General features: G+C 48.7%; 2 protein-coding genes and 1 long non-coding RNA gene across 4 annotated transcripts in view; 1 reads left to right on the top strand and 2 right to left on the bottom strand.

The window, feature by feature from the left end:
* EGR3 (early growth response 3) overlaps nucleotides 1-4,228 on the bottom strand; it is a 5,767-nt gene extending 1,539 nt beyond the window's left edge. The window contains exons 1-2 of one of the 2 annotated variants that reach the window (XM_010365386.2): nucleotides 3,542-4,228; nucleotides 1-2,246 (exon numbers count right to left, since the gene is read on the bottom strand). The exon at nucleotides 1-2,246 is cut by the window's left edge and continues 1,539 nt beyond it. In XM_010365386.2, the coding sequence (XP_010363688.1) occupies nucleotides 1,237-2,246; nucleotides 3,542-3,695 (1,164 nt within the window). In that variant the 5' untranslated portion in view covers nucleotides 3,696-4,228 and the 3' untranslated portion in view covers nucleotides 1-1,236. Of the gene's footprint in view, nucleotides 2,247-2,506; nucleotides 2,568-3,541 lie in introns of those variants that run through there. The other variant, XM_030938247.1, reaches the window with a different exon arrangement.
* A 19,418-nt stretch (nucleotides 4,229-23,646) lies between these two features.
* PEBP4 (phosphatidylethanolamine binding protein 4) lies at nucleotides 23,647-237,134 on the bottom strand. The gene is made up of 7 exons (XM_010365389.2): nucleotides 237,044-237,134; nucleotides 236,805-236,941; nucleotides 229,328-229,454; nucleotides 127,732-127,830; nucleotides 37,213-37,258; nucleotides 34,908-35,021; nucleotides 23,647-23,926 (listed from the first exon to the last, which is right to left on the bottom strand). The coding sequence occupies exons 2-7, from the start codon at nucleotides 236,933-236,935 to the stop codon at nucleotides 23,772-23,774; spliced, it is 672 nt and encodes a 223-aa protein (XP_010363691.1). The 5' UTR covers nucleotides 236,936-236,941; nucleotides 237,044-237,134; the 3' UTR covers nucleotides 23,647-23,771.
* Nucleotides 187,486-197,489, top strand: LOC104663977. Its single transcript, XR_748198.2, has 4 exons — nucleotides 187,486-187,662; nucleotides 189,974-190,051; nucleotides 193,442-196,710; nucleotides 197,142-197,489. It is a non-coding gene; the product is annotated as an uncharacterized LOC104663977 (long non-coding RNA).
* Nucleotides 237,135-287,566: the final 50,432 nt, after the last annotated feature.

Genomic DNA, 287,566 nt, shown 5'->3' on the forward strand with positions numbered 1-287,566 from the left:
AATACATATTGTGTGTATGTTATGTGTATGTATGCATGTGCATTTTTATACACATGCATGCATATACATACACATACATAAACACACACACCATATACATATATTTAAATTCTATCTGTTGTGTTGGTGATGACAAAGGGCAAAAGCAGAGCCAGCTTCCCCATGATGGTGGGAAGGAGAAATTGCTATGTAATTGAGAGAAGACACAAAGCTGGAGTGGCTGGTTGAAGCCTGCCTTTCTGGGAAAAGATTTTGAAAGAGATAGGAGAAGGTTTAGAGGGGAGAAGGGGAAGAAGGGGGAGGGCAGAGGGCAAACTCAGGAACGTGGATTTCTTAGAGTGGGGCTAGGAAAATACACATATATTTTAAAAGGCAGATTCAGCGATGGCTGCTCTTTCTCCCCACAGATCAAACTGCCCTGAGGCCTAAGAGGGAAGCGCTCAGAAAAGGAGGGGTTCTGAGGGGCCAAACCCGAAGCGGCGGCAGCAGCACCGCGTCGGCGGCATCCGAGGCATTTCTCTAAGAAACATGATTTCAGAGCGGATGGAAGACCACCTCTTCCAGCCACGTGCGGACCCCCAGCCTGGGATATCTTCCAGCGGCTTGGGGACCCGAGGTGGGGAAGAGTTTGGGGTAAACACAGCCCAGTTCAGCTCAAGAGTCTTACACACACACGCTTGCGCGCGCACACACACACTCACACACGCACATACACACACACGCGAGCACGCACACACTCGCGCGCAACCCCGCACGCAGGCGCGCGTGCGTGCGGCGGGCAGCAAGCTCTGCGCTTTGGTGCGCTCCTTACCCCCTCCCCCTCTCGAGTCTTCGAGGGGGTACAGAGGGAGACGTGGGGGAAACAATGAGGTGTTTGGGTCGGGCGAGGGTTGAATGGGCTCCGCCTTCAGTCCCTTGCAGGTCCTTGGCGCGGCCCGGCGGCCCCTGGATCAAGGCGATCCGAACTGAACAAAGCGGGCTAGACGCCACCTTTCCGCCCCCACGCCTTGGCTCAGTGGGGGACCGCGAGGGGAAGGCGCGTCCAGCCCTGGCCCCTGACCGCTAGCCGGCGTGAAAGGTTGGGAACCCGGGGCATCGAAGGGGAGCAAGGGGCCGCACGTCCATGGAGAGGCCAGGGCGCGGCCCCTGCGCCTCCGTGGCTGGCTTTCCCGCTGCTTTCAGGCTAGCAGCCGGGAGGCACTGGAGGGGAAAAGTGGGGATCTGGGGGCCCGATCCTCAGGCGCAGGTGGTGACCACTGGGGCCAGCGACACCGGGGGCGCTGAGGATGCAGAGGGTGCACCTCCCTTCTCCGCCTTCTTCTCCTTTTGCTTGAGGTGGATCTTGGCGTGGCGCTTGCGCTCGTCGCTGCGCGCAAACTTGCGACCGCAGAACTCGCAGGCAAAGGGCTTCTCGCCCGTATGAGTGCGGATGTGAGTGGTGAGGTGGTCGCTGCGGCTGAAGCTCCGCATGCAGATTCGGCACTGGAAAGGCTTGTGGCCAGTGTGGATGCGCAGGTGCCGGGTCAGCTCGTCCGAACGGCTGAAACGGCGGTCGCAGCCCTCCGCCGGGCACGCGTGGGGCCGTTCGTGGAGCGGGGTCTTGCTAGGCCGGTTGGGGTACTTGCGGGGCCGGATGGGCTTGAGGGTGAGCGGCGGCTGGGGCAGGCTGCCAAAGCCCGGGTGGATCTGCTTGTCTTTGAATGCCTTGATGGTCTCCAGAGGGGTAATAGGGGGCGGGTTGACCCGGATGGGGTCCATACCCTGAAAGGGCTTGTGCTCCGGAATAGAGCCCATGTCGTTGGGGTGGTGGTACAGGTTGTAGTCAGGAATCATGGGGAAGAGATTGCTGTCCAACGCCGGCTTGGCCGATTGGTAATCCTGGGGGGAATAGGCGAGCCCGGGGTTGCCCTGCGGATCGTGGAAAGACACGGGCTCTGAGTAGAGGTCGCCGCAGTTGGAGTAGGGGGGTAGCGCCGGATACATGGCCTCCACGTCACCCTGCGGTGGCTGCACCATGCTGGCAGTGGACGTCTGCGTGCTGAGCGCCCCTGAAGCCGGGGGCACCCCCAAGATGCCGGCGCTCATGAGGCTAATGATGTTGTCCTGGCACCAGTTGGAAGGGGAGTCGAAGGCGAACTTTCCCAAGTAGGTCACGGTCTTGTTGCCGGGGGCTGGCTGGAAGGAGCCGGAGTAAGAGAGTTCCGGGTTGGGCTTCTCGTTGGTCAGACCGATGTCCATTACATTCTCTGCGGAGAGCGGGGGAGAGAGGGGAGGGGTGAGTGAAGCCGAGCCGGCTCCGGGCCACGGGGCCCAGGTCCTTGCCCAGGTGCGGAGGGTGCGGCCGGGTGGAGTGCGTAGCGCATGGGGTAAGAGGAACGCTGAGCCCGGCGCAAAGCGGGCGGTGCCGCGCTCCCCGGCGCAACCTGGATATAGCAAAATACTACGGATCCGGGTGTGGAGTGGCTGCTGCACACACACCGCACAAGCCGCGCACACACTCACGTACCACACACACACGCGCGCGCGCGCGAGAAGCATTGTTGTTCTTCCCGAGGTGGGGCGGGCAGGTAGCTGCAGCTACAGGTAGTTTCAGACCCGGAGCGCGCTGGGCTCTCGCTCTCCACCGCACACAACTCGGCCTCTTCCCTTGGCCCTGTCCGCTCCAGGACGCCGCGCCTTTCCCTCCCCGGCGATGCCCCCCACGCGCGCTGCTCCCGGGTCGCCGACCCAGAGCGCTCCGACGCTTTGTCCTCGGAGCGTAGAAGGGTGCCGCCCTCAAAGGGAGCTCTCCCTTCACCTACCCCAGCCCCAGCCTCCTCGGCATGAAGGAGCTTTAGGCTCTTGCTGAAGGGGAAAAGCCTAGCCCCAGCTAGGGAGGGTGGAGAGCGGCGGAAAACCGGCCGGTGTCTCCATGGCGGGAGCGGCCGCCCTTCCCCAGCTCCCCGGCCCCGAGATCATTCCCCGTGGCAGGCCCTCACCCCGCGGGTGAGCCCCCTCCTTCTCCCCGCCGTCCCCACACCCCCACGGCTTTGCTGAACGCCCCGGAAAGGCAGCGTCGCAGTACCTCTCCCACCGCGGGGACTCCACGCCGCACATGGCTCCATCCCGGGTGGGAGGCTGAGGGAGTAAGGGGGGAGAGCGCGGGTGAAAAAGACGCCGAGCTCCTCCCGGGAAGGGGGCGACAGCACCACGCCTTGCGCGTAGCCCGGCGATCGGGCCCCCTGCGTGGTGAGGGAGAACCCCAGAGCCGCTCGCACCTACCTCCCTCCGGTCGGCGGCTGCCCCCACCCGGGAGAACCGAAGCCTCTACCGTGGCGTCGCCAACCTAGCCTTCTCGATCGAGGAGGGCGGGAGGAGTGGGTGGGAAAAGCAACTCGCCCCCCGCAAAATTCTCAGCGCGCCCCCATCTCTCCATCCATTTATCCATCCATCCATCCATCCATCCATCCATCCATCCATCCATCCATCACCAGGTCGTCCCCTCCTCCTCTTCCTTTCCCCTTCCTTCCTCGCTGCCTCGCCGCCTCCCCGCCGCCCTTACCTGTAGCCATCTGATTGTAATGGACTACCGAGTCGCTGCTGCCGGAGAAGAGGTTGAGCGCGCTGGGGATCTCCTCGGGGTACAGATTGTCAGGCAGTTGGTTTAGCAAACTGCTCATGGTCACCGGCAGCTTCTCGGCGAGTTTGCCGGTCATAGCACTCCCGAGCTGCCGCCGCCGCCGCCACCGCCGCCACCGCCGCCGCTCGCTCCTAACGCAGCTTCCAGGCAAGCGGCATCCGAGAGGCGATCCGTGGTGCAGGGGAAAAGCATGCGAGAGGGAAAGTTCGGGGGGAGGGGGGAGGGAAGAAGGGAAGGGATGGGCCAGGAGAGGGGATCTTCTCTTTTTTGGGGGGCGGGAGGGGGCCCCAGGGGGTAATCCTCTTGGGTGCCTCAGCTGGTGCGGTAAGAGGCTGGGTCGTGGGGGGGGGGGGGTGGGGCGTGTGCGAGGGGTGGGGTGGGGGCTGGGCTGAGGGGATCTCGGCTCAAGGGGGTCGGACGCGGCCTCAGTATTGATCTCGCAAACAGACACGCGCCCGCCGCCCCCCCGCCCCCCGATCTGCCACCGCCACCGCCACCGCCACCGCCACCGCCGCCGCCGCCGCCGCCTCTGCCGCCGCTGCCGCCGCCGCTACCACCACCACCAGCCCCGCCGCTTCCTAGCAAGCTCACTGCTGCCCAAAAGCTCCCGGCCAGGGAACTCCACCAGCCTATTTATCTGAGCCCCGGGAAAGCTCCGTGACGTAGCTGCCCATATATGGACAGACAAAGCCCAGCCGAAGGGGCGCGACGTCACAATGGAAGCTCCTCACAATGGAACATTAGAAAGCAGGAAGCGGGCCGCAGCCAACGTGCGGCGCCCGCACCGCTCGCGGCTCTTGAAAAAAAGATAGAAAGGGAGAAGAAAGAAGAAGAATGCGAGAGAGAGGAAAGAAGGTTACAGCTGCATGCAAAGCGCAAAGCTAGTAGCGTGGAGTCGAAACGCCAGTAACTCATTGTCTGTGTTTATTTGAGGTTTGCATTAGGAGAGCGCATTGGGGGGTGGTGGGCGATGGGGTGGGGTTGTTTGCAAGTGGTCTCCAACACCCTAGCAGTTAGAAAGAGAGTTGAAAACACCTGGCAAAGTCCCTTTGCAGCCCGGGAACTGCTGGGGAACCCGGAAGGCGTGCGTTGCGCCCCTGCTACCGCAGCGGCTCCAGCGTTCGGGATCCTATCCGAGATTAAGAGAAAGGGAGTGCTTCCCTTTGTGGGGGGAAGGAGGGCTGCGCGCAGGGTTGGGGGGGGGGGTGTTCCAACGTGTCAGAATTCCTTGGTCCAATATCCCAAGAACTTTTGTGCCAACTTCACTCTGATTCGCCGCCTCTGCCCCTCCCTGGGCCCCTGACCCGGCGCTGACTCCAGGCTGAGCGCAGTGGCGAGGAGATTCGGAGCACCCCAGCAGTTGCGTCAAAGAGCCCCATCCATCTGGGGTCGAGGATGTGCGGTTTTGGTGGTGAAGAGGAAATAATGAAGTTTAAGGGATAAACACGTGCACTGAATCCCCAGTAAATTCCCTAACGGTTCCAAGCAGCCTCTGTGGCCACAGGATGGCAGGAGGGCCCAGCAGGCCCGGGCGCAGTCGCTGTCTACTGCTGCCTGCGAAGGGCCCGCCACTGAGTGCCAGCAGGAGGACGCCGAACCCACAGTCTCTGAGCCACTGGCGGTCTCCCCTAGTCTCTGCCCTCCTCCTCGCCTTCCACAGGGCTGTCCCCATTGCTGCCTGCCGGCGCTCCGCAGTCAGGGGCGGCCTGCGTGCCGACCCGGAGCGCTGTCACCTCCCGGAGCGGCAGCAGATCCCGGAGGCGGCTGCTGTGCTCCCTGGGGCCTGCTCCCAAGGCGCGCGCAGCCGGCCCGCGGGCGAGGGGGAGGAGAGGGCGGGAGCATGGGGGTGCGACCCCAAATCACATCGGCTTGGCGGGGGAGGATTCCCTCCTCGGTGGCCGCGTGGGCGCGGTGAATCCCTCGTCCCCTGCTGGGGAGTCGGGGTTGGGGGAACGTGCATTGCTCGGGGGGAGTGGGAGTGTTGACTAAGGAGGAAGAGAGGATCCCCGGGCCGCACGCCGTGGGAGGGCCACGCGGGCAGGGGACGAGTGGGAGGAACTCCCAAGCTGCACGTTGTGGTGGAGGTGGATGACAACCTCACTCCCCTCCCCTCCCCTCCCCTCTACTCGGTGTAGGGCTGGGGACAGGAGGGCCCGGCCTCCCCCCATCTTCTCTAGTTCTTAGGAAAGGAGGGATTCCCGCCTCCCGCGAGCCCCCTCTCTCCACCCCCGCCGCCTCTCCCGCCAGGCTCCCCACTCCTATACTAGGGAGCCACAGCGCCCCCGGGCTCTCCTCCGCCCGCGCGGCTCGGGGTGGGAGCGCGCTGCAGCGGTCCCGCGCTCCGGTCAGAATCAGGGCAGGCTGCGCCTCCCGCCCCCGGTTCCCTCCCGGGGGGGGGGGCGCGAGGCCGGTCGGGGGGCGTGGGCGGCGGTGTGAGCCGGGCTAGGTGCGGGAGGGGCCCGGGCGGCTGCAGGGAGGGTCGCGGGGCGGCGGGCCAAGCCGGGAAGAGCCATACAAGGAGCGGATCCGGTGACGCGCCGGCCGCGCCCCTTCTCCTTCTCGATTTGGCTGCAGATTCCGGTCCCAAGATTTGCATATTTTGGCATCCAGTGGAAAAGGAAAGAAGAACGGAACCCGCAGCCTTTAAAGGAACCGCACAGGCTGTAGCGTCACCCAGCGAGGCGGTGGGGGTGGGGGTGGGGGCGTGAAAAATTAGCCAGCGGCTCTGGCCTCTGGCCGTAGAGCGAGGCAGTAGGAGAGGGCCGGGGAGGGGCGGCGACCAGCGAGCTTCGGGCGCGCCAGTCCCAGACCTGGCCCCTCTAGGATGATTCCTGCTGCGCGTGCACCCGGAGGTTGCGGAGGGTCTCCACGGGTTCCTGCCTGGGGCCGCGAGACACTGTGGGGTCCGCGGTCCTGTGCGAGCTGCAGGCCCGAAGCCTGCAGTGCCCATGTCTCCCCGCGCGAGGCAGAGCTCAGCCTGCGGGGGTGGTGGGAAGGAAGTGAGAGGCCTCCGGGCCGCCCAGCTCAACTCCGGAGGACCCCACCGTGATGCACCCACTTTCCACCTGTCAGGATCTCTCCCCAGGAGGGGCTGCAGAGTGAGGAGCTAGAAGCCCTCATCCTGTTCGATTGAGGCCTGCGTTGGGAAAGGCAGAGGAAGTGGAAGCATTTGGGATCCTAAGCTTCCAGGGCCCCAGAGGCGGTGGAGTGCAGCCACTCCCAACTGGAGGAGACGGCTGCTCTCCCGACACTTTTCGGCTCGCTGGACTTGTTGCTCCCAAGTAGAAGAACATGGGGCAAGATTTGCCGACCTGCACCAGGACTTGCTTACCCGTCAGCAAGATTGGATAGGAGTCTGGGGACACGATTCCTTCCTTCTCCTTTCTACTAGTTCTTTGCATAAAACGGGAGCCTTTAATTAAAATCTTCATTAAAGCTTCACTGTGACCTTGGGCAAATGTCTGTATTTTTTTTTCTCAGCCTCAGTTTCCTTGTCTGTAAATTGGGATAATACCAGTATCTACCCCTTAGGAAGAATTAAATTAGATAATCCTCATAGAGTACTTGCCAATCCCTTAAGCAAGCACCCAATCAACTGCAATTGCTGTTAAACTATTCTTCCCCACCCTGCCATGTGACAGATATGCCCTTCCCTCTCGTGTGTGGCAGGAGTAAATTTAGATGATATAGGTGGTAAAAAAGGCTAGGTATGGAACTCCATCACAGACCAGCATGATCATATGCAAGAAGTATTAATAATGTTGATTATTTAGGGGGAAAAGGAAATTCCTATCTGTGTGCCTAGTATCTCCTGGGTACTGCCCCAGTCTAGGGATGGTTAAGGAATGGCCCCCGGTCTGAACGAGCCCAGACACCAACTGAGCTGAGCCCTCAACATCTGATGGTGACACAAGGCAGGGTTCAAAGAAGTCACTCAGTTGCTCTCTAACACTCTGGAGCAGCCTTTCAGACATTTTTCGGGGGGTGGTGTGGCTCCTGGGGTGGGAGAGAGCCTTCTCTCCTCTGCTGTAAGGAACCATGCTGGTGACGTCCTGCCCTACAAGGTTAGGCCCTCAGTGCCCAGTGCCTGCTCAGGTTGCAGCCTGCACAGATGTCCCCTGTCATCCTCGATGATGGTGGCAGATGGAGTCCAGGGTTCTGTGGCAGGAGGGGACAACCCTGGGTGTGGGGCAGGAGTGGGGTGTTGGAGTGGCTGCTTTGTAAATGAATTCTCCCTTCTGGTTGCCAAGTCTTAGAATAGAAAAAAGTTTTCCTCCTTCCCTTCCTCCCTGTTGGTTTCCTCTCTCCCTCCTGAACAGGAGCTGAAGGTGTTTGTCTGTTTTATTGGCGGGCTCAGGTGAGACTGCCAAGGGCCTAATTACCTGAACTCTAAGCCCTGAACTTGCTGGGAAGCGAGTAGGCACTGGTTCAGGGCGTCCTCGTCCTGGAGATGGTGAAAGCAGGCCGGCTCCTCTGCAGCATAGCCAGGGCCGCCTGCCCCTGGCCGCTCTCTCCTACAGAGTCCAACTCATCAGCTGCACTTACGAGGACTGCTGCTACTTGTTGTGGGCATGGGCGTGTTTGTCTTGATTAAGGACAAAGGAGGGAGGAGATGTGATCCCTGAAATCCACTGAAGAAAAATGCAAAGTTACAGCTGTCTTGGTCCTTTTTCTATAGTCACCTCTGCCCTCTGAACTTTAGCTGCTCTGTTTGCTAAAGATACCTAGTCCTTCTCTGCTATCTTACAATAAAGAACTCCCCATACCCTGAATTAATTCAATCTGCGGTGTGAGCAATCTAATTACTGCATTGCCCTTCTCAGAGGGTGTTTGCATTTTAAAAGAAAACACTTAGGGGTGGTAATGTATAATCCAGAGGAATCAAGCCCAATACTCAGCATGGTGCCTGGAAAGTGGTAGGTGCTCATGAATCCTAGTGAAATGGCATCTGGTTGTGGCATATCAGAGTCAAGGAGTGGGAGACTTGGGGTGCAGAGAGCGTCTGGGTTCCTCCAGTCACACCAAGCACCTGTGTATGGAACCCACCCTGGTAGGACTGCTCCTGAATGGCAGTTATCTTGAGGGTCCTCAGGTGTTTTCCATTTTGGGGTGTGCCACAGGGCTTCATAGGTGACAGACAAGTCACAGTGGAATCCTCCTGGCCAGTCCTGCCTGGCGTTCTAGAGGTCATTGTCATTTCTTGGATAATGACAGCTAACTCAGAGACTAGGCTGGTTTTGCCTACAGGTTTTAGGAAGGGAATGTTGTTGGCAGCCCTACAGATTCCCACAGGCTTCATGAAGACCTTGAGGCTGCTGCTTCTGGTGGAGTCGGAGCTGAGCCCAGTCCCGGGAGCTGCAGGAGCTTCCGGGCTGTAGCCATGGAAGATGGGGCGACTGATATCTGATACCTGCCTTGGCCAGGCCTTGTGGACCCATTTCATTTTCTTCAGTTTTCTTTCTTTCTTTTTTAAATAGGGTCTTGTTCTGTTGTCCAGGCTGGAGCACAATGGCATGATCATGGCTCACTGCAGCCTTAATCTCGTTGACTCAAGCAATCCTCCTGCCTTAGCCTCCTGAGTAGCTGGGACTACAGGTGGGTATCACTATGCCCAGCTAGTTAAAAACACTTTTTTTTTTTTAGTAGAGATGGGGTCTTGATATGTTGCTCAGGCTGGTCTCCAACTCCTGGCCTCAAGTGATACTCCTGCTTCAGCCTTCCAAAGTGCTGGGATTATAGGCATGAGCCACCATTCCAGGCCATAATTTTCTTCATTCTTTACAACAATCCTGTGAGAGGAAGCCTTTCGGGTTGTCCTTTCAAGTCTTAAGAGTTCAAGTAGCTTACTGGAGGCTACGTGGCTGGTCTGACATTTTAATTCATCTGTGTGACTTTAAAATGAATGCTCTTAACTCCGTCCTTTGTCCCCATTGTGAATGTCAAGGGAAAGAAACAGGGTAGTAGACGTGGGTAAGAGGAGGAATCAGGATGAAGCCTGTAGAGAAATCAATGTGTGGGAGAAAGGCAAGCTTGAATGGTGTTACCCCAGCACCCCCTTGGACCCAGCATGGAGGCAGGGGAGGAGCCATAGCCCAGGGGAGAGTAAGGGTACTCACCATTCCCATGGGAATCAGGGAGGACCTGTTTCTGCCAGGGCCTCTCAGTAGGTGCAATGGCCACTGTGCCACTCTACACCTGGCTACCCCTTTCCTAGGCTGTCTCAGGGGCCACGGGATCCTCTCCAAGCCAATTACATACTTCTCTTCTAAACAACTGTTTGTGCCTAAATTCAAACTAATGCATAATAATGATGTTGAAACAAGAGTGTTTTTGATTACACTTTAAGCAATTTCAGGTAGAGTCCAGTGACCAAAGAGAAAATGTCTTGTTACACAGTAACATTTACTGAAGGGATGAGGTGGCTCATGCCTGTAATCCCAGCACCTTGGGAGGCCAAGGTGGGAGGATCACTTGAGGTCAGGAGTTTGAGACCAGCCTGGCCAACATGGTGAAACCCCATCTCTACTAAAAATACAAAAATTAGCTGGGCATGGTGGCTTACTACTGTAGTCACAGCTACTTGGGAGGCTGAGGCAGGAGAATCACTTAAATCTGGGAGGCAGAGGCTGCAGTGAGTCGAAATTGTGCCATTGTACTACAGCCTTGGCAACAGAGCAAGACCTTGTCTTAAAAAAAAAAAAAAAAAAGAAAGAAAAGAAAAAAAAAGAAAAAGTAATTTTTTTTTTAGATGACGTCTCACTCTTGTCCCCCAGACTGTAGTGTGATGGCGCGATCTCAGCTCACTGCAACCTTTTGCCTTCTGGGTTCAAGTGGTTCTCCTGCTTCAGCCTCCCAAGTAGCTGGGATTACAGGCGCCCGACACCATGCCCAGTTATTTTTTATTTTTATTTTTTCTGAAACACAGTCTCATTCTGTCACCCAGGCTGGAGTGCAGTGGCATTATCTTGGCTCACTGCAACCTCCGCCTCCCAGGTTCAAGCAATTCTCCTGCCTCAGCATCCTGAGTAGCTGGGACTACAGGTGCATGCCACCACGCCCAGCTAATTTTTGTATTTTTAGTAGAGACAGGGTGTCCACCATATTGGCCAGGCTGATCTCGAACTCCTGATCTCGTGATCTGCCCACCTTGGCCTCCCAAAGTGCTGGGATTACAGATGTGAGCCACCGCGCCTCGCCAATTTTTTAAATATTTTTAGTAGAGACAGTGTTTCACCATGTTGGCCAGGCTGGTCTTGAACTCATGACCTCAGGTGATCTGCCTCCCTTGGCCTCCCAAAGTGCTGGGATTACAGGTGTGAGCCACCGCGCCTCGCCAATTTTTTTGTATTTTTAGTAGAGATAGTGTTTCACCATGTTGGCCAGGCTGGTCTTGAACTCGTGACCTCAGGTGATCTGGCTCCCTTGGCCTCCCAAAGTGCTGGTATTACAGGCGTGAGCCACCGCGTCTGGCCAGAAAAAGTACCATTTACTGAGAGAGACAGGTGCCCAAAGTGGGTTGTCCTGGAGACCTCTTCCAAGATACAAGTCAGTCGCTGCCTGGGGTAGTCCAGAGGTCCAGAGATAAGAGTTTGAGGCTGGCTGGGCTAGGGTGGGAAAGGAAGGAAGATCTTAGAAGGTGAGACTTGTGCAAAGTGTGGTGTGTGGGTAAATGTCAGATGTTAGCCCTGGCCTGCAAATCAGGAGTTCTGGGTTCTGCTATGAATTAGCTACGATTTTAGGCCAAGGCCTTCTTATTCCTGGTCTTTAGGTAGGGGTTGGACTGTGATAAACTTCCTCTAAGTTCCTCCCAGCTTTGTTAATCCATGAGTTTCTGGTTCTATTGCAGAAGGGTTGAGAGGAGATGTCTGTTAGAGTTCCTAATCAAATTTAGGGGCTCTGTAGGGCTTGGGCTGGGGTCTTCAGGGAGAAGGAGGAGGGATGAGTGCTTGTAGTGGGAACTTCACTGTCTTAGCTCAGGGGTTCAGGGAGGGTAAGTGGGGTCATGTGCTCCGAAGGGCCTGATCATTCCCCCTGGGGGCCACTGGGACAGCCCCTTCTCAGCCAGCAGGGTCGGGTGTCTTTACAGAAAGGACTCTCTGGGGATGGGGCTTTTTGGAAAGAGGAACTTTGTGATTTGAAATGAACCAGAAAAGGCGTGAGTGTAGGGGCACGGTGCGGGAGGCAGTCAGGGGAAGCAAAGAGGGAGTGAGAGAGAAGAGGGAGGGTTAGAGAGGAAAGAGATGAGAGCACGTTCTCACCTCCATTGTTTGCCACATAGCTGGCTTCTTGCTGGATGAAGCTTTGCCCATGGGACAGGTGCTGAGTCCAAAGGCTGGCAGATTCCTCTTCTCCCTGCCCTGTGAGAAAAAGCTTCAGGAAACCAGAGAGAGTTGTAAACCCTAGATCATTGTCTCTTATCAGCTCTTAGCCTTAGGAGCCTCCTCAGCCTAAAACAATTAGGTGTTGGCTTCATCCACCCAGGTGAGGAATTGGATGGAGGCTGAATTTTGGTTTCTTCTTTGCTGTTCTGTGCAGTCAAAACTCTGGGATCCAGGGAACAGCAGTTAATGACTCTTTGGGACCCAGAATTGGAGCTCCTTTGTGGCATTTGCAACCTCTTTCACCAGGTGGCTTAGGCAGGGCTTCCCGACCTTTGTCATGCTGCAGTTCTCATAGAAAATGAAACTCTTTTTACAGCCACTGCAGTAAAAAACCAAGGCTGCCTCTGGCCCCTGAGGCCAATATTGGCCCAACTGGAACCCACTGGAGGGCTGCATGTTGGCTAGGAAGCTCTGATTGATGGCGTGGGCTTCCCTGCCAGGGCTCATGGTGCATAGGCGAAGGAAGAGGGGTATGATCTCTCTCAGACACTGAGAATTATTTGGGTTGCTCAGAATTACTTGGCCTATGGTCACCCAGAAAGTTACTGAAGACAAGAGACGGTATCCAAGCTCCCCGATGGCAGGGACTGAATCTCACTCATCTTTGTCTCCCCAGTGCCTGGCACCGTGCCCGGCCCCAATCAGTACTCAGTAAGAACTTGTGGACCCAATTCAAGTGTCCTAGTTGACAATTCTGAAGGATGGTTGAACCTGGTCCTTTTACTTCTATCCCCACATCCCCTGACTCTCCTAACCCTCACAGCACAGGATGGTGGGCCTCTTGACCACTAGAATTCCATTTTGGGGTGCGTACGGGGTTCCCGGGTCTGGGCCTTAGCGCTCTCATTTCAATGAGGGCAACATCTACAGAGAACGCCTGTGCATTCTTGGTGGAAGGAAGCAAACTTGAGACTTGGAATCTGCTGCCAGGGAGCAGGCAGTTTAATGAGAAGTGTGGAATGAGGCTCAGTGGAAATATCACATATGAGACATGATATGTGTCCAGAGGAGATACAAGCAGGAAATTCTAGTTGGTAAGGGCCACTGCAGGCTTGGAGGAGAGGGATGTTCAGGGCAAGGGGAAAGCCCTATAGAAGAAGGGGCTCGTGACCAAGACCTTGAGGAGGGGCTGAGGCCATTAGAAGGGGAGAGGAGAGGAAGGGTGGGGGTTGTTCATGTAAGGCACTGTGATCATTTCCCCTCCTCTTTATGTTAACTTTGTTGTTTTCATCTCTGAAACTAGAACCCATTAGCATTGTCCACCCAGGACTGTGGTGCTTGGCCTAGGCCTGCCCATCGTGTGTCTGAATGAGGAACCCTGGGGGGAGAGGTGGAAGGCAGAAGGAAGCCCTTGACATACACCAGATCCCACTTAGACATTTGGGCACCTACCAGAAGGTGAGCTCCAGGAAGGCAAGGGCTTGGGTCTGTGACCTTCACTGCCCTGCCCCAGCATCTAGCCTCTGGCTTTGCCAGGAGCTCAACAATACTTGTTGAAGACTGAATGTGGCAGACACTCTTCCAGCACTGGAGAGTACTGGCAGGAACAGGAAAGGGGCTAACTCTATGTATGAAATCCAGGAGAAAGAAGGAGCCTGCAGGAGTCCAAGGAAGGGGCATCAGGGGGCAACACGGATCCATGGCAGGGGGCAGGGGGCAGATTAATCAGACCTAAACTCCAGTGGTAACAGCTCCATTAATTGAGTGGTAATGATCCTTGGTATTTTTCATCTTCAAAGCCAGGAACAAACTGTGATGAATACTCTCGCCACCCAGGGGCAGGGTGCGGAGGGTGGTGTGGAGAATCTTATGCTACTGGTACTCAGTTGGGGAAACTGAGGCACTGGCAGAAAGATGGTCCTTAGGAGAGCGGATGTGAAGCCCAGCAGAGCTTGGAATATTCAGGGGTGTCTTGAACACACCAGAGAGAGGCCTCTCCCAAATCCAGGCGCCTGGGGAGCCCAGGCCGTGAGTAGGGAGGAAGGTAGTGCTGGAACGCCTTGCAGGCCTGGTTAAAAGTTGCAACGGAGAACTCGGTCTGCAGGAGGCTTGGCTGGTGTGCGCCGGGTTTCCCAGGGTGGGTCGGGGTGCCCGGGGCGTAGACCCCGCGGCCCTGCAGCACGCAGCCGCGTTCTTCGCGTTCCAGCGGCGGCGCGGGAGTGGCGCGCAGTTGGGAGGGCACCCGGGCGTCCTTTGCGCCCTGCGCAGGCCGGCGCGCAGCACACTCACTGTGACTCACCGGCGGCTCCGAGATGCCTCCCGGTTTCCTCATCACAGTCTGGCTGCCCTGAGCCCCGAGGGCGTTTTTCATTAGGGTGATTACCCTGCCGTCATTAAAAGCCGGTAAATAGCACCCAGGGACGAGGCCGCGCGGCCGCGTCTGAACTGCAGCCCGGGTTCACAGGCCCCCGGCCGCGGGCGGCGCCGCTCGGCCTCCCTGGCGACTAGTTCGAATCCCTTGTGTCCGGGTGCCAGGGGGAGGCACTCCCCGCCGCACCCGGCACCACGCGGTGCCAGGTAGGGGCTGGGGCCTTCACAGAGTCAAACCCCAAGCATCCATCAATCTCCGCACACGGAAAAGCCTTCCCGGTGTACCCTCTTCCAGGTGTTACCCCAAATATCTCTCCTAGGTTGCCCCAAATCCTCCCTAGTTACCTTTCGATATTTATTTGTGTATCCTTTGATAAATGTCTGTCTCACCCTCCTCCCCCAAAAGTTTGTTCCACAAGGGCCAGAGCGCCTGATTTTGTATTGAATTGCCCATCATACCCCCCCAACTCTCCCCTCTGGAGCCCCATTGCACCCTGATAATGGCACCAGAGGCTAGGGTAGAGCCGCCGAAGCAGTTTTGAATTTACAAGTCACATGAGACAAGAGAACTTTCTGATGACCTCTCTTTCTCCCATTTTTTCCTAACATTTGAGAATTGTTTATTGTGCATCTACTGTGTGGTCAGCCACTGGGGATATGGCACTGATGAAAGCCAAGTCCAAGTCCTTCCAGTGGGGAAAGTCCAGGTCTAATGTGTGTTCAGGGTGGACACAGACAAACATACCTATGTGAGGGCTGATAAGTGGTGTGAAGATAAATAAATCGGGATGAGGGCACAGAGGGTGATGGAGAGTACAAGCTGAGATCCTGTAATTCTTCTGCAATCCTTGCATTTTGGAGCTAGCATTGATAGTCATTAAATGACTGAGTCTGAATATGTGGGTCTGTGTTTTGGTCCAGCTATGGCCTCATTTACTGGGTGCTCTTTGAAAAATTCTATGAAAAGATTAAAAAAAAAAAAAAAAGCATCAAAGTTCACAAGGGAAAGTCTGGTCTCCGAAGGCAAAGTCACCTGCGACATGTCCCTTTCCCCCGGCATCAGCCCCTCTTCCCCTGGGTGGGCTTTGCCACCCTGCCACCAGGTGGCCAGAGATGAAATTCTGACAGTGCGTGAGGACAGGGTTGTTTTCAGAGGCCACCTGTTGGGGAGAGATGGCAGCGGAAGAAGGGTGACTGCCTCGCTGCGGGTTCCCCCAGCCCCAAATCTCAGAGCGGCACTCTCCTCTCACACAAACACTCTCTCCAAGCAGTAGGAAAGCTGCTTCTAGACCCCAAACGAAAGAAAAAGTACGCCGCAATGGAAACTCGAACTAATCTTCCCCTCTTGCCCCACTTCCCTCCCGCGGTCACACTTCCGGCGGCCACCACAGGGTATTTTGGGTTCGAAAACAAAGCGTCAGATCTATTTGAGCAACTTTTGTTCCATTGGAGTAGAAGCCCAGGGGCCTGTGGCCGCCCTGGGCTCGGCCACTTCCCCAGGGAACTGACGCGTTTCCCCTTCTCTGCCAAGGTCCAATTTAGCAACTCAGACTGGCCACTTTTAGCTTCTCCTTTCCCTGGCCTGGCAGCAGGCAAGGGGCCAGAGGTAGAGCTGCTGTGGAGAAGGGCATGTGTCTGGGTGCCTTCCTGGTGGACTTCAGGGAAGGCCTTGTTCCCTTCTTCTGACAGAACCTCCCCTTTACCTCCACCAAACTCCTCCCAGTGCCCCCCCTCCATGAAACCTCCCCTGCCGCTGTCAAAAATCCACTCGCTGCATCAGAAGATGTAAAGTGAGGGTTGTGGTTAGGCCTTGCCTAGTCCTCAGTCTAATCCACACAGAGGTGTGTCTCTGTATCAGTGGTGGGCTGGGGTGTGTACAGGTTGTGAATGAAGTGGGTGTGCATATACGGAGATCACATGTGCATGCAAATTCCATGTATTTGTGGATGATGAGCAATGCATGTGTACACAGCCTGCATGGATGTCTAGAGAGAGCTTGGCAGAGTTGATATCCTGGAGTGTCTAGCGGGTGCATACACCATGTGATTTTGTGTGGGCTGTTGTATTTACAGTAAGCATGTGCAAGTTTCATAGAGTAGAGGTGTGTGTCAATGTGTGCACGCACACTTGTCTATGTGTGGACAGGCAAGGCTTGCCTCTCAGGGGGTGATGAAGGAAGACAGGTAGGCTCTGGACAATGGTGACTGGGGCCCATGTGAGCAAATACTGGGCTGTAGGTGCCCTCAGCAGATCAGGGCTTGAGGGCAGGTTAGTGAACTGCAGCTATGAGCCTGGGGCCAGCAACTCTTTTGTCCTTTATTTTAGGCCTCTCTCTTCAAGCTCCCTTCCCCCTCAATAGGCTGCTACATCCCCTCCTGTCCCCTCCCATCTTGCAATGCTCCCTCCTCCCTTGTTAGCCAGCCTTCCTATCCGTCTCTTTTGGCACTTACCTCTTGCACAGGCGTCACCGTCAACACAACTCTTGGCTACCTCTGGGTCTGTCCATCTTCTCTCCTACCACACTGGAAGAGCAGAAAAGCTTCCAGAAGGCAGAAACCTAGTTTCTTTCTTTTCTTTTTCTTTTTTTTTTTTTTGAGACGGAGTCTCGCTGTATCGCCCAGGCTAGAGTGCAATGGTGTGATCTCTGCAAACTCCATCTCTCGGGTTCAAGAGATTCTCCTGCCTTAGCCTCTCAAGTAGCTGGGATTACAGGTGCCTGCCACCATGCCAGGCTGATTTTTATGTTTTTAGTAGAGGCGGGGTTTCACTATGTTGCCCAGGCCAGTCTCAAACTCTGAATCTCAAGTGATCCACCCATCTTGGCCTCCCAAAGTGCTGGGATTGCAGGTGTGAGTCACTGCACTTGGCCAAGAAGGCAGAGACCTAAGTTTTTTTTTTTTGTGGTGCATTCAATTCTTGGCTCATAGCTGAGCCTCCCTAAGTCCTGCAGAAGGGCTGACTGTGCACTGGCTTCACAGCCACAGCATGTGTGTGACGTATTGGTTTCTTTACAGTGATTTGAAGGTGCATGTTCAGCTGTTCTGGCATGCTGGTGGGTGTGGGGGGTCGTGGGGGTAGGGGAAGGGTGTTTGAACTTCCAGGGTGCTTCCCAGGCCTCTATGGCCAAGTCCCTAAGGGAAGCACACTTTGCTGCTCTCCTACTTCCATCATGGGACTGGAAAGCAAGGTTAGGACTCAGTGGCCTTGCTGCTCCTCCTTCATGACACAGTCAGCCTCTTCCCTTTTACCCACACCTCTCTGCCCAGCTGACTTACACCAATGGTGTGGAGCCCAGCTCATGAGGAATACAGGGTGTGCTCCTGCATCCTGCTCTCCATCTCTGCGTGCAGACCCATGCCTATGCACTCCTCCATCCTCCCTCCAAGAGGTGCTGAGAGTCTCTGAATGGGTTTTCTCTGGCCTGGGTTTGGGGGAGACTGGCCCGTCTGCTGCTTCTGGGAACTCCCAGGGTCTTCAGCTCCCACATCTGTAAACTTCTTTTAACCTGGGCCTCCCACTAGGGAGGGCTTTCTGGCTCCTATAGCCAAATGCACTTGGCTCTCTTTCATTCTGGATTCTGGAAAAGGTCATTCTATCTGTTCTAGTGGGTTCCACTCACTCTCTGCCCCAGCGAGTGGTCATAGCTTTCTCTTCCACTCCCCATATAGAATCGCAGAACATTCAGCTAGAGGAGGTGTCAGAGAATACCTGTCCCAAATTATTTTATCAGTGAGGAAACTGAGACCCAGAGAGGGTGGCTGACTAACCCGGGCTCACACAACAGTAAATGGTGAAGGTGGCACTGGAATCAGATCTTGACTCATGGTCAGTGGTTCTTTTCAGGCTAGACAGCCATGTTTTTCTTTTCTATTTCCTTCTGTTTCCCACTCTTGGTCGAACTTTCCTTTACTATTAAAACATTTCCTTTTTTTTCTTTAAAATGTTCTGTGTTAAGCAGGACAATTTGTGCCTGGAGGCTCTGAGGTGGCCCTTGGCACTGAGACCACTGTCCCAGTATGGGTTTCCTTGGTCCTTGTAAAAGCCCTTTGTTGTCTTTCATCCCCTAAGATACCTTGGGACCCTGTCCTTCCTTCTCCCTGAACCATCGTTTTCAACTCTCATTTCTCTTTTCAAATACCAGGGAGGCAGCAGACAGAACCCCTCAAAAAATGGGCTCCTTTCACTAACCATACTTTTCTGATCTTTCAAATGGAGAGTCTCAGAAGGAAAATATGGGCATTCATGTGTGTGTGTGCGTGTGTGCGTGTGTGTGCGTGTGTGTGTGTGCATGTGTGTGTATCTCACGTGTCTCCCAGGAGCTCCTGGGGGTAAGTGGAAAAATTAATTAGCACCAGGATGAAAGGTGTTCTGGGATAATTGCAGGTAATATCAGGACAGCCAGGAGGGTGAGGCAAGAGGCCTCTAGATGTCCTGGGGACTTGGATAGGCCCCCAGCCCCACTCCTGCAAAGCAGATCAGACACCTGGGGAGGCTAGGGGGAGGGAGCATCCTGAGTGAAGGGTCTTTGTCTTTACAGGGAAATTCTTGTTAGTTGCTAAGGAACTGGGTTGTCTTTCCTGATCCAAGCCTCCCAATGTTTTGCTTAGCTTGGGAGGGGGATGCTGGGCTGAGGCTTGAGGCTTCCTTGGCAGTTGGTCCTTTCCCTGGGGCTGCCGAACCTCTGATGGGTCTCTGGGAAAGGACTCTCTTCTGGGAGACATGCTTCTTTCTCAATATCCTAAGTCTCACTGCTTGCTCCAGCCAAGCTGAGAACAGGTGAGGTGGAGGCAGGGAAAGAGAGGAACATGCACATTTACTGAACAGCCTGCATGCCAGGCATTGTGCTCAGATGACTTCCCTGTTATCTCATTTAACCATTGCAACACATCTTTGGAGGAAGGCACTTGTTTCCATTTATTTTCATTATACTGCGTTTTTTTTTTTTTTTTTTTTTTTTTTTCAGTTGAAACACAGGTCTGGAGCAGTTGCCAAGGTCACGGAGCTATCAATGGTAAAACTTCTATGTGAATTTAGATCTGCTCAGTAAGAAAACTTGTGTTTTTAAATGGCATCACTGAATGCATGTACTAGGCTTTCTTCCTATCCCATGACTGCTGAGTGCTGACACCTGGACCCATTGCTGTTACCATTATCATCACCATCACCATGATCATCACCATCACCATCACCGTGATCATTATTACCATCACCTCATCATCACCATTACCATCACCATCACCATGATCATCATCAACATCACCATCACCTCATCATCACCATTACCATCACAATGATCATCATGATCACCATCACTTCATCGTCACCATTACCATCCCCCATCACTATGATCATCATCGCCACCATCACCATCACCTCATCACCACCATCACCGTGATCATCATCACCATCACCATGATTATCATCATCACCATTACCGTCACCTTATCATCACCATCATATCACCGTGATCATCAACACCATCACCATCACAATCACCATGATCATCATCATCACCACCACTATCACCATCACTATCACCATTGCCATCACCATCACCATCACTTCATTATCACCATCACCATAATTATCATCACCATCATCTCATCATCACCATCACCATCACCATCATCAGCATCATCATCCATTACCATCATCATCACCTTCATCAATATCTTCACCCTGGAGCCTTTCTAGGTGACTTTCCCTTCTTTTCTACCTTTCTTCCTTACCTAAGAGCAGTTATCACACAGGAATGATGGGGAGGGAGAGGGGTCATTCCATGGACTAAGGATGGTAAACTGTTGGGGTAGTGGCTGTGGGCAGGTGGGGAGGGATGGTAATGGCCTTGGGCTGGGCCAGGCTATTGCCTTGAGTATCCAGGAACCCTAGCCATCCCTACAAATCACACACGGTCCAGGATGGCTTAACCTGGAGTAAGGAAAGACACTTGGAGAAGAGTCCCCTTAATTTCTTCTGGAACTTCCAGCCCTCTCTCTTTGTCCCACTCCAGATCCTGATCTGGCCTTTATCTTATATAGCCAAGAGAGTAAAATTAGAGTACAGTTTTCCTCTAAATACTACACCTGAGGAGGCTTGAGTTAACACCAGATTCCACCATGACTAGTTAGGGAATAGGGAGTATGTTCCTTAACTTACGGGAATGTCAGTTTCCTCATCTCTAAAATAAGAATAACACCCACTTTATTAGCGTGTTGTGACAATCAAATGAGAGAACATGTATGAAGGCCCCCAGAAGGCCATGAAGTAGCGTGGGGATGCATTCAGTGAGATACAATACATTAGACATTTTGTGTAGTACCTGGTATGCAGAAAGTGCTCAATAAATGCATCTGATTACAATGATGATAATAATTATGTCAGTTCTCTTTATCCTGGTAAAGGGGTCACTAATGCTCCCTTATATTTTTCTTAGCTGCTTCGTTGGAGATCTCAAAGCAATTTAGATGTTCATCTTATTTCTTCCTGGAGGAGGTGGTGCAAAGAAAAGGGATGAGAGGCCCAAAGTGTTCTGCAGACAGAAAGCGCCATCAAGGCTGGGTTTTCCCCAAGGTCCCCGTGGCCTCCAGGTTTCCCCTCTCCACAACTGGGACCTCCTTCTCTGTGGTTTCCAGGGATCGCCTGGCCAGGGCTGGTTTCAGCCTAGAGCCTAGGCCAGCTTTGTTCTTTTTTCACGTTTTGGGGCCAGGAGGGTGGGGGTCTCTCCAGCAGCTAAACTCAAAGCCCAAAACGTCAAGTCAAAAGGAAGGAGGGGGTTGGGGGAAGGAAAGAAAGCAAGCCGATAATTTCCTCGAAGGATAAACATCCGATTTTTTTTCCTCACCCAAAATAAACATGCTAGCCACAATGAATTAAAAGCAGAAGAGGGGAGGATGTGTCTCGATTTGGGGCTGCTCTAGGAAGCTGACCTTCTATTTATCCTGGCCCTGGGCACCAACCGGAGCTGCCAATTACATTCTGAGTCTTGTGGGGTGGGGGCTGTGGGGAGAAGGTCCCAGGGAATAGGGGACCCAGAAAGTCCCTTGCGAGGCTGCCTTCCATGGCACTGCAAATGGACACTTCCTTTTGCTTCTTATTTTAGGTCAGCTTGCAGGCTTGCCTGGTGGGGTAGAAGGAAGTGGGGAGGCTCCACAATTTCTACTGCCCAGGTTTCCTTTTACCTTGGGCTGGCATAAAATGCCCTTCTGGAGCATCAGAATTTGGTGCCCTTTACCTGGGCAGGGAGCTGAATCTATCAATAAAGGGGGGATCATTCAATTCTCTCCCATTCATAAACTCAACCTTCAGCCCCACTGTATTCTTCAGATCCCCACCACTAAAATTGTTCCACTAGTTAAAAGCGTGCTCAGCTGGGCCAAGGGTTCATCTAGGGCCCTCTGCCTTCCAGCTAGCGAGGGGCAGGACTCTAAGATGGTAAGAACCCTGTACCCAGGTGCAGCTTGTTCTTTTCATCTGGGGATCTCAAAGCACTTTGCACACATGAGTCACCAATGTCGCTGCATGCTAGCCAAGGAGAGGTGGTTATTAACTCTTTGAGGGAAAACGAACTGAAGAGGGTGTTGGGGTGCTGAAAGGACTGGAGTGGTGGTGGGGAGGTGAGGGGCCTCCAAAACTTTAGGCTGGGAATGAGACTGTAGCAGGGAGGGGTCCCCAGGAGTCCTTGGATGGGGAAGTCAAGAGGCCTGCAGAGAAAGCCCAGGGAAGTTAGATGGCAAAAGTCCTTTCCTTGCAGATACCAAAGAATTTATTCACGGCTTTCTTTTCTTTTTTTCTTTTTCTTTTTCTTTCTTTCTTTCTTTTCTTTTTTTTTTTTTGAGATGGAGTCTCACTTTGTCACCCAGCCTGGAGTGCAGTGGTGTGATCTCGGCTCACTGCAACCTTTGCCTCCAGGGTTCAAGTGATTCTCCTGCTTTAGCCTCCCAAGTAGCTGGGATTACAGGCGCCCACCATTACGCTTGGCTAATTTTTGTATTTTTAGTAGAGACAGGGTTTCACCATGTTAGTTAGACTGGTCTCAAACTCCTGACCTCAGGTGATTTGCCCACCTCGGCCTCCCAAAGTGTTGAGATTATAGGCGTGAGCCACCGCACCTGGCCTTATTCACAGCTTTCTAAAAGCATACATCTGATTATGCCATCTGCCCCTCCAATCTATTTTTATTTTATTTTATTAATTTTTTAGAGATGAGGTCTTGCTCGGTTGCCCAGGCTGGAGGGCAGTGGTGCAATCATAGATTCACAGATAACTGCAGTCTCGAACTTCTGGGTGCAGGTGATTCTCCTATGCCAGTCTCCTGAGTAGCTGGGACTACAGGCATCCACCACCATACCTGGCTAATTTTTTATTCTTATTTTTGGTGGGTTGGGGGGGTCTCCCTATGCCGCCCAGGCTGGTCTTGAACTCCTGGCTTCAAGCAATCCTCTGGCCTTGGCCTCCCAAAGCACTGGGATTATAGACACAAGCCACCATGCCTGGCCCAATCTACTTATCATTTAATGATTTCCCATTGCTTTTTGGATACAATCCAGAGCTTTAACATGGCAACAAGGCCTGGCATGGTCTGGCCTTTGCCCACCCGTCATGCTGTTCTTGCCCTTTCATACTTAGCGGTAGCCACACCAGGGGCCTTTCATTTCCTGGAAGATGCCATGTGTGCCCCTGCCAGCCACAAGGGCTCGGAGGAGCTTTGGAATGTTCTCTATTCCTGTCTCCACTCACCTGGTAACCCCTAGCCCACTTTTCAGCCCTGAAGTTAAACATCAGGGCTCTGCCTGAGTCTTCAACCCTTCCTCTCCATCAGAAATCAGGCCCCCTTTGCACCCTCAACATACTTATCACAGTTTATCATTTGTTGGGGATATTTTCTTCTGCTGCTAGACTGGAAGCTCCATGAGGTGAGCACCACGCTGTGTCTGCCCTATCTACCCATGCATGGGGATGAGGCAGGCATGTATCCCCAGTGCCTGGAGGAAGGCCAGGTGCATCCCACATGCAACAATAGTTGCTGAATGAATGTTATCAAATGTCAGACCTGGAAAGGCCCATGGTAATAAACCAACCACTCTCTCCCGCTTCTTCCTACCTCCGTGTCACAGCCAAGGGAGCAGAACTTTGGGGAGGGTAAGAGGTTTCCCTGAGGTCCCACAGTGACTCAGTGACAGTTCGGGTATAGGGATCACTATATCCTGCCTGTCCGTCTATTTTCCCCACTCCCCACCCAACCCCTTGCATTTACAGGAAAGCCTCAGTCCCCAGTGCTGAATATTGACCGATTTCCTCTTGTTGCTTTTCAAATGAATACAAGTTAGGAAGCAAAGCACCAAGCCCTGGATGGTTTTTTTTTTAATTTGGAAAAGAAGGGGTTCTGTATCTAGAGGAACTTCCATACCCACATCGTCGGTGGCCACGTGCCTGGACGGCGAAGCCTGCCATCTAGTAGGCAGCTATCTCCACCTGGTTTTGTGTTTGGGCTTGCTGGCCCCTCCTCTGGGAGCCTGGAGGGTTGGTGAGTCCTGGTAGTTCTGGGTCATGAACTGGGTGCTTGCTTCAGGTTCGCCCAGGTGGAAGCGGTTCAGAAATATGTCCATTTTCCAAGAGCCTGGAAGGACAAACAGACCATAGGGAGGCAGTGAGAAAGAGCCATGGACTTGAAAGCTAGCAGGGGCCTGGGAGGGAGGCCGGCTCAGGGGAGCGGAGGCAGCAGGTGATGTGATGGCCATGGTGCGTAGTGGCTGTAGGAGTTTCTGGCTCCTGCCGCAGAGGCAGTCCCCAGATGTTAGCAGAGCTTCTGAACAGCAGCAGAGCTGCCTGCTCTCCAGAAGGCAATGGGGACTGAGAGCCCAGCCCAAGTCAAGGATGCCTGAGTCTCCTTCCCCAGCGCCTCTGTTTAGCAAAGCTACCTTCTCACTCTCGGGCAGAAAGGAAGCCCAATCATGTGGGCTGCCCACTTCCTCCACTCACGCCCTCTCCCTGCAGGCTCCCCTGACCCTAGGATGGGAGGTTTCACCACTGCTTTCCTTCACACCTGCTCACCCCTGCTGCAGGGGCTGAGATTGGGGCTGAGATTGGCGGAAGTATCAGTGCTCTTCTTTCAATCTTCTCCACTAAACCCCACCAACCTCCTCCTCTCTGTCCTAGGACAGGGCGTGCACCAGGGTGCCTTCCCTGTGGCAGAGGTGGAGGGGCAGCCCCTGGACCCTGGCAGGGGAGCTGGGCCTGCAGAAGCCCATACAGTGCCCAGGTCAGAGGGGTTCCTCCTCAGGGTGGGAAAACACAAGTGTGTACAGGGAGGCGCATCTTCTGGGGCAAGTGTGAACAGGCCTCGTGGCAGGGCGAGGAGGGCACAGCCCGGGGCATGGAGTGAGGCTGAGGGAAGTGGGCAGAGGCATATTCCCATGTTCTTGTTTCCCAAACCCTGGGTGTCAGGCACCCTGGGCAGATGCTTGCCAAGAAAAGGCAGGAAGTAGTTCAATTTGAATCTCAGATAAATAGCAAATCGTTTGTTGGTGTGAGTGTGTCCCACATTCTGCATGGAGCATACTTAACACGAATTTTTTTTTTCGTTGTTTATCTGGAATTCAAATTTTACTGGGCATCCTACTTTTTTTGTTGTCATTTTTTGCTAAATGCAGCAACCTCCCAGGGTGGAGACAGAGTGCCTGGGGAAGACCCTGTCTGGAGCAGAGCTAGGCAGTGGCCGATATACAATGGATTAATGGAGAGCAGTCACTTCTGATACCCAGACAGAAGAAGGCAAGGGGCTGGCAGCTCTCAGAGCCTCACCTGAGGCTCATGGGCCACCCACCCTCTCACCTACCTGTCTCCTTGGTCAGCACCCACCACCCTTTTCATAGCAATTAAGATAGCAAGCCCATTGAAGTGTTCTTGCCTCCCAGAGGCTGCTGACATTTCAAAGATGTTCTCAAGGAGAGGATAATTTTTAATCCAAAACCCAAAATAACAATAACAATAATGCAAATAATAATAGCAGTAACACCCCAATTTCTGTGCTTCCTATGTGTTGGTACTACTCTAAGAGCTTGACACATAATTCGCTTAATCCTCACACCAATCCTAAAAAGGGAGGACCGTTCCCATTCCCAGTTCACAGATGGGACGACTGAGGCACAAAGTGGGGTACTGGCAAGGAAGCTTCGCAGGGGAAGGGATGGGGGAAAGACCTTTGCAGATTCCCTCAAATCCTATCCGACTCAGTGACTGCATGCTCAGATGGGGCCCAGGGGGGCTGGAAAGCAAGGGGTTCCAGGAGTTCTTTTGCAGAAAGTGTGGCCAAGGTGCTGAGAAAGCCTCTCCCGCTGGAGGTGTACTGACTGCAGCCGGGTTCTCCTAGGAGTCTCAGTGTTACCTGAGTGTTCTTTCAGAGGGGCTGTGCCTGAGCCTCTGCACCCCAGGAGCCCAGCTGGCTGCAAGGAAAGGAATTATGGTATTACGACCCTGGGAATGAGTGTGTGCACACACATGTGTATGTGTGGGTGCATGTGTGTATATGTGTGTATGCTGGTGTGTGTGCATGCCAGGGTAATAAGGGCTTATGGGTGAATTGGTGTGTGACAGGAACAGGGACGAGGGGGCCTTCCCCACCGTAGGGCAGGAAGGAACCCGCATGGCAGGAAGGGAATTGAAACCCATCACGAGGCCAGGGCAAGCTGTGGGGAAGAAATCCCCTGCGTCCAGAGCGAGAGCTGGCTCCCTTCGATAATTCGGAAGCCTCTGAGCCTTCAGTGCCCTGGGGACCTCGTGGTTCCTTTCCAGTCCCAAGTCGACAGCCCTGTGGTTCTCGGGCTCCCTGGCCAGCTCCTGAAACCCAGTCCCCGTGCCGGCTAGCCTCTTGCTGCCTCCTTTCCTGGCTCGCCCGCAACTCCTTACACCCCCTGTTTCCTGCCACACAGGACAAGTTCTAGAAGGCAGAGGGGGTGAGTCAGGCCCTTGGGGTGTGTGGGGAGAGCTGGAGAGCTAGGAGACTGCGGCTTCTGTGGTCACCGCTCAGAGGAAAGCCCCTTCCTGTATGGCACTGCTGTCCCTGAGAGGCAGAGAGTCCGCGGCCAGGCAGGAAGAGGGCAGCGCTGCTGTCTGTGCTTGGGCCACTCCACTGTACCATGGACGCACCCGGGCCAGGCTCTTCCTGGGATGAGGGCAGGGGCAGTGCAGGCACTTCAGAGGCCTCTGTGATGGGAGGCCTTGGCTAAAGGGAGAAAGGAGGAGGAAGCTGTCTGATGCCTGTCTCATGAGCCACCTGCCCTGTGACTGGGACACAGAGGCCTGGGTGTTTCAGGACAGGGCTGCCGCATATGATGTACAGGTTGATCCCTGCACAACCATAGGGGGTACCGTTCTCATCCTGCATAGCCAGAGGCAGCAGCCCTGGAACTCTCACTTACTGGTCAGTGCTGATAGGAAAGATGTTAGTGATGAGAGATGTTAGATTTCAGCGTTGTTCCAGATGGGGGCCAAGGGGAGAGTGTGATAACCTTATCTAAAGCCACCAGGGGGTTTCTGGGCCACCACTCTGTGCCTGGTCTCCTATTAGGTTCTAGGGGGAAAGATGTCCCCTGTCTTCAGCAGCTGGGGAAGGGTCTCCTCCTTGGAGCTTTAGTCCTAGGGACTGTGATGATGGCAGGAATGTTTGGGAATGGCCCTGGGGCAGGTCTTGACAGTCACTCTCTCCACGCCAAGCTTCCCAAATCTGTGGGGCTGGCTTTCCACCATTTGGGAGTGGTTTGTTACATGCATCTGGACGGCTCCATTGGGCCAGTCAGGGCTAAGCAGGCATCCGAGAAACTGAGAGGTGCTCCACCAAGTCCAGCTGACCCTGGCCCCCTTGCAGGACTTGGAAGAATGAGGGGTCTGCTCCCCTGCCAGAAGTGCAAGCTCTTAGATGAGGTCAGAGCCCCTTTAACACTGGCAGCCATCACCCTCGTCCTCTGCCAGGCATGGGGTCAGCGGAGCTGCCTCGTTTCACCTCCTGCCCTCGGCGAGTTTCTAATATAATACAAGTAATATTAAACTAATCACGGTCTGGTCCTTCAAAGAGTGGCCTTGGCCAGCAGTAGAACTTTGTAGTCTGGGTCCCTAGCAGACAAGTTCCCCACCCCCAGTGACACCCCTGGCTTCCTGTCAGCAGGCCCATTCTCTAGGCTGGGGTGCAGTGGCACTATCACTGATCATTACAGCCTTGACCTCCCAGGCTCAGGTGATCCTCTTGCCTCAGCCTCCTGAGTAGCTGGAGCCACAGTTGTGTGCTACCACACCTGGCTAATTAAAAAAAAATTGTTTGTAGAGACAGGATCTCTTTATGTTGCCCAGGCTGATCTCAAACTCCTGGCCCAAGTGATCCTCCTGCCTGGGCCTCCCAAAGTGCTGGGATTACAGGTGTGAGCCACCGAGCCCAGCCAGGCCCACTCTTAAGACTTCCCAACAGCCGAGGACAGCACTTCCTGGGTGACCCTGCTGTAGCCAAGGGACGTTTCCCACCTGACTGGTCACTTGGTCCTCAGTATTTCCGTCCTGATGTATTTCCCTCTTAGCCTGGGAAGTGGGGTAGGGAAGCTCCTCACCCCAGTTCCATTCTCCCATGGGCCCCTGTTCGGGTGGACTGGAGAATAGGGAGTGGGTTGCTGAGCCCCTGAGGTTGGAGCTGCAGCAGCATCTTGTCCCAGGGCAGTCTCTGTAAGGACAGGGCCCACTGGCTCTGGCTCCGAACAGCCCTGTTCCTTCAGCTGGTGATCTGTATCTACCCAAGGTGGTCACCCTCTTTCCTGGCCTCGCTGCCTTTCCCGTTAGGTAAGGGTACCACTGCTTCTTGTTGGGGGATGGTGGCCCTGAAGAAAAAAACAAAAACTCAACTCTAGCCTAATAACTGCCCCACAGAGAGCCCGGCTCAGGTCTGTAATTTGTCTGGCTCATCACGAGACCAGCCACATTGATAGAAGCACTGATACCTTTCTGCCAAGATTAATGATGTCCTGGCGGTGGTAGGCGGGAGGCCTGAGCCTTTTATTTTTTGTGCCATTAAATGACATCCGGAGACTTCTACTCAGGACCTGAAAAGCCCTCGTTCCATCACATCCAATTACTCCTGGAGGAGATTTGCTGAGTGGCTGATCCTGCGGGCTCGAGAGGCTTTGGGGTAGTGGGGGGCACTGTGACTTTGGCAGGAGTGAGAGGGTGGGGATGCCAGGGGAGTTTTGGGGTGGTGAGGGGACCCACATCTCCTCTGGAGAGAGGACCCAGGAGGGCTGAAGAGTAGAAGCTGGTTCTAATTATCCAGCCAGTGCATCTCCTAGGCCTCCTCCGCCCTTCTGCAGCTGAGGGTGGGACACGAAAGGTATCAGGAGGATGGGAGACTCTAAGCTGCCAGTTTAGCTCCCAGTGATAAATTCCAATATTTGGTAGTGGTGACAGTTGGCTGACATTTTGGGTAGAATCTGGGGGCTTATCCGTGGTTTCTTCATGATGTGTTCAGTATTGCTCGGGACAGCTGATGTTTGGCTGGACTGGGACTTGCTTCTTGAGGAGGTCCACCTGGGGCTCATGGAGATTTCAGGTGGTTCCCAGCCTGGGCGCCTGTCTGAGTGTTGCCCGGGATGGCCCCAGCTGGGCGGCTGCCAGGCCCCCAGTTCTACCCGCTTGGCCAGGTGGGTGGGGCCCTTTGGAGGAAGAGCGCCTCCTGCCACAAGCCCACACAGTGATCAGGGGCTGGGCCCTGGGGGATGCTGGGGCTGGGCCAGGTGAACCACAATGGGAGGTCATGGGGGTGGGCTGAGTGTTTGTGTCTGTCTGTGTGTGCGCTGGTGGGGGGCAGTCTGAGGGCGGAGGCTGCTCTCCAGGCAGGGCCTCCTTTCCTCTCAGACCTCTTCCCTCCATGCTTCCTGACACCACGAGCTGCTGTGTTCTGCTACCAGGCTGGTGGATTTCCTCCCAGCCTCATCCCTCTGCGGCAACACCGCGTACCCTTGAAGCTGCGTGGGGCTCTGCTGCCCTTGGCCCCAAGATTCCCCTTCTTTCTCACGCACCGAGGCCTGCATGCCTTCAGATGCCACAAGCAAGACTTCAACCCCCTGTGTGGCAAGTCCCTGCCTGTCTCTCCTCTCTGACCCCTGTGGGTGGGTGGCTCCACCTCTGAGCTGCTGAATTTGGGTGCCTGTGGTGCTAGGGAGTGGTTTATGGCTGCCTGGTCCAGGACTTCCATTTTGCAGTGAACAAGTTTCCCCTCTGAAGGCCCTGAGGCTGCTCTGGAGGTGGTGACCAGAGCCTCTCTTGCCTGTTAGTTTCCAGCACGGTGACACCATCCTGGGCACTTGGCCTTGGAGTGGCTTCTGGAGCAAGCTGTGGCATGTCCTCTCGTGGGGCAGAGAGGGGATTTCCCCTGCTCGCTTGCAAGAGGAGTGTGAGACTGGCTTGTGACACCTCTGGCTGAGGTGACTGAGGTGTGGTGTGGCACAGACCATAGCTCCCCAGTAGTCTGAGGCTCAGCCACAGCCAGGGAGGGGGCATGTGCATGGACCATTCTGGGCAGCTGCTGCTGGCCAAGGAAGCCCGGGACAGCAGGATGCAAATGCACTCTGTCTGTATCCCCAATGGGGCTCAGAAGTCTGGTGGTCTGGGTCAGGAGAACGGGGATGTAGGCAAGACGGTGGCAGGTGCAAACAGCCTTTCCCTGGAAGTCAGAAGAAAGTCAAATGGCTCTTAACTGTGGATGCTCTTGGTAAGTCATGCCACTCACTGTTTCAGGCTTTGCTTTCCTCATTTGTCCCGGGGTAGGGGTGATGGCCACTGTCCTGCCCCCTTGGCATGGTTGGCAAGGGGAAGGCCAGGGAGGTCAGGGAGGCTGGTGGAGAGGCGGGACAGGGAGAACATGGATCAGTGCAGAGACTGTCACTTGTGGGCATGGTCCTCACAGAGGTAGCTGCCTTCTCAGGTGCTGAGGGAAGCTGATGTGTGTTTGTGAATGTGGGGGTGTGAGAACGTGCAGATCCATGTGTGTGAATGGCTTGTGGATGTGCATACTTGGGTGTGTCCCACACACAGACACACTCATTGACTGAAAGCCCACAGTGGGCTGGGCACAGGGACAGGTGGGAGAAGGGAAAGAAGGCAGAGGTGAGCACTTCTCTTAAGGAACTGATAGTCTCATGGTGGAAGGGGGGCCGCCACGAGCGGCAAGTGATTTAGGAATACAGAAGAGATCAAAGCAGATGTCTGGGGAGGCACGACAAATGCTGTGCGAGTAGAGAAGACGATAGAGACTAGAGATGCCAACAGCAGGCGGGAGGAAGCCTGGCTGAGCGGATCAGCTCTGTAGGGTTGTTCCAGAGGGCGTGATGAAGGGCCAGTAGGGGATACTGGTGCTTGGAAGGTGGGCAAGGCATTGCGGGTCTGGGTAGGGGAGAATGAGGTGCCCAGATGGGCAGTGGTGGGCCGGCAGATGTGAGCAAAGAAGTAGTTCAGGGATGTTCTGGCAGTGTGCTGCGCACAAGGGCAATGGTACAAGGTGCAAATGAAATCTGCCTGGAAGGGAAGATGTCCCCCTCAGAGGGGTGTTCACTTAGAATCAGAGGGAGAAAGCCTAGCATGTCACAGGCCTGAGATAATGGTGACTGCAAATCTGGAAAGGTAAAGTGTGGCCTTTGGGACATGCGTCGCACAGCTGTCCTATGATGCTGGCCAGCCAGCCCTTGTCAGAGGCACCAGTTAAGGCTGTTTAGAGTTCAGAGGTCTGTGCTCCTCCCGCACTGGGGACCAGTTATGCTTGCGCTGTTTGAATATCTTCCCTAACTGTCTCAGTGAGCACCGCCTATCCACAGAGCTACACCAGGGTGACTCCACACATGCATGAGAGCAGGGACACCATCACGTGGTGACTTCTTACAGCACCCAAAACAGCGCCAAGCACACACTAGGTGTCTGGCATCAGCTGAGCGAATGCAGAAGGCATTACTGAGTTATGCCAAGCGTGGTTCGAAAGTGGCCAGAGAGGAAGGAGCTGTGCAAAGGTAGGAGGAGTGGGATAGCAGGGCAGGGTTTCATCAGCTAGAAGCAGGGTAGCTCTAAGCCCCTCTGGGGCCCTTGCTGTGCTCCTGGCCTCCTGGGGTCTGATGGAAGACCTCTACTAGGAAATGTCAGGGTTGGCCGGGAGAGTCGAGCCTCATCAGCTGGTCCCTGCATTTATTTGGCAGAACAGAGAGGTGAGGACAGCCCAGGAAGCTGGGAGCAAATCAATTTCAGATCATTCAGTTGCAGATCAACTAGTCCAACCCCTTATCTTGATGAGGTCAAAATCAAGGCACAGGGAGGGGAGGTCACCCAGCCAACATCAAACAATCAGAGTTGGGATGTCAAGATCTCATTTGCTGACCACATGTACATTGTCCTGGAGTCACAGTAAAAAAAAAGGAATTCTGGGAAGGGTTTCACCTCCTTGGGTCTGAACAATGCCATCCCTACACCCCTTTACATAGTTATGACAGGCTCTACTAGAATCATCTCAAGCTCCCTTCTTCACCCTAAGCCTGTAATTCACCCATAAGATCCAGGGAGGGAAGAGGCCTGAATAGGATGGGGTTCAGGGGCCCATCTGCCATAGACACCCCTCTACCTGGTTCCTGTAGGCTGACCTTTCCCCTCGAGTCTCTAGAAGCTTTTCCTGCCTGTTCACCCGGGGGACACAAGCAGCTGGTTACACCACACTGCCCCCACCGCCGCCCCGCCCAACCCCTGGCATCCCACTTCCTCCACGGATTCTCTCCCATGGAGAGAAATCTAGATCAATGCAAGTCCTGGGGCCTGTGTTCATTGGCAGGGCCCCATGCTCTGGCCTCCCAAGCACTGGTCCAGCCCTGGGCTCCATAAGTCCCCAGGCACTGTCCAGGTGCTTCAGAGAGCACCAGACCCTGAGTGTTTCAACACTGTGCAAGGACCTGGGGTTTCTGCTTTTGCAATCACCCCTGGGTTCATCCACACCTCACTGTCTCATGTCTCGACCCCTCTGGTGGTGTCCTGTCCTCTCATTCTCGTCAGTTCTGCCTGTCCCTCCAGGTTCATCATCTCCAAAGAGTGACTTTTGAGTGTTGCTTCTCCGGTAAATAATCTTGAATGGCTTCCCAGAGTCGACCCACAAAAGCCACTCCTCTGCCAGACTTTTGAGAACCTTGTTTTCCCCCTTCCCCTCCATTTTCTCACTGAAACACACACACACACACACACACACACACACACACACACACACACACACACACACGATTTCTCCAACCCAGAGCTCCCTCTTCCTTCACTCAAGGATTCAGCTCTCCTCCTTCTCTAGGGCCCAGCCCTGCTCCAACCTCCTCCCCATGGCCTCAGGGCCAGAGAAATTTGTAGATCATCTGGAGCCAACCCCTCATTTTCTAGATGAGGAAACCGAGGCCCAGCAAGGTTCATTCATTGGCCTCAAAGTGAAATCACTAACTAGAGAGAGGGGAGTCCAGATTGCCTCACTCTACAATAAAACACCTTTATACCCTCTCTGGCTGGAGAGGGCACAGTGTTCTGGAGGGAAGGGCATAGTAGGAAGGGAAGAGATCTATTCCTGAGTCCACAGACTTCCAATTGTCCTTACAGTTAGAATCACACAATTAAGTGTTTAATTACAACCTGCTCTGCATTGTTATTTAATTATTTCCAAAGCAGACTGTAAGCCGCTTGAGGGCAGGGAAAATTCCTGGTGCCCTTGATTGTGTCTTCTCTGAAGTTCCCAGCACAGCGCTGGGCACATGGAAGGCATCATATGGCAAGACTGGGACCTTGGCTGGGGCTTTCATCTGGGAGGGCCATTTTAAACCCTGTCCAGATGCAAGTCCAGTTTCTAAGTTCCCCATGGACGAAAGGTGGGTCAAGGGGTGGGGTGGGGAAGTACACAAGACCAAACAATGGGTTTCAGGCCCAGTGTGTTTTGGCTTCCTTGCCTGGTCATCAACATCCTGGGAGGGGGGGGGCAGGCCTTTGCTGGTACCTCAGGCCACTGTGGTTTCTGGAAGACAGGCTGCCGTCGAGCCTCAGGAGCCCCAGCACACAGAGTAGGGAAGCGTCTTTGGTGTACGCAGCTCTCTTATTCCCTTGTCTGTCCCTCCTCATGGCATCTCCTGATGCTCTATCCTTGCCTCCATCCTGCCTTCAGAAGGCACTTACCCCACGAGAGGCTCCTGCCCTGGGCATAGGCATGGTAACCCCGGAGTCTCATGGTGGGGCTCAGAGGCAGTGCCTCATTTTATGAGAACCCCATGGGTGGGGGAATGTCATAGGCTGAGGTCCTGACATCTTTGGTGAGACTGGTAGCCAGGGTGCTGGAGACAGTTTTTCTTGGTCTGGGCAAGATACATAATTGTGTTTCCTTCTCTCGGCATCAAAACTTAAAAGTGTGTCTTTGGCAAAGCCATTTAAACAGATTCATGGATTGGCAAGGCACTGAGGGCACCTGGGGAAGGTTCACCGGTGGAAAGTTTGCACCAGCTCCACTCCCGGGGTGGCCTGGAGCCCTCTGTGATTGGTAGGCCCTGCTCAGCACATCTGAAAGGCCCAGTCGCTCAACCTGTGCCTTTCTGGGCTCCATGTTCCTCTCCTCTGGGGCCTCCGGCATTGCAGCTGTAGCAATACCTGTGTCGGCTTCCCAGTGGGTGGATGTTTGGTCAAGGTCACTGGGTGAGAGGCAATGGCTGATGACACCCACCCTCCCAGTTGCCTTCCTGCCAGCCTGGGGGACATGCTCCTTGCACTCTCAGATGGCATTTGTGCAGTCTCTATTGTCTTCCTTTCCCTAAAATTGGGGAGGTGATAGAGTGCAGGGGTGGCTTTATTTCCCATTTTCTGGAAGAGAAATCTAAGGTTCAGATGGTGGGAGGTGGAGTGGGGGGCATGGCTCACACTGGGTCAGGTGAGTCACTTGTGGCATGTTGCAGTGGCCAAGTGGCCACCGCTCCTGCTCCCTGGCCCTGGTGGCGGGAGGACCGAGGCCAAGCAGGCAGGGTTCACCATTAGGAGGCTATACGGAGTTGGTCTGCTCCAGAAGCCAAGGAGGGCTGCTCAGAGAAGCTAGTGGAGGGGGGATGGTGGGGGACATCTTCACCTCATCACTAAGATGGCACAGCCGACCCAGTAATTAGCAAACCGTGAGGATAGACCGGCAGGGTGGCATTCCAATGCCCTCTTGCCCAGATCAGACTCGATTACAGAACACAGTGACTTGCCAAAGTTCAGCGGCAGCTGTCTGCACATGCCATGCAAAGTTTCGGGGCACTCTTCTCCCTGGCTCCAGTCACCCACTTTGAGACCCTGCCTTACATAGCAACCCACTCAGCTAGAGCCTCCACATTAGTCTGTGGGGCTTACTTCTCAAGGGAGACCACATCTGATGCCAACATCTTTAAGGAACTCCTTCCAGTTTGCTCCCAAGAAACACCAGCCTTTGACACCAGTCTCCAAGGCTAATGAGTGGGGGTCAAGGCCCTAATTTCCCCATAAATGCATGAAGCGTTGGTTCCACCCCAGAATTCACCCTGGAGGTGGATGGAAGGATGGGAAGGTCTTACCTCGAGTTTTGTTTTCCTTGGGAAGGAGAGAGATGACTTTTCCTTCCTGAAGATAGACAAAGAACTGGTAGCGATGGAAGCCACTGTGTGGTGGTGGGGAGGGAGCCTGGTAGGCTACAGGTAGAAGAAGGAGAGAGGTGGGCATCAGCATCCCATATTACCCAGGGCAGATCTCTCTGTCTTCCCATGGTCCTGCTGACCACCCTGGGGCCCCGGATCGGGACTCACCCATGCAAACCATTAGGATTTGTATTTGGCGGGATCTCAGCTTCAGTATCTTCATTTAAGAAGTACATATTTTGGTGGGGGTGAGAGTGGGGGAGGAGGTGGTCCGAGAGGAAACACCCTGAGCTGGCTTGAAGGCCTTGAGTGCTGGCGTGGCTCCCAGGCCTTTATGGGCCAGTGGGTGTTAGCATTGTCCTGTTTTTGCTTTAGTCTATCCTGATGGATTTCCTGCCTCAAGAGAAGCCCATCTTCCTCTGCGAGTGTGTTTGGCAGAGGATTTTTATTTATTTTTTCGGCATTTGCTTATGAACTCAATCCCCAAAGAAGCCAATTTCTTGGCTGCGTCTGGAGGATCTGGAAGTGGTTACAAGGGTGGGTGGGACTGGGTTAAAAGGTTTGATCATGGGAGCTGTAGGAGCTGGGCGCTTGGGGCACCGGGAAGAAGGCCCCTCTCCCACTCCTTCCCTCTTCCTCCAGGAGGCTGGGGTTTTTCTTGATGGGGGGAAAGTGGGGTGGGGACATCCCTCATTCTTTCCCCAAGTACGTGCAGAAAGACAAGATCTTGCTGGCCTGGCCTGGGTCTTTCAAGGTGGGCCTCTTTCCCAGCATACTTCAGCCCTTCCCACTACCCTTCCCTCTCTCCATTTTCCTTTCCATGGAGGAGAGCCAGGCTGGAGCCAAGAATCTTCCTGGGTGGGTGGGAAAGAAGCAATTGCAATGAGGATGTTGGTGGGAGGGTGTATTGGTCCTTTATGGCCATCTCCCCTTCTTTTCTCTCCCGATCATTAAACAAAAGCACGACTTGCTGCTTGGAGCATTGGAAGAGTCCCTCACTGTGTACTTCCGGCCACTGGTGGCTTCCAGCATGCCAACAGCCGGGGAATTCCTGACGATTCATCTTTCCCTGCATTTTTGGATCGCAGATCAGATGTGTGTGTGTGTGTGTGTGTGTGTGTGTGCGCACGCGTGCGCACTCAGAGTGAGAGCAGAGCTGGATGTGCTTGGAGCCATGTGAGTGTGTGTGGTTGGAGGTCTCCACTTGGGGCGGGTGTGTGCACACGAAAAGCCAGTGTGCAAACACCCTGAGGCTGTTTTGGAGGCCCTGTTAGTGTGTGTGTAAATGCAGGTAAAGGAGCATTTTTCCTAAACACCACCAGTGCTGAGAAAGTCTTCTGAGCACAGGTGGGTGCCAGGGAGTCTCCTCGTGCGCAAATCAGTGTGGGCGAGGTGGGTGGGTATGTGGGCTGTGGAGTGCACTGCACCGTGGGCACACTTGACGCTGCCCAAAACTGGTGACCTCGGTTCTGTGCAGACAAGTCTGAAGTGAGAACTCACTGGATCTGTGCAATGGAGAATTTATCCGCAAGGGAGATAGAGACTAATGCCTCTCACTAGGGCTTTCCTCAAGAATCCCCCATGTGAAACCTCCAAAGGCAGAGAATTGAGGCATGAGGAGGAGGGGAAAGGGTTCACACATGCTAGACTACTTCTCCGAGCCAGGCCCTGGGCTGTAGGCCTTCACTTATGACATCTCCTCCATCTTCCCATTTCCTGGAGGCTTGAGAGGTGAAGCCAGGCCAACAGTGAGTGGTGGGGCTGGGATTTGAATCCAGACCTGATTGGTGCCGAAGCCCGCACTGCTTCATGGAACTGCAAGGCTAAGTTTGGTGCCCAGTCCTGTGCCAGAGGCCAGCCCACTACCTGAGCATCCCTTTCAAGGTAGGTTGGGGGCACCATCCTGGGGCAGGGATCTGAGAGAGGGGAGCTGGGGGGAGGATGGGGGTGGACAGGCGTTGCAAGCAGCCTCCAGTCAGATGGCCCCCTGCACTGTGACGCTGGCTGCATTCCTTACTAGCTGTTCACATGGCACAGGATGGTCTGTGCCTCAGTGTTATCCTCTTTAAAATGGGGACACTGATGGCAGTGACCATAAAAGGCAGTTGTGGAGATGAAATCAGGGCATCCAAGAAAACTCTCAGGCTGGCGCTAGCACACGACAAAGCAGCACCATGAGGTTTTGATTCCTGTGATCGTTACTGATGCCCTGGCTGGGGGAAGGGATCCCTAGGGTCTTACTCACCCGATAACTCCTGGCCCTGAATCTTCCCTTTCTTCAGGTCGGCGCCCTGAAAGAAAAGACAAGCAGGGCTGTAGGTTATGCCTTGGGCACACTTCAGGCCACGTGGGCTCTGCGGGATTGCTTCTTTCTCTGCAGGAGGCGGATGGGAGAGGAAGGAAGATGGGAGAGGAAGGAGGATGGGAGAGGAAGGAGGATGGGAGAGGAAGGAGGATGGGAGAGGATGGAGGATGGGAGAGGAAGGAGGATGGGAGAGGAAGGAGGATGGGAGAGGAAGGAGGATGGGAGAGGAAGGAAGATGGGAGAGGAAGGAGGATGGGAGAGGAAGGAGGATGGGAGAGGAAGGAGGATAGGAGAAGAGGAACATGGGAGAGGAGGAGGATGTATGGCTGCTTTTGGGAGACAGGGCAGTGAGTGGGGTTTTGGAATGGGTACCTCAGGGGATCCAGGGAGAGAGGACAGACACAGGTGTTGCTGAGGGTGGCAAATGGACACCTTTCCTCTAGAGAAGCCCTGTAGGACACTTCCCAAAGAGCTGTTCCATGATCCCCATCGGTGCCTGAGACTGGGTGCTCGACATCACCTGTGGGGTCTGGTCAGATATAAGGGAAGCGCTTAGATCTGCAGTTCTCTGGATCTTGCTAAGGAGCCCATCTTCTCTGGAGGGAGGATTCTGCTCCCTTTGGAACCTTTAGAATATTAAGCAGTGGGCTCTGAGCAACCAGTGGGGGAAGGGAAAGCAGGAGGAGGCTACACTGCCTGATTCTGTGGTAGCTTCTCCCCACCCTCATTTAACTTAGCCCACAACTCTGGGGCAGTTTCTTTGGCCACTGGGACAGCCTCAGTTTCCCTCCTCTCTTTCCCTCCCTCCTCCCCTCCACTCGGTGTCTGTGGGATAATGAGGTGACCCCGGGGGTGGGTGCTAATTACTGTTTGTGCAGGACCAGGAGATGCTCAGATGAAAGAGACTGGAGCCGGGCCCCTGGTTCTGTGCCATGGCTCAGGGGCCCCAGGCCATGCCAGGGAGCCCCGAGGCCCCTAGGTGTGGGGTTTTATAGCCTTAATGAAGGTGATTAGCGTGACTCTTAATTGAGTCTGCCGACACCTAACTGTGCCCTGGCTACCTTTTCACCAAGCCTAGAAGAGGGGCTCATGGGTTGCTGGGAGGATGGGGGAGAGGTGGGAGGCCCTGCTTGAGGTGGGGGCAGGGGTAGGTGAGATCCAATTCCCTAGCTTGTGGTTTACCTTTTATAGAACTAAAGTCCTACTTGCCCAGTCCAGAACCCACCAGATCTCCTCCCCTTTGAACTGCAGCTTCTATATTACTGTCCTCACTTTGGGCCTCTTGGTCAGATATCCCCCTTCCAAGGCTGGTTCCCATAGACCTAGGTCTCATTTGGTTGGAAGAAGGAGCAGGAGACTGTGGAAGGATAGAGCCTTCACCCATGAGCCCCTTGTACTTCGTCTTCTTCACCTGATGCAGGTGAGATCCCCTTCCTTCCTTTCTTCCTTCCTTCCTTCTTTCTTTTTCTTCTCTTCTCTTCTCCTCTCTTCTCTTTTTTCTTTTCTTTTCTTTGGAGTCTCTCTCTGTCATCCAGGCTGGAATGCAGTGGTGCGATCTTGGCTCACTGCAACTTCCGCCTCCCGGGTTCAAGTGATTCTCCTGCCTCAACTTCCTGAGTAGCTGGGATTATAGGTGCCCACCACCAGGCCTGGCTAATTTTTGTATTTTTAGTAGAGTCGGAGTTTCAGTATGTTGGTCAGGTTGGTTTCGAACTCCTGACCTCCAGTGATCCACCCGCCTCAGGCTCCCAAAGTGCTGGGATTACAGGCATGAGCCACCATGCTCAGCCAAGATCTTTCTCCTTTAACTTCCTTCCACTCTCCCTGATCCTGTTCTTTTCTGCTCAGGAGAATCTGGGCAGCCTTCAACGTCAGGTCCCACCCATACGGTCATGCACACTCCAGCTCTGTCTCGCTCCCCTTTCATCGCGGTCCCCCAACTCCCCATATTTTGGGCCTGGCATTATCCAGGGCTGGCATTATCCAGGCCCAGGTGTGGCCAAAGGGCTGCGGCCCACAAGGTTAAGGGATTGGAGAATGGAAACCTATCTCCCTGATGCCCATCTCTTCCAGGAGAGGAGGGAAGGCCTTGACAGATGCCCAGCAGCCACTCTCCCTGCAGAGCTCTTCTGCCACCCTAGCAAGATGGAGAGTTCTGGGGCTGAGCTCAGGGAAGACCCGCCCAGCCTGGTCTGCCCTGAGCTCCTCATCCTCCCCTTATTCCTTTCCAAGTCAGTCCAGCCAGCGGTTTGTTTAAACAAAACAACAGCAACCTAAGCTGGCTGTTTCTTTTCAATTCCCCCCAGGCTTGGGTCCCACTCAGAGTGAGTCCAGGGAGCGGGTAAGGGTGGGGGCTGGGGCCGGTCAGATCAGGGAGCTGGTTTGTGCAGAGCCGCAGCGGGTGGAAAGGCTGATCTGGCGCCTTGATGGGGTGGGAAGGCTCCCTTTCTTCATCCTTTCACTCTGGGGAGCTTTCCTTATCAACTGGGGCCAGCATAGGCAAAGGCTCTGCAAATCCTTACGGTGGGTTTGCTGAGGCAAGCCACTGGCCCTTCCTAGTCACTCAGCAGACCCTGTGCTTGACTGGGGCACTGATGGCAAATGGACTGTTCAGGTCCCCCCCCCGGAGCTGGTCCCACAGACAGGTGCTGGTCCTCACTGGCAGAAAGAATGGGGGAGGACCTGGTGGCAGAAGGGCCCCCACATGGTGTGGGGTCAGAAGCTGTGATTGACTTGGATTGTCTTAAGAATTGCCTAAGTTCCCTTTGGCCATAAACCTTCCCTCATTGGTCAGTCCTAGAGGGGCTACAATTTCTACCATGGAATCAACACCTGGTAGGGGCCTTAGGAAACTAAATTCTAAAAGGTGAGAGAGTTGGGCTCCAGAGAGGGAAAACCCCAGAATGTTCAAGGAGAATGAGACCTTGGACCTTAGGCCCTTCAACATCAGCTGACTCAAGGTCTCATGCCTTTTGACCTCAGTGCCATCCTGTGCTCTTTCTGTGACACCATGACAATCCCAGCATTTCTATGGGAGGCATCATTTTCCAAAGACCATGATTAAAATACGGAGATATTATCAGGAGGGCTGGGGCTGCGGTGAAAATGGGGACCCTGCCACCTGACTTTAGATCTTCTAAAATATCTTCATGATGGCCAAGTGCAATGGCTCACACCTGTAATCCCAGCACTTTGGGAGGCTGAGGTGGGCGGATTGCTTGAGCCAAGGATTTTGAGACCAGCTGAGGCAACATAGCAAAACCTCATCTCTACAAAAAAATGCAAAAATTATCTGGGCATGATGGTCTACACCTGTAGTCTCAGTTACTTAGGGGACAAAACTGGGAGGATCACCAGAGCCCAGGGAGCTGATCCTGAGCCAAGGTGGTGCCACTGTACTTCAGCCTGGATGACAGAGTGAGACCCTATCTCAAAACAAATATATGGATTAGAATGTCACTTCTAGCCTGTGATCACACTAGAAAGCTGAAACTCTTTACGGATGGATGAGATTCAAGGAAGTTTCAGGAGGTAAGAGGGAGAAACCTGTAGTTTTGAGCACTGCTCAGGGCTGCTGGGCTAGGAAAGTGCCCAGGGAGGAGGGAGTACCAGCCCAGCATTTGAGGAATACAGGCACCAGTCCTGTCATGTCTGAGAAGAGACAGGCTTTGGAAGGAGACCCTGAAGGAGGCTGAAAGTTGAGCTTTCTCACCTTTTAGAATTTAGTCTCCAAAGGCCCCTACTAGGTATTGATTCTGTGGTAGAAATTGTAGCCCCTCCAGGACTGACCAAGGAGGGAAGGTTTATGGCTGAACCTGCAGGGTCTGCTAAGAGCTCCCCCACACCTTGGGCCTCCTCACTTTGACCCTGCTGCCTCCCCCAGCCCAGACTCCAGATGTGCTCTTGCCTCTTGAAGATGGGCTGAGCACAGACCAAATCTCCTTTCCCTTCCTATAGCTAAGACAGGCTGACATTTTCAAAAGGAACTTGTTTAAATGCTAAGGTTAAAAAAAAGAAATATAGTTGACCCTTGAACAACATGGGTTTGATTTGTGTCAAATCAAAACCTATAAACAGAAGTTTTTTCAACAAAAGTTACAGTGAGTGTGCCTGCCTCTCCTGCCTCCCCTTCCACCTCCTCTACCTCTTCCACCTCTTCAGCCTTGGCCACCCCAAGACAGCAAGACCAACCCCTCCTCTTCTTCCTCCTCCTCAGCCCACTCAGTGTGAAGACGATGAGGACAGAGACCTTTATGATGATCCACTTCCACTTAACAAATAGGAAATATATTTTCTCTTCCTTAGAATTTTTAAAATACCATTTTCTTTTCTCTAGCTTACCTCATTTTAAGACTACAGTACAGAATACATATAACATATGAAACATGTTAATTGACTGTTTAGGTTATTGGCTTCCAGTCAACAGTAGGCAATTAGTAGTTAAATTTTGGGAGAATCCAGTTATACTTGGATTTTTGACTTTGTTGGGGGTGGCACCTATACCCCCTCATTGTTTAAGGGTGAACTGTAATTATAGAAATTATAGACAACATAGATGTAGTTCAGTTTCTCATCCTCAAGAATGCTGAAAAGCCCAGGATGGGTTTTTCAGGCGAGAAGGCCAGGAACACCGAGGTATTTGGGTAGTGTGCCTAGGAGGACATTCTGGGCCTTTCTGAGTCTGGGACTGGAGGGCCTGGGGAAGGCAATTCTTCCTCATCAGCATCCTCTGGAGATGGGGAGTCTAAAATACCCATGAGTCTCCTAGCAAGGGAAGGGAGGAGGAGGTGAATTCCTTAGAAGGACTCTTAAATGCTCAGGGTATAAGAAAAATAGTAGTCATCACATGTTCTCACTTATAAGTGGGAGCTGAACAATGAGAACACATGGACATAGGGAGGGGAACAACACACACTGGGGCCCGTGGTGGGGGCAGGGGGAGGGAGAATATCAGGATAAATAGCTAATGCATACGGGGCTTAATACCTAGGTGATGAGTTGATGGGGTAGCAAACCACCATGGCACATGTTTACCTATGTAATAAACCTGCACATCCTGCACATGTTCCCCGGAACTTAAATAAAATAAAATTTAAAGAAAAGAAAAGAAAAAGAATAGCAGTCACTCCTTTTTCCTAGAAGCTGGCCCCAGTTGTGTGTGTGTGTGTGTGTGTATCTGTGTGTGTATGCATGTGCACATGTATGTGAGTGTAGGGTACTGGGTTTGTGCATGACTGCTTGGCACAGAACTAGGTGCAAATTATTCTAACTGCAGAGAAGGGGGCTCAACACTGTGAACACTTTGGAGGTGCTTCTGGGTTCCTAGAACATGAGATTTCCTTTCTAGCTCTCTCCCACCTCAGAGCCCACTGCTTCTCTGGCAAGCTAGCCAGGAACTGGCAAGTAAGATACTCAGGGAAAGTTGTGGCTCGACTGAGAGTCATAGCAACCCCATTCTCAGTCCAGGGTGATGCAGACTGTCTTCCCAGACTTGTCCCATCTGGGTCAGGTAAAGAGCGCGGTGCTGGAAGCCAGGGGTCTATCCCCACTGCTATTACCTTGCATTTGTAACAGGCTTTCAGCCTTATTCTCCAGGCAACCATCCAACTGATTGGTCTCACAACATCCCATTCAGGGGAAGGGCAGAGATCTTTAACCCCACTGGACAGGAGAGAAACCACAGAAACTTCAGCTCCTCAAGGGTGGGGACTACACCCTGCCCATCTTTGTGACCCATAAGATGCTCTGCACATGGTGGGTATAGTCAAAGTCCGTGGGTGCCCCGGCCCAGCGTCCACCCCTTGCAACTTGAACCATCCCTACTTAACAACCTCTATCCTTTGGGTGTCCCTATAGGGACAGAGAGCTGCATTTTCTGAGGCCTTTCATAGACTTGCGGGTCCAGCGACACTCCTCCCTCACCTGGGGAACCCCTTACGTAAAGGCTCTGGCTAGATTTGGTGTGTGAGGTCTGCAGTGTGGGGAAGGGGTATGGCTCAGTGCTGGTCTCAGCAAGGATGCTGGCCCAGTTCCCTCATTCCCCTTCAATTACCTGTAGGCAGTGGCCCACCCACTGGGGCGTTTGTGAAGGCCCCAGATACGCAGGCTCGTGGTCCCTCAGAGCAAAGGGTCAGTCGCACATATCCTTGAGTGAGGGAGATGATTTAATCTCTTTTCCCACCTCTTCCCATTTGCACAGGAGGATTCAGTCTTCTTCTGCCTGGGTGCAAACCCCCGTCAGAGTGGGAAGTTTTGCTTTTTGATCTCTGGGTGAAAGGTGGGAGTGGGGATGGGGGGATTGGGGAGGGTGGGGATGGGGGGATTGGGGAGGGTGGGGATGGGGGAATTGGGGAGGGTGGGGATGGGGGGACAGGCATCAGAAGAGTCCCTAACTTGAAAGGTGAGGCACAGAAAGGTGTCATGGAGATAAAGGAGAGTAGACGGAGAAGTTAGCAAAACAGAGCATTTGAGGGTGGGGAGGAAGAAATGAGAAAAAAAGGGAAAATGAAAACAGAGTTCCAAGCTCTCTGACACTGGCATCAAACAAGAAAGCTCCTTGCTGTTTTGCACAGCTGCCTGCAGGCTGCCAAGTGGCAAGGGATCCAGGAAAAGGCAAAGAACTGGAAAGCGCTACCCAGCAATCTGTATATTCTGCAATTAACAAAGGGTAAGTGAGCAGAAGGCACTGACAGCTCCCAGGCTCTGAGGTCCCCAGGGACCACCTAACGCCAGCCTAGAGAAGACCCAGCTCTGGAGACTACTGCCTGCTGCCAGGGAGAGGCTTGCAGTCAATTAACCCCATGGCCTTCTCTTTTGCCCTGGGGTTGGGGAGAGGAGGGATGGCCACTGAGGTGGGTGGAATGAAGCCCGTGGGAAGTGGAAGAAGGAGGCGCAGATCTAAGCCCTCCTAGGAGCTGAGTACTTCTAGACTCCAGGGTGTAGGATGGCCAATTATTTTGTGGACCAGTTTCCTCCCAGAAATGTCCATATCAAAGACTTGGTAGGCCTTTTCCTGGCGCCTTCATGGGCAGTGGGGACAGCTTGGTGAATATCATCTTAGGAGATGCCAATGGGTGCATGGCAGATCCTAGTATCTTGGCACAGACTGGCGATGGGACTCCTGGGTTTTGATTCCTAGTTTGGCTTCAAATCTGGAATTGGTTACTTCTCTGGATCTCCAGATGCCAAAGTGGGGTTGGGCACTATTGAAAGGAGGCTAGATTTTGGGGCCTTGAAGGATGTGTAGGAGCTTTTCAGTTCTCCAGTGGACAAGATAAGGGAGGGGAAGGGCAGCTTAAGTTGAGAAAGCTGTCTAAGCCATGTATCAATGTGCGGTTGATGGAGAATGATCTGCTTCTTGGAGTAAGGAGCTTTTGAGGTTGAACCCAGGATGGGAGGAGCTTCACCCAGAGTGTCATCATCCTCCATGACACCAGGTTAAGAGACAAGATTTCCCAAGGCCCAGGATGTCTGAGTCTTGAAAAGTACAGGCTTTCCAGGCCCTTTGTTCTGGGTCGTATGGTTGCCAAAAATGTCACACCGTCTTGCAGCTGTGTGTGTGTGTGAGATAGTATCTAGCACAAAGCTGGCCCTGAGGAATGGTAGCTGGGGAGATGGGTAGATGAATGAATGAATGAGAGGCCTGTGTTAGAGGCAGAAATATAATTAAGACATAGGTCATGGTATCAAGGAGCCTCTGATCTGCTAGAACAGATAAATCACAAAGAAATAACAATGACAGGCCTAAATAATTGAGGCCTAGAGGCCATGCTTGGGGAGCAGAGAAGAAGGAAGAGATAACTGCTTGGGGGTAGCGATCAGAGAAAGTTATTGAAAGGAGGCTAGATATGGGGACTTGAAGGATGTATAGGAGTTTTCCAGTTCTCCAGTAGACAAGATAAAGGAGGGGAAGGGCAGCTTAGGTTGAGAAAGCTGCCTAAGCAATGTATAAATGTGTGCATGAGATATGAGAATATTTCAAATGACCTCGCTGTCCGTTGAAGCCAGAACCAGCATGTGTGTCTTCAAGAATCTCAAGAGAAGGCTGGAAATGCAGGATGGGGGTAAGACTGGAATGGCAGGCAATGCCTCTGATTTCTGAGACTCAAAGCTCTCAGCAACCTAAACTCTGGGTCCACAGATCCCAGGCAAGGCTTCTTCTCTTCTCCAAATGATCAGTAACTGTGTCCCAGGAGGACCACCACAGCTGGCTGGCTGAGCTGCCTTCCCTATCAAGAAAGGACATGGGTGGTCCCTGCCTTGGGGACACTGCCCACGTGGCAGGTCAGAGCAGGATGCGGCTGAATTTTGTCATCAATGGCCTCACTCAGAGCAGGTAACTCTTGGACCCCCAAACCCAAACACCTCCCTTTTACAAACAGTAATTTTTGTTTCCGGTTGTAAAAGGGCTACACGTTCCTTGTAGAAAAATTGTAAAACACACAAAGGCACTAGAAAGAAAAAGCATTCCCTGGATCCTACCACATAGAGACAATTGCCCTGAGAACATCCTTCTTTTCTTCGCATTTTGGTTCCAAAGCTTCTTGTCACACAGATGGCAGCTTCAAGCCCCTGGTCCCTCTGGGGCCTGTACTGGCTGGGACTCCCAACTGTCTGCCCTTGGGGAACTTCTGCTTGGGGAAACTTGCCCAAGTTACTTTCAGTCCCTGATACTCAGAGAGCAGGCTGAGCCATAGGAAATTGTGGAGCCACCTCCTTTTGACCCTTGCCTGTCATGGGTCACTCATTCTCTGGATGGGGTTCAGGGGTGGGGTTAAGAATAAGGAAAGAGATAAAGAACACAATATATGGTCTTATTAAGCCTGTTCCTCTTAGAAATAGACAAGAATCGGGGTGCAGTTTCTCATGCCTGTAATCCCAGCAGTTTGGGAGGCCAAGGCAGGAGGATTGCTTGGGGCCGGGAGTTCCAGACCAGCCTGGGCAGCATAGTGAGACCCCATTTCTACAAAACATTAACAAAATTAACCAGACGAGGTGGTGTGTTCCTGTAGTCCTGGCTACTTGGGAGGCGGAGGTGGGAGAATCACTTGAGCCTGGAATTCGAGGCTGTAGTGAGCTATATTGTCTCACCACTGCATTCCAGCCTGGGTGACAGAGTGGGAGTCTCAAAAAAAAAAAAAAAAAAAAAAAAAGTAGACAGAAATATTAAGTTGAAAGCAAATATCAGGAGTTTGTTGCTAAATATGATTACTATGCACTGATATCACTTTAAACTGAAGACTGCCCTTTCTAGACAACTCAGAACAAAAGTAGCTTTTGATATCAACCTCAGGTTGCCAGGATGCCTCAGTTATCTGAAGTCATATAGGGAATTGGGTATTCCTCATAAAAACATTTCCCTGATATCTCAAATCTTATATTTTTGCTCCCCAACTCCTTTTCTCTTACTTATTTTGGATAGCCATCTTATTAGAACACTAGTTCTTGTCTTCTTATGTGATTTTAAATACCATTGTGGTTGTCACCGTGGATGCCAGCTTTGCACCCAACTACGGCATGAGATCGCAAAGCTGAGAAGCAAATAAAGGCCGGGCATGGTGGCTCACACCTGTAATTGCAGCACTTTGGGAGGCTGAGGCGGGCGGATCACTTGAAGTCAGGAGTTCGAGACCAGCCTGGCCAACTTGGCGAAACCCAGTCTGTATTAAAAATACAAAAATTAGCCAGGCATGGTGGCAGGTGCCTGTAGTCCCAGCTACTTGGGAGGCTGAGGCAGGGGAACTGCTTGAACCCGGGAGGCAGAGTTGCAGTGAGGCCAGATCGTGCCACTCCACTCCAGCCTGGGCAACAGAGTGAGACTCTGTCTCAAAAAAAACAAAAAACAAACAAACAAACAAAAAAACATAACAAAAAAACAAATAGAAAGAATGGGCCATTCAGCTTTCCACCTGCCCCAGCCTCCTTAGGGGCCAATAATTGAATGTTTATGTAATGACCATCAGGCAAAGAAAGGGGAACCACCTCTCGTGGAGTGCCCATGGTGTGCGGGCATCTTGCCAGGGTCTTTACGTGAGCTCGCTCATTCAGATCCCCGCCCTCCAGGAAATTCCCCGCTAAGGTGCAGGATCCCCCCACTCTCCACGCCTTGGAGAGCAAAGGCTTGCTGCCCTGCTTTGCTGATTTCTGGCAGCCACAAGAACGATGGAAATGGAGCCATCCAGTCAAAGCAGCCTCAGTCAATGAGCAACTCAGCGTCTAATACAGCCATTCTCCTACAGGGCAGCCTGGGCTTCAGTCCAATGTCATTACCAATTAGCTACATGACTTTGAGCAAGACATTTAATTTCACAGCGTCTCAGTTTCCGTACCTATAAAGTGGCGATGATGACGATACCTGCCCTGGTTTCTTCACAGAGCTGTTGTGAAGGTGCAATTAGGAAATGGAATATTCTAAAGTCCCGCAGTGCTGTCCAAGTGTAAGGGTCATTGCTGGGCTGAGCTCCTGGCTGGACCCTGGAGGGAAAGGCTCAGTGGCTGCCGGGGAATAGATGGTGTGGGGGCTGAGGATGGGGATGCTGCCTCCGTCCACCCTTGGAGCCCTGGGAGTCCATCCTGTGAAGTCTCCTGGCAGGGCCAGCCTCCTGAGGCTCATGGCTGTGCCGTGGGCTTGGAGGTTACTCAGCTGTGAATATCGGGCCTGCCCCGCTGGGTCTGTACTCAGCCAGGGTGTGCAGAGCGAGTGGCACATCATGTTTATTAATAACCCTTGATGAGGGGCATTAATAGCTCCTAATGACACCATCTGAGCCCGGCCTCCTTCCTTCTCTCACTCCTCACTCCTTCCTCTTTCCCTCCATCCCTTGGAGATGCATGATCCCACATACAGACAGACACAGGCAGGCTCAGCTCAGGAGAGAGAGTCAGAGATGTTGTCCAGCAGGTGGGGCCTCTGGAGAGGGGTCTGGCCTTGGGGGTCAGACAGAGGATCCTGCGCTAGAGAGCAAGTAGGATACTGCTGGCTCTGGTGGAAACTTGGCCAGAACCTGCTCGGTGATGGGAGCAAGGGAAGCGCAGCAGTGGGAAGAATTCTCCAGAACTGGTGGGAATGGGAGTGGCAGGGTGTGAGATGGGAGAAGCTGGAGCTGGGACCAGAATGAGGCCAAGGGGGCTTAGGGGCAACCTCAGGCTGGGTCCGAGAGGGCCAGAGACAGGAGAGCACAAGTCACACACACGCACACACTTGCACACTCATGATATACTCACAAGGCACATGCTCACATCTACACACATATACACACATTCACACACTTACACTCCCAACACACTCATACTTGTAGCATGCTCACACACCCACACATGCATGCTCTTGCATGCTCACACTCACATGCTATCACACATGGACACACAGAGGCACAAGCTCACATACATGCTCGTATATCCACGTGTACACACAGACACACACATGCTCACACACACATGCACTCACACATTCCTCTCCTAGACTGCCTTTCACTGGGTATGCCTGGGGCTGGGCATGGTGGGGAGGACCAGAAGAAGGGGGCATTTGGGAAGGGGTTGGCGGCCAGGCTGAAGCTGGGACCATGCAATTAGGAAAAGTGGGTGTGGGAATCTCCAGGCCCCGGGCAGGGGGCCAGGACAAACAGACGACTGATTAGCACTGAGGTCTGTGAGTGAGACCTAAGCTGGTCTGTTACCCACCCAGGGACTGAGAGCCAGTGGAGCTGGGCTGCATCCGAGCAGAGGTGGGAGAGGAGGCAGTCAACCAGGAGGCGGGGCGGGGGGCACCCCCAGGTGCTGCCCTCCTCCTGTGCTGCATGTAGGAGGCTGCAGGTCACCTTGCCTGCCCTGTCGCAGCAGAACAATTAGGAAATGGGTGCAGTTAATCCCTAAGACAAACAGGGCTTGGGAAACTGCAACCCAACTGGAGAGGAGAGAGCTGTAGGGCTAACTCCTCAGCCCGACTCTTATCACTCCCCATCTCTCATCCAGCACCCAGTCTTTCCGGCTGGGTGGCTGCACCTCCAAGAGGGAGAGGAGGAGGAAGTGGGGGGACCAATACACTGGGAGGAAGTGACCTGACCAGACCTTTGCTCCCTAACTCTGGCTGGAGAGAGGCAGCCCAGCAGCCCCCTAGCATCCATCTGGCCTGGGGAGTGGTACCCCAGGGCTTATGAGTGAGCTGGAACCCCATGCCTTGGGATCCTGAGTGGCAGTGACTGCTGAGTGATGCCCCCACTCCCTGCCGCAGTTCTGGAGAGTGGTTCAGCATTCTCCCCCAGCTCCAGCCCTAGCAGTCCTCCTGTCTCCCCTCTATTTGGGTAAGAAGGGCCCCTCAGCCCCCAACCCTGACCCATCCTGTTCTCTACTGCCAACCAGAAGACGGGTACTGTCTTGGCTTACTCTGCCCTCCTCATGTGCCATCTATGAGATGAGGTGTTCTTGGGAACCCAGGCCACAAAGGCTGGGCTGGGGGGATGGAGGGGGAGGGAGTGCCCAACAGCCAAGAGCCTCAACTGTGGCTCTTTGGGGAAGGCTGGTAGCAGCAGGTGGGAGTCAGATTCCTCGTTCTGTTCTCTGCTTTGTCTCCCTCCGTTGCCCTATTTTAGGTTTCCATACTTGGCTCTGGTGGGAAGAGAAAGCATAATCTACCCTTTGGAGCCTCTTCTCTCCCTCCCCACCAATGGGCCCAGGCCTGGGGCTGCCTTGTGAACAGAAGGGAAGAAAGGAAGGAAGGATGGATGGAAGGAAAAAGAGACAGAGGGACTCCGGAAGAAAGGTCAGGAATTTCTAGCAAGAAAAGATGCTGGCGAGATTTGGAAGCTCTAAGAAATGCTATGCTCATTAGAAAGTGTGACAAGAAGCAGAAACATTCTACGTCTTATTCAAATCACGGCTTGCTCTTTTTCAAGGGACTGATGGTGAACTTGGCCCCAGTTCCCCAGCCCCTCAGAGCAGCAGCAATGTGTCCTGGGAGCTTGTCAGAAATGTAGAATCTTTCTCAGGCTCAACCCTAGACCTAGTGAACCAGAAGCTTCCTCTTAACAAGAACCTGAGGCGATTTCTATGCACACTAAAGTCTGTCAAACCCCGCAGCACCACCACAGCAACTTCCTGCTCTCCGAACCTTCCTGCCTGATTCCCCAGGGCAGGGAAGGGGACTCCTCATCAGACCTGTGGTGGCAGCTGTGGTGGGAACCATCTGAGCCCCAGTTCCTGATGGTGTCTCCTTTCCTGTTCCTTCTGGAGGCCCCGCCCCAGGGCTCCCCTTTCCTCTGTGGCCTCAGCTCTCAAGTCAGACCCTTCAGACCGGTTGGGCTCCTGGGTGTTCAGAGGGCCTGGGCCAGACCTGAGAAGGCAGGAGGCACAGCCCTTTCCCTTCGCCCCTGCTTAGAGCCAGGGAAAGTGGCCCCAGGTTAGCGACTCTGGGTGTGCTATTCTGAGCCTCGAAGTTCCTGGGGAGAAGGGCAAGGTCTGGGCACACAGAGATGTTTCTTAGCTCCTTTCCCCAGATCATGCTCCCCGCACCTACCCTACGTGAGGAGGGAGGGTTGCTTGTCCTCCAGGCATTCAGGGACCTCAGGGTCTGGGAAGAGACAGACGGGATGGAAGAGGCGAGAGAACAGCGGTTCTTCTGTGTTGCTTACAGACCAGAGGAGGGCACGGGGCAGCCCAGGTTTGCAGGTCAGGATCAACTCTAGGGCCCTGGCCCCAGCAGGAGGCCACCAGTCAGGCGACTTCCTTGGGTCTCCCTCCTCCGAGGTGCCCAAGCCAGCTGCCATCTCTGCTGAGCTGCCGTTCTCACGTGCCTTGGTCATGCCAAGGCCTGTGTGGTGGGCCTTCATGTCCCTGCCTGCCTGTGTTAACCCAGATTCATTTGTCTGAGCCAACGGAACAATGAATGTGGCCCACCAGGGCCTGCCGGCGTCCAGGGCCCTGCCGCTGTCTGCCAGGCCTGGGGACTGTTCTCTTTCTGTTGTGGCACTTTTACAGTGCCCAGCAGGCAAATGCCAATCTGGGGAGCTTGGCAATCACAGCAAAAATCTCTGAACCTGTGCTCAGTGAAATCTACCTGGAGCCCACAGTTGGTCCCATGTTCCGGGAATGCTTTGGGTACTGACTGAGCCCCAGGAGAGGAAGGGAGGACCACGGCTCTCTCAGGTAAGGCCAGTGGAACCTGGGCCACTGTGCCACTCCACCAGTGGGCGGCTGTCTGTTAAGGGCCGCTCAGCTGAGTCCCTTGGGGGCAGGAAGGTTTGTGTGCAGAGGAGGAACCCTGACCATCTCGGAAGCCAGTGCCACCGTCTCCCTGGCAGTCAGGAGAGCGGGGCTGGGGGCAGCCCATACTGCCTGGCTTCAAGTCCCCATGGGGAACATCGTCCGTCTCAGAGTGTGTTGAAATGAGTCTTTGCACAACCATGACAAGGGCCCAGCTGTTCATGGTGACAGTGCCCAGGGACACGAAGAGATGGGAGGAAAGGGGACAGGGTCACAGCAGAGGGAGGGACCCAAAGAAGATCAAGGGACAGCTGCTGACTCTCCAGGCTGCCCCATCTGGGGCTCCCCTGCCTCCTTCCAATCAAAGCCCACCGTGCTGTAGGTCGAGGGCAGGGCCTCATCCTCGAAGCGAGGCCTTCAGAGGCCTTCCCCTGAGGAGTCTGGGATTCTAGGACACCAGGCCTATCCCTAGGCTGTGCTGCAGGGAGCTGAGAGAAACTTCTCCCCAGAACTTTTTGCTGTGAGCAGTTAATTGCCCTGGCATCTGAGGCTGCTGTGCACACAAGCAAGGGGCCTTTAATGAATGCAAACGACAGTTGATTAATCTGCCAGCTCTTGCACCCCTGGTCCTCACTGTGGGGTCTGGCTACGCTCCATTCAGCCTCGATGGCCTGCACCAGCAGGGTGGGCTCCAACCTATTACCAGTGGTGCTGCCAGCCCTAACGGGAAAGAGGGTGAGCCCCCGCCCCTCCTCTGCCCCCATCGGCCTGCGGTCCTGTCAAGCAGGAGAGGCTCTTGGGACTGGCCCTGGAAGTGTGGGCTTGACCCTGCTGGGCTTTGTCACCGGGTGTTTCCTATAGTGATGTGGTCACCCTCTGGGGACAGAAAGGGGCTGATGACAAGGGGAGACCTGTCTAGCTGCTCAGTGGGATTCATGTGAAGGGATTAAATTTAGGAGGTAAGGGGGCGCTGCCTAGACAGTGGCAGAGGATTTATTTTTCAGTCACTCGCCGACTGTGGCCTTGAGAAAGCAGCCAGGCCATCTGATCATCACCTTGTGGAAAAACACACAGAGAGTGGAGTTGAGGCTAGGAGAGAGTCCCCTTTTTCCACCCCAGTTCATACATCCTACCCTGGATCCTGGCTGATGTCAACTCAGCCCACCTCTATGGAGTTCCTGCTACGTGCCAAGCGTGGTGTCCCTGTGTGGGGTGGCTTGCAGTCTGGCAGGACACAAGAGTCAAGAGATCATTACAGCTGTGATGAACACTAGGAAGAGGAGGTGCAGAGAGCCTTAGCGGAGCTGGGAGGGCTTCCTGGAGGAGGCTGCATAGGCTCTCTGCCAGCTACTGGTGCTCGGTTGGGGTAGGGGGTGAAGGGCTCTGTGCTGGGGAGCCAATGCTCTCTTACGCCAGACTCCAGTGCCCAGGCCTCTTATGCCTGCCTCCTGTCCCCAAGAAGCCCCAGGCCCTTATCAGCACTTCCTTGGGCTACCTGACCTCCCCTTGGGCTGCCCAGCTGCTGGGGCTGGGGAGTGAGCAAGGGCAGTGAGAGTCAGGCCTGCCTGAGAGTGGAGGCTACTGACCTTCTCCTGGGCGGGACTTCCTTCCCGGAAGCAGAACCGAGCTCCCTTTGGGGGAGAAACCCCCTCAGTTTCTACTGTAATAAAGAAGGGGCCTGAGCTCTTGCTGGAGCCTCTAATGACGGGGTTGAGGTGTAATGAATATCTGTGTACTCATAAAACAGGCTAATGACGGCTCTCGGCCCTCATTTCATGGACGCCTTTCATCCTTACTTGTTCCCAAACCAGAAGGGACCATCCTGGGGTGTGAGCCAGGAGCCTGCTGGCAGCCCCAGACCACAACTGTTTGGAGTGGGGGCTAATTGGTTCCTGAGCCCGAAGCCCCTTGGAGCTGCCTTTTCCTCCTCCATCCCTTATCTGGTTGAGACAACCTGAGGAATTTAGGTCAATGGCTGACAACAACCAGCCTTAGGAAATGGGCAGGGGACAGGGAGGGAGGAAGTACATCCACCCTGATTCTTAAGAAACAACACTTGTCACACATGGAGGCCAGAAAGAGCATTCAGCACCTGCTGGTGGCACCACGCCCCTTTCCTCTGCCCAGGTACTGATAGGAGCTCCCTGAATCATCCCAGTTGCAATTCCAACACCTGAGCAGAACTAGACTCCGTGGAGGGTGGGGCTGGCCTGCTGAATCACCAGCAACACCTGTGTTTTGCTTGGGAGGTCTCCCTGCTCACTCGGGGACCAGCCAAGCCTGACCCTGTTTGGCTTCTCGGAGCTTGGTGAGATCACAGCCTGGGGGTTGTGGCTGCAGGCCAGTGTGACCTGCTGTGCAGGGAGTATTTTTAAAGAGATACTTGCCCTGTGTTCCCAGGACCAGCTTCCTGAGAGACTCAAGTTGTTCTTTGAATTCTGCCTCCCTCTCCCAATTTGATTGTAGACATTGGTCAGGGGAACATAAAATCACTTGGGATAAAGTGTGTAGTGGAAATCAACATGCAATCTTCTAGCCATAAACAAGCCCCTGGTGGGTGCCCAGGGAGTCTTGGTGACTGGTAGCACCTGAGGGAGGTGGGATGGGCAGAATCACACTCCCTAATCCCCTTGAGGATGAAGAGATGGACCCACCTGCTTTCCCCAGAATTCTAGAACTGCTTAACTGTGGTCTTCCGGTCAGAGCCTGGACAGGATCCACAGGCCACCATGACAGGGTCTGCTGGTGGAAAGAGACTCATGTATGAGTCAGTCTTCAGCCTCGGTTCCCAGCCAGGCGCGGGCCCAGCCCTGCCTACAGGCCAGTTGCCGATAATTGGGGTCAGTGGAGGGCAGAGGAACCCAAGCATGCAGGTTCCTTGTGCCCCTAACCAAGCTCCCCGTTTCATGTCCTCTCTTCTTGCAGACATCGCCTTCTTACAATGCAAAACAGACAATGCACTGTCCCAGGTCACTCTTAGCCTCCTACGGGGGTACGACAGAAGGGGAGGAACATTTAGAGAGGTACAGCTCCTACATCCTTGGATGGGGAGACTGGAGAACAAACAGGCCAGGTGAGTCACCTGGGGGTTGTGCCATGGTTGTTAGATGGTAACAACAGTCCTGGACCCGTATCCAGCACTCTCCACTCCAGGGGTTTCAGGCCCTTGTGCACTGCTGTATCACTTAACCCTCCTTCACCGGGAGGCAGAGAGGGTAGCATTTGCAGATGGGGACACAAGCTCTGGAGAGGTTAATGACTTGCCCGAGATGGGAGTTCCAGTCGGCAGCAGATCAGCAAATGGAATGCAGGTGTCCTGGCCCATGATCTAAGTCTCCTGATTCATAGTCTAATGTTCTTTTGTCTGCACCTCAGAACAAAGAGGGGCTGTTTTCAGAAAATCGATTTTGAAGGGAAGGGAATATTTTTTTCCCTTTGCTGGAATTTCTCTGGAGACTTCGGACTTGCTCAAGTTGGATGGAAGAGCCCGTCTAGATCTTCCCAGCTCTCTCCTGGGTTATGCCCGGGCCTAGGGGCAGAAAGCTTTTGAGACAGGGACAGGCCACGTTCTCCAGCACCCTCTTGACTTAGGGGACCCTGTGCACTGTGGGGGGGAGGGCTGAGAGTGGTATGATGAGTCACCAAGTCCCCAGCCTTGGGTCCCACAGAGGCATCGGGGGAGTGAGCCCTGCAGGGATATGGGGTTGCCCTGGTGATTCAGGGCAGGGGCAGAGGCTGGGGCCCCATGGCTAAAGGTTTCATGGATCCCAGGCTGAGACCTCTCTCCAGAGCCCCTGTCTAGCTCAACTGAGAAGAGTTGATGAAGTTCCTTGTGAGCTTGGCTCATGGATGGTCTCAGTCTCAAGTGCACTACTCTGATTCTCTTTATCTTTCCAGTCCAGTTCACACTTCTTTCCTCTGTGAAGCCTTCCTTCTCCCACTGTTCCCTCCCCTCACCCTACTGTGCTGTGGCCGCCACTCGGCCTGGGACCACAGCCATTTGTCCTTCTGCCTCTCCTCTGCCTGAGAGCAATGTGAGAGGATTCCTTTCCTGTTCTCCATCTCTTGCCCATAACACAAGAGAAAGACACACAGGATGTATTTGGGGAACAAGGGGAGGAACTCACATCCCTAGAGCCCACCTTACCCATGAGCTCTCCTTCCGCCACAACAGCCCGCAAGGCAGGAAACTGAGGCTCAGGGAGGCAGCGCCTTGTCTAAATCATTAGGCGGCAGAACTGGAATTTAACCCAAGTATTTCTGACTTCATAGGTGATGCTCTTTGCCAAGACCAATGATGCTGCTCAAATGTTTGCTTAGAAGAATATGGGAGAAAGTGACAAATGGACTGTTCGTGTGTCTGTGGAACTGAATCAAAGTATTGTCCTGTGGTCTGAAAAATGCACCCATCTCGTGGCAGGAGAAGCCTTTTCATATTACTATATTCAACTTTCTTTTTTTCTCCTGCTAGAGACATTTTTGCTGAAGTGAATATGAAAAGGACCACAGGGTCCTCCCTGTTAGATCTGCCCCGCCCCCAGAGGAACAGAGCAAGGAGTGTCTCTCTGTGAATCCAGGTGCTTAGGTGTGGAGGCCACCCTGGGGGTAGAGAGAGCTCTGGGTACAAGGGCTGATCAGTTTCACTTTGGGTCTGGAAAGCCACCAGGTGCCGTCTCTTTGGCCCCTGACTGATTGCGGTATCTGTGATTCTGGGCCCTGGCCTTCTGGACTAGGATGGAGCGTGGGGTGGGGAGAGTGTTAGTCTCCCCCGGTTCAGTCTGATCTCAGCCAGAGCTGTGTCCTCTCTCCTTCCCTTCACCACCTTCCCCTTCTCTCCGATTCCAGCCTCTTCCTCCCTGTCCTCTCTCTTCTCTCCGGCCTCTCCCCGTCCCCTCCTTTGTTCTGCCCTTTCCTCCTCTTCTCCCTCCCCTCTCTCCTCCTCTCCTCCTCTCCTCCCTCCTCTCTTTCCTCTTTCCTTCACAGAGGACCTCAGCCTTCCATCAGAGAACAGATTTCTTCTGACCATCCGATCCCCAATCTGCCTCCCTCCAGATTGGCACTGTCCAATGCGACATTCTGTGATGGTGGAGATGTCCTCTCTTTGTGTTGTACTATAGAGTAGTTGCCAGCTGCCTGTGGTCATCAAAGTTGGGAGGAATGGAGTTGTAAAAAGAATTATTTAACTCTCGTTCTGTCGCCCAGGCTGGAGTGCAGTGGCATAATTACGGCTCACTGCAGCTTAAACCTCAGGGCTCAAGGGATCTTCCCATGTCAGCCTCCCAAGTAGCTGGGACTATGGGTCTGCATCACCACACCCAGCTAATATTTATAATTTTAAAATTTTTTTAGCGATAGAGGTCTCACCATGTTGCCCAGGCTGGTCTTGAACTCCCAGGTGATCCTTCTGCCTTGGCCTCCCAAAGTGCTGGGATTATAGGCATGAGCTACCACACCTGGAATTATTTATTAATTTATTATTTATCATGGGCTACCACATGTGAAATTATTTCATTTGAATTAATTTAAATTGAAATAGCCACAGGCAGTTAAGTGGCTACTGTAGTAGATGTCAAAGCTCTGGGTGATAATAAGTGCTGGACTCCTGGGAAGTCTCTGGGGGTGCCCCCACCTTGTTCAGGCTCTGTCCCTTCCTCAAGTGCCACTGTGTGGATGCAGGGTCTCTGCTGTTCCCAGCCTCCTGTACAGCGCCCGTGAGAGGCCACAGACTCCAGGGTTCTGGACTTGAACCTGGGTGACCTTGGGCAAGTCACCTGATCTGTGGGTCTCTGTGGCCTCTTCAGTAAAATAATGAAGATGATTTCTTGCAAGCCTCAAGGTTTGTGTTTCTTTGGGCAGGAGCCTACTGTGATCAGAGCTGGGTGAGCCAGTGTGAGCAGCAGGGCGAGTGGGGCGTGCATGGGTGTGCATGCACATGGGGGCGGGGCTTGAGGGGCGGCAGGGGGACCCCAGGGGATGTTGCTTTTCAACCTGGCCCTGCCTCACTGAGCAGCTTGAGACTAGGAAAAGGGTTAAAGGATTCGCAGTGGGAAGGCTGCAGCCTGACTCCACTCCTGGCCGGCGTTTGCCCGCTGCCTGGCCCTGGCTGTTCCAACGATGGACTTCCTTCCTCTTTGGCCATAAAAGTCTCCCGGAAAGCCTTCCCACAGAGGCCCCAGGGGCTTTCTCAGGGAATGTGTGAGTGTGTGCTCACACAAGCACTGTGGAGCAGGAGCCCGGGGCCGCGTGCAGACTCTCCCACAGAGCTGTGGGTCCTGGCGCTGGAGGAGAGGTTCGTCCCAGCCTGGGTGGAGAGCGGAGGAAAGGCTGGCCCTTGCCTGGACTCGGGCCCTGGCTTATGCAATGCTCAGACTCTTAGTCAACTTGAGCAACTGGGGCACATCCACATGCGTGTGCACACACATGCAGGCACACACCCAGGCAGGGAGGTGTGAAGAAGGCAGACCAATAAGCCTGTGCCAAGCTCTGCTTACAGATCTCCCCAGATCTGGAGAGAAAAGGGGAGCCCTTCTCCAAGAGGGGGCTGCACTTAGGCTGCTTGGGTGCGATGATGGCTCCAAGCCTATGGGTGAGGTTGGATGGACCATTGAGAGGAGCCCTCCAGGGTGAGGGGACAGAAGCCCATCAGTCTGTATTGATTAAATGTGGCTGCAATGTGGAGAGAAGAGGACACTTTCTCTTCCTGCCCCAGAAGGTGCCCAAGCCTCTGGGATGCTGGGTCACAGAACCCGCCTGGCAGAGAGTTGCATCAGAGCGAAACTGCATACTAGATGCCTGGCGGGGAGAGGGCACTGAGGGCTTGTGATTCTAATTTCCCAACCTTCAGCTGCTCAGGGTCAAGTCCTTGGGCTCCACTTGCTCTTCTCCCCGTCCCCAGCATTCTTCTGTACTGGATTGCACATGATGGGGGTGGTCTGGGGGGAGAACGAGGAGCGGGTGTGACTCAGAGTTCACCAGACTGTCAGTAGTCCTGAGTCAGAGGGAGGGTGGGGAGGTGGGTGGAACAGCTTCTGGTAGTCTTGGGGTTCCCTGTAAGCAAGAGCATCCCAGAAAAAGAGAGCCCCCCTGGAAGCTACGAGGCTCCCACATGCAGGGTAGGCCTTTTCTCGGCCACAACTACACACCCCAGGAGGACAGGAGAGGCCTCCATGAGTCCTGGATGATTTAGGCGCAGACTTGCCTGGGGGAAGGGTGTTGGCCCAGAGGACCCCTTGGGTACCTCTGAACTCTGGGATTCTGCAGAGAGGCCTCACCACATCAATGCTTTTTGCTCTGTGTGCTCCGATGGGTCTGCGGAGAATTTGGGTGGTGCCACTGCTGGGACTGGGGAGATGACAGTCCTGGTTCAGGGGACTGGGGTGGATGTGCGATGTGGGAACAGGAGGGGTGTCCCATAGCACTCATGGAGTTTCTGCATCTGCTCCAGGGCTCTTGTTTTCCTGGAAGTAGGAAGGAGAGTGGGGATGGCTGGAAAATTCTGAAAACTGCTTTTTGCTTATGTATGGTCTTGGCAAGGAAGCTGTGGGGTGTGTTCCTCCTTTATCATAGCTGGCAGCCCTGACTTCCCATAATACAATGATTGGGAGGCCAAGGCCTGGTTACTTGGTGTTTCCTCCACGTGTCTCTGTGGACCTCTCTGCGGCTCTTCTTGTTTTAGCTCCGTAGGCAAGACATCCCATCGATGTAATGTCAGCCTAGGAGTACAACTGTCTTCCCGGGCTCACGGCCTCCACCTACCCAGCTAGAGCTGGAGAGCCACGCCCACCCCAGGCCCTGCATCTCCTCCCTCCCTGGACAGGGGTGTCAGCACCAAGGGTACGCCCACCAAACACAGCATGTGGATCAACTCTCTGAGATGGCCTTCGTTTGCTCACTGTCTGAACAGAGCGTTTCCTTTTCTTCCCTTCCTGTGAGGAGATTCCCCATCCAGGTGGGTAGCTGCGGCCAGCTGTGCAGGCACCAATGAGCTGCAAGGGATGTCAGCCACCCTTTAGCCAGGTCCACCCCCTGCCTTTTATAGAGGAGCAAATTCAGGGCCATGGCATCCACAGGACCAGTCACGGGCAGTGGTGTGGATCTGGAACCTACGTCTCCTGATTCTCAGTTTGTGATTCTTGATGATAAATTAGTGCTTTCATTTTCCCAAGAGCTTGGATGTGCATGGGGCTGGAATTGGGAAACATTTATCTGGGCAGAAATTTTTCTTCTTCCAAAATCAAGGTGGATGGTTCTGGGCACATGGCTGGTGCTCTGTAGGTACTTGTTGACCTGCCCATTGGGGTGACTCCTGTTTCACCTTCTATGGGAAGGAAGGGAATACCCCGTGGGAGCTTGGTTTTTTCCTTCACTATTCTCATCCTTGTGATTGTGTTCTGGCTGGGCATTTAGAAAGGAGGGGGTCAGAAGGGCCACTCCCCCATCCCTAGGGTCAAGCTTCACTCTCTCAGTTACCCTTGGAACTAAGACCTGAGCAAAGGGGTCGGTCTGTGCAGTGCAGCCACCCTGACTGACTTAGAGAAATAAACAAGATGTTATTGTGCCGAGGGGAGAAGAGTTACATCAAAAGTATCTCAGAGAGGAAGAAAGCCAAATTTCTTTTTATATGAGATGCATGGATAGGGGGAGAGAGAGAGAAAAAAATGCCTGGGTAATTAACTTAATAGGTTTCTTAAAGAATGCCCTTGTGAGTGATGTTCAACACATTCAAGTGTTGACAAGAAGGCATTGAACTTGACGCCCACGCAGCGGGCAGAAGCATGCTCTCGGCTCCAACACACCTTCTTTGTCTGAAACTTGTGGTAAAACTCAGTGCTGGGTTGTGAAATCTGTCCCAGGGAATCCATGCTGCAGGAGCTCCAAGGTCAAGCCCTATGCTTCTGGGTAGGGTTGGGGCTGGCAAGGGTGACCACTCGGAACTAAGATCCCACAAGTAGGAGAGCAGAGGAAGAGACCCTCAAGTCAGACGCCTAGAGATGCTGCCATGCCTGGGAGAGACCTGTGAGCTCTAGGGCTCCCACGACAACCTGCCACTCTTGGGGCTGGTTGGAACAAACCCCTGCTTCTTCTGTGCAAATCCCAGTTGCCTTGGGAAACTTGGGTCTGACGTCCAGGAACATGTGTGAGATCTTAGGTCTTCCCTATCTTAATGAACTAGGGGAGGAATCCAGGTGAATGTGTGAATGTGGATTTTCCCTTTCTCCTAAATCTGCGGTAGATAGAGAGGCCCCAAATCATTGCTGGGCTGCTGAAACAGGAGGCTGTGACTTGGAGAAGGAGGAGTGTGTGTGTCTGTGTGTGAGTGTCTGTGTGTGTGTTGTGCATCTATATATTTGTATTGACAGAACATTTTGGGTTGCTCTTGATTGAAACCACAAGAAGCATAAATCACTGTTCCTAAAACAAAGCCGTCTCCTCTGCCAGGCAGCCTGCCTCAGAGGCCCCAGATGTGGATGGGGCCCTTGGCCTCTTTGCCTGTTGCTGGCAGATCAGCCTGCTTTCCTGCTGTCTGTCACCCACTCCTCTCATCACCAGCCATCCACTCAACCATCATCTCTTTCTTATTGTTTCTTTTTTGAGACAGGGTCTCATTTTGACACCGAGGCTGGAGTGCAGTGGTATGATCATAGCTCACTACAGCCTTGAACTGCTGGGCTCAAGTGATCTTCCCACCTCAGCCTCCCGAGTAGCTAGGACTACAGGCACACACCACCATGCCTGGCTAATTTTTTTTTTTTTTTTGAGACGGAGTCTCGCTCTGTCACCCAGGCTGGAGTGCAGTGGCCAGATCTCAGCTCACTGCAAGCTCCGCCTCCCGGGTTCACACCATTCTCCTGCCTCAGCCTCCCGAGTAGCTGGGACTACAGGTGCCGCCACCTCGCCCGGCTAGTTTTTTGTATTTTTTAGTAGAGACGGGGTTTCACCGTGTTAGCCAGGATGGTCTCGATCTCCTGACCTCGTGATCCGCCCGTCTCGGCCTCCCAAAGTGCTGGGATTACAGGCTTGAGCCACCGCGCCCGGCCAATTTTTAAAAAAAATTTTATATTTTACAGAGTTGGAGTCTTGCTGTTTCTCAGGTTGGTCTCAAACTCCTGGCCTCAAGCAATCCTCCTACCCTGGCCTCCCAAAGTGCTAGGATCACAGACGTGAGCCACCCTGTCTGGTCCTGTGCTCCCTGTCTGTTACATTAGGCTCAGGCTTATGAGGAGATGGGGGTTTTCAGGCTGGGACCTGAATCTCAGGGACTCTGTCACAACCATAGTGGCCAGATTTGTAAAATGGAAAAAAAGGTGACAAGAACGCCTTTGTGAAAGAACTTTTCTTTCTTAGATACTTTACCAAATAAAGCAACCTAAGTCTACGGTTGCCTGGACATAGACCCTGTGGAAGCTCACTTTAAGGGAGCAATCCAAAAGGCCTGAATCCATACCCTTGGTTAATGGGTTTCCAGCCTGGGAGAAGGACCTGCACTGCCTCTCACCCAAAGTCGTATATCAAGACTGTGTGTGTCTGTGTATGCAGTGGGGAGAGTGGGGTGAACTAGAATCATTTACAATCAGTGGTCATGGAAGGGAACCTCCTCTTGCAACCAGAAAGTCTGGGCTAGCTCTCTGCTCCTGTTATTGGCCCTAGCCCTTGCTCTGGGGGCTCATTTCTGCCTGCAGAAGCTGGTTCCCACCAAGGCAATGCCATTATTCTGGAGATACAGGATTGCAGAGTTTGCAAGTCCTCCTGGGGCATTTCTGTTTCTAGGAAAAGGGAAGAGGCTGTCATCTTTCTGCCTAACTCCCCATGCATTAGGACATGACATTCAAGAAAAGACTGTGGGTTTAGCTGGGGATGCCCATTAATTTTACAGTCCAATTTCTCCTTCCTTCACCACCCCATCCCTTCTCCAGGCTGGAGACGTATTCCTGCTTTGTCTCCTCTTTTCCCCATTGCCCAAGTTGAGTCTCCTAAGGGCAAATGGAGAGGGCTAATCAGATACCTCACTTGCCTGTTTGGCCCGGGTGTGTGGTCAGGGAAGTATCCTGGTACCTTAGTTCAGTGCACACTTATCAAGTGCCTACCATGTACAGAGCCAGGGCTGGGTGCTACAGGGGATACAAAAATTAATAGTGTCACTATTAATAGTTCCTGCCTTTAAGGAGTATTCATTCCATGGGAACCACACAGCTGCCTGCACCATCTCTATATTCCTAGAGAATAGATGCTCCCTGCTCAGGAGCCAGGAGGGAGCTGTGAACATCCCAGAGACAAGTAGATTTCCAGAAACTACCTCTCAGCAATGCAGAACCCACCTTCCAGCATCGAAACTGGGGGCCACATGGATTCTGACAAGGAGACAACAATCAAGGTGGGACAGCTTTGTGTCTCAAACTCTCTTGAAAATACAATTTTCTTCCCTTGGATACATCTGGCTCGAGTGAAACAGCCTTCTTTTAATTTTGACAAAATAATGAAATCAGATCAGTGATGTTGGCGTGTGTCATGTGGACACATGGCGCTGGGAGAACTTCAGAGCTAGGCAGCTCTCACGACTGCCAAGAGACTGAAGCTGAACTTCAAGGCAGAGTCCTCCAGAGTGGCCTAGGCAAACTCTCCACCTTGTTGAAGCCCTTCCCGGGCCACCACTCCTTGTGGGGGAGTGGGGAGGGCGGGAGCCAGCATCTGGGGCTTTGCCGGGCTAGTGGCAGCCTCAACATTGGCTTTAGGATGAATCTCAGGACCAGACTTCCCCACCCCTGCGTGGGAGGTGTGAGGGGCTGGAGCTGGGAGGCAGGAAGTGAGCGCAGATGGGCTGCCGCCGGACAGCTGTGCGGGGAACAGAGCACATCTGTCTGGGCATGAGTGGGGCCCCTCCCCACAACCTCTGCTGATTCTACATGTTTGATAGGGTGTGAGCTGAGGGTGTGGGCTGAGGGTCCCAAATGGGGAAGAAGATGGGAAAGTCTGATGATAGAGCAGGAACGAGGGGCCACTGACGGGGTATGTTCAGATGGAGGGAGGGGAGGGATAAAGATAAAGTAGAAAATGAAAGCAAATAGATCAAATTTTATCTTTCTCAGGATGGGCTCTGGGCTTTCAGAGGCTCTCCAAGCCTCAGGGTCTGATGTCTGTACCTCTGGGAAGCTGCCCTAGACCCCTGGCCGCCCCACCCACAGGGTTCTCCCTTTTGGTGCTTCCAGTATCTTACATCGTAGCTATGAGAGTCCCTGGGATAACTGCTGATTTTTCTACCTTACCTACTGGACTGCGGGTGTAGTAAGATCAGAGACCTTATCTCTGTGACTGAATCCTCACTCTGTTGACGTGTGTTGAGTGAATGAATGATTTGTATGGCCTTAACCAACACAAATTTTTCTATTTAATTCCTTAATTTTTCTCTAATTGGCTTTCAATATTGCTGGGAAAGCTTATGCCAAGTAGATGCCCAGGAGATCTTTGGGAGTTAGAAGCTGGAGTAGATTTCTCATCAGAAATTTGCCAGCAGGCCTAGGAGTGAGTGAGCCTTTTGCTCTTTTCAGGGAGCAAAGCAGAGAGGAAAGGCTCTTCTAGAAACTGCACACCCTGACTTGGCTCCATGGCCATTTGTGTGGCCTCCTTGGGGCGGTTGGTCTCCCTCCACGTGAAGCTGTCATCTGCCTGATAGTGAGCCAGCTAAGCAGGGAGTATGGATCCCACAGACCTCTGCAGGCTCAGGAGGCGGATAGTTTCCCCACATTCGTCCCCTCCCTCACTTCTCTCTGGTTTTCACAGTGTAATAAAAGGATGTGGAAGTTTGAGACCCATCTCTGCTGTGTGGCCCTGGGTGAGTCAGTTCTCCTCTTCGGGTTTCAGCGTTCTCATCTATAGAATGGGAGGGCTGGACTGAGACTCCTTCCGGCTCTTAACTACCATGAGTCTGGTAGGCTAATGAGGAGGCAATATGGCCCTTGGTGGTTATTACTGTCTCCTGAGAGCCTGGGCTGGGGCTTTCTCTTAGGCATGGGAAAGGGAGGAAGGGCCCAAGAGGCTGTCACCCCACTCCTGGATTTCGCACTCCTGAGTTCACCTGCTGCTATAATGGTGACTCTTCTTGGATGATTCAGTTGAGTCCTGCCTGGAGTCCGAAGATCTGCTTGAGTGATTCTTAAATGTTTCTCAAGCTTCTGCTCCTGGCTTTCTATTGTCTAGTGGAGTGTCAGAAATGCCAATAGGCAGGAAGGAAGAGCTGAAGTTCCCAGGGCTTTGGGCCAGAATCGTATACTCATTTCTCTCTCTCTCTCTCTTTTTTTGTTTTGAGACGGAGTCATGCTCTGTCACCCAGGCTGGCGTGCAGTGGCGCGATCTCAGCTCATTGCAACCTCTGCTTTCTGGGTTCAAGTGATTCTCCTGCCTCAGCCTCCTGAGTAGCTGGGATTACAGGCACCCACTGCCACACCCAGCTAATTTTTGTATTTTTAGTAGAGATGGGGTTCCGCCATGTTGGCCAGGCTGGTCTCGAGCTCCTGACCTCAAGTGATCCATTCGCCTTGGCCTCCCAAAGTGGTGGGATTACAGGCATGAGCCACTGTGCTGGGGCAAAATTGTATACTCTTTTCTAACATCATTTTTGTCATTATCATCACCATCCATTACTGATGTTAGACATTTATTGTTCTTTTTTTTCAGCCATGTGCAGTGGGTAAGTACATCAGCAAGGAATCTGGCCTCAAGAATCCCACCCTATCCTGGGCATCTGGGGTTGAGGCTGGCTGTGCCAACTTTTACATAGGGTTTCAATCTGACCTCAAGTGGAAAACGGAGCCACCTGCTTAGAGTTCCTCTCTCTGAACACGCTCTTGCCTCTGGAGGAAAAGCATTGCAATCCCAAGCTCTTGCTACTGCCGTACATCTGCATCTTATTCATCTTTGTAGCTCCTACAATGCCTCCAACGGGGCCACAACTAAAGGTGCTTGCTAAATACTTATTGATAATAATCATTATAATGATGTATCATAATAGATTCAGTGGGGAAGTGGGCTACTGAGCTGCCCTGAGCTAAGATCCATATTTAACTCCTTGTCTGAGCATCTTCTGTGCTCAGGCCAGAGAGACAGCCTTGTGAGGCTAGCGTGGGATGGTCTGGAGACAAGGTGGCAAGACTCAGGCAGGAGCTGAACAGCTGGCGCCTCCTTCTGGCCTCGCAGGGCTGGAGCAGGACTGGGGAGGGCAGGCTTGTGCGAGAACCTTTGCCCCTGGGCTCCCAGGATGTGACCCTCCCTGCTAGAGACCCTTAACCCTGGAGAGCCCCAGCTCAGGAGAGCTAACAGCAGAGCGAGGGAGGCTGTTATGTAACCGACTGAACTCGTCAACACTGGTGACTAATTCCGACAGTCTCGTCCAGTTGTGGCTGATTCTCACACCCTCTGCTGGATGCATCTCTCCGCTTCCTCCCTGGCCTTGGCCCCGGCCCCACCAACCTCCACCACTGTCCCATGCTCCTCCACACGTGGACTGGGGATGCTTGGGGAAGCAAGCCTTTTCTAGATGCGTCCAGCCCCCAATCTTTGCATCCCTTCCTGTCTTAAAAAGATGCCAGGAGCAGATTGTCCGTTTCTGTCTGTACAAAATCCCACTCGCCTGGGGGCTCACTGAGGCCCTTCTTTTGCTCCTGGGTAAGGGAGAAGAAAGTGGTTGCTGGCAGGCTGGGAGTTTCGGTTTGCCAAGGCTGGGACTGTTGAGTTCAGAAATCGTGGTGACCAAACTCCACCATTTACCAGGGGAAAGGGACCCAGGGAGTACCTGACCTCCCCCAGTCTCTGGACCTAGGACCCCTGGCCCTGTGGGTCACAGGTTCCCTGGGTGATGCTGGGGAAAAGGCCTGTGTTCATTGCCTCAGTTCTAATTTTTCTTTTTCAAAAGGAAGTGCTCAGAATGCCCAGCTATCCCCACTGCAGAAGGCGCTCCCTGGAAGGGCACAGGTGGAGGATGTTTGCATTTATCTGGAGATAGTTCATGGAGAAACACAAAGAGGTGTCCTGACAAGACACCAGGTCCACAGCAGTCGTCATAATGAGCCCTCGCCTATGCCAGGGATCATCTTTTCAAATCCTTAACCAAACAACCAAACTGTGGTTGGGATTATTCTCTTTTTATAGGTGAGAAAACTGAGGCCGAAAGCGACTGGGTTGTTTGCCAAAGTTGGGAAGTAGCTGAGCTGGGGTTTGTACTCACACTGTGGTGACTCGGAAGCCCAAGCCGGTTCTGACACACTGCCTTCCCGTGACATTCCCGCGACGGGTTCCCGAGGTCATTGGAATGCTTACACATTTCAGCAACTTCATGGCAACTGCCTAGCTCAACCCAGAAGATACTACTACCTTGTACTCCCCCTGCCGCTTCCTTCCACCAGGCAGCCCACAGACATGACCTCATTCCCTCTCCCAGAGTCCCATAGGGGTGAAGGACGGGGTGGGGATCGTTCACTCTGCTACTAGGGAGGGAAGGGAGGCTCAGAGAGGGATGCTGGCCCACCCTGGATCATCCAGCCAGCTAGTGGGAGAGCTGCAACTGGAAATCAGGCTTCCCTGCCCTGGGGGACAGTTATTTAGCCTGCTGGATGTGAGCTAGAATCACCCCTGAGATGCAGCAATTGGGGGACTCCTCTTGGGGTACTGGGACTCAGTGGCTGAAACAGCTCCAAGAGAGTTGGGCCTGTGCTGAACACAGAAATCTGAGATGCACATCAATTCAATCCGTATGAAAAGAGCAGGGTGGCCTGGGAGGCGCGGTCACCGCAGTGGCTCCGCCTTCTGCCCAGCCGCCCACAGCCCTGCCTGGGCTGCTCTTGGTCTCTCTGTGCCCAGCTTCTCTGGCCGGATGCCCTGGGGGCCAGAGCAGCCGCCGTGTGATGGAAAGAACACTGGCCTTGAGGTCATGGGACCTGGGGGGGATATTCACCAGGGACCCCTAAGTGAGTCATTTTAGCTCTCAGCTTTTCCATGTTTCATTCAAAAAATGGGGACTCTAACTCCGTGAAAGAGACATTGTGTGTGAAATATTTCATCATAAGCTGTGAAGCCTGCAAAGAGAGAAACTCCTGGTGTTCTCTGTAGCCTGATTTCATCACTACTAGACACTATTTTGAAAATGGTTTTGAAGCGGGTGGGTCACATAGAAGGATGGCCTGAGCGTCCTTCCATCTTCCCTCTGGTGACCGTTTCACTTCGTGTCTGTGATACCCAGTGCCTGGTACTGAATGTTCCTGGGTGGCCCTGTGGTATGGCAAACTTTCTGGAAAGGCCCAGGTAGTAAATATTTGAGGCCTGGTGGGCCACATATGGTTTTGGTCACATGTTCTTCGTTTGTTTCTTTTCTTATAACCCTTTGAAAATACAAAAACCATTCTCAGTTCACAGGCCCTACAAAAACAGGTTGATCTGGCCTGTGGGCTATAGTTTGCAGGGGGCCGGTTTACCTGGTGGAAAGTGGGTGGTGGGAGTTTGGAAATGGACAGAAAAGCCTGCAGCCCAGTTTTGCACTTGCCTGGCTGTATGCCGTTAGACCACTCACTTGGCCTGCCCCGGATTTAGTTTAATGCTCTGCCTATGATTCTAATGATGCCTACTTCAGGGGCTATCATGAGAATAACACATAACCCATAGCAGGCTCTCAGCAGATGGGAGCTGATGTCATTGCTTCTGTCCAACAAGCATGAGAATGCAGGGTCCAGGGCTTGCCCACCCTGTCTGCGGTGTGGTGGGGTGGACACTGCTTTCCCAGGGCTTGGGATATTTTGTTAGGGAGCCAATGTCTTGCCTTGGATGAGAGAGGTCCCCAGGCTGGGGTTTCATGATGGAAAGAGGAGTGAAGTCCGGGGCTTATGGCAGGAGCTGGTCAGTATACACTGGGGGAGCATGGACAAGTGGAAGCCAGGGGAGGGGAGGACCGTCTGTAGGGACGGTGTGAGGGTGGGAAGAGAGCTGTGGGAAACAGCTGTTTACCTGTTTTAGGCAGCTGTGATGGGCTCTGCTGGCCTTGGGGGAGCAATCCCACGTGGCTGGAGTGGCCACAGCAGTCTGGTGGGCTCAGGGAAAGGTGGGGGTGGATGTGAGGTGCTGGAGAACTGGGCCCCAACATGGACTTTGTTGTTGTCAGGGGTGGGAGCTGGGAGTCTCTGAGGCTAGAAGAGACCCTGCATAGACGGAGGCCCAGGGCTTTGCCAAGAGAGGATACCCAGGGAATACCCAGTCCTCTTGAGTCCTGGCTTCTTGTCAAGTGAAACATTAGACAATGACAGCCCCCCTTTTTTTTTCCTGAACAAAGGGTGGACTGGAATAACCTCTCCCCATAATAATGAAAGCAACCATGTCCAGAGTGCCTTCTGTGTATCGGGCACTGTGCTGGACCTTTGTGCACCTTGGTGCCCCTCCTCTCAACCAGCCTCTGCCACCATGAGGGGTGGAGGTGCCCGCTCCATCTCAGGGCTGTGGGGCTGCAGCTGGGGTGAGAACTGGCTGGAGTCAGTGGTCCTGCCTTCTCTGTGCCCCACCACCTCCCTGGGAGCCTAGCTCTGCCACGGGTTCAAGTTGCAGTAGGATACCCAGGCCGAGGGGGTTTGCAATCGTGATTCCTTTCTTTTTGAGAAATACAGAGAGAAGCAACTAGTTCCTCGAGAAGACCCCATCACCACCCAGCCATGGAGACTGCTCCCTTCCGCGTACCTGTGCTGTCTCATGGCTGGTTCTGAAGGGCTCAACTGGGAACAGCCTCCCAGGCTGCAGCACAGCAGTGTGAGATGGAACTCAAGGCAATGTCTCAGTGGTTTACTCATTTCTGCACCCCCTGGCATCTGTGTGTGCCCTTCCTCTATCTAGACAGCACTTCTGTCATTTCTCTCCTGGTAAACTTCTATTTGGTCCTTTAAAACAGAGCTCAGATGTTACCTCTTCTGGGAAGCCTTCCAAGACCAACTAGGCACAGTTAGTACTTCCCTCTTCTACCTTCAGGCATTTTGATTGTGCTCCTATCGTTGCATTATTTTCAGGGACACACATCAGTTGAGCACTTATTACACCCTAAGCTTTGTGCTAGGCACCTCACTGCATTATCTCATTGAATACTTACAAAACTATGAGGTGGATATTCTTACCCCCATTTTATAGACAAGGAACCTGAGGCTTAGAGCAGTTAAAACACCTGCCCAAGGTCACCTAGCTGTTGAGTGGTAAGACTGGGAAGTGAACACAGGCAGTTTGACTCCAGAAGAACTCCCTCCTAACCACTAAATTATATTGCCTCCCTTACATGACTTAAAATTGCCCCAAACTGTAATTATACGTTTATGGACCTGGTAAATGCCTCACAAGCAGAGACCATGACTTATTTATCTTAGCTGCCCTAGAACATAACACATAGTACAATGCATACAGTAGATGCTTGGTGGATGCTTATGGGATGAACAGTGAATGAAGAGGCTATGGGGGTTAAGGCTGCTGATGGAAGGTGGGGTGACTGAGGCCAGGGAAAGGAAGATGGCAGGGGGGCAGTTGAGTGGACAACTTGTGTGTGTGGTGGGTGCAGGGAGAAGGTTCCAGAGGCCTGGGAAGGTGGTTCCTACAGGGCCTGTGCCATGCCATTTTGGAATCACCAGTCTACTATTAGTAAGCATCTTCAATAGGCTAGGAAGTACTTCAGACATGGGCATTCTAAGTCCACAATAAAAGAAGGCTTGTTCAAACCCCAGACAACTAACTCACACAGGAAGAGCCTAGACCTCAGTCCTTGCAGGATGAACTCTGGCAAAGGTTCCCCTGAACGCGAAGTCTGGACCAGGTGACCTTGAACATGACTCTGAGCCTTGCTGGCATTCTTTGGGTCTAGGCTGTTCAAGCAGGTTTAGTGCACACCAATTCCCCTGTGCATTAGTCCTCTCTTGCACCATGTGACTCTGTCATAGCAGCCTGGCTTCCCAGAGGAAGCAAGCTCTAGGGCCAGCGGGGAGGCAGGCATCAGATCTCCATCTCCTCCTGGCCCCCTCTGCCCATGGCCCACAGGAGGTGGAACCCTGCCAGGCCCCAAAGCCCAGAGCCTCCCCAGCAAGCACAGGTGGGCTGTGAGGTCATGCTTCTCAGACCTGAAAGGAGACAGCTGTCACATCTTGCAGGTGTGTGTGTGTGTGTGTGTGTGTGTGTGTGTGAACACCTCTAGCCTTATTCACAGTCCCCTCTGGGGGCCAGGGGCGCCCCTTGATGCCAACCGGAAAGCACTTATCTTGCCCGGAAGAGGTCCGAAGCTTGTGTGGCTGCTGACATGGCGAGGGGAGGCTGGGAGGAGGCGGGGGAGGCGGAGAGAGAGAGAAGACCCCCCTGCAAGCCGTGTTCATACAAAATGCATTTCCCAACGTATCCCTCTGGCCTGTCGGAGCCCCTTCTGCTCACTGCTCTGTTTATACATGATAGACAACTAATTAACATCCAAACCTCTTGAAAGGTCTTTTCAGAGGTAATGTTCTGACAGATTATGTCAGCAAGGAGCACTGATTTGTCTAAGCATGGATCACATTGTTTCAGATTGAATGAGGTGAATATTAAACTGCTTTAAATGTACTCTTCATAAAGTACTAATTACACACTCCCAAGGGAGAACAGCCAAGGAATACTAAACAGTAGAGAAGTCAACAGAGGGTTCTTTTTATAGTATGTTGCTGGGCTCTGTGTTTTTCTGTCTCCTTCTTTCTCGCTCTCTCTCTTTCTCTTTTTTTTTTTACAGTAAAATCACAGCACGCTAAAGAATACACATTTATAGCACAATGCTTCTCATCTAATTATATGGCAATCATTAGTTTTAAGCTGGATGCATTATATTTTCCTTGATATATTATGCCTAAGGCATAACTCTGCATTTATTGTTGCTACTGGCAGATTTTAGTTCCCCGCCAAAGCCCCCTTTTCCAAACCCCAACTCCTCTCTACCCCCCACCTTTTAACAAATTATTTAACCCCTATGTTAGTTTGCTTATTGTCCCAGAAAAAAAAAAAAATCACAATTTAAATTGGCAAAAAAATGGGGAAACAATACACCCTTCATTAATTTAAAGAAAAGAAATTGCATGTGTTCTGGGGAGCTGTGCAATTTTTATTAACCAGGTGATGTCCTGAATACACAATTTCTACCTCCTACCCCAGTGAATTTTCTTTGCAACAAATTCTACCAGATCACACTGAATTCCCTCTTGGCTGAGACTCCTTGTCCCTCAGGGAAAGAGATATTTATATGTATATAAATATATATCTAGAAAAGCAACACAGGGTGGAAAACCATGTGCCAAAGAGCATTCCTTCAAAACGCCTATCCACAGATGTAGACAGAATTCTGCTCCATCAGTTTTTCTGGGTCTTTCTGACATTAGCTTTTGCCCATGGTTGAGAAAAAGCAAGGTCAATTTTGAGGTGCCCTAGACTCTCAGATTCTCAGTCCTGAAGAAAGGAAAAGGCCAAGTTCCCTGGGGATGGATGATATTGACCCATCTGGTTTCTTCTCGGTCAGGCTTCCAATTCCCATGCCATTGCAGATAAAAGAGACTGCAAGTCTCCGAGAGGTAGAATTACTTCTCCATAAGTGGCAAAGTGGGGCCACGTTTTCCTGCACTGTGACTTTCTCTTTCCTTCCCCACTCCAAATCAAAGAACTGTGGAGTCTTGGGGTTGAAGGCATCAGAGATTTCCTTTGCTCGTTGTGTTACATCCAGGGAATCCTGGCTGAAAGGGGTTTTGTGTGTCCCCTAATATCACAGAGCTGCCTGCGGTCAGGACTGGACTCCAGGTTCCTGACTCCTAGACCAGTGTCCACTTCAGACAGAGAAGTTCCAAGCAACTCTTCCTACACAAGAACAACCAAGGGTCAAGGAGTACAATGTCAGCAGCATCTTTTCTGTGGGCTGAAAGAAGTCTTTTTTTTTTTTTTTTGAAGTGGAGTCTTGCTCTGTCTCCCAGTCTAGAGTGCAGTGGCATGATCTTGGTTCACTGCAACCTCCGCCTCCCGTGTTCAAGCGATTCTCTAACCTCAGCCTCCTCAGTAGCTGGGATTACAGGCGTATGCCACCACACCCAGCTAAGTTTTGTATTTTTAGTAGAGATGGGGTTTTGCCATGTTGGCCAGGCTGGTCTCGAACTCCTGACCTCAGGTGATCTGCCCACCTTAGCCTCCCAAAGCGCTGGGATTACAGGTGTGAGCCACTGTTTCCCACCGGAAGAGGTCTTAAACCCCTTGGGTTGCTTCTTGAATCCCACTCCACAATGTCCCCAACCAAAGACTTGTTCCTGCTTGGCTCTGGGCACTGCCCCCAACCCCCCATAGTTGTCAGATCATCACTATGTAGCTCTCATGGTTTAAAGTAAGTGTTTAAGAGCAGTGATTGCTGGCCCTAGAGTGTGCAGCTTCGAAGCTTGCACTGCCACTCCCTGGACTTCTGACCTTGGCTAAGAGACTTAGCATTTCTTTGCCTCTGTTTCCCCTGTATCTATAAAATGGGAACAATACAAGTGTCTGCCTCACAGGGTGTTGTGAGGATGAGACTAGGTAATGTATATGTAAGAGGTACCCAGCCTACTAGGCTAATTAAGGTTAGCTATCATTATTGTTAGAAAGTTCACCTTCTCAGCCAAGCTCTTTCTCCCCAAAATGACTACCATGAAAGAACTATCTCACCTCCAAGAACTTACCATGGTTGTAAGTCTGCCTGGCGCCCCATGGAACAAGATGAAGTTTTCTCCTACCTGACTGCTTTCAACTATTTCATTCATTCATTGCACAGCTTTTGCTAGGTGACCCCTGCATGCCAAGTGCACAATGCCAGGTGTGGAGAGAGCCATGAGGAAGACCTGGTCCCTACTCTCAAGAGCCCATACTCCAGAAGGACGTGTAATTTGTCTTCGGAGCTTCTCTTCCCCAGGGGAAACGCTCATCAGTTTCTTCACATATTCCTCACTTAACATGACGTCAAGCCTTTCCTGGCCCATGTTCCTTATGTGAAATGATCCAAAGAAATTGACCAAGGATGAAGAAAAAATGGCAGTGAATCTGGGCTTCCATTACCCAAACATACTCTATAGCACCCATTACTCAGGAGATTGGGATTCTGTTGGGCTGGAGTGGTCCCAAGTATGTTGTTTTTTTAAAAAGCTCCGCACACTTGAATCTAATACACACACACAACCTCCATCCTGAATAAATGGAGAACGATACACTTTTCTCTCCCAATGCTGATCTCCACCTCCTCCAGGGTCTCTTTTCAAGTCCAGGTTACTCTCTGTGGAGGTGTTATGTGATATGTGAAGGTGTGAGTTGCTGATCTGCGAACGCTTCAGGGTGCACTAAGTTAGCTGGCAGTTCCACTGCCCACCCCGTATGCCAACCAAAATCCAGGGACCAGGGCTGGCTTTGTGGGCATGTGACCAGTGTAGTTGCCCAGTACCCTGTGCTTTGAAGGCCTTTATATTTTTGATTTAATGCCCCGTGTTTGCTGCCGAGTTCCTAGTAATTTCATCTTTGAATGTGTGTTTGGTAAGTGAAGTATGATGGGACTATGGAGCGTGTGGTGGGGATTTGGAGCCTCAGCTGGCTGACCCATGGCCCTACTCTGAGGCTGCTACCGCCTTCTGCTGTCTGTGGGAGCCTGGGTGCAGGTGCAGAGTGGGGATCAGGCATACACCCCATGGCATCTTAGAGTGGGACAAACATTGGCCACTCCTGTCCCCAAATGGCAACATTCAATGGATGATTTGGCAGAGGCCTCTCACCCACTCCCTATCCAGGTTCCAAGCACATCTGGGCATAGAGGTTGCAATCCTTGGGGATTCCCCTGGCCATGAGGACCAGTGCGGCACAGAGAGGAGGGGATGGACTTCCCCTGTCCCAGGCAGGGCACCACATTTCCAAATTGCCCTGGGTCCTGCAAATCACGGTTCTGCCAGAGAACGAGCCAAGCTCTCCCTCTCTCACACCTCTTCCCATCCCATCATCACTGGGTCCTCAGTTTCTTTTCCCTTTTTTTTTTTTTTTTTTTAATCTGAGACAGCGTCTTGATGCAATGTCCAGACAGGAGTGCAATGGTGCAATCTCGGCTCACTGCAACCTCTGCTTCCCATGTTCAAGTGATTCTCCTGCCTCAGCCTCCCAAGTAGCTGAGACTACAGGTATGCACCACCACACCCAGCTAATTTTTGTATTTTTAGTAGAAATGGAGTTTCACCACATTGGTCAGGCTGGTCTCGAACTCCTGACCTCAAGTGATCCGCCCACCTTAGCCTCCCAAAGTGCTGGGATTACAGGTGTGAGCTGCTGTGCCTAGCCCGGGTCCTCAGTTCCTTAGGAACACCTCCTCTTAGGGACGAACATTGTCCCTCATGAACCCATGCCTGGATGACTGGAATCACCTTGGAGGAACCCCCTGCTTCTGTTCTCTCATCCCTCCCATCACGGATGCTGCTAAAGCTAGCACAATAGAAAACAAATTCGACTTTTTCATTCTCCTGATAAAACCCTGTCCACAAGATTCCCCATCTACTCCAGGATAACATACTGTGTATGTCAGTGCATGTGAGCATGTGTATAGGTTCTAAGCACCTGAACAGATGTTTGCTCCATGCTGCGGGTGGGCTCTCTCCACACAGCCTGTGGATCACCGCCATTCGTGGGCTTTACATGTCTCCATTTCTACATTCTGACACCATGAATGTATTTTATTCATTTGTTAAATGCACAGCCTGACACAGTGCCTGACACAGTGTGGGTCTCTGATACCAAGTTTGGTGAATTGCCACGCAAGCATTGACACTCAGCATTTAAGACCAAGGGAGTAAACATGTCACAGTGGAATCTGGGCAGTGAGGATGCTATTTTCGAGGAAGAGCTCTTGCCTCACACCTGTAGACAGAGGTAGCCAGCTCCTTGGCCTAAATTGATGGACTCCCTAAACACCTCCTGTTCCTTACCAAGCCTGTGTCTCCTTCCTCACCCTCACGCCACAGTCCTGGCCAGTCTTGTCACGGTGAGGCCATCAGGTGATGAGGATGTGGTATGGAGGATGTGCGCTTCAGGATCGGGCGGACCCGGCCATTCACGCCTGTGGGACTGTGGGTGGTGAAAGCCCACCGACAGGTCACAAGTATCAGGGAAATGCCAAACAAAGTGGAAGAAGCTGGCCTTGGGTGATGACCAGTTCATAGATGGCCTCTGACCTCACGGAGCTTGCAGCCCCTTGGCGATAACATAACCCTCTGAGCACTGGCTTTCACATTTGCAAAAGGAGACCCTTTCCTCAGACTGAAATAATACACAGAAGCTGCATGGTATGAAATTTCTGAAGGGGTATTCTTCCACAGCCCAAGAGGTGTATCAGGAAGCTGGCCCTTCAGGGACAGGAACACCTGTGCACCATATCGCTGCGATGATGCAGCCTGGTGCCTGTGACACATCCCTGCACCTGGCTGTGGAGGTAACCAAAAACAGAGGGGTGGGAGCCAGTGGAGGGCATGCCAGTATCTCAGGGGCAGCAGCACCCAGGACGGCGGTGGGGAGAATGGAATCCAATATGAAGATGGGTCTTTTCTTTCTCTAACACTTTACTTCATGCCCTGTCACTTTTCTCAGCATGGCTTCTCCCTGCACTCCTTGCTTCCAAATGCTCAGTACTTCCTGTCCACCCAGGTGGGTCGCAGCACAAGCTTTGGAGGAAGCCAACTAAGCTGGGTTGGAATGATTGCCCTCTGCAAGCTAACAGCCGTGTGGCGTTAGGTGAGTTATGGGACCTCCCCATGCCTCAGTTTCCTCATGGACAAAGTGGGGGATGAGAGCATCATCCTCCTTACCTCACCGTGGGGGTCTACAGTGTGCTGCAAAAGTGCCTGGGTGAGACCTGCTTCCAGTTTCTCTTTAAGCCATACAAAGGGGCATTCTAGATTTCACAGATTCTCACGTCAGGTGTACTTGCATTTTCAAAGATGACCCTGGGGCTGCTTCATACAGCACAATAAATTGACTGGGGCGAAGCTCTGGGGGGAAGCAGTGGGGTAGAGGAAAGATATTTTGGGGGCAGGAAATGACCTTCCTTTACTTCCCAAATCATACCACTTAGACTAGCAGTTCTCATCCTCAAACCTGTGACACGCTGGTGTGGGACCAGCAGTTGTGAGATGTATCACAAGCAAATATGCTGCCAATAACAAAGTGCTGTGGTTTTCGAATAATCCCCCCCACCAAATTTTTATTTGTAAATCAGAGGGAATTCAAGGTTATCCCTATAATGTTGTCATGTCCACTGTCATTCCTATGTGATTTCTCGAGTGGGAAAGAAGAGTGAGCAGCAACCACTGCCTTCTGCAACAACACAGGCGATTTCTACGATAGAATACTATGATTCCGTTTACATGATGCTCAAGAACACGCCTGACTGACAGTGATAGGAGTCCAAATAATCTCACCTTGCTGGCGATATATGGATGGGGAGGAGGTGTGTGGGAGACTCTTGGGGTGTTGGAAATATTTGCTATCTTGATCTTGGTGGTGGTTACTAGGGTAAATAACCATTAAAATTTATGCTTAAGACCTATGTACTTGATGTATATACTTGTAACTGCATAGTTTTTCATTCTCCTGATTCTCCTGCCTCAGCCTCCTGAGTATCTGGGATTACAGGCGCTGCCACTATGCCCAGCTAATTTTTGTATTTTTAGTAGAGATGGGATTTCTCCAGGTCAGGCTGGTCTCGAACTCCTGACCTCAGGTGATCCGCCCACCCCGGCATCCCAAAGTGCTGGGATTACAGGCATGAGCCACTGTGCCCAGCCTCTAAATGTTTTTTGAAAAGTACCTTGGAATTCCAGGCAAACACCTACAAAGGGTTTTCCTATGGTGCCTGTTGGAAATTCCCTAAATGCTCTACGGTCTTGGGCAAAGACAGTGGGGTGACAGCATTAATGCAGGAGTCTGGTAGCACTGGGGTCCCTAGCAGGCTGTTTCCCCTGAAGTGACTGCCCACAAACACTTCTTGTGCCCCTTTGCCCCCTGGTAGATGCCTTTTTGGGGCTGAAATCTCAGCCTTATTAGTGCCAGTGCTTGCAGAGACAGGACCCTCTTTTGGATGTCTTATTTCTCCTGGCCACACAGTCCCTAGCACAGTAAGAGCATGCATACTACCATGACATGTTGTGAAGCATTTATTGCCTGGTATGGTTTGGGGTGCTCACGGGAGCCCCCCAGGACAGCCTCAGTGAATGAAGCCAAGCAGACCCTGCTATCCCCTGCCAATCCAAGGCCCCACGATGCTGAGGTGACAGTTCCCGGGCCTCCGGTGTGGAGCTCATTTTGTTTGCTTTGTGTATTACTTTTCACCCAGCCCTTCAGTTGCCAAGGAAACAGTGACGCAGCCTCGGGTGGGGCCTTGGCCCAGTCAATACGGAGCCTTTTGAGGCAATGGTTCAGGGAGGCCAGCCGGGTGCTGGGGAGGGTGGCAAGGAGGTAGGGGGTGGGTCAGGGCAGGTTGGGGAGGGGAGTGGGGGTGGGCTTGTTGTTGGCCCGCAGATGGTGCTATCAGGAGGCAGCGTTCCACTTGCAGCCTCCGGAGACCCACCCTTGGCTGTGTCACTGGCAGATGCAAGGCAGAAGGTTCTAGAGGCCAAAGGAAGCGCCCTTTCCTATCCTGGTGTTTGTGTGGCCTGGGACAGTTGCCTCCTGGGCTCCCCCAGATGTCAGGCCTCTGCAGAACTCAGTCACACCAGGAGCTGGGTAGAGTGGGTTTCTGGGGGCTGAGAGCATTTGTGGACATTTGGGGAGTGGGGGTCAGCTGGAAACTAAGATGCAGGTGGATCCTTTTGATGTGAGAAGCAGCTCCTGTGTCCCCCAAGGATGATCTCCCTCTCTCTCCACACTCACGTTGCCACCACCAGTGACATGGGACCCTTGGGAGCTCCCAGACAGCTTGGCCTCAGTGCCGCCTCAGCGCCCCTCAGCCTCACACTCCCTGGGCACGCTATTGAGGGTCACTCCTGGGTTCCTGCCTTCCTCAGGCCCATGCTCTTGGCGCCAACCAAGCAGCCCAAGTTTACAGGCCGGGAGGTTACCTGAGGGTCCGGCCCTCTGGGGCTTATCTCACAGCCTCTGTTTTAAAGACTCCTCCAGAGAGGCAGGGCCCTGTTATTATGCTTGGTCCTGTCTCAGCGGCTCTGGATGCAGCCTTTCGGTAAAGATAGTCTGAGTTCTGTTCTCAACCCTAAGCTGCCCTGCAGCCTGGTGAGTGAGCAAAGACCCTCCCTGCTGTGTGCCTCAGTTTCCTTTCTGAGACCCTTCCTTTCCTGCTGCGTGGATGCTCTCCCATGTCTTGCCTGCAGCCTAGAGAGGAATAGAACAGGGCATTTTCCCAGGCCCCGCCTCCCCGCCCGAATGCCTGTTCTCTGTCATCTCCCCATCACCCAGCCTCTTTCTCCTTTGTCACCCTTCCCCAGTCACTTATCAAATTCTGTCAGCTCTTCCTTCAAAATGTCACCAGCATATGTCCCTTCCTTTTTTAAAAAAATAAATTCCATTGTTTTTCTTCGTATGAAAGAGAAATATGCTCAGTGTAGAAAATTCAGAAAATACCAATAACCAAAGAGAAAAAAGAAAAGACAGCCACCCATCCTTCCTCCCGCCATCGCTACAGTCATTATTTTGAGACACACAAGTCAGTCCCGGCCTGTGCTCAGGAACCTGCACCTCCTCTTTGTTTTGTGACTCCCTGTTCCTGTCACTCTGCTGCCCTCAGGGTCCCCTGACTCTCTCCTCTTGTCCACTCCGCCACCTTTGCCACTCTAACCTTCTCAAACTCTACCTTCGAAATGCTTCAGTTTCCTACACGTCAAATCCTGGGCAGCCATCAGCTCCCAGGAAGCAGGCGCCCCTCTGGGTTGAAGCCCACAGGGTAGCAGGTCTACGGCGGGCACCTTTGTGTGGATGAGAAGGAAGGCTCCTCTTCCTTGGGGCGGAGGAAGCTCTGGGACTGGGTCAGTGGCTTGGTGGGCAGACAGCAGCTAGTTGGCAGCCCCTACCTGCTTCTGTAGCAGGAGCAGTCAACAGCTGTGGGAAGTAGCCCTGGTGAAACCTGCTGTCTGCCACACGGTTGTCAAAGCCTCCCTTATCAATCGTAGCCCCCCTTCCAAAGCACCTATCCTCCCTCACTGCCAGGCCAGCCTAGTCCCTGCTTCTCAAATGCTGTGTGTTTGATATCCCTCCGGCCTTGGCCGAAGCTGCACCCTGTCCCCTCTCTCCCCACCCTCCCACTGCGCATCCTTAGAGGCCCAGCCCAGGGGTCCAGGCAGGTCTCCTGAGTGAATCTGTGGGTGGGGTGGGGTCTGGGGTGAACGGGAGAGGGCCTCGGCTGGCCAGATCTTCCTCCAGGTTATTCATTGCGACTGTGTGATTTTTCAATGTCGTCTTCTCATTCAGCTCTTGAAGACATCCTGCCCAGGCTGAGGGAAGTTGTTCCATTTGTCCTCTGAAGATTTCTATGCCTCCATCCCATCTCTCCTTGATCAGCCCTGCTCCTCACATAGAGAAGCATGATCTTCACATTGGCAGTTCGGGCTGTGTGGTTTAATGGAAAGCACACGTATCCATGCATCCGCTCAACATGTATTTATTGAGTGCCTTCACAGGTTTTGCAGTAAAAAATATCTGGGCTTAGCTTCTGATTCCACCACTTTCTTGAGCAAATCACCTAAATTTTCCAAGCCTCATTTGCCCACCCATAAAATAGGATTAAAGTTACTTCTCAACTCACTCACTCGTGAGAAGGCATTGAAATCAGACATGTGAAAGCATTTTGTAAACTGTGAAGCTTGGGAGAATGCGATGAGCATCCCATCACCTTTGTTCAGGGTGTGCTAGTCACACTGAATAGTGTAAGCTAAACCCCACAGTACTGAACACATACCAGGCATTTGATAAATACTTGCAGATTAGTTAATAAAATGCATTGATTTTATTAGAAGGTACCATATCTACCTTCTTCAGTATAGAATTTGTTGGCTGGGTGCAGTGGCTCACACCACTGAGCACTTTGGGAAGCCGAGGCGGGTGGATCACTTGAAGTCAGGAGTTCGAGACCAGCCTGGCCAACATGGTGAAGCCCTGTTTCTACTAAAAATACAAAAATCAGTCCGGCATGGTGGCGCATGCCTGTAGTCCCAGCTACTCAGGAGGCAGAGGCAGGAGAATCACTCAAACCTGGGAGGTAGAGGTTGCAGTGAGCTGAGATCTGCCATTGCACAACAGCCTGGTTGACAGAGTGAGATTCCATCTCAAAAAAGAAAAAAAAAAAAAAAGAAAATTTGTATAGATAACAAAACCATATGTGATGAAATAATAATAATATTGACAACGCTAAGTAATCATTGGATGGAACTCTGACTCCATGCTTGGCACCATTCAGGCAGAAGGTGAGACTTGACTCCAGAGGCGGGGCTCAGACACTGGACCAAATTGAGGACTAGCTAAAACAGGGATGGGGTGGAAGCTGCTTTCCATGAGACACGCCCAGCAGCATGCCATGTCAGTTTACGATTGCCATAGCAACATCCAGGCATTACCACCCCTTTCCATGGCAATGGCCCAGCCACCCAAAAGCTACCACCCTTTCCCTAGAAATTTCTGCAGGAACTGCCCCTTAATCTGTGTGTAATTAGAATAGGTATGAATATGACTGCAAAACTGCCCTGAGCTGCTATGATCAGCACAGTGCCTATGGGGTAGCCCTGCTCTGCAGGAGCAATCACGGAGCTGTAATGCTGCCAGAGTTGTGACACTGCCACTTCAATAAAGCTGTTTTCTTCTGCCCTACCACTGGTTCGCCCTTGAAGTCTTTCCAGGGTGAAGCCAAGAACCCTCACAGGCTAAGCCCCACATTAGGGTTCACCTGCCCTGCATTACTGTGATAAGAGCCTTTGTAATCATTGTCTAATTTAACCCTTCACAATAAATCTACAAAGAAGGTACTGTTGTTACCCCTATGACATAGATGAGAAAACTGAGGCTTAGTGCAATTAAGTAACTTCTCCAGGGTTGTCTAGCTGGTGAGAGGTCTGGGCAGGAGAGGGAACAGGGAAATAATTGGACACAGTGCATCAAGGCTTTGGGCTGAGGTAATTCTGCATACACAAAGGCATCTAGAAGAGTCCCAGGCAAACTGTAAGCACTCAGTAACTCATACTAATTATTCCTGGGTTCCAAGCCCATTATATACCTTATTTTATTTAATCAAATCCTCACAACAACCTTGATGGGCAGGGCAGGTATTGTCTCTCTCTTTTTTTTTTTTAGACAGGGTCTTGCTCTGTCATCCAGGCTGGAGTGCAGTGGTGTGATTGTAGTTCATTGCAGCCTCCAACTCCTGGCCTCAATTGATCCTCCTGTCTTGGCCTCCCAAAGTAGGTATTCTTATGTCCATTTTCCAAATGAGGAAACCAGCTATTAGAGAGATTCAGTGCCTCTGCACAGGCCATAGAGCTATGAACTGAGAGGCTGGTCTGGGACCCAGGCCCTACTGTCACCTCTACCTGAAGTTAAGCTATCTGAGGCCCACAGACCTTTTCTTAGACAAATAGGAAAGATTCTGCTTCCCGTGACATTGCTGGCCTTACTTCTGTGAGCCTCTTAGCTGGAAGGTCCTTGTGAAGGCCTTCAAGGCAGCCTCCACCAGAACCCACCTGCCTCTGAAATACCTGCACAGTCTTGGCTGCTGTTGAGCTGGGCTCTCAGAGCTAACAGGGGCCCTCTCTTTAAACTTCAAAGGAACAAAGACTTAGAAACCCATCTTGGCCTTCCCCACCCCCTACCCCTCTTTCCCCCCACCCAAAGAAAAATGAAAGAATCTGATAATTACTTCTATCTACCACCCAACTGTACTAATTACCAACCTATTTCTTCACAGTATGACAGACACCAGCTCTGGAAAACACATAGAGATAAATTAGCACTAATTGGTTTTCCTCTGGCTGTTTGAATTAGTATTTAAAGCTCCAATTACAAAGCAGAATAATTGCTATTAATGTCCTATCGCAGCACAAAAGGCAGTTCGCTCAAGCACCAGCCCAGGTGTATTATTACTCTGATTACAGCATATTTAACCTGGCTCGTTAAGAGGGAGACACAGGGGACAGTTTCAATATGGCGGACAGGCCACTTCCTGCAGGGCACAAAGCTGGAGGAGACCTGTGACCCCAGGGAAGAAAGGCGGGGAGGGAGGCAGGGAGATGAGGGGATGAGGAAGCTGGGCCTGGAAGCCTGTGGGATTTCTCAGCAGGCTCCTGGGGTCTCTTCCTGCGGCTCTCACTGTCTCCTGGGGACCTTTTCCTGGGTTGGCCTACCCCTCTCCCTATAGAACAGCTGCCTGTTCATACCCCAAGCCAGCAAAGTCATCGACAGGCCTTCCTGGCCTCTGAGAGGGTGCTCAAGAGGGAGGCTGCTGCCAGAAGGACCTGTGGGATGTTCCCAATGTTGGCATCAGGCTTGTCACTAGGGAGTGGGTGGGGGCTTTGCCCTCCAGCCACACCTCTGTTCCCTCGGGGGCCTCAATGGGGGGCTTTAGGATGCAGGGTTGCTCGCTGTTTGCACTGTGGGGGTCCTCGCTTTACCTCCTCCACCCTTTTCCATCTTGTTCCTCTACCAGGGACCTTCCCTGTTCTGACCAGAGGACGGTAGGAGAGCTGGGGAGAAGGTGAACTCCGTGCAGTCCCCTAACGGGTGCTGTACACAGCGGGTAGGGTAGAGAGCCCTGGCTGTCCCACTCACAGGCTAGATGGCAAGTCCTCCAACCTCTGAGATACTCAGGTCTCTTCAACTATAAAATGGGCACCACAGCCTTCCTCTTGCTGGCTTCACGGAGCTGTGAGATTCAAGCCAGGATGGAGGAAAGTGCTCCGTCGATCACAGTGTGTGCTCCTGAAGGAAGGAGGCCATGGCTTGAACTGGATCTGCCTCTTGCCACTCCTTTCTTTGCTCTCATCTTCCTTTCAATCACTTTCCTTCCTCTTCTTTGTCTCTTTCTCTGCTTCCACTTCCTCCCTTCCTTTTGGGCTTCAGCATCTCACTGTCTCCCCATTCACGCTAGGATGTTAAAGACTCAATGAGTTACCCTTTCCTAGAGCAGCTGCGTTTAAGAAGGGAGGGCTATGTTTAACCCAAAGAAATGAGTCACTAATGGTGAACTTTCAGGCAAACTGAGATGATATTTTGTGGGGGAGAGGGAGGATGTCACAGTACTCTTCAGAGCCCCATAGGCAGCTGTCTACTCACTGACACACAGGTTTGGCGCCAGCCTGTGCCAGGCTCAATTTTAGCCAGAGAGGGAAGGAGGCCCCGCAGGGAGGAGGCAGCAAGATGAAAATCACTGATGGGGGGTGGGGGCTGAGGCCCGCCCACCCGGCAAACCCAGCTGAAGTTGTTGACCCTGGATGTCGAGGTCATGATATGAGGCTTCAGGGACTCTCGTTCTGGAGGTGCAGACAGGGAGCCACTCTGGCCCAGCTGTCCCCACCAGGATGGGCTGCTAAGTCCTGGCCATCCCCGAGGCTGTCCTGAGTTCAGCCTCCTCTTGTCTGTCAGCGCCTCTGCCTCTTGTCCGATTTCCTTCTGTTGCCATATGGAAAGAAAATAATCTGACCTTCCCCCATGGTCTTCTCGGTCTGTTTCATCCCTTTTAGGTCCCTTGTCCTCCCGTGCCCTCCAGTCTCTCCCTGGCTCTTCCCCAGGAGCCCGTCTTTCCTTGGTCCTGCCAGCTCCTGGGTGCCACCATCCTGGAGAGATGCCACAGGACAAGGGGCAAAGTGGCATCTATGGAGCCGAGACCCAGCTTCAGTGCAGCTCTGCAATAAGTTAGCCATGTGCTACATTTTCCTTCACCTCTCTGGCCTCAGTTTCCCCACCTGTACCATAAAGGACAGGCCCTAAGTTCTCTTCTAAGGTCATGTTCTAGGTTTTAGGGCTCACCTATCTTCCTTCTCCATATCAACCGGCCCCTTATCCCCGAGAAGCCTGCGTCTCTCAGCAGCATCCTGCAGGAACCCGGAAGCCCCGAGCGTCTGGCAAGGAGGTTCCTGAGGTGGGCAATGGGAAGGCCGTCAGGGCCCGTCTGCCAGGGAGAAGCCTCTGGGTGGTCTCTGCTGGGTGGGCCCAGCTGTCGAGGCCCAGGCAAGGAGCGGCCTTGCCAACCAATCCCTCCTTTACAACCATGCCGGGAGGGGTGTGCAGGGGCCCGTGGGTGGTGTTCACGTATGGAGGGGGGGGATTTCTTTTTAAGAGACAAGGTGGGTGGAATGGGGGAAGCCAGCTGGCTGTGGGCTCTATTTCTACTGACAAGGCTTTACCCTGTAGGTGTGAGGAATTCCAATTAAATATGCAGCCTATTTGTCTGTGTGTGGGAGAGGGTTTGCTGGGAAGGAGGGGGACGGAGGCAGCATCTCTGCGGCGTACCAGCAAACCAGAAATTAGCTCCGTTCATCACAGGCACACGGGGCTTCCCTCAGCCCTCCTGTGCACTCACAGGAGGCTCGAGGAGACAGACAGAGGAAGCGAGAGAGAGGTTGGGGAGGCGGGTTCTCCAGGCTGGAAGGGCTTCCGGAATCTCTGAGTGGGCAGGAAGGATTGCCCGACTCCTTGGCTCTTGGGGGGGTTTCCCGTTCTGGAGGCGCCGGCAGTGAGCTTCTCCGGGCCATCTGTCCCTACCAGGGATGGCCAGGGTGGTCTGGGCTCACCCCTGGAACAATGGGGGCTGCAGATGCACACAGAGGGGTGTTTCCAACCAGAGAGGCAGGTGTGTCTGTGGCCGGGGCTGCCCGGGGCAGGCACCATTACCTCTGCAGGGCCCTGGGGACCACTGGGACCCTCCCCTTCTTCATCTCTACGCCAAAGTAATACTTAGAAAGCCTTGTGAGGGGCAGCGGCTTCTTTGAAGAACAGAATCCTGAGATGCTGACGCTAGCGCTCACATCCTTCCTAGCAGAGAGATTATGCCAAGGTTTTGGCGCATGCATGGGTCCCCAGAAGTCGTTGCAAACCCTTCCCTTTCCCCTTTCTTCATTTGTCTTTTTACTGATAGATGAGATTTGGTAGAAAACACGAAAGTTCTCCGGGGCACAGAGGCCAATCTATGTTGACGCTGATAGATTTAGTCTTTCAACAGTAAAATTATGTGGTTTGTGGGAGCTTTCCGTGGTGCCCGGCATATGAGTCCCTTTGAACCTCAGTGTTGATGATTGCAGGGTCTGTGGGCCTCCTGGTTACCCCATTGGTCTTGCTCTCAGCCTTCAAACCACTGGTCTTTCATTCCGGCTACCACTATCTTCTTACATCCTCCTCCCACGGGTTTCTCCATCAGCTGAGTCCTCTCTGCATTTTTGCTTATCTTTTCTTGATGCTGTCTCTCTCCCTATCTGCAAACACTGATTCCTCCCTATCTCTAATTTCACCATCTATTCCCCAACTGACTAAAACATAATCACTCGTTGACTTAAGGAGCTAAGTGGCTTGATATGGATGTGAGAAGGAGAATGGTGGGTCAGCCATTTTTTTCTGATCGAGGCATCCCAGATATCGGTCAATGAATCCCATGCCAGCCGACTCCTCCTCCTCAGAGCAGCCCCGAAGTGAGGCCTGTGGAGCTGGGAGGTGGTTGGCACATGGCCTGATATCATTAGCCAGACTGGCCTGAAGGTTGGCATTGGGGTACAACCAGGGCAGCATGTGATGGGTCCTGGGGGGGCAGGCTTGGGTGGGGACATGGGAAGGGCACTGGTCAGAATGGTGGGTTGGGGCAGAAAAACACCAGCTGAGGTCCGGAGGGAGGGCGCTACAAAGGAGGTGAGTGTGCAGAAAAGCAGGTGGTGTGGGCCAGAGAAAACAAGTGAGAAACTGGGAAAGACATTCAGCACTGATCTGCTCATGGAGGAGGAAGGGTGCTGGCCCCTTCCTCATTTTCCCTGATTTCCCTCTTTCCTTATGCTTCCCCTCAGGTCCCCCCTGGTTCCCCCTCCTCTACTCTTCCACTCCCCTCACTTCCTCCATCTGTATCATCTCTCACATTTACAGTGTGGAAGAGGAGGGTGTGGTTACCCCAAGAGAACTTTCTGGGATGGAGAGGACAAGACCACAGTGGGCAGGCTGTTGGGTGGGGCCCTTCTAGGCTGTGAGAGTGACTTGGGCTGGAGCCCAGGGTGGGCTTGGCCTGGAGCATAAGAGTGGCAGTGGGGACGGGGAGATGCAGCCCTGGAACCCTGGGGAGAGGCAGGCCCTGAAGGGGATGGGCAGGCTTCAGCTGAGGCCACATTGACAGGACCTCTGGGTGACAGCCTGAGATGGCCAGGACACTCACCCCCTGGCTGCCAGACTGCCCTAGCTCCACTGGGTGCAGGGTTCTCTTCTCACTCGCCCTGCACAGCACTCCTGTTGCCCCAGAGCAGGGAGTGGTGGCTGGGGCACCGGGAAATGTTATGAATGGCAGCGTTGCTCCGAGCCCCCAGCCTTCCTCTTGAGGGGGAGGAGAGAATCCGACCATGAGGTATTTTCCTGGCGCTAAGGATAACCTTGTAGGAGGCAGAGGGAATCCAATTAGACATGCAAGGCTGGGGAGGCTGAGGGAGTGTGGGAGAAGGCTGCTTTTCACTTTCTGGCTTCCCCGCGCCCTCAATGAGAAATTATAGCTTGGCTCCTTCGTTACAGCCCCCTCCGCTCTCCTCTTTCCTTTCCCAGGACCGTCATCACACTCTGCTTTCCCCACCACCAGCCCCTGCACAGAGGGGGAAACAGAGTCCCACAGTGATGGGACCCGCGAGGCAGCAGCACTCCCGGGCAGTGCCACCACGATTCCCTTCCTCTCTCTAGTTGCCCCTGGAATTTGGGGGAGGTTGCCTCCTGTACCCCTGGAGTTGGCTGCCCATCTACACCTGTCTCTCCTGCTTGTCCTGAGCTTATCTGAGCTCTGCAGTGATTGTCCATCTCACCCCTCTCTGCCTGGGCTCGGCACATGTAAAGCAGCAAATGACCTCATTCCTCCCAGATCCAAAGTCCCCAGCTGCCCACCGTGGACAGATTCATGAGCTTCCATGCGAGACTGGATCCTGTTGCCTGGAAGACGCCCCACTTAGTCCTCTTTAGAGGCAGTTATGGGGAGACAGTGTGAACTTTTTTTTTTTTTTTGAGATGGAGTTTCGCTCGTGTTGCCCAGGCTGGAGTGCAGTCTCAGCTCACTGCAACCTCCGCCTCCCGGGTTCGAGTGATAACTTGGACAGGCTCCTGGGCCTTCTTGGGCCCTCACCAAGCACGCCCACTGATAGCAACTGCTCCACCCAAGATGCTTTTCCTGCCTTCCTGTTGTCCTTGTTTCCCTCGCCTGTGATCCGGGGATGGGAACAAGGCTTCTGCTGATGGAGCGGGCCTGGGGCCACCCTGTGGACTGGGACACAGAGGCCTGAGTGGAGAGCTCCCCAGCAAAGCCTCCTGGGAGAAGGTTCTGGGTGTGCTGTCTTGTGGATGCTGGGCTCCTGGATGGCTCCCAGACTTCCTTCTGGTCCTACCCTGGCCTTGTCTCCTTGCTCTGCTGAGGCCGTCTGAAGGGGGCTTTTTCAGGGAAAGCAAAGTCTTCTCAGCCAGTTTTAGTGCCCTAGTCAGTCAGGGGCTGCGGCCACCAGGGCGGGCTCCTCTGTCATGTTGTCGGAGGCTGTCCTTGGAGGTGTGAGGAACTCCAATTAAGCACTCAGCCCGTCTGCCTGCGTGGGGGGCACGGGCTGCATGGGAGGCGGTGACTAATCCTCACAGCACTGATCAGAGGTGGTGGGAAGGTGGGCGGGGGAGGTGGGGGAGGAGGGGGATGGGGTTTCCTCACCAAGTCAGCTGGCTCCCAGCTCCACGCGTGCGATGGTGCCCAGAGGAGGGTTTGGGATCCTGAGAAGGAAAAGCCATGGGGACCCTGGTTCCCCATAGAATGATCCAGTCCTCTTGGGGTTCAAGGTACCCCATATTTGGATTCACCTCGTATTTTCCAAAAACCTCTGATGAACCAGGCACGCATGCTCCCCACAACCCTGATGCGGCTGTTATTGGCCTCAATTTACAAATAAAGAATCTGAGCTGCAGAGAAATAAGTGACTTGTCAAAGGTCACCAGGCTAGGAGGTGGTCAGCCAGTGGGTTTTTTATGACGTCATGGAGGTCGCCAGACAAAGAGCTCTAAGGGTCTTTAGCAGAGCATCTGGGTCCCAGGTCACAAATGTCCCCACCCACACCCCCATTATATGGAGAGACAGAAAAGCACAAGGAGAGAGCTGGGCTGGTGCCGTGGTCCCCCAACCCTGTGTCCCACTAACAAGAAGAGTCCTTTGGAAGGCTGGGTGGTGTCTCCACTGGGAATGTTCATTCATTTGGCAAATATCTATGAACCACTGATATGGTGCCCTTAGCACTGTGTTTAGCATCGGGAAGGGTGAAGAAAGTCAGGTCTGGAAGAGGAGACACTCAGCAGGGCTTCTAGTATACGCATGTAGAAAGCGATTGGCTATTTTTATTTCCCAAGAACAAATGGGAGGAAACAGGGCAGAAACCATCACATGGGCGACTTAGATTGGACATGCAAACACTTTGGAGGGGACGACTGCTCAGTAGTTCGCCAGGGAAAGTTAAAAGCAGCATGGATTCCCAGGCATCTTATTGTTTTAGAATCTCTCTTTTTTTTTTTTTTGAGACAGGGTCTCACTTTGTCACCCAAGGTGGAGTGCAGTGGCACGATCATGGCTCAGTGCAACCTCTGCCTCCCTGGCTCAGGTGATCCTCCCACCTCAGCCCGCAAAGTAGCTGGGACCACAGGCATGCACTATCACAGCCAGCTAATTTTTGTATTTTTTGTAGAGATAGTGTTCACCATGTTGCTCAGGCAGGTCTCAAACTCCTAAGCTCAAGCAATCTGCCCACCTTGGCCTCCCAAAGTGCTGGGATTACAGGTGTGAACCACTGTGCCTGGCCCTTTTAAAAATCTTGAGGCAAGAGAGGAATTACACGTTCCTTCCTCATTCAGGCCTGGGTTGATTTCACTGGTGACGGAGGTTGTTGTTTCTCGATCTTTTCAATAGCTTTCTGAGGCTTGGAGTAGTTCGTACCTTGAAGTTCATTTTTCCAGGGCACCCTACCTGGTCCTCTCCCCTTCTTAAGCACAGACAGTAGGGAGAACCTCCCTGGGGAGCCATTTGCATTTCTGCCTTAACCACAGATGAAGGTTTTGTGGGCTATGACCTCGCACGGATCCTTTGAGGCTCCACCGTGCTCTGGGCTGCTCACTAGAGGATGCCTCCTGGGAAACTAGAAGAAAACCTGCAGTGGGAGTTGTAAGGCCTGAAGGCATTCACTCCTCTGCCACGCATCCACCAGGAAGTAAAGGGGTCTGGATCAGTGGACCTTCGGCAGCTGGCAGGATGTGGACAGAGGGCACTAAAGTGATGGCCAGACTCCTCCAATCCTGAAGGCATCTAATGCTCAGCCTCAGGTCTTCCCTTCTGTAAAAGGACGAGAGGGTCTCTAGGGTTGCTTTTCGCTAAGGGGAGGGGAAACAAACATGCCCTGAGTGCTTCCCACATGTCGCCCTGTGCCCTGAACTGCACACAGGTTGTCTTTCTTAGTGAATCACTCCAACAGCCTTGTGGAGTAGACATTATCTCCCATCTCCTGCTGAGGAAACTGGCTCAAAGAGACTCCGTAACTCGTGAAGACAGCAGAGTTAGCAAGCAGCAGCCTCGGGGTTCAGATCTGAAACTCTTTATCTCTGAAGAGGATGGTGCCAATTGTGGGATGGCAAATGACCCTTTGCCCCCTGCTGGACTGACCCCAGGTGTCCTGTTCAGAGCAGAGGTGACAGAACCTTTGGGGACAGGCCCCAGCATCTCCTTGTTGGTACCCTGTCCTGCCCACCATGTTTGGATGCCCTTGGCAGTGAAAGCCCTGCTTGGGCCCAGCCCCACTGCCTCGCAGTCCTGTGGAGGAGTAGGGAGTTCCGGGAGAGCCGGAGGGGGAAGGGGCTGGTGGAAACTCCCAAGGCAGCAGGCACCGGGGCTGGGAGTGGGGAGGAGGGACACGGGGGTGGGCTCCAGGCTTTTCCCCACACTTCCTCAGGGATCGCTTTACATAACCAGGGCTGCTTAGTCACCGCTTTTTACTTTTTTTTTGGAAACAATTTTCTCAGCATCACAGCTCCCGTCTCCATCCCTTACTAGTCACCAGTGCTAGGGAAGTCCCTTTTCTCCCGTTCCCTAGGCAACCCAGCACATTTGCCTTTCAAATGATCCAAGGCCTGGGCGGGGGTAGGAGTTCCCTCCCCCTGTACCCGGGCCTCCCACACAGCCACTCCTGCCTCAGTTGGCTATGTCATGTGGCCCAGCCACCCGAAGACATCTGGGAAAACCAGACTCCTTGCCTGGCCTCCGCTCCCACCCCAGACCCTCACATGTTTGGTCTTTGAGTTTGGCTCAGGCTCAGGGACCCCAGCTCATGGGTGGAGGGGCCCATGTTGGACTTCAGATATGGCAGGCTCTCCCCCTTCCTCCCTGGGGAAGAGGGGGAGCCGACCAGGCATCTTCTGCAGGTGACAGAGCTGGGCCTCTCTCAGCAAGACCCAGGAAACCCGGGGGGCTGAAGCCACCCACTCTGCCACCACTCCCCAGGAACAGACCTGCCGACCTCAGTTCCCCTCTTTAATCTCAGCAGCTACAGTGGACGAGAGGATCTGAGATTCCGCCTTGTTCTTTCAGTCGCTCTGTGGCTTTCTCACTATTGTTCATGTCAGCCTTGACTGGACAGAGGTGTTTCAGTGCTTGGGAAACTGAGACTTGAGATGGGAGTGAGGGTGGTTGGGGAAGAGGTGTCTCGGGCTGGGTGCCAGAAACACTGACTGGATGGGCCCTAATACACTCCCCTTTAAAAGGCCATAATGTTGATCTTAGTGATACAAGGCGCCTTACCAGTGGGCTTGATAACTATGAATTAAGAGCGATCATGTGAGCTATAAAAATAGAGTAGTGCAAACTCACAGAGCACGTGGCAACCTCTCCCTCATTCATTCAACACACACTGTCGAGCACCTACTCTGTGCTAAGCATGGTGCAAGTCCTTGAGAAACCATCAGATCCAGACCTCTGCCTTTGGGGGTGTGAAAATACCCGACCCATCCATCAGAGAGCTTCAGGGAACTGACATTTTTAGAAGGCCGATGGACCACATACAGAAAGAGAAAGTCTCATCTGGGCACCGGGGAGTGCTCATTAAGAAAAAAGTCTCTTAGAATGTCTTCTTCAAGCAAGAGTTCTTAACCTAGGACTCATGAATAGTCTTCGAGGGGTCTGCAGATGACCACAAATTGCAAAATTGTACACCTTTGTATATGCTTGCATGTATATTTCCCTAGGGAGAGCCCAACCACTTTCATCTGATTGGCATCTCTGATCCTCCAGGAGGTTAAGGACCCTTTCATTAGCAGCTGGCCCAGCTTTGGAGGCAGCATGTTTTAGGGTATCCTGAGAGTGACAGCCCACATACACATCACACCTGCAGGTTAATGTCCTCAGTGGTAATTGAGTAACCAACCTTCCAGGACTCCTGGCATTTGCTTCTGCCAGAGTCATAGGGACGACCACCAGGTCCCTCAGCCTTCCTGCCTAGACCCATAATGGGGAGCAGCAATCCCGGGAGGTTCCAGCTGTCAGCAACCACAGGTTCCACCTCAGCCAGAGGGTACTGGCCAGGCACCTGCTCCATGCAGAAGCAGCGCACCTGGCTGAGTAGGGCTCCTGAGGTTTGGGTAGGGGTACATGGGCCGGGTCTTACACTTCCCTGGGGGAGGGTTGGGGCAACCCAGGACTTCTCAGGGCTCTATCTCCCCCATTCCAACCTAACTTTTATTTTGTTTCTATATTTAGATCCTTTCTCAGTCCTTTCTTGAGAATAAGTGAGTGATGCTTAGCAATGTTCTTTGTGCTTTCATTCTGCGTTCCCTCTGGGGAAGGATGGGCATGGCTGTCTAATGTGGATGGCAGATGTCTATGGATGAACGCCTCCTGGGATTTCTGTGTGACCAGCTTTCTCTTGCCTTTGGCTTAAGGCTCGACTTCCTCACTGGATGCCGGTGCCCGGAACTGCCCTGTAGGGATGAGGCCCTCCAAAGGCAGTGGCCCAGCTGCTCCTGTGGGTACTCAGTGGCTTTCTTATAGGCGGTGGTCAGGTGCTCAGTGAGAGCCCTAAGATTCTGGGTGGAACCAGATTCCAGGATTCAGTTAGGATCCAACTAGGGTCGTTGTTTTCAGTGAGATCTCACAGCAGCGACCATCATGATGACAGTAATGAATAATGCCTCCCTAACACATGCTGTGGTGGTTTTTGTTTGTTTGTTTTTTGAGACAGGGTCTTACTCTGTTACCCAACCTCTCATGCTCAAGTCATCCTCCTGCCCCAGACAGGCAAGTAACTGGGACCACAGGCACATGCCAGCTAATTTTTTTTGTGTTTTTGGTAGAGATGGAGTTTTGCCATGTTACTCAGGCTGGTCCTGAGCTCAAGTGATCTGCCCACCTTGGCCTCCCAAAGTACTGGGGTTACAGGAGTGGGCCACCACGCTTGCCTGGGCGACACATGCTATTTTCAGGCACTTCCTGCCCACCAGGATGGGAGAGAGCACCGGCTTTGAAGTTACAGCAGGAGGTTGAACCCCTGAGTGACTCTCTTTGGTCCAGTGACCTTGGGAAGGTCACGCAACCTCTCTGGGCCTCAATGTCTACATATGTAGTAGGAGGCTGGGGACACCTGACTGCAGGCTGTTGTGGGGATTATGGGCACAGCCCCTGACCCACAGCAGGTGCCCCATCTTTGTTGGTGTTCTTCTGTCCCTGTTACCAGCACCCCTGCAACCTGCCACCAAACTGAGTAGATGATGATATGTAAGTGGAGAGGGTGCCAGGGTTGAAGGAAGCTCTGAAGGTTTTATGGAAGAGGTGGAGCTTGCATCGAACAGCAACAGCAATAAACACAGCACACTTGGAGTGGGGGATAGGGTCAGGAATCAAAGACAAGAACGAGAACCAGAGAAGGAAGGAAGGGAAGGGACAGAGTGTGGTTATCTTGGAGTTGCTTTTAAAATTTGTCATTGATGCCTTGATTTGAAGGAAACTGAGGCAGTGGAGTGGCTGAGACAGGCCTCCTAGCCTTTAATTCTGGCCCTGCTGCCAGCGACTGGATGTGACCCTGTAGCCAACCTCCCGACCTCCCGTCCCGGGAGATGTGCCAGGCTTGGGTGCTGCCAGCCGGGAGCCTGATTTAGCGTACGCCTTGTTAGGAGAAGCTAATTAACAAACCTGCATTTAAATAAGCAGCCGCCCGGGTGTTTGTAACCACCGCCTTATTGAATTGTGACAAGTTATTAGCCCTTGCATGTTAAATGAAACAGAAGCATCCAGGAAAAACCCCTAAATCCAATCTGCATAAAGCAGATTCCTGCTGAGAAAATGACGGCAGCAAAAACTGATTCACTCACCGCTTTGGGGAGAACTCCAGGCCTCCCTTCCTTCGAGGTTACATAACCCTCTGTCAACAGCGACATCAGGAGAAAGGCAGAGAGCTGGAGGGGGGACCGTCAGGGACGCTCTGGGCTCCATCTGGGCGTCACCTTTTGTGGGTGCTGGGGACACGGTTTGCGTGAAGGAACAGGAACAGGCCACGTGTGCACAGTTTGTGCATGTGAGCTGTGTCCGGGCCTGCTCCTCAGACCCCAGTGTGTCCAGAACACTTTGATGCCCACTCTGTCCCCACTTTTCCCAGGCCTAGATGCTGCTCCCATGGCAGTGGGATGACAGGGCAGCTCAGCACAGACCCATGGGGGCCCGGCAACTTCTCTCTGCATTTCCTCAAATGAGGGGAAGCTAGGAGCAAGGTCAGCATGTGGTGCCCTGACAATTCTTTTTTGGAGGAAAAAAGCTGTTGGCCCTCGACTGTCTTCAACCAAGGATACTGGAACTGGAATTGAGTGCTGCTGTGTCCTCAGTTAAATTCCTGTCCTCCTGGGGACACCTATGGGAATCTGGCCCAGGTGCCCCTCAGCATTTCCTGCCCAGTGCCGAGGACAGAACCACAGCCATATCGAGACCCCAGATGTCCTCCAACGTGTCCTCTCGGAGACGCCCTATCTCTGGAATGGGGTAAGGCTCTAAAAGGCACATTGAGGTCGGTGGTCTGGTTTGGAATAGATCCGCCATGTGCTCCCTGGCCACAGATCCTGCTCCTGCTCCCTGAGAGAGGAGGATTGAGACACAAGCCCAGAGAGGGAGGCAGGGGTGATCGGGGTGTGAAGGAGTCAGATGGGCTCTGCCACCTGCTAGCAGCATGGCCTGGGAAAGTTACTGATCCTCCCTAAGCCTGAGTCCTCATTCAAAACAGGAGCAACAGCGACCATGCCAGGTCCTCGGAGAGGCTACGTCAGTCTGACATTGAGGAAGCTGTCAACGACTGTGAATAGAGGAGGAAAAGAGCAGACCAACAGGCAAACGTGGAGCTGCATTTTCTGGGCTTTGCTGCTGTTCCTCCTGGAGACAACGGGGCTACTCTAAAGAACGTAGGTTTAAAATCTCAGCTCTGCTCCTTACTACCTTCTGTACCCCTGGATAGGTCGATTCATTTCTTTGAACCACAGCCTTCTTGTACGTCAAGTAGGGTCAGTGCTTATTTCGCAGTGTTATAGTGGGAATGAAATAAGATAATGCATGTTTAGAAAGTGCCCAGCGTGGAGTAGAAACTGAACACATCCTGGCTCTCTTTCCCTTCCTCCTACCCCCTTCATCCGGCTTTTTGTCTCCCAGCAATAGAAACACTAAACCGTTCGTTCTGGAGGGGCTCTGGATTAGTGGTACCAAGAAAAGAACATTCTAATACATTATAGTATTCTGGGGCATGTGTTCCTTCGAGTTAGGATGGGACCTCTAGTAAGAGGCTAGGTATATTTCTTTTTCTGTTTTTTGAGACAGGGTCTTGCTCTGCTGCCCAGGCTAGAGTGCAGTGGTGTGACAGCTCACTACAGCCTCGACCTCCTGGGTTCAAGCAATTCTCCGGCCTCAGCCTCCTGAATAGCTGGGACTACAGTTATACGCCACCATGTCTGGCAATTTTTTTAGTTTTTGTAGAGATGGTGGCCTTGTCATGTTGCCCAGGCTGGTCTCGAGCTCCTGGCCTCAAGCAATCCTCCCACTTCGGCCTCCCAAAGTTCTGGGATTACAGGCATGAGCCACCATGCTTGGCCCCTCTGGATTTTGAAACCCTGTCTATTAGTGGCTTTTTAAAAAGTTGCTAGGGCAGCAGCTTGGGGGAGCCAAAAGGAAGCCATCTCTTTCTCCTCAGTCCTTCTAACAGTCATCAAATCTTCATTTGAGTGATCAAAGCTTGTTCACCAGAGCACACTTCGTACAAAGCTCCATGCCAGGGACTGAGGGATTGTCAATACCGAGGGACTCCTATGCAGGAAAGAGGGCTGGCCCCCACTCCCACTTTTTTTTTTTTTTTTTCGAGACAGGGTCTTGCTCTTTCACCCAGGCTAAAGTGCAGTGGTGTCATCACGGCTCACTGCAGCCTCAACCTCCCAGGCCCAAGTGATCCTCCCACCTCAGCCTCCCTAGTAGCTGGGACCACAGGTGTGTATCACCATTCCTGGCTAATTAAAAAAATTTTTTTGTAGAGACAAGGTCTCTCTGTGTTGCCCAGGCTGGTCTTGAACTACTCCTGGGTGCAAGCAATCCTCCTGCCTTGGCTTCCCAAGGGTGCTGGGATTACAGGCGTAAGCCACTGTGCCCGGCTGAAGGCTGGTCCCTTCTAATAGGGATTCTGATGTTTGGGCAGGAGAGGAGTCTGCAGGGGTGGGTTCTTCTAGGAACACTATCTTGGAGGGTGGTAGGATTTGCACAGGTGAGGAGAGGGGTCATATTTTTCTAAAAGAATGAAATATAATGAGTGGAGTTGAAGAGTTGGGGTCTGCCTTTAGATACACCAGCCAGGTTAGCATAAAGAGTTTGTTCTGGAGAAGTGGTCAGAGGGCAAGAATTACCTTGAGTATTAAAATCTCAAACTGATCTAGCCTTGAGAATGTTCCTTCCATCAGGTCTGGAAATTGGCAGAGGCGGGGGAGGGGGAATACCAACATTTTGATGGGTGAGTTTTGTCCCATGGCACCCATACCCTCTCCTTGTAGTCAGAAATGACTCAGTACAGATTTCCAGTTGGCTGGTGATGGCAAAGAGAAAAGAGGAGTTACCTTCTAGGGATAATACTTGCTCCTCTCTGCCACTGCTTATTCAGTCAACAAACAGTTGTTGGGGGTAAGGCCAATTAAACATGGCCTCTACTCTCAAGTACTTGAGTCTGGTTGGGGAGTCAGAGAAATAAACCACCACTACTACTCCTACGGCTACGACTATGAGTAATTGCATGACGGTGCTAAGTTCCCTGATGGGGAATGTGGGAGTTTCCTAGACGAGAGGGGGCTCAGTGCTGCCCCAAAGAAGCTAGGTCACAGGAGGGCCTTGTGAAGGGTGAAAAGTTTCAGCTCAGCCTTAAAAGAAGATCTAGGTAGATGAGAGGGTCGAGGTGAGGGCTGGGGAAGGGAAGGGTTTATGTTTCGTTGCTAACGCATTGTGAATGGGCCTGTGGAGCGTGCAGCGGGAGGTGTGCAATGGGCCCGCAGGCTTGGAGCTCTGGCAGAGGAAAAGTGGGTGTGGCTGGAGACTTCAGGGATGCATGGGCTCATCCTGGGAACATATGAAGGGAAGGGGGATGCTGGGAGAACCGGGAGCATCAGGCAGGAAGCCAGGTAGAGGGAGGGAACCTGGGAAGGATGTTGAGAAGAACTGGCCGAAAGGGCAGGTGGCAGTGGGATCTAGGTAGCTGAAAAGGGGGGGCGTTCAAAATGGGAGAGTGCTTCTAACTATCACAGAGAAACCCCTGGGACAAGAACTGCACACTTCCATCAGAAGTGGCTGCCAGGGGGACAAAGAAGGAGCAGGGAAAGACAAATGGGAAGAGAAGAGGGAGAAATGGCAAGTGCAGCCTGCTCTTAGGAGGAAGCCATGTGGCTGTGAGGGCCCATGAGAGGTGACACAGGGAGGGAAGGCTTTAGAAGCCCTGAGTTATGGCAGTGGGGACCGAGGTTGGCAGGCCAGGGCACAAGCAGGGTCCTGGCAGTGTTCAGAGTCTCACCCATACTGTGAGGAGTGCCCAGGACAAATACCTACACACCTCCCAGCCTGGGCCTCAGTTTCCTCATCTGTAAACTGGAGGGGATGGACCACAGCCTTGCTAGGTCTCTTTTTAACTCTAAAATATGACTGTCCTGATGGTTATTCATATGCTATGAATTCTAAATTGATACAAGGATTCTACATTGATAGAAATTCTAAATTCTGGATGGCATTTTAGTAACATGTACCAAAAAGCCTTTGAATATGCAAAACCTTTGACCTCTGAGAATTTATTCTCAGAAAGTCACCACAGAGGTGAATGAAGAGTTATGTATTCACAACTTTGTTCATTGTAGCGTTGGTGATAATATAAAAAAAATAGATACAACCTAATGTCCAATAGTAGAGGATTGGCTGAGTAAATTATAGTACATCCATATGGTAAACTACTTCTGCACTAAAAATCATGGTTTAGAAGATTATGTGTTGACATGGGAAAATGTTAATGATATATTGCTAAGTAAGAAAGCAGGCTACATTGCAGAATGTACAGTATGATACATTCATTTTCAAAATTTTTGATTAGGACACAGACCAAATCTTTAATTAATGTCATTTTTTTTCTTTTCTTGGCAAGCAAGAAGAGTATTATCTAGAATAATGTAACTAAAAAATGAAACAGAAAGACAGTTATACACTAAGTGTGTTCACAGGAATTTTTAAGTCATTAGGATGGAGAGTAGGCTGTCAGTGAGTCAAGGAAGCGGAGAAATTCTGGAACTATAGAATTTTAGAAGCGGAAATCACCCCTAGAGATCGTCGGGCCCAACCTCACTTTTTTCAAGACGAAGAAATTCAAGCTCCTAGGGAAGTCTAGACAGTGACTAGTCAGAGATGGGGGTGGGTGCCAGCCTCGAACGGGAGTATTCCAACCTCCAGTTTATGCTGATGTGTTTGCCACCCCTCAGAGAGACCCCGTTGATACTTAAGAGGTGACTCTATTCCTAAGCCCCCGAGGTGGGGCTGTGGGCCCCTCTCTTCCTCCCAGCCCCTGAAGACCTATGCAGCTCAAAGCTGCTCCAGGCCATAGGAAGGTACCTGGGCCCACTGCAGAGCTCTGGAGCAATGTCTCCAGCAGCATGGGGGTCCTCTGCGAGCTGATCCAGTGCCCCAGAGGGAAATCAGTCTCTGGGTGGCCCAGAGCTAGGTTTCACTGCCTTCCCAAGAAATGGATGCTCACCTTGTCAAACACTTTGTGACAGACATGATTCTCCTTCCTCAAAAAAGATTCCTCTCTGCCTCCCACTCTGCTAACCCTCCAATGCAAAGACAGCACTTCATTTTCACTGAGCTCAACTTTCGGGGGACAGGTGCAACGGCAGATGCCCTGTAGTCCATGTTGATTTGGTAATTCTGTAGCATGCTTTCCCATGCAAGAGAGAGGGTGTTGGGCCTGGCCTTCCAGGATGGGGAGTCCGCTGCCTCTTCTCTGGTCCCATGGCCTGCTGACCCCCATGGCCGCTCCGTCATCCCTCTCCCAGGCCACTGCATAGCCTGCTAGCAGATCTCCCTGCTTCTCCCTGTCAACCCTCTCTAAGTCTCAGCCCCAGAGCTGTGCTCTTTATTTCATAGGCCTGTTAACTCCCTTTTGTCATCCTTCAACCATTGCATGGGCTGTTTGATGATTCCTTCCTTCCTTCCTTCCTTCCTTCCTTCCTTCCTTCCTTCCTTCCTTCCTTCCTTCCTTCCTTCCTCCCTCCCTCCCTCCCTTCCTTCCCTCATTCATTTATCCATCACACGTGCAGGCAAAGAGCTAGGTGCAGTTTTGCCCTTAAGGAGGTCACAGCCCAGAGTGGGGGCAGAGACCTATAGAACTTCTTATCCTCAGGCCATGTGGAAGCACCTCTTAAGGGGGTAGATACAGGAATTCAAGGGATGAGGAGAGCCTTGATGGCTGAGGTAGACCAGGAAGCCTGCGTACATCGGTGGGATTTGAACCGCGCCTTGACATATGGTTGGGGGAAGAGGGGCACGGAGGAGGAAGACATCCCTGGCAAGGCCCCCAAGCATGGCAACAGCTTAGCAGGGGCAGAAAACACCAGGGATATCTCGGGGTTGCTGGGGCTGGTTGGGATGATGGGATTACGTGGGGTCGAGGCAGAAATAAAAGCTGGGCTGGGGCCTGACCTTGAAGGGTCTTGTGGCTACCTTTGAAGGCTCAGTGTTCTAGTTCCGAATTTGTACATTTTACAGGCTTCTGGAGAAATGAAGAGTTGGCTCCTTTCTCAGCAAACAGACGGGGTTTAATTGCTGTTACTGTCAGTGTAGTTGCAAATATCATATAAAAAGGGCTTTTTGGCTAATTGTTTTTAGAAGAAAAATTCAAGAACTATGTATAGATATTATGCATCCAGGGTACTTTAAAGATCAAACTGTTTATATTACCCTTAAATACAGTCTTTAGCAGGCGGCACTGGGCTCTGTGAGTAACTGGGACACACGATGACCCCCCCAGGGCTTAAGATGCTGGAACAATATGACAGCAGTTACTTTACTTCTGAGGGGAGGTGGGGGTGGTCAGCCAGTACCCTTTGATTGGCCAGAGGACCACAGGAATAGAGATCTAAGCTGGGTAATGTTGCTGCACCATTGCCCTAAAGGGCTGCCTCTTCACGCAGGCAATCAACCTCCCCACCCCATACACACACAGAAAGAGCCGGATTCCACAGGCTTCTGGGGGTGCAAGGGGAAGGGGCTGCCATATCTAGTGGGCTCCTGGAGAAGCTCGGGCTGAGGAGCAGAGAAGGGAGCAGCCTCAGAGCTTCTCATCTTGTCTCCGGTCCTGCAGTCTTCTTTCCTCACCCGCAAATGGTACAGAGAGGAGTTTTGAGCCGTACAAATAAAGCAAATTCATATCTGCTCATTGCCATCCTGTCCTCATGCTCAACCCTCTCTCAAATTTTAATTTGGGAGCTTTTAGAAAGGCAAATTTATTTGTGACACCATCCAAATTCTATTTTATTGGAATCCTCTTCTCCAAGGGTGCGATTGACTACCGAGAAAGCTGTGGGCTTCTCCTTTTGATATTTTCCCAAGCTCTCTGTGCGTTTGCGCGTGCTTGTGTGTGTGCGCGCACACGAGTGCACATTCATTTTAGGGTCCTCTACATATTTTACGTACAAACACATAATGCATATTCACAAGGCAGCCACAGAAGTGTATATATATTCATCACATGTATGTGTAACTCAGTGCAGACTCCTGGAAGCCAATATTTAAGTTATCGTATTTAATTTATTCAACAAACATTTAATAAGCACTTACTCTTCATTAAACACTGTCCTAGGCCCTGGGTGTACAGCAATAAACAAGTCAGACAAAGCCCTTGCCTTAGGGGACTAACATTTGAAAGCACTGTTTTTTTTTTAAGACAGGGTCTCACTCTGTCTCCCAGGCTGGACTGCAGTGGTGTGATCATGGCTCACTGCAGCCTTGAATTCCTAGACTCAAGTGATCTTCTCGCCTCAGCCTCCGGAGTAGCTGGGACTACAGGTACACGCCACCACACCTAGTTGATTCAAAGAACTTTTTTTTTTTGGGTAGTGACAGGGTCTCACTATGTTGCCCACACTGGTCTGGAATTCCTGAGCTCAAGGGATCCACCTGCCTCAGCCTCCCAAAGTGCTGGGATCATAGGGATGAGCCACAGCACCCAGCTTGGATTTTTAGTACAAGGTTCCCAAACACATGTGAGGGAATCTGCGTGGACAGTCACAGAAGGAGCTGGCTAGGTCAACAGATCAGCACTCCCTTAATCCAGGAGACAGCCATTTGGGTGCAACAGTCCAAACAAAGGTGGCATTCGGGTTCCCTGCCACAGGTGATGCCTCAGGGCCGTGGGGCCTTACCCCTATAGAACACTTCCCAGTGCTTGTAAGGTGGAGATGAAAGAGCTGGGGACAAGGGTTGGTGGGCCCCCTGCTTTGTGGCCTGGCCTTAGATATTTACCCTACAGTGATATCAGGCCTTGTCCTTGGTCATATCCTTTCCATGATTCCAGGTGATTTTCAATGTCTTCCTCTTCCATAGAGCCTTCCCTGCTCATCTCAGTCATAACCAAAAATGCCTTCTTATGAGCTCATCCTACCTTCTGTCTGATTCACCTAGCACTTCACATGTGCTGCCTTATTTTGATAGGTAGCAAATTTTGTTCTAAGTATATGTTGCTCTTTCAAGGAACACTCATGGAACTTCTACCGACGTGGAGAGGAAGGACCCTGGCTTCTGCCCATAGGAGCTGTTGGCCTAGTAGGGAGACCAGCAAGCTAATCTGTAATCGCAAGCAGAGAGCCAGGTATATGTCAGAGGTGTGTATAGGGTGCTATAGGGGCATTGTGGCGGGTGGTGGGGGCAGGTGATGCTCAAATGCTCCCGAAAGAAACCACAGATTCCTCGGAGTGGGGCCCTTACTTAATTCTTTTTATATTCCCCACCATGATTGTAATAATCAAATTATCTTGCCCAGCAATTTAATTTTTAAGGACAATTTTAAAATTGGATTACAAAATGATATGTATTATAGAAAATTTGGAAAAACAGCTAAGCCCAAAGAATATAAAAATCACTCATAATCATACTACCCAGACCTAACTATTATCAACATTTCGGTTCATACACTTTCCAGTTTCTTTTCTCCTTACGACGAAAATGAATTGTGCTCTAATTACTTTTCATTCGCTTTTTCTTTTTGTGTAAAAAAATGGCACAAATATTTTTGTCATGTCCTTCTATATTCATCTTCAACCATTTTAATGGCTGCATAATATTCTGTTTTCTTTTGTTTTGAGACAGAGTCTCATTCCGTCACCCATGCTGGAGTGCAGTGGCATGATCTCAGCTCACTGCAACCTCTGCCTCCTGGGTTCAAGTGATTCTTCTGCCTCAGCCTCCTATGTAGCTGGGATTACAGGCGTGCACTACCACACCCAGCTAATTTTTTTGTGTGTGTGTATTTTTAGTAGAGGTGGGGTTTCACCACGTTGGTCAGGCTGGTCTCGAACTCCTGACCTCAAGTGATCTGCCTACCTCAGCCTCCCAAAGTGCTGAGATTTATAGACATGAGCCATTGCACCTGGTTGGTTGCATAATAGTCTATATAGTGCAATTTATTTGCCAACTGTGTCTTGTTGGACAAATTGGTCATTTCTAATATTTTGTTATTATAAGTAACACAGGGATGAGTAGCATTGTGGATGAATTTTTGCTCACATCCATCGTAATTTCCTTAATAATTATCTAATACATAACATGTCCTGCCTTATTTTGATAGGTATCATTCTTTATATAAATTTAGTGTAAATTTCTAGAAGGAGATTGTTGGGCTGAAAGCTATACACATTTTAAAGGTGTTTGAAGTTCAATACACACAGTCAAATAACGCTGCAAAAGGGTTTTTAACAATTTACACTCTCACCAGCACTCTATGAGAAGACATTGGATGGCATTTTATTAATTTATTTTGTAAAAAAACAAAACAAAACTCAAGCATTGCCAATTGAATGTCCACAGTTGGGAAGGGGTAGGGAGAGGTGGTGGTGATTTCTTGATTTGTTTGCATTTCCAACTGCCAGGGTAGATTTTCATTTTTCATATCTTTTTTTTTTTTTTTTTTTTTTGAGACGGAGTCTCGCTCTGTCGCTCAGGCTGGAGTGCAGTGGCCGGATCTCAGCTCACTGCAAGCTCCGCCTCCCGGGTTCACGCCATTCTCCTGCCTCAGCCTCCCCAGTAGCTGGGACTACAGGCGCCCGCCACCTCGCCCGGCTAGTTTTTTGTATTTTTTAGTACAGACGGGGTTTCACCATGTTAGTCAGGATGGTCTCGATCTCCTGACCTCGTGATCTGCCCGTCTCGGCCTCCCAAAGTGCTGGGATTACAGGCTTGAGCCACAGCGCCCGGCCCATTTTTCATATCTTTATATTGTATGTCTTTTGAAAAAATTTCCTGTTCATGTCATTTGCTCATTTTTTTTACTTACTATTTTTCTATTGGTCAAAAACAAATAACAGCAAGCATTTACTGAGTGCCTACTGTATGCTAGGTATTGTCCTATGCACTTTATAGACTGCCTTATTTCTTCTTTCAACAACCCTGTGAGAGGTACGTACAATTTTTCTTTCTTTCTTTTTTTTTTTTTGAGACAGGGTCTTGCTCTGCTGCCCAAGTTGGAATGCAGTAGCTCGATCTCGGCTCACTGCAACCTCTGCCTCCCGGGTTCAAGCAATGCCTCAGCTTCCCCAGTAGCTGGGACCTATGCCAGCTAATTTTTGTATTTTTAGTAGAGACAGGGTTTTGCCATGTTGACCACCCTGGTCTCGAATTCCTGGCCTCAAGTAATACACTCGCCTCAGCCTCCCAAAGTGCTGGGATGACAAGTGTGAGCCACCACACCCAGCTGACCATACAACTATTATCTTACTGATTTGTAAGAGCCTTACGTGTTGAAGACAATAATCCTCATTGTATATTTCACATTTTTTTCAATATGCTTGCTGCTTTTTAATTTTACCTTGAGAGGTTTTTATTTACAGAAGTTTTGAAGGTTTTATGAGCTCAGATTGGTCAATTATTTCACTTCTGCTTTTGCAGGTACATGTGAAGTGGTATTTTCCTATATTGAGATCAGAGAAATATTAATGTCTGTTCTCTTCTGATTCCATTATGGTTTAACTTTAAACATTTAAATAGCTAATCCATTTACTTACTTTGATTATGGTCTGAGAAAAAGTGTCAACATTTATTTATTTATTTCCCAAATGGATAGTCAATCATCCCTAAACCATTTGTGGAATAATCAGTCCTTTCTTTTCAGTTTTTCATGGCTTCTTTATTATACTCTCAATATATATTTTAATCTGTTTCAGATCTTTCTATTCAATGATATGTCTGTGTATTCTCTCACCAGCGCCTACTTTTAAATTATTTTATATATATGTGTATATATATACGTGTGTGTGTGTGTGTGTGTGTGTGTGTGTGTATTTTTTTTTGAGATGGAGTCTTGCTCTGTCATCCAGGCTGGAGTGCAGTGGCACGATCTTGGCTCACTGCAACCTCCACCTCTTGGGTTCAAGCAATTCTCCTGCCTCAGCCTCCCAAGTAGCTGGGATTACAGGCACGTGCCACCACACCTGGCTAATTTTTTGTATTTGTAGCAGAGACGGGGTTTCACCGTGTTAACCAGGATGGTATTGATCTCCTGACCTCGTTATCTGCCCACTTTGGCCTCCCAAAGTGCTGGGATTACAGGCTTAAGCCACCACACCTGGCCTAATTATTATATTTTTATAACAAGAAGTGCAAGTGTTCTATTCTACCCTTCTCTTATTAGTCTTCTTTTAGAACATTTTCTCAAATATTCTTTATGGGTTTTCCCCATCCGGTGTGAGCTTTAGAATCACCTTAAGTTCCAATAAAAATCATTTTGTCAAGTTACAATAAAAATTCCTTTTTTGTCAATAAGGAGCACATGTGAAAATTAATTTGGGGAATGTTGATTTGTGAACTTATGATGTATCTCTCCAAATATTCAAGTCTTTCACATTCTACATGAAAGATTTTTTATCCATTTAAATGCTTCACATTTATTGGGTAATATTTTAATGATATTTTATGCCACTTGTTAGTATAAAACATAATGAATTTACCTTATTTTCTGAACCAAAAAATCAACACACACGGATAAGATTTTTTGTGTGTGCTTCTAAGTGTCAAAGACATTTTAGGAGGTGTGTTTGTATGCTGAAATGTGAGAATTTCTGAGCATTTCCGTGGTTAAGAGGTTGATAAGGTGGGAATGTTTACAATTGGAATGCTATTGAACAAATCCCAAAGGTATGCTCTCCAAGCCCAAAGTGGCCAGCACAGAGTCCTCCAACATGGTGGACACTTAATACTTACAGGTGGCCTCACACTGCTGTGTTGGCAGACACTTAGAGTCTAATGTTGGCAAATCCAAAATAAGGGATTAAAAGCAGTGACTCACACTGGTACAAATACCAGACTCTTGAACCTATAGATTTGTCCAGTTTTCTCAGCAATTCTCAAATGTGTGTGTGTGTGTGTGTGTGTGTGTGTGTGTATGCGTGTACGTATAATTCATTTCCCCACTGGGTTTTGAGTTCCTTGAAGTCAGGAATTTAATCCTACCCTTCTAGAGCCCCATAAAGTGCCCAGCAGAGTGCTGAACTCAGAAGGTGTGCTCAGTAAATCAGTTAAGTTGAGTGGAATTGTCTCTGTTATTACTGTTGACAGTGCAGTCAGTAATCAGCAGCTGGGAAGACTTCCTCCGGGCAGCCCTCTGGGCTGGCTCTCAGGGAAAGATATGCCAGGCTCAAAAGCCCTATTCTCTGCCTGCATGCTGCCTAAGAAGAAGCACTTGTCGCACACCAAGGAAGCGCTCTATAGACAAAGTCAGCACCTAACATGGTTAGAGCCAAAAGGGGCCTAGATTATCCTAAGTGAAATGACTCAAACAGAAAGTGAAAAACCACATGTTCTCACTTATAAGTGAGAGCTAAACAATGGCTCCTCATGGACATACAAAGAATAATGGACACCGTAGACTCTAACAGTGGGAAGGAGGGAGGCAGGAGAGGGATGAAATACTGCCTATCGGATACGATGTACACTGTTTGGGTGATGGGTACACTAAAAGAACAGACTTCACCATTACACAATAGATCCAGGCAACATAACTGCACTTGTACCCCTAAATCTATAAAAATAAAAATTTAAAACACTTGTACCTGTAAACCTATAAAAATAAAATTTTTTTAAAAACCCAAATCGGCCGGGCACTGTGGTTCATGCCTGTAATCCCAGCACTTTGGGAGGCCAAGGCAGGTGGATCACCTGAGGTAGGGAGCTCGAGACCAGCCTGACCAACATACAGAAACCCGGTCTCTAATAAAAATACAAAATCAGCCAGGCGTGGTGGCACATGCCTGTAATCCCAACTACTTGGGAGGCTGAGGCAGGAGAATCGCTTGACCCGGGAGGCAGAGGTAGTGGTGAGCTGAATTGCGCCATTGCACTCCAGCCTGGGCAACAAGAGGGAAACTCCGTCTCAAAAACAAACAAACAAACAAACAAACAAAAAAAAAAAACTAAAGGAAAGAAAAACAAACCCAAATCAGAATATCCGAGTGCAAAAACAAACAAACAAACCCACCAACAACAAAAGGGACCCAGGTGATCACGCAGGCCAGCTCTTCTCTTTACCTGGGAGGACACCGAGGCCCAAAGGAGATGAACAACTTGACTCCAAGTCAGTGAACTCATTGGCAGAGGGGATCAGGGCGGTTCTGAAGGTGATGTGGTGGCCTTTAAGCAGGGTTGGGAAGTTGTGAATAACTTTGTTTTGGGAGAGAAGGGAAAGGATATTTGGGGAAGGGGATGGTAAGTGAAGAGGTTTGGAGGCAGGAGTAAGTTGCTGATAGTGAGCAGCAGTGGGAGGTCAGTTGGTGGAGGGTGTATATTTGTTGGAGGAGGCTACTGGCAGACCCCTGCAGGGTCCATGTGATCAGAAGGAACTGGGGGAGGAGAGTCTTGTTGCTGTCCATCATAGGGGCAGTGATGCATTGTATCATGACAGTCCACTGACTTTGAGTCAAATTGTTAATCTCCCTGGTTCTCAGTGTCCTGATAAGAGTATGAAAAGTCAGGTGGTCAGAGTGAGTGCCCTGACCAGGATGGTGGCCGGAAAGGGCTAGTGCCAACACCAACAGCAATGCTCTGGGTACAGGGCTGGTTGTGCACGGGCGCAGGAGGGAGGCGAGGAGAGTCTCCCCTGGAGGCTGGGAAACTAGGGCAAGTGCTCTGGGACAACTAGGAAGCAAGGCAGCGTGGAATCAGGTGCTAAATTGTGCGGCACAGACTAAGTGCTAAGAGGGAGGCCAGAGAAGGAGAGAGGGTTTGGAGTCATGGAGTCATCAGGAAGGTATCCTGAATGAAGAGTATTTTGAGTAGAACTTTCAAAACAGAGCGGCACTCAGGTAGGAGGGGGTCCTAGGTATATTCATCATGCTTTTTATTTTCTGGGTTTTATGATGCTTTCACATCCTGGCACCTTGCTAATACTGGAGAGAATGCTCTTTCCAGGGCTAGCAAATTCCTAGAGAAAGATAGTAAACAACTTGCCGGTGAACACACCTTCTGTACACAAACTAACCAATCCAGAGCCCATTCCACCAACTACCTCCTTTATCTACTCTCACACTCCAAACCAATATTCCCCCTGCCCTAAATCACCCCAGGGCCAGCTACCAGACAGCTAGGGATCACTCCTATGGCGCAGAGCCTGCTGACATTATGCAAACAAGCCAGTCCTAAGCTGTTCAAACTTGCTCACCTGCATGCCCATTCCTTCCTGCGGAACCCACAATAAAGGCTCCGGGCCATGCTTTCCTCTTCCTGATGACCCTGGTGTTTCCCCACAGAGCCCTTTGTGGCATGGCCCGGCGTGCCTCCTCTTGGGAACTGTGAGTAATAAACTTTCTTGAATGGCATTGATCTCCCTGTGTCATCACTCGGTCATGTCTATAATTTTTTTTTTTCTTTTTTCTTTTTTTTTGAGATGGAGTCTTACTCTGTCACCCAGGCTGGAGTGCAGTGGTGTGATCTCGGCTCACTGCAACCTCTGCCTTCCAGGTTTGAGTGATTCTCCTGCCTCAGCCTCCCAAGTAGCTGGGATTACAGTTGCTCGACACCATGCCAGGTTAATTTGTTTATTTTTAGTATAGACGGGGTTTCACCATGTTGGCCAGGCTGGTCTCGAACTCCTGACCTCAAGTGATCTGCCCATCTCAGCCTCCCAAAGCCCTGGGATTACAGGAGTTAGCCACTGTGCCCAGCCATATCTATGAATTAAGACCTGAATACAAGAAAAATAGTGGGAAAGGGAGCGGCCTCCTGTTTTGGAGCAGCTGGTGCAGAGGAATGTGCATGGACTTTGCAGGGAGACACAGTGAAAGGGAGATCCCCTCCTTTCCTTTGACCTCCCCCTCCTACCGTCCTCCCTTCCATGTCTCTCACTTTCTGCCATTGTATGGTGCCTTCCTGCTCTGTTTTCCTTTGAGTGGCCCAGCCAAAAGTCCGATGTTGTCTACTGTTGCTTGGAGTTTGGGGCTTAAGCCAGTCCATGAACTCTCCCCCTGTGACTAGCCCTTTCCAGCCTTATTCTCTATGGTATAAAGCTTTTCCTGCTATTAAGAAATTTTAGGCATCTCTAAAGCCAATGGGGAAGATAATTTGGGAGCTGGGAATGGGTGGATTGGGATAACTTTTCTGAAACTTCTAAAATTGCAGTCATTGGCAGGGGCCAAGTAAGGCTCACAAAATGCCAAATTTTGCTTTTATTATTTATTTATTTTATTATACTTTAAGTTCTAGGGTACATGTGCACAACGTGCAGGCTTGTTACATATGTATACATGTGCCATGTTGGTGTGCTGCACCCATTAACTCGTCCATTACATTAGGTATATCTCCTAATGCTATCCCTCCCCACTCCCCCCATCCCATGACAGGCCCCAGTGTGTGATGTTCCCCACCCTGTGTTCAAGTGTTCTCATTGTTCAATTCCCACCTATGAGTGAGAACATGCAGTGTAAGGATCTAGAACTAGAAATACCATTTGACCCAGCCATCCCATTACTGGGTATATACCCAAAGGATTATAAATCATGCTGCTATAAAGACACATGCACACGTATGTTTATTGCGGCACTATTCACAATAGCAAAGACTTGGAACCAACCCAAATGCCCATCAGTGATAGACTGGATTAAGAAAATGTGGCACGGCCGGGCGCGGTGGCTCAAGCCTGTAATCCCAGCACTTTGGGAAGCCGAGAGGGGCGGATCACGAGGTCAGGAGATCGAGACCATCCTGGCTAACACAGTGAAACCCCGTCTCTACTAAAAAAAAAAATACAAAAAAAAAAAAAAAAAAAAAAAAAACTAGCCGGGCGAGGTGGTGGGCGCCTGTAGTCCCAGCTACTCTGGAGGCTGAGGCAGGAGAATAGCGTGAACCCGGGAGGCGGAGCTTGCAGTGAGCTGAGATCCAGCCACTGCACTCCAGCCTGGGCGACAGAGCGAGACTCCATCTCAAAAAAAAAAAAAAAAAAAAAGAAAATGTGGCACATATACACCATGGAATACTATGCAGCCATAAAAAAGGATGAGTTCATGTCCTTTGTAGAGACATGGATGAAGCTGGAAACCATCATTCTGAGCAAACTATCTCAAGGACAAATTTGCTTTTAAAAGAGAGGGGTGAGAGCTGAGCAGCCCAGGGTAAACTTTTGCTTTCTTCTTTATTGTAGTCTGACCTAAACAATGCTTGTGGTGTCTCAGTACACCTGGAGTCTTGGTTAATCACCCAGGGACTGCCCTGGGCCTGCTAACCAGAGGCTGGATGGGGCAGGAGACAGAAGGAGGAATAGTATTAAGAGTTGGGACACCTCGATTTCGGTCCACACTGTGCACTGATAAGCTTCTATGACCCTGGGCTTCAGTTTCTTCATCCATAAAACAGAAGGGTAGAACTAGATGGATTCAAGGGCTTTTCTAGCTCTACAGTCTAGAAATCTATGATGCAGAGAAGTGTCCCTCATCTGTGCCATCAGCCCTGTCCCCACTTCAGGCATGTGTTCTGACTCTTTACTCCTCATGGCAAACGGAAATAAATGTCCCCTCATTGCTGTGCCCACCCTGGCATAGTCCCTGGGCAGGCTGGCTCCATCTTGTCTCCCTGGGCAAACTGTACCTCAGACTGCAGGGACTCCATTGCAGAGCCTCAGGACAGTTCCTCAGAACCCCTGGGATAAGAGTCTCGGTTTATTCCCTGGGATTACAGCAGGACTGGGGCAGGTGGCATGATACCTGGAGCTGAGTGTCCTGCCCAGGGAGGGGCTGCAGAGGGCAGCAGACGTGCTTCTTGGAGCCAGGGCATACAACTCCCAGATACTGTGGGAGAACGCCAGTTTTTTTTCTTACATAACCTTTCGTAACCTAGGAACCGTTCAGATTTTGGTTGCCTTTGCCTCAAGAGATGAATATATGCCCCCCTTTTCTTGGACACTTTCCTCCCTGCCTACCCCAATCCTACCCACCTTCGAGGCCCCACCCAACTCTGCCACTCCACACCCTCCCTGCCCATCCAACCTCCCCAAGGTCAGGCTCTTAATCCTAACCTTCTTCTATACCTCCCCCAGGACCTAGCAGAGCACAGAACTCATGGAGAGTAGAAATCTGTTGACCAATGAGATCATGCTGGGGAAAGATTAACCCTGTGGTTGATTAACAACCTTTTTGCAGTCACAGCTGTGCCTGAGAAGAGTGAGCCCCTAGTCACAGCGGGGAGGGTTGGGGAGAGACTTCAGCTCGACATGCATGATCTCACTGGAGCCTCACATCAGCCTTATGGGGTGCAGGGTGTCTTTTATAGACTGGGGCTCACAGAGGCAGGTGACAGCTTCGGAGTCACAGAGCAGTCGTATGGACCCAGGTCCACCTGGTGTCAATATCCCTGCACCTACCACTGCACCACACCACCTCCTGGAGCAAAGAGATCCCTGCTTCCTGGCTGCCAGGTCCTCAGGGAGGTACCTGTTCCTGATGTGAAGCAGACAGGAAGATGCATGCAGAAATGGAGGGGAAGGTAGTTGGGGAAAGGGTGAGGGGTAGCGTCAGGGATCCTGGCCTCTACTGCCTTAAGGCTGGTTCCCAAAGAGATCAAGGATATATTTGGGGGGTGGGGGGGAATGTGTATTTATTAGGGAAAAGGCAGAACCTGAGCTTATCCCTTGGGAAATGGTTTTGCAAAAGCACACGTAGATGGGCATCTACACATACGCAATGCACACATGCATGCGCACACATATGCCTCCACACCCAGAGCCACAGCAGCCCGACTCCCAGCCACCGTGGCCCTCCCCCACCAAACTCCGCTCTCCCTCCTACCCTATATGTGCAATCTTGTGAAAACTCCACCACTCTTAAGGTTAATAAGGCTCATTTGCTTAAGATAGCACCTGTTTCTATGGTGACTCCTGCCACCCAGAATCTGTTCATCAACTGAGACAAGAAAACAGTGACTTCCACCCTCTTTGAAAGGAAAAAGCCAATTCTTAGTCAAGGGCTTGATGGGCCAGCAGCCCAGGGAGGTCTGGGCATCTGTCCTTCTACCCTGTTGAAGTCCCTCCCTGCTGCCCCTCCTCCCACCTCCCAGCATCTCCAGATTCTTCCCAAGTGCTCTGGACTGTGGGTTCCTCCTCCTTGTCTCTCTGCGATGCAACAGAACCTACTGCAGGAAGAGGGTGTTGCTGTCTCCTGACTCTGGGCCACTGGCCAATTTGCCCCTCAGTCTCTGATCTCTCCACACCAGCTCCACTGTGGTCTTTCAGGGTGGAGGTTGGCAGGGGAGTCCCAAGAAGCCCCTGGGCCTTCCCACCCATCCCCACTACTCCCGTGCCAAGCCTGTCTCTCACCTGGCACGGCACACCTGGATTCCTGTAGCCACCCCCAACACGTGTCCTTCTCCAGTTTCTGCAGAAAGCTGCTAGCTGACTCCTTCTCCTAAAATGAGAGCTGTTCAGGCCTCGCCCCTGCTCACTGGCCCACTCTGGTCTTCTGTGGTCTGTAGCTGAGCTTTGCAACACTGACCTGACACTCATTCCAACCACAGGTCACAAATCACTAGAGAAGTAGATTTCCAGGGAGGTGTTGCTAATAGTAAAGCTCCAGTGAGTGATTTACCTTCAAAAATAAATGAGAGTGGCTTCCACGTTCTCCCTCTAATAACACCACCCTCATCAGTGTTCCAAGACACTTTGTTACTGGGAGAGCAAGCGCGTAGGGAATCGTGGGGAACTTGGAGCTTGTTTTATGTGTTCTGAGGCCCAGGGGAGTGTGTTGTGCGTGTGAACATTTTGGCAGAAAGAAAAGTCGAGGGCTGCTTAGTGGAGGATCAAGTATGGAATTATAAACTATCAGAGCCTGGCATTATCACCAAAATCTACCTCCCTGTTTCTGTTTGTAGGTGGGGTAATAGAGACCCACGGAACGGCAGAGACTGGAGCAGCATCACCAGCTAGCAAGCGGCTCAGCATACATGTCTTCCCCATTCTGGCTCCAGGCTTTTTTTTGGAATATCACTCAGTCTCCTGCTCAGTAGAGCAAATCCCTCATGGCCTCCGAGGCCCTGTATCGTGAGACCTCCCTGCCTCTCCTCACTCTCCTCCCAGGATGGTGCTCTGTTCTAGGTGGGCTGGGGTTAAGCTTGTTTATAACGTCGCAGCACCTGGGGGCCAATCTAATCCGACCTCTTGCCCAATCCCTGGCAGACTACTTCTCCTTGAATATCTCCAGACACAATACACGGCCCCTGAAGAGACAGCAGCCCTTTGGCTGCAAATACCACGTTCGTATCCCAAAGCCAGGCCACCTGTCTTGGTCTCTCCTGGGAGTTCCAGGCTCATTTCAATCTCTCACTTAAAATCTAAAAGGCACCTCTGGCCGGGCACCGTGACTCACACCTGTAAGCCCAGCACTTTGGGAGGCTGAGGTGGGTGGATCACAAGGTCAGGGGAGATCGAGACCATCCTGGCTAACATGGTGAAACCCCGTCTCTACTAAAAATACAAAAAATTGGCCAGGCATGGTGGCGGGTGCCTGTAGTCCCAGCTACTCAGGAGGCTGAGGCAGGAGAATGGCATGAACCGGGGAGGTGGAGCTTGCAGTGAGCCGAGATCGCGCCACTGCACTCCAGCCTGGGCGACAGAGCAAGACTCCATCTCAAATAAAAAAAAGTGCAAGACAGGGGCTGGGTGCAGTGGCTCATGTCTGCAATCCCAGCACTTTGGGAGGCCGACGTGGGAGGATTGCTTGAGGCCAATGCTTCAAGAGCGACCTGGGCAACATAATGAGGCCCTATATCTATAAAAAATAAAAGTAAATAGTCAGGCCGGGTGGTGTGCACCTGTAGTCCTAGCCACTTAGGAGGCTGAGGCAGGAGGATGAATTGGGCCTAGGAGTTGGAGGCTGCAGTGAGCTATGATTGCACCACTGCACTCCACCCTGGGCAACAGAATGAGACCCTGTCTCCTGAAAGCAACAACAAAAATGCAAGAGAGTTTTTACCCCCTGCTGAAAGTCTTCCCATAGGCTGTGTGCCAGACTCCTCGTCCAGGCCTGGATAAAGACCCGACATTGGTGGTTCTCAACCCCAGATGCATATTTTTTCTTTCTTTCTTTTCTTGTTTCTTTCTTTTCTTTCTTTCTTCCTTCCTTCCTTCCTTCCTTCCTTCCTTCCTTCCTTCCTTCCTTCCTTCCTTCCTTCCTTCCTTCCTTCCTTCCTTCCCTCCCTCCCTCCCTCCCTCCCTCCCTTTCTTCCTTCCTTCTTTCTTTCCTTCCTTCTTTCTTTCTTTCTTTCTTTCTTTCTTTCTTTCTTTCTTTCTTTCTTTCTTTCTTTCATTGTGATAAGGTCACTCAACATGAGATCCACCCTCTTTACAGTTTTTAAGTGTACAGTATGGTACTACTAACTATAGGCACCATGTTGTACAGCAGATCTCCATGACTTCATCATCTTGCATTACTGAAACTTTACACCCGTTGAACAGCAACGCCCCATTTCCTCCTCCCTTAGCCCAGATGTATGTTCACATCCCCTGAGGAGCCTTAAAAATAAGGATGCCTGTGCTCCATCCCCAGAGATTCTGATTTAACTGGTCTGGGGGCAGTTAAACCGGGTGGATGGGTTAGAACCACCATCCTTCCTGGTCTCCCCTGCTGCCTCATGACCTCATCTCCTCCATGCTGTCCCGTGACCACCCTGCTCCAGCCACACCAGTCCCCATCTGATTCTGGAACACGTCAGCTCCTTCCTGCTATTCCCTTCGTCCAGGTGCCCTGTCCTCACGGGGTTTCCTGGTGAATTTCCACAGTGCTCACAGGTTTCCTTCTCTGGGGAATTTTCCCCCTGCCCTCCTTCTCATCTCCATGGTTCTCAGGACTCAACTCCATCCTAACACTCCCCACTCTGTAATGGAGTCATTGATTTTTCTCCTCTGCTCCCCTCACCAGACAGGGAGCTCCTTCACCGAAAGGATGTCATTGCATACAGGTCAGCACAGAGGACTTTTAGGGCAGGTCAACTGCTCTGCATGGTACTATCATGGTGGGTACATGCCATTATGCATTTGTCCAAACCTATACAACATACAACATCAAGAGTGAACCCTAATGTAAACTATGGACTTTGGGTGATCATGATGTAGGTTCATGGATTGTTAGCGATCGCCAGTGTTTTGTTTTGTTTTGTTTTGAGACCGATTTTTGCTTTTGTTGCCCAGGCTGGAGTGCAATGGCACGATCTTGGCTCACCACACCCTCTGTCTCCCGGGTTCAAGTGATTCTCCTGCCTCAGCCTCCCAAGTAGGTGGGATTACAGGCATGTGCCACCATGCCCGTATAATTTTGTAGTTTTAATAGAGACAAAGTTTCTCCATGTTGGTCAGGCTGGTCTTAAACCCCCAACCTCAGGTGATCCTCCCATCTCGGCCTCCCAAAGTGCTGGGATTACAGGCATGAGCCACCATGCCCAGCCATGATTGTCAGTGTTAAGTTCGTCAGTTATAACAAACATACCACTCTGGTGCCAGATGTTGATAGTGGAGGAGACTTGGGGCAGGCAGCAAGTATACGGAAATGCTCTGTACTCTGCTGTCTTTTGCTATGAATGTAAAATGCTCCAAAAAATAAAACCTTTTTTTTTTTTAAGTTAAAAAAAAAAAAAAGGGATTTGATTGCATAAACTTTTTGATCTGCACTGCCTGAATGAAACCTATTGCCTAAAATGTGCTAAGCACATGCTGAATGAATGAATGAATGAATGATCTCATAGATGCACAGAAAGGAGAGGTATAACTCTTCAGTGGTCTAAAGCCTTTACTTTTATTGATGTGGCTTAAGATGATATTAACTGTCTTAACTCTCATACTGTGGCTTGACATTCTATTATTAGCTTAAAATTTAGATTAAAATTAGCTTCAAAACTAGCTAAAACTCCTCTTGATCTTTTCCCCTCATGAACCTCTGACATGCCAGATCTTCCCCCTTCTGTATGTGTGCAACTGATTTAGAACCTAAATATAGAACTTTAGATTAATCCCTATTAAATTTAAATTTCTCAATGCAGGCACATCCTTTTGATTTGCCAAAATTAACTGTTTTGTGTTACCCATCAAATTAGCTATTCCCTGAAACTTTGACCTAAAATTTGGTGAGCATGCTATCCATAAAGATATTGAACAAGCTAACCGGGTGTGGTGGCTTGCACCTGTAATCCCAACACTTTGGGAGGCCGAGGCAGGCAGATCACCTGAGGTCAGGAGTTCGAGATCAGCCTGGCCAATATGGTGAAACCCTGTCTCTACAAAAAATACAAAAATTAGCCAGGTGTGGTGGCATGCACCTGTAATCCCAGCTACTCAGGAGGCTGAGGCAGGAGAATCACTTGAAGCCAGGAGGCGGAGGTTGCAATGAGCCAAGATCATGCCACTGCACTCCAGCCTGGGTGATAGAGCAAGACTCTGTCTCAAAAAAAAAAAAAAAAAAAAAAAAAAAAAAGGTATAAACAAGGTGAGGCACTCAGGCCAGAATCTTGTGGCATGTCACCAGGGACCAACTTTAGATTGGTACTAATTCATTTGTCACCTCTTCAGGAATGATTTCTTAACAAGTCACAAACCCCCAACTAACACAACAGTCATTGAAGCAACATCTCTCCCCCTTGGCCAAAAGGTTACAATTGACTTGTTCTAAGGCCTGGCTCAACCAAGCTGTACTGTGCTTACTGACAGCATCTTCCTGGTCCAAGGGGTCAGTGCATTTCCCAACAAAGAAATCTGAGTGGTCAGGCATGATTTGTTTCCGGTGAATCTATGCTGACTCCTAATGTGCACTGTTTTCTTTTCTATATTGTCTCAGACCATCTGCTTATTAAACTGTTTTTGAATTTCGATGTTTTGATGAGGACTGATATTACACTTACCAGCCTAAATTTGGGAATCCACATTTTCCTTCCCTATTTCTGGAAATGATTTCGTGATGGCAAATCTAAGCTCTTTCTGGACCTTGGAGGTGTAATTTATCTAGCAAACTCCACTCATTTAAAGCAACGGCCTGTTTATGGATTGCAGAAGGGTTTTTGTAAGAAAGGGCAGAGCAAGTAATAGTCCATAGAGGCCTACAAGGTCTGAGCAGGTCTGAGACACTACAAGCAGATCAGCAGGAGACCATGAGGGCTGTGGGGCAGGCAGGGCCCAGAGCCTCAAAGGCCTTGAATAACACACTGGGGAGAGGGGTCTCTGTCCTGAGATACTGGGGAATCACTGCAGGGCTTCAAACAGGAAAACAATATGATCCTATTTAGATTTTAGAAAAATCATCCCATGAAGGAAAGATTCACATTTTTGTAGATGGTGAGATTATAAGAGGGGAACCTGTTAGTAGATGTTTGCAATAACAACCTAGAGACATCTATAACAATCAAGGGCCTCACTTAACTCACCTATCTTGGCTTTTAATTTATGTTTATGATTCTTTTTTTCTTTTTTCTTTTTTTTTTTTTTTTTTTTTTTTTGAGACGGAGTCTCGCTCTGTCGCCCAGGCTGGAGTGCAGTGGCCGGATCTCAGCTCACTGCAAGCTCCGCCTCCCGGGTCCACGCCATTCTCCTGCCTCAACCTCCCGAGTAGCTGGGACTACAGGCGCCCGCCATCTCGCCTGGCTAATTTTTTGTATTTTTTAAGTGGAGACGGGGTTTCACTGTGTTAGCCAGGATGGTCTCGACCTCCTGACCTTGTGATCCGCCTGCCTCGGCCTCCCAAAGTGCTGGGATTACAGGCTTGAGCCACCGCGCCCGGCCATGATTCTTTTTTTCTACACCACTAAAATGTTGAGCTTTTAATTACGCTCTTCCTTTCCTGAAATGCAATTGCTTGTATCCTCTGACTTTTCCAGGGCCGCTCATAATTTCAAGGCCCAGGTCAAGTCTTATCTATATTGTTAAGATAAGAGTTGATAAGAGTTGATAAGAGATGGGGTGGCATCACTCTGTCCACCTACCAAACCTCCACCTCCATCCATTCATCCATCCATCCATCCACCTACCCAATCTCTATCCATCCATCCATCATCCATCTACCCACCCACCCAACCTCTGTCCACCTATCCATTCATCTACCTACTCAACCTCTATCCATTCATTCATCCATCCATCTATCCATTCACCTAAACAATGTCTATCTATCCATCCATCCACCTACCTACCTAACCTTTATCCATCCATTCATCCATTCATGCATCCATCCACCTACCCAACCTCTATCCATTCATTCATCCATCTATCCACCCACCTACCCAACTTCCACCCATTCATCACTCCATCCATCTATCCATGCATCCATCCATCCACCTATCCAACTTCCATCCCTCTACCCACCCATCTACCCAATCTCTATCCATCCATCCATCCATCCATCCATCCATCCCTCCATCTATCTATTCATCCATCCATCCACCACCCACCCACCTATTCAACCTCCATCTATCCCTCTATCCATTCACCTACTCACCTCTATTCACCCATTCACCCATCTCTTCCTTCATTCTTTATTCATTCATGCATTTCTTCATGCCTTCATTAATTCTACATTTACTGAGGGCCCTTAATGTTCTGGGCTCAGTGCTGAGAATATAAGAAGACACATTTCTGCTCTCCAGGAACTCATGGTCTAAGAGGGAAAAAAGACTCATAAATAATAATGAGGGCACTAATTGAGGTTTGACTGAGTGTGGCAGCAGCATGGCAGGACTGACTAACTCAGTCTGGGGGAGGTAGAGCAAGCCTTTAGGCAGAGGTGACATCTGAGCTGGGCCTTGAAGTAGGTGGAGTTGCCTCACTGAGAAGAGGAGGGTGCTCCCAATTTCCACATCAATTTGAGTCTAAAAAGCCCACTTGGAGTTGACAAAACCATTGAGTACTGCTCTCTCATTATTTCCTATATGTTGGCCCTGTCTTTCCAACTGGGCAGCAGAAAAACCACATTTTAAATCCCTAACATGTACTCATCAGATTTGATTTGATTTGATTTTTATTTATTGTATTTCATTAGTAGCCACAGTGCTGAGAGCAGTGCGGGTCAAACAGTCAATCCTAACAGCTTCCTGTTAAGTCTGATGCCCACTGGTGGCTTTTCTCCTTCAAGGTCTTTGAAGCGATAACCACACAGGCAGCTCATTCTCCTGGCCAGGCCCTGTCCTACCTTTTGGGAGTGACATATGTTTTGTACCATCGAAGGCTCGAATTTCTAAGCTTCCTATGGAGGACTGAGGGTGCTAAAGGATGGAAGGAGGAGAGAGCCAGCATATACATAGCAACTACTAAGCGCCAGGTGCTACGTGCTGGGTGTTTCACAAATGTTATCTCGTTAAATCCTCAACATTCCTGTGAGGTCGACGTTAGTTTCCTCTCATACAGACAAGGAAACAGATTCAGGGAGGTAAACAATTTGCTCATAGTAAGTCAGAGAATCAATCTCCTGCGTCCACACTGCACTTGGAGCCCCAGTCCAGGGCTATGCATGGCTGAGGCAGGTGTGGCTAGAGGTAGAGGGGCCACCAGTCTCAAACCAAACTGCTTACACCAGCACCACCACCTCTTAGCCCCCACACATGGCCCCAATATCAGCTGTCACCTGGGCAGGCCCTAGGTAGTGGGTGTGGAACCCACTTAGACTCTGGAGTAGTAATATGGCCTCATGAGTAGGCATGTAGGTTTTGGGCTCCAATCTCAGGCAACCACTTGTTAGCTGTGACACCTTGGGCAAGTTGCTTACCCACTCTGGGCCTCAATTTCTTATCTCCATTACCTCCCTCTTTTATGAGGACTACATGAGGTGCTTATGTAAAGCACAGCACTTGGCATTACTTGCCAAGTGCATCAATGATGTTTTTTCTTATTTTCCTTCTTCTTCTTCCCTCTCTCCTTTTCCTCCTCCTTTTAATTCTCTCTTCATTAGTTATTGTTGTTGTTAATATGTTCTACGGATATGAGCTATAGGAAGAGTGTCTGTGGCCAGGAGAGACAATATGGCAGGTGGAGACACTGTTGGAGATGCCAAGGGGCACACCTTACAGGTCACCTGCACCAGCCTTCTACCCAGTGTGAAAATTCTCTGGGTCACCCATGGATAATTACTGTCATTCAAAAAAGCCTGCTCCTCAGTGGAATATATGCGCAGTTCTTGAGCAGTTCAAATTCTTAGAAAGTTCTATCTCATAAGGGACCAAAATGTGCTTCCCTGGAAACTTCCCCCACTGGTCCTGATTCGGCCTAGTGAAGTCCGGCAAGATCTCTTCTGTTTTCCAATGAGATTTCCTTAACTCTTTAAAGGCCATTCCTTCTCATGCGTCTGTAGTTGTTCCAATAGGCTAGCCTTTCCTACTTCTTTCCGCTGCTGCTGACCTGATGTGGTTTCTACCAAACCTGACCATTCAGGTTGCTTTCCTATGCTGGTCACTATCCCTCTTAAATTACTGCGGCCAGAACAGAAGACATTATTCCAGTGTGGCATAAACAATGCAAACAGATAGAACTTTCTAAGACCGAGGAAGGATCATCATGCTTCAAAGATGCTGCCTGCCCTCGCCCTCTCCTCTCCCCGCTCCCCAACCCCATTGCTTCCTAAGAGCGTCTGTTCAGGGGTGAGTGTCTGAGGCCCAGAGGACAGTGACAAGCCCAGGTTCCTCATGTCAGGGCAAGGGTGGATTTGGGTTTCTGGTCTTATACATTTTCTGGGTTTGCCCATGAAGGAGTGCCAGGAGCCACCAGCTACCCCCTCAGAGCTGAGTTCAGAGTTGGGTGAGCAAGACACCCTTTGGGGTGTCTCATGGAGGTCTGGTGTGTGTGTGTGTGTGTGTGTGTGTGTGTCAGAGAGAGAGAGAGAGACAGACACACAGAGAGAGAGAAAGAGAAAGAGAAAGAAAGAGTGAGTTTTCTGCCTGATCCAGGAATTCTCCTGGATGGCAGAATTGGTTTCCATAACGACTTTCTGATATAAACATATTTGATAAAAATAAGTTAACAGCGGAGCTGTGGTGGAGCACAGAATCTCAGAGTGCTGAGAGAGAGAGAGAGAGAGAGAGAGAGAGAGAGAGAGAGAGAGAGAGAGAGAGAGAGAAACCTCCTAGAAGAACAGCATTTTCTTTCTCTTTCACCCCACCTAGTCAGCCTCTCTATACACGCTTGCCATAAACCAACGAAAAAGCTTTGTTTACAATATTCCTGTATATACTGGCTCCCTTCCTGCATGTATACCTTATTCATATCCGCAGTCTCTCTTTCTCTCTCTCTCTCTTTCTCCTTAGTTACCTGAAGCACTACAGTATGTATGGGATAATATGATAAATTCATTTCCAATTCACTGCATTATCCCTTGAATATTTTAATGACTCATTGAATGAAGTGAAAAAAAGCTATTTCAAATGAACAATTATGCTGCATTAGTCTAAGGGCTGATTATATTTAAACACTGCTCACATGGATAACAGGACACAGCGACCTCAGCATACGAGAGCTAATTTGGCTCTTATCTCCAAATAATTTCACATCGCAAATTACCATGAAAACCTAAAGGGCTTTAAAAACATTCATCAAAAGATAATATTCCACTTTGTAGCAACATTTTATTTAAATTATTTTGAATGGGAGCAAAAGCATCTCTGGGGCGGGACAATGACAGCAGAGTGGGACTGTGAGTGATAAGGAGATGGCAGGGGCACTGGCTTCTGTTAAAAATAGAGGTGGGAAGTGTTAGAGAGGAAGGGGCTGCAGCCCCAAATGTGGGCAGTGCACCATAGGCCTGGCTGTCACTTGCAGCCCAGCATCACACCTGGGCTGTGGCCTGGGATGACTCCAGGGAGCCTGCTCTGGTCCAGGAGGTCACAGGAGATCCCTGGAGATGGAATGATGGGACTGACTGAACCCTTCCAGGCCCCAACATGCTTTGGTTTCCACAAAAGCCAGCTGGGGTCATGTTAGGTCCTCCAGGCTGGGCCTGGACTCATCTAGTTTCAAAGGGCAAAAGGATGAGCTGTGTTGGGCACTGTCTAGAATCTTTACTTTGCAAAACATGAGTCCAATTGTCTAAGGGAATTTGCTAAATCACAAGTAGCTGCTATGGTCAGATGTCAAAGTTGGGGGTTGTTGGGGAGATAATTACATTTACCAAGGTCCTACTATTCTGTGTTAGAAGCCTTAATCTCATTGAACACTGGGAAATAGATATATTAACATGCCCATTTTAATGATGAAGAAACTGAGCCTCAGAGGCTTCTCCTCTTTGCATATGTAATTTCCTTTTTCCTTGTCTCCACTCTGAAGAGTGAGGATTTCTGTCAGTTTCACAGAGGCGCAGTTGCACTCTCAGAGAGGTCAAACAACTAGCGCAGTGGTGGAACTGATCACTCAGGCACAAGTGTCCTGGCACGTGCTACCCACATAACTAGAAAGCAGGGAGCTGTAGTTCTTGCCCTGTTTATTGGATTTCCCATTATCTCATTTACCTAATGCACTTAGAGGTCCTTCCCACCTGGAAGAGGCAGAGCCTGGAACCTCCTCTCGTTCATCTGACCTAAAGTCCAAGCTCTTTCCCTTTCCCTTCAGGGTGGCCACATACAAGTGTGGTTAATAACCACCTGGTTTATGGCCACCTCTGTGCTGTCTCCATCAGCAAGCACTCTTTATGGCCCATAGATCTGAACCTATGTGTTAGGGAGCCTAAGCCATGCCTTTTAGCTGCTTATTACTTAAAATGGATCCTCACAGTACAGGTCAAAGCATGCATGGAAATTCCACAAATATCAGTGGCAAAACTGCAAATACAGCTCTAAAGAAAGAAGTCATTATTAATCCCATTTCCTTGGTTTGACCTCTTCATCTGAACTTGCAGGCCTGATAAAGATTGTTTATTCTGTTTATTATTATTAGCGGGCTTCTGGATATATAGAAAATGAGATTATATCATTATTTTTATATCGATATATTTAAATTTCTACAGACTCTGCCACTCCATTGATTAGGAACAAGGATACACGTGCCGCTTCCTATAGTGCCTCTCTCTAGGGAGGCTTCTCCTCTTTGCATATGTAATTTCCTTTTTCCTTGTCTCCACCCTGAAGAGTGATGATTTCTGTCAGTTTCACAGAGGCGAAGTTGCAGACTCCGAGAGGTCAAATAACTCTCTCAGCAGTGGAACCGATCACTCAAGCACAAGTGTCCTGCCACGTGCTACCCACATAACTAGAAAGCAGGGAGCTATAATTCTTGCCCTGTTTATTGGATTTCCCATTATCTTATTCACCTAATGCACTCCGAAGCCCTTAGGAAAAAAACCTCTAATTATGGAAAAATTTAACCTTACAGAAAAGTAGACAAAATAATGACCCTTTAGAGACCCTTTTAATTCAACCCAGAAATGGTTGCATTTACAGTTGCCAAAGGTTGAGGGCACTGAATGAAAGGGAACCATGAACTTGCCAGTTTCCTTTTCTTTCTTAAAACAAAAAAGATATTCAGGGAAAATTTTAGAATCATTGATGGTTTCTAGGAAGATTTTCTTTTTTGGAAGTAAAAAGGTACTCTTGTCTCCTTAATTGTTCTTAGTGTTCTTTGTCACCAGTCATGATATTCTTTGTGGAAAGCATTAATATACCATCTTCCTGTGTTCAATATTCCCATGAACAATAAAAAGTCTAATGAAAATATCTGCATGAAAAGCCCTGAACACTAATTTCAGAGACAAATAAAAGATGAACCAATAAGTGTTTCTTTGAAAATGAATCATGCAAATTAATTGATATCTTAATGAGCTTTCAGCATGAAGATTACTAGTTAGATGGAATCAGAACTGGAAATCATCTTTAAGGAAACGCTAAGGACACTGCAGTCGAGGAGAAAGATGTTATCTGTCAATGCTCAGTTAGAAATCTCTCTTGCTCAATGAGAACCTTTCAAAGAGGGAGCCAAGTGGGACAGCATGTCTTATGTATCCGTGTCTGCCTGTCCTAGCCTGGCCAGGTTTGGAGACTGGAGCCTAGTCCTGTTCCGGAGTTGATGGAAACCCACAGGTATAGGAAGTTCCACCCTAAGCCAGCCTCTGGGGGCCTCGTAATACCACCACTGAGTTGTGGATTCCTTCCTTGGTCTCTAGAATAGAAGCCCTGTGAGGGCAGAGCCTTCCTCAATTTTCTTTGCGTTTGTGATGCCAGTGCTAGCCTAGCTACCTGATTTAGAGCAATAATAAGAATATAACAGCAAGTAACAATGTAGAGCTTACTGTGTTCCGGGTATTGCTCTGAGCACTTTCCTTAAAATAACGCACTTAAGCTTCATAGCAACAGTGTGAGGTGGGCATACTACTATCTCCAGCTTATGAGTTGAGTATATTGAGACACAGAGAGGTTGAGCAACTTGCCCAAGATCACACAGCTAATAATGGTAGATTAGGAATTCAAACCACAGCAGTCTGGCTCCGGAGTCTTCGCTGTTAACCACTGTGCTATACTGAATAGTGTTCTATATCTATTTCTTGAATTAAATGAACAAAGGGGTACTATGAATGGATGCCTTGTCCCTATTGCCAGGCATCTAACTTCTAGTTTTTATTTAAGTTATCCAAAGTTCCAGAGCTTTATCCTACGCTATACTAAACCCTGCCAGCCCCTCTTTGGAATGGAGGTTGGGGGGTGCCACAGATCTTTCTTGTATTCCTAAAAACTAGCTGCTGTCCTGTTTCAACCCAGATAGGCTATCAAAAAATTGTCCCTACTGAAGGGCTCCTATGGCCATGGCCTGATGTACCATCCAGTTTGACCTGGCCCCCTAATATCAGGGTCAGCTGAAGTTCCACCAAGTCTGATTCTGTGGTCATTGTGAACCACAGGGCCATGGTCACTCTCTGTCTGCAGAGACTTTATGGCAGGCTTTCCTACTGAGGCTGCTTGGGTAATGATGGTGTTTAGGGTGTAGCATTGCAGGGTCCAAAACACTTACCTAGCGTGTTCTATTTAACAAGATAGTATTCCCTGGGGACAGTTCCCTGGAAGCATCTAGTCAGAAAAAGAACTCTGGGAGTGAGCCAGGGGGTGGTGGAGGGAACCACAGCGATGATGCCTTCCACGTTACAGAGAGGGGATAGTGGCTCCTTGTCCTAGTGGAGTTGATGGGAGAGATGTGGTTTGAACTCAGGCCACATGGTACGGCAGGAAAGGCGTGTGACTTGGGGTTAAGGGGTGTGGATTGAAGACTCACTTCTCTAACCCACTAGCTAAGAGACAGCATCATTCAACCTCTCTGGGCTCTGCTTTCCCCATCTATAAAATGAAGATTATGTCTATTTCACAAAGTGGTGTTGAGCTTCAAGAGTTTTAAAAGTGCTTTTCACTTGAAATTGCTCCACAAATGAGTGATGTTAGGAACGACCAAGCCATCCCAGCTCTATAGTCTTCCTTCAATCTGCTCAATCCCTCTGGATGCTTGTTAAGCCGGAATGCCATGTTCTCCCCAGACCGACTGAAGGGGCGGTTCTGCAGGTGGGGTAGTGCCTGGGCAGCTGCATTTTAACAAGCTCGTCTGCCAATTGGAACGCACTGAACTGTTTGAGACCCACTTAGCAGAGGCGAACACCAACACAAAGGAAGTACTCTGGGTTTGATCACAGCCTTCGCTTCCTCTGGTCGAGGTCTAGAACCTGAGACCTAAATGAATTTGGTTGACACCGTCTCTGTGGTTGGCGGAATTTGGGGGAAGGTGGGCGGGGCCAAGTGGATATTGCTGCCGCTTCCTGCTGAACACTCACGAGGGAAGCGGTGCAAATGTGACGGAAACCCAAGCCTCCTCCGGCCTAAGCGGGAAGGCCGAGGGCCGCACCCGGGCAGGTGGCACTGGTAAGCTCTGTGGCTTAGCAGCCTGGCCGGACAGCTGCCACCTGTCACCTGCCACCTGTTCTACTTCTAAGCTGGGCTGCCGAGGCTAAACTCATGTTTGGTGCACAGAGCTCCTGTGAGATGTCCCTTATGAGTATGGGGGTGAGGGGAGTGGAGGAGTGGGGGGTCTTCAGGCTTGGAAGAGAGGCAGCCTCATGGTCCCAAGTCGTCTCAATTCTGAAGTCATCCCATCCCTAGCTGCTTTCGCACTTCGGCCTCAGGACTGCCGAGCAGAGCTCCCTAACAGGAAGCCCTGTGTGCCTGGAGTGGCTGTGAATGTGACCTTCAGAGCAATACTTCTCTCTTGAGTGTTTCACCCCTGAGACTGCTGGGGAGGCCTAAGTTCAGAAAATGACAATGCTCTAGCTTTGGGGGGTGAAGGGGAGATGCCAGATCTTTCTCTTTCATGCTCACCGCTCTCCTCCCCCTTCCTGATAGCTCAAACTTCCCAGCTCTGTCCCTTTGTGTGCTTATGGTGTTTGGCCAGGGAAGTGTGTGGAGTAACAGAGGTGGCTCCAGCACTGCCCACGAAGCTGCTGCTCGGGTCTCCCTTGAGGAAGCCCCTTCCAGGGCCATAGGCAGGGCTGCCTCTAAGGATGGCTGTCCATCCGAGCTCCCTGGGAGGGGCCCTGGTCACTGGGCCACCAGCTGGTTGCAAGGGTAACTCCCCTGTCACCCCCCTACTCCCACCCAGTGGCTGTGAGAACCCTGCCTTGCTCAGGATGGTCAGAAGCTAGTTCAGATTTCAACCCCTTCTTCTACCCACAGTTCTAGAAGGAAAAACACAAACCCCTCATAGTTGCAGAATTGTCTGTTTTCCAAAGTGCTATCGTAAGTCATTGGCTCATCACGCCAATCACAGCAAGTCAGCAGCACGTTTCCCGTATTACAGAGCAAGATGAAATGTCCAGAGGAGCCGACAGAGGTCACTGAGTTGGTAGCCAGCCAAGGTCCAAACCACAGCCAAACTTTGTTTTTCTAGTTCTCAGTTCCCACTATCTTACAGGGTTGATGCCTTTGTACACTCTTTGCAAAGCCCATCTGCAGGTGTTCTAGGCACAGATTCATGACTGTTTGAGGCTAGTGTGGACTTCCCCAAAGAGTACTGCCAGGCAGTCATGAACAAAAAGATTCAATAATCAAATGCAATTGGGAAATCAGTGTATATGATATAGTGCATATTAGACTAGTAAAATCTCCAAAAGCCCTTCAGTTAGAAACAGAATGAGTTCAGTTCAACCCAGAGTATCCAAAACTTGTTTGGCAACACAGCCTTTCCCTCCCACATAATGGCACAAACAAGCCACCAGATTTGAGGACCCTCCCTGAAGAGGGTGAGCCAGGCTCCTTCACAATTATCATGATGACAAAGACACGAAGATGAGAGGCGGCCACTTGTTTCTGTACACAAAGAAAAGGAAGTTGCTGTGCCTCTCTCATGCCCCATGCCCCATCACGGGGAGGAGCTCCAGGACTTCCTGGCCGGTTCTGCCACCTGCACGTCTCAGAATCCCCTCAGTGCCCCCAAATCCAGTGGTGTGCTGAAGCCAATTGTTAACGTTTCAGAAACAGTGTGAGTCAGTTGTTAAATCATCAGGAGCTTGAAATTAAATCACCACTCCTGTGGTGGGAGTATTTATTTATACCATAAAAATCAGCAAACACTAGAAATCAGGGCTCCCCCCCTCCTCCACTTCCAGAAGGCTGGGTTACCAGCATACCACTGGCCCTGGGACACTTTTTGAAATTGTTGGAAAACTTGGGAGGGCTCTGACAGCTGAGTGCTGGGGGAGAGGGGACATGGAAGTCCTAGCTCCAACCCTCCTGGATGAGAGGTGGAAATGGCACTGAATAATAATCTTCCAGCTACAACCCCAAATGAGTCAGAGAGTGCCTCCTGGCCTGCTTACCTCAATATCTGTTACCAGCCAATGTCTCCAGAATTTCTGTGTGGGTTCTGCTCTGCTTGGGGCATCTGGATCCACCATCACCAGGATATAGGTTGCGCCCTGTAACACATGTACCAAAAAGTAATGTAGCGTCATAGCTGAAATAGGAAAATACCACGGGGCAGACCTCCTTTTCCCGCCATTCCAACTGAGAATGGCTGAGTAGCACCTGTGGCATCCTATCCAATTTATCCTTGTTCTCATGACATCCCTCTCACATCACGTTTATTCTCAGAGAAATGGCATCTGTGAAGCAGACAGCAGGACTCTTGGCTTCCCCTTTGTGAGGAAGAATAAATCTAACAAGATATATGTACCAAGCACCTGGGAGTTCCGAGCGCTGTGGTGGGTGCTGTGGAGGAATTAAGGAAACCTAAAACAGGTCTCTGATCCTCAAGAAGCATCCAGTGTAGTTGGAGTGACTTGCTTATCAATTCAACAAATATATGAGGACTTATTGTGTGCCAAGAACGGCACCCATCATGAAGAATACCAGGATTCATTCATCCCTTCAACAAGCCTTTGTTGAACACCTACTATGTACCAGGAGCTGCTGAGATGCCAGGAGGGCAACAGAGCACAAGACAGTAAGGTTCATACTTTCAGGAAACTTCTATTCTAGGTAAAAGACATAGATAATAAAAATAAATAAATAAGCAAGGGAACATGTGAGTACTGCTATGATGAAAATAAAACAGGGTGGGATGAGAGGTGGGAAGTGTTCTGGAAGGAAAAAAATAGCTGCTATGAAGGTCTTCAGGTGGGAAAAAAAAGTAGGCTTTGAGGAGCAAGGAAGAGCACCACTGTGGCCAGGGACAAGCCGGGGGAGGGTGGACATGGCAGGTGGGGGAGGGAGCAGAAGCCAGGCCACAAGGGGCTCTCTAGGCCTGGGTAGGGAGTGGGGTTTTGTTCAAGGTGCAACACAGAACTGCTTCAGGGTTTTAGGTAGGACAGTGATATGCTCTGATTTATGTTTTTAGAGGATTCTTTTGGCTGCTGAATAGAAAATGAATGATCTCCAAAGGCCAGAGAGGAGGTCAGGAGGCCAGTTAAGAGACTCGCAGTAGCATGTGAAGGATGATGGCATCTTGGACTAGGACGGCAGCAATGGAGACAGAAACAAATAAATGGGTTGGGTGAGTATTTTTAGGTAAAATCGGCAGGGTTTGCTGATGGATTCAATGGCAGGGCAGTAAGGAGGGGGATGGAGAAAGAGAAATTGAGGATGAATCCTGGGTTTCTGGCTTGAGCAACTGGGCCACTTAATGGCACAGATAAGACTTGGAGAGGAAGCTGTTTGAAGGTGAACATTCAGAGTTCTGGTTTAGACATCTTGAGTCTGAAATGCCTCTCAGAAGACAATCAGGTATGCATGTCCGAGTCTGTACTTCAGAGGAGAGATCAGGATTGGGTGAACAAATTTGGTAGTCATTGATACAGAGATGGTCTTTAAATCAGTAGAGCAGACACAGAGAAGAAAAGAGGTCTCATGGCTGAACTGTAAAACATGCTAACATTGAGAAGAGGGGAGAATCAGGGAAAGGGGACTTTGGAGCCAAAAAAGTAGGGGGAATACCTGGAGAGCAGGTATTACAAAAGCCAGGATAGAAAGCGCCTCAAGGAAGAGAAAGTGATCAGCTGTATCAAATGCTGCTAAAAGGTAGGGCCAGATGAGGACATAGATGTGACAATCCGATTTGACAACTTGGATATCACTGTTATCATGATAAGACCGGTTTCAGTGGAGTAGAAAGGACTGATGCTTGGTTGGAACAGGCTGAGCTGAGATGGGAGATGAGGAATTGGAGATAGCTATTAAAGATGATCATAAAAAGGAAGTTTTGGTAGGAAGGACAGCTGAGACATGGAGTGGCTGTAACTAAAGAGGAAAGAAGAGTCAAGATATTTTTTAGAGAGAGGGATGATGTTTGTAGACCAATGCAAATAGTCCAGTATAGAAAGGGAAATAGGGATGACTGAGAGGAGGAAGGGGATCGTCACAAGGGTAGACTTTGAGAAGTGGGGAGGGGACAGGATCCAGAGTGAAAGTGAAGGGCTAGGTCTTGGGTAGAAGCAGAGGATGTGGGTTCCGATGCAAGAGAGTTGGAAGGTGAGATAGTGAGGAATGAGGAAATTGTCTTCCAATTGCTTCTATTTTTCAATGAGTTAGAGGCAAGTTCATCAGGGGAAGAGGGACTGTAGGAAGTTTTTGGACACAGAAAAAGGTGTGAGATCATCATTTAAGAGAATGAGAAAATGAATATACCATAGATGTGTAGTAGGTTACTAGATAGTATTACATTTCATAGTTGTGTGCTTTTTAACTGTTCAAGTACACGTGCTGAATATGTGGTAGTTGGGTTTAACTTGGATAGGGACTTAGGCGTGAGTATGATGGAAGAGAGGGAATTGAGAGAGAAAGAAGTGAGTAAGATGAATGGAGTAAATGGAGAAGGGTCCTGGCCCTCCCCTTAACAGGGAGAGGCAGGCACACCCTGTTGTTCTAAATGCTTTCTGGTGTTCTAAATGCTTAAGTAGAGGAGCATTTATCAAGCATGGACGGGACAGGGAAAAGGGAGATTAAATCTCTCTACCCCAGTAGTCCAGGAAGGCTGCAGAGTTGTCTTTTGAGCTTAATCTCAAAGGCTGAGCAGGTAAAGTATCAGGAAAAGCACTTGCTAGGTACAGGTAAGGGTGTGTGCAAAGGCAGTGGGGGGTGTTTGGGGAATGGCTGGGCCATAAGGCATCTGGAAAGAAATAGTAGGTGACAAAGCTGAAATGGGTATTGGGACCAGGGAACAGAAAGCTCTGCATGTCATAAGTTGCTTAGAATTTATTATGCAACAGGACCCACTGAAATTGTTTGAACAGGCAACTCATATCATCAAATGTGTGCTTTGGGGCTGGGCATGGTGGCTCACATCTGTCATCCCAACACTTTGGGAGGCTGAGATGGACTGATTGCTTGAACCCAGGAGTTCAAGACCCACCTGGGCAACTGGCAAAACCTTGTCTCTACAAAAAATACAAAAGCTAGCCAGGCATGGTAGCCCATGCCTATGGTTCCAGCTACTAGGGAGGCTGAAGTGGAAGGATTTCTTGAGCCCAGGAGGCTGCAGTGAGCTATGACTGCACCACTGTACTCCAGCTTGGATGACAGAGTGAGACGCCATCTCAACAAACAAAAAATAACACATGGGCTTTGGGAAGGCACATGATGAGACATGGTGAGGATAGAATAAAGGATGAAAAGCAGAGCAAAAAATCCAAACAAACCCTGAAAACTGCAATACTCTGGAGAAAGACCACAGGGATTTCCATTCAAATAGTAGTAATAGAAAGGAGAGACATGTGTACTGCAAAACTCACAGCGTGAGGTGACCAGGTAAGGCAGATGTGGGAGAGGAAGAAGCCAGGATGACTCTGAGATTCCGTCTTGGGCAGCTTGGTGATAATGGAGCCATGGATATTAGGGGTAGCAAAGTCAGGGGACAGTGAGGCAGTGAGTTTGGTGTTGAAACCTACAGGGAGAGATGCCCTTTAAATGAGGTTGGAGCTCTCTCAAGACTTGGCAGATGGGCTGCGGACATGGAGAGGGACAAATCTATAGATTCATGGATTGTCCAGGGAGAATATGTAGAGTGAAAATGAAAGAAAGACTGTGGTGGAACTTCAGTACTCAAAGGGGGACAAAGAAGGGAGAAAGAAGCTGAGGAGAAGAGAGTTCGGCAGAGAGCCAGGGGAGTTAGTGTCATGGATGCCAAGAGAGAAATGAAGGAAGGGATAAAGGTTGTGTCAGTATCACAGTCATCAAGGCAGATGAGGGCCACAAAGTGATTGTTGGTTGTGACAATGAGGGGATCGTGGACACCTTAAGATGAGTAGTTAGAGGTAAAAATATTGACTGTTGGATTTTAAGACCCAGAAGAAGCCATAAACCACATACTAGAGGATACAGGAACCTAAATCAGAGAATGAGAAGATAAACCCAAGAAAATCTCCAAGGACTCAAAAGAAAAGAAAATAGTAAGTGAAAAAAAGGAATATATACTAAAGTGTGTGTGTGTCTGTAAAATCCCAATAGAATCCCATAAAGAGAAAACTGTACATAGTATCTGATACATCCAAGAAAGTAATAAGAAAATAAAAAGAAATAAAGTGTAAATATGGTAAAAGAAGAAATGAAGAAATAAATAAAGTCATATACCCTCTCTCTTTTCCTTTCTTCTTCTTGTTTTTGTTTTGTTTTGCAAATGACATGATTGTCTACATGAGAAATTAAAAAAAAATCAACTGGAAACAAAGTAATATTCTGTAAACTATTACAAATTGTACACAAAACTAGTACTTTCTACATATTAATAATAGTCCTAAAGTACACATTTAAGATCCCATTAACAATGGTAACAAAACATGTAAAATAAGTAAGAATGAACTTGATGGCAAATGCAAGATTATACAAAGAAAACAAAAACATTATTGATGCACATAAGAAGGAAACTTGAATAGATAGAAAAAGAAATACAATGCTTTTAAATTGAAATAATCATTTTGCAAAAATGTCAATAAACCTTCAATTAATTTTTTAATCTAGCACAATTCCAATCAAAGTCCTAAATATTCTGTGAACATCACAGAATAATTCTAAAGGTCATAATAAATGTAAAAAACAAGTAAATACAAGAAAAATAATTATCCAAGGCAATATTGTAAAAGATAAAATAGGGATGGTATTAATTTTGGAGATATTAATGTATCTTATTAAGCTACAATGATTAGGACAATATGGTGTTGATTAATAAAGTAAAGGAATCAAAATAGAAAATCCAGAGAGAAAGTCAGGTTTTCAATATATGTATATTTACTATATGATAGTTATCATTTAAAATGTTATTTAATATATGACATAGTTATTTCAGATCAGTGGGGAAAAATAGATTATTTTATAAATGTTATTGGGAAAACTGGCTCACTATGTGGAATAAATAAACTTAGGTCCCTATTTCTTTCAGACACCAGAAAACTTCCTTATTTAAATATGAAAATGAAAAACAAGCTTTAAAACTGGTTTAATAACGTAATATTAAATTTATGCAATAGAACACTCAGAGTTAGATCCTTATATACTCATATAAGAAATTATCTAAAATATACTAGTATGTGAAATAAGTAAGTTACAGAATAATGTGCATGATGTCTCAAATGTGCAGGAAAACTTTATATATCTAACTATATATATATATCTTTATAGATATATTTGCATATGCATAGAAAATGTCTGAAAAAATACACACCAAACTGTTAACAGTAAATGTCATGAAGGGAAGATTGATATATCTAACTAGATATAATTTCGACTCTTTTATATGGCAAAAAAAGTCCAAAATAAAATTCAAAGACAATAAACTGAGGGCAAATATTTGCAATATCTATGAAAAAATGTGAATATCTTTAATATACAAAGTACTTTTTAAATCCATAAGAAAAAGACTAATAACTCAATAGAAAAATGGATGAACAGCATGAGTAGGTAACACATAAAATAAAAAACACAAATGATCAAAAGCCATTTGAACAAGTTTACTAGTCATGAAAGGTAAGCAAAGAATAAAATAAGATCCAATCTTTGACCATAAAATTAACAAAAGTTTTAATGTTCATCTCCAGAGTTTTTAAGGTATGTAGAAACAATGGGTAGATTGCCAAATCCTGTGAATTCTCTGTCATCGTCTATTTTTTAAAAGAGGAGAGAAGACCAAAACCACATATTGTACACATGTATATGACTCTATGGGAAGAAAACTAGAAAAATAGAAAGTTAAATGCTGACTGATGATCTCTAAATGATGGGATAATGAGGAACTTTATTTTCTTCTTTGTGATTTTTTGCATTTCCTGAAGTTTCTCCAATAAAATGCATTGCTTTTATACTTAGACAAAAAGATTTGCACTCAAGGAAAAAAAAGTCACGGTGAGAAGTCCCAGAACCCTCATTCTTCTCCTATTTGAACAATAGCCAGGGGAAGTCTTCTCAGTGGCAGACGGCTCTCCCTTGCTGCTCTGATGTTCCCTGTGGCCCCTCCTTCCTGTCCCTAACCCTACACTGCTGCCTGATTCTTTAGGACAGCACTCCCCAACCTTTTTGGCACCAGGAACTGGTTTCGTGGGACAATTTTTCCACAGATGAGGGTGGGGGGGGGATAGTTTCAGGATGATTCAAGCACATTACATTTATTGTACACTTTATTTTTATTATTACATTATAATCGATAATGAAATAATCATAAACTCACTGTAATGTCGAATCAGTGGGAGCCCTGAGCTTGTTTTCCTGCAACTAGATGGTCCCCATCTGTGGGTGATGGGAGACAGTGACAGATCATCAGGCATTAGATTCTCATAAGGAGCATGCAACCTAGATTCCTTGCATGTGCAGTTCACAGTAGGGTTTGTGCTCATGTGAGACTCTAATGCCACAGCCAAACTGACAGGAGGTGGAGCCCAGGTGGTAACAGGAACAATGGGGAGTGGCTGTAAATAGAGATAGAGACTGTTTTATACTTCTGTAGGGGTATAGACCTAGTAAAATGCTATCCTTTAATAGGTGCCCATGAATTCTTATTATACCATGGATTGGTGGGTCTTAGCTAAGTCCTCTTTTCTGGCTTTCTCCTAAAAGATGAGGGTGCTGAGCCAGGTAATCTACTTGCCCTCGGCTTCTAACATCTATTTGGTGGATTCTGAGCTATCTAGACACACTGTAAAAATAAGACTGCTTATATGATCCAGCAATCACACTTTGGGGGATAGAAATCCGGGTGTTACTGCAGCACTATTCATAATAGCCAGGATGAGGAAACAACAGGATGTCTATCAACAGATGAATAGATAAAGAAAATGTAGTATATCCATACAAAGGAACACTATTCAGCTTTAAAAAGGAAATACTGCAGTTGGTGACAACATGGATAAACCTCGAGGTTATTATGGTAAGTGAAACGCGCCAGTCACTGAAGGACAAATATTGTGTGATTCCACTTACATGATGTATCTAAAATAGTCAAACACACAGGAGCAGAGAGGAATGGTGGTTGCCAGGGATAGAGTGGGATGGGGAGGGGCATGGGGAGTTGCTAATTGATGAGTATAGACTTTCAGTAATGAAAGAAATTCTAGAAAGCTTGGTGTACAATATTGTGTCCATAGTGAACAATATCATATTGTACACTCAAAAATCTTTTGAATAGATCTCAAGGTAAGTGCTCTTATTGCAATAAACCAAAATGAAAATAAACTAATCCCACTTGAAGAAGGCAGGATGAAATCTGAGTTCTTTCCAAAGACACTGCACATCTAGAAGCATGACCGCACACTCTGCTGGCAAGGCTGCGGGGAAACTGAGGCTGCATGCATTGCTATAGGAATGCACAATATGAGTGATGTGCCTTTTGACTCAGTGATCCCATTTCTGTGATTTTTCCAACTAAAGATATCTGCACACTTATGAAATGACTTGTATATAAGGTTATTCATTTCAGCCCTGTCTGTCACCGTAGAAACTAAGTGAAAATTGTTGGAAATAACTCAAGGGTCCATCAGCTGGGGATTGGTTGATAAATAATGATAAGTACTCACAGTGGAAAACTTCGTAACTGTAAAAAACAATGATGATCTCTAAAATCTGATATGAAAAGCTCTCCAGGATAACTTTAGTGTAAAAAGCAAGGTACAGAACAGCATATCTATTACTTTACTTTTATATAAGAAGGAGAAAATAAGATATTTATTCACATTTGCTTGTATTTGCATAAGCAAACTCTCGAAGGGTGCTTAAAAAACTAACAGGCTGTGGGTGGTGGTATTGATATGGGTAGATGAGATAGATACATCTATATGTGTGCTCTATCATACTGATTTTTAAAGCCATGTGAATACATATTACCTGATAAAAATAAACCAAACTTATAAAATAATGTGGAATGTGCAGCAGTCACATAATATTTTGGAGGTGTATCATCGTTATCCTGGAGATATCAGTCTCTAGTGCGCTTTCACTGATGCTGAGAGGTAAAGAGGGATGGCCTTGTCCCTTTGCAGCAAGGAGAGCTCGGGGAATCCTCATTCTACTTTTGAAGGTTATTTGGGGGAAGGGCAACTGCTGGAATAGGACCCTGGGCACTATGGAGCAGGGCATGAGCAAGGTGCAGGAAGCCACACTAACAAATCAAAGTACTTTGGGATGATGATGATGACACAGAAGCAGAATTAGATCTGGATTTGTCTAGATAAAGTTTTAAAAAACAGCTACACGGAGGCATAGTTTACATATAATAAACTGCACCCCTTTTAGGTATACATTTCAATGATTTTTTAAAAAATTTACAAAGTTGCGCCACTGTCACCATAATCTAAATTTAGAACATTTTTATCACCCCAGAAAGGAATCTTGTACCATGTGTGCAGTCATTCCCTATTCCCCCCGCCAGCTCCAGGCAACCATGAATCTACTTCCTGTCTCTGTAACCTCCTTTTTGCCCTTCCTGGACATTTAATATAAATGGAATCATAATGCTTGTGTTTTTTTGTGTGCTGGCATCTTTTACTCAGCATAATGTTTCTGAGGTTCATCCATGCTGTACATGTATCAGTACTTAATTCCTTTTTATTGTTGAATAATATTTCGTTGTATGGAGAGAGACCACATTTGTTTATCCAGTTGATGGACATTTGGTTTATTTCCACTTTGGCTATTGTGAATGATGCTGCTGTGAACATTTGCTGTAAGTCTCTGTGCAAATACTTGTTTTCAATTCTCTTGGTTAGATGTCTAGAGTGGAACTGCTGGGTCATACTGTAAATTTATGTTTAATATTTTAAGAAACTACCAAACTGTTTTTCAAAGCGGTTGCCCCATTTTACAATCCCACCAGCAGTGTATGAAGGTTCTAGTTTCTCCACATCTTTGTCAACACTTCTAATTGTCTGTCTTTTGATTGTGGCCATGCTAGCGGGTGTAAACTGGTATCTCATGTTTTTAATTTGCATTTCCCTAAGGACTAGTGATGTTGAGTTTCTTTTTGTGTCCTTATTGACTATTTGTATATCTTTGGTGAAATGTCTATGTCAGTTTCTTGCCCATTTACAAATTGGATTATGTATCTTCTAAAATTGGATTATTTATCCAGAAATAATTTTAATAGGTGTGTCCCAATTGGGAGTAAGGGAAAATGGAGGCAGCAGGGTGAGTGGAAAGCAAGATGGCAGCAAATATTTCCATAGATGGGAGAGGGGCTACCCAGTTGGAACTCTGCTCTTATCAGCTGTCAGGGCTGGACTTGCCTCATTCTTGAACTTCTGGTTTGCAGCCTCAATCCCCATCTGTACATGGGGTTGTACAAAGCCTTTTCCACTCCTGCCTTCCCAGCCATCAGTCCTCAACCACATCATTGTGCCTGAAATGTTCTTTTCTTCTTTGTCTCTGAGCCAGTCCTATTTTCCTCCTCTACCTCTAAGCCCTTCCGTTCTTTGCTCTGGAGCTGCCACTGACAACAAGCCATCTCCCCTCCATCCTCTCTCTCCAACAATTGCTCTCTACCTCTTTGTGTTCTCCTGGCTTTCCCCTGAAGATCCCTTTCCCCTCACTGCTCTCTTGTGGTATGAGTTCTCTCACATCCCATAAACTCCAGGGTCAGGAGGTTGGGTAGACACCATTGCACCCTGCTGCCTTCTCTGTGACACAGGCCATTAGTTGAATACATCCTCTTTCTGTCTTGGTTGCTGTCACCTATGACTTCTTGGTTGCTACATTCACCAAAGACAGTGGCACCTGCTCCCAGTCTCCTTCTTGTCCTTGAGTCTTGCTCTTACTCTGGTGAGTTTAGTAAACATGTGGAACACCCATCCAACACCATGGCCTCTCTGGTTCCTGGGTCTTTCAATCTCAGGCAATCTTTCCCTCTCTATCTCAACCATCAACTTCCACAGCCACACCCTGAAGCTGCTTGTCATCCACCAAACTGTTCCACCTCCAAAACTCACTAATTCCAGTCATAACCCCCTGTCTTTCCAGCTTTCTTCTTCAACTAAGTCTACTGGGAGTAGTCTTCAACCTCAATGAGGACCTCCAGGCCACTGATAACTCCTTTCTTAAAGCCCATCAGTGGGAGCCAATAATTTTGCATGGCAGTGATTTTCTTCACTTGTGTCCTAATCAACTTAAATGGCCAGAACCTGAATTCCCTTGTCCTCTGTCATTTGAACATTTTCCTGACAAAACCCCAAAGCTGGGTAAACCCAGCTTTCCTTTACTTCCGTGTATGACCTGAGCAGTGAGTGCTGTAGGAGAAAGTCACATCACAGAAGAGATCGGCCCCACCCTATAGTTTTGGCTACCAGCTTCATTACAGGCCCTGAGTGCCACTCCAAATTTCTCTGGTCAACTTGCCCTCCCACCCTTACTCATGACTTTCCAATATTTCAAACCTTCTCCAATATCCCTAAATCTCCAACCTGCAATCTCCCCTAACTCCCCTGACCCCTCTTTTATCAGGTAACATTCTCATTGATGACTTCTCAGAGGAAATTGAAGCCATCAAATAGTAAGTCCTTCAAGATCTTCTTCAAGGTTTGCAACCCCCCAGTGCATCTGCCCCCAACCTCTTCTTCTCCTCTCCCATTGTCTTAGAGAGCTGAGTGGCTCAAGCCCCAAGAAGGAAGAGATCGCTTCCTCTGTCATGCTTTGGATCCTCTCCCCATCATCAGCAATACCTTCTCTCTCTTGAATATTCCATTTTCCTTTTCCTCCTCATCATTAAAACATGACCAAGTCTCTTTCATCTTTAAAGACATCTTCCTTGGCCCCATATCCTCCCCCGCTTTTCCCCTATCCTTGTCTCCTCCCTGCTTCACAGACAAAATCCACGCAAGAACTGTCAACACCCTCAGCCTCTGTTTCCTTACTTCCCACTAACTCCTTAATCCAATCTGCCCCCATCGCTTCTGCTGCAGCCCTTGCTAAGATCACCACCAAATGTCACCAAATCCAATGGATGTTTTCCAATCCTCATCACACTTGGCATCTCAGCTGCAGTTGACATGACAGCCCGCCCCTTCTTTATAGGAATACCTTCTTCCCATGACTTCTGTGCTTCCCTCCCATTCTTCTTCAACAAGCCTTGTTTTCCCCACTGCTGGGTCCTGGGCTGTCTTTAAAAACAATTTTTTTTTAATTTTAAACAGAGTTTCACTCTTGCTGCCAGGCTGGAGTGCAGTGGTGCAATCTCAGCTCACTGCAATCTCCACCCCCCAGCTTTGAGTGATTTCCCTGCCTCAGCCTCCCAAGTAGCTAGGATTACAGGCACGCACCACCATGCCTGGCTATTTTTTTTTGTGTGTGTGTGTGTATTTTAGTAGAGATGGGGTTTCACCATGTTGGCCAGGATGGTCTCAATCTCCTGACCTCGTGATTCACCCGCCTCGGCTTCCCAAAGTGCTGGGATTACAGGCGTGAGCCACTGTACCTGGTCAGCTATCTTCTTTTATCACCCTAACCTCCGTCTCAGGAACATAAACCCACAGCCACATTTATTTCTCTAAACCCGAGCTCTCCTCTGAGATCCAGACCCTATGTCCAATGAACCACTTTCCATCTTCCTTTGGCTGTTTCAGAGCACCTCACGCTCATTATGTCCAACAACATTGCCTGGTATTTCAGAGTTTCCTATCTTGGCAAATAAAGGCACCCTCTATCTGGAAATGCAAACTAGAAACCGGGGCACCATCTTTGCCATGCTCCTCCCTCTTTTCCTCCTCTTCCAATCCACCACCAATTCTTGTCAATTCAGCCTTTCAAACAGCTCTCAAATCCACCCATTTCCCCCGCATCACCACTACCACCACATCAACCATCATCTTTTGTCTTAGCTACTGGAATAGCCTCCTAACTGGTCGCTTTGAAACCCTAAGCAATTTTCTACCCTGATCCAGAGTATTTTTTTTCAAAACACAAATAGATCATGTGATCCTGCTGCTTAAAATCCTTCTCTGGCTTCCCTTGGATCCTTAATGTGTTCTACAAGGTGTTGCACAATTTGACCCTGCAATCAGCCCACTGTCCTTGTCATCTTGTACACATTCTCCTGCACTCTGTATTCCAGTTTCATGGGCCTTCCTATTTCTAGGGTTCACTCTGCTCCCTCCCCACTCATCACCTTTGCATATGTTTTCTCTATGTCTAGAACACTGCATCCCTGGAACTAGTTAACTTTCTCATTCATACCTCAGAATTCAGTTCAAGGTCATTTCTCTGGAAAAGTGTTCCTGAGCCCCATTCTAGGTTATGCTCCTTTGTTAATCATCCTTGCATTTCTTTCACTCTGATGCTCATCTCAGTTTATAGTCAATAATACATTAATCAGTATCGTTTTTGATTAATGTCAGTGTCCCCCACAAGAGTATGACCCCCTTGAAAGCAGGGATGGCATCTATTTCTGCTTGCCATTATATTCCCAGTAGAGCACAGTGTCTGCACACAGTAGACACTCAATAAATATTTTTGAACAAATAAATTATGTATTGTGTGTGGCCCAGGTAGTTCCATTGTTCGTTCGTTCATTCATTCATTCATTCATTCACTCAATAAGCATTGACTGAGCCTTTTTCATATACTAAGCACCATGCTAGGTGTTTGGCATAAGAGATGAGAGAGGCACAGCCTCTGCCTTTGAAGACATAGTAGCCTACTGGGGGAGTTGGATATGTGTGCAGAGGGTCCAAGGACCCTCTGTGCTGTAACCAGGCATATATCTAGCACTGGAGAAGCAAACCTAAGGAAGTGATGAACCCTGCTCATGGTGACCAAATAAAGACCTGCAGAGGATGCTACCACTGAGCTGAGCTGGTCCTGTGGAGTGGAGTGTGCCCAGGAGGGAAGGCCATGCCCGGCAAAGGAAGCAGCACATTCACAGGCAGGGAGCAGCATGTTGTGTTGTGTGTCTGGAGGGTGGAATTCACAAGGCTGAGAGGTGAAGTGGAGTGGCAGTGGATGAGCCCAACAAGATTGATGAGGGCAGATGAGCATGTGCCAGGGGAGGTTTATAGATGCAGGGGGTGGGGGCAGGGGACGAGTAGGGGGTGACATGATCAGGGCTGGACTGTAGAGAGAGAATTCCTGCATATGATGCAGTGGGGGTGGATAAGAATGGGCAAATAAAGGCCAGTGGGGGCTAGCAGACCAATTCGTATGAGGGATGGGTCAGCATGGCACAAAAGTGGTCATTCCTGGAGGCAGACCAGCGTGCCACACCCTCTGTAGTGCAGCAATGCTGACAGGGGCTGCGTGTTTGCATCTCCAAAAATGCATATGTGGAAGCCCTACCTCCCAAGGTGATGGTAGTCGGACATGGGGTCTCTGGGAGGTAGTGATAAGGGTGGAACCCTTGTGATGGGATAGGTGCCTTCATAAGAAGAGATGCTAGATAACTCACTTCCTCCCTCTCTCTCTGCTCTCCACCAAGTGCACACACAGTGAGAAGGCTAACTACAAAGCAGCAAGCAGGCCCTTGTCAGACACTGAATCTGCTGGCACACTGGTTTTGGACTTCCCAGCCCCTAGAACTGTGAGAATAAGTGTGTGTTGTTTAAGCCACCCAGTCTATGGTATTTTTGTTATAGCAACCTGAGCTAAGATGCTTAGGGAGAGGGGCTTTCCTGACACAGAAAGAAAAATCTCTGGGGCCCTCTCCTGCCTTGCCATTGGGGAGTCTTTGTGTGTCTGCCTTCCCCAAGAGGAGAAATGGAAAGTATCCTTAGGATGGAATGTGATCAGATTTCAGCAGACATTGAGATAGTCCTGAGTCCTAAAAGCACTGGCAAGGTGGGGACTGTTTTTATTTTCTGTATTTTCTGATGCTGTGACACCCGGAGCCTTGCTGACCTAGAGAGACGGCTCTTCCCAGGGCTAATTCCTAGAGATAGCAAACACCTACCCCAGAGCACATTCTTCAAATGCCAGCCACCCACTCAGAGCCCCCACCCTCACCCATCTCCTTTATCAGGCTGGGTCACTGTCCCTAGTCCCAATCATCCCTTGACCAGACACCGGACAACAAGAGGCAGACCTTGTGCCCCAAAGCCCACCAGAATTATTCAGACCAGCCAATCCTAAACCTATCTACCCTGCTTACCCTGTCTCATCCACGCCTTCTGGCAAAAACCACAATAAAGGTTCTTGCACACACTTCCCCTTTATTCCCTCTGCCTCCTGACTGACCCTGGTGTTTCCCCACGTGGCCCTGTGTGGTGTGCTGTGCCTGCTGTTTCTAGACATCTGTGAGTATAAACTTCCTTCATCACCATCATGTCCCTCTGTGTGTCTTACCATATCCAACAAGAAGAAAGCCCCATTATGTTTTAAAACAGGGCCCTTGACTCCTTAAGACTCAGATATCCATCAAGCCTGTCTGGAGCCTACAGGAAGCTGAGGACTGTCTAGCATGTCATGATCCCTCTTCCTGTTTGTTTTGTTTTGTTTTGCTTTGTTTTGTTTTGTTTGAGATAGGGTCTTGTTCTATCACCCAGGCTGGAATGCAGTGGTGTGATCTCTGCGTACTGCAACCTCCACCTCACGGGTTCAAGCTATTCTTCTGCCTCGGCCTCCCAAGTAGCTGGGATTACAGGTGCACGCCACCACACCTGGATAACTTTTGTATTTTTGGTAGAGATGGGGTTTCACCATCTTGGCCAGGCTAGCCTCAGACTCCTGACCTCAAGTGATTCGCCTGCCTCGGCCTCTCAAAATGCTGGGACTACAGGCTGTGATGTGATTTTGAATGTGGGTTATTGTCTCCAGCACTCTCTTGTCCTTGAATAGGAGACTGAGCTGACCTGGCTAGGTTAAGGTTCACAGTCATGATTAGTGGAGAGCCATTTTCTCCAAGGCAATGGTCTCACCCCTGCCTGAATGTGAGAATCACCAGAGGAACTCTTCAAGCTACCAAGGCTGGGCCCCACTGGGTGGAGGTTTTGATTGATTGAAGGAGTCTGGAGTGGGGCTGAGGTGTTGCTGTTGCTTTATAAGTTTCCCAGGTGTTTTAATGTAGAGTTAAGGACCAGAATGACAACCCTAAAGTCTAATTCCCCCAAAGTCCATAGCCAAATCTATCACTGACTACAACCCGGATTTCTCCCCTCCTCATCAGTGAGCTCAGTTCAGTTCAGAAGAAGACTATGTGCCTTCTTCATAAAGAGGACAATCTTTCCCTGACCTTGGCTGGGGACCCTTGTGTCCTGGGTCCTGGAGATGAAGGGGCTTGAGCATCCAATTGAGAAACTGAAGTCACAAACACAAGTCGCCCTGCTCTCCCACTATTCGTGATGATGTTGGTTGCCATACAAATTTAGCCCATAGTGGGCTGGTTGTGTTTGAGCCTCCCCCACCAAGTTCTGTATGGGAAATCTAGTTAAGAGCCTTCTTCCTGGGGGAGGTTGAGTGTAACAGCTGCTCTTCGCCAGGGCTGATGGGCCCGCCAGGATGCAAGCCGGGTGCTGCCCCTAGAGCCGAAAGCCTTTCATCCCCAAGGACGGGTTCAAATTTCAGGCTGGTGTCCAGCAGCCAGTCTTCCTCTCCATAGCTGTGGACAGAGACACATCCTGGGCTATGAGGACAGAGGCACCTTCACCCAGGAGCTGGGGTTTGCAGCATGCTCTGACACACTGAGAATGAGGTATTGTGTACTTGCTGTGGATGAGGGATCCTCCTCCCTTGCTTGCCTCTATTCTAGAAGCTGGGAAGCTAAAACACTGGATTTCCCAGCCTCTACTGCATTGAGAGGCAGCCATATTCTGTCCCAGAACATGTAGGAGAAATCCCTAGGGAGGGATCTCTTCCTGAATAAAGGCAAAGTCTCACTTGGAGAAGAAAATCCTTGGTGTCTTTTGTCCCCTCACCCATTTCCTTCTTGCCTGGAATGTGAATGTGATGTTGGTGTATTGCAGCCGTCCTGTGACTGAGAGGGGACAAGTGTGTGGCTGAAGACCTATGTGCTAAAGATGATAAAGCAAAAAGATGGAAAGAGCCCAGTCCTTGAGGCTGAAACAGCCCAGGATTCAGCCCCTAGACTTCTTGTTGCATGACACAAACCAATCTCTTAGTCTCCTATGATAGGGATTTTTCTCCCTTGTACCCAAACACATTTTTATTAACACCTAGGTCACTTCTGACAAGTGGGTGCCAGAGGCTGGTCTTCAGAAAGGCAACCTAACATTGTGAAGAGGTTATTCAAGTAAATAAGTAAATGCTGGGGGCTGTGGATTCCAGCCCCAGTTCTACATAGAGGCTGTGGCTTGGGGAGTTATTTACTCTCACTAAGGTGTAGTTTACTGATCTCCAAAATGGCAGTAATACCTGTCTCACACAGCAGGGTTATTGTAAAAATAAAATGAGTTAAAAGCATGGAAGTATTTTTAAGACTGTGAAGCAATGTCTGTGGGTCAGGTTTTGTTATTGTGAACAAATGGCATCAGCAATTCTTCCCACTGGTCCCTGGAGCAGCAGTGACCTTGACAGCTGGAAGACTTCCGCCAAATGGTCTATCGCCAGCTGCCTGGAGCCAGAGAGACTGAGCTTCCCAGCATCTCTGGTGGGGCTAGAAAGAAGTGGCCCGGGAACACTGGTGCACACGGAGACACAGCATCTCACAGGCAGCCCTCTGGTCCTCTCCCTGTCCCCAGGGTGGACTAAGCTCACCTGGGAATGGGACTATTACAGAATCCTGGAACACTGGAAGGAATAGGGGTCATGTTGCCTTTATGGTAAACCTAGCAGGAACCATCCAGGATCTTCCACGGCCTCCCAGCAATGGGTCCCCCACTATCCTGGGAATGCAGCTCATTCTGGTACAGCTCAGATTGTTAGAAAGCGCTATGTCCCCTGGAGCCCCAGAATGCCTTCTTCAAACTCACACTGTCTCCAAGAATGACATTAGAACAGGCCCTGTCCTGCTCGCGCATGGCAGCCCCTCAGATATTTGAAAGCCGTTATCACAGCTTTCAATGATCTGCTCTTCAAGCAAAAGGTTCCAGGTTCTTCCCTAGTTCAGCTCCCTGGGGCTCCAACCTACATCCTGTCTCGAGTGGCTCACAGTTACCGAGGGAGACAGACGTGTAAACATCAGTAGTCTGATGCTAGGAAAAAGGGGCCACTGCAGGGAAAATCATCTAAACAGACACTATCATTCTGAGTCTATAAATGGAAAAATGGAGGCTTAGAGGGATCAGGGTATCTGTCCAAGGCAGTGAACTTCAGACATGAATCCTACTCAGCTGCTGTGCAGCCTTAGGCAAACTGCCTAAACTCTCTGGGCCTCAGGTTCATTATGTATAAGATGGAGATAATAATCATAGTGCTTTTCTCTTAGACTGCATGCATACTAAGTGAATTAATACACGGCTCAGAATAATGCCTGGCATATGTGAAGTGATCAACAAAAGTAAGACAAGTGAATGCCTTCACTGGGGTTCAAAATCATATCCCTTGTCTCCAAATTCCACTCTCTTCCCCCTGCTCAGAGGGTAGAGGGACAGATTTGGAGCTGACTTTTACCCACAACAATATGGTATTTATTTTTGTGTTGCAAATTCCTGCACACCTAGGTCTCTGGACACTTGTGCAATTTAAAACATCCATGCTACAAACATATACTTGTTGGCAACATGTTCCGGCGTCTCCGAATCAAGTGTCTTCTGCCACTGTGCTGCCCAGTCCTCTGGGGAAGACAGTCCCTCTAGAGCATCTGCCCACTCAAGATGGCTGGGGAAGGAACGCTCTCGCCTGGCTCACATGGCTCTGGCTGTGTGCCAAGGGGTGTGGGCCAGCCGGGTGGCGAGTTCAAATCCTCATTGTACTCTGTCCCCTCTTCAAAGCCTGTGCTGTGTTCTCCGGGTCACTGCAACTTTTTTGTCTTAGCAAAGCTGAGAAACGTATGTAAATTTCAAAGCTTCATCCGCAGCCAAGCAGGCAGCAAAAATCACTACATGTCAAATGATGAATTAAGATATTATCCATACTGCATGAAAGGGAGAGAGAAGAGGAAACTGATGGAAAAGAAAGAAAAAAAGAGCTCCTAAGCAACAAAGGGTGTGGATGGTTTCTTTAGTAAATTAGCAATCAGACAAATATCTCTATCTCCCAAGCTACATTCATATCCACCATCCTAACCAGTTCCTCCTCAGACTTAACCTGTTTCTATGAATGGCACTACCATTTTGTCAAATTCAAAGTATGAATCATCTTTCGACTCTTCCCTCTCAAAGTCACGCCCAGTTCTTACAGATTTCTGAGTTTACAGTCTCTGGATTCTATCCTCGCCTTTCCCCATCCTTTCTGATACCCTTGAGCACGGTCTGTGCTAGCTCTTGCCTCTATTTCGATAGCATCCTAACTGGCCTTCTAACCTCTAAACCTCTCTTCCTATTCACTGCATGCTTGCTTACCATCGGAGTAAGCTAGTGGTGTTTTGGTAAACTGACTCTCTGGGGAAAAAAAAGAAAAATCAGGCTCTGACTTGTAGCACTTGTTCATTTCCACAGGTGATATTCACACCATGGTCTGTCCAAGCTACCAATGTAAGGTGAGTGGATGCAGAGTTGGAAAGATGCAGAATTGGCGTTTGCAATCTCATTGCTGCCTGATAATCTTCCTAAAAAACAGCTCACTACAGACTTAGGCCCTAAATATAAACTTCATAACCTGGCATCTGTGGCCCTGCACCTCTAGCTGTCAGTCAGCCTGCCCGGGGGACCCATCATAGCCATACACTTGCCCACGCAGACGGAGGATGTTTCTGATCTCCAGCGTGATTCTTGCTTCCCCACCTCTGTGCCTTTATTTGTGTAGTCTCTCTGCCCATCAGAAAATCCTTCTCCTTCCTCAAGACTCATCTCATCCATGAATACTTCTTTGAAGTATTGGACCAGAGAAGCCGTCCTCATTCTTTGAACCCCAATAGCATTTTGCTTGCACCTTTGCTGGGGCACCTTCCATATTCTGCTATGTATTTGGTTCTGGGTGGGCTTTTTTTGGCCTCTCTTATTAGATTATTTCTCATATATATATATATAATTTTTTTTTTTGAGACAGGGTCTTGCTCTGTCGCCCAAGCTGGAGTGCAGTGGTGTGATCTCGGCTCACTGCAACCTCCCATCTCCTGGGCTCAAGCAATCTTCCAACCTCAGCCCCCTGAGTAGCTGGGGCTACAGGCATACACCACCACACCTGGCTAATTTTTTACTCTTTTTTGTAGAGACAGGGTCTCCCTGTGTTGTCCAGGCTGATCTCAAACTCCTGGGCTCCAGCGATCCTCTCACCTTGGCCTCCCAAAGTACTGGGGTAATACGTGTGAGCCACCTGCCTGGCCTTCAATTATTATATTCTTGACAAAAGGACTATTATTTCTTTGTTGCTCCTGAAGTGCCTAGCACATTTTCTTGCAAATAGTAGGTGCTTAAGACATGTTTGTTGAAATGAATTGTACCCATTTTCTCTGTTAGGAAACAGCTTTTTTTTTTTTTTTTTTTTTTTTTTTTTTTTTTTTTTTTTTTTTTTTTAATGTTCTAGAAAGGGAAAGAGATTTTTGGCCACAGAGCTGGATGAGCCCATTGGACTGCTGGCCCTGACACTGTGTTGCTTGCTAAGGAGCCTGCACCTTGGCTTGGGAGACCCAAAGCCTCTGGCCCTTCACTTACTCCCTCATGCATGACACTGCCTTCAGGGAGTCAAGACCAGCTCAGCAGACCTAACACTCCCTCCCAAGAGCAGCCATAGAAAGCACTGGTGGGGTTGGCTCCTGGCTAGGGCTGGCAAGTTCAGCGTTTGACTAAAAGCTAGACCTGGGCCTCAGCGGACCCAGGAAGCCTCAGCGGTGGAGCCAAAGCCGGGGTGATGCCGCCAGGCCTGGCGCTGAGCTGCGGCTCGGCCTCCTCTGCTCTCGGCCTAAGCCGCCGCAGTCGCCAGGGCCCCTAGTGTGAAGGAATTTGAGTTCTAACTTTAGGTGGCTACGTGGCTGATGGCTGTGTTTGTGAATATCTCATTCCTACTTTGGTTGCCCAGCTGGTGGGAACAGAACGGGTAGTCATGGGACTGTCATCGTGTGCTGTCCAGGTTAACATGTAGCATTTCTATTACTATTAACAGACTTTCTGCTCCTCACTCCATCTGTTCTCTGAAATAATTGCAGTTGTACAGACCATGCCTTCGCTACAGGCAAGCTCTGGGGAAGAGGATAGTGCTTTTATGAGAAAAAAAAAGTGTTAAAAAATAACAGCAAACATGAGAAGAGAGTGGGGATGGAGCTAGCAGCAGGTTTCCAATTTCTTTCAGATTCCGGCCTGCAAAGGTGGCGTTTTTCACACTTGTTGGGGATGACCAAGCCCAGATAGATGGGGGTGAGAGGCTGGGCTGGCGGCTCAGTCTTTAGGACGTGGTGTTGGTTGTCACGGGATTCGGCCCCAGTTGAAGTGGGTGGACCCTTGGTTGGGCTACCCAGCTGGGAGGGGCGGGGCTCTTAGGAAGAGGCGGGGGCTTTGGGGGTGGCATGGTGGTGCCCTGCTCAAAGGAGCTAGATGGGCTCAAGGCCTGGGGGAAAGGCTGGTGGATCAGGAAGGGCTGGTGGGGAGGCAGAGGTTGGAACTAAATGACTGGTCCTGTCTTGGCCTCTGATTCTCCACATGCAAAATGGGAGAGGTTCATCTCAATACCTTGCTTTCTCGAAGGGCTGTTAGGAGAATGAATGGGTTACTACAACATAGTGAGTGTTCTTCTGGCGAAAAGGACTACAAGGGATGATGAAGACTTTGTGTATGAAATACAATAGCTACTGGCGGCACAAAACAAACACTTGCAGGGTTGAAGCCTCTGGTTTCTAAGCCTAGTGTGTGTGGGTTTCTGTCTTCCCATAGGGTGCTAAACAAGGCATAACTGAGAACCACAACCTGACAGACCCTCGTGATTTGTTCTGGTTCCTTCCCTCCCACTGCCAGCTCTTCGCGTGAGGGGCCCATCTCATCCTGTGAGGCTGAAAATGGTGATTTTACCCCCTTGCCCAAACCCCAATTGGAATGGCTGAGGAGGGAGGCAATGTTGAGCTTTTTAGGAGTGAACTTGTTGGGGAAAGAAAGAAACGAATTAAGGGAAGACAGCCATGAGATTTCTAAGTCTTCTTCCAATTTCAAGGAAGTGTTTTCATTTAAAAGAAATCCACAGAATGTGACCGGTCTGCTGTAAATAAGACATTTGTTGGGGAAATTTTTTTCTGTGTGTGGGACACTATACTATTCTCCATACCCATCAGAAGATTTTATAAAATTCCAGAAAGGCTCAGAGAATCAGATGAATGATATCTAACCATGATCACAGTGTAAAACATTGTTCAGGTTTCGGGTAGATTTTGCCTGTCTTCTTTACATCATATTACCCTTTAAACTGATGAGCGTGGCCTAGATCTTCCTTGAAACTAGGTTCAGTGGAGACTGGTGGGCCTTTAACAAATAATTATTTTTTAACACACAGGTGTGGATGAAAATGTGACCCTGTTGGCTAGGGTGTCCCAAAAGAACATGGTTCTTTTCTTAAAATTTTTTTTTCTTCTTTTAATTAATTTTCTTTTAAAGATGGGGTCTTACCATCTTGCCTAAGCTGGTCTGTAACTCCTTGGACCCAAGCAATCCTCCCGCCTCGACCTCCCAAAGTGCTGGAATTAGACATAAGCTACTGCGCCCAGCCCTGGTTCTTTTGTTAGGGAATTGGAAGGGGGAGAATTTTGAGTAATTCCTGCCTATTGACAAATTTTCAGAGTTACCTTGGGAACATCCACACGTTCTCCTTGGGTCAAAGACTTCGTTGGAAGAATGTGGGAAAATGTGAATCAGTTGCTGGAGAGAATGTCTGTGTTAAGGGCGAGTTACATCGCACTGGCTTTTGGTGTGTTTGCTCCCATCACCACCTTGTGATCCCTGCCAGGGACTGGTGGCTGGCTCTTAGTGTCCTCTGCTGAGTACTGTGGCCCAGTGCCTGACACACATGAGACAAACAATAAATGTGCATGCTGAGTGCAAGAACAAAATACAGGAAATATATAACTAATGGTACCAATTGCTAAGGAGTTTACCACCAAGTAAGTGCTTTTTCCATAAAAAGCAAACCCTGGATGTATAAATTGATGTAATCAGCAATAAAAGATTCTCAAAGAAATAATAGCTACCATTAGTCAAGTCCTTTTCTACTACATGCCAAACCCCTCATATCCCTTGACGCATTTAATTCTGCAGCCAACACACCAGCTCAGCACTATCATCTCCATTTTAAAGAAGAGAAAACTGAGGCTTAGGGAGAAGATTGAGTAACTTGCCCAAAGGCACATCATGAGTAAGTGGCAAAGGCAAAAATCAAACCCAGCTCTGTCTAACTGCGAAGCAGTGGCTCTTAGCCACTCTCTTCTGCGGCCCTTTGAGGGGGTGGAAGCAGGATTTCTGTAAAGTACAATCATTCCTCCTTCATCTGTCAGAGTTCTTTAGGGGGTAAATAACTTAGTGGGAAAGGCAATTGTATTTAGTTTTTCAAAAGCTGTTGACAAGGTTACTTTCAAAATTAAGAACCTTTGGTGCCAAATACTTTGTCACTGATAGGGAATAGCTTAGAGACAGCAACTAACAAAACAGCAAACGGGTCCCTTCTCTGTTCACTTCTAGGTTGCATTCTTTTGGGTTCAACTCTAGGCCTATTTATTCTACACTTTCACGGAAGAGGAAGTGTGCAATGAGGTCCCCAGGTAATCGGAGGATCAGGGAGGCCCTCCGCATGTGCAAATGCCACCTGGTGCAGATAAATCCAGGCTGACGCCAAGAGGCTATGTGAGAACAGAGAAACTTGGTAGCCCTGTGCTAGAACGAACCCTGCATGTAGTTCTGGGAGGACAACTTGGCAAAGGATAAGAATGGCTACAGACTGTTCCCTAAAGACACTAGCCCAAAGGACCACTGAAACCTGAAAAGACAATGAAAGGTCAGGCTTCACTGAGAAGGAAACATGCAGATACTGGTGCACTGCCGTCACAGAGAACCACTGTAGGCCTGCCTAGAGGTGCTGTCTTTGGTTTCCAGTGCTGCTGCAGAAAGGGCCACTCAATGGCCAAATATAAGAAATGAGCAAGAGAGAGGGAGAGGCCACGTAAGGACAGAAGAAGGAGACGAGGTATGTTCAAAGTATTTCAAGTTACTAGGAGTATAAATGTTCAAACACAGTCTTGATTATCAAACCCTGGAAGGCAGAACTAGAGCAAACTCTTGACACTTGAAAAGGAAGCAGTTAGTACAGATAAAAGGAACTGCTAACTTACACAGTGGGTAGTCAACTCGTCTAATTCATTATCCCCAAGAGGTGAGACAGGTTGAAAATACAAATTGTTCTTTAAAACGTTTGGAGAAACTGGCGGGTGGTCGATTCACAATGGATTCTTGGGTAGATCGTGACTTTTAGGAGGGGATCCGTAAGGACTGAGAGCAGAGAGGAGAACTGTGGTCATTAAAAGTCTGGCTACTGTGGCCAGAGGCAGCATTCCCAGCCGCATGGAAAATGGTTCATTTGGACCCAGGGTGCCAATTCTGATGCTCCTGTGGGACTGAAGGAGGTAGGAAATATTATGTGCATATTCTGAGTAGAGTGAATATGGCTTACAAAAAGTAATTCCTGCTCCCTACAAAAACATGAGTCGTGTCATCAGGGAGAACCTGAAAAACCTGAGGTTAAAATCCACGGTGCTTTGGAACACTCTTGCGATGAAATGGAAGGAGCATGACTGTCATGAGACCAGGATCCCAACAGGCCTACACTGCTGTAGGAAGGGTGTCCAGGCCCATTTCTACTGCCATGAGACACAGGGCTGGCTTCACGTGTGTGCAGCCTCTGCAGCTGCACAGGCCCTACACTTAGAAGGGCAGCTACTTGGTTTAATGCTCTGCTGTTGCCATCTTGAAATTCTTGATACTTTTTGAACTACAGGCCCTGCATTTTTATTTTTATTTTTTGAGATAGAGTCTCGCTCTGTTGCCCAGGCTGGAGTGCAGTGACGCTATCTCTGCTCACTGCAATCTCCGCCTCCCAGGTTCAAGCGATTCTCATGCCACCTTCTGAGTAGCTGGGATTACAGGCACGCACCACCACACCTGGCTAATTTTTGTATTTTTAGTGGAGATAGGGTTTTACCATGTTGGCCAGGCTGGTCTTGAATTCCTGATCTCAGGTTATCCTTCTGCCTCGGCCTCCCAAAGTGCTGGGATTACAGGCGTGTGCCATCATGCCCAGCTACTTTTTTGTATTTTTAGTAGAGACACGGTTTCTCTGTGTTGGACAGGCTGGTCTTGAACTCCTGACTTCAGGTGATGCACCTGCCTCAGTCTCCCAAAGTGCTGGGATTACAGGTGTAAGCCACTGCACCTGGCCAGGCCCTGCAATTCTATGTTGTTCTGGGCCCCACAAATTATGTTGCTGGTTTGGTTAGGAACTACTCAGTTGATCTCATAGTGGAGGGGCCAGAGAAGGACCAAGGAAGAAGGCCAATCAAGGCAGCTGGATCCAAATGATACCAGGAAGTAGGACATGTATAGAACGAACAGTTTCCTAGGAAACGGGTTACTCCATCTAAGTGTCATACACAGGCTTTGCTGAAAACATTTCCTAATGTCAGGGAATCAACCAAGAGAAACCAGGCCCGGGAGAACCTGGGGTGTACTTGATGGTGCTCAACCACCTGCTGCATGGCCACTCCATGAATGGAATCATCTAGGAAATTCCTACATCATCTAGAAAAGAGAGAGAAAAAAAAATTAGCCTTATTGGGCCTGGTCTTGAATGGATATTTGGAAGTTGAATGGCAGCCTTGCCCCAGACACGTGTGCTTTTCAGATATATTCTTAAGCCTATGACAAGGGCCACTCCTGAGTTATCTGGCAAGCTCGAAGAGCCTGGATTCTGGATCAAGGGTGAAGACGATGAAAGAGGGAAAACAAAGACACTCAGGAGTGAGGCGATGTCCCTCCGCTCCTCTCACCTCTCCTCTGACGGCTCTGAAGCGATATTTCTAACAAGCACTTCGCTCTTGGGGACTTGGCTTTTCCATCTTCAGAGGAAGTCAACTCAAATCCTCCTTAGAAAGCACAAAAGTGCCGATTCGGCTGGAAAAGGGGGGAAAAAACACCACTACTGAAATAATTAACTGGAGTGCTCGTATTGTCACAAAATAATTACAGAAGAAACACTAAGGTGGGGCCCTGGAAATTCTCCAAAGACGCTCCTGCCTCTATAAACCAGCATTTTCCAGCTGACAGAGAACGAAGTTGCTATAAATTAGGATGAGACCGTACTAAAGGAAATCCTGGATTGCAAGTCTGTACCTGGTCAGGACATTTCTTTCTTTCTTCTTCTTTTTTTTTGAGACGGAGTGTCACTCTTGTTCCCTAGGCTGGAGTGCAAAGGCGGGATCTCAGCTCACCACAACCTCTGCCTCCTGGGTTCAAGCGATCCTCCTGCCTCAGCTTCCTGAGTAGCTGGGATTACAGGCATGCACCATCACACCTGGCTAATTTTGTATTTTTAGTAGAGACGGGGTTTCTCCATGTTGGTCAGGCTGGTCTTGAGCTCCCGACCTCAGGTGATCCTCCCACCTCAGCCTCCCAAAGTGCTGGGATTACAATAGGCCTGAACCACCGCACCCAGCCAAAAATTTCAAGTATCTCAATAAGGGGTCCCCTGCGATTTTCTTCCCTTTCACTTACTGTATTCTCTTTTCTCTTTCTCTTTTGTTTTGTTCTGTTGTGTTTCTGTGCAGAAAATTGGTTCTGTTGGGGATATATTCCTCCAGGAGTACAGGGAGAGACCACTCCTTCCTGGCCAAGGGCTTCAGAGGTGTGCCTTGGCCCACTGGTGGGGTTGCTGCTTTGCCCCCAGCCAGAAGCCAACGTATCTGGGATCTGACTCTGACTCCTCTCCCTGCTCAAAGCTATTGGTCCTTAGTTGATTGGACCATGGTGGGCACTTGACCTGGGGCAGCCAACCCATAGCCAGCCAGTATATGCCCTGGCACAAGGAAAGCCAGGCTACTGTCAGCCCTATGAACCAGGGCCCGTTAGCAGGCGGTGGGAGAAATCAGGGTCATGGCAAACTAAAGCCCCATGCAGGCAGGGCCCCCAGGAGCCAAATTACCCAGGATGCAAGGGGGAGAGCAGCGGTATGGAGGAGAATCAGTTTCCTGGACTGCCTGAGGCCTGCCAGCTCTCCATTCTCCGTCTGGTCCTCACGCATCCCCTATATCAGCTTTCTAGTCCTTGAAGGATGAAGGAAGACCTTTCAAGAATCAGCGCTGAGCAGCCGTGAAATGGGCTGCATGGGAATGAGGGTGGGGTTAGGGAGGAAAGTAAATCCATCATCAGACCAGATGCAGTGGCTCACGCCTGTAACCCCAACATTTTGGGAGGCCAAGGCAGGAGGATCACTTGAGGCCAGGAGTTTGAGATCAGCCCTGACAACACAGGGGGATGCATCTCTAAAAAACAACAACAACAACAAAACAAACAAACAAACAAACAAAAATTGCTGGGTGTGGTGGTATGTGTCTATAGTCCTAGCTACTCAGGAGGCTGAGGCGGAAGCATCACTTGAGCCTGGGAGGTTGAGGCTGCAGTGAGCCATGGGTGCACCAGGGCACTCTAGCCTGGGCAGCAGAGAGAGACCTGTCTCAAAAATAAGTGAATAAATCCAGCAGCACATGGTAGAGATGTTGTAGGGAAGCTTCAGGGCCTCCTCTGATCTTGACATTCCATGAGTCTGTGTATTTTGGGAGGCTGGTCAGCTCTACATCCATCTCTGTGGCCTGCTGCGGGAAAACGCCTTGCCATTCTTCAGGTTGAGAAATCTATTTTCAGTACCACAGGTATTCCACCCACAGTCATTCTGCCCTCATGCCCCATAAGGTGCCTCTCACCTCCTTAAGCCACTATCAGGCATTATTGGTTTAGAAATCTGTCCTCTGATCAGACCACAGGCTCATCTGGGCAAGCTGCTCAGCTCCTCTCAGGACCTGGCACGGGCCTGACCTGGCACAGAATGAATGCGTGAAATAACTGGCATGGTCAGCCAGGTCCTACTTGCTGGGGTTGGGCCCACCTAGGGTATAGCTTGGATGACAGAGACTGGGACAGCTTCTAAGTTGGGGTGCATCTAAAAGAGCTAGAGATGCCAGGAGAAATGTCCTTCTCCTATGTGAACCTCCACCTTTGGGCTGGTGCTGGTGGGTTCTTCCTCCTGTCAGTGTCCTCAGAATGCCACCCCGCATGCACCGTGTGCACAGATCAGGGCATCTGGCTCCCTCCCATGGTCAGTGGCCTCTCCCAGGCATAAGGGGAGGCTGCACACGGGGAGGCAGATTAGGAGAAGCAACAGCCTGGGGAGTCCTGGGCCCCAGAGTTCTGGTCCCGCATGACCAGGGCTGGCCCCTACCCCTCCCTGTGCCACCTTCTTCCGAGTGGAAAAAGGGAAATGCTCCTACTTAGTAGTAGGAGCTCCTGCTTGTAAAGGCACTAAACCCTGGATTGGGAGAGAATCTGGTGGCCTTCATCAAGTTATCATGGGATCCTCATGACTCCATTCTGAGAAATCGCATCAGGGTCCCCCACCCCACCCTAAACTCATCTTTTCACTTGGCTGCTGTGCCTGTGGTGACTGAAATGTCACCACTGCGATGCCCATAGTTCTTCTCTAGGAGAGGAGAAGGCCAGGGTGATGGGGAGTCTAGGTTTGCACCCCAAGCCAAGTAAGAGGTTGTGTCACTGATCCCCAAAGCATCTCAACTCCGCTCCCTTATGAAGGTGGACCCACTGGGCGTGGGGTCTCCAGTTCCCTGCCCACATCTACTACAGCCTCACAGTGGCCAACACTGGTGAGTTGCAGAAAGGGGACTCAATACAAACGTCACCAAAAACTTGTAGTGTTTGGGTTTGGGCCAAATAGAGATTGCCTGTGTTGGGACAGTGGAGGGTCATAAAGGTAACATAACCAAGGGGGTACTGGCAGGGCACGATGGCTCATACCTCTGATCCCAGCACTTTGATAGGCCAAGGTGGGAGGATCGCTTGAGCCCAGGAGTTCAAGACCAACCTGGGCAACCCAAGGAGACCGCGCCTCTACAAAAAAATTTTAAAAAATAAAAAAGGGGATCCTGGTAAATTGGTCCTCAAGAGAAAGATGACATCACTTCCATCACTGTGAATGATGTGCATGTCCAATCTACGCCCCCACAAAAAGTCATTTTTCTTTTTTTTTTTTTTTTTTTTTTTTTTTTTGAGGCAGAGTCTCGCTCTGTCGCCCGGACTGGAGTGCAGTGGCCAGATCTCAGCTCACTGCAAGCTCCGCCTCCCGAGTTTACGCCATTCTCCTGCCTCAGCCTCCTGAGTAGCTGGGACTACAGGCGCCCGCCACTTCGCCCGGCTAGTTTTTGTATTTTTAGTAGAGACGGGGTTTCACCGTGTTAGCCAGGATGGTCTCGATCTCCTGACCTCGTGATCCGCCCGTCTCGGCCTCCCAAAGTGCTGGGATTACAGGCTTGAGCCACCGCGCCCGGCCTAAAAAGTCATTTTTCTTTACGTTATTCCTTGACTCCGCAGAAGGTGGGTTGGCTGGGCCCAACCCTCCGAGGCGGAGAAAGGAAGTAGGGGAATGTCAGCAAATCCTGTTCAAAGGTCAGGGGTCCTGGGGCAGTCGGGTCAGAGCTGGAATTCAGATCCGTCATCCTCTCCCGTCCTACCCTGGCACACAGCCCTTCAAGGTGTTGCTTCTGCTTTACAGATCTCTACATTTAAAGCATGTCCTTGGAAAAGAGTCTTCTATTCTACCTCCATGTTTTCCTCTGCTCTCTTGAAATCTCCATTTTCTTGAAGATTTTATGAAGCCTGTCTAGTTGGACATTCAGAACACCATCATGTGGTGGGAGGAAGACCCCCAAGGGACAGGAGACCCTGGTTGCAGTTCTGGTTTTGTCCCTAACTAGCTGGGTGACTTCGGGTCTTCTCCTTGGTAAGATGACAGGCTAGGTCCCCCTCTGCTTCTCATAGGCTTTACTTTGAAGGCTAATGCGGCCTGGGTTTCATGAGGCAAGAGAGAGGCAACAGCCAGCCCCAGGCAGCAGGTCCATGGGGCAGGAGGGTAACCCCTAGCCCCTGTCCCCTTCCCTACAAAGATGGTTGTTACCCCTAGGAACAGCATCAGGGAAAACTGGGTGACTGGAGGAAGCTGAGGATGGTCTGAGTTCTACATGCCCCCTTGAGCAACACTGCTCAACCCCAGCCCCCAAAATGCTCCAGGAAAGATGCCTGGACCTCAGGTGGCTTCAAGAGAATGCTTGGAACCTGAGCCTGCCACTCTCAGTGGGGGTAATCGCTGAACTCTGTGAGCCAAACACCTAGGAAGAGCTGAAATGACTTTAAATGCCTAAACATTTTAAAACAAACCTTACAACACAAGGCTTTTATTTTTTTTTTCTTTTGCCCCAGTGCTAAAGCACTCTCTCTCTCTCTGTCGCTTTCTCTTTTGGGGGGAATTCAAAAGCCGTTTTATGCCTCATTACCTGCACACTGTGAGTGATGTCTGTCGGTCCATGTGCTGTAAATACCTTAAATCATGCTTCATTAAGAATATCTATGGTGCTATTAAAGAGCTATAATAGACAACGAGTTAACAGATGATTAAAGATGAATTCCATTTGTGTCAGTCACCAGCCAGAGAGAGACGAGAGGCTGTAAGTTCTTAACTCATTATCCAAGGGAGTGCAGCTCTTCCTGGATTTGTGAGGAGTAGGGAGGCAGGGGAGGGCTGTCTGCCTGCCGGGAGTGGAGTATGGGGCGGGCAGGGTGGTGGCGATGTGGGCTGTGCCAGGGGAGGATGAGTGTGTGGGACCAGCTGAGGGGGATAGGAGAGAGGAAATCCTGTGTAGGCTCAGAGAAGGGGAAGTGTGTGTGTGTGTGTGTGTGTGTGTGTGTGTGTGTGTGTGTGTGTGTGTGTGCGTGCGCGCTCACTCCTGTGCAGATGTGTCAGGAGCTGTGCTGTCTGACAGTGCTATCAGCCCTGCCTGGCTGTTTCTATGCACATGGTCAAATTCCACATGGAACCATAAGAAACAGATCAATTTTTGGTAGCCAGAGAAAAACAGGCAGGAGGGAGGAGAGAGAGTTGCAAAGGTGGAGACAGGACTCTTAGTAGTAGCTGTGGCAAGGAGGAAGGACGGAGAAATTTCCTTTCTTCTACTGCATTTTCAGGGAAGAGATGATGATGAGTGTCATCAAGAAGAAAGGCAGCTGGGGCAAAAGGCGGACTGCTGAAGGAGCAGAATTGTTTTCCCTTTGAAGAACCATCCAATAAAGACAAACATACACTGTCTAGTCTCTAAACTCATCTCAGAAGCACTAGCCACCATCATTCAAACAGATATCCTTACACCATTTTCTCCTACTAGAGTCCAGTGGCAGGAATCTGGAAAGCAGCAAGTACCAGCTCCAGGCAGCATGTCCATGGAGCAAGAGGGCAACCCCCAGCCTCTGTCCCCTTGAGATCTTAAAGTGCTTGGGACTGTCAGTTCTGTATTTGGGATCCTAAAGACTGTAGCAAGAATGGCTGGGTAAGGTCCCAATTGGAAATGAAGATGAACATAATGCAGTTCTAATAGATGACTTCAGCATTCTCCATGGCTATTAAACTTTTTCTTATTCATCCTTTAGAAGGTATTGTAATTATTCTCCCATTTTACAAATGGAGAAGCTTTAGAAGGTATTGTAATTTTTTTTTTCTTATTCATCCTTTAGAAGGTATTGTAATTATTCTCCCATTTTACAAATGGAGAAGCTGAGGCACTGAGTAAAAATAGATTATGGCTATCAATGAGTTAATAGATATTAGGTGCCTTCTACTGGGAGATGAGTTTCTGGCATCTAAGACCTGGTTCTTGCCTTCAAGGTGCTTTACAGCGTAGATAGGAAGTGGGACGTCCCACCGCACAGGCAGGGAAAGGAAAGCTACCAGCCTGAGGTCAGTTAGAGGGCAGAAAGAGGGGGTGGAAGACACGGCAACTTGGTATTAGCAGCCTTGGTTGAATCTGTCTGTTACTTTGCTAATGATAACACACTAGCTCTTCTTGGCATCTTCTGACCCAGACGGTGTTTCCGTGCCCACTGCCAAGTTATCCTGACTCTGCTGGCAATGCTGATGTGTGGCATTATGCAATTCACATCCCCAGTGCTGCTGTCACGTTCTCTGACATCCTAGGTGTTACCTGCCACGCTGTCTTGAATATGCTACTTGGCCTGGGATGTTACTACAACTCTTCACTCTTCACATCTACTTTTTATGCAAAAAAAGGTTAAAGATGTCAAAATCTGATGCTTCTGATTCCATTCACATAGAGTCAACCCAAGACGTTCACATGTCCATGGCTTTAATCTGTCATTTGTTGCTGTGGAATGCAACTGGTTTGTGAGTGGGGATGGGAGAGAGGACCTGAGTGTACTCCATGAAGGAGGCAGCACATGTGGGCATTTGGTAAGTGCTGGGTGGAAAGAAATAGTGATCAAATTAGGGTGGGGGCAGTGAGCACAGAAGAGCTTGTGTATGACTTGTGTTTTACAGTTCACCAAGTATGTCCACACATAAGGACTCCTGGATCCCCCAGGAGCCCTGTGATAGAGGAAGATGCCATCCTACCCTTTAAGAAAAAATAAAATAAAAAATCTGTGGCTTAGAAGAAATAAATAGTGGGCTTGAGGACTTGCCCAGTGAGTGATTGAGCTGGGATAATTATTGTTCTTCTTCTTACTGCAACGTCTCCCCTGGTTTAGGGTCTGAGTTTATGGGACCCTCCTGAAAACAATGGAGAAGGTGAACAGGCAAGAGTGAATGGGATGAATCCTTGCTGGCCAGCATCTTGAATCAGGACAACCTGACAAAAGGGACTGCCTGATGGTGGGAAGGGACTGAAGAGGGACTGGAAAAGGAAGAAAGCCAGGGGCTTCCTGGAGCAAGCTGATCTTCTGGGAGAACTGGGAAGTCAGAGAGCAAAGTCATGTCCAAACAGCCAGGTGAGGTGTGAGCTGTGATAGGGCTGGGCAGCGCCACTAAGAGGGGTTGTTCTTGGTCTGAAAACATCTCCATGGCAAGCGTGTGTGTGTGTGTGTGTGTGTGTGTGTGTGTGTGTTTGTGTGTGTGATGCTAGAAAGAGCAGGGGCTGTGAGCCTAGCTCTGGCTGTGTAACCTGCCATTTGTGACGTCTAGTCTTAGTTCTTCATTTATCCGATGGAGATACTCATCCTTCCTCCCAACATGGTTTGAAGATAAAATGAAATCCGGATGTATGGAGCTATGTCTAGGCTCATAAGCAGGAAGACTGCTGCATATAGTCAGTGTTACTAACAGCCACAGCCTCCCAGGACCTCTGGGAGGGGTAGGAGGAAGGGCCTCTCATTGCAATGTGATCCAAGTTTAGAAAGGAGTTGGAATAGACTTGGGTTCAGACACGGCTTCATGCCATGTCCCACTTCCAGGAAAAGAAACGGGCTTGTTGGAAAAAGAAAACAGACTCAGAAAGCATCTTGGGCATCCAACAGTTCTTAGGAAACAGCATTTGGGCAAACATCATTGAATCAGCAACACTTGGATCCAGTTTCCATTGACAGCCTCACAAACTGAAGATCGAGAGGCGGGGGACCTGGAAAGGCAGCCTCTTCGGGACAACGTCCAAATGGTTCTTGCCCCGGGTGACAGTCTCCACTCCCTTCCTCCCCTCCATATTTGGCTTGCATGGTGCCTCTAGTAAGTTCTAATATGCCGGACTCCGCTGAGAGTCCTGGGCTTCTGGAAGAAGGAGGTGAAAGACCCGGAGCCCAAAGCCGGAACATCTGGCTTGAGTTCCAGGCGCACCAGTTATTGGGGCACTGAGTGGCCTTTGTGACTTTGCATTCCAGTTCCTTCTGAGTCGATTCTTGAGAATGAATATACTCCCATCAAGGAAGTGCTTTGGGGCCCTCGGTGAAGCCTACTTAAGGTAGACACTTGGGATTTTGGAACTAGACGATGAGACCCAGAGATCATCTGGTATAACTTGATTACAGGACAGAGGAGGAAACTGAGCTCAGGAAAGCTAAGCAACTTGCCCAACCACAGCAAAAGCAGGGTCTTCTAACTCACACTGCGGTGCTCTCCCAGGGCGCCACCCATTGCACATTAGAGTTACTCAGGTCCTCACACCTAAAGCTGACAACGAGCAGAAAAATTCTCTCTCTTGCTTATTGGAATTCCATTACCCATAGTTGCTGGGAAAAGGGGGCATCAAATAGCTCCCCAGAAAGCACAAGTGAGGACTTGGGGGGAAGAGGGAGCATGCATCGGCCCTGATAATTGAATCTCGGTGCAAAGAGACAGCCGGATGCACTGCAATTAAGTGAAAAATGGCATTTTCGTATTGTTAGGAGCCTTCTCAGTCCAAGGCCCTGATCATTTACTCCGAGCACCTGGTGGTCTTGCACATCTGACCCCAGCGCCCAGCTGAGCCACGGGCCAGGTGGGATCAGCTGCGTGGGACAGGGAAAGAAATTAATTTTCAATCCTTGGGGACTGCAGTTGGTAGCTCAGCAGCCAAGGATTATATAGACCCGGAGAGAATAGGGCACCATCCCTCTGGGGGAGTTATTGAACTCCCAAGCGCTGGTGGGGAGGCGGCAGAGGAAAAAGGGAGAGGGGTTGAAACAGTCTTTACTGGGAATTCCATCACTGAGATTTAATGGACATTCTGTTGCTGGAGATTTGGTCTCTTGCCGATTTCTCTTCCGAATATTTAATTTCAAACTCCTGCCCTCCACCTCCAAAGTCTCAACCCCTAGAGTATAGAAGAAGTGAGTTTCTTGTTCTTCTTTTTTTCCCTACCTGTTGTAGTGAGGCAAGAAGTTGTTGCTTTGGCAGAACGAGCATGCTCTGATTACATGAACACATTTGCAGATTCCGGCACCCTCCCATCTTCAACGACCATCTCAGGAGCACAAACCTCCCGATTTCTTTCCTGAACCCATGTAAAAAGGAGCAAGCCCGGGTCTCCTTTCCCTCCGAGCCCACCTTTTCTAGTCGTTGGTAAATGAACAGCAGCAAGAAACATACCACAAGAGCGTCCAACCAGAAAGAGCCTAGAAAAAATCTGTTTCCCAACACAAACTTGGTTCCAACGGAGTCTTTTGTGAGTGTGAAGAAAATATGAATTATAGTTCCTGGCCGTGCAAAGTCCTCACTAAAAAGAAAAAAAAAATAAGAAAGAAAATGCTACATCTGTTTCCATTTCAGTTGCTCACATGTTTAAATACATCGATGAGGCATCCGTCTAAATTTACCAGGTCCTGAGCAATTAACAATTAAAAAAAAAGACTAAAAGATGATGGCAACGTTTGAAAAATGCAAAATGCTAAGATGCGTGTGTTCATGTGTTCATTTCTATCACACTGCATTCCTTTGCAATCCTGGCACTCCAGGAGAACTGGAGCAAGGCCTCTAAAAAGGAACAGGGCATCATTAGCACAGCCAGATCCCTATCTTAGCCTGCAGCAATTACCATCCTTCCAAGCGAGATACGAAGCGCTTTCATTACTGGGGGACTGAGGGGTCCCTCACCTGCAGCCCCCATCTTGGGCTAAAACAAGCATTTTCTGAACTAAGCATTCCAGTTTCATTTCAATCTGTAAATGCTTTGATTTCGGTATGCGTGGCACACGGCGGCTTCATGACTAAGAATTTTATTAGTCAATAAGTTTGCTACTTTGATGAATCATTAGCCCTCGTTTTACTGCTTTCCCATACTGGCCTGAACCGGTGTGACAGATTTCTTTTGTCCTCCTGTGGGGCACCAGCGAAAACACCCTGCAAGACCACCTGTTCCAGGGATAATTGGTTTCTCCAGGTCACAGAGGTGGGATAAAATCAGTGGATGTAAACCTGGGGCATTATTTCTGCTTTCATACTAAAGGAAGTCAATGCTGGACACTGGAGTTTATTGCAGAGTTCTTACATTTATTTAAAGTTTTAATATTTTCAAGCTCCTTAATATCTATTAGCTCAAAGCCCTGTGAAGTAGGTAGGAAGGTGCCCTTCTTTTCAGAGAGAGGGTCAAAAAGCTGCTGATCAGAGTTAGGTAGGAACAGAGGGAGCCAGGGCTTCCTACCTCAGTCCTGACGTTCTTTCAATTCTACAACTTGCCTCACAGCAAATTCCCTTCACGGGAGGAAATCCAGAAGGTGAGCCATTAGGGAAACAGCTCAAATCCTGGACTCTACTATTGCCTCCTGGAAGCCCAGCGCTCCTTCTTTGGGCCTAATAAATGACGGCCTGAGTCCGTGGAGGGTTCTGACCAGGAACTTGTCAGGACAAAGGCAAAGAAACGTTTCCTCCAGGCCTTAGGAGGACTTGGGATCCGCAGATGAACAGATCACAGGAGATGCATCTTGGTGGGGACAACAATTATGCCAACTGCTTATTGTTTTTGATAAACTGGCCACAGATCCTAATTAGCAAGAACGACAAACCTCACCAACACCAGAATCCAGAGACCATAAGACCAAAAAAAGAAATTCATATAAGAGAAAAAAAAGATCCATCCCCAATATAATCAGTGCCTGCAATGCTGCACACAGAGAGGTGCTCTCACAGCCTCACTGCTTAAGAATCTCAGTGCGCTGCACCCATCAACTCGTCAGCACCAACATGGCACAAATATACATATGTAACAAACCTGCACGTTATGCACATGTACCCTAGAACTTAAAGTATAATAAAAATAAAAAATAAAAAATAAAATAAATTAAGTTAAATTATGTAAATTTATGTAAATGATATAAACTATACAAATCATATAAATAAAATTATGTTAAAAAAAAAAAGAATCTCAGTGCATGACTCCAGGTGCTAGAGGACTGGACATGGCTCTACCCTTCAGGAATCGACCAAGTTACAAAGTCGCTTTGAGATTGGCAGTAGCCTCTAGGTAAGTGAGGAGCTTTGCTGGTATTTATTTTAACTCCAATTTCCATAGGAGATGAAACCTGACTGGAGACTTCCTTTGTATTTCCCTACGCCTCCCAGGACAAATCTTTTTGCAGAGGGCCCAACCAAAATATGTATATTCACTACATATCTGCTTCTGGGACACTATCAGGTTTGGCACCCACTCCTCCTACACAACATGCATACACAATAGTATTATAGGGGGAACGATAAAAATAAGTAGTCTTGCCGTAGGGACCAGTCTCAGGAACGTGCCTGATGGAAATGAATGTAATCGTGCCTTGATAACAGCTAGGAATACAAACCACCTCCACGACTGCCAGTAAAGGACAGAGAGATAAGCAGTGGCTGGGGCAATGAGGGAGCAAAGGAGTTAATGTCTTTTCTCCCCGTCTTCACTTAGGGAATTTGAATTCTTGATCAAGCGATTTGTCAGGATTGTTGTGTATTTACTGTAATTACAGAACATCAAATGTGCATTGACGTAATTACCATAAATATGTGTAAAGACATTATAACGTGTAATTATGTCATATAATTCTTTAATAAAGCATGCAGAAGAAAAATTACTCTGCACATGCTCAATGCATATCTGCTCCTGACTCTTTCTACTGAAGGTTTTATTTGCTCCCTCCCCCTCCCTCTTTTCAAATTACAGAGACAGTTTCTCCCATTTAGGATTAACTAGCAGAAGGGTGAGATTAGAACGTGTGTGTGTGTGCATGCAAGCTTGTCCAAATGAGCATGTATGTGTGTGTTCACACCATGTCTGTTCACACCATGTTCACACCATGGTCCAGGTGTGAACAGCACACCAGTCTTGCAGTCAGTGTTCCCATGACTGATACAGAAGAATTTTGTGACCCAGGATCAACTCATCCTCTCTCTCTGCAATTCTCCCACCTATAATTGCCTGGGTGACCTGTGCCCTGCATGGGGTCACACCGTGTAGTGACACTGAGAGCTCCTGGGAGAGGGATGCTTGGGAAGATGTTGACATTATCCTGAACCCAGGGAACTTTTGTAAAGATCTGAACAAAAAGTAAAATCCCCCAGATGAGATCGTTAGGGGTGTTCAAGTGGAGCCCAGATTGTCACCAAGACTAGAAGAGATTTCAAGTCCTTCCCCAGCCCTCAGAGAGTCTATTAGATGTGGGGTCTGTGTCATGATCTGCATTTTCACATTCCTTCCTCTGGCCCTGCAGACAATTTGGAGGCTGTGCACCCCTGAGGTTAAGGCTTCTGTAGAGAAAATTGATGGAAGTATTATGTTTCTAGAACTCAGCATTAAATCAAATGAGAAAGAATGCCCTTATGAGTGCAGAAGACCTTCCCAATGATGATACCAAAATCAAAATTATAAAGGAAAACGACTGATTAGACTATGCAAAAAGGTACAATTCCTCTACATACAAATACCATAAATATAGTAAAAAGCAGCCAGGCATGATAGCTCACGCCTGTAATCCCGGCACTTTAGGAGGCCAAAGGGGAAGGATTGTGTGGGCCTAGGAATTTGAAACCAGCCTAGACAACAAAGTGAGACCCCATTTCTACAAAAAAATTTTAAAATTAGCCAGGTATGGTGGCACACGCCTGTATTGCCAATTACTTAGGAGGCTGAGGCAGGAGGAGGATGGCTTGAGCCTAGGAGGTTGAGGCTGCAGTGAACCATATTTGCATCACTGCACTCCAGCCTGGGCGAGGGTGAGACGCTGTCTCAAAAAAAAAAAAGAAAAGGAAAGAAACCTAATATAATAAAAAGCAAACAAAAGACCAAGAAAATATTGGCAAATATATGATGAAGGGGATAATACACCTAATGTACTAAAAAGCTCTGACCAATCAGTAAGAAAAAAGTCTAAATAGAAAAAATGGGCAACAATGGATAGAAAAATCACAAAATAAATACACACCGCCAAAAAGCACATGAAAAAATAACCGGCCTAATTTATAATCAATTAGAGTACTATTTTTTCTTGTCAAATTGGTAATTATTTTAACAAATTAAAAAAATACAGTGTTGATGAAATGTTGACAGTATGATAATAGAAATTGGGTTTTCTTGGGACAAGTTTGGCAATGAATATCAAAAACCTTGAAAAGGGCTGAAAGAGGTGGCTCACACCTGTAATCCCAGCACTTTGGGAGGCCGAGGCGGGCGGATTCCTTGAGGCCAGGAGTTCGAGACCAGCCAGGCCAACATGGCGAAACCTCGTCTCTACTAAAAACACAAACATTAGCCAGGCATAGAGGTGCATGCCTATAATCTCAGCTGCTGGGGAGGTTGAGGCACGAGAATTGCTTAAGCCCAGAAGAAGAGGTTTCTGTGAACCGAGATTGCCTCATTACACTCTAGCCTGGGCAATAGAGGGAAACTGTCTCTCAAATAAATAAATAAATACAAATATAAAAATCCTTGAAAAGGTGCATACCCTTTGATCTATTAGTTTCTCTTCTAGAATCTTACCCTCAGAAATTAAAAATAAAGTCAAAGATTTAGTCTAAGTTTCCCTGACACCAAATTATTTATAATAGTGAAAGAAAAATGTCCCCAGAAACAACCCAATGTCCAACAAAGGGGAACTGGTTAAATGAAGTAAGAGTCTGAACTCCACAGAACATAATTCAGCCATTAAAAATGATAAGTGAGTGTCTGATGACATGAACTGATGACAACTGATTATTATGTTAAAAAAACACAAAATTATAAGCCAGTATGTGAAGTAAGATACAACTGATAGGTATAAAAACATAGAGGAATTTATATCATGATATTAATACTGGCTTATCTTTTAGTGTGGGAGTAGAGACATTTAATTTTTTCACTTTCTTTAAAAAAAAAAATCTGGGTAGTCCAAATTTTTATAGTGAACATTTGGGCTACCTTAACAAATGGAATCTACACACACACGCGCACACAAACACACAGTTACTCACTCACACATTTTGGTTTAATACCCCGAGGCAGTTTACAGACAAAGCATCTATACCATATGGGGCTCCATCGCCTACCAAAGGCTATATGCTTCTCTCAGCCTCTTGCTCCCCATCACACATTCCAGAAACATTTGTGGCCAGAGCCAAGTTCTTGAAGGACCGGCAGGAGTGGAAGAGTCAGTGCACAGTATATGCTAACTTTTAAGCGGTGAGTGAGATTCACAGCAAGCAAACAGCAGAACTGGAATTGGAAGCTAAGATGACTGCAGGCCAGGAGCTGGCCTGGGTTGGTAGAGTCCTTGAACCCAGAACTGATGTGATGAGTCTTTCATCTGAAGTCACAGGAGAACCTGAAGTTGGGGGAGCAAGGAGAGTTGATTCTAGTGGAATGCAGAGTCCAAGATCAAAGAGGGAGGTGGAAGTGGGTTACTAAACAGAAAAGCCAGAAGCCGGTATCAAATACCAAAGCATTCCTCATAAGCTTTTCTCTCTATCTATCTCACTTTGTACATGACATGGTTAAGGCAGCATACCGAGTTAGAGAGCAGTGAGCCTTGGAGATGAACAGGGGGCAAGGGATGGGGAGCAAGAGGACAGCTGTCCATGAGAACTACCTGCAATAGCAGGAATTGTCCGTCTCCTGACTTACATGCCCCTGGGGTGCATGGTGTGTTAGGAGATGCTTCATGGACCATCCACAGGGCAAACTCTTTGTTGCTATCCCAACCATCTCCTCCACCATTTTTCAGAGCGTGGAGACCATGGGGTAGAATTCTTCTAGGTGACAAGAGCTGAGGCATTTTGTTCTTGCTGCTGTTATAACTAAGGTGGGGTCCTCTCCATGTCCCAGTGAGAAGGGGTAGCTTCAGTAGCAGCCACAGACCCAGCTAGTCAAAGAGGGATAGTGTGGGTGTTGAAATGGTAAAAGGAATCATCCATCTTCCTGCATTTCTTCTTAAGTTCCTTTCTCAGATGTTGGGCAGCAAAATAGTGAGGGCATCTGAGGAATGTAGCTGTTTTTAGCAATGTGGCTTAAGAAAGGAGATAACATGGCCTCATTGTTAACCCTTATCATCAATCTCAGAATGAGAATTTCCTCTTTCATTTTGGTCAACGCAGAGATAAGGAGCATACAGAGTATATCCTTACTGTCAAATGCTTGACCGCAGCATCCTGGGAGAATGCAGAGTATTAAGTATCTCATCCTGTTATTCAGATTTCAAAGTATGGCATCCACTCTACCCCATTCATGTTCTCAATATCCTTAGAAAGCAAGAAAGGGATAATTAGACTCATCTTAGAGATTAAGAAACTGAGACTTTGAGATGACAACTGAAGCCTAAAAGTCTCATGTTAAATAAATAACAGAGGCTGGGTGTGGTAGTTCACGCCTGTAATCCCAACACTTTGGGAGGCCGAGGCAGGTGGATCACTTGAGGCCAGGAGTGCAAGATCAGCCTGGCCAACATGGTGAAACCCCATCTTCACTAAAAATACAAACATTAGCTGGGCATGGTGGCAGGTGCCTGTAGTCCCAGCTACTTGGGAGGCTGAGGCAGGAGAATCACTTGAACCTGAGAGGCAGAGGTTGCAGTGAGCCAAGATTACACCACTGCACTCCAGCCTGGGTGACAGAGCGAGACTCTGTCTCAAGCAACAACAACAACAACAACAACAACAACAACACAGAACTACATAGAAGGGACTACCTGTGGTCATCTGGTTTGGACTCCATTTAGAAGTCAGCATGGCATGGGTGTCCCCGTAACACCCAAACATTTCAAAAAACCCAACATGCTGAACTCATTTCTACTTTCAATAAGTAAACTTTTGTCTTAGGCTGAGAGAAACCCAGCCTATAAAGCAAACTACAGCAGCAGCACTTATCTACCAGGGAACACTATCACATGGCCATCAGACTCCCCTGTGGAGCCTGCACCCCAGAAGAAAGTCAAAGATGGAAAATCCAAGTAGCTTCTGAGGCAGAGCCAGCAATTCGCCAAGTGGTGAGCTCACAGCACTGAGGTTGCTTACAGCTAATCATTTGGAAAAAAGTCAGGCTCATCAGGCTGGAATCTCATTAGTTTTCCCTTAGTGAGCTGGAGCTTGAATACTCCAGGGGGGTCAGTCCAAAACAAAGCCAGCAGAGAAAGCAGCCAGAAGTGTCCAGGTGCAATGGGCCATCTCTGGCCCAGGTGAGATGAGCCTCGAGACCTATTTAGCAGAAGAGGTTGGGTTGGGATAGAACTGAGACAGCAGCTTGGCACACTGGTCCACAGAGTACCTATGACAGCTGTCTAGTAGCCAGGATTGAGAATATTAGAAGACCCGCTTCAGCAATGTATGGAATCAAAGCCTAAATTTTAAACTCCGCACTCCTTGACACGGCATTCGAGGCCCATCTGGTGTCCATCCTGCCTCATCTCCTATAATGTCCCTCCCTGTACTTTAAGTTTGAGCCCTATCAGTCCAGCATCCTTTCCTTGAATACAACCTACACTCTTATGCCTCTCTATCTTGCCTTACATCTTTGTTTTTGTAGATCCCTTCCCTATCTTTTTTTAAAAAAATATTGTCTTTGGGAGGTTGAGGAAGGAGAATTGCTTGAGCCCAGGAGTTGTCTGTCCCTGGGCAACATAGGGAGACCCCATCTCTACAAAAAATTTAAAAATTAACTGGGCATGATGGTGCACGTAGTAGTCTCAGCTATTCTGGAGGCTGAGGTGAGAGGACCGCTTGAGCCCAGCAGTCAAGGCTGCAATGAGCTATGATCATGTCACTTGCGCTCCAGCCTGGGTGACAGAGTGAGACTCTGTCTCAAAAAAGAGAAAAAGAAAGAAAGAAAGAAAAAAAAATATATATATATATATATATATGGTACCAGAATACACACATCATACAATTTGCCATCCTAGCCATTTTTCAGTGTCCAATTCGGTAGTCTTAGGGACATTCACATGGATATGCAACTGATCTCTAGAATGCTTTCCATTTTGCAAAACTGAAACTCTTTACCCACTAAACAACGCCCTCTTCCCTATCCCCCCAGCTCCTGGCAACAACCATTCTGCTTTCTGTCTATGAATTTGACTCTTCTAGGTATCTTGCCTAAGTGGAATGGTACAGTACCTGTCTTTCTGTGACTGGCTTATTTCACTTAGCATAATGTCCTCAAGTTCCATCCATGTGGTAGTATGGGCCACAATTCCCTTCCTCTTTAAGGCTGAATAATCTTCCACTGTGTGGATATACCACGTTGTGTTTATGCATTCCCATCTTTTTTGCCCTCTCAAAATCTGACTCTATCTTTGAAGCTTAAAACCCAGGATACGTACTCCATGGACATTTCCTCAAGACCCTCTATTACAAGCCAGTCACATACAAACATCTTTTGAACATCTGTTCCGTGCCAGGCAACAGGGACACAAGAATAAGTAGCCACAGTCTCCCTGCATGGTCCATCCAAGCCCAGCTTACTGAGCACACTGCAGGTGACTCAGTGACAGCCCTGACTCTCCATGTTCACGACACACTGTGCTGCCAGGAGGTCTACTTAATGGTTTCCGTATTAGTCATCTCATTTGGAAGCTCTTGAGGACCCGGGCCACATTTGATCTCAGTATCCCCAGTGCCCAGCACAGTGTACTGAACATAGAAAATGCTCAATAAATATTTGTTAAAATAGAATTAAATTTGTACTCCTTGGAATGTAGGGATTCTTGACTTCTAAGTGACTGGCCAGTTGACACAATAAGCTGGAAGTCAGTGCCCACGTATTGCCAGAGCTGCTACCTGGTTCTTGTCCAGGGCCTCAGGTTTTGATTCCAAGCCCTCACCAGTGGAGTGGAGAACTTTACAGAAGAATTTCACTTTAGCCTACTGAAGTCAGCAGAGGGAGAAGTGGAGGTTCAATGTGCCCTATTACAGCTAATAATAATAGCTCAGCGTTTCATGCTGTTTCCATGTACCAGACTTTCCAAGGGCTTTCCATAGACTAATTGAATCCTCACAACAAGCCTAAGAGATAGGTTTTTAGCTAGGATAGATAAATATCGACTACTATCCCCATTTCGCAAATGATACAACTGAGGCCCGGAGAGGCTACACACCTTACCTGCTGAATACAGAGGAAATTAAGTCATATGGCCAGAATGCAAATGCAGGCGGGCAAACTCTCAATCCTGAGCTTTTCTCCTGGACTTTCTGTGGCAAGATTTGACAGAGATTACATTTAGCAGCACTTTTTGGAGAATCTCTTTAAAACATTAAAAGGGGGCTTGACCAGGGCTCTGTGATGTCAGGGATCTATTTTCTGTTTTGGCTCTCATTCTGAGTCTTGCAGCCCTTCTGGATTCTGAATTTCCTTAGGTCCAAAGGATGTCAACTTGATTAAAGAGAAATATCAAGAACTAAGAACTTCTCTTGACAGAGAGGTTTGGGGTAGGGGTGGTGGACAGGAGAAAATGAAAAGAAACAGAGACAAAATGGGTTCAGTTGCCACTTTTAATAACCTAGACTCAATCTTGTACTTTAGTGATAATATCTTAGGAGCAATTTGTGAGGAGGGTTTGAGCAGCATACTGGTTGGATCGGGAGCGTGAAGTCATTCTCTCTCTCCCCACTAAGTCTGAACCCTGAATTAATTTCTCCTGCATGTTTAGCTAGCACCAAGTGAGTGATGCCAATACAAAAGTGGCCACTTAATCAGGAGTATTGATGGGGAGAAGAGAAAGAAAAGATCAAAAGCACTCCAGCTGAACTGAAGGTATGGGGTGACAGCAGATCCCAGGGAAAGCTGGTAGCATTGTTCAGGAGGCCACAGGAGTTGGAGGCCTGGGATCCATCCTCAATCTTCCCCTAACCACACAAGTAACTCAATCTCTGGATCTCAGAAAATTTCAAGCCGGAATTAGTACCCCCGTGATGTCTTCCAGCTATAACACTCTATGATTCCATAGCCTAGCCAATTATCTACAGGAGTATCCCATCTGCATAAAAAATGGAACGGTTCTCCTAAATGAAGTACGTTTTCCTGCCCCAGAAGAGTGATTCAGCGATTAATGACAGGGTCACTGATTCCCTCCCTAAGTATCTAAGACTTAAGGGAAGGGACTAAGGGAAGATTTCACAGGATCCGAAAACAGCAACTTGTGTAGATCAGCCCGGAGAGGAGCTGGAAGTACAGTCATAACAAGTATAGGATAGAAGGCTCTGGCAGTATTCAGAGCAATTACTATTTATTGAGCATTTACTAGGTACCTGACACCATTCTAAATGCTTAAACACAAACTCTTTTAAGCTTCGCAAGGACTTTCATATATATTCAATCTATAGGTGAGAAAACTGAGGTTTCAAAAGGCTGAATAAGTCACAACCTCTCTATGGCCAGACAGCTAGCAGGAGTGGAGGTACTGGGGTGCAAACCTAGACCAGGGCCCACCCTCATAACCTTTTTTTCTTTTTTTTTTTTTTTTGAGATGGAGTCTCATTCTGTCACCCAGGCTGGAGTGCAGTGGCGTGATCTCGGCTCACTGCAAGCTCTGCCTCCCAGGTTCACGCCATTCTCTTGCCTCAGCCTCCCAAGTAGCTGGGACTACAGGCGCCCGCCACCACGCCTGGCTATTTTTTTTGTATTTTTAGTAGAGACGGGTTTCACCATGTTAGCCAGGATGTTCTCCATCTCCTGACCTCGTGATCCGCCCACCTCAGCCTCCCAAAGTGCTGGGATTACAGTAACCTCTTCCTTTATTGTCATAACAGACTGGGATTTAATACTGGAAAGATGACCCTGGATGCTGTTGGCAGTGAAAGACGGCTGTGAAAATGTCCAGGCACAATAATAACAGCATGGAGAAGGAGATGCACAAAGACCCCACATTCCTACTGCCCCAGTAGACAAAGCTGCTGAATGCAGGAGAGTCCCTCATGCTCCCTTCCTCTCTGTGTGTCCTAAGGGCCATTATCCAAGCCCATCTTCTGCACAGCTGGCTCCAACTGGAACACAATTCAGGTGTTCAAAAAATGACACTGTAATTTTTTGGTTGGAAAGCAGGGCCTGAAACTGGTAAGGAGGCTTCCTACAGCTTCTGAAGCCTCAGTCATAGATAGTTGGCAGCATTTTCTGATTTATGGTGAAGGGCGTGGAGGGAGGGTTAGTTTCTGGCTGAAGTGCGCACAGGGCTTTTGATGAAGATGAACAGTGGTTACGGTCCTGCCTCCCTGCATCCTTCTAGCTCTATACACCTCAGATACCAGAAGAGTACTCCCCACCCCTTCTCATTGCTCTGATCTGTTCAACGCACATTCATTCATAAGCTCAGACAGGCACTGTGTGCATCGGTGGTAGTTGCCATGGCAGAGACAGAGGGTGGGTCTCTGCCCTCCAGGAGTACCAAGTGTCCAGCACAAAAGAAAAAAGAGTTCCATCTACGCGGTGATACCCTGGCTGAAGGACTAGGGAGATGTTAGGCCTGCCTAACAGCATGCTACAGGAGAAAAGAAGGATGTGTCACTCTGGATCTCCAGTTAAGGAACTGTCAAATGTTTCTCAAATGTACACTGTCCTCTCCAAGACACTTCTCCACGACGTCTGGTCTGGACTTTTATCATCTCTTGCCCCGACTACTGTAAGGGCTTCCTAACCCATCAAGCCTACCCTCCTCACAGCCACCAGAATGATCTACTTAAAACTCCAGTCTGACCAGATCCTCTCCAACCCCCCCTCCCTCCTGGGCACACAGAACATCTTCACCTCCAACTTCATACTGCTTTTTTCTGAACCTCGCGCTTTTGTTCATAAACTGCCCTCAGGCCCCCTGCTTTTTGCGTGATTAATTCCAATTTCAATTATAGTCTCAGCTCAGATGTCACCTAGGACGCCTTACTTGATTATAAACAGGACAAACACAGGACAAGCCCCTTCCCTCCCCTGCCCAGGGGAGAGTTCTGTGCCCTTATGACATTATGGGCAGAAACAGCTCTGTTGGGCCACCTATTTGTATTGTGATGGTATGCTTCTAGGCTCACCTCTTCAGCTCTTTGAGGACAGGGACTGTGTCGTCTCTGAACCTAACCCAGGACCCAGCACTGACTTAAGAGGAGTGAGAAGGCTCTGGTGAAGATAGAACCACCAATAGGCCACAGCAGACAAGGGGTTCTCTCCCAGCTGGATCCCATCCGCATACCCTAACCCCATGCCTCAATTTCCTCCAGGAGAAAGTGTGGGGGAGGGGTGAGGAGGAGCAGTAGGAATCGAAGTGACTCGGAGGAAGCGGCTTCCATTCATTAGCATTTGTAAAGGGCTCTGAGCGCTGCAGATGGAACTGCTCCGCCAGGCAGCTTGTTAGGACTAAAAATAGAGTTGTGTAGCACCTTCTCGGCAGAGAGCTCAGGAAAGGGTGGAAGGGGTGAGAAAATAGGTAGCCAGAGGTGGAAGTAGGTGACCAAGTCCTAGCGGGTAGTGCGTACCACAGTAAACCACCACGGGGGCCGCCGGGCACCGCCGAGCGCCAGGCTGGTGAACTGACCCCGAGCGCGCACCATCTGTGTGGGAAGGTCGAGGCAGGGGACCCAGGGCAGGACGGTGGTGCCGGACCCTGATGAGGCCCCTTCACAGCCACCAGGGGGCAGGGGTACGGGGCAGGTAGCGTGAGGGGGCAGGCGGCGGGGCCAAGGGGTAGGTCACCAGGCGGGGACCTGCGGGGACAGACGCGGAGCCCTGGTTGCGGGGTCGGGGTAGACAGAAGGGCTGGGGCGGCCCGGGGAAGAAAGAACCAGTGCTGGACGGGGCTGGGGGCCCACGTTCTCCTGTGACTCAGGTCTGACTCAATGCCATTTCTGAAACAGCCTGGGGGGCGGCGGGGAGGGAGAGGGAAGGTGTTTTTGCGAAAATGGCAAAACAACTCCTTGCTCAGGGCAGCCCAGGAAGAGCGGCGGGCGGATGGGAATCACCCCGGGTCCCCCTGCGGCGTCTCCCGCTGCCCACCCACGGGCGGTGACGGTGGCGGTGGCGGTAGTGGTGGCGGCGGCGGCGGCGGCGGCAGCAGGACCCAGGGCCTGGCTGCGCGCTTCACCTGCGCCTCCCGGGCGCCGGGCGGGGGCCGCACTTTCCCCGCCGCGAGGTGGAGCGCGCCGCCGCCCCCCGGCCGCGCCGCAAGAAGGAGCCTCGGGGAAGAGCTAAAAAAGGCAAGGCGCTGCTGCCGGTGCCGGTGCAGCCGCCGCCGGGGAAGGAATTCCCTCCGCCCGGGCGCACGCGGCCCCCCGCCCCCGCCCCATCCTGCTCAGAAAAGCTTCGGATGCTGCCCGGGAGGAGGAGGCAAAGGAAGACTCCGTTCCAGCCACCTCCCGCCGCCCGGATCCCACAGGAAAGGGGAGAGGAATCTCCCCACCGGATCTGGTGGGCGGAAGACGGGCCACGCGGGAAGGAGATCGGCGGCCACTTCCCGGGGCGCGAGCGGCGGCGCCTAGAGGGCCCCGCACCCCGGGCTCGAACTCCAGCCAAGAATGAGCGCAGGGCGCACCCCGGCTGTCCCAGCTCGGGCACCCCAAGCCCACAGCTCCCACTCAGGACACGCGCCCCGAGGTGTGGCCCGGTGCCGGGCGGTGCTGCCGGGAGAGCGCGCAGCCCCCAGCCGGCCGCGCCAGCGCTGCGCCCACTCTATTCTCTCCCAAACCCGGGGCATCATCGACTCCAGGCCTGTCCCCTTCAGAGCCAGAGACAAGCCCCAGGAAATCAGTAAATAACTTCACTTGCCAAATTTTAGTTTTCAGAGCAGGTCCACGACATCGTCTTGGTTGCCTCACAGTCACCCTGGCGTCTCCATTTGACAAATGAAGAAATGGAAGCCTAAGAAAACTTAATTATTGACCTGCGTTAGCTAATATATGTAAGACACAAGGCCACGTAGGCCAATCTTGGGTCCTGTGGTTCAGGAACTTTCATCTGGTCCTTTTCTCTGAGTATCATTCTCCGGGGTCTTTTCAAGCATTTAACATTTTGGGGATGCCTGTTATGTACCCAGCAAGACGCTGAGGACAGAGAGATGAACAACAGCCACTCTCTGACCTCAAGGAACTCTCAGTCCGGTGAGAAAGAGAGAAAACAAAATTACAGATTAAAATATGCTGTAAACCACACTGTTCTAAACACGGAAACAGATTCAGTAACTTGCCTAGGTCTCAGTATTGTAGTGGTGCCACCAGGATTTGAACCCAGACAGTCTGACTCCAGAGGCCACCCACACATAACCACTATACTAAACTGCCTCTTTTGTGCTTAACTATATAGCCTCAGGTGGGGGCGGGGGTGGGGGGAAAAACAAATCACAAAACAGTATGTACAGTATGCTCCCAATTAAAATACATATAAACATACAGAAAAAAAAAACATGTCAAAATGATGAGTGATTTTTGTTTTCTTCTTTTTTTTTTTTTTTTTATAAGCGCCTTATTTTTCTTCACGGAACATGAATTTTATAAGAAAAAAAGCAATGAATGTTATTAAAATACAGCTTGAATGCAAAGCTTTCAAAAGGTGGTGATGTGTGAGTTTGCCCTAGTGGAAGTGGAGGAGCTGGTCCGGCTGGGAGATGGGGAAGGGGACCCCAGGAAGGAGAACTTTGTACCCCAGCTGTGCAAATGAAAGGCAGGAGCATAGAGGCGGGTTGAAGAAATTGCAAGTAAATCTGTGTGATAGGAATGAAGAGGGGAAAGGGTGCAGGAGATGAGGCCTCAAATCCCATTTCTGGGGAAGCACCTCGAGTAGGTAATTCCAGACCCCTAATATTATCTTAAAATCTGCCCTTTCTCTTGAGGACCTAAGAGAGCCATCCCGGAGTGGGCTGAGATTCCTGAAAGTTATTATTGTGTTATAAATCTTTTTCTATCTTTGGAGGTGAAAAAGCTGGATGTAGGACATTAGACTCCGTCAACATATTTGGGTCAGAAGGTGCCAAAGTGCTGGGTGGAGATCATTGAGGATGGGCTGTTACCATGCACATTTTCATTAATCGGGCCCGCTTCATAACTCAAGTTTACTCTTTCTCAGATTCGAGCTTGCAAAGACGTCGTGTCAATAACCCCCCAGCCTTTGTGCCGTTCTGCCCGTCTCACGGAGGTCTCCTTAGCACACCAACTTATTAAAGCACTAGATTTTCAGGTTGCAGAAGGCAGATCTTGTCCTCCACACCTGGTCCAGCTTCTCAAATTGCCCTGGTTCCCCCTTTCCATGCTGGGGAACCCTGGACAAAGGCCAGTTCACTGCCCTTCCCCATCCTGGCTCCAGCCTTCTTGGAAGCAAGCCCGACCCCTCCTCCAACCCCACCCCAAGAGTTGCAGCATTCAGTGCACAGAATGCAGACTAGCAGCTTCTCCGCAGATTCTGAGTTCCAAGCTGGAAATAGAGGGGCCTTTGCTCACGTCATTGCATGAAATTCACCATCTGCCACTTCAACAAGAGAGACTCAGGGATGTTGAATGTGAAAACTCGGCTCTTGCTTGGGCAGTTGACTGGATTTCAGGGTGAGGACCACATCTGGCACGTTAACCCTGGGACCTGGGTTACCAATATTAGACATTTGGCCTGATACTGGTCCAATAGGTGATGATCCCATAGTTACAGATCACCTTTTAAACAGACACCTCAGTGCATGCAGAGACCATAGGTAACAGGACCTAGCCCAGACTGGCTGGCAGGAGTCCAGGGTAAATTTGGCTGCTTGATAAGTGACTGCGGACAGAGTTGAAGCCACTGCCCCAGACATTGGGGGTGGGTCCCCCTCTGTTTAGCTGCCTTGTCAGTGGAGAGGGAAGACAGACAGACCATGAGGAGCCATTGTGATCATCTTTGCAAGTAGGAAATGTCTATGCTCTTGCTGCTGGAGAAGGGAAGACACCTACCTCCCTGGTTTTCTCTTCTTACTGCTTTTTAGCAGTGAGCAATCAAGGTGTTTGGGGATTTGTCTTTGTGATTGTCTCTTTAGTGTGATTTTTGGTAGCCTGGATTTGTTCGCCTGCTTTCAAGCCTCCAGGGAGTCTCAGAAAAGCTGCTTTCCTCTGGGTGTGCCTGGTGTGTGTGCTGCCTGCCTGCATTCTCTCCAACTCCCCGCAAGTAAGTCCTGGGTAGAGGTAGGGGTGGGAGGAATTGGGTTTTATTTTTCCGTTTTATTCCCCACAGAACTCAGCCTAATTTCATATACACAAATAACCCTGAACTCTAAACCCATCTGCCCAACATCTGTGTGCCTGACTTCTCCAGCAGGATGTCAAACAGTGTAAACAAAACATGTCCCCCTGACCCCTAAACCTGCTCCTATCCATCTCAGCTAATGACAACTCCATCCTTCCAGTGGTTCAGGTCAAAAATTTTGGCATCATCTGGGATTCCTCTTTCTCTCACCCCCATATCGAATCTAGCAGGAAATCCCATTGGCTTGACATCTGACCATGTCTCACCGACTTCACCTCCTCTGTCATCTCCTACCTCGATAATTACACTGGCCTCCTTCCTTCCATTTGGGCATCCTGGGCAGCCTGTTTTCAACATGGTAGCCAGAGAAGTAGTGTTCAAACCTAAGTGAAGTCATCTCGCTCCTCTACTCAAATCCTTCCATGGCTCCTCATTTCTCTCTGAGCAAAAGCCACCAGACCCTACAGGATCTGCATATACCACCCCCAAATCATCCTACATCTTTCTCCTCCATGCTACTCATTCCAGCCACACTGGCCTCCTTGCAGTTCCTCAAACACACCAGGCACTCCCCTGCCTCGTGGCCTTTGTACTGGCTGGCCCCTCTGCCTTCTTTCTCTGCCTTCTTGGCTCCATCTTCATCCACTTTGCTTAAATATCCCTTTCTCAGTGAAGCCCACCTGCCATTCTATTCATGTTGTAAATGTCCCCTGTGCCAGGGCCTCTTGTCTCCCTTTTCTTGCTCTTACGCTGGACTGGGTTCCAGATTGCTGTACAGTATACTTGTGTATGTTTTTCCCTATATGTCTCTATGTTTGTTTATTTATTGTTGTGTATGTCTCCCCTACCAGAAAGTGATCTCCACAAGACTTGGGGCTTTGACTCTTTCCTTCACAGATGCATCCTCAGGACTTAGTGCCGGGCACAGTGCAACTGTTTAAAGAATAAACAAATGTGGGTTCAAAGTGAAAGGTGGTCACAGGCTCATGGACTTTCCCCAGGAAGCCACGCTCCCCCACAGCTGCTCTTGTTTTTGGCACCTCTTTCATAAGGAGCTGTGAATCTGCTAGACACACAGGAAGAGGGAACAAAATTGAATGGGGCCACAGACTGGGAGAAAATACCCATGGAGAAAGACAGACTTGATAAAGGACTGGAATCTGAAACATACAAAGAACTCTGCAAACACAACCATAGGAAAATGAATAACCCAATTAAAAAATGGGCAAAAGATCTGAATAGACACTTCACAAAGAAGATATACAGGTCCCAAAGAAGCATATGAAAAGGTACTCATGATATGTCACTAAGGAATTGCAAATTAAAACAACAATGACATACCACTACACACCTATTGGAATGGCCCAAATCCAGAACACTGACAACATTAAATGCTGGTGAGGATGTTGAGCCCCAGGAACTCTCATTCATTGCTGGTGGGAATGCAAGATGAGATATCTGCTTTTAAAGACAGTTTGGCAGTTTCTCACAAAACTAAGGATACTCTTACCATACAATTCAGCAGTCATGCTCCTTGATATTTACCTAAAGGACTTGAAAACTTAGGTTTCAAGACACAAAACCTGCACTAGCCAGCCTGGAACAAATCCAGGTTTCATACAAAAACCTGCACACAGATGTTTATTCACAATTGCTAAAACTTGGAAGCAACCAAGATGTCAATGAATGGTTAAATGCACTGTGGCACATCCTTGCAATGAAATATTATTCAGCACTGAAAAGCGATGAGCTATCAAGCCATGAAAAGACACAGAGAAATCTTAAATGCATACTACTAAGTGAAAGAAGCCAATTTAAAAAGGTTACATGTGGTAGGATCCTAATTATACAACATTCTCAAAAAGGCAAAACTGTGGAGATACTAAAAGATCAGCGGTCGCCAGGGGTCAAGAGTGAGGGAGGGGATGACTAGGTGGAGCACAGAGGATTTTTAGACAGTGAAATTGCTCTGTATGATATTACAATGGTGGAGACTCATCATTATACATTTATCTAAACCCATAGAATGTACAACACCAAGAGTGTAACCTAATGTAAACTATGGGCGTTGGGTGAAAATGACGTGTCAATGTAGGTTCATCAGTTGTAACAAATGCACCCCTCTGGTGGGGGATGTTGATAGTGAGTGGTGGGGAGCGGGGGAATGGGAGGAGTCAGGGGTGTATGTGGGAACTTTCTGCAGCTTCTGCTCAGTTCTGCTGGGTACCAAAAACTGCTCTAAAAAGTAAAGTCTGTTGAGAAAAAGTTGAATGAGACATAGGTCTTTTCAAACAGTAGATCTTCAGGCTCTGAATGGCTACTTCTCACCTATCCAGAGAAGCCCTTGGGGCCTCTGCCAGAGAAGGGGTTTTGTTCTGGAACAACCTTCATCTCAAGATTCTCAGGATCAAAGATGGCCCTAGATGAAGGTGGAAAGGGAACGTTCTGGAGGATCCTCTGCAGATGCACTTGGACTTCTTTCCTGCTCAACCCAGGAAAATAAAAGAAATACTTCCTGTTGCTACCCCTGACCCCCAATCCCAAAGTCAGGTAAAGCAGGATCCTTTAATCCATTGAAATGCTGCTAGGCCCTGGGGTGTGAGGGGTCGGGGCTGGGTGGAAAGAGAAGCAGGAAGAGCTGGGATAGGTGACCCCAGAAAGCAGGAGCAAAAGTCCAGCCTCTGTCTAGAAGCCAACGTCAAGCAACCTACTGGTTTCTCTCTGACAGCAGTTCTGTCCTAAAGACAGTTCCCCTCCAGGCTTGGGCCCACATTTTGTACCCCCATCACTGCTGTAGGAAATGTAGATTCATTTCTGCCCATGGGCACTAAAGGACCTCGGAAGACCTCTCTGGAATAGTAATAGTCACTACAGATTTAGCTCCTCGTCCTGTACTAAGCGATTTACATATATCATCATAATTAGTCCCCATAACATTCTTTTTTTTCATTTTTATTTTTATTTAAATAGGATTTGGGGTACAGGTGGTTTTTGGTTACACGGATAAGTTCTTTAGCAGTGATTTCTGGGATTTTTGTTTTTTTAATTTTTGAGATGAAGTCTCACTCTGTTGCTGGGCTGGAGTGCAGTGGTGCGATCTTGGCTCACTGCAACCTCCAACTCCCGGGTTCAAGCTATTCTCCTGCTTCAGCCTCCTGAGTAGCTAGGACTACAGGCACATGCCACCATGCCCAGCTAATTTTTGTATTTTTAGTAGAGATGGGTTTCACTATGTTGACCAGGATGGTGTTGATCTCCTGACCTGATCCACCTGCCTCGGCCTCCCAAAGGGCTGGAATTACAGGCGCGAGCCACCGCACCCGGCCTGATTTCTGGGATTTTAGTGCACCTGTCACCCGAGTGGTGTACGCTGTACCCAGTATGTAGTCTTTTATCCCTCACTCCCAACCTCCCCCGGCAAGTCCCCAAAATCCATTATATCACTCTTATGCCTTTGCATCCTCATAGTTTAGCTCCCACTTATAAATGAAAACATATGATATTTGGTTTTCCATTCCTGAGTTATTTCACTTAGAATAATGGCCTTTAGCTCCATCCAAGTTGCTGTGAAAGACATTACTTCATTCCTTTCCATGGCTGGGTAGTATCCCGTGGTATATATACACCATATTTTGTTTATCTGCTCACTGGCCTATAACATTCTTATAAGTATGACATATGTATGAAATCAAGTAGCTTAAGGCAACACAGCTAGAAAATGATGGAGTCAGGATTTGGACCTGGGTCTTTTTAACTCTACCATCTACTGTCAGTAGAGTTAAGTCATGCGTGTACTACACAGTGGACCTCGGGCAAGAGAGTGACTAAAATCCAGCCCCTGTCCCCCTTGCCAAGCCATGCCTCCTGGCCTAGGGATGAATCAGGTCAAGAGGCAGGACCCTTTTTTGCAGTTTGCACAAAGGTGCTGAGGATGCTGGCTGCAGCCCTGTGCAGTGGAGCCTGCTCTCTGGGACTTGTTGGGGCCACGTGTACCTTTCCTGTTAGGACAAGGGAAAGGGAAAGAAACTTAGAGTCTTTTGTTCAGTACCTGGAAAAATGAAGAGGCAGAAAAGTATTCTTTCCAATGCTGTAAATGACAAAAGCATTGCCTTCAACGATTTTAAGTTTTCCTGACTGTTTACTCTTAGCTACTTTGATTTTCTAACTAAAACTTAAAAATTTTTGTTTTTGAGACAGACTCTTGCTCTGTCACCCAGGCTGGAGTGCAGTGGCACGATCTGGGCTCACTGCAACTTCTGCCTCCTGGGTTCAAGTGATTCTCCTGCCTCAGCCTCCTGAGTAGCTGGGACTACAGGCATGCGCCACCACACCCAACTAATTTTTGTATTTTTAGTAGAGATGGGGTTTCCCCATATTGGCCAGGCTGGTCTCGAACTCCTGACATCAAGTTATCCGCCCGCCTGGGCCTCCCAAAGTGCTGGGATTACAGGTGTGAGCCACTATGCCCAGCCTACATTTTGATTCCTGACTTCCAGGGTATTTTTACTAGATCAGGGAAGATTAGACATAGAAAAGAGAGTATTCTTATAGGTGAAGTTAAATTACAGCCTAAACTGAGTAAGTTCTCACCAAAATCATTCTTCCCTGGGTGAGTATAAAGAGAAAGGGGCTGGAGAATCTCCCGAAGCTGGTACAGTTATTGGCAAGACTGCACCTGTATTGGTGTTTTTAAACCCATTGCAGTCTTAGTTACATTTTTCTTCTTTGTCTTCATTGTCAGCCATGGAGGAAAGGACGCGATGAAAAGATGTCTTAGGAGACAACTTTATATTTTTCCATTCAAGTTAAGTTCACCAAGATAGCATTTAAAGTAACCCTGCTGGCCAGGCACAGTGGCTCATACCTGTAACCCCAGTACTTTGGGAGCTCAAGGCAAGGAGGATTGCTTGAAGCCAAGAGACCAGCCTGGGCAACATGCTGAGATACTATCTGTACAAAAAATTAAAAAATAAAATAAAAAATTAGCTGGGCTTCATGGCACAGACTTGTAGTCCCAGCTACTCAGGGGGGCTGAGGTGGGAGGATCGCTCAAGCCCAGGTGTTCAAAGCTGCAGTGAGCCGTGATTGCGTCACTGCACTCCAGCCTGGGCGACAGAGTGAGACTGTCTCAAAAATAAACAAACAATAGAACAAAGTAACCCTGTGAATTGAGCTGTGGATTAAACATACTATACTCATTGTAACATCATCATTGCCTGCTTGAGAAATTCATGCTGTCCTTAAGATACTGATACTCATTTTAATTCCTGGAGAGATTACTTGCAGCTTGATGGGTACATGTGGAACATTGGTCAGGGTGTAGGGGGGAGTCCCAGATCTTGACCTTGGAGGTGTTGGGGAGATTTCAGAGTTCCCCTAGTGTGTAAACTTCAGGATTTGTAGGATTGGGGCCCCTCCCTGTTCCTCTGGCTTCCCTCAGCTGGCTGGTTAACCCATTTGTCCCTAGCTCTAGGGGCAGTCAGTTTGCTAAGCAAATGGAAGTGAAAAACCCAGCAAAAAACATTCCAGGTCTTGACATCTTGGTCTTCCTAACTAGCTCTGTGTGTGTGGAGCCCATCCCGCAGCAGCTGTGGCCTTGGGGAAAGTGTGTAGGCCCCCAGAACACAGATGCCAGAAGCCCTGACTTGTGCAGCTCAAAAGCCTTAGGAACTTCAGTTAAAAGAAAATAAGGTTAGAATAGTAGAAAGGGAAAGAAGTCGAAAGCTCCTATTTAAGTACCTGGGAAAATGAAGAGGAAAAAAAATTATTATTTCAATTACTATGAAAATGTATTTTATTAGAAGATGGGGATTCATCATTGACACTCAAAAGCCCGAAAAGCAATATCCCGCACTATAATACCCCTGTCTCCATGCAGGGAGAATGAGTTATTAAATTGGAAGATGAATGTTTTGCAGTTCAGTTAACTGCATCTGTTAAAAAAAAGAAATAGTTATAAACTTGCTGTGGGCCCCCAAACCCTCCCCACTAAAGCTGTCTTTTGCCAGCCCCCAACCCTCTGTATCTTCAAGGATTTTGACATGACGCCCCTTTCACATTTCTATGGCGTATGAAAATTCAGGAGTAAGAAAGAAAAAAAGTCAGCAAATTAAATGCAAACCAGAGGTTTTTATTATTATTATTTTAAAAAACCAGTTGCATATGGTTCAATTGTGGCAAAGTGCGACAATGTAAATGCAGTGCATTCTTATGTATAACAGCTTTTCCTCCGCTCCCATGGCAGCCTCAATAACGCAGCGCTTCTGTTCTGCATGAATAAATATGTATAAAATGTAATGCTGCAAAGAAATAAAATCCGATAACTGAAAGATACCATTGCTTAGATTCCGGGAGCAACATGAGGCATCAGCTTTTCTGATTCTTTGGTATTTATGTGAGGAGCCATTGAAATGATAATTTGGAATTTATTATTTTTTTTCAGGGGCAAGTAATTTCCAGCTGTCCATTGGGGCTTTAAGAAATGGAGGTTCTGGTGGTCTACCTGCCCATCCTGTTTTCTGGGTGGGGTCTGTGGCTTCTTCTCTGCTTCTCCAATCAGCCCATATACTCACAGCCTGACCATCCTCTTCCTTCGCCACCTCAGGAGTCAGCCTCATTAGTGAAATAATGAATTTAGCCTTCCGAGCCAGCTGTGCTTTTTCACCCCTGAGACTCATGTGCCTGATGAGTTGTAAGCTCAACACAATTCCCTGCTCACAAAAGGGGAACTCCACTCTTTCCTCTCTCTAGTCTGGAAATCATCTAGGATAGTATTTTAGTAATAAGGGATATGTGAGCCCCTTTTATTTTCTTTTTCCCGTTTCTTCTTTTTTTAACTTTTATTTTAGGTTCAGGGGCACAAGAGAAGGTTTGTTACATAGGTAAACTTGTGTCATGGGAGCTTGTTGTGCAGATGACTTCATCACCCAGCTATTAAACCCAGTACCCTATCTTTTCTGCTCCTCTCCCTCCTCCTACCTTCCCCCTCAAACAGACTCCAGTGTCTGTTGTTCTGAGCCCCCCCCCAACCTTTTTTTACTAAAAGAGGAAACTGCGTAGAAACTTTGGCACTCCTTGTCCCTAACATCAATACTTGGGACCCTGCTTCACAGTTAGTCTTGACTTAGTTCCCTGTCGTCTGTGAAGGTTGAAGCTGGGAATTATTAGGGTCCAGGTTGTCTAGTTCCAGTCCCCAAGGCTTTCACAAACTGGCCCCAGCCTACCCTTCCTGCCTGTCACCCAGCACGTCACCCACCCGCACTGTCCAGAAACCCTGCAAAGTCTCAAGCCACACCTCTACTTGCACCCTGGGCTTTCCAGATCATGGTATTGCATTGTGGCTTCCTTCTACCAGCAACGCTTTTTCTAGATTTAGAATTTTTAGCCTTCAAGATTCGGCTCAGATGTCACCTTTTTTTTTTGAGGCAGACTCTCACTCTGTCGCCCAGGCTGAAGTGCAGTAGTGCGATCTTGGCTCACTGCAACCTTAGCCTCCCGAGTTCAAGTGATTCTTGTGCTTCAGCCACTGGAGTAGCTGGGATTACAGGTATGTGCCACCATGCATGACTAATTTTGGTACTTTTAATAGAAATGGGGTTTCGCCATGTTGCCCAGGCTGGTCTAGAACTCTGGGCCTCAAGTGATCCACCTGCCTCGGCATCCCAAAGTGCTGGGATTACAGGTGTGAGCCACTGTGCCTGGCCGACAGATGTCACCTGTTTTGCAACCACTTCTTCCCTTATTACCGCAGCTGCTAACGCATCCCATGCATACAACAGTGGCGTGTCTACTGGCTCTCTCTGCCAGCCTCCTCTAAGGCGGAGATCAGATCTCAACACTTTTCGCGTCACCAGTGCATAGGGTCCATGGTGAAATTAACAACATCCAGTGTGTGTTGAAGGACTGAAAGGATGAACCACCCAGAACAGACAGTATCCAGCGTATTCTTCCAGTGCTAAGGACTTTCCTTTCGGCCTCATTCCAGGAGAGGGTTGGCAGGACAATACTTGGGAGCACTTGAAAAGCAAGCAACTCAGGAGAGAGGTTACCATCCAATGATGAAGGTACTACCAGTGATGACATGTCCTGTCTCTAACTCAACTTGCAGCCCAGGGGCACCTCACAAACGTGCTTCATCGATGACAGTGTGTGTTTATAGTGCTTGTGTTGTGAAAATAAACAGCCCTTGAAGTGTAAAATTAGAAGTAAATAAATGAGTTAGGAATTATTTTCTCCACTGTTTAAACAAAGCTACTTCTCAGGTGGGACATTAGCTGCCTTGGAGCAAAGCCAAAATCTGGCTTGGTTAGCCAGAAAATGTAAACACATTTCTGTTAATGTTCAGAGTAGAAAGGAAAACTCCAAGTTTTAAGGAGAAGCTCTCCTTTAACTGCTGCGTGAGGCTGGACTAGTTATTCAACCTCTCTGGGCCTTGGACCCTTATGTTTAAAATGAGGCTAATAGTGCCTGCTTCATTAAGTCTTTGCCAGGACTGAAATATACATTTCATAGCATGATGCTTGGATCAGAAAAGCACTCCATCCATATATATTAGTTATTTGAATTATGATTTGGGTTTCAGGGAGTTTATTCCACCCTTATAAACATATCAAGTGGACACCATGTTTTGGTCTTTTCTCTCCTCCTTAAACCAGGCTGTGCTACATGGGAATCCTCAAACTGAGCCCTCAGCCTCAGGGATAAGGTGGCCCAGCCATTTCCACCGTATGGGTGGCTCAGAGCCCTTTTTGTCCACTCTCTCCCTGTCCTCAGTTGTCTGGGTGAGGACAGCTGACTTTGGAATAGAAAGATGATGGGGCTACATGTCTTTATTGTGAATCAAAACCTGGGGTCCACGTTTTGATTCTGAGGTCAGAATCAAACCAACCTGCTGGGTTGGTTGGCAGGTCCTTAGGACTTTCATGCCTTCAAAATGTCAGGTTCTTTGCCCTGACTCCAGTAGCCCAGCACGACCCAAGTACTACACTCCTGGGCAGGGCCAGCCAGAGCCAGGAGGCACTGACTGTGTCTCTCCATAGCCAAAAAACTAGCCGGGAGGAGAGGAGGTAAGGCCAGCAGCTTGTGAACACTCGGCTCACTGGTGGCAGCGGGGAGGAGGCTCCTGGGCTGGGCTGAGACCAGCCGCCCTCACCCCAGGGGCCCACCACCCCACCTCCCCCTCTTGTTATGAAACCCATGGGGACAACCACACATGTGGGCAGCCGGGGGCTTTCCTCAAATTGACAACAGCTTCTCGCTGTCGCTCGGCAGAACATGAGCTGCTTATATAAACACTGCCTCAGAGACACCTGCAGTGTGGGACGCAGGGAGTCGGAGGAGGGTGGAGGGAGAGGCAGAAAGCTGCAGGGTGAGAGAACGGCTCCGCACCCCACCATGGAGGGGCCGTCTGTGCATCCATACACTGCACACACACGCGTGCGCGCACACACACACACACACACACGAGGTTGGTTACCTTCTCATCTGTAACCAGGAGGCAGGGAAGAAGGCAATGCAGTCCTCCTTTAGAGACTCAACCTGTGTCCCCAGCCCTCCCCATCTCCTCCCACACCCCCCTCCAAACTCAGCTTGGCTGGGAAAGGAAACTCCCCATTCTGCTGTGTTCCTGCAAGCTGAGTGTTTGCAGGTGAATCTACTCCAGGTACAGGAGCAGCTCCTGGGAGAAAGTGGGTGGAGGGTAAGCATGGAGAGGGAGGGAGGGAGGGAGGGGCGGAATCCCTGGAATTTAAGGTTAGAGAATATAGTAGGGGACTGGCATGGTAAGACGGTATTTGGGGGCCTCTATGGAAAACACATCCTGCAGGTCAGACCAGCATGGGCTCTGTGGGAGAGGGTGGAGGGTCAGTGCATGCTCAGGGAGAGGGCTCTGAGAGGGGGCAGGACCCGGCCGGCCGTGTGGCAGTGGCCTCGGGTTTCCAGGTGGCACTTTCTCACTTTTCTATCTGTCCGTTTACCTGACTTACCAAGTGAGGGAGATTGCTGCCTGTGAGTTACCCCGCTGCTCACATCTAATCACAAAGCGCAGACAGGTGGGGAGGGCTTCCCTCTCCAGGCCTGACACCCCTGGGTTCGGGTCCCCTGACCTCCTTCCTCTGGGCTGCTCATTCGGGCTCTTTGCTCCTGACCAGCCTGAGCAAGTCAGCAGAGCACAGGATCTCCAAACAGGGGTGCATTCCCTGGCTTCATCAGAGAGGAGGCTTGGAGCTCAGGGAACAGAGAGCAAACTGAATGTCTAGGCCAAGCTGGATGCCGAGGGGAAAACAGCCCTCCTTTTGAAAGTATTCTTGCATTTTAACTGTCATCACAGTTAAGCCACCATGGGCAGACCCTGGAGGCTGGAAGAGGGCATCCAGAATGATGTTGGGCTGGTTTCTTATCACAGAGCACCGGGTAGGGGGATGAGCTAAAAGTTATAGTTCTTGTTCCCAGCTTAGTGTGGCTATGGGGCCGGTGGTATCTCCTCTGTGTTCCTCCATGTCTTTTGAGGCAGAAAGAGAGGACAAGCCCTTCCCTACGGGAAATGCTTTACTATGTTCTAACGCAATCTTACTCTCAGAGCCCACTCACAGCGAATAGATCTCAGCTAGGAAGGGAAGCAGACATCCCCAGGTGACAATAAAGACCAGACGCAGAGGTTTAACTGATGTGTGTGAGGTCACAGAATGAGAGTGTGGCCTCCACGATCTCAATGTTGAGAGAATGGCATTCAACATATTGTATTGTGACATGTCTGCTTCTGGGCTGCCTATCCCACCAGGCCGTGAGTGCCCCAGAGGTAGGAACTATATCTTAGTCACCCTTGTACTTTCAAGCCTCACAATGGGGCCTTGAATGTCTCGTGAACACATGACTTGGTGAGTAGCAGAGATGAGATTTCAAGCCAGTGGGGAGAGATGAACACCCTCAAAAGGAATGTTGACTCCAAGAAACATCAAAAGAGGGACAGAACCTTGAGATTTTCCAATTCCAGCTCTTCAATCTACAGAAGCAACTGAGGTCCAGATAGGCTAGATCACAGGCTCATTCCCACATAGCGAATTCGAGGCAGAGCCAGGACTACCACCTGGCTATTCTCACCACGTTATGCCACAAGGGTCGGGGAGGACAGGGAGCCTGCCCAGGGGTGCTTCACACTGGGGGAGATGTGATTTCAGGCCTTGAGGCACACACACGCTTGAAAACAAAACTGCATGATTCAACAAACATCTGCAGAAGCAATGCAATTATCTCTGAGATCTAAGTGTTGATCGATGGGAGTTTTAATTACCAAAATTTCTTCATCCTCTTCCACAGAAGAAAAAAATTTTCTGGTGTGTTTATTTCATGGTACGATTCTACAGCACACAGAGGGGTACGTTGCATTTGGGAAAAGGGTGTTAAGCACCATTTTTGTTGTGGTGGTTGTCTCTGCAGCTGAAAATATTGTTCCTTTTGATCTCTCAGACTGAAAAGCAGATTGCCACATGCATCCAAGTTTGGCTTCAAGTGGGAATAGCTCTACCCAAAGTCAGGCCTGAGCAAGGGGATGGGGAGGAGTGAGCAGCCTGGGGCTCTGCCTGGGGCCAGGACCCTGAAGGCGGTGGATGATGGGGAGGTGTAACAAAGCACAGGCACTTGAGTCTGGGAAAGACTCAGCTAGAAGACGAGACATCAGCCCTGAGTGGGCCCCACCTCTTCAATGGGTGCCCATGTGACCTTAGCCACCTCAACTACCGTCCCTGCCATTTACTTCACAGGGCTTTTGTGAGGGTCAAATGACATTAGAACTTGCTTTGAGAAGCTCAAAGGGCTCTATAAATGTGACATTATTATTTCAGCAGGAACATGCAGGTGGGGGCTGTAGATGGCCGCCCTGGGGTTTTAAAGGAAAAACTTGTTCAAAACTGCTCCTGAGGCAGCAATCACCTGCTTTACATTCACACTGACTTCTCTTTCAGGGCAGCTGTTGGTGTATGTGTTTTGTTTCTGATGCTAAGGCCCTTCCTGAACTGGATCTCCATCCCTTCATTGAGCAGGTGCCTGCTGTGTGGCAGGTCCCTGTGGGCTCTGGGGACAGCTCCAGGTTGCCTGTGCCCTCCTCCCCGCCAGGTGCTCTCCCTACTTGCCCTTCCCTATACCTTCCTCCCCATTCTTCAGTCTTCTTTTGGCCATGCAGAGATGGACATGGAGTGGCCCAGGTGGACCAGTGAGGGTGGGGAGGGGCCACTGGTACTCTAGCAGGGGCAGCCTAGACCCAAACTCTGCTTAAAGCCACTGGTTCTCCTGCCCACCAGGAGTTTCTATAGACCTCAAGACCTTGATGCAGTCCCCAAAGAAGGGGAAGCATGGGGCCAGGGCTGGGGCCTGGGCCCGCTTGCCTTCGCCAGGTCCCATAGCCCTTCCTGCTCTGCTCTGCTCCGCCTGGGGGAGGGTGGGGACTGACCCCCATGGCTGCACTTCCCAGGCTTCCCGGGTCCTCTGGATTTAGTTTGAGTTGAGCCATCTAGAGGCATTGGTGGGAAATTAAAGGGCAGGAGGGAGGAAGAAGCTGGGATAGTCCTACCTCTCCCTCTTGGCGTCCAACAGTGACTGTGGCCTTGACTGTGTGCATGGGGCCCCACAGGGCTCCAGTGTCCCCAGGGATGCCCCAGCTTCTGGACTCTCCAAACCCCACATCTTCCCTTTCTCCATCCAGCCTAAGGGTGGTAGTTGCTCATTTTGGGGTGCCTCTCACCCTCTTTTTTGACTTCTGAGACCTTCCTATCACCTACAAGGGCTTGTGCCTTTGCAAGTGTCCAAGGTTGGCCAACTTGCAGACCTGGATGCAGACGGGGCAGAGCCCCTCAGACTCGGGCTTCCTGCAGCTACTATATTTATCTGTTCACTTTTCTCATGTCTGTCCTGCTCCACTAGGCTGAAAACTTCCTGAGTGCAGGACTGGGACCATCTCATTCACAGTTGTATGTCCCCAGTGCCTAGAGCCATGCCAACTATCTAATAGACACAAAATACTTGTTAAAAGAAGAAATTAGTGGAAACCACTTAAGTTCCAAATAGCGTTCTCCCCATGGGGCAATGCTTCTCCTTTGGGGGTCACCCTCCCTCTTTGGAAAAACTCCTCCTGGGATGAATCTCTGTTGCGGCCTGGATCACACTCAAGCCATCCAGTCCTATGTGGATGATCCTGCCTGCGACAGAGGGAGGCAGTAGCATACAGCAATTAGGGATGAAACTGTGGGGTGGGAGGCCAGGCTCCACTACTACTTGTGTGGCCGTGAGCAAGTGGGGACTATTGACTTAACCTCTCCACACCTCAGTTTCCCCAGCAGTAAAATGGTGCTGAGAGTGGCGACTCTGTCCTTGGGCTGTTGTAAGAATTACACAAGGTAACAAGCGTGGAAGCCTGGCTACTTCGTAGGCGCTGAATCACTGCCGTCCCTGAGAGTGTCTTGGCTCAATGGGGCGGATGAGGAAGGGGTTGTCAATGAGACCTGGGAGGCTTCTCCAACATGTGGTCGTCACTGGTTTTCTGTAGAGATTAGAGAACCCCCCGGCCCTCCATCTCATTCACCTTTTTCTTGCTTCTCCCTATCCTTTCCCCAATTTTTCAGAGAAAATAAGCATTTAGAACTGGGATCCATCCTATCACTTTTCAGGGAAGGAAATGGGGACACAGGAAATCACAGCAACCTTGCCAAGGCCCACAGCCTGTTATTGGCAGAACTGGGGACATGGGGCATCTTAGTCAAACTCTAGGAAAGCGTGCATCATCAGCACCAGTGACCCAGGCAGTGCTGGCCACACCCAGGCAGCCCTGGACTGAGCAGAGGTGGAAGGAGCCAGCAGGGGGTCCCAGTTGAAGGGAGGTGGGTGCTTTTCCCTCTTGACCTCACAGATCCAGGATTTGGGGTGGTGTGGAGAATGTACCATGACTTTCTGTCATGCACACATGGTGATGCTACCATGCCCTATTTTGATCATGAACAGAGGGAGGTCTCAAACTGGCAGAAAAGGGACCACAGCTCTAGGAAAGAAAGCAGCCGCAGATGTGAAACTATGAAGGGGTATTCATCGTGTCTTTTTATTCTGTAATGTTTGTGCTTTGACATTTTGGGGCCTCGCTGATCCTGGGGGCACTGCCCCTCCCAGGGCTAATTCCTAGAGATAGTAAACTCCTCTGAGCACCATTTGCTTACGAAAACCAACCAGTCCAGTGCCCATACTACCAACCACCTCTTCTATCAGATTTTTACACTCCAGGCCACTATCCACCTGCCCAAACCATCCCAGGGTGGGTACTAGACAACTGGGAACAGTCCTTATACCCAGAGCCTGTGGAAGTGATTCACACTAGCCAACCCTAAGCCTGCTCACCATACCCCACCTGTTCCTCCCACGATCAAGACTCCTACTCAGGTTTTCCCCTGGTTCCCTCTGCCTCCCAACTGAGCCTGGGGCATCCCCCATGTGGCCTTGCAAGCCATACCCACCCCCCCACCCCAGGGATCTGCAAGTATAAAACTTCCTCCTTCTTGAGAGCCATTTCTGTGTCTGCATGTCTTCCCACACCTGATTAAAACAAATCCCAGACACCATCAAAACAATAGTGGCATCTATACAAAGCAGATATTATGATGCTTGTTTAAAGGTTCAGAAATTCGGACCTGGAAGGACGCTTATCACAATTATCCTTCATTATATCCTTGATCCAAACACTTTCTGATGTGAGAACAGTCCCAAGGAGCCAGCAGAAAGTCCCATCAGTTTCTCACGCTGAGATCAACCTAAATAGTGTTTGCCTCATCACCACTGCTTTGCATCACCCATTAACACACTCAGATCACTCTCCCAATACTCAAACCCACTCAAAAACCCACACCAGGGACCTGACCTCCCTGTGCCCCAAGGGGCTCTGGCCAGATCTCAACCTCCCACCCCCACATCCCTCTCCAGAGAAGGTTGTATCCTCACACTTAAAAAAAAAAAAAAAAAAAGTTGAGCTGAAGATGGCACAAAATTAGTTCCTTCGACAGACAAATTTGCTCCTGAAACACTCTGCCAACCTGCTAATGAGTCGTCTTGAACCTTGCGTGGTGTTACCTCTAATTTTGCAGCCTGCTAGGATTTGAGTTCTGTGGACAGCCTCACATTTGGTTTGGAATTATAGGCTGAGTTGCTGCTCACTCCTATTATTGTGCTGTCAATCTTGTATTAGCGCATTATAATATGGTACACTGAATGCATCTGTTCTGTATATCACAGGGCCTCGTTGTCATTTGTTGAATCATTTTGTCTTATATGATTGTTAAGCAATTATTTCATCTCAGGTGGCTTAAATTTTGATTACTGTATACTACTTGTGGGGGATACAAAAAGTGTGGGGTACAACTTCACCATCAGCTGATTTCACCAATTCTCCACTCCAGGGTTCACACGTATTTATGTTGGAGTGCAAAGGCTTCTGATGCCCAGACATGTGTCCCCCAATCTGAGAAGGGAGCCAGGAAAGGGGCTGGAGTTGATGCATCTTGACTTAAGGGCTGAAGAGTTGGCGATTTTGGAGGCCAGTGAAGAGCCACGTAGAAAATGTCCCGCTGCCTGCCATCGCCAGCAGCTCCTCTTGCTCCTGTCCTGCAGAGAGGGCTCCCACACAGATCGCAGACACAGGGGCCTCTTTAAAATGAAGATGAAGTGCACCTGGTTCTACCACCTAGTTAGAAGCAGTTACGAAGGTTGAAGAGCTGTTATCTGAGATTTATAGCCCCAAATCTGTGAGATAGACTCTCCTAATTAATAAGACAAGGAAGACTAGAAAGTTGTGAAAACTACCTGGCAGGGCTTGGAGCCTGCTGTCACCACCACGATGATAGCACTGTCTTCGCTTCTGAGCCTATTAGAATGTCAGGATGTGCTTTCTCCTCTCCTAGTGGCATGGCAGGGTTCACTGGCTATTACGGAGAAGCAAGTGCAGATCACGACTTAATGCTCCGGGAGGAGAGTTAATCAGGGAGGAGCTGGTTGACAAGACTCACTCAGCACTTGACTTGAGAACACCAGGAGGCGGAAAGGGAGAAGAAAGAACCTCTTCCAAAGGCAGCATCCACACCCTTGACAAAGGGCCATTTCCCCCAACCTGGGTTGCTTTCTGACTTCCTTTGATCCCTCCTGAGCATTTGCTTCCTTGTCTCCAGCCTTCACCTGATAAGTTCAATTGACATCCTCTCTCTCTTCTCCCAATGTCCTCTCCTTAATTTCGCTGCATCCTCCAATGTGAATGTTTGCCTCCCAGTCTGGGATCTGTCTTATTCCCTTTATCTCACCTGAAAAAGCTTTCTCCTTTAATCTCTGCTCATTCAAGTCCCACCCATCCTTCAAAGTATGGCCAAGCTCACCTCTTCCAGAAAGCCTCACCCTGTGGTGTTATCTCCATCCTGAATCACAGCAGCACTTACTGTGAGATAACTATCCGCTTACATCTAACAGAGTTCACTGCACTCTCCCCAAATGAAGTGGACACCTGTAGGCAGTAAGAAGAGAATCTTTTTGACCCAGTGGTGCATTCAATGCAATGCAAGGAAAGACTATGATAATACTGAAAATGAGTATTACCCAGCCCCAGGAGATGGACACTGTCCTTGCTTGATGCCAGTTCACAAAGAGAGCTCTTGTTTATTGAAAGCTTATGAGTGCCGAGGAATTCACATAAATCATCTCATCTAAATTCTCCAACATTCATGAGATGGTTTCTCTTATTTCCTCCTTTTACGCATGAAGAAACTGAGGCTCAGGAGGTTAGATGACTTGCTCAGAGTCACACAGATAGTACAGGGCTGACCCAGAATTCAAGCCCAGGTCTGGCTGACTCTAGCACCCGCCCTTTCCCTCCATGACCAAGCACAAGAAGCAGGCTGGCACTGGCCTTTCCCTGCTGTGACTGCCAAGCTGGGTTACACCTGCTGCTGGTCCCCAGCACCAGGCACACGACGCAACTGTGAGTCCTCTGGAGTCTGTAAGGGAGCTGGCACTCGCCTTCTGCCTGAAGCAAAGGAGCTGGGCTCTTCAGTTTCAATGTGAAAAAGCCTCAGAAGATACCCAGCTTAGATGGACACAGGAGACAGTCTATGGACATCGTCTCCATTCCCTGGCTTCCTCAGCACCGTTGCTAGTGAAGCTACTCTGCCCAAGGTCTCCAGTGAACTTCTGAAAGAAGTCAGGACTTCTGCATACAGATGAATACGCCTCGTGGGTATTCACTGGGTCCTCTTGGGAAGCCAGCTCTGTGTCCCAGGCACACCGTCTGTGTGCAAGAGTAGGGGAACACCTGAGTTTGGGAATTGCTTTCATACCAGCTTACAGGCCACTCCAAGAACCGGCCTCCTGCTTCATAGTCACAGACTGCCTGCAGGGTTGACTTATGCATCCTTTTGCAGGAGACAGGCTCACTTCTCTCCTGTGACTAACATGGAATTACAGGTTAAGGAGGGAAGTCGTACTCACCTGTTGATTCATTTATTCACTCACTTGCTCACTCATCAATCATTTCTTCAACAATGAAACCCTTACTAGACAAATACTGACTCCCTGCTCCAGAATAACTATCTGTTCGGTGCTAGGACTGTCAAATGAGTAAGCGTTTCTTCCCACAGGCGTTCAGGGTCTATTTCTGCACTTTACAGACAGGCAAGACAGAAGTGATCAGAAGCGGCCACCAACCATGGAGTTCAGAAACACGGCACATTTCTGGAAGAGGCAAAAGGCAACTCTTCCATCCACATTGGTCAAGAGGAAATTCAACACAGCTCACAGCCGTTGAATCTGACCCGGCAGCGTGTGATACATCCCATCGTCTTGTCAGTTAGCAGCTGTGGGACCTTGAGAGCTTCTTAAATTCCCGAGTCTAGACTTTCTTATCTTTAAAATGCAGCTGAAAACAATGCCTGTCTCATGCAGGCGTGGGTTAAATGGAATCGTGTATAAAGCATTCAGCACATGTCAAGTCCAGGTCAAGGCCGGCATGCAGAGGCAGGGAGAGGTATAACCTCCTTCAATTTGGAGCCATGCAGTACCCTGCCATTTGCAGCCCTTCGGGGTAAGGCTATAGCCCCCAAACAGCCTGCTGCCCCAGAGCAGTGGCCCAGCAGGTACGCTGACAGCTCTGGTGCACCTGGCATGCCCCCACTCCTCACACGGCAGCAACAGGACAGTGACAGGGACCTGAGATGGGGTGGCCCACCTGGCTGGCAGCTGGCACTGGGCACATTGCCCAGAAGGTGGAGAGTTCTCAGGGGCAGAGGTGGGTGGTTGAGGGAGCAGTTAGCAGCACTGTCTACTGTGGCAGGGGTCTCCTGGGTAAGGTCAGGGGGATTTGAGGAGGCCCAGGGATCACCCCAGGGTGGGGCGGGACGCTGCTCAAGTCAGAAAGTGAAGTTGCAGGATGTAGGGGAGGGGGTGGGACTGTTAGTCTAATTGTGACTCATCTCTCCTTATTTTTCTCCTTATCATTTGTATTTAATTTTTTTTAATCCTCCTAAGTTACTGGGCCTTGAGGACACTCCTAGTGTGTGTGTGTGTGTGTCTGTGTGTGTGTGTGTGTATTTCTATACATATAATTTTTTTTTGAGACAGAGTTTCGCTCTTGTTGCTCAGGTGGAGTACAATGGAGCGATCTCAGCTCACTACAACCTGCACCTCCTGGGTTCAAGCGATTCTCCTGCCTCAGCCTCCTGAGTAGCTGGGATTACAGGTGCCCGCCACCATGCCCAGCTAATTTTTGTAATTTTAGTAGAGATGGGGTTTCACCATGTTGGCCAGGCTGGTCTCAAACTCCTGTCCTCAGGTGATCCACCCACCTCGGCCTCCCAAAGTGCTGGGATTACAGGCATAAGCCACCATGCCCAGCCACTCCTAGCATATTTTTATAATATTTAGCAAATAAGATGGGGTGGTGGTCCATGCCTGTAATCCCAGCACTTTAGAAGGCCAACGTGGGAAGATCGCTTGAGCCCAGGAGTTTGAGACCAGCCTGGGCAATATGGAAAAACTCCATCTCTATAAAACCTTTAAACATTAGCCGTGTGTGGTGGTATGTGCCTGTAGTCCCAGCTACTAGAGAGGCTGAGGCAGGAGGATCACTTGAGCCCAGGAGGTCGAGGCTGCAGTGAGCCATGATTGCATTTGCCAGCCTTGGTGACAGAGCAAGACCATCTCAAAGAACGTATTTACCAAATGAAGTTTTATGATGTTCTCTAGCACTTTTTAGTTTATTCTCTTTAAAAAGAAACCCTCTGAAGTGTCTCTGGAGAAGACAAATGCATGTGCGCGCGCACACACGCTGGGAACAGGAGCTGCTTCGGTAGATAACTGAGTGGGAGGAGGTTAGCTTTTCACTGTGACCCTTATCTGTACACCTGCTAACTCAAAATAATTTAATAACAACAACAATGACAATAAAAGGGGAGTGAGTGCTCTCATTTTAATTGCTTTCTATTTATTTCCAGTTAATTGTCTTCCCTGTGGTGGCCTGCAGGGGACTCCACACATCTTCTTTAGGACATAACTTCTTGGATGCAGGACCAACCTAGGATGTTTGGCCAACCCACCCTCCTCTTCCTCTTCTTCCTCCTCCTCCTCCTCCTCCTCTTCTCCTTCTCCCTCCTCCCCTTCTTCTTCTTCTTCTTCCTCCTCCTCCTCCTCCTCCTCCTCTCCTCCTCCTCTTCTTCTTCTTCTTCTTCTTCTTCTTCTTCTTCTTCTTCTTCTTCTTCTTCTTCTTCTTCTTCTTCTCTTTTTTTTTTTTTTTTTGAGACAGTCTCACTCTGTTGCCTAGGCTGGAGTGCAGTGGTGTGATCTCAGTTCACCGCAACCTCCACCTCCCAGGTTCAAGCAATTCTCCTACCTCAGCTTTCTGAGCAGCTAGAATTACAGGCACATGCCACTAAGCCCAGCTAATTTTTGTATTTTTAGTAGAGATGGGGTTTCAGCATGTTTGCCAGGCTGGTCTTGAACTCCTGACCTCAGGTGATCTGCCTGCCTCGGCCTCTCAAAGTGTTGGGATTACAGGCGTGAGCCACCGTGCCTGGCCCCAACCCATCCAGTTCTAAAAGGACCGGCCACAGGAGAACCCTCAGTCTTGGCCCCTGCTATGAGGGTGGGGCTTGTAAGTGAGGTGGCCATGGCTTCTGCCTGTCTCTGGCCAGACTCCTGGAGCCCTCCTGGGCTGGACCACACCGGTTTGCTCAGGGGCACTGGTACCACGTCCCCAGATTTCCAACCAGGATCTCATACATCACTATGATATCATCTTCCTAAACCATTAATTTCATGCTATTCCTGTGCCCAGAAAACCGCAGTGCCTCGCTCTGTCCCGATCAAATCTCAGTGTTCTGGGCCTCTGCCACCAGGCCGTTGTGTCCAGCTGGCTGGTTCCTCACTTCTGTCCAGCATGCCACCAGGCCTTCTCTTACTCCATGTCAGGAAGTGCTGGGCTCAGGATTCTTACACCTTATTCCCCATGTTGGGAGCTCCCGTCTCTCCCCTTTCCTGGCTAACCCAGGGCTAATCCCGGCCACAGGCTTACTCCTCCAGGAAGCCTTCCGGGCTTTGTAAAACTTCCATATGCTCAGTCACTATGTGATTTAACCACTGAGAAGTAGTTTATTCAAAAGTATGTTCGTTTTGTCTTTCTCAAGTGGATCATAAGCTCTCCACATTCCCATAGCACCAGGCTTACTGCCGGGCACAATCTTCAAACCTCGAAAACGACTTGATTTGATTTGGAGTCAGAAGACCTGGGTTTGACTTCTGAGAGCCTGAGTTTGCACAGTTATAAAATGGGGATAATTTTCCTACCACACAGGATTTGTTGAAATAAGAGCTCGGGAGCGGGAGACGAGCTCCATTTTGGAGCTGAGAAAAGGAGGAAAAGAAGACCATGGGGGTGAGAAACAGCAGGAGGCAGAGGCTGGGCCATCTGAGAGCCCTCAAAATCCAGAACAATGCAGGGGCTGAGAAGAGGATGGTGGAAGCTGAGCTTTGCGAAGAGACCCCAGTCTCCATCGGAAGATGCTACCCTGTTCTCCTTTCTGCTGTAAGGCTCTGGGGAGCTCAGAGTTTAGGGAGATGGTAAATGGGAGAGAAAAATTAAAGGCAAGAGAAGTCTAAGGAAGTCGTCAAAGCACAGCCAGGCAAACAGAACCCTTAAAGGAGGTAAAAGGTAATGCCATAAATTACAGCTGAAAAGCCTCGTTTTGGGCAAATTGCTTTTTAAGAAGCAGACAAACTCTATCAATAGCATCTACCGTATGTTTTTATAAAGTGCAGAAATATGTTTTTAAAAGGCCGGTAAATAAAGTTCCTATCGATTTGAACTCAAGTGTAATCTGTTTTTCTGTCTGCCACCAACACTGGTAATAAAGCAGAATCATGTAATACGGTATTTCAGCTAATGTGACTATACATCACTGCAGGGATGCCCTGTGATCATCTATCATTTTCTATTGGTATTGCTTAGCTACAGAATTTATAAACTTGCTCCAAATTGATGCAATGTTCAATTTTCTTTTCCAATTTATTTTTGGTTGAGCCAAGCGATATTGAGGTTTCTGAGCAAGCCGCTGAGCACCACCAGATGTTACCTGGAAGACCTCACACTCCTTCATAGGAGTGAGGAGAACATGAGCCAGTAGTTGCCACTCTCAACAGGCACAGAGACGGAGGGCCCTGGAAGGAGATAGGTGATGGAGAAGAGGTAGCTTCCTCCCCTGGGGACCCAGCAACGATTGTGCTCCAGGAAATCCAGGGGCTGAAGGTGAAAGGCAAGAGAACATCCAAGAGAGAAACTGCAGTAATGAACACTCAAGAGTCTGGGACTTTCACTAACATACAGACATCGGTTCAGTAGGTCTGGATGGGGCCTGCAGTGGCACATCTCTAACAAGTGGCCAGGGAATACCGATGCTGCTGGTCCATGGACCTCACTTTGGGCAGCAGTTCTCTCGAATTTTAGGAACTTTATGTCAATAAGCAACCTCAAGTCATAGACTTACAAATTTCAGAGCTGGAAAGATCCCAAGGTGAAATCTGGTGCATTCTCCATTGTTTACATGGGGAAGGTATTATTAGCCCTATCTTTCAAATTCCCAGCTTCCCCTGTCTATGCCCCAGTAGCACTGTGGGGCATACCTTTGTAGTGGCACTTGCCACATCATACTGTGTTGTCCACCAGACAGAGAGTGTCTAGAGGTCACTACGTTCGGAGGCCACCTGGCAGGTGGCAGGTAGCAGGGCAGTGTGGTGGACAGAGTTTGAAATAAGACAACATGGGTTTGAATCCTGACATTTACTGGCAAGCATGCTTGATCGTAGGCAAGTTACTTTACCTTCTTGAACCTCACTAGTAACTTGGGAATAAAGTTCTTTCCTCAATATCTTCCTTTTTTTTTTTTTGAGACAGGGTCTCACCCTGTCACCCAGGCTGGAATGCAATGGAGCAATCTCAGCTCACTGCAACCTCTGCCTCCCGGGGTTCAAGTGATTCTCCTGCCTCAGCCTCCTGAGTAGCTGAGATTACAGGCCTGCACCACCACATCCGGCTAAATTTTTGTATCTTTAGTAGACATGGGGTTTCACCATGTTGGCCAGGCTTGTCTTGAACCCCTGACCTCATGATCTGCCCGCCTCAGCCTCCCAAAGTGCTGGGATTACAGGTGTGAGCCACCACTCCTGGCCCTTCCCATCTTATTAAATAGGATAACATATGCAGCATAATGACCTTGACAAATTACCAGATGTCCAACAAAAGTCAGCTGTTTATATATTTCTTCAGTATGCACTTGCCAGATGAATGAATGAATGAATGAATGGTTACATGGCAGCTGAGGCAAAGAAAGTATAAGTGGCTCACACATAGGAAGAGGTCAGGGAAGAAGGTGGGGTGGAAGCCATGGAGCCAGGCTCCTCCTGCCCTCTGTCCTACCTCGCCTGCTGTCTCCCACATCCTCACTTCCCTCCAGTGAAACCCAAGTAACAAATCCAAAAAGTGCTAATTTTGGCCTCTTGGGCTGGTGTGATTCATCCCACCCAGAAGGTAAAGCTGTTTGGGGGAAGGAGGAGTCTGGGTGTGGGGATGACAATACGGTTAGGCATAGTACTGTCTCTAGCACACAACGGGAAGCTTCTGATGCAACATTCAGGGTCCTGTGGGCAAATGTTCCATTTATTTATGGAGAAGTCTCAGAGAGATAGCTTAAGCCCTTAGTGAAGCCCGCTTAGGTGGGCCCGCCTCAGACAGCAGAGGAGGAATGGAGCTGGGATTATAACCGGGTCTTCTGACACTTCCTCATCATCCTCCCACCATGGGCCACAGCCTCTTTCTCAGCTTAAGAAACCAGGGAAGGAGGAAGTAGAGGGACTAAGAGTCACACTTCATTGAGCCAAGTTGTGAGAAATAAAACTTCAGTAGCCTATTTAATGCTAAAATATCTGAATAGTTTTCTAAGTAATATCTTTTCTAAATTATTTTTAAATGGCATGTATGAATTGTTTTAAAAATCATGGCACAATATACATAGTTTAAAATCTACCATCTTAACCGTTTTTAAGTGTATAATTCAGTAGTGCGAAGTCCACTCACACTGTTGTGTGACGTCACCACCATCCATCTCCATAATGCTTTTCATCTTGCAAAACTAAAATGCCATACATATCTCTGGTAGGCGAGTTTGTTGACTTCATTCCTGGTGGAATAATTGCTGGAGGCCTAAGCTACAGCACCCTTCTCAGCCCATCTAACAATTTGCTATATTAACTAGTTTTCTGCTTTAAAAAAAGCTAGAGTATCGTTTCCATTTTCTCCAAGTAAACACGGACTGACATCATGTTTTGGAACTAGAAGAGGTTGTAGGCTACAGAGCCTCATGTTTGGGGTTGGTTGTCTGTCTGGTTGGGTTTGAAGACAGGTAAAGATCTTCTGGTTCCAGCCAAGATAGAACATCAGGAACCAGATTCACTCTACCACCCGAAACAACGAAAACACTGAACAAAATATGTGAAACAATGGTTTCCAGATTTTGAACTTCAGGCAGTGTGGGGCAGTAATCAGCAAAAGAGGGAAAACAAATGAGGAAGATCTTATAATCACCCCAACTTACTTCCTGATGGAGTTTCTAGGCAGCAGTACAGAGAGAGAGGGAACCCAGGGAACCTGGCAGTCACCCTGAGTTGAGGAGATAGATCTCAAGTCAAAGGAGGTTAAGGTGCTCACAATTCACAGAGTAGAGACAGCTGTGCAGGGACAGAACTGTGGAAATTGCAGAAGGTCCTCCTTGAGTCTTCAGTTGAGTACAGATCAGCATGTGCATGTGAGGAAACTGAGACCAAGGAAATAATTTCCCGAAAGAAACAGAGAGTAAAGTCTATAGGGCTCACACAAGGCTGAGAATAAACTTCTATTTTCACCAGGCACAGTAAAAAAGCTTCAGAATTCCTGGGGCAGCAGCGAGCGTCTTCAGCAGTGAGGCAAAATCACCCCTAGAGAAAGGCTGCTCGTGTCCTATTTACCAAAGTTTAAAAGCAAGCTTGAGAAGGATCAGACTGCTTTCAATGAACCTAACCACATGCCAGATCACAGCTCAAAAATATTTATGAGATTATAATGACATTTCACACCTAATGAAGTAAAAATTCACAATGTCTGGCACCTAAAAAAAATTACTAGACATGTAAAGAAGCAGGAAAATAGAAACCATAACAAGGACAAAAGGCAATCAATTGAAATAGACTGGGAAATGATACAGATAATAGAATTCATACACAAACATATTAAAACAGTTATTATAACTATATTGCGTATGTTCAAGAGGGTAGGGGAAGGCTTACATATTCCCAGAGACATAGAAAATATTTTTAAAGACCCAATTCAGATCTGAAGAGATAACAATTTCATTGTCTATGATGAAGAATACACTGGATGAGATTTAACAGAAGGTTAACTATACAGAATAAGATATTAGCAAACTTGAAGACACAGCAATAGAAACTATTCAAAGTAAAACACACAGAGAAAAGACTGAAAAAAATCCCACTAGAATAGCATATCAGTGAGCTGTGGGACATCTTCAAGTAGCCAAATACACATGCAATCGGAGTCCCTAAAATTCCCTTTTAGGGAATATTAGAAAAATTATTAGAAGAAATAATGGCTGAAAAATATCTAAATTTGATGAAAACTGTAAACCCACAGATCTCAGAAGCCCAACCAAAGAAATGCCAAGCACAAGAGACATGAGGAAACTACACCAAACACATCACAACCAAATTGCTTAAAACCAGTGAAGATGAGAGCACAAGTTACCATTAGCAAATGTGTCACTGGCACCCTGTGGCATATAGTAGCAAAATAATGTTGATTATCAAGTGTGATTACCTAGAACGAAGTCCCCATTGAAGAGAAGAGTTTGGTGGAGTTGCACGATAGATGATTATGTCAGAATGATGAATACAAAGATGTTGGAATAAGATGACTTCTTCTGCCAGAAGTGGGAAAAGTAAATAAAAATAGTTAGAAGCTTGAGGTTTAAATTCTTGGCACAGCCAGGCATAGTGGCTCACATCTATAATCCCAGCACTTTGGGAAGCCAAGGCAGATGGATGGCTTCAGCCCAGGAGTTCGAGACCAGCCTAGGCAACATGACAAGACCCCGTCTCTACAAAGAAAAAAAAAAAAAGCAAAGCACAGTGGCATGTGCTGTAGTCCCAGCTACTCAGGAGGCTGAGGTGGAAGGATTGCTTGATTCCAGGAGGTCAAGCCTGCAGTGAACCATAATAGTGCCACTGCACTCCAGCTTGGGCAACAGAGTGAGACCCTGTCTCCAAAATAAAATAAAATGAAATAATAAAATAAAATAAGTAAAAATTCTTGTCTCAAGCCTCAATCAGAAGAGCAGGGAACAGTTAGGACTATCCTGAAAGAATCTCCTATGGTTTGTAGTTTCAGGGCCAACAAAACTGAAATCAGAAGTGGAGTCTGACTCAGCAGGTTGTTGAATTACAACCTAAGTTAAGTTCACAGCCTCATCAGGTCTCTTACGGGAGAGGGTTTTGACTGGGAAAGATGGAACCCTGTGAACTGGGATGCTGAATTCAGATAACTGAGACTTAGACCCTGCTGAGCCTCCCTTTCCAGCAGAAGCTGCCCCTTCTCCCCAGGTCCTGTCTTGTAAGAGAATCCTGATTCTTCCTGATGTCCACATTTACCACGCCTGGCTGCTCCTGACCTATTCTAGAATCAGATTTCAGCACAGCCGAGGGAGACAAGCACGAAGTCTGATTCTGAAACAGTGGACTTTCACACCAAAGTAGGTGCCATTTGTTTTTAAATATTTATTGGCAGAAATCTGAGAAATATATAGTAAGGTGCTGATCACAGAGGAAAGAAGATCATTTTCAATTGGGCCTTATTGATCAATATGGATTCTGGATCCAAAGTACTGGCTGGATCATCTGGGTATGGTTCTGTTTGCTCAGTGGGTTATCTGAAATGAAACCTGAACTCAATGGCATCCTATACTAAATAAAGCTAAGGTGACAGAAATTCCTTGATATAAAGCAAGGAATCTTAATACCTGGAGAGGTATAATAATGTTGGGATGGGCTTACACATGTGTTCCCCACATGCCCTCCTTCACTCTGTCCCATGAGAACATAGTTCCTTCATGAGCATTTAGACACGTTTTTGGTGAGGGGGATGCCAGCATTCTTTTTTCCTTGGTTTTCTTCAGAGTTTATCTTTGGTTTTTAGCAGTTTGATCATGATATATCTGGTCAGATTTTTAAAAAAATTCTGATTAAGGTTCTCTGAGTATCTTGGATCTGTGGTATGTTGCCTTTAAGATGTTCTTGGCCATTATCTCTTCAAATAGTTCTTCTACTCTGCTCTCTTTTCTTAATGAGATCCCAACTATACATATGTTAGACCATTTTACATTGTCCCACAATTCTTGGGTGCTCTGTTTTGTCCCCCAGCCTTCTTTTCTCTCTTTATATTTCTTTAGATAATTTCTGTTGCTCTATCTTCAAGTTCACTGATTTTTCCAGTTTACATCTGTTATGTCTGATTTTCTGAGAAGCTTAAGTTCCTGTTTCAGTAACCTGTCTAGTTTTCCAAGTTTGTTAGAAGTTCTGCTTTTTGGGGCACATTACCTTCAAGGGGATGAGACCCATCCTTGAACCCAGCCTAGGTGGCATTGGCCCTGCTTCCCATGGGCAGGTTTCTTCATGCCAGTCTCTCTGTCTGTGCTCCCAGTTACTGCCTACCTAGTGCCCCCCCTGCCCTGGGGCAGATTTGCTGTGTGGCATCAGACAGTTGCCTGAAAGTTGCTGGTAATGTGGTTGGAGAGACGAAATATGTTCCCAAATCCCACATCCTGGCATCAAGGGAGACAAGTGCCACTGAAACTTAGAATGATGTGGGAACCCAGAAGAAGATGTGCTAATCTGGGAGGAGAGACAGGGAGTGGAGCTTGGACAATCACTGTCATAGCTGGAGTATGATCTGATGAAGATCTGAACTAGAGCAATACATAGGCCAGGGTAATACCAATTAATCAGGAATGACTGAGTTTTGCTCCTGCTGACCTATCACCTCTTACTCCAATGGCTCCTTTAACCGATGGTTGCAGTGTTCAGTGAGGGTATTATCCAGGCTCCAACCTGCTTGCTCAGAGCCATCCTCAGGCTAAGGGGAGTCTTCTCTGATCTCCCCTCCTCATCCCAATAATGGGGTTCCTCCCATCCCTCCTGCTAGGGGTTTCTTGGGGCTCACTCAGGCACACTCCTACTCTCACTTTCCTGACATCTTGTGTTTCTGGTTCAGTGTTTTCTGGTTCTGGGTACCTGGAGAACCACGTTATCTATGTCATTTCTCATTTCCCCCACCAGTCCTTGGCCTCTTTATTATTGTTCAAACTGAGGCTCAGGAGTGACACAGACTCTCCCAATGCCTCATTCAGTCCTTAGTAGAACCAGCATTACAAAGAGATTGCAAGGTGACAACTTATGATAAGGCAGAATTTTGAAGGTGTCAGGTGCCTCAACTATGTCACCACCTGTTATATGATGCCTTAAAATCCACAATTAGTGTCTCTTCCCTGTAACTCACTAGTTCTCAATGTGTATTGAGGTACATGATAGTTTCTCTCTTCATCTCTAATATATATAATATATATGGTATATTTGGATATTTTTATATATAACATATTTAGATATATATAGCTAAATCTAAAATGGATAATATACCTATACCTATCTATATATATTTGTGTGTTATATATATACACATACATGTGTATGTATGTGTATATATATAATCCAAATATACTACGGCTTCGTGTAGACATTGAGATGTGGGAAAGATTTTTTGAAGCATAGGAGAAACGTTCAAAATTCAGTAAAAACCTGCTTTTTCTGCTAATTGAGAAAATACAGCCCCTTTTCTTCTCCTCCTCTTCCATCTTCTTTAAATTTAAGACTGTTCAGACTCTTATCATGCCAAGTCCCTGGGGACAGATCACATTGTAAGCTGCTATCAGTCACTGCACTGCAACAGGATGTGATGTATTCAGAAGCACAGACATGGATGGAGGAGGGGAGGTAGAGGAGAATGAAGATACTGCCTGTCGAAGGGCAAGAGAGCTGTGGGAAAGGACACACTATTAGAGTATTGAGGCACCAAAAACAAACGCTTTCATAGCCTTACTCAGGCTTATCTCTGCCATTTGACTCTTAAGACCTAGCTCTCTGGTTTTAGTATGTGTAAAACCACCACTGAGTATTTTTGCTTTCCTTATTCAAGCCTTACAACAAACGTATGAGATGGGTATTACTAATTCCATTTTATAGTTGAGTAAACTGGCTTGGAGAGGTGAGTTTCAAAACCATTTCTATCTCCAGCCCAGATGTTTCCTTTAAACATCAAACTCATTAAAAAAATACTTAACATCTCTCCCTGGACTCACACACTCACCATGTCCAGATCAGAGGCCCTGAGCTCTTGTACTCGTCTCCTAAACTTGCTCTTCCCTCGGCCTTTCCCATGTGCTATGAAATGAACTGTGTCTCCCAGAATGCTCTGTTGAAGTCCTAACCCCCAGTGTGATGGTATTTGGAGGTGGGGCCTCTGGAGGTGATTGGGTCATGAGGGTGGGACCTTCATGATGGGATCACTAAACCTATAAGAAAAGACCCCAGAGAGCTCACGCTCAACCTCCACCATGTCAGGACACAGTGAGAAGGTAGCCATTTTCAAGCCATGGAGGGAGCCCTCATCAAAAACTGAATCTTCTGGCACCTTGATCTCATAATTCCAGCTTCCAGAAGAGTGAGAAAATAAACATCTGTTGTTAAAGCCACCCAGTCGGCCGGGCGTGGTGGCTCACGCCTGTAATCCCAGCACTTTGGGAAGCTGAGGCGGGTGGATCACCTGAGGCCAGGAGTTTAAGACTGGCTTGGCCAACATGGTGAAACCCTATTTCAACTAAAAATACAAAAATTAGTCAGGCATGGTGGTGGATGCCTGTAATCCCAGCTACTTGCAAGGCTGAGGTGGGAGAATCGCTTGGACCTGGAAGGCGGAGGTTGCAGTGAGCCTAGATCACGTCGCTGCACTCCAGCCTGGGCGACAGAGGGAGACTCCACCTCAAACAAACAAACAAAAAAAGCCATCCAGTCTACGGTATTTTGTTATGGAAGCCCAAGCTAAGACACCATGACAGAAAATGGTCACTCAATCCTCCCAGCCAGCCATCAGTGGCTCAATCTAATCTGCCATCAGTGGCAGGTTCTCAATCAAAGTGCTCCAAGCTCTGGTTTGCAGTAAGTTTAGAAAGATAACCACAGACATTCATGCCCGAGGGAATGTTCCCCTCATGCCCTGCACCCCTAGGTGAAAGCTAGAGGTGGCCCCTTGGCTGTTAGCTCCTCTTTGTCCCTTTCTTTATCCTCTGTGAGTCCTTCTCGATGGTCTGACATAGCGGAGATACTGCTTATAACAGAAAATATGTGGTTGAAATCCAGGCTGAGGGGCTGGGCAGGTTGTGGGATAATAAAGGGGTGAATTTGGAGGGGCTGGGCCCTGGGGAGGCCCCCTTACTGCCCGAGACGGAGAAGTTCAGGAAGGCAGAGAGGGACGGGCCCCATCCTGTAAACTAGGCCTGGCAAGGAAACTGAGTCTCAGTATCCCTTTGCTAGTCCCTGCTGTGGAGAGCTCCAAGGAGGTGTGGCTTAGCTAAATAAAGTCCATTGTCCCAGACAGGCGGTACAGCACAGTGGTTCATTCACAGCCTCTGAAGTTTGAGAGCTAGGACCCAGGGCAAGCTACACACACCTGCTTCCTCAACTGGAAAATGGGGGAAGTAGCGGTACCTACCTCAAAGCATTGTTGGAAAGATTAGATGATGATGATACATAAAGAATATAGCCCTGCTAGCCCAGCTCTCTGGAGGTAGAAAAGCTGCCCTATGCAGGCTGCACACAGACTCAGGGAGCCAAGGGCTGCCGGGGGCATTTGGCCATCATTGCCCCTTTCCCAACCCAAGGCTCTGTAGGCAAGTGCCAGCTCCTGTCTGTGGAGCCTTGGCCCATGGAAAGGCAGAGAGAATGGCTCTCGTGTCCCTGAGGGTCCCAAAGAGCTTCCATGAGGGAGATGAGCCTTCAAAATCATTAATTCTGAAAAGCCACACATGACAAGGAACCTGCTTTTGCAGGGGAAAAAGAAGTGTGTTTGTTAGCATTCTGTTCTGGGAGGTTCTTTAGGTGCACCCTGCTTCTCAAGCCTGATCCTGGACTTCTGGAACCTGCGACTCACCCCGTTACCATGGTGTCTGCTGAGCAGCACCTGGCAGTGGTGCCTCTCATCTCAGCAAAGTGGCTATGACTACTGGCTACTTTTCCCCTAGCCAGGGTGAGGAGACGAGAGAAGAGGGTGCAAGGCATCTCATCTGCTCAGTGCTAGAAAGGGAATTAAAATATTGCAGAGAAATCGCAAAATTCGTGAGTGCACTGCTTTTCATTTTTCAAAGAGCTTTTGTGGGCATTATGTCACCTGAGCCATCTAAGAACCCTGGGACAGCAGGGATGACCAGGAATGTTTAATTTGCCCATGTTACGCATGAGGAGATCAAGAACGTGGAGACGTTAACCTTCTCACTCGCGGTCAAGGTTAGTGACAACGGGAGGAGCACAGCACAGAGAAATCTCAAAAACAAGAAGGAGACCTGGCTTGTGGTTTGGGCTCTATCACCACCTGCCTGCATGACCTCGGGCAAGAGCCTTATCTATGCTTCAACTTTCTTGTCTGCAAACTGAGGAGCAGGAGACCTACTGCACCAAGCCCACAGAACTATCATGAGACAAAGCTAAGGGGTCGGAAATGTAACAGGCTCTCTAAATGTAAGGCATGGTAAGAATGACTTACCAGGAGGTCATGCATCCCACAGCACAGCTGAGAATGGGGAGGGGTCAGGGAGGGGTGTGAGATGACTTTAGTGAGCGCCTACTACAGAAAGAGCTCCATGTATGCTAATTGGTTCCTTCAAGTACTTTTTCTCCTTTGATCCTCTTGGTACCCCATTACAAAGATATTATCTCGACCGAGCGTAGTGGCTCACACCTGTAATCCCAGCACTTTGGGAGGCTGAGGTGGGTGGATCACTTGAGGCCAGGGGTTTGAGAACAGCCCGGCCAACATGGTGAAACCCTGTCTCTACTAAAAATACAAAAATTAGGCAGGCATGGTGGTGGGCACCTGTAATCCCAGCTACTTGGGAGGCTGAGGCATCAGAATCACTTGAGCCCAGGAGATGGAGGTTGCAATGAGCCAAAATCACGCCACGGTACTCCAGCCTGGGTAATGGAGGGAGACTCTGTCTCTGTCTCAAAAAAAAAAAAAAAAAAAAAAAAAAAAAAAAAAAAAAGATATTATCTTATTTACTTTTACAGATGAAAGAACTAAGCCTAAGAGGTTGAGAAACTTAAGCTAGATGGATACAGAACTCAGATCTGAACTCAGATCTGTCTATCCTATGCTGATTTCCTGGCCCCACCTCTGAAAAATACACCAGAAGCCATTTTATATGTGTCACAGGGCTCACAGGCTACAGCTCAGGCACTTGCCTCACATCCTCATTCTAAGCCTATTTACTCTTAGTTTAGACATAATTCTGACATAGTCAGCTCTCAGGTTGCCCACACCACCACACATCACAAGGACCATAAGGACACTAGTCATCCTTGACAGCAGCAAGAAGTGACAGATGACAGGAGGATGATAAAGTGCTTAAAAATAATTTTAGCAGTTTGGTGTGGTTTTGTGTAAAAGCAAATAGCCCTACACATTTCCTTGATCCTCACAGATATCACTGCGCATGATCTAAGAAAAGTTCTGCCTTCCTTATGAACATAAAACAAAACCTATATTCCACGGGCAGGCCTGGCTCCAGAAGAAGAATCTTCACATTGGGTGGGGCGGCTGGTGAAATGACAGAGGCAACACGTATTCACTGAAGACTTGCAGGCAGCAAGATGGAAGCAAGAGAAGACAGTGACATGAAATAGATGATCTGGTGTAAAATCGCCATTGACTTATTATAGACATGACCAATGAAGATGGATCGGGACTCTGTCTTGTGTCAGCACAGTCCTAGGCCTCGGGGATTCAGTTGTGAGGTTGACTCTCTCTGCTGTCTTGGAACTACCTAGGGTCGGTCCTGCAGGGAGTGTGTCATGTTGATCTTCAGCTTCTAACCTCTGGGGAGGGACGTAGCCCCTCCTGGTCCACCTAAAGTCATCTTTAATACTGCCCACCCACTCTCCACACTGTGCAGTTTGACTAAGGCAACCTCCAGAGTTCTAATTCCCTGTCATAGATGATTGAGAACTAGGGCAACCTCCTCTCCAGGGCAAGGCCAAACCTGCTCAAAGGATCCCGGGCTGGGGGCGTTGCAGGCTGTGTAGGAGCACAACAACAGAACCCCAGTGAGGATACAAGTCAACAACTCTGGCCACTGTTGAAAAGAATTACTTGTACTTAGCGAGGGCACTGTTCTGTGACAGATGTTTACAATGATGACACTGCATCATTTAACAAAGGTTAAATCACGTTCACTAGACTCTGTTTAAGAAGCCATGGCCATGCGTCCTGTTTTAGAAAGACTGCCGTTACAAATGATTCAAATAAGAAGATTGAGTACATGAATGAGCCAGGGTCAGCTATCCAGAAGATGAGCTTAGAAAGAACAGCTCATTCTCAAGTGTGGCATTACTGCATTGCCATTTTTAATTTTAAAAACCTATGTAAATTTTAGCTGGGCGCGGTGGCTCACGCCTGTAATCCCAGCACTTTGGGAGGCTGAGGCAGGTGGATCACCTGAAGTCAGGAGCTTGAGACCAGCCTGACCAACATGGAGAAACCCCGTCTCTACTAAAAAATACAAAAATTAGCCAGGCATGGTGGCACATGTCTGAAATCCCAGCTACTTGGGAGGCTGAGGCAGGAGAACTGCTTGGACCTGGGAGCCGAGAACTCACCATCACACTCCAGCCTGGGCGACAAGAGCGAAACTCCATCTCAAAAAACAAAACAAAACAAAACAAAAAAAACAACCTATGTAAATTTAAAAAACCTACATCCTAACTCCAACCCCCATGTCATTTCCATCATAGACCACACCAAGTTCCCCGGATGCCCTGGTAGCCTTACGGCATGAGGCAGATGGAGTGCTCTCATGTGTCCATGAGACCTTGGTGAGGATATGACAAGCCCCATGTTGCTTCATGTAGGATCTGATGCCTGGTTAGCCTCTCCCCAGGAGACCTCTTCCTCCTGCACAGTCTGGGTGGCCTGAACACCTGGACTCTAGCCTCAGCTCTGTCATCAGCCCCAGGCCCGGTGAATGCTGAGATCTCAGCTCTGGTCTCTGTCCAGCTCCTGTCTCTGCAAACTTCCCCAGGGTCAGAAACAGCTTCTGCCCAGGACGAGTTACGTTTCCAACATGTCACAGAGGATCAGAGAACCCTGAGGGTTCTGCTACATAAATAATCAAGGGAGTTTGTCAAAAGGCAGGTCCCAGGAGCCCTACTAGAGGGCAAATGCATTGGATACACCAGGAACTTTTCCAGAACAGAAGCTCCAAACTCGGGGATCCCAGATCCTGCAGTATAGCTTTGCGTTCCCACATGCTGTAGGGGTGGGGGAGTGGGGTGGAGGTGGGCATTGAACCTTGGACCTTTCTCATTACACCACTGGGACCTTATAAATAGGAGGGCCTTGTAATAACCTGATGGCCCTGAAAAGATGGCAGTGGTATTTCAGGTGCAACCTGAAACTTGGATTCCATCTCGCTCTGATAGCCTTCTACTCCCATAGCTTAAGCAGGAAGAATCACCCTGGAAACCCCGAAATGTTGAGAGCAGGACTCATTTACCTGTTATCTGAGAGCCAACCATGATGTTGTGATTAAATCTGGGAAACAGACAGCCAGCTGGTGTTCAAATCCTGGCTTCAACACTCACGAACCGTGTGACCTTGAGCAAGTTGCTTAACCTACGTGTGCCTCAGTTTTCTCATCTATAAAACGGGGATAATGATGGCTGTGAAGAGTAAATGAGCTAATATTTCTAAAGCACTTAGAACAGTGTCTGGCACACGTCAGTGTGTGCTAAATAAAACGAAATAATTGGGCAAAGGCAGGGGATCGAAAGATGCGGCATTTCTAAGAAACGCAGCTGAGGTTCAAATGCGTGGAGTCTGTCTCCTCACCCCCAGAGGCAGCAGTTCCTGAATGCGGCTGCAGGGGAGGGAGTGCGTGAAGGGTTAAACCCCCAAGTGTGCAGAAAAACAAGTTCCATCTGGTCCCTGGGACAAAGCAACAGCCTGCAAAGCCCCCAGCCCGGGCTCCTGCTCAAAGGACACATTGCTTTTTAAAATTCCAACTTGTAGCTGCCTCGATCTATAAATCAACCCGTTCTCTACACCCTAGAGCTCCGAGCAGCATTCGCAAATGGCAGCAAGATATCCATGCTCCCAGAATAGGCATAGGAAAGTGCCCTTGCAACTCGGCCAGGGTTACCTGGTACCCAGCCTCTCTGCTTCCAGGGCTTCCTCCTTGACCTCCTTCAAGGCAGGTGTTGCTCTCCCATGGCAAAGAGCAGGCAGGCAAGACAGAGCCAATGGTCAAGGTTCCAGCTGGGAGTGGGACTTTTGCTTAGATGCCCAACTTCAGTGAGCTGCCCCTGGACTCAGTTGAGTTCCTGTCTTTGTTCATCGTCACAAAAAGAAAACTAAAGCTTCTTGCCCTGCCTCCCGGCACTGTGACTGAGACCCTATTTTTAGATTCCAGGCTGAGAGTGGGGCAAGGTTGATTAATGAGAAACATCAAATACTCCACGGAGGCTGGGGGAACCTTACTTAGAGAAGCAGCAGGCTGCTTCCCGGCTCCCTGGCTGATCTGCACACGGGGCAGCTTGTGCTCATACCTGCTGTGGGACCCCGGCGCTCTCCTTACCCAGAAGAGGAGAAGGAGCCAGGATAAGGCTGAGGGGGCTTCCTCGTGGACCTTGGCTAGAGGCAGAGTCCTTCAGTTTTTATCACCCCTAGACCTGTGCCCACGCCTGGATGATGCTGAATCCAGCACCAGCATTAACCCTGCAGGGCAGGAAAGTAATTCACAAAAAGTTGGGCAATTCAAAGTTACAGTTTCCACAGCAACCAGCACTCAGACCATTTGGGTAGCTGAAGCCTTTTCCTCTTAGCATTCGCCCCCCCCCCCCCCCGTCCCCCATAGCATTTTTTCCTTCTTATTAAAGTAATACACATTCATTGGAGAACATATGGAAATTACAGACAAGTGTAAAGGAGAAAATAAAAATCACCCTTAGTCTCAACACTCAAGGAGATCCAATGTTAACATTTTGATATATTCTCCATTCGCCTAGTTTTTTATTTTTGCATGCATAAAAGATACAATTTTTGAAAATTGGAACTATTGTTAAATGACTATTTTATCATTTGGCTTCCTTCACTTAAAAATATATTGTGAGATTTTCCAATAGCCTTAAATATTCTTCGAGAACATGCTTTTTAATGGCTATATGGTACTTTTTCATATGGATAGAGCACATTTTATTTAACCAATCTATTGTTGAACATTTAAGACGATTTTCTTTTCTTTCCTGCTATTTTAAATAACACTACAATGAACATCCTTTTACATAAATTTTTGTGTGTTTCTCTGATTAAGTAATCAGATTAGAATAAATTCCTAGAACTAAAATTACTGCTCAAACACAATGGACATGCTAATGACTTTGATAGGCATTATTGAATCATCAGATTCATCTAGAAAAGTTGAAGCAATTTGTACTTTTGCCTGCAGTGTATACTCTTTTAAGAAAAGAACACAAACTGTCATTTAGTTGATTTTGGAATGGAACTTCCCCCATATTTTTAATGAACGTTTTTCTTTCTATAATCACCCATTAACATCCTTTTAATTTTTTTAAAAAAATAGGGTATTCATCTTTTTCTTGCTAATTTATAAGAGCCCTTTATGCATAAAGATAATAATGCTTTGCTTATTTGTGGCACATATGTTCTCTCAGTTTGTCATGGGGTTTTCATTTTATTTATGGCAATTAAAGTGCAGAAGTTTCCAGTGTTGTTGTAATTCACATCCCTCTTTCTTTTTATCACTTTGTCCTTTGATTTTATACCTAGGAAGACCTTTTCTCTCCTGAGATCAGCTATGTATCTACTTGAATGTTGTTGTTCTAGTTATTTTGTGGCTGTGTGAGTTTGGTTTTCTGTCCACTGCTCTAAGCCACATAGGCTTCAGGTAGAGGCAAGGACTGGCCTTCACTTCTCTAGGGGTCCGGAGGTAGGAGCCCACCTGGACAGGTCAGAGGCAGTGGCCAAAGAGACACAGGACCCGACCTGCCTGCTGCTCCCACCTCACAGGTCTCAGCCTGGCAGGCACCTCTCCATGAGGCCCTGGGATGTTGCTGGTGAATGGAAAAGATGAACGAGGAGGAGGAAATAGCTGTTCCACGATTACATACTGAAAAAGGTACACCTCACGTGGCCCTATTTCCCATCTGAGGTGGGGGCGGTGGAGGATGGGAGCGCCAGATGTATGGAAAGCTGGCAAGTTGCTTCACTCTTAGCACGTTAGAAATCAAGGAATCCAATTCCAAACCTGAAATTAACCATCACGCTATTTGCAAGATGAAGAGTATGAGGCAGTTGCTGACATTGCATATCCCCAAATACCAGGTTTTCATCTAGGAGAAATGCTATGGAGGTGGAGGAACCTCGGGCTCTCCAGAGATGCAGGTCTTCACTTCAGCCTCCCCCCAACCCTCACTCTCCAGGGACCCTAGACACAGCAAGTACCAGGTGGGAGGGGGTGATGCTGAACAGAAGATGTTACCTCAGGACACCATCCAGGCAGAGGACACTGTAGGCTGCCTCCTCTGTCCAGCCTCGGGAGAGTGTGCCTTCCCGCATCCCTATTTCAATCCAGCCTTCAAACTTTTCACCAAGGCTGCCTGTCAAGTCTGCCAAGTCAGTTCAGCAAGGGATTTGTGCATTCACCCCACAGGTTTACTGAGCATCTACTATCCGCATAGCCCTGTGTCCAGCCTTGTAATTTATTCCTCTTCAACCAGGGATAAAGTATTTCCTGCAAATCTCCCTCTCCCCTTTGTCTCTTCTTAAATCCTTAAATAAATAAATAAACCCTCTGTCTTGAGTTCTGCATCCACTGGCCACTGCCTTGCCTCGACTGTCATGTTGCAAGGCTGCAGTAGTCACCCGGGTGGCCGAGACGACTGTCCATCACCATCACCACCATCATCCTCGTCTACCAAATGCTTCCGGAGTTTAGCATTGACAGGTTAATATACATGATCTCTTGTCATCTTCATCTAATAACATTTTTTCAACAAATATTTACTAAGTGCCTACCATGTGACTGAGACCGTTCCAATGCTTGGTGTGCACCAGCGAATAAACCAGACAAAGATTCCTGCCCTCATGGAGCTTACATTCTAGCTGTGGGGTGGGGGTGAGAATAGATAAAATGAACAAGCAAAAAATATAAAAAAAAAATAAAAAAATGATATAGAGGTTAGAAGGTGGTAAAGGAAAGTGGTGAAGGTTAGAAGGTGAACACGAAGGAAAGAAGTTAAGAGGGATAAGAGGTCTCTGGGCCGTCAACGCTGGGGGATCTGGAAGGCCTCCTTGGAAGGTAACCTTCAAGCAAAGACTTGAAGGAGAGGAAGACATGAGTTATGAAGCTATGAGCGGGACCAGGGGAGGCAGGCAGATACTATCCTAGTGCAAAGGCCCTATAGAGTGTGCCCTAAGCAGTCAAGAAACAGAAAGGAGGCTGGGCACAACAGCTCATGCCTGTAATCCCAGCACTTTGGGAGGCCAAGGCAGGCAGATCACTTGAGGCCAGGAGTTCAAGACCAGCCTGACCAACATGGCGAAATCCTGTCTTTATTAAAATACAAAAATTAGCCAGTGTGGTGGTGCACACCTGTAGTTCCTGCTACTTGGGAGGTTGAGACAGAAGAATCGCTTGAACCCGGGAGGCAGAAGTTGCAGTGAGTCGAGATCGTGCCACTGCACTCCAGCCTGGGTGAAAGAATGAGACTCCATCTCAAAAGAAAGAAAAAAGACAGAAAGAGAGAGAGAGAGAAAGGAAGGAACGAGGTAAGCAAGGGAGGTGATGAGCAGTTAGTAGGTGAGGTCGGAGAAGTGAAGAGGTGATGGGCTGGCTCACATCAGGTCTGGGAAGCCACTGTCAGCACTTTGGCTCTTACTCTTGTGAAATGGGGAGGAATTGAAGGATTTTGAGCAGAGCTGATCTGACCTGCAGATGTAAAGGCTCACTCTGACTGCCTGGCTGAGAGTATGCTGGGCGTTGAGGCAGGCAGAGGTGGTGGCAGAGAGATGGGTTAGGAGGCTGTTGCAATGACCCGGGTCGGGAGGATGGTGACCCTGGCCAGGGTGCTGACAGTGAATGAGAGAGGTGGTCAGCTCTGGATCTAGTTTCCTGGTGCATTGGCTGCATGGTGAGAGAGAAAGTTCCAGTGAGCCAAGATTGTGCCACTGCACTCCTGCATGGGTGACAGAGTGGGACCCTGTCTCAAAAAAAAAAAAAAAAAGAGAGATACTGATGACTCCAACATGCCCAGCCTGCACAGCTAGAAGATTGGAGTTGCTCTTGACCAAGATGGGGCAAGACTGAAGATGGAGCAGGTTGGGGCAGGTTGGGGTTGGGAGTGATGACTGGGTGCTTGGGGCTGGACATGTTTCATTTGAGGGGCTTATCAGACACCCCAGATGCATGTGAGCAGGAAATCGTTGTTATGTGGGTGAAATTTAAAGTCATGACATTGGATGAGACCACCCAGCAGAGAAAGTTGGGAACAAGAAAGGAGAAAAGGAGACACTGAAGTGAGAGCCAGAAAGAGTTAAAGTCAGTCCAGAGAGTGTGGGTCATGGAGGCCAAGGGAAAAAAAAAAAAAAACTGTCTAGGAGGAGGCAGTGACACACTCAGTGAAATCCTGCTAATGGGTCAAGAAAGATAAGGACTGAGGATTGACCACTGGCTCTCACCCCTGAAATGGATATTCCACCCATTTTAAGGTGAGGAAAAGGAATCTCAGAGTGAGGAAGTAACTTGCCCAAGGTCACAAGCTGCAAGCAACAGCGCTAGGATTTCAACTCAGGTCTGTGCAAAGCCAGGGGCCTTGGCACTTCTCAGACTCACCCCTTGGGCTCCAAGTATTCCATGGACCAAGGAAGGCAGCACTGAGAGGCAACAATTCGTGTTCTTGCTAGGTATTCGTACTCAGGAAGCCTGAGGGAGAGGAAACTGCAGGTGAGTAGGGGACTGACTGTTAGTGCAATTTTTAAAATCTTTTCAATCCAGGGAGAGGTGTGAGAGGCACGCTCAGTGCTGGGCCTTCTTTTCTTGCAAATGACCATCCCACCCAGCTAACTAGGGGCTTGACCCTGGAAGGCACTTCCAGTTAGCGGCTGAGGTTTAAAGCATTGCATCCCAGGGATATTTGCATTTTAACGGCAGAAGGGCATTTCCACAACCAAGTGACAAAGAGAGACGGGGCAGGGGTTGCAGAGACAGGTGAACCCACCTGACCCAAATCAGGCATCCTCTATTTTTTCACTCCTTGGTGACCTGCCCTCTGCAATGCCTTCCTGCATCGGTGGCCCCAGCCATTCAGCCAGCTCGCAGGTTCCTGGGGCGGATGACGGTCACCTATCTCCCCCTGGTGTCGGCTCTTTCCACTGCAGCCCCAGGAGATAGAGGGCGATCTCCGCCTACCCGCCAGCGAGGCCTGGGGAGCCACACCTAAGATGCTGGTCCAGGGTTCTCCTCCCTACCTCACCCTCTGCGGCTCTACACTGGGCCATGGCACAAACCCTCCACATTGCCAGCACCTGGGAGTTCAAATGTGTAATGGCTTCTTCTCACTCAGTCTCAGGTTAGCAGTGCAGACCTAACCCGCAGTAAAGAAATGAGGGTCCCTGATTTGCGCACACCACTATACCCCCACATCATTCCCTCGGCTCAATCACTTGATGTTGCTGGGCCACCATTAGCCCTTTTGTAAAGGGAGGTGACAGAACCAGAGAAGTCTCAGAACCCACTCCCCTTCTCTGTACCGACTTAGGTGGCTGGCTTCTTCCCTGGGCCTGGAGTAGTCCCTGGAAACACCTCAGGATGTTTGGGGTGTACTGCAGGTTGCTCTCTACCCACTGAGAAGCAGTACTGTGGAGTGGTTAGGGGCAGGAGCTTTGGAGGCTGCACAGACCTGGGTTCAAATCCTGACTTTATTGCTCATGAGCAGTGGGAATTTTTCTGTGCCTCAGTTTCCTCATCTGTGAAATGAGGGCATTCATGCCTTCTGTGCTGGGTGGCTGCAAGGCTTAAGTGTGATACTGTTCATAAAGTGCTTAGCACAGAGCCTGGCCACGTGGTGAATGGCCAGCAAATGTCGTCGTGTAGTAAACATTGGGGACCAGAGTGCTAGAGTAGCTGGGGAAAGGGCTAGAGCCAGGGGATCCAGGCTCTAGTCTCATCACTCCACACAATACATCTGTACTTTAAAGCAAACTAATGTCCGGCAGGTTGTAATGAGGCTCAAATGAGGTACTGAGGCAGCACGCCGATGGGTGCCAGGTTCGAAGCCAGCCCAGCTACGCTCTCCTGCTGATCTTGGGAGAGTGGCTTTATCTCTAAGGGCCTTGGGTTTCTCATCACAGACAAGGATTAACACCCGCCTGACCCACCTCTCAGGACTGATTGGAGATAAGGAGTGTGAAATGACAGCACGGACATGCTACAAATAAAACAGACTGTCATGATAGGGAAAGTGTTTTGAAAATTGTACAGCTTACATTGTTAGCAAGAGACCAAGCCCCCAGCCTCCTGCACTCGCTCCATATCACGGCACGCATCTCCCTGCATGGGATCTGCCTATTTTCTTGCCGGTCTCCCAAGCATACAGAGGTCTCTACCCTCAAGGAGTTTGTGTTCTCATTGGAGAGACAAACAAGAAAATGAATGGTGAGAACCCAGAACCAGGGGCAGAGGTAGGCAGTTCTCCATCCACCTGGAAGCCTTGCTAGAAACACCCAGTGAAGGAAGAACAATTCTCAGAAGGAAAGCTTAGCCCCAGGGCAACTGCCCAATGGCTTGGCAAAAATGGACAGGGTTACAGAACCCTTGTATAGCGAAGAAGGTGCTGGAATGGAAGTCAGGAGGCCTGGGTGGTAGTCTTGGCTCTCTATTAATTTGAAAAGACTCCATATTGTATGATTCCAACTTTATGACATTCTGGAGAAGGCAAAACTACAGAGACAGTGAAAAGACCAGTGGTTGCCAGAGATCGGAGGGAGGCATGAACAGGCGGAGCACGGAGGATTTTCAAGGCAATGAAACTACTCTGTATGATACTACAATGCCATCACGCATTTGTAGAAGCCCACAGGATGTGCAGCACCAAGGGTAAGCCCTAATGTGAGCTATGGATTTGGGTGATAGTGATGTGTCAGCGTAGGTTCGTGGAGTAGAACAAATGCACCGCTCTGGTGGAGGGTGCTGAGGGTGGGGGAGGCTGTGCCTGTGTGGGGGCAGGGGTACATGGGAACTCTCGGTACCATCTGTTCAATTTTGCTGTGAACCTAACACTGCTCTAAAACATAAAGTCTATTAAAAATAAATAAATAATTTTCCCTGATCTGTTGTTTCCTCACCTGTAAAACAGAAACACTAATACTTGCTCTGCCTGCCATGACACCCACATGGCCACGATTGGGGTCTAGTGGACTCTGTGAGCATGAGACCAACATGTCACGGGTGTGCTGGTCCCTGGAAGAATGAGAGGTGCCCTTAAAATCGGGATCCTATGACAACTGCCCCTGCCAGCGCAACTCCCAGTAGCTGCTGCAGCCCCCTCCTCGGGCAGTTGTCACCTCCCCGCCAGGCAGTGAGGGTTTTGGACTGCAGTGGGCACCTCCTCCCAGCAGCAGCTCCCCACTGCAGTGCTGGGAGCTCCACCCACCTCCTTCTCTCCACCCCTCACCCACAAGCCTGCAAGTTTTAACAGATAACACAGGATGTTGCTCTTCTAAAAATCTGCAAAACCTTTCTAAAAACTCCCTTTTAGGCCACCACCTTCTTTCCCCGGTGAGAGCAGGCAACAAGTCCCTGTAGCATTCAAAATCCTCTTCCTTGTAAATGGCTCCGACAAAGGCCGGCAGCTATTTTAAAATCCAAGAAGCCTTTGCTGACACTCCCAACATACCGCTGTGAACAGATCCCAAACATGTGAAGAGCCCTACACAGACGCTTGTTCAATGCCTTTAAAACAAAACAAACAAAAAAAACCCAAAAAACTCAGGATGCAAATCCATTGAGTGCTCTTTTCAGGTCCCATGCGCCCCCTTGGTAGATCAGCCCACACAGTTTTTTCAAAGAAACAGTATTTGATCTGAGAAACATCTGGAACCTGTTTCCCCAGCACTTGACTGGGAGCTTTCAGTGGACGTCAGCTGCCCAGTCGCTGAGCGTGCACCCTGCCCGCCTGAGCTGCCGGCAGGATCCTTCAGACTGGGGGCGGCGGGTTGGGTGAGGGAGGGTGCTGTTTGATTAAAAGCTGCTGGGGGCAGGCTCAGGTCTGACAGGAAGTTCTAGAATGACAGAGAAAGCCACGAGGATAACAAGCCCTGGGAGTGAAGATCAAGACTGGGAATCCTGCTAATGGAGCTGCCCTGAGTAAGACGGTCGCCGGAGCACGTGGCCATTCTGTTACAGTTTCCCTCAACCATTAAGTGTGTAACAGACAAGTAATAACAACAACAATGAACATTCTCACTATTGCAAGATGCCCATCACAGGCAGGGCAGGGATGCGTTCTGTGTGTATCTCTCACTCCCGGAACAGTATCTAGCAGAGGGGCAGAGAGTGGAGCTCCATCCGGATCTCCTCCAGCGAATACATGAATGAATGAATGACATCCCCTGTCCACTGTAAACATTACAGGCCTGTTTTCAGGAATCAGGGGATTCCGGAGGCAAAATTACATAGGTGAAAGGGTAGCTGACTGCAGACCAGGGAATCTGCCATCCAGGGCTGGTTCTCCCACTTCCCAGTTTCGTCAAGCGTGACCTTGGGCAGCACCCCCGTCTGTCATCAAGGGGATAATCCCCCCTCTGTCCATCTCCCCATGTTGCTAGGAGGATCGGTCCTGTGAAGTCCTGCAGAGCAAGTGTCTTTACGACCTGAACATCTAACTGCAAAGGTTAGAAATGCTGACAATCCTCACTCCCCTTTCACCCAGTCCAGTTGTACCCAGAGGAGCCCCGGATGACCTGGCTGGGGACCTGGGCTAGAGTGGGACAGAGCCGAGTGATTTTAGCACTTTGACTACTTGCACTGAAGGAGCCAGGGACAAAGGAAAAAATGACCTGATGCGTCCTCGACTGGGTGCTGGGCGCCCTCCTCACCTGCCTTCCCAGACCTGGCTCCACCTGTTACCACCTGAGCCCTTCATTTACAACCTCAGCGGCCTCCTGTCCCCTGTGCCTCTGGGTCTCAAACACACAGGTCTCCTAGAACCTCGGGAAGTCCAACTCTTCTTCTGTGTCTTCTGCCCTTCAGACTACAAACCCATCTCTTTTTATGGTAGTGACAACCGATCCCATCCGTGAAACTCCAGTTAGGTGCTCGGCACCAGATACGGTGGAATCTCATGAATTCTTCCCTAAACCCTCACTTGATGTACTGGTGATCTCCCCAGGGTGGCCCCTTACCCTGTCCTGACTTTACCTTCTGCTCCCAGCCCACAGTCCTGGAACAATCCAGATCCAGTGGCTCTTCCCCAGCCTGGCCCCATGGCAGCCTCTTCCAGCAGTAGAGCCTGGTGACTCCCGCTCCCCATTCCTGCCTCTTCCCTTCACCTCTTCTACAACGCCCATGACATCAGCATTCCCCACGCTCTGCCCCAAAGTCCTTTCATGCTGCAATTTCATGACATTGCCTCTTCCCCCTGCAGTAGGGGCTCGGCTGGCTGAGCTCCAGCTCCCAGGGCAAGCATAGGGCAGCCCCCTCCAGCCCCTGCGGCCATGCCTGCACCCCTCCTGCCCACTATCCCCTTCCTCCTCCTCTTCCCTCAGAAGCATCTCCTGCACCTCCCACCCCTGACTTCCAGTCAGTGGCCAGGTCCCATAGGTTCCAAAGGAGGTGGACAACCTTTGAAATCTCCTCCTCTCTAACCCCCACCATCCATGCTGTTTATCACCTAGGAATGAGCATTGCCAGTCGACACCTCAACCCCTCCTTCTGCTACATTTTAACATTGCCCTTTTATTGGCTCCTTCCTGCCAGAGTTTACTTATTTATTTAGAGTTGGGGTCTTGCTCTGTTGCCCAGGCTGGAGTGCAGTGGCACAATCATAACTCCTTAGCTTACTGCAGCCTTGAACCCCTGGGTTCAAGTGATTTTCCCACCTTAGCCTCCCCAGTACCTAAGACTACAGGCCTGGCTACCTTTTTTTTTTTTTTTTTTTTTTTTTGAGACAGAGTCTTGCTCTGTCACCCAGGCTGGAGTACAGTGGCGCGATCTAGGCTCACTGCAACTTCTGCCTCCTGGGTTCAAGTGATTCTCCTGTCTCAGCCTCCCGAGTACCTGGGATTACAGGCATGCGCCACCACACCCAGCTAAGTTTTGTATTTTTAGCAGAAATGGGGTTTCACCATGTTGGCCGGGCTGGTCTTAAACCCCTGACTTCAAGTGATCTGCCCACCTCAGCCTCCTAAAGTGCTGGGATCACAGGCATCAGCCACCACGAGGCCTGGCTAACTTTTTCATTTTTTGTAGAGATGGGTTCTCTAACTCCTGACCTCAAGCAATCCTCCTGCCTTGGGCTCCCAAAGTGCTGAGATTAGAGACGTGAGTCACTGTACCCAGCCCCTACCAGCATTTAAATATTCCCAGGCATCTCTTCTCCCCTGGCAAAGCGGTGGGGTGAGTAGCCCATTCCACGGGATCCACTCCTCATTCACTCCTCGGTCCCCTCACGCGGGTAACCAGTGGCTTGCGGGGGTAAGGCAGTGTGTGCGTTTCCTGTGGGCTAACCCGACCTCTCTAGCTAGCTGCTGTTGAGCATGGCAGAGCCTCCCCTCAGGTAAGCCTGTCCTCCTCTCAGAGTCCACCCCTGCTGGAATGCTGAGGATGTAGACCCAGGCGCCCAGCCCTGCCTTCTCTTCTCGAGTCAGATTGTAGACCCGCCTATCAGGCGGCTACCTCTGGATGCTACAGCCTCCTCAGACTCCATGGGTCTCTGTGCAGAAGTCATGCCAATGGCGGCCATCCCTGTAAACCCAGTGTTTCTCTGCGTCCCCTTCTTGGTGAAGGCACCATTATTAGAGTTAACATATACCCCAGCTTGCCAGTGCCGTGCCCAATGACAGCCATTGTCCTGGCATAACTATTAACAGCACCCCCCTTCACTCTCAAAAGGGTCCTGTCTTAGATGAGAAATTATATACTCAATCTCACTGTTACCCACTTGCCTGCCCATCACAGAAACCTGAGGGTCATCTGGACTCTCCCCCTCCCCAATATCCCCACAGTCCCCAAGCTCTATGGGTTCCACGTCCTTAATATCTTTTAAACCCACCCCATGGTCCATGCCATCACCTAGGTTGCAGGGTGGGCATCTTGCCTTCAATCTTACCTTTCTTCCACCCACCTGCTGCCGAAGTGACCTTCCCAAATTGCAAATCTGATCACATTTACCAGCCTAAAAATCAAATGGCAACCCACCTCCCTGAGCCACCAGCCAAGCTTCAAGATAAACAATAAAGTCCACACCAAGGCCAGGAAGTTCTTGGCACCTCACTACGGATGTGCCCCTGCCCTGCCCGCCCCGACCCCCAACCCCACCACAAGCCTCATCCCTCACTCCACCATCCTGGCTCCCATCTGTCCCTTGCTGGGTCCTGGCTCACTGACACCCTGTGTCCCCATGCTTGCCTGCTGCTACCTTTCTGTCTCCCCATCTATACTGCAAGCTCCGTGATAGTGTCTGTCGTCTCTGAATCAATAGCACTAACATGGTGCCTGATGCACAGTGTGTGTTCAATATTTACGAAGTGAATCAGTTCACATCCTTAACACCAAATAGTCCACGGTGGCTGCAATCCCCTGAGCCAGTGGGCCTGCACTTGACCGTCTCCACGTGTAGGCACACGTGTGTCTACTGGAAATGCCTGCCTGTTGGCCTCTCTTTACTCAGACAAACGTCTCTGCTCCATCCATTAGGGTCTGTTCTTCTAGAATTGCTGTGGGTGTTGGGAGTCCTGTGTCCTTTCTCTGCTAATCATTTTGTGACTGCAGCAGCCTGCATTTTTCTGCTCTGTGTATACAGAGAAGGGTTGGTGGGGGCAGTGGACCTGTGAGTTCCGAGGTCTGTTGCAGAGAGGAGAGTTCCAGGCCTCTAGAAAATTTGTGTTGAAACTTGTGTCTCCACTATGGGCCAATGAAGGCGAGAAGGTGCTCCCTGGGAGACTGCGACTAGAGGCCCGGGCTGGCACGAAATGTGCTGGCCCAGGTGGGTAGGGCACTCAGGGCCACCTGCTTTGTGAGGAGAAGAAATAGGGCCTGCGCCAAGCCTGATTGGAAACTCAAGGGACAGCGGGACAGAACGAGGCAGCCTTTTGTTCCCTCCCTGTAATGCAATGCACATTCCCCACTTAAAGGCAATTTCTGCACTTCAAAAGGATTCCAGCTGGCGAAATTTAAGGTGGAGAATAAGCCCCCAGTCAAGAAGCTTCTCAGGGGCCTTTCAGTTTTCCTTGGCTTGAGAACGGGATGCATTTTTAAATGTTTGCCTCTTCATGTTTGTCAGAGCGCCAGGGGAGAAACGCTTCCTCTTACTTCCACACCTCTCTCGCTCAGTCATAGCTGGCACGGGAGCCAGCCACGTTTTCCTGTGCTACTTTGCCTTCTCATGAACCTGCCTGACTTCCTCTCTTTCTCTGCCTGCTTCCTCACCCACCCCCCAGCTCACACCTCACCCCTTGGGGGAGGAGAGAGTCCTGCCGCCCCGGGTCCACTAGGCTTAGCAGCTTTCCTCCAACAGATGCTGAAAGGGCCAACAGTTAGGCTGACACACCTCATAGCTGACACTCCAGGACATGCTCTCCCAAGCTGCCATTCATTCATTCATTCATTCATTCATGCATGCATGCATTCACCTGTTCACTCTCTCACCTAGTCATCCAGTCAGCCAGCATAGGATCTGAGGTGCTGGGGGGCCCGCGGGTGACTCAAAATCAACACACAGTCTTTCTCTCCTAGCTTACAAAGTGCTTGAAGCTTTGAGAGATAGGAATGAGCAACTACAGCACAAGACAGAGGAAAGTCAAAACCCAGTTTAGAGGGTAGGGACATTTTAAAAGCACAGAGAAAGAAGAGATCAGCCAGGGATGCAGGTGGAGCCCAGACGGAGGCAGTCAGGGAAGGCTTCCTAGAGGAGGAAGCCCTGTGACGGGAGCAGGGTCTAAAGATGCCAAGGATGGGGAAGTGGCCAGTGCTAGAATATGGAGGTGGGAAGCTCTCTGGTGGGCACAGAGGCACAGCTACACCCCTCTTTCCAGGGCTTTGGAGTTTGCTGGGAGGTGGGGGGGGGGGGTCCTGGGCATGTCCACTGGCAGTCACCACTTTGGTGGCATTGCTTCAGTCACCTTGGAAGCAGCGCACCATCCCCACATAGCAGTCACCAACTCGTGCCCTTCTCCATCGGGCCCAGAGGAAATACCTCCATGCTCTTCTCTGTCCTAAACACTCAGGCTCCCTGCACCCTTTTCTTGAGGGATCCAGATAGCACTTGCTCCTCCAGCCTTACCAGTCATGCCCTATCCCTTAAGCGAAGCTCCAACTACCACCTTCCCTAACAAGGACTATCCTTCCTGCCCACCCCCTTCCATTCTAACCCGGGGAAGCTTCCCTTTGGCCAGCCCACCCCTGCCTGTGCCAGCACCCCCTGGTGTCTCCCCTAGAACCCCTGCCAGTGGTCCACTGGCCACTGTGGAGTTGGGCAGACCTGGCTTTGACCCTGGCTCTGGAACCTTTCAGCTCTGTACTTGGCCAGATGACTCACTTCCATAGGACCTGCCCTGGCATTTCCTACCTAACATCCTTTCACCCTTATCTGATCAATCACACTTTGACTCGCATTCAGGGCAACCATCCTCCTCTGCTCTCAGTCCTCGTAGATTAAGGGGAGCTGTAGAGGGTCACTGCTAGGTTCAGGGATAGGCACGAGACCAAAGCGAGACCAATCCTGTGACTTTTGGTGGATGGAAATTCCTATTTTCACTGGGATTGACAAACTGGTCAAACACAAACCTAAGGCTGTTCGGGCCATCTTTGTCACCACAAGGAAAGAGTCTATTTACAAATAAAAATAGCACAGAAAAAAACAGTCAAGAGACAGATTCCTGGTGACACAAGCACCTGGATCCAGCCTTGCCTGAAGTTATCCCTGGAGTTTTCAGTTTTGTGAGCCAATAAGTTTCCCCCGCTCTTTTGGCTCACACCGATTTGAGATGACTTTTTGTCACATGCCACTAACAGTCTTGATGAAAGAAATACTTAACTTGGAGACTTAATAACAGAATTAAATGAAAGGCCAGAGTAGTGCCCAGGAATAAGGTGGCACTCAATGACCACTTTTGGCAACTCTCTCTGAATCTGTCTTCTCATAGGTCTGTTACATTTCCATAAACTATCGTTCCATAGTAGTAGAATACTATGTTTTTCTTCTTCCCACGGCTTCGATCAAATCTTCCTTTGTAAAATCTTTGCCCTCCCTGACTTTCTTGACCACAGCTCTGTGTCCCTCATAAATCTCTATGTTTCACATCCGTTTTCCCCCCACCCCACCCCTGGGCTGAGACAGGATAGGTTTAACAGTGCAAGACTTCAGGATGTGGCAGGGGTGATGTCGTCTTTGTGTTATGTGCTGATAACCCAGGGCGACAAAACCAAATCAAACCAAAGACTTTCCCAACAGGCTTCAAATTCCTGCTCTGAAGGACACCAGGTGCTCAGAAAAGTCTACACTGCCATCTAGTGGATGTCTGCAGCATCATCAGCACACAGAAGGGAGCCCTTTGGGAGAATCCCCTTGGGGTTGTCTCTGGCCTGTGAAAGCAGCTGACTGACCCTCACTATATAAGGGACAAACCCCAAGAGAAGTGAATGGATGGTGAAGCCGGGAGTCCTGTCCTGCGGAGTGGCATATACTCCTCTAAGAGACTGGGTTACTGCCCAGCCTCTGTGGCCCTGTACCTCCCATCCCAGGAGTTAGAATCAGCAGCCTTCCTTTCTCTGTTCCTCTTGGCTGTCCACAGGTATGCCCAGTCCAGGGGTTTCCAGGGAGGAGGGCTGATGTTGTATGCACATGTGTGTGCATGCAAATGTGTGTGTACATGTGTACACATGTACACGTGTGTGCTTTATTGCTCGTCTTCCCAAAGGAAAGGGTGTTTGTCATGTTGGCAAACAAGACAACCTATCAAAGCTTCATGCTAGCAGCCTCTTAACTTGTGAGCTATATCACAATCTATTTGCTCTCTGATAGTGAAAAATGCTTCAAGGAAGAGAAGAGTCTATCCCCTGCATTGGAGTAACCTGTGTGCTGCCGCCCTCCGGAGCGTATTGTTCTACTGGGCTTAGCTGACTGTGTGAGGCCTAACCAAGGCAGCACTGAGGGGAAGGTAAAACCCCTTATGGCCCCTCTCTGCCACCCTGCTCAGAAGGGACCAGAAGGTCAGCCTTGATGTGTGTACTTGGTCACATCCCAGCCATGACCCTTCCATCTCCACACATTTGTGACCCGAGTCCTGCCTAGATTGGCACCAGCACCTCCTCCTAAAACACAGCAGAAAAGAGGCCAGTCTCCACCATTGACACTCTGGGGGCTCAGTCTGGCCCAGGAGTCAAGAAATAAAGAAGCGGAGACCAGAAGGCCAGATCAGCTCCCCAAAACACACTCCACAGACCCATTTCTGTGACTCTTCTGTGACTCTTCCCCAGGCTTCCCAGACCCCACAAGGAAAGCTTCCAGAATAGTACTAATCACTGCCCACTAAAATAGTTATTTCCAATTCCTAAAATGCTTTGTTCTTCTTTTACACAACTTTAGGCAAAAGAAGAGCATGTCTCATGTTGCAACAACAAAGTGTCAGGATGCACTGACCTCTGCCTGTCCTGGTAAATACCAGCTTCTTTCCAGCCCAGAAGTCATCTGAAGACCCAGACACCCCGCATCTTGGGCGAGGACTCCTCCCATCCCATACCACCCCTTCTTCCACTTATCCTGCCAACTCCAAAGCACACACCAGCTGGTCTCCACCAGGCTTGGGGGCCCAGATCTCAGGGGCAGCCAAGGAGCTCCCAGAGCAGGGGAGCAGGAGGAGGCCTGGGCAAGTGGCCTCAATCATCACAAGTTTCCAATCTGCAGCCCTCCCACCGGCCCCCAGCCTTCTCCTCAAGTCCACTCTAAGGAAGGCACAACTTTATGTCAACAGCCACCTGCTGCCACCAGACCCAGCCCAGATGGCTCTGCACGCAGCTTCAAGTCACCCAGATGAGCAAGCCTGGAGGAACATTAAGACCCCCAACTCTCCCCTGCCCTGCTTTAACATAGCCCTGCTCACTCACTTCCACGGCCCCCGGGAACTTGACTATCGGCTCCCTCCAGGAGGTGATCTTCTGTCTGTAGTTGTTACAATCAGGAACAACCTTGCAGCCAATGTTCCCCAACTCTGGGTAGAAAACTTCAAGGCCCCTATGAAGAGAAGAAGGAGGTTGCCCTGTGTCAGGGTTTTAGGGGAGCCTGGGGTTCCCAAGGCTTCAGTCTAGCACTATTGGGAATGTAAAGTGAAATGGGATTAAATCCTAAACCTGCCACTAACTAGTTGTGTGGCCCAAGAGTTACTTGACCTCCTTGTGCCTCAGTTTCCTCATCTGTAAAACTGAGGACACTAATAATTCCTCCCTCATGGAGTCAGTGTGAGGAGTAAAGTGGCGGTCAATGGTCAGAAGAGAACCTGGTATGTTGTAAGTCATCAGAAAGTGTAATATTAATTATCATCAGTGTTTACTTCCCTAGAAGAATAGATATCCTCAGGCAAACTTAGTGTCTTTAAAGCAGGATTGAGTTTATAAAAACAGTACCTATAGATTGCTTTTTCAGGAACATTCATATTACAGAAAGGCTTAGCAAGTCCGCATACCTTCCTTCAAGGGCATAGACGTTCTCTCTCCCCTAAACAATCAAGAGCTCCCCATGCCTGAAATCCTGCCATTAGGTGAAGAATTGGCTTCTTCGGGTTAAGCATTGACCATAGCCTAGGTTCTCTTTCAAAATGCAAACATCTCTCAGGGGGTAAAACATTGGCTCACTAAGACTGTAAGTATGAATGAACTGGTTCATCTATTTGCTCCCTGAGAAGAAGGGCCCGAACAGCACCAGCGTTCTGAGAATGTGGCTTCCTGGAAGGGAAGAAAATATGATACAGAGCAAGGTGACAGTCTGCAGGGCAGGGCACACCGGGCCGGGCCACGACTGCACCAGGCTGGCCTTAAGTGCATCTTATATTTGAAACTCAGAAACGTAGGTAAGATTTTTCAAAGACATTTTTAAAAACTGCTTTTTCTTGCTCTTCTATTACATTTTATCTCCACGACCCAAGGCCTCTGTAGGGTTAATGTGGGTTAAGACATCACTGAGAAGGGGTGTGGGTATGGAGTGGGTGTTGCAGGTCCCCAGCCTTTCCTAACAGCCTTGCATGGCTAAGCTGCTCTACAGCCTGCCAGTAGCCACCCACAGCTGTCCACAGTGCCTTGCTGCAGGTGATGCCTCAGGGGACCCTGTGAGGATTTAATGTGGAGAACAGTTCTGGAGGGAGAGCTCCCTGAAGCTGGGGCCTGGGAGTGGGCCAAGAGCAGCTTCCTGGTGGGGAGCCCTGCATTCCCCCTCCCGCCTTCCACCTCCTACTCTTCCAGTGGCTCCTGAATTCCAGCCTTAGGCAAAAGGCCGCTGAGCCCCCAGCACCTGGCAGCTGCGGACCAGGACACTTCGGTGGGCCAGCACCCCCAATGCCAGAAGTCAGGTGCTCTGGTCTCAGAGGGTAGAAGCAGGACGAGTCAAGGTCTTGCTGAGCAAATTTGTGTCTTCTAACTCTTTGGACATTTACAGCAATTCTTCATGGATGGCAAGATTTTCACAGCTTTTGGGGAAGTTTTAGGGGACCAGTTTTATTTTCCTAGCATCATCTTAACGACCCTTTGGTTTGTTTCTGCTGCAACTCCTTGCTGCTGCAGCTAGCGAGATGCGAGGCAGAGAGGGGACCCTCCAAGGGCAGAGAGACAGACAGCAAGCAGCACAGCACGGGAAAACGAGAGGCACGGAGGAGGGAAACTGAGGGTGGAGGGACGCCCTCATGCCCACAACCCCTCACCCCTTTTTATCAGAGTGGAATTGTTGTAAATATCAAAAGAATCAAAGAAGCAAAATCAGCAAATCGTTATTTGGTGAGGGGAGTGCAGAGCCACAGAGAGTGCCCTGAAGGACAGGGCACGTGCCAGCGAACCAGGGATTGGGTCGTGTCCCTGCCCCTCTCTTCACACCCATAGGGCACTGCCAGGCCAGCGTTTGAAGATAGCATATTGCCCCACCTAGGATGACGGGAAAGGGGGCGTGTGCAGGCCTCTGCCCGGCTCAGCTGCTTTAGCAAAGGCTTGGAGAAGGACACAGAGAGAAATTTATTTGATCTGCAGATGGCACAGAGCTGGTGACCAACAATTCTGATTATCAAATCGAGTTACAAGATGATCTGGACAAACCTGAGGTGAGCTGAATCAAAAATTAAAGTTAGTGAGAAAATATACTTTAAAATTTGCATTCAAGGCCAGGCACGGTGGCTCATGCCTATAATCTCAGCTCTTTGAGAGGCTGGGGTGCGAGCATGGCTTGAGCCCAGGAATTTGAGATCAGCCAAGGTAGCATAGTGAGACCCTGTTTCCACCAAAAATTAAAAAAAAAAACCATGCAGGGTGGTGCATGCCTATAGTCCCTGTTACTTGGGAGGCCGAAGTGGAAGGATCACTTGAGTCCAGGAAGTAGAGGCTGCAGTGAGCCATGACTGCATCACTGCACTCCAGCCTGGGGACAAGGCAAGACTCTATCTCAAAAACAAACAACTTGCATTCAAGCCAGAAAACCTCACAGGTGCCACCTTCCTGTGTGCCCTTGCTGCTTGTGGTTTACCTGACATGGAATTCATTCTAATTTCCATCCAGAGTTTGGGGATCTCCTGATCTCCATGACAAGACTTGGAGGCACCCTGGGGAGTGGAGTGAAAAGATCAGGGGCCCTGGCCCGAGCTTTGCCATGAACTAATGCTACATAAGGGAAAGGGGACGAAGGGCATGACTTTTACTGGGCCACCCCAATAGATCAGGGACATCACATATGTAGGATTTAATTTCATACAACCATATCTTGAGGCACCTCTTAACACTATTCCCATCTCCAGATGAGTAACTGAGAAACTGCAGGACGATACCTATTTGCAGCTGCTACGTGTTGGAGTGATCTGTTGTGTACAACAGAGAACGAGTCCAGTAGGCTTGGCTGCACTTTCTTCCCTGCACCACACATTTTCCCTAGTGAGCTGTTTCATTCCTCCAGGCTTCAGTTTGAGCTAGGTGGTCATGTGAGTCTCTGTCATGGCAAGAATTAGATCACAAGGGCTGGTCGTGGTGGCTCAAGCCTGTAATCCCAGCACTTTGGGAAGCTGAGGTGAGATGATCACTTAAGCCCAGGAGTTAGAGACCAGTGTGGGCAATGTAGTGAGATCCTGTCTCTATAAAACATAGAAAAAATTAGCCAAGTGTGGTGGTACGCATCTGCAGTCCCAGCTATATGGGAGGCTGAGGTGGGAGGATTGCTTGAGTCTGGGAGGTCAAGATTGCAGTGAGCCATGATCCTGCTAAGGATCAGCCATGATCCTGATTCCAGCCTGGGTGACAGAGGGTGACAGAGTGAGACCCTGTCTCTAAAAACATGGCTTCTCAGCTGTGCCTGTATGAAGGGCTTAGAATTTCAGCTGCCCCTCAGTGAGTGCTATTGCCTGAGTGTTGGTGTCTCCTCAAAATTTATATGCTGGAATTTAATCCTCAATGTGATGATATTAACAAGCAGGACCCTTATAAAATGTACTCTCATAAAAGAGGCTGAAGGGAGCTACCCTTCCCTTCCACCAGGTGAAGTCGCAGCAAGAAGGCACCGTCTTTGAAGCAGAGAGCAAGCTCGCACCACGCACTGAATCCAGTAGCACCTTGATTTTGGCGCTTCTCAGCCTCCAGAGTTGTGAGTAATATATTCCCGCTGTTTAGAAATGACCTAGTCTAAGGTATTTTGTTACAGTAGCTGAACAGACGAAGACAGTGAGGATGACAAAAAGACACATGGGATATGAGGCTGCCTTGAAGAGGGGGCTCACTATGAAAGTGTGGGTCACCCCACTTGAAAAACAGCAAGCTAGTTTTTAAACTGTTTTGTAGAGATGGAGTCTCTCTTTGTTGCCCAGGCTGGTCTCAAACTCCTAGGCTCAAGTGATCCTCCACCTTGGCCTCCCAAAGTGCTGGGATTACACACGTGAGCCACTGTATCCAGCAGTGCATGCCTGTAATCCCAGCATTTTGGGAGGCTGAGGTGGCAGGATTGCTTGAGCCCAGGAGTTTGAGACCAGCCTGGATAACATAGGGAGACTCTCAACTCTATGAAAAATAAGAAACTTAGCCAGGCGTGGTGGCATGCACCTGTAGTCCCAGCTACTCAGGACATTGAGGCAGGAGGATTGGTCGAGCCCAGGTGTTCAAGGCTGCAGTGAGCTATGATCAGGCCACTGCACTCCAGCCTAAGTGACAGAGCAAGACTCTGTCTCTGAAAGAAATGTATTTAAAGAGAAGAGTAACCAAGGGCCCTGAGAGAGACTGAAGGACTGGGGATGACTGCCCAGGTTGGGGGGAGCTGGGGATGAAGGGGCAGGGCATGGCATCTGTCACCATGCACATGAATGACCACAAAGAAGATGAGAAACTAGACTAGTTTGTGCACCTCCTGGATCTGCACTGGAAAAGGTGGGTTGATGTTCAAGAAGAGCAACAGGGCCTTGGGATAAGAATACATTTTCTGAAGAACGGAGCTTTTCAACACCAAAAAGCAGGACGCTTTGAGCAGCAGCTCCCATCCTCAGGGGAGCTCGCAGGGCTGACTGGATGGCAGCAGCAGGAGGGGTGTGTTGAGTGGATTCACCTCCCAGCTGCAGGGCTGGAGGATCACAATTCTTTCAATTCTGCAACTGAGCCCAGGGTGGTTTTGCTGGTCTAGTCTAGGGTATCTCAGAAGCAGGGAAGGTCTGATTCCCGAGAAGCTTTTCTCTTAACAACGTCTCACTGCTTGTCACAGTACATAAAATTCCTCCCTTACAGATGAATACTTTTAGGCATTGAGTCCAATCTTTAAGAGTTCCCTGGTAGACTCTAAATGCCCAAGAGAGGAGTGCCTTCTCTGGGGGATCTCTTGCCAAGGTCAGAGCCTGAGCTGAGTGGGGATCTTGAGGAGGGCGTCAGTGCAGGAGGTCCTGCTGTCTCCTCAGGGGTCCTATCTGTCCTTGACATATTTTCATTTCATCATCATTCATGATGATCTCTTCCAAACAAAAATCTTCTGTGGCAATAAAGACAACTCTCCTCTTTTGCGATGATGGCTTGAAATCAAAAGACATCTTCCTGGCATGCAACCTTAGGGTCATAAATCTGTTTCTCAAACTGGGGACGTGCTGGCATATTCCGGGAGTCCTGAGAATGGCTCCCCTTGACTCAAGTCTGGGAGCCCTGGACCCGGGGTGAAGGGCGTCAGTAGAAGCAGATAGGGAAAGAGCATGAGTGTGGAGTCAGACAAGGGCACTAGATCTTGGCTCTGCTACTTTTAAGCTATGTAAACACCGTGGGCAGATTTCTTAATCTCTGGGGACTCTTCATCTGCAAAATGGGGGTGCTAACATAGACTCTGTAGGTTCATCACTGACAGTGAGAGAAGTCAAGGAGTCCAAACACCAGCAGAGCACCTGGGACACAGCAGGTGCCCTGGGACTTCCCACGTGTGCCCCCATGCATGGGTCACCAGGGCACCAAGACGTGATCTTGGCAGGGCAGAGCCTAGGGCAACCAGAGCCTCAGGCTGGTCACCTCCAGCAACCCTACAGACATCCTAATTTCCCACAGTGTGGGAAACACCAGGAACCGCTGAGGTCCTCCTTAAGGGGCCGTTATCACAGCCCAGGCCTGCTGTACCCTGGCTCAGCTGACCTCTCCTGCTTATGAGGGCGTTGACCTTGCACTGCTCAGAGTGAGAAGCCTGCCAGCCCCTCGACTCACTCAGCAGAGCACCTAGAAAACTGGATCCCACTTGTGAGAGGCAACCATGTTTCTCTTCCTCCTTCCACATGAAAACTTCACCGAGAACTGTTTGTTTTTTGAGACAGAGTCTTGATCTGTTGCCCAGGCTACAGTGCAGTGGCACAATCTTGACTCACTGCTACCTCCGCCTCCCAGGTTCAAGGGATTCTTCTACCTCAGCCTCCTGGGTAGCTGGGATTACAGGCATGCACCACTATGCCCGGCTAATTTTTTTATTTTTAGTACAGACTGGGTTTCACTGTGTCGGTCATGCTGGTCTCAAACTCCTGACCTCGTGATCTGCCTGCCTCAGCCTCTCAAAGTGCTGGGATTACAGGCGTGAGCCACCGTGCCCAGTCTACACCCAGAACTGTTTAACAAGATTTTTCAAAATGTACTGACATGAGCAAAGTTTGTTACTTTTTTTTTTTTTTTTTTTTTTTTTTTTGAGACAGAGTCTGGCTCTGTTGCCCAGGCTGGAATGCAGTGGTGCAATCATGGCTCAGAACAGCCTTGACCTCCTGGGTTTAAGCGATCCTCCCACCTCAACCTCTTGAGTAGCTGGGACTACAGGTGTGCATCACCATGCTTGGCTAGTTTTTAAACTGTTTTGTAGAGACAGAGTCTCTCTATGTTGCCTAGGCTAGTCTCAAACTCCTAGGCTCAAGTGATCCTCCACCTTGGCTTCCCAAAGTGCTGGGATTACACACGTGAGCCACTGAATCCAACCAAAATGTTACTTTTTAAGAAGGCTTCAACTACATAACTTTAAGAGAAGACATGTATGTATGGTTCTAAAAGTAATGTTTGTCAAAAATGTTTTAAATAAAAAAAAAGAAAAACAAACATATTTTCATGAACAGTAATGTTTGTGCAAATTCAAAGGTACAGAAGAGTGTAGGTCATCAAAGTTCTTTTTCCTCCTGCACCATTTCTCATACATGGGCTCAGCGGGGTGTCTCCCTCCTCAGTCACTAAACTGGCAGGGAGGTTTGGCATCAATTTGGCCTGGGGAGTCCTCAGGATGACCCACAAGTCCAGATAAATGAAGGCTTGCTTTCCAACCAGCAGAGTCGATGAGGAGAGAGCCGAACGCCAGGCTTTCCAGCTTACCCAAAGTAGAAGCAGCTTGTGCCCTTGGAAGGGAAGAAGCCAGCCTCATCACCCAACTCCACCCAGTGCCATGATCCCTAAAGGGCCCCTACACAAACACTCCTGGGTCCCATCATTGAAAAACACCTCTCACACAGGAAGGGTCTAATCACACACCTTTTTTCATTAAAACGCCTCTTGGTCGGGGTTCTGGGGAGAGGGGCATTCAGGCTATAGGGAGGGACGGTCTCTCTCTGGGTCTCTCTCTGAGGGTCTCAGCCTCCTGCCCCTGCCAAGACCCCCCAGGTTTGGAGGGCCCAAGCAGAGCCGACCATACACACAGCCCTCCTGGTCCCGGGAGAGGTGCATTCTGGAAGGCAGGAAGGAGCCTGTTTCTAAGTCCCTTTCTCAGCGCCATCCTCCATCAAGGTGGTCTCCAGACCTGACATGTGTTCTATCTTCCCCCATAAAATCAGGCTCAGGAGATGGTGCTCCTTGGTTCTGGAAATACCCCTCCCTGCAATCTACCTGCCTGGCAGCCTCTGTGCCTCCCGCCTCCAAGCCTGCCCTGACTTACTGGCACACAAGGGCGTCCTCGTCCAAGAGGGCTTCTTGGGCACACGGGTTGTTCTCGTCCTCGTCTCCAGTGATCACCATCACGAGACCCAGTAACAGGGCTGCTGTGACCAGCCTCATTGTCCAACCCATGGGCACCTGGAACAGAAGGAGCTTTAGAGCAGCTGGATCCCCTGCAGGGGATTTCCTGCCAACTACCTGTGCCCCCCACCCCAGGGGCCCACTTGGCAGGACAGAGACCTCTGGTTAAGCACAGGGAGAAAGGCAGGCAGCTTCCAGGGCTCCGCAGCTGATCCAGTCCACCACCCGGACACAAGTACTTTGGGAGGACCTGGGCCTCCTCCAAGTTGGACTCAATGTACATTCCTGGCAGAGGCCCCTCCCCCTGGCAGGACACAGCTTTGTTGTCACTCTTGTCCTGGCTGCCAGGGCAGACAGCAGGCTGCGAAGTAGAAGTGCTTATATAAGCTTCTCAGTGCAGCTCCTCATCCAGTCCCTGCTCTTGGCCTGGGGATGGTCAGCTGGCCAAAGGCCAGCCTGCCCCTTGGCTGTAAGGCAAGCCCGGGGAATCGGTTAACCCAAGGTTCAGGGCTAGGAGTTGGGCTGTGCCCCTCAGACCGGCTCTGCCTCTCCTAGCCCCCATTCCTCCACCTGTCCCCACAGCCTGTGAGCTTCCCCAAGGTGGAGGTGGTTGGACACAGTAACCCTGTGTAGGAGGGACTGCTGCAGTGGGTGGGGGCAGGCGCACCCCAGCCCGAGGCCAGCTCCGAAGGGCCAGCTGAGGACAGAAGGGTGCGTCTGGCTGCACCTTGCAGCTGTGCTGAACTCAGCACTCTCCCAAAATAATCGTCTCTGGAGAAGGAGGTCTGGGGAGCTGCTTGGGGCTCAGAAAGGGGTGGCCTGCCCCAGCGCTGCACCGGGAAGAAGGGGAGCTGGGGACTGTCGCCTGCATTCCCTTAAGGAACAGTCCTGCCACCAGGTGCACGTGGGACTCTGGTTAGAGCCTGAGTGGGCAAGGAGAAGAACAAAGGTGGCTTGCCACAGCCCTTCCAATAGCTCTGCTCTCTGCTGTTTCTCAGAGGCGGGGGTGGGAGAGACATGCCAGCAACTCAGGACTCCTGGCTTCTGCTCTGAGCTCTCTCTGGATGCTGGGGAGGCCACTGCATCTCCCTAGAACGCACCACTTTTCCTTTTCACAAACAAGTAAAATAATTCCTGTCACCGTGGTGTCTTGCTAAGGAATATGAGATCATCGCTGTAAAGTACACGCAGCTAGATCTTTAGAGAAACTACTTTCAGCATAGTCTGCTTTCTGGCTTAATTCCTGCCTCCAGGATCCCAACCTGTAGCAAAAAGCCCCCCTTTGGGGCTACATATTAAACACATTTCTCTATCATTAGGCTCCCTGAAATACAACCAGGACTCCCCTTGCCCCCAACCAGAAAACGTATTCCCAAGATCTCCCCTACTGGACAGAGTCTAATAGTAGCCTCCTTACAAGATCATTGTGAGAATGAAATCAACGAGGTTAAGCCCTCAGTAAGGTGCCTGGAACATAGTAAATGCTCAATAATTTATGAATAGTCTAAGTATTCTCTCACAGATCCATCCATTCATTCATTCCTTTGCAACCCACTTCACTTATAGGCATTAAGCACCTCCCATGTGCCTGCCCCATGTTGGGCCCTGGGGTGTAGGTTGAGCATGGCCTTGTCTTCATGCAGCTCACAGGACAGCCACAGTCAAGGAGACGCTGCCAGAAGGGCTGCCCAAGACCAAGAAACTCATCTTACAAATGGCATCCACTAGAGAAGCCTCAACTTTCCTGGGTGTCAACTCTTTTAGCACAGTGATGGTGGCCTGGAGGCAGGGAGAGCCCACAGTGCAGGTTGCTGCTGTTGAGCCCACTTCCAGTGGCAGTTCTTCCTTATTCCATGTGCCAGGCACTTTTGTCTCCAAATCCTCATGCCAATCCTTGGAAACAGGCACTATTATCACCCCATCTTATGGAGGAGGAGATGGCACAGCGACATTAGCTAAAACCTGATCTTGGTCACCAGGAAGTGGCAGACCTGGAATTTAAACCCCAGGCTCTGGTTGAACCTGTTGAAACTAGGTTGAGTCCATTGAGTCCATGCTTTTTTTTTGAGACAGGGTCTCACTCTCATCTCCCAGGCTGGAATGCAATGGGGTGATGCCAGCTCCTGCAACTTCCGCCTTCTGGGCTTCAAGGGATTCTCCTGCCACAGCTTCTCAAGTGGCTGGGACTACAGGCATACCACGGCTCTGGCTAATTTTTGTATTTTTTGTAGAGACAGGGTCTTGCATTGTTGCCCAGGCTGGTCTCGAACTCCCAGGCTCAAGTGATCCACCTGTGTGCTCCCAAAGTGCTGGGATTACAAGCATGAGCCACCACACCCAGCCCAGAGTCCACGCTCTTAACCACCTGGCTCCACTGCACTCTGTAGCTGCTCCATTGCCTCTTACTCACTCCCTCTGCATTCCTTTTGTTCTTGGGAGAAGGACCCCAGAGTCCTCCACGTAGACCACAATGCCCTGCGAGATCAGACTTTTCCTGTCTCTCTAGCTGACTTCCTCCTCCTCTCACATGTTACCTCTGGCAGGTTCCTCAAGCTCCTTTCTATCCCAGGGCTGTGATAGGCACCGACCCCACTTCCTACCTTCATTAGGGGGGTAGCTGAAATGTTGTTCCCTGAGAGAAAGTTGCTCTGATCCCTAGCATCCATCAGATTCCTTCTATAAACAATCAGAGCACCTTACTGCTTTCTTCATTATTCTTATATAGTTGTAATAAATTATTTTGTAGTTATTTGCTTAGTGATCGTTTCTCCCTCAATCCCCCAGCCTATAAGCTTCTGGGAGGCAGCACGGAGACTGTCCAGCATTCTGAGCACCTTACGTGGAGTATCTAGGGGTTTAATAAAATTCTTGTTTAAGTGCATAACACATGCCACTTCCGTTTCTGATCATCCTTATTTTCACTTAACAGCTCATAACTGTGTAAACATCAGTAGGAAACTAATCACTCAGGTTGGCCCTTAGCCCTGGATGCCTTTTGCTTATTTATCTAACCTTCTGTGGCTTGTTTTTGTGCAGAGAGATCTGGTAGCATGCAGTGGTTCTCAGGATTTTCAAACCCGATCTTTCTCTTGGGGATTTTCAGGACTTTAATTCATATGTGAAATCTAAGATCTGAAAGCCGTGTTCAAGCTTGCGGAGTGACCATTCTCCCTCCCAATCACCAGCTGGTTTTGCTTAATTCTCTCACCCTGGAAAGTCCCATTGCTAGATTTCTTGGTGCCCACCCTTGAAGTCCCCCTCTCTTCCTTCAGTTACCTGGGCTGGGACCACCTCCAGACACCACCATTCAAGCCAAACCTGTGGCTTCCGGAGACACATTGGTCCCTCCAGCTACTGAGATCTGTTGAACCACTGCTGCTGAAACTCTCCTTCTTACCCCTCCAGGCCTCCTGTGCCTGACACCCTCCAATCATTGCCCAGGCCTCACCTCCTTTTTCTACCCAGACACAGACTCTTGTCCTTTCTCTCCCTCCTAAACCTTTCCACATAGGCCCTCTGGAATCTCTGAACTATAGTGAACAAATCCCTCTGAATTTTTTCATTGATTCCTAATAAAAAATTAATTGAGATATAATTCACACATAAAATTCACCCTTTTAATATGTACAATTCAGTGGGTTTTCGTATGTTCACAAGCTTGTGCAACCATCACCACCAAAGTACAGAGCATTTTCATCAACCTAAAAGAAGTCCTGTACTTATTAGCAGTAACGCCCCATTCCTCCCTCACCCCGGCCCCTGACAGCCCTAATCTATTTTCTATCTCTATGAATTTGCCTATTTTGGACACCTCTACCAACGTTTTCCCCTCCCTCCTTTCCAACCTCCCTTCCCATGGCCACTTTCTTGGATACTGTCATCACTACAAATATTAAATCCCTAAAATATTAAATTCAAGCAGTTTTTTTTTCTTTTTTTGAGACGGAGTCTCTGTCGCCCAGGCTAGAATGCAGTGGCATGATCTCAGCTCACTGCAGCCTCTGCCTCCTAGGTTCCAGTGATTCTCCCGCCTCAGCCTTCCAAGTAGCTGGGATTACAGGCACGCACCACTATGCCCAGCTGATTTCAAGTAGCTCTTCTGATCACCATCTCTTCTCCTTCCTCTACCCTCTTGTTACTTATCTGCACTTAGTCTTTCATTTGATTCTCAACTCTGGTCCCTTGACCATTCTCCTTTTTCCTTACCTATTCTGACTACCTTCCCTTTGGTACCTGGGTCTTGCAAACCTTTGTACTATTCACTTGCTAACATCTTCAATTTCTTCCCCCTTATCTTTGCATTGCAGCTGTTGGGTGCAACTTCAAATTTGGACCAGTCCAGTGATCTGGCTACTCTGTCATGCAATCCTGCTCCCACTCTACTCCTAGTATCCTGTGCCTTCTACAGAGCCCAGGGTGGGGGCCCAGGCGGCATGGGGGAAAACATTGTGCTAAGTGAAAACAGCCAGTCGCAAAAGAGGACATATTGTACGATTCCATTTATATGAAATGTCCAGAATAGGCAAATATATAGGGACAGAAAGTAGACTAGTGGTTGCTAAGGCTGGATGTGGAGGTGGGGTAAGATGGGAATGAGAGGTATGGGATGATAGCTAAAGGGTATGAGGTTTCTTTTTTATTTTATTTATTTTTTTTTTTTTTGAGACGGAGTCTCGCTCTGTCGCCCAGGCTGGAGTGCAGTGGCCGGATCTCAGCTCACTGCAAGCTCCGCCTCCCGGGTTTACGCCATTCTCCTGCCTCAGCCTCCCGAGTAGCTGGGACTACAAGCGCCCGCCACTTCGCCCGGCTAGTTTTTTATATTTTTTAGTAGAGACGGGGTTTCACCGGGTTAGCTAGGATGGTCTCGATCTCCTGACCTTGTGATCCGCCCGTCTCGGCCTCCCAAAGTGCTGGGATTACAGGCTTGAGCCACCGCGCCCGGCCTATGAGGTTTCTTTTAAAGGTGATGAAAATGTTCTGAAATTGACTATGTGATGGTTGCACTTATCTATACATATACTAAAAACCACTGAATTATACACTTCAAAATTCATGAATTGTGAGATATATGAAGCATATAGCAATAAAGCTGTTTTAAAAAATCATCCTGGGGATGTCAGCAAAATGGATGACTAGGAAGCTCCAAGCTCTTGTTCCCTCATGGAAAACAGACACACACACACACACACACACACACACAGAGAGAGAGAGAGAGAGAGAGAGGGGGGGGGGGGGGGGTGGGGGAGAGAGAGAGAGAGAGAGAGAGAGAGAGAGAGAGAGAGAGAGAGAGAGAGAGAGAGAGAGAGAAAAACTGGCTGAACTAACTTTAGGAGCTCTGGAAAACAGCCAAAGGTTAGAGCAGCCAAGTAATGCCCAATCAAGGAAAGCCTCCTTAACTGCACCCTGGGTGAGAAATGGAGACCCTGTCTCAAAATTTTTTCAAAAGCCTCCTTCAAAATAATAGGAATTTTTCCAGACACAGTGGCTCATGCCTGTAATCCCAGCACTTTGGGAGGCTGAGGTGGGCAGATCACCTGAGGTCAGGAGTTCAAGACCAGCCTGTCCAGTATGGTGAAACCCCATCTCTTCTAAAAATACAAAAATTAGCCAGGCATGGTGGCAGGCACCTGTAATCCCAGCTATTTGGGAGGCTAAGGCAGAAGAATCACTTGAACCCAGGAGGTGGAGATTGCAGTGAGCCAAGATCGCACTTGTCAGGCCTCTGAGCCCAAGCCAAGCCACCGCATCCCCTGTGACTTACACTTATATGTCCAGATGGCCTGAAGTAACTAAAGAATCACAAAAGAAGTGAAAATGCCCTGCCCCTGCCTTAACTGATGACATTCCACCACAAAAGAAGCGAAAATGTCTGGTCCTTGCCTTAAGTGATGACATTACCTTGTGAAATTCCTTTTCCTGGCTCATTCTGGCTCAAAAAGCTCCCCGACTGAGCACCTTGTGACCCCCCTACTCCCGCCTGCCAGAGAACAACCCCCTTTGACTGTAATTTTTCTTTACCTACCCAAATCCTATAAAACTGCCCCACCCTTATCTCCCTTCGCTGACTCTCTTTTCGGACTCAGCCTGCCTGCACCCAGGTAATTAAAAAGCTTTACTGCTCACACAAAGCCTGTTTGGTGGTCTCTTCACACGGAGTGCATGACAGCACTACTGTACTCCAGCCTGGGCAAGAGAGCAAGACTCCGTCTCCAAAAAAAGGTTGGAAATTTCATTTTCTTTCTACCTTGTTCCACCTCCACTGCCAGCAGTATTGGTCTGGAGATGGTAGCTCAAGCCCTAGTTCTCTCCCTTAAACTTAAAGAAGCAGAGCTAGACTCATCATGTGCAATGCTCTAATCTGTCTGGGGTCTGCCTACAGGACTAGTCTTGCTTTGCCTAAGGGAAAAGGGGCAGCATTGCTCATTAAAACAGCAGAGCAACTACAGACCTTCAGACACTGAAGACAAAGATTACAGATTGAGACATACAATAGACCATCTAAGGCCCCAAGAAGCTCAAGGAATTTCGAGTAAAATAAACTCAAAGAGACCTACACTGAGACACATTAGAATCAAACTGTTGGAAGTCAAAGACAAAGAGAGAATTTTGAAAGCAATAAGAGAGAAGACTCATCATGTACAGGGATCCTCAATAAAATTATCAGTCAATTTATCAGCAGAAACTTTGAAGCCCAGGGGGCATTGGGACAATATAAAGTACTGAAAGAAGAAAAGTTGTCAATTAAGAATTCTATGTCCAGCAAAAATATCTTCCAAAATATTAATAAGAGAGAAATTAAGAAAGTCCCAGATAAACAAAAGCTTAGAGAGTTGATTACCATTAGCGCTGCCCTGCAAGAAATACTGAAACTAGACCTTGAGGTTGAAATGAAAAGCTGTGGTAAGTTGAAACTAGGTGAAGACATATATCAAGACCTTTGTTTGAGGTAAACACACAGACAAATAAAAAAGCCAGTATTATTGTAATTTTGGTTTGTAATTCCACTTTTAAATACAGGATGTCTTAGTCCATTTAGTGTTGTTATAAATGAACACCTGGGGCTGGACAATTGATAAAGAGGTTTATTTGGCTCACAGTTCTGCTGGCTGGAAGACTGGGCAGAAGAAAAAAGCCTTGGCCTTTTCTCATTTTAGAAGGGAAAGGGAAGCTGGAGTGTGCAGAAATCACACAGTGAAATAGAAAGCAGGAATGAGAAATGGGAGGTGCCAGGCTCTTTTTAACAGCCAGTTCTCATGAAACTAATAACGTTGGAATGCACTCCCCTGGAAATGCATTCTACTCAAGAAAGATCTGCCCCCATGACCCAAACACCACCCATTGGGTCCCACCTCCAACACTGGGGATCAAATTTCAACATGAGATTTGCAGGGCACAAATATCTAAACTATAGCACAGAATTTAAAGACAACGAATAAAATAATTATAAATCTATTAGTGGGTATATAATATATAACAATGTAAACTGTAACATCAGTAACACAAAATGGGGGGGCATGGAGCTGTATAAGTAAAATGTTTGTATGCAATTGAAGTTAAGTTAGTATCAATTCAAATTAGATCATTATAACTTTAGGATGTTATATGTAATTCCCATGGTAACCACAAAATGTATTTATAGAATATACACAAAAGGAAATGAGAAGTGAATAAAACATGTCACTACAAAAAAATCAACTAGATGTAAAGAAAGGTAGAAGTGGAGGAAATGAGGGACACAAAAAGCTGAAAAGCAGCCAGATACAGTGGCACATGTCTGTAGTTCCAGCTGCTTGGGAGGCTGAGGTGAGAGGATCATTTGAGCCTAGGAGTTTGAGGCCAGCCTGGGCCACATAGTGAGACCCCATCTCTTAAGAAAGCAAGCAAGCAAGCAAGCAAGCAAGAAAAGCTAAAACATACAGAAAACAAATAACAAAATGGCAAAATAAGTCACTGAGTCATTGTCTATCAGTAAATGCATTCAAATTTAAATTTAATTGGGTTCAATGCCTCAGTCAAAAGTTATAAATTGGCAGATTAGATTTTTAAAAAATGATCCAATTATATACTGTCCACAATAGACTTGCTCTAGCTCTAAGGACACAAACAGATTGAAAGAGAAAGGATTTTAAAAGATATCCTATGTACACAGTAACAAAAAGAGAACAGGGATGGCTATATTAATATCAGACAAAACAGATTTTAAAGTCTAGTTCTACAACAAGAGACAAAGAAGGGCATTGTATATTGATAAGAATCAATTCACCAAAAAGATGTAACAGTTGTAAACCTATATGCACCAAACATCAGGGATCCAAAATATATAAGCAAACAAGGATAGAATTGAAGGGAAAAATAGGTAGCTTAACAACAGTAATTGGAGATTTCAGTACTCCACTTTTAATAATGAATAGAACAACTAGGCAGAAGACCAATTAAAGAAATGGGAGACTGGCTGGGCGTGGTGGCTCACACCTGTAATCCCAGCACTTTGGGAGGCCGAGGTGGGCGGATCACTTGAGGTCAGGAGTTCAAGACCAGCCTGGCCATGGAGAAACCCTGTCTCTACTAAAAATACAAAAATTAGCTGGGCATGGTGGCGGGCACCTGTAGTCCCATCCCAGCTACTTGGGAGGCTGAGGCAGGAGAATTGCTTGAACCCAGGAGGTGGAGGTTACAGTGAGCTGAGATCACTCCACTGCAGTCCAGCCTGGGTGGCAGAGTGAAATTGTCTCCAAAACAAAAATCACAATACATCCCAAGCCAAAAATTTGAATTCTAAAATGCTTCAAAATTCAAACTTTGAAGGCCTATGGAATACCACAAATGAAAAATCCTACACCTGACCTCATGTGATGGGTCACAGTCAAAACTTTGTTTTATGTACAACATTATTAACAATATTGTATAAAATTACCTTTAGGCTGTGTATAGGGTGTATATAAGCATAAATAAATTTCATGTTTAGACTTAGGTCCCATCTCTAAAATATCTCATATATGCAAATATTCTAAAATCTGAAAAATTTGAAATTTGAAATACTTCTTGTCCCAAGTGTTTTCGATAAGGGAAACTCAACCTGTATACCAAGATGTATGGGATGCAGTGAAATCTGTATATGCTGTAAAATAGCTATAAAAGCTTACATTGAGAAGTTGTAAATGTTTACATTAAAAAAGAAGAAGGATCTCAAATCAACAACCTAAATTTACACCTTAAGGAGGTAGGAAAAAAAAAAAAAAAAAAGAACAAGATAACCCAAAGCTAGCAGAAAGAAACACTAAAGTTTGCAACAGACATAAAATAGAGGACAGAAAAACAGAAAATCAACAAAACCAAAAGTTGGTTCTTTGAAAAAATCAGTAAAACTAACACTTCCAGCCAGATTAATTAAAAAACAGAGAAGACTCAAATTACTAAAATAAGAAATGAAGGTGAGGAGATTACTCTAAAATTTATAAAAACAAAAATATAAATAAATAGTATTTTACAGAAATAAAAAGGGTGACAAAAGATTAATATAAACAATGGGTAAGGTTGTTGGTTATGTAATAAATTTGATAACCCAGAAGAAATGGACAAATTCCTGGAAACATAAAACCTACCAAGACTGAAGCAGTAATCAAAAATACTCCAGTGAAGAAAAGTCCTGAACCTGATAGTTTTACTGGTGATTTCTACCAAACATTTAAAGAAGAATGAACACTAATCCTTCTCAAACTCTTCCGAAACATTGGAGAGAATACTCCCTGATTCACTCTGTGAAGCCAGCATTACTATGATACCAAAGCCTACCTTCTAACCAAAGTTAAAGAAAACCACAAAGCAACATCCCTTAGAAACTCTGATGCAAAAGTCCCCAACAAAAGATTAGCATAGATCATTTCAACACTGAAAGGATTATACAACATAACCAAGTGAGATTTATTTCTGGAATGCAAGCATGATTCAACACATAAAAACCAATCAACATAATAACACCATATTAATAGAATGAAGGAAAAATACTACATGGTCATCTCAATTGATGCAAAAAAAGCATTTGACAAAACTCAACACACTTCCAAGATAAAAACAAACTAGGAAGGGAAAGAAGCTTCCTCAATATGATAAAGGCCGTATACAAAAAGCCCACAGATAACAACATACTTAATGGTGACAGACTTCAAGTTTTCCTCTAAGATCAGGAACAAAACAAGGATGCATGCATTTGCCACCCTTATTCATCATATATCGAAAGTTCTAGCCAGAACAATTACGCAAGAAAAAGAAGTAAAAGCCATCCAAATTAGAAAGGAAGAAGTACAATTATCTGTTTGCAGATGACAATCTTACATACAGAAAACTCTAATTTCTTAAAAAAGAAAAACGGTTAGAGCTAATAAGCAAATTCAGTAAAGTTGTAATTTACAAAATCAACCAACAAAATTCAAATGTATTTCTTTACTCTAAAAATGAAGAATTCAAATAGGAAATTAGGAAAACAACTCTATTTATGATTACATAAAGCAGAATAAATTAGGAATAAACTTAACCAAGGAGGTGGAAGACTTGTACACTGAAACTACAAAATTTTGCTAAAATAAATTAAAGAAGAGATAAACAAATGTAAAGACATTCAATGCTCATGGAGTGGAAGACTTAATTTTGCTAAGATGACAAAGTTACTCAAAGTGATCTGCAGATTCATTGCAATCCCTATCAAAATGCCGAAATTTTTTTTACAGAATAGAAAAATCCATCCTAAAATTTATATATAATCTCATGGGACCCCAAATAGTCAAAACAATCTTGAAAAGAACATCGTTGAAGGACTCATACTTTCTGATTTCAAAACTAACTACAAAGCTACAGTAATCCAAATAGTTTGGTACTGGCATAAAGACAGATAAACAGGCCAACAGAATAGACTAGAGAGCCTAGAAATAAACCTTCATATGTGCGTGTGTGTGTGTGTGTGTGTGTGTGTGTGTGTATGTGCGTGTGCTCAAATGATTTTCAGCAAGGGTGCTGAAAATGATTCTGGGACAAGTGGATAGCCACATGCAAAAGAATGAAGTTGGAACCTTGCTTTAATTCAAAATGGATCAAAGATCTAAATGTAAGAGCTGAAACCACAAAACTCTTAGAAGAAAACACAGGGGAAAAGCTTCATGACATTGTATTTGGCATTGATGTACATGAGACACCAAAAGCAGAGGCAGCAAAAGTAGACCGACAAATTGAACTCCATGAAAACGGAAAACTTTTGGGCATCAAAGGACACTATCAAAGCAGTGAAAAGACAACCTGTAGAATGAGAGAGAAAAAAATCCCAGAAACTAGTGTTCTCTAGAGCCCCCTTTGGCAACACTGGCCACTCCATCCTTCTCACTGTGTAGACCTCTTGTTCAGCCTGTGTGGACTACTGTCCATTTTCCCAATCAGCCATGCTCTCTCCCACCTCTAGGCCTTTTTGCACAAGCCGTTCTGTCTATAAGGGGTGCCTTTGTCTCCTGCCCCATGACCCACCTGGCTTACTTTTGCTCACCTTCATGTGCTATTTAAACATCACTTCCTTTAGGGTACCTTCCTGGGTATCTTGTCATATCTGCAGACAGCCTCTGCAGTACTTCCACCAGGATAGAAAAATATCTGGCCATTTTTGTTTATTTACTTGTATTTCTCTGTCACTAGGCTGTTACCTTCGTGGAGGAGAGACCCCAGGTAGCCTAGGAATTGCTGTGTCTGCCACCAGCACAGTGCCTGGGACCAGGCGGTGCTCCATTACCCCTCGGGGGTTGGGGAAGGGAGAAAATCAGAGAGGGAGGGGTGGATATTGAATTCCTAAAGGTCATGCTTCCCCCCCATTATAGATCTGGGTCTCACTGAAGCTCCAGGAGCAGAGCTGCTCCTCCCACCTCCCATTCATTGATTTCTGCCTTCTGCTCTACTTTTCTGTGCGCATATTTCATCCTGTGAGGGACCCATTTGTCTCTGCATTCCCCACAGCACTATGAACATAGCAGATGCTTAATAAATCGTTACATAAATAAGCACGCACATGTAAAAATCGTATGTCGTAAAGGAACTATTCTGACCTTTGATTGTCCTATTTAAAGACAGGGAAAGAATTCCAAAGTCACCCAATGTGCACTTGGGCCATCTTTTGTTATCAACTCTTGGTTGCTTTTCATGCGCCTTTCATTTCAGATGACCAATCTGAAAATTGTCTTGAAATGCAGAAGTATAAAAATATAATTACCTTTTTTTTTCCTTGGGGAGGGGGGCTTATTCTAAATGAACAATGATAAGAATTACATCAAACTTCCCATCAGAAAGCAAGTGAGAAGAGAGAGAAATAGTTTTAAAAAGTTAAAACTTCCATCAACCTAGAATCTGTTTCCAGCGGAATTTTTCTTCAAAAGTGGAGAGGATATGAAGACAAAGAAAAACTGAGAGAAGATTTTGCCAGTACACCTGCCTTGCATGAAATGTGAAAAGAAACCAACCCTTCAGTGAAAAGGAAAGTGAAACCTTGGCTCTACATGAAGAAGGGAAGAATATCGATGATGGACTAAATGGAGGTAAAGAAAAATATTTTATTTTTATTATTCTTAATTGGCCTTACAGATAACTGTTTCTTTACAATAGTTAAGAACAAGAATGCCTCAAGTGATTATGGCTGATCGTTAAGTGCATGAATGCTAGCAATGTCTAAGAAACGGAAGGAAGGAATGGGGAATGCTCGGTTACAGGATGTCCGCACTTGCTGTTTTAAGAGATGTTGCTTTCCTTCTATCAAACAGAAGACAGAGGAAGTCATAGTGGCAATAATGGGGCTGGCAAAGAGAGCTCCAGGGCTGGATTTTCCCAACAATTATATTCCCCAGGAGTCAGGAGAGTGTCTGTGAGATAAACCCAGCTCTGACCCTTTCCCTCACCCTTCCATTTATCCAAAGGTCCTGCTAGACCTCGGGCCAGAGGCTGGGGGCCCGGACCTTTCCACTCTAGGGATATAAGTTCCTCTTTTAGGTAGCCCCAGCTTGTTGGTCTCAGCAACAAACAGTTGACTTAATAAACCCATTTCATTAACAGGTGCACATTGCATCTATTAATGAATCACTTCACCCATGGAATGGCAGGCTCCAGAGGGGCTATGAAATGGTGGTGCCTCACGCATTCACCTGCCGTCATGTCACCCTTGAAAGGTTGAACGTTTTGTCCATCTGGTGGAGGTGAGAATTGAACTTGGAGCCTACTGAAGCTATGTATTTACCTCGTCCCTCTTTGCAGGGACAGTCAATCTCTGGTTCCCTCTAAATTTCTCAGGATAGGAGGAAATGGGGATCCTTCTTCCTTTATCATGGAAGGGGGAATGAGGACCTCACAAAGGAAAGAAACTCACTAAATCTGTCAGAAGTAAGGCCTGCCTGAAATCAGTGAGGCTCATCACAGCCCAAAACTCAGGCAGTGAGAAATTCACCAAAGTGGCCTTTCTGAGGAGAATTAGAGAAATGTTTGAGGCTCACAGACAGGCACCTAGAAACACCACAAAGAATGTCACAAATAATGCCTCAAATGATGTGCTCAAATCACACTAGAGTGAAAAAATCGGAAACACCACTTTTACCACGAATTTCTTTCTTTCTTGGCTCACGGCAAGCTCCACCTTCCGGGTTCACCCCATTCTCCTGCCTCAGCCTCCCGAGTAGCTGGGACTACAGACACCCACCACCACACCCAGCTAATTTTTTTGTATTTTCAGTAGAGACGGGGTTTTACCATGTTAGCCAAGATGGTCTCAATCTCCTGACCTCATGATCTGCCCGCCTCGGTCTCCCAAAGTGCTGGGATTACAGGCGTGAGCCACCGTATCCAGCCCACGAATTTCTAACAGCTGCCTAGGCCAAGGTGTTTTTTCTCTCTCCTCTCTCTCTTAGTAAATTCCTACCGCACACAAACAGGGGAGAAGAGCCCTTGTCACTTGCCCAGAACAGTGTGGGAGCTGTTGGGTGCTGGCTGCAGGAAAGTACATACCTTGACAGGTTTCTGGCCTGGAGAACGTGGGTAGAAAATTCCCTCCAGGGTGCCCCTCAGTTTGGGCCCTTAAGGTAATCAGAGCCTGCGGATGTTGAGAGTTCGAGAGGTTCAGGAAGTTTCCTGGAGCCACAGGAGAGGAGGCAGCTGTTGGCGGTTGGGGAGACAGTTGGAGAAAGTTCCAGGGGAGTTCCAGGGAGGAGCTGATATGTAGGGCAGGAGAGAATAGGAAAAGAAGAATGGGTGGGTTTGCCAGCATTCCTCCTTCCAAGGATTCTAAGGAAAAGAGTGGAAACTGTGGAGACAATTATCTCACCGTTTCTCCTGCCTTTCAAGATGCAGAGAGTCAGGCAGAAGGGACACTAGAGATGCAGAAAAAGAAGGCTGCAGAGACAGGTGCAGAAGGTTGGAGGGAGGAACCACTGAGACCAGCGTCCAGGGAAAGATGTCCAACGTTTGACCACAGAGAGCAACAGGCCCTCAGCCACAGACAGGAGAGAGACCGGGTTTGACAACTATCTTCAGAGCTCCCAGTTGGGGGGCATTGATTAAGGCGGAGTTTAACTCTTGTTGCCCAGGTTAGAGTGCAGTGGCGTGATCTGGGCTCACTGCAACCTCTGCCTCCCGGGTTCAAGCGATTCTTGTGCCTCAGCCTCCTGAATAGCTGGGATTACAGGCACCCACCACCACGCCCAGCTAATTTTTTTTTTTTTTTTTTTGTAGTTTTAGTAGAGATGGGGTTTCACCACGTTGGCCAGGTTGGTCTCAAACCCCTGACCTCAGGTGATCCACCCGCCTTGGCTTCTCAAAGTGCTGGGATTGTAGGCGTGAGTCACCCACCACACCTGGCCACTGGGGGGGATTTAGAATCGTCCCCTTCCCCAACAAGTGTGGCCTGGAGCCTGCAGAATAATGGAGACCACCACCACCTGGTTCAGACCCACGTCTTCCAGGCTGGCTCACACTTGGGTAAGGTTCTACCAATCAGGTAACTAAGTCCAGGGCAAGTACTTGGTTTTTAGGTCCTGGGTTTCCTGCTGTGTTTCAAATGACCACACCTGGAACCATCCTCTTACTTTCTTTCTAGAGAATTCCTCACAGGAAAATCAACAAATCAATGGGAAGTCAAACACTTACCCAGTGGTTCTGCACAGTAGACCACCTGAGGAACTCCTGAAAATCACCAATGCCTGGCCCCACCCCAGGTGAATTAGACCAGAATCTCGGAAGGTGAAGCCTAGACATGGAGGGTTTCAAATGCTTCCCAGATGATTCTCATATGCAGCCAGGCTGGAGAGTCCTTGTATTCAATCTAGACAAATAGCAGGCACATGGCAGGTGCTGAAGGTATAAAGATGAACAAGGTGAGGATCCCACTCTTGATAAGCTCACAGCTTAGGAAGGGAGATGAGCATCCAAAGAAACAAACAGCCAGGTGTGGTGGTTCACACTTGTAAGCCCAGCACAATGGGAGGCTGAGGCGGGAGGATTGCTTGAATTAAGGGGTTCAAGACCAGCCTGGGCAACATAGTGAGACCACTGTCTCTACAAAAAAAAAAAAAAAAGGAAGCGAGGAAGAAAGAAAGAAAAGTTAACCATGTGTGGTAGTGCACACCTTGAGGCTGAGGAGGGAGGAATGCTTGAGCCTGGGAGGTAGAGGCTACAGTGAGCCATGTTTGTGCCACTGCACTTCAGCCTAGAGTGAGACTCTGTCTAAACAAAACAAAACAAAACAAAAACACAGCAAACAAAATCACCAACTGTGAGCCGGATGCAGTGGCTCACACCTGTAATCCTAACACTTTGGGAGTCCATGGCGGGCGGATCAGTTGAGGTCAGGAGTTTGAAACCAGCCTAGCCAATGTGGTGAAAACCCATCTCTACTAAAACTTCAAAAAAATTAGCCAGGTGTGGTGGCACATGCCTATAATCCCAGCTGTTTGGGAGGCTGAGGCAGGGGAATCGCTTGAACCTGGGAGGCGGAGGTTGCAGTGAGCCGAGATCACACTGTTGCACTCCAGCCTTGGTGACAGAAGGAGACTCCATCTCAAAAAAAAAAAAAAAAAAAAAAAAAATCACCAACTGTGTGCTGAGTTCAGTCATAGAAGCACTCTCAGATTAAAGAGGAGGGTGTGTTAATCATGTTTTTTTAAAATTTTTTTTGGAGGATAGGGTCTTACTCTGTTGCCAAGGCTGGAGTGCAGTGGTGCAATCATAGCTCACTTCAGCCTTGAACTCCTGGACTCCAGGGATCTTTCCACATAGCTAGGACTACAGTCTGCACACCACCATGTCCAGCTGATTTTTTTAATTTTTGCAGAGATGGGAGTCTTGCTATGTTACCCAGGCTGGTCTCGAACTCCTGGACTGAAGCAATCCTCCTGCCTTGGCCTCCCAAAGCACTGGGATTAGAGGTATGCGCCCCTGTGCCCAGCCAATCATGTTTTGTTTTGTTTCACTCTTGTTGCCCAGACTGGAGTGCAATGGCACGATCTCGGCTCACCACAACCTCTGCCTCCCGGGTTCAAGCGATTCTCCTGCCTCAGCCTCCTGAGTAGCTGGGATTACAGGCATGTGCCACCACCCTGGTTAATTTTGTATTTTTAGTAGAGACGGGGTTTCTCCATGTTGGTTAGGCTGGTCTTGAACTCCTGACCTCAGGTGATCCGCCTGTCTTGGCCTCCCAAAGTGCTGGGATTACAGGCATGAGCCACCATGCCTGGCTATATTTTTAATTTTCTGTACTTTATGATGGTTTGACATCTTGGGGGCCCTGCTGGCCTGGAAGAGACTGTCCCTCCCAGGGCTAGCTAATTCCTAGAGATAGTACATAACTTCTGTGAACTTGCCTTTCATGTGCACGTCAGCCAATTCATTCCCCAACCCCCTACCACTTCCTTTATCTACTGTCACACCAAGCCAATACTCCCACTGCCCTAAATCACCCCAGACCACGAACATCATGCAAACCAGCCAATCTTAAACCAGCTCAGCCACTCAACCTGCCCTTTCCTCCCTTCCTTCCCATAGGAAACACAATCAGGGCCCTACTTTGTCCCGGCTCCTCCTGCCTCCTGACCTACCAGCTGCTTCCCCATGTAGTCCTGCAGGACGTGGTATGTCCCTTTCTCTTGGAAACTATACATAATAAATACTTTCAGTGGCATTGGCCTCTTCGTGTTGTCACTTGGTAACTTCTGTTGGTTAAAATCCCACCAATACAATCAAGACAGAGGGTATGATTCTCTTACGGAGTGAGGATCAGAAAAGGCTTTGCAAGAGGGACAGGAGGCGGTGCGAAGGCACTGGGGCAGAAGGGCAAGGAGGCTGGTGGACGAAGAGCAGGATGGGATTGTTAGAGAGCACAAAACACAAGGGACCAAGAGAGGTGGGGTGGGGACTGCGTGCAAGTCTTAGACTGGATGGGGGAACCCTGGGGCAGCATGGGATGCCCCCCTTTGGTATTGTCACTCAGCCTTACAACATCTCCAAAAGCTGGATAGAAGACAGGAGACTATTCCACAGATGGGAAACTGGGGCATGCTGCAGAGTTGATTGTTCCTTAAATAAGAGCTGACTTACGCACTTGTCTTCTCTCCAGCAAGTCCTCCAAACTAACCCATTTCTCAGTGTGGGTTTCTGTGAGGTTAACAAGGTCATAGTGGAGAGCCTTCAGGCTGGCACCAACATTCCTGGCCCGAAACTATGGGAAGAGAGCCTATACTGGCAAAACTCCTTTTTCAGAGAGAAGACATGTGCTTTGGGCATGGACCTACCACTGCAAGCCTGTGCCTTAGTTAAGCTTCCTATTCTTTCTATTCCTGTTTCCTCATCTTTAGAGTGGGTGTACTAACCCATGGGTCATGCAGACGAGGAAGGGAAAGGGTGAGCACAGTATTTGACACATAGTATGTTTGATTCCATCTTCTCCCTCTTATTTCTTTATTGATACAGGATCCTGCTGTGTTGCCCAGGCTGGAGTGCAGTGATGCGATCACAGCTCACTGCAGCCTTCAACCCTCCAGGCTCAGGCAATCCTCCCACCTCAGCCTCCTGGGTAGCTGGCACTATAGGCACATGCCACCACACCTGGGTAATTTTTTTTTTTTTTTGGAAAGAGGGGTTTTTGCCATGTGGCCCAGGCTGGTCTCGAACCTCTGGGCTCAAGCAATCCTCTCAGCTTGGCCTCCTAAAGTGCTGGGATTATAGGCATCACCCACAGTGCCCGGCCTTATCTTTTCCCTCTTAAACCAGGAAAAATTCTAACCCTGATGAGAACAAAAAAAAAAAGGGATCCATCAAAACTGCAAGACAGCAGCTCAGGAGGTGCCAAGGGATGATAGTTCAGTAAGGGCGTCTCTTCCAGGCAATCAGTGCCATAAGGTACTCCTTGGGGCTGACGATCTGCGGAGGAACCACAGGATCTGCTCAGCTAGCCAATATCAGCTTCCGTCATCTTGCTGTGCTAAATAAGGCCTGTCACTTGCCTGGAGAGCCTCCAGAGAAAACTGCAGGGCAAACAGATGTTGTAATAGGCCCAAGGAGCTCAGATACCCGCCTGTCCTGTTTCCTGAGCTTCTCTGTAGAAAGGCAAGGCTGGGGATAGTCTTTTCCATCCCCACTCTGCCTCCAGGTCCTTTGCTCCACGTGGATGCTTTGTGCCCCTAGAGCTGTTCTGATGACAACAACAGCTTTTATTGACTGAGCACTCACCGTGTGCAAAGGAGTATGTGAGCACGCGTAACCAGCACCCTTCCATTTCCTCCTCCCACAGCCCTGTGGTGTGGGGACTCTTACCCCGCTTTACAGCTGAAGCTTGATGGGACTGAAAACTTTATCCAAGATCACACAGCTAGTGAACGGAAGAGCTGGATCCCAACCCAGATCTGCCTGAATCCAAAGCCTGTATGCTTCCTCCCTGCACGAGGGTGTCCTGGGCCACTTGCTTTTTCCAGCCTCAGTCCAAAGGCTTGTGGTCAATGAACCTTTGTTGTGCAGGCTGCTTTGATTCAGTTCACCCAAACTGTGACACTTTGGATCTTCCCTCTTTGATACCTCTCCTGCATCTCGTCTTATTAATTCATGCATGCATCTAATCAACAGACTCCCACTGGGGTCCTCTACAGGCCATGTGCCGAGTACCTCTGAGGCTGCTTGGCCCCTTCCCACTATACCAGTGTGCAATTAGAGAAAAAAAAGAAGTGGTTTCAGCTGGGTCTAGAATGGAGTTTAGCTGATCCCTTCTGAGAAAGGTGAGTAGAGTACCTGCCCATGCAATTTAAATATCCATGGGCCAGCTGGGCACGGTGGCGCACATATATAATCCCAGCAGATTGCCTGAGCTCAGGAGTTCAAGACCAGCCTGGGCAACACGGCGAAACACCGGTCTCTACTGAAACACAAAAAATTAGCTGGGCGTGGCAGCATGCGCCTGTAGTCCCAGCTACTCAGGAGGCTGAGGCACTAGAATTGCTTGAACCCGGGAGGTAGAGGTTGCAGTGAGCCGAGATCATGCCTCTGCACTCCAGCCTGGGCAACAGAATGAGATTCCATCTCAATTAAAAAAAAAAAAAAATCCTTGCGTAGCCACGTACAATGCAATGTCCTAAGCTCTGGGGTTTAATACCACAATAAATGCAACACAATATTCACTTCCACAGTTTAATGGGAAAGACAAACATTTATGTAACCAACAGCAAAACAAAACAGCCTGTGATAAGGCTACAATAAAGGGGTAAACTAGTAGGGAAACTTGTGAGAACAGAATTGAGGAAGACTTCACCATAGAGAAGGTATTTTGCAATGCGTCTTGGAGGCTGTTTACTGTGAGCTCATCTTTTCCTCTGTGAGGGGGACTAGAACTTTTGCATCGAATGCTTCAAGGCCTGAGTCCCAAGCTCTGACATCTGATTCTGTATTGCTGCAGAGTCTCATTAGAGCGGCCCTGGCTCTGAAGCACCTCTTCAATGAGTCCTCGCATCAATTGCAGCCTTCAGTTTGAGAACTGATGGCTGTCACACTGCCCAGTGGAGGCGTGAAGGCAGCCAAGTCATTAAGCCCGAAGCCACTGACAGCAAGTGTGCACTGGGAGCTGTGAGAGGCTTGGCCTGTGTGTCAGAACATTTGCAGACACCAGCCAAGGAATAAAGACCAGGCCTGGGACAAGGCCAGGTTCTTGCTCTTCACTGGGAAAGTCATTTGAGAACTCAGAAAACACAAGAGCGGCCTTCCTGAGCCTTCTGACCTTCCTTCCTCTTTACCCTGGCCTTATCCATGATGCTTGCCTACCTGGGAGGGAGCTTTTTTAGGAAGGTAACTGCTAAGGTCAGAGTGGGCTGTTGTGGAGCTCACTTTGTCTTTTTTTTTTTTTTTTTAAAGACACAGTCTCACTCTGTCACCCAGGCTGGAGTATAGTTGTGTGATCTTGGCTCACTACAACCTCCACCTCTGCAACCTCCACCTCCGGGTTTCAAGCCATTCTTGTACCTCAGCCTCCCAATTAGTTAGGTTTACAGGGGCCTGCCACCACACCCAGCTAATTTTTGTATTTTCAGTAGAGACAGGGTTTTGCCATGTGATCAGGTTGGTCTCGAACTCCTGACCTCAAGTCATCCACCCGCCTTGGCCTCCCAAAGGACTGGGATTACAGGCATGAGCCACCATGCCTGGCCAACTGTTTTCCTTTTATATGTAGCAATCATCTCCCAAAGCAACGCCAGATGGGTGTGGGTGGAAGGGTTGAGGGAAGCCTAATCCTCTGTAGCTCCAGAGGGGAAATGGATGAGGCTACCCAGAGGCAGGTTTCTGCCCAGCATCAGGTCAGCCACCACTGATGAGATGACTGGTCCCTTGCAGGACCACCTGGGAAACCATAAGGGATCCATCAACAAAGTGTTTAGATACTGCCCAGGGTGGGGAGAAATGGCAGGAGCCAGCCTAGAGGAGTGTGAGGAACTTGGGTTTTCACTATCCCTGGCAGAGGAACCAGCTCAGCCCCAAGCTCTGTCACAGATGGCAGAAAGGAGCTGGCATCCTTCCAGCAGCTCCGTGCTCCCAACACGATCATCTGGGAGGGTTCTGGTGGGTGTGAATGTCTGGCTTTCCTACAGAGAGCCCTCCTTGAAGGGGCTCTCTGCGGGTGCTATGTCCTGCCAGGAGCATTGCTGAAGGGATCCCACTCTTGAGAATAGGATGGATTTGGAGCAGTGATTTTTCCACCTGTGCTCTAGGGCGGTGCTTCAAGAACCATTTTGGATGCAAAGTGTGGGGAGGGAAAGCTGACTGGTTAGAGCTTGGGCCTGTACAAGCTATTCTCCAGTAATGTTCTGTTTAGGGTATATTTTAAAGAATAAGGCCGGGTGCGGTGGCTCATGCCTGTAATCCTGGCACTTTGGGAGGCTGAGGTGGATGGATCGCTTGAGGCCAGGAGGTCGAGACCAACCTGACCCACATGGTAAAACCTTGTCTGTACTAAAAAAAAAATACAAAAATTAGCCAGGTGTGGTGGCACATGCAGGTAATCCCAACTATTCAGGAGGCTGAGGCAGGAGAATTTCTTGAACTCGAGAGGCAGAGGTTGCAGTGAGCCGAGATCACGACACTGAACTCCAGCCTGGGTGACAGACATTCCACCGGGGCAAACACCTACCCGGGAGTGCTCTCAGGACCCGCTTGCTCAAGCTGGCCAGAGTCCCCCGCAGGGATGCTCTACAGGGCAGGCATAAGCTGCCTAAGGGGCTGCCTCGACCCTCCATTAATCACCTCGTTTCCCGGTCAGGGAACCAAGAAATGTAGCAGGATGAGCCGCAGACAAAACTCCTTAGACACCGGATTAAAGAAGGAAGAGGTTTTTATTCAGCCAGGAGCCTCAGCAGACTTGTGTCTTAAGAGCCAAGCTCCCCGAAAAAGAAATTCCTAGCTCTTTTAAGGGCTTGCAACTCTTAAGGGGTCCACGTGAAAGGGTGGTGACAGATCAAGTAAGCGTGAGGAACGTGACCAGGGGCTACATACATCAGCTAACAGAATGAAAAGTTTTACAGTGCTTTCTCATACAATGTCTGGAATTTACAGATAACACAAGTAGTTTTGCTCAGGGGTTAATATTATTATTATTTTAACTACCAGGGCCAGGTGGTGGCTCCAAGGTCATCTAGCTATTTATCTTACTTCTGTTTCTTTCCAAGTTTTTGCTTTCTCCATTTTCTCCTGTCTTATAAACTAGGGAAAAGGGGAGGTAGGGGAGAAGCTGGGAAGGACAACAGGAGAAGTGGTGGTCTCATTCCGTAGCAACACTGGATGAATGCGCCTGAGTTGACTTGACGGCCGATCCCGCTTCCCAAGTCCTGTGTGTCTCGCTTCGGAAGTGCAATCCCGTGGGGCAGGAAAGCAATCTGATGGAGGGAAGAGGACTTCCCCAAAGGCCGGCCTGGGGCCCAGCCCGGGCATATGTGCAGCCTGGGTATTTCTCCATCGATGTGAACGGGAAAGGCTTCTGAAGTGAGTGGCCTTGGGGGGACTTCCTAGGCTGGTTGTCTAGGGAGTAATAACATTCCTGAACAATCAGGCTGTCCCCAGTGCCCTGTCTCTGGGCCTCCTCTAGCTCCCTACCCCTCTGTCTGGGGCCTGCCTTGGGAATGCTGTCTACCCCCGTTACCCGGCTACCAAATCCCACACCACCTAGAATGCCCAACTCTGGCCCGGTGCCTTCTTCAAGCTTTCCTAATATTCCCCTGGGCCAGCATCACTCAGGCTGAGACATCATTATAGACAATCCCCCGGTTACAATGGTTTATGATTTTTCAACTTTATAATGGTGCAAAGGCAACACGCATTCAGCAGAAACCATACTTCGCATTGTGAATTTCGATCTTTTCCTGGGCTAGCAGTATGTGGTGGCATACTGTCCTGTGATGCTGGGCAGTGCAGAGAGTGCAGCTCCCATTCAGCCAGACAATCACGCGGGTGAACAACCTGATGCCACACGCTGCTGTGTCCTGCATGCGTAAGTTACATGAGAGAGACAACACTTTGTTATAAAATGGGCTTTGTGCCAGATGATTCTGCCCAACTCTAGGCTGATGTAGGTGTTCTGAGCACGTTTAAGGTAGACTAGGCTAAGCTGTGATGCTCAGTTGGTTGGGGGTGTTAGTTGCATTTTCGACTTACAATATTTTCCATTCATGATGGACTTATCAGAATGTAACCCCTTCATAAGTCAAGGGGCATCTGCACCTGACTTTCTACCTGTGCAGATCTTGTCTTCTCGAGTAGGTCATATATTTCTTGATGGCAGCTTCTCTGTCTTGGTATTGGCAGGGGTCCTTGGGAAAACTTTTTTTTGAGGGACTTGGGCTTCCCAAGAAAATATCACTTGACAACGAGATCTTCTCCCTTTGGTCACCAGGTTGCCTACTAAATTAATAGAGTCCACAGGCCTTGAATTATAAACAGACGATGCCATGGCTTCCCTTGACGGGGTCCCTTGGAGGAAGGTTTTTCTGGAGGACCCACCAGAACCCTCCCAGATGATCATGTTGGAAGCATGGGACTGCTGGAAGAATGCCAGCCCCTCTCAGCCGGCTGTGACAATGTGCCCCTGCCTGTAATGTTGAGGACGGAAGCTCTTCACTCTCTTCAGGGTTGGGCTCCCCCCATTTCTCCCCACCCCTATCTAAGATGGGCAGCAACACTGCAACTTGCTGTTGGCCCACTCTATCTAGTGAATATATTCTCTCTCTTAAGTTGTGTCATTTCATGATACTGAAGCGGCAACATTGTCTGGCGTAAATACCCAAGGTTTGTCCTCTCATGCCAAGAAGGTTAAGGACACAGACACACACCAGGAGGGAACTCAGGAGTGGAGGTTTAATAGGCAAAAGCTTTCTCTCTTGCCACAGAGACAGGGGCCGCCACGGGAATTCCGGCCTGCGCTTGAGTGCATCGGATTTTATAGACTGGCTTGAGGAGGTGGTGCCTGATTTACATAGGGCCCACGGATTGGTTGAACCAGGTGTGACATTAACATAACACGCAGGGTAGGCTGGCTACCCTATTCTAATCTTATTATGCAAAGGGCTTTCCACTTGGTCGGTGCTATGTTGTCTGCTTCTTACTGTACACATGGCTGGCAAAGAGAAGGGAACACAGAGCCGCCATTTTGAACATGCCTAGCTCCAAGTAGCCTTTTCCTATTGGCACAACTGCTGGCATTCACCTGTGCAAGCTTCTACCTTACTTATCTATGTCTGCAGCTTGATTTTATAGGCTGCTCTTTATTAGAAAAGAAAATGATTTGGGGGCTGCTTTTCATTAAAAGGAAAACCTTACCAAGGACTTCCTTACCCTCACTATCTGCCTAAAATAATTTCTTAACTCTGATATCAATACTGTAACATAGCCTATCCTATCATGATGTAACTGAGTACCCCCAGTTTTCTAAGAAAGGTTTTAAATTTTTTTTCCCTCTCTTCTTTTTTCTTTCCTTCTTTTCACCATGTTCTATTTATTTGTTTTTTTGTTGTTGTTTTTTGAGACAGAGTCTCACTCTGTCACCCAGGCTGGAGTGCAGTGGTGCGATCTCAGCTCACTGCAAGCTCCGCCTTCTGGGTTCAAGCGATTCTCCAACCTCAGCCTCCCGAGTATCGCGCATGTCTGTGTGAAGAGACCACCAAGCAGGCTTTCTGTGAGCAACAAGGCTGTTTAATTCACCTGGTTGCAGGTGGGCTAAGTCCAAAAACAGAGTCAGCAAAGGGTGGTGGGATTATCATTAGTTCTTACAGGTTTTGGGGTAGGCAGTGGAGTTAGGAGCAATGTTTTGCAGGCAGGGAGTGGATCTCACCAAGTATATTCTCAAGGGTGGGGAGAATTACAAAGAACTTTCTTAAGGGTGGGGGAAATTACAAAGTACATTGGTCAGTTAGGGTGGGGCAGAAACAAGTCACAGTGGTGGAATGTCATCAGTTAAGGCTATTTTCACTTCTTTTGTGGATTTTCAGTTGCTTCAGACCATCTGGATGTCTACGTGCAGGTCACAGGGGATAGGATGGCTTAGCTTGGGCTCAGAGGCCTGACACTGAGTAGCTAGGATTACAGGCATGCGCCACCAAGCCTTGCTAATTTTTGTATTTTTAGTAGAGACAGAGTTTCACATGTTGGCCAAGTTGGTCTTAAACTCCTGACCTCAAGTGATCTGCCTGCCTCGACCTCTCAAAGTGCTGGGATTACAGGCATGAGCCACCATGTCTGGCCTCTACTTAGCCTTTTAGAAATGTAATCATAACCTTTACATTCCCTTCACCAGGCATTCCCTACAGGGCAAGCTTATCTAACTACGTGCTTACTTAGAAGCTCCAGAGCCAGAACGCTGACCCACTGGGAGAGACAACAGTCAATTTACCATCTGAAGTATATGCCCTTGACCCAACTCTGTCCCACCTGGAGAGCATCTTGAGACAATAGCCATTGTACTAAGGGAGGAGACCACCCCTCATATTGTCTTATGCCCAATTTCTGCCTCCAAAGAAAGAAGAAATAAAAACTAAAAGGCAGAAATGAAATCCACCAGCAGACAGCCCGGCACCACACCCTGGGCCTGGTAGTTAAAGATCGACCCCGGACCTAATTGGTTCTGTTGTCTATAGATTACAGACATTGTATAGTAATGCACTGCGAAAATCGCTATCTTGTTTTGTTCCGATCTAATTACCGGTGCAAACACCCCCAGTCACGTACCCCCTGCTTGCTCAATCAGTCACGACCCTCTCACACGCACCCCCTTAGAGTTGTGAGCCCTTAAAAGGGACAGGAATTGGTTACTCCTGGAGCTCGAGTAACCAGTCTTGAGACTGAAGTCTTGCCGATGCCCCTGGCCGAATAAACCCCTTCCTCCTTCTGTAACTCGGTGTCTGAGGAGTTTTCTCTGCCGCTCGTCCTGCTACAGTACAACCTAGTTCTGCTTGTGGTGGCACCAGCTGAACCACCTGGTAGGTAAGGCACCGAAGTGAGTCATGCAGACCCCCGCCTGCTCACTCCCTCCTCTGCATGCATCCATGCCAAGTCCCCCTTTAAAAGCCCCTGATTTCTGCCACAAAAGCAAAGCGGTACCCCTAAAGGCAGGAGTCTGTACTTCTTCCCCTAAGCTAAGTCTTGGAATAAAGGCACTTTCTTTATGGTGAATCCATAAGGGTCTGCAGCAACCTCACTTCTTGCCTCCTTAGAAGAAATTTACCTGAAGTACATAAGGCAGAGTGACAGACCAAGACAAGTTTTAGAGCAGGAGTGAAAGTGTATTCAAAAGCTTTTGAGGCCAGTTGCGGTGGCTCATGCCTGTAATCCCAGCACTTTGGGAGGCCGAGACAGGTGGATCACCTGAGGTCAGGAGTTCGAGACCAACCTGATCAATATGGTGAAATCCCATTTCTTTTAAATATGAAAAATTCGCCGGGCATAGTGGTGCATGCCTGCAATCCAGCTACATGGGAGGCTGAGGCAGGAGAATTGCTTGAACCCAGGAGGCAGAGATTGCAGTGAGCTGAAATTGCACCAATGTACTCCAGCCTGGGCAGCAAGAGCAAAACTCCATCTCAAAAAAAAAAAAAAGTTTCAAGCAGGAACAAAAGGAAGTAAAGTGCACTTGGAAGAGCACCAAGCCAGCTACTTGAGAGATCAAGTGCATGGTATGGCCTTTGACGTGGGGTCTTATACGTTGCCATGTTTCTGGGGAATTGCATCCCTTCTCCCCTGATTTTTCCCTTGGGGTGGGCTGTCCACATGCGCAGTGGCCTGCCAGCGCTTCGGAGGAACCACATGTGCAGTGTGTTTACTGGAGTAACACACACGCTCATTTGAGGCACTTTTCCCTTACCAATTGAGTGTTTCTAGAGGAACGTCATGAACCAGTTACACTCCGCCATTTTGCCCCATAGAGCGCATGCTTGAGCTCACTCTCCCAGCTCCTGGGACCTTATCAGGAAGTTGCCCATCACCTGCTTCAGGTGTTTCTATCTGTTGAGAGACTGCCTTTCCCTAGTGCAGGCTGCTACCAATTATTATTTTAGAGAGACAACTAACAACTGCCTGATCATCACTTGATGACCAGCTGACATTCTTGGGGTGGGGTTGGGGTGGGGGGACCCTCTCCTGCCCTGCTCATGTCGGCCTAACAATACTAGCCTTGTACTTGTTCATTGCATTCTGCAAGTGATGAGTGACTGAACCTGCATTTTGGTTGCAATGGTAACCCGTAACCTATCTTTCAGTGTAGGGTCCATGTCGTTAGTTCTTCCTTTTGAAATTAGGAAATTAATTTCAATCAGATCGAAAAGACTTATTTATTTCCCTACTGCATTTTAGCACTGAGTGCTGGACATCATAGGCACTCAGTAAACATTTGTTGAGTTGAGTGGGCGGAGTATGGAGGTCCGGGAAAGTTCACGACTTCTGCTCTGTTCAGTCAGGCTCCTTAATCCCAGATGTTCAGAGTCGATTATGCAATCCTCACGATGTTGAAAAGCTTCCTGTAATGTGATGATACATAGAAGAATACGAATGGTTTGTTTCCCTGGCCTGTCAGAGCACTGCCAGATGTACAAGGCTGCCTTTGTACTCAGGGCTTGGCTGCTGATAAAATGGTCTAAACATTTGTAAATTGGATCCTATTGTCATGTAGGAAGAGCTTATATAAGTGAATAATCGCTATCTAATTGATCCCTTTGTGTTTGCTTCAAGCTATATGCCATTGATATGTGACTGTTAAAGGGTGATTTCAAAAAGGGTGAAATCATCACTCTCATACAGACATAAAATGAACACATGGTAGATTTTTTTTTGTTTTTTTATTTTTTTTTGAGACAGAGTCTCGCTCTGTCACCCAGGCTGGAGTGCAGTGGCATGATCTTGGCTCATTGCAAGCTCCATCTCCTGGGTTCACGCCATTTTCCTGCCTCAGCCTCCTGAGTAGCTGGGACTGCAGGTGCCCGCCACCACGCCCGGCTAATTTTTTGTATTTTTAGTAGAGACAGGGTTTCACTGTGTTAGCCAGGATGGTCTCGATCTCCTGACCTCGTGATCCACCCGCCTCGGCCTCCCTAAGTGCTGGGATTACAGGCGTGAGCCACCGCGCCCGGCCGGTAGATTTTTTATTTAACTCATCATTAATGAGGGAACTGGTAAGCTCTTACAAGGGCAATCCAAGGAATGGACACATTGATAGATCTGAGATATTGACATGAACATGAAAATGGCAGCAAAACTAACTGGCTTCTTCCACAGCAGGAAAGGGAATCTCAATTGAAGCTCCACCAGAAAGGTTTTTTTTTTTTTTTTTTTTTTTTAAAGTATGTATAGACAAAAATCACTCTTTTGGCTACTAGTTATCTACAATGTATAAAGTTGTAAAATAGCTTAATCCAATGAATCACAGAACCTGGAAGAATGAGCTCTAAGCTATGTATCATTTTCTATTGCAGACACTTAATCTTTTTTGCTTATTACAAGCTTCCTTGGCAGAGGTGACATTTCAAGTCAATGGGGGAAAGGATACAGTATCCAACAAATAGTGTTGAGACAACTGAACTCACTACGAAAAAATAAAATCATGTTCTGATGCCATACTTTACACGGAATAAATTTCAGGTGGATTAAAAAATGAAATACTAAAATAGAAACTTTTAAATCTTTAGAATAATATGCAGGAGAATATCTTTAGTACCTTAAGGTAGGGAAGGAAATATGACAGAAAAAAAAAAAACAACAACACTGTACCAAGGAAACCATAGATTTGACTATATCTAGAACAAAAACCTTTTCTTTCATCACGATACACCAGATGGCTGGGTGCGGTCCAGCACTTTGGGAGGCCGAGGTGGGTAGATCACTTGAGGTCAGGAGTTTGAGACCAGCGTAGCCAACATGGTGAAACCCAGTCCTACTAAAAATACAAAAATTAGCTGGGCATGGTGGCCCACACCTGTAATCCCAGCTACTTGAGGGGCTGAGGCACAAGAATTGCTGGAACCAGGGAGGCAGAGGTTGCAGTAAGCCCAGATTGCACCACTGCACTCCAGCCTGGGTGACAGAGTGAGACTCTGTCTTAAAACAAACAAGCAAACAAAAGATACCCCAGATAAAAAATATTGCATTGCATATGGCCAATAAAGGATCCACTTTCCCAGAATGTATAAAGAGCTCCTGCAAATCAAATCAGAAAAAAACCTAACAACCCACAAAAGAGAGGAAGCTCTAGGAAGAGACTGTGAGTACAAATGACTCTGCATTCCAGCAGCCCCTGCGCCGCCTCTCGGAAGAGCACTTGCATCCCAAACCATTAAAAGGAACCTACTGGGACAACTGTGGCCCTAGAGGTTTACCCAATGCCAAGTTTATCCCCATTCTGGCTCCATGTCCTCCAGGACTCTAGACCGATGCACAGACTTTAACAATTGCAGTTGCTCTGAAGATTCTCATTGTGGAGGTCAATTCTGCTTCCATTGTGGAAACCAGAATCTCATCCATCCATCAAGCCATTCAATAAGTCTTTTTCTCTCTTTTTTTTTTGAGACAAGGTCTCTCTCTGTCATCCAGGCTGGAGTACAGTGGCATGATCATGGTTCATTGCAGCCTTGACTTCCCAGGCTCAAAGGATCCTCCCACCTCAGCTTACCGAATAGCTGGGACTACAGGTGTGCACCACCAGGACTCACTGATTTGTGAATTATTTGTAGAGATGGGGTCTCACTATGTTGGCCAGGCTGGTCTCAAACTCCTGGGTTCAATCAGTCCTCCCACCTTGGCCTCCCAAAGTGCTGGGATTACAGGCATGAGCCACTGTACCCAGCCACTCAACAAATCTTTAGTGCCCATTCTGTGCTGGGTACAGAGGATATGGAAGGATGCCACCTCCTGGAGCTTCCCCCCAAAGGGGGATGAAGAAGTTAAATCCCAAATGGAGATGGGCACTAAGGAAGGGCTCTGGGACCCTACCTATGGTCACCTTTGGTTTGCCCCTCAACCCACCCCTGTGAGTTAGTGGGGTGTATTTTCTCCAGTTGATTTCATACTTTCAGAGAAGTTACAGAAACAGTACAGAGAATTTCCTATATACCTTACAACCAACTTCACCCAGGGATAGCTAATGTCTGGCATAACTGTAGAACAGTTACCAAAGCTAGGACATTAGCCTTGGTTCTATACTATTCATGAAACCACAGAATTTATTCAGTGCTCACAAGTTTTTCCACTATTGTCTTTTTCTGTTTCAGGTTTTGATATGGTTTGGATTATGTCCCCACCCAAATTTCATGTTGAACTACAATCCCCAAAGTTGGAGGTGGGGCCTGGTGGGAGGTGATTGGATCATGGGACCAGTTTCTTAGGAAAGGTTTAGTACCATCACCTCAGTGCTGTTCTCGTGATAGTGAGTTCTCATGAGACCTGGTTGTTTAAAAGTGTGTAGCCCCTTCCCCTCTTCCTCCTGGTCCAGCCATGTGAAATGCTCACTTCCCCTTTGCCTTCTGCCACAATTGTAAGTCTCTTGAGGCCTCCCTAGAAGCCACGCAGATGCCAGCATCATGCTTCCTGTACAGCCTGTGGAATCATGAGCCAACTAAACTTCAGTTAAACCTTTCTCAATTACTCAGTCTCAGTTTTTTTTTTCTTTTTTTTTTTTTTTTGAGACGGAGTTTTGCCCTTGTTGCTCAAGCTGGAGTGCAATGGTGCAATCTCGACTCACGGCAAACTCCGCCTCCTGGATTCAAGCGACTCTCCTGCCTCAGCCTCCCGAGTAGCTGGATTATAGGCATGCACCACCATGCCCAGCTAATTTTATATTTTTAGTAGAGACGGGGTATCTCCATGTTGGTCAGGTTGGTCTTGAACTCCTGACCTCAGGTGATCCACCCGCCTCGGCCTCCCAAAGTGCTGGAATTACAAGCTTGAGCTACTGTGCCCAGCCTCAGGTATTTCTTTATAGCAATGTGAGAACGAATTAATACAGGTTCCAATCCTGGATCCACACTATAGTCAATGTTACACGTCCTTAGTCAGCGTTAGTCTCTTCAGTCTTTCCTTGACATTTTGAAGGGTACTGGCTAGATACTTTGCAGAACTCTTCCTTTAGGAAGAGTTTGAGGTTGAGGCGATATATTATTGCAGTGGACACCACAGAGGTGACGAGCCCTTCTCGGTGCTTCAGATCAAAAGGGTATGGGATGCCGACGTGTATTCCTGGTGAGGCGACCTTCACCGCTTGGTTAAGGTGGTGTCTGCCAGGATCTTGTACTGTAAGCTCACTATTTTTGTCTTTTGTGATCACTCAATATTTGAAAGGAAATACTCTGCGATCATGCAAATATCCTCTTTCTGCTTAAGTTTTGCTTTGGGCTGTTTTTTCAAACACATCTCTGGTTTGGGCTTCATAAGCCTAATTATCCCTGACAGCCAGCCCTTCTCGGCTACTCAGCTGAGAAAGGGCACTTGCCGCCCCTTCCTTTTGTCCCCTGCCCAGGGCCACAAAGGAGCCACACTGTTCCCGCCTGGGGCAGCATGTGCGTTCCTGCACCAAACTGAGGTTTGGGCTGCTTATTCTTGTGGCCCAATAACGAAATGCAGATGAACTGGGAAAAGACGGAGTTTATTTCTATAACTGGGCACAGGAAGAAGGCTTGGAAAATATCGTCAGACCAACTCAAAATTACAAAGTTTTCCAAAGTTTATATACCTCCTAAGCTATATGTCTATGTGTAAGAGTACATTCATCTAAAGACATAAGTGATTAACTTTTTTTTTAAATCTATAACTAAGATCTGAGCCCTGAAGACCTTCCTCTGGTGCCTCAGTAAATTTACATAATCGAAATGGGTCCAGGTGCTGGGCTGATTACCCTTATCTTGTCTCCTGCTAAGCCATGGAGGTTTGGGGAGTTTCTTCAGACCCCTAATAAATGTGTTTAATTCTAAACAGATCCTGTTAAGAATTTCTTCATTCTCTTGTCTTGCTTTAAGGCCCAGGAAAGGCCTAGGCAAAACTGAGTTTGTGGGCTTTTGTTACATCCCAGTCTTTGTAGACATGCAATGGTTCTTTCAGCCTCTAATATTTAACTTCACCACTCAGCCAGTGCTGAAACAGTTGTGATGGAGGCCTGTCTGTTCAGCCATTAGGGAGACCTGGCCTGGCACAGGTGGGTGCTCTCCCCTCTCCAAAGATGTGGGAATACTCCAAATGCCTAGAAACAAGACAGCCTGCATGACAAGGAGCTGGGAAGAAATTTCAAATGAAGATGAACTACATAAGTTAGTCTTCTGCAACCTGGATAAGTGAAGACTGGAGGGGGTATAACAGGGTAAACGCGAACTTTTGTTTGTGTCTTTAAGTGCTGGCAAACTGGGGCATAGTGTGGAGTAAGGAGAGCTTGAAGCTTGAAGGAACTTGTTTTAAATATCAAGGCAAAAACCTGGACTCTCTAGCATGGGAAAGACACATATGGAATTAGTTACTCAAGAAGCTAAACAGCCAGGTGCAGTGGCTCATGCCTGTAATCACAGCACTTTGGGAAGTTGAGGCGGGAGGATCACTTGAGCCCAGGTGTTCAAGACTAGCCTGAGCAACATAGCGAGACCCTGTCTTTACAAAAAAATTTAAAAAATTAGCTGGGCCTGGTGGTGCACACCTGTGGTTCTGGCTACACGGGAGGCTGAGGTGGGAGGATTGCTTGATGCCAGGAGGTGGAGGCTGCATGAGCTGTATTTGTACCACTGCACTCCAGCCTGGGTGACAAGAGTGAGACCCTCTCTGAAAAAAAAAAAAAAAAAAGAGGTTGAATATCTGAAGTATGCTCTGAGGCTATGGGTACACATCTGAATGACACCCAGAATGGGTTAAGCCAGCATCACACAAACACAGTAGCCATACTCTCTGGCCACAACTGGGGCCACTATGTATACTAAACATGTGTGTGGCCTGGAAAGTCTAATGCTCCAGGCTAGACCAGCAGTCCTCAAGCTTTTGTATGAAAATGATTGGGACTCTGCTAGTCTTCCAGGCTTGAAAATACATTGTTCACTCTCCTTAATCCCCTTAGGGGACGTATCAGAGGCACCAACACGTGCCTCCTTGGTCTTTGCACTGTATGTAGCCTGCCATAGCATTCTCCCACCACCCCACTACCCCAGCCACAGGCCCATCCAACCACATCCTCAGTACCCTTTTTAATCTTTCTTTTTTCTTTTATTTTTGAGACTGAGTCTTGCTGTATGGCCCAGGCTGGAGTGCAGTGGTGTGATCTTGGCTCACTGCAACCTCCGCTTCCCAGGTTCAAGCTATTCTCATGCCTCAGGCTCCCGAGTAGCTGGGATTACAGGTGCATGCCACCATGCCAGCTAATTTTTTTCTTTTTTTTAAGTAGAGACGGGATTTCGCTGTGCTGGTCAGGCTGGTCTCGAATTCCTGACCTCAACTGATCTGCCCACCTCAGCCTCGCAAAGTGCTGGGATTACAGCCATGAATCACCATGCCTGGACTCTTTCTAGGACTGAATTCAATTACGACTTTCCCAGGAAGAAATAATTCTATCTCAAGATCGGATTCAGTCTGGAATCTGCTTCCTGTTATCAGCTCCTAGTTATCCCCAAACTCTTTGGGTTTTAGGCACTTTGACCACCAAAATCTCATGGTCCGTCCCAGCTCTGCTCTGACCCCCTCTGGTTACCTTGTCAATCAAAATTAAGGCTGTGGAGGCAGAAATAGTTTGATAAAGGTTTATTGGACGCCAAATATGAGGATTGACCAGGGAAGACTCACCCACAGATTTGGACATATTCTAGAGTTTGTTACAAGTTGAAATGCTGACTGGGCGTGGTGGCTCACGCTGGTAATCCCAGCACATTGAGAGGCTGAGGCGAGCAGACCACTTGAGGTCAGGAGTTCCAGACCAGCCTGACCAACATGGTGAAGCCCCATCTCTACTAAAAAAAAAAAGCACAAAAAAACAGCCAGGCATGGTGGCGTGCATCTGTAATCCCAGCTAATTGGGAAGCTGAGGCAGGAGAATCACTTGAACTTGGGAAGTGGAGGTTGCAATGAGCTGAGATCATGGCACTGCACTCTAGCCTGGGTGACAGAGTGAGACTCCATCCAAAAAAAAAACAAGAACAAACAAACAACAATAACAAAAAAAAACAAGTTGAAATGCTTTTATAAGAAAGTTTAGAAGGAAGAGGAACCCTTTATATCTGAGTTGTCTTTTTTCTTGTCTTGTCTTTTGTTTTGAGATGGAGTCTTACTCTGTTGCTCAGGCTGGAGTGCAGTGGTGCAATCTCAGCTCACTACAACCTCTACCTCCTGGGTTCAAGCGATTCTCCTGCCTCAGCCTCCTGAGTAGCTGGGATTACAGACGTGCGCCGCCACGCCGGTTAATTTTTGTATTTTTAGTGGAGGTGGGGTTTCACCATGTTGGCCAGGCTGGTCACGAACTCCTGACCTCGAATGATCCACTCACCTTAGCCTCCCAGAGCACTGGGATTACAGGCATGCGCCACGCCCGGCCCCTGAATTGTCTTTTTTCATTGGAGGGTACAATCGTTGGCTACAGATCACAGTGCACAGCTAAAATGTTCTACGTGCAAGACAATCGGTAAAACTTTGTGATTCCAAAACAAATCAGTGTCATTTTTAGTGTCAGCAGGTTACACATGAATTAGTATATCTTATGGAACTCATGACAAAATTTCAGGGACTCACAGTCATTTTCTTTACTCAGGGACAGATTGTAAGCCATGAATTGTAAGACCTTCCCTGGGCGGTTCATTGGGAAGCCTGCCAAATGTGACCTGTAGGTTATCAGCTTCAAATCTGAGAAGTTATTTCTAGCCCTGATCCCCTACTTGTTAGCCTGCTTGTAACCATGGAGATCATAGATTCTGTTAAATTAATCTAAATTTGTCCTAAGAATGCTTCAGTACCTGAGTCCTTACTGAAGGAACTGCAACCTAACTTTTTAAAATTAATTTTTTGTAGAATGGGTGGGGGCTTCTCCCTCTATTGCCCAGGCTAGTCTTGAACTCCTGGCCTCAAGCAAGTCTCCTGCCTCAGCCTCCCAACGTAATAAGATTATAGGAGGGAGCCACTAAGTCAGGCCCTGCAACCTTAGTAGTAAACTACCTGAAACTCTAATACAGGAATATACTTTTATAACAAATAGCCCAGTCCCAACCAATCACAGCCTCTGAGCTCCAGTCAATCACAAGCAGCCAACTAATCAGACCATGTTCAAATGAGGCAAACCTGGAGCTGTAACTGATCAAGCTGTTTCTGTCCCTCTCTCCTATTTTCCTTTTATAAATGCTGCCTGCCTGCCTGCCTTGTGGAATGGAGTTATTTGAACCTCTGCTGGCTCTGAGGGCTGCCTGACTCTCGAGCCCTTCTTTGCTCAGTTAAACTCTGCTAAATTTAATTTGCCTAAAGTTTTTATTTTTAATAACTCATTGGTCTTTGTTTGTGTCCTACCTCATAGTGTACAAAGAGCTAAAAGGTGGGTGGGGAGGGGAGAAGTGAACACACAAGGACTCCCTGTGTGTCCACAGCGGCTCTGAGGTTGTCTTTGAGAGCTCAGCTTTGCGTCTCTCTCTTCAGACTTCCCAACAATTCTGTAAGTTATTTACTGCACTGACATGATTTCCTTTCTACTTACACCAGTTATGGGGACTCCTTTTCTGCAACCGAAGCTTGACAAATGCAATTGAAAGAGGGAAATGAGCAACAATGTAAGGAAAAGTATACAGTCATAGACAAAAAGGCATTTAAAAATGGTGAATAAAATGCATAACGCTATGCTGATACATTTGAAAAAAAAATGGATACATCGGATAGTTTCTCAGAATATATAAGTTTTCCAGATTTACAAAAAAGCCAAGCGTGGTTGCTGGTGCCTGTACTCCCAACTACTCAGGAGGCCAAGGTGAGAGGATCACTTGAGTCCAGGGGTTGGAGGCCACAGTGAGCTGTGATGGTGCCACTGCACTCCAGCCTGGGCCACAGAGTAAGGCTGTCTCTAAAAACAACAACAAATTTACCAAAAAAAAAGGGGGGGGGGGGGAGAAAGAAACCCACGAAGAGACAAATTAAAATGAAAAAAAGAAAGCTATCAAAGAATTATCTTCTGGATATCTACTAGGCCCAGGTGATTTTACGAGAAAATGATTTCAAAAATGGGATATTTTATTTTACATTAACTGATGTACTTTCCATTAAAATAACTCTTACTTTCTCTTAGTTGCCCGGCAGCTCATTGTTCTTAACTCAAAGGCATTCACCACTTTGAGGATGTGGCAGTTCCAAGAACAAGAAGATGTTGCTAAACTTTGGGTTTCAAAGCGGGTTTTACTTTATGGGAGAGAGAAAGCCTGAATGCCAAAAACACTTGATTTTCAAGAGTCAGATATCTGAGAAAGAAGTTATTTTTATTTTATTTTGCATTCTAAAAAACTTGACTTTACAATTAAAGGCTGAATTAAGCCTCTCAGATGAAGCCGCTGAGAACATAGAGTGCATGATCATATAATAAAAGGACAGTTTTGGTGACATAGAGAGACATCAGACAGAGAGACTCTGAGAGTGCTCAGCACCCTGACTTCCTCCTGGTGGATACTGAAGAGCAGGATGAGAAAAACCCAGATCGTTTTAGTGCATCCCAGAGCAGAGCCATAGGCTGGTTTCCGTAGCCCAGCAAGCCTCAGAGGACACAGAACAAGGGTGGTAAAAGCAAAATGGTCGAGTGGACCACCTGGGTGGATGGAAGCCTCGTTTGCTCCCATGCACCCCTGGGCAGGTGAGGGAAAACAGCCAAGCACTAGTGGCCACAGAAGTGGTGAGTAGAGAGGCAGACAAATTCAAAAGGTCCTGTCATCAGGACAAAGATATGCAGTGTTCCTGGGCCCATTGCCCACTAGAGACTATAGCAGGGCTGGGCACCTCTGCTTCAGCACCAGCATTTGGCAACAGGAGCCAAAGGACATGACGCCAGGACCAGATAACCCACCCCATGCTAGAAAGATGAGGAAGCCTACTGGAATTAAGATCACCATGGGAAAGAAGAGGGGAAAGGGAGACAACTGACTTAAAGTTTATACTCTGAATTGATACACATCAAAAGCAGCTAAGATTTATAAAAGTAAGTTTTCTCTCATCAGCAGAAGTGGGCTATCCTGAACTAAGTATCTGTTACAGAGAAATGAAGGCACATGTTTATATCTCTAAGCCTGTGTACAATTCACACCTGCTATACAAATGAAATAGGTAAAGATATTTCCCTTGCTACAAAATATAATTTCACATTAGAGAAAAGCACAGGAAGTTTCTCAATACAATTTACAAAGCTAGTGCAAGTGTAATACCAAAACTTAACAAAGTGGAAAAAAGAGAGGAATTACCAACTGTATTAGTCCGTTCTCATGCCGCTGATAAAGATACACCCGAGACTGAGCAATTTACAATAGAAAGAGGTTTCGTTGGGCTTACAGTTCACAAAGCTGGGGAAGCCTCACAATCATGGTGGAAGGCAAGGAGGAGCAAAGTCACGTCTTATGTGGATGGTGACAGGCAAAAAATGAGAGCGCTTGTGCAGGGAAACTCTTATTTAATTAATTTATTTATTTTTATTATTACTATTTTTTTAAGACGGAGTTTTGCTCTTGTTGCCCAGGCTGGAGTGCAATGGTGTGATCTCGGCTCACCACAACCTCCACCTCCCAGGTTCAAGTGATTCTCCTGCCTCAGCCTCCCAAGTAGCTGGGATTACAGGCATGCATCACCATGCCCAGCTAATTTTGTATTTTTAGTAGAGATGGGGTTTCTCCATGTTGGTAAGGTTGGTCTCAGACTCTCGACCTCAGGTGATCCGCCCACTTGGCCTCCCAAAGTGCTGCGATTACAGGCATGAGCCACCACGCCCAGCCTCCTGGTTTTTTTTGTTTTTTGTTTTTGTTTTTGTTTTTACTATCACATCTCATGAGACTCATTCATTATTGCAAGAACAGTGCAGGAAAGACCTGCTGCCATAATTCAATCACCTCCCACCGGGTTCCTCCCACAACACGTGGGAATTGTGGGAGTTACAATTCAAGATGAGATTTGGGTGGGAACACAGCCAAACCATATCACGTTTCTTATGAAAATAAAAGCATTCCAACATTCATTCCTAATATTAAAAACACATCTGAATGGAGTTCATAAGTAAGTAGACCATATTCTGTGGGGCAAAGGTGTTCCATGTAGCAATCAGAAAAATATACAGTGACAATCTTGTTTTCTGCAAAAAAAAAAGACCGTTTATTGTGCTATTGATAAATCAGCTTTCTGTCCTGCTCAGTGGGCATTTTCAGCACCTGCTCCTATACCAGTCCTCCTGTTAGAAAAGACCAGTGCCATGGTGATGCCATCTGTGATTGTCCCCCAGCACCAGTGAACCCTCAGGGGACTCACATGAAGGCTCCAAGGCATCATACAATCATGTATGGTCAGTGAAGATCTGTTAGTTGGTTGTCAGTGAGCAATACCTTTATTATATGAGTTGTTGTAGCATCTTAAGAATTATACATGTATTTGAAATACCGAAACGAAGCTACACTGCTAGTAGTTAATTTTATTTATTTATTTATTTTATTTATTTATTGAGATGGAATCTCGCTCTGTCACACAGGCTGGAGTGCAATGGCGCAGTCTCAACTCACTGCAACCTCCACCTCCTGCGTTCAAGTGATTCTCCTGCCTCAGCTTCCCGAGTAGCTGGGATTACAGGCGCCCACCACCATGCCTGGCTAATTTTTGTATTTTTAGTAGAGACAGGGTTTCACCATGTTGGCCAGGCTGGTCTCGAACTCCTGACCTCAGGTGATCTGCTGACCTCAGCCTTCCAAAGTGTTTGGATTACAAGTGTGAGCCACCACACTCAGCCTAGTAATTAGCTTTAGAATCTCATTTCTAGGCTGAATTTGAATCCATTTTTATTGTCTTTTGTATCTTGGAAATTAGAGACTTGCTACAGACTAACCCAAATATTTGTCAACATCATAGCTGACTTTAAAAATAATGGTAATACAATTAAGCTATTTGATTCAAAAAGAAAATCTAAGTGGAAAGACATCTTTTGTTCATAGATTGGAAGCCTTAATGTTGCTAAGATGTCAATACTATCCAAAGCAATTTAATGATTTAATGCAATCCCTATCAAAATCCCAATGATGCTTTTTTGCAAAAATAGAAAAAAAATTGTAAAATTCATATAGAATCTCAAGGGACCCCCAAATAGCCACTACAATCTTGAAAAAGCAGAACAAAGTTAGAAGACTCATATTTCCTGATGTCTAAACTTACTAAAAAGCTGCAGTAATCAAAACAGTGTGTCACTGACATAAAGACAGAACACCAACCAGTGGAATAGAGAAAAAACCCAGAAATAAACCCTTGCATATATGGTCAAAGGATTTTTGACAAGGTTGCCAAGACCAGTCAATGAGGAAAGGATAGTCTTTTCAACAAATGGTATTAGAAAAACTGGATATCTACATTAAAAAGGATGACATTTTTGTCTTTTACCAAATATAAAATTAACTCAAAATGGATTAAAGGTCTAATTGTAAGAACTAAAACTATAAAGCTCTTAGAAGAAAACATAGAGGGAAAGCTTTATGGCACTGGATTTGGCAGTGATTTATTGGATATGACATCAAAAAGACAGACAACAATAAAAATAAACTGGACTCCATGAAAATTAGAAACTTTTGCACATCAAAGAACACTATCAACAGATTAAAAAGGCAACTCATAGAATGGGAGAAAATATGTGTAAATCACATACCTAATAATGGATTAATACTCAGAATATATAGAAAATTTATAAAACTCAGCCAGGTGCAGTGGCTCATGCCTGTAATCCCAGCACTTTGGGAGGCCAAGGTGGGCAGATCACTTGAGGTCAGGAGTTCAAGACCAGCATGGCCAACATAGTGAAACCTTATTTCTACTAAAAAAAACACAAAAATTAGCTGGACGTGGTGGTGTGCGCCTGTAGTCCCAGCAACTTGGGAGGCTGAGGCAGGAGAATTGCTTGAACTCAGGAGGTGGAGGCTGCAGTAAGCCGAGCTGGCACCACTGCACTTCTGTCTGAGTGACAGAGTAAGACTCTGTCTCAAAAAAAAAAAAAAAGAAAAGAAAAGAAAAAAAAAAGAAAACTTATGAAACCCAACAATGAAAAAACAAAAAACCCAAGTAAAAAATGGGTAAACGACTTAAACAGATTTCCTAAAGACATACAAATGGCCAATAAGTACCTGAAAAGATGCTCAACATCAGGCCGGGTGTGGTGACTCATGCCTGTAATCCCAGCACTTTGGGAAGCTGGGGTGGAAGAACTGAGCCCAGGAATTCAAGACAAGCCTAGGCAACATAGCAAAACCTTACCTCCATGAAAGGAGGAGGGGGGAAGGAAAAAACATCAACAAAAATGCTCAATATTATTAATTAAGGAAATGCAAATAAAAATTACAATGAGATATCACTCTATATCCTATAGCTATAGTAATTAGCTTTAGAATCTTGTTTTTCCTAATGTTATCCCTAATATTAAAAACACATCTGAATGGAGCTCATAATAAGTAAGCAGACCATCCTCTGTGGGGCAAAGATGTTCCATGTAGCACTCTATGATGTCTACTACATATATTTTTAACACCAGAAAATAACAAGTGTTTACAAGGGTGTAGAGACATTAAAATACTCTGCACTACTGATGGGGATGGAAAGTGGTGTAGCTGCTATGCAAACCAGTATGGTAGTTTCTCAAAACATTAAAAAACAGAATTACCATAAAATCTAGCAATTCCTCCTCTGGGTATATATTCAAAAGAATTTAAAGCAGGGTCTTAGAGAGATGTTTGTAGCAGCATCATCCCATTGACTTGAAGCAGCCCGAGTGTCCATCAACCATCATATATGTATGTATCCATTCAGTGAATGAATGGATACATAAAATGTCATATATACGTATAGTGGAATATTATTTAGTCTTAAAAAGGAAGAAAATTCAGACATGCTGTAACATGAATGGGACTTGAAGGTATTATTATGGTAAGGGAAATAAGCCAGTCATAAATGGGTAAATATTGGCCAGGCATGGTGGCTCACGCTTGTAATCCCAGCACTTGGGGAGGCTGAGGTGGGTGGATCACCTGAGGTCAGGAGTTCAAGACCAGACTGGCCAACATGGTGAAACCCTGTCTCTACTAAAAATACAAAAAAAAATTAGCTGGTAGGCCGGGCGCGGTGGCTCAAGCCTGTAATCCCAGCACTTTGGGAGGCCGAGACGGGCGGATCACGAGGTCAGGAGATCGAGACCATCCTGGCTAACACGGTGAAACCCCGTCTCTACTAAAAACTACAAAAAACTAGCTGGGCGACATGGCGGCGCCTGTAGTCCCAGCTACCCGGGAGGCTGAGACAGGAGAATGGCGTGAACCCGGGAGGCGGAGCTTGCAGTGAGCTGAGATCCGGCCACAGCACTCCAGCCTGGGTGACAGAGCGAGACTCCGTCTCAAAAAAAAAAAAAAAAAAAAAAAAAAAATTAGCCGGGTGTGGTGGCGGGCGCCTGTAATCCCAGCTACTTTGGGAGGCTGAGGCAGAAGAATTGCTTGAACCCAGGAGGCAGAGGTTGCAGTGAGCCGAGATCACGCTACTGCACCACAGCCTGGGCGACAATAGCAAAACTTTGTCTAAAAAAAAAAAAAGGGTAAATGCTATCTCACTCATATGAGGTACTTAGAATAGTCAAATTTATAGACACAGAAAGTAGAATGGTAGATGCCAGGGGCTGTGGAGAGGGCAGAATGGAGAGTTATTGTTAAAGGAGTATAGAGTTGTAGTTTCACAAGATAAAAAAGTTCTGGAGACAGATGGTGAGGATGGTGGCACAACAATGAGAATGCATAGTACTTAATGTCAGTGAGCTGTTCACTTAAAAATGGTTAAAATGGGGCTGGGTGCCATGGCTCACACCTGTAATCCCAGCACTTTGGGAGGCTGAGGCAGGAGAATCACTTGAGTCCAGGAGTTCAAGAGCAGTCTGGGAAACATGGTAAAACCCCACATCTACAAAAAATTACAAAAAACAGCCAGGCATAGTGGTGTGCACCTGTAGTCTCAGCTACTCAGGAGGCTGAGTTGGGAGGATGGCTTGATCCTGGAAGGTTGAGGTTGCAGTGAGCTATGATCAAACCACTATACTCCAGCCTGGGTGACAGGGTGAGACCTTGTCTCGAAAAAAAAAATTTTGTTAAAATGTTAAGTTTTATGTTATGAATATTTTTCACAATTAAATAAAATTTTAAAACACTAAAAAACAATTTAAAAAATCTTAGTTAACCTAAAATGGAAGTATTTTTATTAACAAATTAAATGAAGTATATATGAAATAATAAATATATATGGAGAAAGTGATAAAATTTAATGAATTTTATTAAAGAAATCTTAACTTTTAAAAAATTATTGAATTAATGGAGATACTTATCTAGTTAGTTGAGAAGATTTAATATTTCAAGAATATCAATTTTCCTTATGAATTTGTAAAAGTAATTCCAGTAAAAATTTTGAGTTTTTAGTGCAATTTTACAAAATAAGTCTAAACTTCATTTGGAAGAGTCAATGTAGCAGAATATTCAAGACATTTTTTGAAAAAGAAAGTTAATGGAGTGTGGGAGAATATTATGCCTTATTAATAGTTTTCCTGTAAAGCTACAATAATTAAAACAGTATGATATGTTACAACAATAAATAGCTCAATGAAACAAAATTGAAAGTCCAGGAATAAATCCAAGAATGAGTAAATATTTAATATATGATAAAAGTGTGATTTAATTAAGGAAGCAAAGACACTGGGACAACTGACTATTAAGAAAAAAAATCAGATAGTTCAAAGAGAAAACTATAAAATAATGAGAAGAATGAGAAGAATAATATAAAATACTTATACGATATTGGAGAAGGAAAGGCCTTTCTAAGAATAAAAGAAAAAAAAGAAAAAAAAAACCCTAAACAAAAAATGCATCTTTTGCAAGATACAAATCTGGAATTACTGAATGTCAAAAAACCGTATAAAAGTCAAGCAACAAATTAGGTGTATTCGTTTGTTTTAACACTGCTGATAAAGACATTCCCGAGACTGCGTGATTTATAAAGAAAAAGAGGTTTAATGGACTCACAGTTCCACATGGCTGGGAAGGCCTCACAATCATGGTGGAAGGTGAAAGACACGTTTTAAATGGCAGCAGGCAAGAGAAAGAATAAGAGCCAAGAAAAAGGGGTTTCCCCTTATAAAACCATCAGATCTTGTGCGACTTATTCACTACCACAAGAACAGTATGGGGGAAACAGGCCCCGTGATTCAATTACCTCTTGCAGGATCCCTTCTGCAACATGTGGGAATTGTGGGACCTATAATTCGAGATGAGATTTGGGTGGGGATACAGCCAAACTGTATCACCGGGAAATAACATTGACAACAGATGACAAAAAAATAATAATATATAAAGAAAGCCATTATAAACCAATAAGAAAAGTAGCATTCCACTCGAAAAATGTGTAAAGACCATGAACAAATAACCACAGGGGAGGAAATAAAAATATGACTAAAATAATGCAAAATGAAGCACTATCACTCAAAGCATGCAAAATGAAGCCAGGTACATTTTGATACATAATGCCTATCAAAAGCCTTAAAATGTTTGTGTAATTTAACCAAGATATTTGATCTGGAATTTACCTTAAGGAACTACCCAAGTATAATTAATATTATCTATAATAGTAATAATCTGAAAACCATATCAGTTTAACAATAGGAAATTAGAATTTTACAAATTATAGTTTTGTTTTCTGTGTCTTGAGACAGGGTCTCACTCGTTGCCCAGACTGGAGTGCAGTGGCGCGATCAGGGCTCACTGCCACTTTGACCTCCTTAGGCTCAGGTGATTCTTCCACTTTAGTCTCCAAGTAGCTGGGACTACAGGCGTGTGTCACCATGCCCAGCTAGTTTTTCTATTTTTTTTGTCTAGACGGGGTTTCCACATGTTGCCCAGGCTGGTCTTGAACACCTAGACTTAAGTGATCTGCCCACCTCAGCCTACTGTACCTGGCCAAATTATAGTATTTTATACCGGAAATATACAACTTAGAAAACACGCTGTTCTTAGTCCATTTGTCCTGCTATAACAAAATACACAGATGGGATAATTTATAGATGACACCTTGTTGCTGCGCCCTCACATGGCAGAAGGTGGAAATACAGGAGGAATGAACACTGCACCAAGCCTGTTTTAGAAAGGCCTTGATCCCTTTCACCAGGAGCCCTGATGACCTACTCACCTCTTAAAGGCCCCAGCTATTTTTTTTTTTTTTTTTTTTTTTTTTTTTTTTTTTTTGAAACGGAGTCTCGCTCTGTCACCCAGGCTGGAGTGCAGTGGCCGGATCTCAGCTCACTGCAAGCTCCGCCTCCCGGGTTTACACCATTCTCCTGCCTCACCCTCCCGAGCAGCTGGGACTACAGGCGCCCACCACCACGCCCGGCTAGATTTTTGTGTTTTTTTTTAGTAGAGACGGGGTTTCACCGTGTTAGCCAGGATGGTCTCGATCTCCTGACCTCGTGATCCGCCCGTCTCGGCCTCCCAAAGTGCTGGGATTACAGGCTTGAGCCACCGCGCCCGGCCCGCCCCACCTCTTAATACCATGACATTGGCCATTATGTTTCCACAGATGAATTTTGTTCAGACCATAGCATACACCATTAAAAATAATGTAAGCTGGGCATTGTGCATGCCTGTGGTCCCAGCTACTCGGGAGGCTAAGGCAGGAGGATTGCTTGAGCCCCAGAGTTCCAGGTTGCAGTGAGGTATAATCATGCCACTGCATTCCAGAACCTGGGCCACAGGGCAGAACCCTGTCTCTAAATAGATATATACATACTTTTTCTTTTTTGTAGAGACAGTATCTCTCCCTGTTGCCCAGGCTGGTCTTGAGCTCCTGGGCTCAAGTGATCCTCCCTCCTCAGTCTCCCAAAGTGCTGAGAACACATGAGCCCCTATGCCCAACCACAAAAACTATTTTTAAAAAAGCCATCAGTCTCATACTCTGTGTTCTTGTTTAATTTCCTTCTTTCCACACACAACTCCACAGATGATTGCCGCTAAACTGTGACGGTCTTTACCTCCACTTGGCTCCTCAACGTTGCACGGTTTGATCTGTAATTTTCTAGTGCCTTCTCCCATTCTCCAACATAATCATTACAAACCTTCTGCACCCTCAACAAACCTCCCTGTGTTTCTGGGTCCTTTCTACTTTATAGAGAAAAATAGAAGTTACGAGACAAAAACCACCTGAAATCCTCCACCTCCCTCCCAACATGAGCGAGAAGCCATTTTCCCTTGAGTCGAAGGCTAAGTTTTCTTCCTGTGCTTCAACTCTTTCCTTCCCACCCTCACTCAGTCCATATTACTTCTCTCTTTCCCTTTTTTCTTTTTCTGTATTTTTTTTTTTTAAGAGACAAGGTCTCATTCTGTCACCCAGGCTGCAGTGCAGTGGCATGATCATGGCTCACTGCAGCCTTGAACTCCTGGGCTCAAGCGATTCTCCTACCTCAGCTTCCCAAGTAGCTGCAGCTACTGGCATGTGTCACTATACCCATCTTTTTTTTTTTTTTTTAAGTAGAGGTGAGGTCTTGCTATGTTGCCCAGGCTGGTCTCGAACTCCTGGGCTCAAGTGATCCTCACATCTCGACCTCCCAAAGTGCTGGGATGACACACATGAGCCACTACCCTGGCCCTATCTCTCTCTTTTCCTTCACAGCAGACTGCTTGGAAGAGCAACCTGCACTCACTGCCTCCACTTCTACAAACCGACTTGCACAGCTCCACTGGTTCTGAAAAAACAAGGCCACCTTGTTCACTGGCAACTCAATCTGAAGGACATGCTGTACTGCCCATTGCTGAACTTCTCTGCAGCATTTGACACCTGACTACTCTCCCTTGAAATGCTCACCTCCTTTGGTGTACCCGAGCCTTTCTGGTTTTCCTTCTACCTCTCTGGACAGTCTATGAATATGACTTTCTCTCAGGTTTTACCCACTGGATTCATCTTCTTACTTTCTGCAGGATAACCTCCAGTCTTCTCCTGCTTCAGCTACCCCCTTGCTGGTCATGATCTACACATCCTATCTAAGTTGATTTACCCCCTTGCTGGCCATTATTTACACATCCCTATCTAAGTCCGAATCCTGGTGTCCAGCTGCCTCCTTGACGTTTCCACTCGGATGTGTCTCAGGCCCCTTGCACTTGAACTTGCATGAAGGAATTGGCCTCATCTCCTTCTGCAAATCTGCTCTTCCTCTGTGTTCTCAGTTTCAATGGACCACCTTCTGCCATCCAGGACCCCAGCCCAGATGGTGGGCATCAGTCACGATGCCCTCTCTCCCTCTTCCTCACATTCCATCAAAGGCCACTTCCTGTTGAGAGTAGAGCCTGGATGTTCCAAACCAACTCCTCCACTAGGCACAGCACTTAGGGTTCATGGCACATTTAGGGGCTCATGAAAAAGTTTTCATTTCTTTTAAAATTAGAAGAATAAAATTAACATGATCTGGCCCGAAGTATATTCATTTTTATACCAATGCAGTCATCACACATAATTTTAAGTACTGTTTAATGGAGGAAGTGGTCCACAAAGTCACAAGTGCCCAGACCCTACCAAAGTCAGCGCATGGCCCTGCTAGGGTTTCTTGAATCTGGTATATTTCTTCATGTCCACTGCCACCACTGTCAGCTCTCCGGGGGCGTTGGGTGCCACCACACACCCTCCTTCCTGCTATGCCTCCAGCCTCACCCGCCTGCAACCAGAGAGATCTTCCTGAGCTGCTTCTGCACTTCCCTGGCATAAAAACCTTTTGCTCAGTGGTTCTCAAACATTAACAGGCATGAGAGGCGCTTGGAGCAGGCTGTGAAGACATGGAGTGTTGGATCCTACCCCCAGCATTTCTGACTCAGTAGATCTGAAGAGGAACCTGACAACTGGCTTTTCTGACCTGCTCCCCTGGCTGCTGACCATGTTTGAGAACCTCCTGCTCTAGCAGTTTCCCAGTTCTGTCAGGATGAAGTCCACACTTCCTCACAAGGCCCTTCCAGATATGGCCTTTTTCCTTCTCGGCCTCATCCCTCCTCCTGCCTTTCTGAATCTGCCATGCAGCCATCCTGCAATGGGTGCAGTTTCCCGGGAAGGCATGCTCTCCACCGGGCCCCTGCGCCTTGGCACAGGCATAGGCTCCCTTGCCGGGAATTTCTCCAGCCTTCACTCCCTTCCCCTGACCTGGCAGGCTCTTTTCAACCCTCCTGCTTGTTCTCAGAAGACTCTTGTTCAGGAAAGTCATCTTGATCCTCCACCTGCCCCCAAGACAGTGCCCCTCTAGGGGCTCTGACCCCACCCTGTGCTCACCTCTCCTGGCTTTTATTTCCCTGAATTCTAACACCCTGCTTACTTTTTTTTCTTACATTTGTTTGTTTGTTTGTTTATTTATTTACAGACAGAGTCTCGCTCCCTTGCCCAAGCTGGAGTGCGGTGGCCTAATCATAGCTCATTGCAGCCTCAACCTCCTGGGCTCAAGCAATCCTCCCATCTCGGCCTTCCAAGTAGCTGGGGTCACAGGTGTGTGCCGCCATACAGGACTAATTTTTTTATTTTTTGTAGAGATGGGGGTCTTCTGGGCTATGTTTCCCAGGCTGAACTGGGAACTCCTGGCCTCAAGTGATCTTTCCACCTTGGCCTCCCAAAGCACTGAGATTACAGGCATGAGCCACCACACCTGGTCCTGCTCTCCGCCGTATCAAACCATGAGAGACTCTGGAGGGCAAGCAGTGGGTCTCATTCCCAGCCGTATCTGCAGTGCCCAGCCCGGGCCTGGCACTTCCTCACTGATGAAATGATCACTGAATGAATGGAGAAATGGGTGATGGGAGGGAGGCCCCTCTCTTTCATAATATAATGGAAATTCCCCTCCTTGCTGAGGCAAAGATGGAAATGTCAGAGGCAGAGGCTGCTTGGGGGACAGAGGGAAGAGGCAAAGTCTGTAGGAAGTGGGTAGCACAGAGGTACCCTCCTTCCTGGAGGCCTCTTCTATCTCTCAACAGACCAGAGCAGCAGCCCGCCTCATGGGCATCTTCTCAGCCATCTCAGCCCATCACTCTTGCCACCCCTCCCACACCCCACCATTTGAGTCAGATGAGACCCACCCCAGGCACCAGCCCTTCCAGGGAGTCACCTGACCACTTCCGGAGCTCCCAGCCAGCTCTGCTGGGAGCCATGTGATCGCTTAGGTATGCACGACCAGCTCCTCCAGGGATGCTCTGAGGGGTGACCTTGCTGTCCAGAACGGGCCCAGCTCCCTCCCTCCGAGTTTGCTGATGTGTGGTGGGCTGATTCCTGGGTCTAGTGTGGGGGCATGGAGGGAGGAAAGCCAGGAGGAAAGGGCAGGGGAGGCTGGCTTGTTCTCTGCAGACATCTGGCCCCGATTTCCAAGCCTGGGTTACGTAACACCTGAGGAGAATTGGGCTCCCGTCACCCACACCTTTTCCCTTTCTGTGGAGCATTTCACAACTGCAGCTGCTTCTCAGAGGTCTATTTTGGGAGCTGTTTTCATTTGACCTATATTAAGCACAGTCACAAGGCAGAGGCAAAGTGCGGGGTGCAGGGTGGCCTGCCGGCTCTTTGTGCCGTTTTTAGTGTCTCGGGTGAGACAACTAGACAAGCTGGGGACCCACAACACTCGCTCCAGTGCAGGCCAGGCCTCTGCCCCATTTCATAATTCTGATTTTCCTCCCCCTGAGGCCCAGCTAAAAGATAATAGACCTTAGTCACTGCCACGTTGGTCAGGGAGAAATTTCGTTTCCCTGAAGGCCTAGAAGTTGTAAGGCCAGGCCAGGTTGCATCCTGGGCCTGTGGAGTGCAGTTTGTAGTGTTTAATTGGCCATCAAGCCCCTCCACTGGGAATTCCCTTTCCTGAGTTAAAAATTAAATCACATGACCAGCAGGGGGAGAGAAAGGGCTGCTGGGAGCTGCATGGCCCAGGTACTGTGCTCAGGTAGCTACTGTGCACAAGCAGGTACTGTGCACAATCAGGTACTACTCAGAGTTCCTGCTACACGAACTTTAAGGACCCGTGCACAAAATGACAAGGGAAACACCTCACCCACTAAGCGCCCCAATTGTCCCTCTTCAGCTGAGGTGATCTCCTGGATCAATGTTTTATCCCTTGAGATTCTTTCTATCATCTCACTAGACATCTCTTTCCAGGGCCTAAACATCTCCCCTCATACTGCTGACCCCAAATCCTACACGGGAGGCGCCTCCTCTTTCGCAAGAGAGTCAAGCCCACTCTCCACACAGCTGTCTCCCTGGCACATCACAGGTAAAGGGCTCGAAGTGGAACTGCTTGCTTCCTCCCCACCCAAACCAGCCCTCTCCCCTCGGATGCTGCTCTTCTTGGGGGTCTTTCATGTGCGCCACCCTGTTTCTATCTTAGAAGGGGTGGAACGGGGTCTTCTCTAGCTAGCTGGGGAGATCCTGACATTGCATTTCCTTGGAACTGCCAGAAAAGACTGCAGGCTGTGGGATAGGCTTTAGTGGGAGTTTGTCAAGCATACCAAAAGGGTCCCATGGCTCCCTCCCACCAGAGTTGGCTAGAGGCACCGCAGGAAGTGGAGAGGTGAGTCCCTTGGGAGTCAGTGCATGGGGTGTGTTTCATATGACCCGACTGCTGGAGGCCTGAGGTGGCTGACAGGGCCAGGGGATGTGAACTAAAATGCAGAAGCGAGAGGAGATAAAAAGCACTAGAAAGTGCTAGAACTAGGCTTGGCCTAGAGGGTGTCAAACCGGATGGATGGGTAGAAACTTCCAGGCACACAGCCCCCAGGTAAGATCAGAAAACGCACCTCACACAGGATGTGTGTGAAACCTGGAGAATGCAACAGGCTTGCTGGAGCAAAAGGTGGGATAGGCAAGAAAGAGGGAACCAGTCCAAGGGGGCCTGAATTTAAACCTGTCTTTCCAGGTGGGTGGCCCCTTCCCTCCCTTCTCTTCCCAGATCTCTCTCTAAAGACCACTGGGGGCCAGGTGCGGTAGCTCACACCTGTAATCCCAGCAGTTTGGGAGGCTGATGTGGGCAGATCATGAGGTCAGGAGTTCTGGACCAGCCTGATAAACATGGTGAAACCCCATCTCCACTAAAAATATAAAAATCAGCCAGGTGTGGTGACACGTGCCTATAATCCCAGCTACTCAGGAGGCTGAGGCAGAAGAATCACTTAAACCCGGGAGGCGGAGGTTGCAGTGAGCGGAGATCACTCCACTGCACTCCAGCCTGGGTGACAGAGCAAGACTCCATCTCAATCAATCAATCAATAAAAATAATAAAATAAAGCAAAAAATAAAGACCACTGGGGACTCCTGGGGGAGAAGGGCAAGGGTCAAAACTGTAAAGTCCTTTATTTAAGCCGAGATTATGAGACCACCTCAGGCAGAGAGCTGAGGACCACCAGTGGGTCTCACAGTTTGAAAATAGGCTGTCTCCCAGGACATTCTACTGCAATGGTTCCC

The sequence above is a fragment of the Rhinopithecus roxellana genome, chromosome 9, assembly GCF_007565055.1.
Source record: "Rhinopithecus roxellana isolate Shanxi Qingling chromosome 9, ASM756505v1, whole genome shotgun sequence".
Taxonomy (NCBI): Eukaryota; Metazoa; Chordata; class Mammalia; order Primates; family Cercopithecidae; genus Rhinopithecus; species Rhinopithecus roxellana.

What these genes read in the sequence shown, in the direction of transcription:
- PEBP4 (XM_010365389.2), bottom strand. Translation starts at nt 236,935, where the DNA reads ATGGGTTGGACAATGAGGCTGGTCACAGCAGCCCTGTTACTGGGTCTC. An exon ending in AGTTCCCGGGGGCCGTGGAA is followed by an intron (nt 127,831 to 229,327) that starts GTGAGTGAGCAG and finishes CATGTGTTACAG; the next exon opens with GGCGCAACCTATATCCTGGT. An exon ending in GGCTGGTAACAGATATTGAG is followed by an intron (nt 37,259 to 127,731) that starts GTAAGCAGGCCA and finishes CTTTTCTTTCAG; the next exon opens with GGCGCCGACCTGAAGAAAGG.